Raw genomic sequence first — 288,358 nt, 5'->3', positions numbered from 1 at the left:
TAAAAATTTCACGGGGAATCAAATGAGACCACAATTATAATGATCGGGATAAGAGTTTGGACGTTACAGCCAAAATAAGCACATATTTGGGTAACAAAAAATAAATTTTGATTTGAAAAAATAGTTTTCACATGCATTCTAGAGTTGAAAGTATTGGAAACAAGTGAAAAAGTGTCAGTCAGCTTTGCCGACAGATATATACCCTCAGCCAATGTGAAGTGAAACTTTCACCTGCGGACAGATCGAATGTATTTAAGGTCTCTTCTGAATTTTGAGGCCCTTTTTGGACATTTAAACTTGCTGACAAAAATGTGGATTAGGAATTAATTGCACTAAGATACAAATGTTGAACTTTTGTGGAGGACCGATATGGGCCATTTTAGAAGTTAAACTAAATTTTGACAAAATATTAGGAGATCCAAAGTTTGGACCAAATTGGTTGCTCCATTCAAGTGATATCGTCCTAGCATTTTAGTGAAATTTTTTAAATATTGGGTAGAAGTGCCGGAAGTTGTGGACCGGTATTGCCCCATGAAACTAAGTTTGCATATAACATGACGAAGACCAAATGTTGGAACAAATCGGTTGAACAGTTCGAAAGTTATCGTTCTCTCCGACCGCCACGTATGGTGACATAGGGGGTTTTTACACCTTTCGGGCTGTTTTCCCAAGAAATATGGACTCTCCCCTAAAAAAAAAAAACGTTTACCGTCTAATGAAGGTAGCGAATGCAAATCGCTTCAGCACAAATCAAAGTGATTCGGGAGCAGGTCTTAATGTTAACTAATCCGAAATTTAGTGTGAGAGGTACCACAAAGAGGAGACAAATATAGTCCATATTCGAACCTGACCTATATCTGGTAGATATATTAGGATGTGCAAAGTATGGATTACATCGGTCACACACTTCAAAATTTATCGTGCGCACAATTTTTCCGAACATTTTTCAACTTTTGTGGGGGAGGTACCTGAAAGAGTGGACCGATATGGCTTATCTTCGAACTTATACTATGTTTGGACAAAATATTACGAAGGCCAAATTTTGGACCGAATCTGCAGATCCGTTCGAGAGTTATCTTGCGCTCCAACTCCACTTTTCAAGCTATTTTCTCAGGAAGTATGGACTTGCCCCTGATGAAGCTTGTACCGTCGTATGGCGGGCAGTGAATACAAGTTGCTACAACAAAAATCAAAGCGATTCGAGATCTGGTCCTAAACTGAACTTTTCCGAAATTTTGTGGGGAGGTACCCGAAGGAGTGGACCGATTTAGTTTATATTGAAACGTCATCTAAGTCTAATAGAAATTCACGATGTGCAAAGTATGGACCCAATCGGTTACACCCTTAAAGAGTTGTCGTGCGCACAAGTTTTCCGAACATTTTCGAACTTTTGTGGGGGAGGTACCGGAAAGAGTGAATCGATATAACCCATCTTCGAACTTAAACTAAGTTTGGACCGCATCGGTTGATCCGTTTGAGAGTTATCGTGAGCTCCAGACAGACAGATGGACGGACATTGCTCAATCGACTCCAAATTGTCTGAAACACATTTCGTCCAAACATACTTGGGGTCTAAAACCATTATTTCGATGAGGCACATTTTGTCCGTATGAAAGTGTATATACCCTCGATAGCATAAATGCTGAGGGTATAAATACAATGTTACAACCGATTATATGGTCAAATGTGACTAATACATTCAAAATATTTTAAAGTGACGCGTGGGCGTTATATGGGGGCTATACCAAAACGTGGACCTATATAAACAAACTTTGGTAGAAATATTTTTTAGCCTTTGGGTGGTAAAATGGGACAAATATTTTAAAAATTTCTTAAAAAGACGACGCGTCATGCGTCACTTCGCTTTCAATACCAAAAGTCCTACGTACATATAATAGATTTTCCCAAAATTTCATCCACCCAATTCAATCCGTTCGAACGCTAGAGTGATTTCCACAGACGGACGGACATGGCTATATCGATGTAGAAAACGCTGATCAAGGATATATATAGTTTGTGGGGTCTACAGTGATTATTTCGAGGAGTTGCAAGCGGAATAACAAACTTAATATATCCCCATCTTACGGTGGAGGGTATAATAATCTGATAAAGCGAAGGAAATAAGACCAAATCATTTGGAAACGTGCTAAAAACCCACTTTTATGGATTGGTATGGTCTTCATTTTTGTTATCCAGAATTAGAGCTACAAGTTTGCCAAAGATCCAAAAATGAAGATCCAATCGGTTCCCGAGATATGAAACCAACATCTTATAAACATAAACTACGATTAGCCGGCTGTAGGCGAAGCCAAAAAGTGACCGGGCACTCATAGCATCAGGTAAGCAATTGCCTGATGCAGATAATTAAATTCATTTAAGGATTTATAGCAGTATTATTGCAATTTCCGTTCATAGCAGTTCGGCACTACTATTATTTTGGACGCAACTGTATATTCACCTGCATGATGGAATCTCTGAAATAAAACGCTTGCATTTAAATTAAAAATGGTTAAACGGCATGCGTTTTATCTGAGAGATTCTACTATGAAGACGAATATACTACTTGATGCTAAGAGAACAATTATTTTCTAGCTGTTAATGTTTTTATTATTAAAACACTGTGGCTTAATATTTATACCCTATACCACAATGTGGAAAAGGGTATTATAAATTTTTTTTTTGGTAAAAATTCATGTAACACAGCGAAATATTCGTCGGAGACCCTCAATGTGGTATACCAATCTTCATATCTCGACGAGATAAAGCGATTTTGAGATGTGTGTCCGTCCGTCTGTCCATTATAAATTGTAAACACGCTCCAGGCCGCAATTATGGACCGATCGTCACGAAATTTTGTATGGAGGTCAGGTTCAGATCAGAATAGATCCCTAGGTCTCAATAATAGTCCGATCAACGCGTAATTTTAAATAAGGTAAGAGTATATCACAAAGGATAAGCTTGCAATTTGAGATGGCGATCGGATAATATTTAGAGGGTTAAATGGACCAAAACTTTTGTGTAAAAATTGTGAAAATTTTTAATATACAGCTTATATCTTAATTCCTGGAAGTGACATTCCGTACAAGTGAACGCTTGACCCTTCAATTGATGCCAATTATGTTGGTTTGCATGATCAGATAACAGAGTTACAGCCTAATATATTCCGTTATTTATACATCAATAGTCACGAAATATCGCACCGGGTAAGAGTAAAGGTCGAAAAAGATGCCTACAATTTTGAATGATGATCTGATATTCTTTAGCGGGTGAAATGGACCATTACTTTTGTATGAAAAATATAAAAATTTTATTTTTGGTCGATATTTTAATTCCTTGAGGACATATATATTTCGCAAAGTAGTCTACATATGGGAAAAAACTACAGACCTTTCCTCTGATGTTAATTGCAATAAAGTGTTTGGTAGATAACGGGCCTACTGCCTAATATATATTGGGTTCTGTGTAGAGAACCACATTTTTATCCCATGCTACATATTGTCTCTCCAAAAGTTTATGTAACACCACGAAATATTCGTCCTAGACCCCTTATTTGGTATGGCAAAATGCATATCTCGACGATATAAAACGATTTAGCGATTTGTGTCCGTCCATTAAAAATTGTAAACAAGCTTAAGGCCGCAATTATGGACCGATTGTAACCAATTTTTTAAGGAGGTTGGGTTCGGGCCAGAATAGAAATGATTAGTTTTTGGTGATGATCGTGAAATGTTCAGGGAATGAAATGGACCAAAAAGAAAATTTTAACCAATTTTGTAGCGGCTATGTAGGTCGAAATAATAACCCGCAACATTTTAAACAAAGTTTGAGTTTATGATGAAGAAGAAGCGTACAAACCAACGTGAAGATCAGATAATACTTAGCGGGTTAAATGGACTGAAACTTTTGTGTGAAATTGTTAAAAATTTCAATAACGCAGCGGTTAAACAACGGAAGTAGTAGTACTACATAAGTGGGTTCATTACATTTTAGTTTGTGTGAACTAAATTTTCCTTTCCTGCTACAAAAATGTCTTTGTCATGCTAGATAACTTTTTGGTTTTGGTCATAAGTATTATACATTACATCTCTGATATTTGATAATTAAATTTTCATAATCATTGAAAAGAAGTTCAGTGGAGAGTGATTGTCCAGGGATAGTGGTAGAGGGTATCCCATGGTCGGCTCCGTCCGACTATAGACTTTTCTTACTTGTTTTTAATTACTTTTTATTTACAATAATAGGTTTGGGGGAAATTAGCTGATAATTTTTGTTGTTTTTTATATCTCTGAAATTTGACCATGGGCTTCTTCAAATTTAATTGAGTTGCCTCCAACCAAAACTGGAATAGTGCTCTTTACAAACACCATGCAACACTGAAAATGCAAACAACTTCTAGTATGCATTTTTTGAAAGTACATTTGAGACTACAAAAACCCTAGTAGCGTTTTATCCTGTCAGATCCAGTTCGGATTTTATGGTCTCATCTAAACCAGGCTAAATCTACATTTTTTTGCATTTATCAGGCCTTTATCTCAGAAACGAATAGGAATTTGGCCTTGCTGTCTTTAACAATATTGTTGCCTTAAACTAGTAGAACTTATCTTTTGAAAAAAAAAAAAAAACACACACACACACATTAGAAAAACTACATGAAGGGCATCAAAGTCTATAAAATATAGAAAATGTTACATAATTGCTGAAATTCTGGTCAGTATCGGCTAGACTATTGGGTGTTGAACCAAGTAACCTTTTGCAAAAATCTTCCAAATAAAGATCCCAACAATTCTTTAAAACATTCTGAAACTCTAAAATGCTTACTTCATGTTGTTTCAGCGGTATTATGCATCATATCTTTTACAACACGTATTTCAAACACAGTTCACACCAACAGTTTATTCTCCCATTTCGGATTTCACCACATTATTGCCATATTTATTAAATCGTCGTTGAAAAATGTACTGAAAACAACTTGATAGATGCTTTTTAAAACAATGATATGTTCTGAAGAGTTGTGTATTACATTCCAGGGAATATTTTTCCAAAAGAAAATTTTCAGAAAAAATTAACGGTTTTGGAGATACGGTGCGAAATGTATAATAATTGTGGTATCTTTGCATATATTTTGAAATTTGAGGCAATAAATGTAGTTTTTCGAGGTCATTATTTCTCCAAATATTTTATTCTTGTCCTTATCTACAAAGGTCAGAAGATGATTCAGAGGTCAGAAGAAGATTCGCATTGGTTTCAGAGATATAGCCCCGAATTTCTTTAAAAACTCAATATTTAACCATGTTTAGATGGGGCCATAAAATGCGAGCTGCATCTGACACAACAAAACCCAACTAGGGTTTCCTGTCGATTGGGTCTGTACTTTCAAAAAATCCTCAGTTCGAATTGTTTGCACAAGATCACCTTACAAATGTTGAACAGTGAAATAAAAATTTACACAACTGAAATTATAACAATTTTTTGGCCACATACATCATACAAAAATAAATATGAGAGAGGTGTTTGTTTTAAAATACCTTTAATAGAAACGAAGATAAATTTTTTGTCAACAAAAAAATTCGTGAAGAACCAATAAAAGTGGGACCTCTGTAGTATGTTTACAAGGTTGAAATGGGCAGACAGGTGGAGTAAGCCTCTCGAGTCATTATTACCATTATTTCGATGTGTTTCAAACATTTAAGCCAATACCAAAGTATAATAACTTAGAGTTGTATAAATCTAGTTCATTTGAATAACCTAGTTCTTTTTCTAATTTAATGGACTCTGGCCGTTTGTATCAACCTGGCTACGGGCCAACCCCCTGTCTACTTCGGTGCTCTATAAAAACCTCTCTTGTTGGGTAAAAATAAATAATATAATCTCCACACTTTGTTATTCGCTCCAGTTGTGACACAAGGAAGTTGGGATGGATGAGTACGTGTACGCCTGATGAGTTATACGCCACAAAGTTTAAATATAATGCACATAAATTACAAAAGCAATCACCCGTTTACGGATATTTCGTTTCAATCTCAAACGAAAATCTTTAATATGTATTTATGAGAAAACAAAGTAGAGTGAAGTGAGCCAGCCACACACTCCTGCGCTATTGTATAATAACTGGCTGCTGATGATGTATGCCATTGAATTGCAAATAGAGATATTTTGCGGAGCAAAACTCGTGATGGCACATGAACATGATTTCAATAAATCGATGTTTAAAATGTTAATTTCCGCCCCAAGTTAATACATTACAAATGAAAGGGGGACTCGAACATGAACATTCTGTAAGTCAAATTCCCCAAATCTACTAAAGATGGATGTCGTAGAAGTAAAAGTCAAAGTAGGATGATGTGGGCGGAAAATACATAAAGCATTAAATATATATTAATGTTTGTGAAATCACAGATATTATTTGTAGCTATGTATATTATTACATCACAAACACTCACGCACAAATTTCAACACCTACATTCACAAAGTCAAGTGCGTGACTAAAGTGGGAGTTGAACAAATATCAATGTGATTATTTTATGTATTGTGTTGCCACAAATAGGTGGAACAGTCCAGAGTATCAACAACTACACCCACAATAACATTAGCCAAGGATAATAACAACAATATGTGAGTGCGTGTGTGGGTGGGGGAGATAAATTACCTCTACCCAAAATATTTTCAGTTTTTACAACATCGTAAACAAGTCATTCATAACAATGTACATCTATACGTAAATTTCCTCAATGTGTCCGATGCTACACAACATGTGTCGTCCTGATATACGAAATAATACTAAGAATGTGTGGGTAATTCATGGTTATCTGAAAATGTCCATTACAACCGTAATGTATGTGTATGTATGTATAGGAGAGAGGTACTTTTGTATGTTTCATTTACAGTTAAGCTTTGTAGACAAGAATTAACCATAGTCACCCAAAAGCAAAGTGTTATTCGGTTAAGTAATCTGAATTTGGTTATACAAGGTAACACCAGAAATCATGGATACCAAGTAACAGTGTTGAGTGGTTTTAAAATTTGGAAAGTTGCAGGATTACACTTTCAGATTATATCTATACTCGCATTACCACGAATGTATGCACATTGAATAACACAATTCCATGCATTGACGATGTACAAAAGTGATATGATGAATAGGGAAAGAACAATGAAAAATGACCGACGTACAGTGGTTCAGAATTGTATTTTCTGCTCAAAATTCTGTAACTTTTGTACGGATAAAGATGTTACAATTATTCTATTGTTCGTTGTTCGACAAAATAAATTCCATCAAAATCGGCGCAATGATTTATTAGGTATTTAGAATGAAAGTCAAACATTGGATTTTTTTAAATTTTGTTTTTTATGTACACTTCTTAATCTTTATACTTATGAGGAGCTATTGTTTGAATGGTAGACATTCGGTGGTAATTAAACAATTTGTTAATAGTATATTTTTATACCCTCCACCATAGTATGGAGGGTATATTAAGTTTGTTTTTCCGTTTGTAACGCATTGAAATACTCATTTGCGACCCTATAAAGTATACATATATATTCTTGATCAGGGTAAAATTCTGAGTCGATCTGTGCACGTCCGTCCGTCCGTCCGTCTGTGGTAATCACTCTAGCATCCACAAAAATGGAGATAGATCGCTGAAATTTTGGGAAAATGCGTCTTTTGTTTGCAGGCAGGTCAAGTTCGATGATGGGCTATATCGGTCCACGTTTTGGTATAGCCCCCATATAACGGTACCCCCCCAATTTACGGTATTTTGCCGTTTTTAGCTACATTTTAAGACCGATTTTGCTATAATTTGACATTTAGGGTTCTTAAGTGTCAATAAACTTATATAACAAAAGTTGTGGACATAGGTCCACGTTTTGGTATAGCCCCCATATAACGGTACCCCCCGATTTACGGTATTTTGACGTTTTTAGCTACATTTTTAGACCGATGTAGCTATAATTTGACATTTAGGGTTCTTAAGTGTCAGTAAACTTATATAACAAAAGTTGTGGACATAGGTCCACGTTTTGGTATAGCCCCCATATAACGGTACCCCCCGATTTACGGTATTTTGCCGTTTTTAGCTACATTTTCAGACCGATTTTGCTATAATTTGACATTTAGGGTTCTTAAGTGTCAATAAACTTATATAACAAAAGGTGTGGACATAGGTCCACGTTTTGGTATAGCCCCCATATAACGGTACCCCCCGATCTACGGTATTTTGACATTTTTAGCTACATTTTCAGACCGATTTTGCTATAATTTGACATTAAGGGCTCTAAGGCGTCACTAAACTTATATAACAAAAGTTGTGGACATAGGTCCACGTTTTTGTATAGCCCCCATATAACGGTACCCCCCGATTTACGGTTGTACATGAATGTCCAAAAATTTTATTATAAAGGTGTGCTATTTTGTTGCCCATTAAGTGTGCTATTTATTTGGTACACTACTGTAGCATAGCGGTATGCTTTTAGTACATACACACATACCAACAAGCAAGCGAGAACATAATTTGTATATTTTGTCATTTCTGTTTCTGCATTTCCAAAACCATTGGAATGCAAAACAGGTTTTATGTGACGATGCAAAACAGAAGAAAGTCAATCGAAGTTTGAGCATCAAAACGATCAACACGCACCACCCCCGTCGTGACGAAGTGAGAAGTACAAAAGTGTTAACTTACAAAATATTATAATTAAAACATTAAAGTGAATTTGCATAAAAATCAAATCCTAATAATCGAATGTGTATAAACAATATTGTAATTATAATTTTATACCTGAAACAAAAACATATAATACTTACCGTGTTAAAAACATACATATACCTGAATAGTACAAAAAACCATAAAATACTTACCTTGTGAATTTCCTTATACTTACCTTTGTACATAAACCTGCTACTTACCTTTGATACATACCTAAATACTTACCTTTTTTGAAACATACGAAAAACCTGTGAAAAGAAAAATATTTATACTTACCTTGAAAACCAAATCCTAAATACTTATCTGTGAACACCTAAATGCAAAAGAAACCCATTGTAAATACTTACCTTGAAAATCTATCAAAATTATCAATAAAGTTGAATTAAAAGTTGAACAAAAAAAACATAAAATCTTTTCTATGGAAAAAAGTGAAAAAAGGTAAAGTGCTAAACATTTGGTCCATATCGAGCCAGATAGTGAAGTTAAGAAATCTTAACAATTACAACAAAAATAAAATTTGGAAAAAAAAAGAAGTTTGTGAACAGTGAAAGAAAAAATCCTACAACAACAAAAACACACAGTGGAACAGTGAAATTACAAAGTAATTACAACAAAACAGAGAATAATTTTTGGAAAAAAAGAATAAATAATTTGAAAAAAAACCACTAACATTTTACAAATACAGTGAAAATTGCAACACAGTGGAACATATCAGTGGAAGACATACGGTGGAACCTAAAACAAAAGAACAAACAAAAAAGTTTAAAAATAGATTTTTTCAAATTAAACATTAAATTTTCAACAATATACACACAAACTACCAAGTGATTAAACAAAAAAATATTTTACAAGAAAAAAAAAATTAAAATTAAATTTGTTTTAAAAAATACTAAACAAAAAAGTTTACATACAAAAACACAAATATCAAAAAAACCAATTACACTGAAATCAAAGTGAACTATTTCCAACAAAAAGAAAACTAAAGTTTGTAAAAAATAACAAAGACAATTTCTACACCACAAACCAATATCTACACAAACAAAACAATAAAATCTAAACGTGAATTCCGTGACGCGTAACAAAACAACAACAAACAATCAGTTGGAGAGTTGGCGCAGAGGAAAAGGCGGACGGACGGACAAGAGGTTAAACCCCCACCCATACTTACCTAGACCCTATAACCAAGCATAGCAAAGTGAGTACAAATAAGTTTTTTGATTTGGAGCGTGGCTTCAAAAAAGGAACACAGGGTACGGCGAATTTTGACTCCCGACACTGTCCCTTTATACGATAACTCGCTATTACATCACAACTTGACACCTTTGGATGCAAAGACCCAAGTTTTTTACATAACCCTAGAAAAGAGGACTGAAGTTGACCCAGCAAACGTGGGAACACACACATACGTCCACACATACACACACAAACACATACAACTTAGTGAAATTTGGGATTTTGTAACAAAAATTTTTCAATTTATCCACATAAATTTCTAAAAAAGGTAAATTTTTGTGTAAATTTGGTTAGATCATTTTGTGGAAATCTAACAATTTACAAATACATGCACAGTTCAAGCATAACATAGTGGAATTTTTGGAAAATTCTCTCAATTTTGGAAATTTTCTCATGCATTTTTAAATACAAGAAGAAAAAGAGAAATTTTGTGGAAAAATTGGAAAGTTTAGTGAGAGACTTGTGGAAAGTCGACCTTTTCGCTCATACATATTTGTCCGTCCGTGAAATAATTTGGAAATCTTGCTCACTGACCCGCCATAATTTTTTGGAAAGTCAACATACATTTGGAAACTATATCATTTTTGGAAGCTGATATTTGTTTTCACGCTTCTTGACACAACACAACAAACATTTTATTGGAAAATAACCTAAAATTTACAAACTCATCGTGGAAAAAGCACATATTTATCAAATAATTTATACATAAGCGCCATATTGATTTCCCAATACATCAATTTTGGGAAATTGGGAAAAAAAAAAAACATTTTGCGCCTTTTACGTACATAAGCATAAGCGTTTGGTGGACAAGCGCCCAAAAATTTGAGGTTAACTAACCTAAACATTCGACACTTTAAACTTTTTCTTATCTTATGAAAATTTATATAACTTTTGATACTCATACATTTTTACAGCATCTTTGAAATTTTTTGGATGAAAATTTTTGATTTAGACACAAAATATTTTCGTCTTTTTTGCAAATAAGCAATATTTTGTTGAAAAAATTTTTGATTTTAAATTAATTAATTTTTAATTTTAAACCATTTTGAAACAACAATACGACATTCTAAAGCATTTTTCGCTAACAATTTGGATTTTTTGGACCCAAAATAATTCACCTTTGAAATTGTTTGCTGGGATTTTGCTCTGGCTTGACTCGTTTCTTTACTAAGACATTTTTGTTTCCACCCAAAACCAATTATTATTGGAAAAAACAAAAAATTTTCGTCTGTGTTTAAAGCGAAATCATTCTCTCAACAATTTATTTACAAAAAAATAGTTGTGGATTTAGACAATTATTCAAAAAACAACTGCGTACAAAAAATCATTTCACTTTTTCTGATAAAATTTGCTGTTTAACTAGGGTTTTATTACAACCTTGTTATTTCTGCAATTTGCTGTTCTTTGGGACTTTGTTAATTTTCTGGATAACCCAACACACATTTTTCTTCGACTTATTTTTGGAAATTTTTTTCGGATTTTGATTGAAATTTTTCGACCTTTCAAAACTTTTTCTTGCGTTCTTTGAATGAAAATATTTGGCATCAAATAATTTTAATTCTCTGTACTCACATTGGAGAAAACATTTATCGTACTCCACAAAACATTTACTCTACTCTACAAAATATCCAGTTGTCGTGAATTTATTTGGGAATTAACATCAAAATTTTGCTAAGACAAAATTTTCTGATTCTGTTTTTTACCCAATAACAAAAAGGTTTGACCCTTTGATTGGACTACTTTGTCATTTCTTGCGACTCAGCAAATTTGTTCTAAAGTCAGATCTAATTTACAAAGAAAGATGGCCAAACTTAATCGTGAAAAATTTGTTAACTGTCTTAATGATTTAAAAGATTATGCAGCGATTTTAAGTATAGCAAACACAGAAGATGATATTCATAGATTAGAGGCATCAAGAGTTCAGCTAGATTCGGTTTATGACAAAGTAAAAAGAGCGTATGAAGAATGCAGGGATCATGTCCCAGGGGAAGGTGAAAAAGAAATTGATAAAAATAAGCTAAGAACTCATTATCTAGAAGCCATTGACATTTACAAAAATGCTGTAGGAGCGATTAATGGGCAAATTCAGTTAGTTAAGCAGAAAGAAGCAGAAGAAAAAGTTAAAAGAGAATCTCAAATGACGCAAAAACTCAATACTGAAGTAGAATTTACACCTGTTTCAAGACTTCCACCATGTGACACAGACACATTCAGTGGAGGTTACAGCGAGTGGCCTACGTTCCGAGACCTCTTTACAGCGATATATATTAAAAATTCAAAACTAAGTAAAGTTGAAAAACTCTTCCATTTGACCCAGAAAACAACAGGAGAAGCTAGAGAGATAGTCAGTCATGTCCCACTTACAAACGATGGCTTTGAGTTAGCGTGGAAGAATCTCACTGAGCGATATGAAAACAGAAGGATGCAGGTCAACGAGCAAATCAAAATTCTTTTCAATTTACCCCATATAGCGTTTGATTCAAGTAACACAATTCAAAAACTTCAACGTACCATTAATAGTTGTATTCAGACTCTTGAGACTCTAGAAGTTGATGTAAAGGGTTGGGATCCTATCCTTATTTATCTTTGCTCCTCAAAACTACCTCGATCTTTTCTAGAGGAATTTGAAAACTCTTTGCACGACAGCAAAACTTTGCCCACCTGGGAGCAGGTAAACAAATATTTGACCCATAAATTCAAGACATTAGAATCTGTAGGAAATATTAAGCCTACAAGTACAAAATACAATCAACAAAACACTGATTTTAGTAAAAAATCAAAATTTGCAAACAGTTTCCATACCAATACTTGGCCAAATTCACAAAATAAGGGGGGTTCGGTGAATAAACAAACTTCGAATCAACAACAAAAGACTCAAAATACGCAAAATTGTCCACTTTGCAAAGCAAATCATTTTATTAGAGATTGTTCTCAGTTCCTAGGAAAGTCAGTAAATGATAGAATTCGTTTAGTCAAGATCTCACACCTTTGTTACAATTGTCTTTCGTCTAATCACGGCGTCAAAGAATGTAAAAGTCGGTTTGGTTGTCGTACTTGCAATATGAGACACCATTCCATGTTACATAAGGGAACAGACACCCAACAACAAACCCAGAATTACAACTTAGCAAGAGATGAAGTGCGCCCTAGTACTAGTGCTTCAGCTCTCACAACCACAATACAGTCCACAGAACCACAAAACGTTACAACCTTGACTCTACAAGAGCATAGAGTTTTCGAACATAACCCTAGTGCAACTTTGCTTTTCACTGCTATAGTACAGGTCGAAAATAGAGGACAATCATATGATGCCAGAGCAATTATTGACCCTGGATCACAATCTACTTTTATCTCTGAAAAACTTCGAAACAAATTAAAATTGCCTACCAAGAAAAACCTTGTTCATGTTACAGGACTTAGCCAAATCGTCTCAGAAACTTCTACAAAATCTTGTCTTTTCACTTTGCGTTCTCGTTTAGACCCTAGCTTTGAATTAGATGTAAGGTCACCAGTTTTGAAGACCCTTCCGTCTAATTTGCCTTCACAAAATATTGAAAAGAGTAAACTTACAGATATTATTGGTCTTAACTTAGCAGACCCGAAATTCCACATAAGTCAACCTGTCGATCTTCTCATAGGAATGGATATAGGACCCTTAATCTTCGAAATAGGGACTCCTTAGCGCAAAAAACAGTATTCGGTTGGATAGTAGGCGGTCCAATACCCGAAACCACTAGAAATCCACATAACATTTCTTTGTTTAACACCACTTCAATCGAAAAGATTATTACACGTTTTTGGGAGGTGGAAGAGCCCCCAAAAAGAGTTTTGAGGTCAGAAGAAGACTCATTCTGCGAACAAAACTACCTAGAAACAACAAAACGAAATAAAGATGGGAGATATATTGTTACCCTACCTTTTAAAAATTGTGAGGAGCTCGGAAATTCTCGTAATATAGCCCTCGCACAGTTCTATAGAATGGAGAAAAAACTTTCAAAGACTCCAGAAATCAAAGACTCATATGACAAAGCGATATTAGAATACTTAGAGCTGGGACATATGAGAAAACTTTCACGTGAGGAAATAGATCAGACCCCAAATTACTATCTGCCGCACCATGCGGTGATTAAACCAGATCGATTGACTACTAAACTTAGGGTAGTATTCAATGCGTCAAGCCCCACGTCAAATAGAAGAAGCCTCAACGATAATCTTTTCGCTGGACCCATACTTCAGCAAGATCTTGTTTTGCAAATATTAAAATGGAGGTTCTTCAAATATGTTTACAATGCCGATGTTACACAAATGTATCGTCAGATTCTATTGGATAGAAATCACACTCGTTATCAACGAGTTCTTTTTAGGAAATCTCTTTCTGACCCAGTCGAAGATTATGAGCTTTTGACGGTCACTTTCGGAGTGAACTGTGCTCCATTTTTAGCACTCCGTACTCTCATGAAATTAGCAGAAGACATAAAAGATATATACCCTAGAGCTGCTTCAGTTATTTTACAAAACTTATATGTTGATGACGTCCTAGCGGGAGGTCATTCCATACAAGAAGCGTTAGACTCTCGCAAAGAATTAATTTCTGCCTTTGATTCTGCAGGTTTTCAACTTAGAAAATGGACTTCAAATGAGCCCAAAATAATTAAAGACTTGCCAAGTGATCACCTTTTGCCTCTCAATTGGCTAGATCTGTCTGAAAATGATTCTACCAAGACCCTAGGTATCAGATGGAATATTTCGGGGGATAGTTTTTCAATCCCATCGCCTTCTATAGAAACAAGATTAACTATACAAAACGGGAAGTTCTATCTACGATTGCCAAATTGTTTGACCCATGTGGTTGGTTAGCTCCAGTAATAGTAGTAGCCAAATTAATCATGCAACAAATTTGGTTAGATAAAATAGACTGGGATGACACTCTCAAACCCATGACACTATTAAATTGGCAAAACTTTGTTAAAAATACTTTCTCAATTGACACTATCACTATTCCAAGATGGATTAAGTACACACCAACTAATCAAATTGAGATTCATGGATTCTGCGACGCGTCAGAGAGCGCGTATGGCGCGGCCCTCTACATTCGGGTAGGAAATACCAATAAAAGTGTTGACACATTTCTCCTAGCAGCAAAAACCAGGGTCGCACCGATTAAAAAGATTTCCTTGCCACGACTTGAGCTTTGCGGAGCTGTACTTCTCTCTAAATTGGCCTCTACAATAATATCAAATCTTCAGATGTCGAATATTGAATCTTATTATTGGACAGACTCCACAATCGTTTTAGCTTGGCTTAAAAAACCACCGTGCCATTGGAGTACCTTTGTAGGTAACAGAATTTCAGAAATTATTGAAAATGTTGGTAATGATCGATGGCGTCATGTTGACTCTGAGGCGAATCCCGCTGATGTAGCAAGTCGCGGATGTTCACCGATCGATTTGAAAACCCATAATCTATGGTGGCATGGACCCCAGTGGTTAAAATACCAAAAATCTAGTTGGCCCTCAAATAATATTCCATTAGATACGAACTTAGAAGAGAAATCAGCTAAGGTTCTCACCCTTACAACCATTACTGATGATGCCAGACAAGAACTTTTAAAGAAAGACCCTTTGGTAAATTTCTCAAAGTTAAACAGAGCATATCGAGCATATGCATGTGCTATGCGATACTACAAAAAACACTTACGAGCTTGTCCCGATTACTCCCTTGAAGAGATTCAACAGGCTAAACGTCTAGTTATCATGGTAACCCAAAAATATTATTTTGAAAACGAGTACAAGTTATTGCAAAGAAAATCTAAACTTCCATCTAGTAGCGGTCTTGTTTCTTTAAATCCGTATCTTGACTCAAATGGCCTTATTAGAGCAAATGGTCGCCTTGTTCAATCACCTGCCTTAACAGAAAATGAAAGGCATCCCATCTTGTTACCATATATGTCCAAGTTATCGCAACTCCTAGTAGAATTTACACACCAAATAACTATGCATGGTGGAAATCAGCTCATGACTAGAGTCCTACGTTCAGAGTTCTGGATATTCAAACTGAAAGTTCTAGTAAAAAAGACCATTCATAACTGCAAAATTTGCACATTGTATAAGAAACACAGTCAAAATCAAATCATGGCTTCTCTTCCGCCGGAGAGGACTTCTCTAACACGACCCTTTTACAATACTGGGGTTGACTTTGCCGGCCCTTTCAATATCAAAAACTTTACTGGTAGAGCGTGTTTAATAACGAAGGGTTACGTATGCGTTTTTATTTGTTTCGCCACCAAGGCAATCCACCTAGAAGTAACTAGCGATCTTTCGACGCAATCATTCTTAGCTGCCTTCACTCGATTTATAGGTCGGAGAGGTTGTCCGGCGTGTGTATACTCCGATAACGGCACCAATTTTGTCGGTGCCTCTGAATTGCTCAAAAAGGATAGAGCAGAATTTATGAAAAATCTCAGGTCACAAGCCATTACCCAAAATTCTCATCAAAACTTAGAGTGGAAATTTATACCTCCGGGCGCTCCCCACATGGGTGGATTGTGGGAGGCCGGCGTTAAATCATTTAAGACTCATCTACGTAAAAGCTTTCCAAATCTTAATTTTACTTTCGAAGAATTCACTACAATATTAATTCGTATTGAGGCTTGTCTGAATTCAAGACCCTTGAGTCCAGCCAGTGACGACCCTAACGACATAGCTCCCTTAACACCAGCTCATTTTCTCATTGGGGCACCGATGTTAGAGCCAGCAGAACCGGATATTTCCGATTCCGACCTTTCATATGTTAATCGCTGGAAGCGACTTAAAATAATTTCACAACATTTTTGCCATAGATGGAAACATGAATACTTAACTGAACTTCATAGAAGACATAAATGGAAATACCAGAAAGACAATTTAAAAGAAGGCGATCTTGTGGTCGTGAAAGATGATCGCTTGTCGCCAACTGAATGGAAGTTGGGGCGAATTGTTAAGACATATAAGGGGGTGGACGATAACATTAGAGTGGTAGACATCAAAACTTCGCTTGGCATCTCTAGTCGACCCATAACCAGAGTTGTCAAGCTATTTACCGACTGACTAGTCGGACCCTCTTTTCTTAAAAAACTTGGTACTCCTCTCTCTCTTTTAATTACAGATATGGCTGCCTACCTCCCACACAATAATTGGGATGAAGAAGAGGAGGAAAGACCCTCAAACAGGCGACAACAACAAAATCGCCCACCACAACCAGAGCAACCTCAACAACAGCCAATCCAACAACAACATCAACCACGTCAACAACAGCAGCGTCAGCATCAACAACATCAGCGTCAGCATCAACAACAGCAGCTTCAGCATCAACAACAGCCACAACCAGAACAGCCACCAAGACGACAACAATCAAGAAGCCGATCGGGTCAGCGAGAGGAAAGAAGAGATCGGCCGAGTTTCTGGCAATATGCCTGCGGGCTCTGCCAGGATGATCACGCAATCGTGACATGCCCAGGTTTAGAGAGCAGTCTGCTTTTCAGAGGTACGAAACCGTTGAACGGAGAGGGTACTGTCGGAACTGTTTGGCCCGTAGTCATCTGGCACCGGACTGCACCAGTTTGACGAGCTGCAGAAGGTGCGACCACCGACACCACACCTTATTACATGGGGCCCCACAGTTAGATAACACCTTACAACCAGCTCCCATTGTGGTGCCTTCATTCTCTTGGGATTTGGTGTTCGTCCCCACAGCCCTTGTGCGTGTCTCAGCCGACAGTGTAGATACTTGGAAGACTGTACGAGCACTCATTTGTCAGTCGGCCACGATGTCCAGAATGGCCTATTCAACGTTCCAAAGGCTTGGTCTCAGATCGATAATATATCAGAGTCGCCGATTTGCTACATTCAAGATTATGGCCAGGAACATAAACGGCACGTGGGCTTTAAAAGTAAACGCCCTTATTACCGATGAATTGCCACGCAGACCCTATTCCGACCCTTTGTTAGAAGACCCTACAGGCTACTTTGCGCCGCAAGCTCTCGCTGACCCCGATCCTTGCAGCAACATTCCCATTGATTTAGAGTTGGGAGCCGATACATTTTCTGCGATTCACCAGGAGGGCTGTACACCGGCTGGCATTGGAGATGTGAAGGCGTTCAACACAAAATTAGGCTATGTATTTTCAGGCCCAATTAAAAATATGCCTACTAATTAAACTCTTTTATTCACAGATATCACGGCGGGGGAGGCATGTACATGAATGTCCAAAAATTTTATTATAAAGGTGTGCTATTTTGTTGCCCATTAAGTGTGCTATTTATTTGGTACACTACTGTAGCATAGCGGTATGCTTTTAGTACATACACACATACCAACAAGCAAGCGAGAACATAATTTGTATATTTTGTCATTTCTGTTTCTGCATTTCCAAAACCATTGGAATGCAAAACAGGTTTTATGTGACGATGCAAAACAGAAGAAAGTCAATCGAAGTTTGAGCATCAAAACGATCAACACGCACCACCCCCGTCGTGACGAAGTGAGAAGTACAAAAGTGTTAACTTACAAAATATTATAATTAAAACATTAAAGTGAATTTGCATAAAAATCAAATCCTAATAATCGAATGTGTATAAACAATATTGTAATTATAATTTTATACCTGAAACAAAAACATATAATACTTACCGTGTTAAAAACATACATATACCTGAATAGTACAAAAAACCATAAAATACTTACCTTGTGAATTTCCTTATACTTACCTTTGTACATAAACCTGCTACTTACCTTTGATACATACCTAAATACTTACCTTTTTTGAAACATACGAAAAACCTGTGAAAAGAAAAATATTTATACTTACCTTGAAAACCAAATCCTAAATACTTATCTGTGAACACCTAAATGCAAAAGAAACCCATTGTAAATACTTACCTTGAAAATCTATCAAAATTATCAATAAAGTTGAATTAAAAGTTGAACAAAAAAAACATAAAATCTTTTCTATGGAAAAAAGTGAAAAAAGGTAAAGTGCTAAACAACGGTATTTTGACGTTTTTAGCTACATTTTCAGACCGATTTATCTATAATGTAACATTTAGGGTTCCTAAGTGTCAATAAACTTATACAACAAAAGTTGTGGACATAGGTCCACGTTTTGGTGTAGCCCCTATATAACGGTACCCCCGATTTACGGTATTTTGACGTTTTTAGCTACATTTTCAGACCGATTTAGCTATAATTTGACATTTAGGGTTCTTAAGTGTCAGTAAACTTATATAACAAAACTAGTGGACGTAGATCAATGTTTTGGAATAGCCCCCATATATTATTTTTACGATTAAAGTCGCATTTCTAGACCAAATTAGCTATAATTTGGTATTTAGGGTTCTTAGTGACCAAAAAACTTATATTCGAAAAAATTATGAACATAGGTACATGTTTTGGTATAGCCCCATATAACGGTACCTCCTGATTTTCTGTATTTTGAGATTTTTACCTACAAGTTTTAACCGAATTATCTGTAATTTGAACATTTGACATTTCAAATTATTAGTGGTCACCACACCTATCCACCTAAAATTGTCAAGAAAAGTTCGATGTATTGTTAAAGCCCCCATATAAAAGTACCTCCCGATTTTCAGTAATTTGATTATTTTAGCTACAATATTAAACCGAACTAGCAGTAATTTGACATTTGAAGTTCTTAGTGGTCACAACACCTCTCCATTAAAAATTGTCAAAATAGGTCCATGTTCGGATATAGCTCCCATATAACGGTACCTCCCAATTTTCAGTAATTGGCAATTTTAGCTAAAATTTTTAACCGAACTAACTGTAATTTGACATTTGATGGTTGTAGTGGTCACCACACATCTGCATCAACAATTTTCAACATAGCCCCAATATAATGATACTTCCCGATTTTCGTTACTTTGAGGATTTTACTTAAAATGTTTAGCCACGTAGGTCCATGTTTTGGTATAGCCCCAAAACAAACCTCCCGATTTTCCGTACCTTAGCTTTTTTTTGGACGAACTTTCTGTAATTTGAAATTTAAATGCCAACAAAAATTCTGCAACAAAAATTGTTCATTTAAGTTCATATTTTCGTATAGCCCACATACCTCCGAACTAGCTGTTAATGACATTTGAAGTTCCCACGTTATTTACCGATTTTCGGTATTTTGAGGATTCTAGCTACAATTTTTAACCGAATTAGGATTTACTTGACATTAAAGGCTCCCATCAAAAACTGTCAACATAGTTCCATGTTTTATTATAACCCCTATATAAGGGTACCTCCCAATTTCTCGCCCACCAAAAATTTTCAACATACATAGTTAGATATAGACACCATAAAAAAGGTCCTCCCGAGTGAAGCATTCTATGTAAATTATCTGACATTTTAACGTACCCACTTAAAGTTGGGGACAGGAATGAAAACTAATTATTCCATTTTAGATCAGAATATTTTATGGTGGAGGGTATGAAAAGTTCGGCCCGGCCGAACTTAACGCTTTTTTACTTGTTCGTTTTTATTAAATTTGTTTTTCCGTTTGTAATTCACTGAAATAAACATTTGCAACTCTACAATGTATATATGGGGATTTCTGAGTGAAATCTGACCTTTTTGCAAAAATGGTTTTTGATTTCCGTTATTTTTGCTGTGTTGATGCTGTATCCAGTATATTTTCAGACTTACGTTCTTATTTTTTGGTGCAATAATAAATGTGACACACTGGTATAAAGGAAACATTTCCCGATTTTCGGTATTATGAGGATTTTTTAACAAAACTAGGATATTTAAGATTCACTGCAGCCACAAAACTTCTCCACTAAAAATTGTCAGCATAGGCACATGGTTTGGTGTAGGGCCCATATGACGGTTTTTTGGTATTTGAGGATTTTACCTACATATTTTGGCCAAACTACCTGTTATTTGACATTTGAAGTTCTTAGTGGGCACAACCTAAAAATTTCAATATTGGCCCATGCTTTGATATAGTGCCCCTATAACAGTAGGTTTTTGCTTCATTTTTACGGAACTATCTGTAATTTGACATTCGAAGTTCCCAGTGGTCACAAAACTTCTCCAAGCAAAAATTGTCAACATAACTCCACGTTTTGGTATTGGCCCCATACAACCGTACCTCCCGATTTAGGTGTTTTGAGAATTTTTGATAGATTTTTTACGGAACTACCTGTAATTTCACATACGAAGTTCCCAGTGGTCACAAAATGTTTCTCACAAAAATTGTCAACACAACTCCACGTTTTAATACAGGTTCCATTTAACGGTACACCCCGATTTTAGGTATTTTGAAGATATTACGTACATTTTATGACCGACGTACCTGTAATTTGAGATTCTAGGTTCACTGCGGTCACAAAAAATTCTCAAAAAAAAAATTGTCAACATGTATTGGTATAGCCCCCTTAAAACAGTACCACCGAAGTTAGATTTTTTCGTTTTACCTACATTTTCGCGCAAGATTGGAGGTCCTTTAGCGTTTATGGTTACACCCAGAAAAATACATGTCAGAAACATGTTGGATTCTAACAAATATACGTTTGGGACTGGTTTCAAAAAATATACGTTTGGATCCAAACATATTATGTTTGGGTCCTAACAAATATATGTTTACAAAATTTTGTAACATATCTCAATTTTATTTGTTTGGGTACCAACATATTTTTTATGTGCGAGCCTGTTTTTATGGGCGGAGAGAACATTTTTGTCAAAGAGCGTAACAATATGGCTCTCTTGGCTATGTTATAATAAAGAGCTGTGTGTATGGTGCAATTGAAGACACAGAAGTTTAAAAACTTGTTTTGCTTTGGTGGGTGGAGAGAGGATTTTTTGTCAAAGAGCGTAACAACATTACGATAAAAATTATATCGTAATCTGTTCACATTTGGATTTAGCTCCCATATATATTTTAGCTTTTCACAGTGATGTAGGGTATCATATAGTCGGCCTTGCCCGACTTCGATCCTTTCCTTACAGTTTTTTTAATTATTCTATTATTCTATTCTATTATTCTATACATTTCAATTAAAAAAGCAACCACCATTTACAAATGTGTGTGCATGTGTATTTTTTTGTGGCTTTTGGGTTTGTATTTATATTTCATCCAAACAAATATTTGTTTGCACCAAAATATATATTTGTGTGCACCCAAAAATATATTTTTTGTTTGCTGGACCCAAATATATGTTATTTTAGGGACTGTTGCAAACATAAATATGTTTGCAGAAAAATATATTTGGTACATATGTTAGAGAGGTTTTTTTCCTCCGTGTACCAATGATTAAAAACATTCCCATCCAAAATTTGCAGAAATTAGGTATTTTAGGTTTAGTGGTGGTAAAAACTTCTCCACCTGAAATTATGGAAAATTATACTTTCGTAGCAGAAAGATTAATTCATTATTCCTTTAAAGTTCGGAATTTTTCTGGTGAAGGGTATAAACATTTGCCACGGCCGAACTTAATGATTTTTTCGTTTCGTGCTGTTAGAGATTACGGAGTATTGCCTGTATACCATATTATTCTCATATTTTTATTTGTCAATTTTTATGACCTAAGCATTCATGGTCATTTCGCTACTCCAATAATTCTATCAGCCTTCTGTTTGATTGCATATTTTCAAAGCTTTTACTGTCTACTTGAGATGGAAGAGAAAATAAAACAAATAACTGTGACAAGTTGTCCAGATCGAAGAGTTCACACCGATTCAATGAACGAATTCGAACGGCGTAGAGACCACATAGTATAGCACCATTTTTATTGAAGTTGTACATAGATTAAATATTCAACAAATTCACAAACATACGAGTAGGGTATTAATTACTGTGAAAAAGGTTTATGTTTTCTTCTAGGAGGCCTAAATTCACGACTTATTTTTGAGGGCATACATACCACGATGAGATGACACGCTTCACAATGGCTCGGCCCTCAAGCAATATAATAATATTTTAAAGGATACCAGATATAAGTAAGTAAGTATATAGTTATACTTACAATTTATGTTAAAACGTATTTACCTGAAAATAAATAAAAATAATTCGTGTTGATTAATATCTGTATAAGGCTTCATATATAAAGGCTATATTAAAAGGTAAGAATAAAACTAAATTTCGTAAAAGTCATCATCGGCCAAATTTGCAGATTGGAGCCATATCAAAATCCGATCCGATTTTCAAAAATTTTTGTAAAAATATTTTTTTTTAGCCACAATAATGAATTGGTAAAGTTTGTCCATCGATCGGACCACAATTGTGGCAATTAGAGATCGACACAATTGTGGAACTTTTTTGGGGGACGTACCATAAGGAGAAGATCGATATCCGCCATTTTAGAAGTTAAACTAAATTTGGACTAAATCCAAAGTATGGAACATTTTGTTTGCCCCGTTCAAGAGATATCGTGCATATTTAAGTGACATCTTTCAAATATTGGAGAAAAGTACAGGAAGTTGTTGTCAATCTTCGAACTGAAACTAAGTTTGGACACCTTTTGAGCTGTTCTCTCAAGAAGTATGGACTTGCCCCTGAAAAAGCATTTACCGTCGTACCGTCATTTACCGTTTTATCCTCTTATAAAGAAAAAATATTTTAAAATTTCTTATTTTTTGTATTGAGAAAATGTAAGCATATATCAGTAACACCATTTGATATCCATCCGTAGATGCACCAAAATTTCCAAAATGTGTTTTTATTTTCGCGGAAAATCAAAAAAATTAAAAAAATCTGGCAATAAATTCAAATTATACTAACGCAGAGTCCGTATAAACCTCTAAAAACTAAATTAAAAATACGTACGGAAACTAGACAACGCGAAAAAAATATGAAACCAATATTATACACATTGGCTTTATAAATTGCATATTATAACAACAACAAAAGAGAAACAACTCATTGTTGGAAAATATTGTTACAAATATATTTTTTGGTTTGTTTCGAAAAATTAGAAAAAATATTTAAGAGTTATCCAACTATTTCGCTAAAATCTAATACATAAATTAAAGTATTCTGCTAAAACTTTATCAAAATATATGGTTTACCATCGTGAAAGCTTAACTGCTTATTGTGATTACTTATAAGGATAGGAAATTAAGAGTAATATTGAAATTACTATCATTTAAAAGATATGGAAATTAAAAAGCCTATAACTCGCGAATTAGTTAAAGTCGGTTGATGCGCATCCGTTTTTGGATACAGCGAATCAATCTCTTTCAATATTTATGCATATTTCGATGTTTCACTCAGCGGCCATTGTGTGCCGCCAGTTGCATCATGCACTGCTAAAAACCTTAAAGTTGGTAAAAGTCGCGCAATGTGCATACGATTTTGATGCGCATCCGGTTTCATCAGCGCCCATCAAAAATACGTCAATATACACCTATTTCAAATAGATTCTTCAAAAACCGCGGATGTGCCTCCACATTCAATTTTTGGCGAAATACCCATATTACTCGCGTATCTCTGTTTTTTTATGACACGTGTTTTCGCAAATATTATAATTGCGAGTAAAGGATTCCATTTATGTAAAAAATTTTAAAGAAAATCGCGGTTTAGTACGCGGATTTGTCAAAATATATTTTTGCTGATTTTCCGATTTTCAAGGTATCTATATCCGCGGTTTTAGTAGATGAATTCGATCGCGGAAGGCTTCACGGGTTTCAAAGGAAATTGAATGACACTTGTAAATTTTACACGCAAGAAATATGTTTTGTAAGAAAATTCACGCATGAAATTTTGGCATTTCGACTCCAATTACTAGGATGCTGTAAGGAGCACACTCATGAGATATGCACCAAACGACGTAAAATCACGAGTTCTATAATCGTGTTATAAGCTTGGAATATTACCTTCTTGCGCGTCCGGATTATTAAAAAAATTAAAAAAACACCGAAATTCCGGCTTCAAAATGTCAGCATCAATTTTAGGTGGATGCAGTGGATATATCGAAAAATCATACACTGCTATCTTATTGCCCATTGAGTATTCTGTGATTCATTCTTTGGGAATAGGTCTATAAAATGTAAGGTTAAGCCAGAAATCGCATGGGAACATAAAAAAACTTGTTGGCTTCAACCCATTTTTACCCATTTTTCTACATTGATGCCAACACAGCTTCCACGAAAATTAATTTTAATGGTCGACATTATGGTATCCCTCCTAAAACACTTCATTTTAAAGAATTGTAGTCATACTTTATAGAATATGTTTACAGTTCGCGAATTCTGAAAGGGTGAAACTCGGATTCATCGATTGCAAAACATTTTTGTTATTTACCATATACCCTCGTTAGCATTAATGCTGGGGGTATAATTAAAGAGATAAATGTACAATTTTCAGAATGAAACTTAAAATATAATTTTTTTCTAACTTCCTTAAAAATAAATTCTTTGTAAATGATTTTTCCGCTATTTTTAATATCAGTACTAAAATTTTATGTTGAGTTTTACTAATGTTGGGAAAGTCTCCAGTTAACGATAACGAAAAAGCCAGCTGCCCCCAACTCGCCCCCCTCCTCCTGGTAAGCAATTCCCCTTATACCACACCTATAAAATCGTCAAAATTCCGAATACTTGGACCCATATTCAACATTTTTTGCAAGGAGGTATTTAATGTACTGAGAACTCAAAACCCTTTAAATCTGAGAAAAAAAATACAGCCAAATCGATTGGAAAATTTAGCAAAAATAGTTCAAAATCCCGAAAACCATGAGTTAAGTTTATATGGGGGCTACACCTAAACGTAGACCTATATTAAACATTTTTTGCGAGGATGTATTTTGTTCACTCAGAACTCAAAAAGCAAAATTTCAACAAAATCGGTTGAAAAATTTATCTAAATTCATCAAAATACCGAAAATCGGGCAGTACCTTTATATGGGGGCTATACCTAAATGTGGACCTGCAACTACTAATTTTTTTTCTATATTTTGACCTTGTTATAAACCTATGTTTAAAATTTAGAGGCGTTAGCTCGAATAGAACTATTTTAGGCACTACTTTCCATACATATAAAAGGTTTTTGGATCAAATGGAAACAAATTGGGGATAGGAAATCAAAAAAAAAAGAAATTTTGTTTCTTTGGGTCAACCTAATGTACATGCATGCATATGTGAAAGAAATAACTATGCAACTTTTATTTAAGAATATCGACCCACATCAATGTGATAAAGCAAACTATTTGAAGACAAGTTCCTTAATGCCAACTATTTTATCTTTTTGATGAGATGTATAAGAATTTGCTACTTCAATAAGACGACATCATCAACTCTCTATCCATCCATCTAAACATCAATATATGTACATACATATTTTCGTTTATACTTATGCACACATAGGTAGACACATAGTAACTTTGTTAACATCATGCACATATTGACCAATGATGGCCTTTGTCCCTTATGGGGCGAAGCAAACAACCTACATAACAAGCAACCGTAAACGTAGCAACAAATAAGAGGAAGTGACATTATACACGAAAGAAAAAGGATACAATCACGACGAAGTGGAAGGCTGAAGACCTTTTAACCAAAGAACCACCCCTTTCCTTATCCATAACATAAAATCATCCGTTGTCAATGTTTCTGTGTTAAATGTTAAGTGGCGTAGGAGTAATGTTTAAGGCTATTGGTTTCAAAGTGACCCACAAGTAATGTCATGGACATTTTATCGTTAGATACAAATCTTCAGTGTGTAAGTGTGGTTGTGATTTGTTGATATGGCCAGGCTAGCCAGACAATCAGAAAATTGCTACTAAGCAATGAACTGTGTAAAAGAAGAAAACATTCCTTTTGATTATCTCCATCCTACGACATTTGAAGCGTCCGGAAATGGTCTATTGAGTATGTGTTGTACGTTGATATGACCCAACCCAGCAAAATGTTCGATGCCAAAGATGCTATTCAAGAATGGGTGCAAGTGAAATGGAATGTCATTTTTTCAGCATCTTCACTCATTCTTTTTACAAGAGCGTGACCCCCAAAAGATGCAATTCATTTTCAGATCCTAAGCATGTCATCTTTACTAACTCGATGGAATGGCATCTTCAACAATTCTTTGGAATGGCATCTATACCAATCCTTTGGCATGCCATCTTAACCAATTCCCAAGAATAGCATTTTCACTAATCTTTGGCATGTCATTTTCACCAACCCTTTGGCATGTAATTTTCACGTCTTGTTCGGAAAATGGAAAATGCTGTATTGAAAAATGATTTTAATTTTTTTTTTATTTTATTAATTCAAAGGAATTAATGAAATAACTATAATTTATTTATCATCATAAAGTTTACATCTATAATTGCAGTTTGTTCTCGTTGTTGTAACAGTAGTTAATATGTTTGTATTCTCATTTTTCTGCTTAATCTGACTCTTGGTCTATCAGTCGTAAGAATGTGGCTATTTCGCTATTTATATGGTTTGGTAGGGCAATTGAAAAGGAGCAGTGTGTCGTGGGGGCCTGTGCTGTATGCTGGGCAGATGTTTTCCACGGTGTCATCAGTACTTGCCCTATAGGAATTTTGTAGGAAATCTGCAGCGTTTGGAATTCAGAAGAGGTTTTCTTCACTCTACGGGTCTTGGACTTCTTGATCCTAATTTTTACGTACTACTGTCATCCACACTTAAAATTTATTACACTGTGCAACATTTTTAAGGTGATCTTGTGCAAACAATTCGAACTGAGGATTTTTTGAAAGTACAGACCCAAACGACATGAAACCCTAGTTGGGTTTTGTTGTGTCAGATCCAGCTCGGATTTTATGGCCCCATCTAAACCTGGTTAAATATTGAGGTTTGAAATAAATTCAGGACTATATCTCTGAAACCAATGCGAATCTTCTTCTGACAAATTTGTAGATAAGGACAAGAATAAAATATTTGGAGAAATAATGAACTCGAAAACTACATTTATTTCCTCAAAATTCAAAATAAATGCAAAAATTCCACAATTTTTATACATTTCACGCCGTATCTCCAAAACCGTTAATTTTTTCTGAATATTTTCGTTTGTAAAAAAAAATCCCTGGAATGTAATACACAACTCTTCAGAACATGTCACTGTTGTAAAATGCCCCTATGCCTCTAATTTCAGTAAATTTGTCAACGACCATTTAAAAACAATGTCAATAATGTAGTGAAATCCGAAATGCTTGAATAAACTGTTGGTGTGAACTGTATTTGAAATACGTGTCGTAAAAGATATGATGCAAAATACCACTGAAATAACATGAAGTAGGCATTTTAGAGTTTCAGAATGTTCTAAAGAATTGTTGAGAACATTATTTGGAAGATTTTTGCAAAAGGTTACTTGGTTCAACTCCCAATAGATTAGCCGATACTGACCAGAATTCCAGAAATAATGTACAATTTTCTATATTTAATAGATTTTGATGCCCTAGATGAAGTTTTTCTTATGTGGTCTGTTCAAAAGATAAGTTCTAATGGTTCAGGGCTACAATATTGCCTAAGACAGCAAGGCGAAATTCCTAATCGTTTCTGAGATAAAAGCCCGATAAATGCCAAAAAGTGTAGTTTTAGCCCGGTTTAGATGAGGCCATAAAATACGAACTGGATCTGACAGGACAAAACCCTACTAGGGTTTTTGTAGTCTTAATATGTACTATCAAAAAATGCATACTAGAAGTTGTTTGCATTTTCAGTGTTGCATAGTGTTATCCAACGTTTCAAACTTGGACGGTGCGTAGTCTGCTCGATGACATCAAACAACGAGGGTGCTTGACAATATCAAAGGGCTTTGCTAAATCAAGTGTCACTATCACTGTTCTATCGCACAGTTTGCTCTGAGTGAGTCTTCGGCTAATATGGAGATGGCCTTCAGCGCAGTTGTTGTGCTGCTTATGGATCCTATGCTATTGATCGGCAACTGGAAAGTTATTTCTGATGGTGGAAGAACTAAAGCCACAAGTGTCCTTGCTACGGGCGACAAAATCGGCCTGTAAGATTCACCTTTGCTGGTATCCTTTTCGGGCTTCAGTAGCTGGCCTATTTTCCAGACTTCGGGAACGATGTGTTTGGCAAGCGACAGGTTGTAAATTTAAGGGAGAAACTTGACTTTTGGCTGTCCCAGCTGTGGCAGTCTAAATTTAATTTGTAATTTTATAACAAAATTTTTGGAAATGTATACACTTTTGTTTTGATGTCGCTACATGTAGGGATGTACAAATCGACTTGTTTTTTTCACGACTTCCTTTGCATGGGTTTAAATGCTAATGAAAAGATCGGATCTTTCACGACTTCATTTGAACCAATGCAAAAGATCCAGTGAAATCATGGCATCTCATGGAACCACTTCCATAAAATTTTGCTGGGAAGTAGCCGAAGTTAGAATTGTTTTGTTCCTATATAATTTTATATTGGTTACTTAAGTTGTCGCAAAGAAAAAGTATGTGGAATTGAAAGAATTTTACAATTGGAAACGCGTTTGCTGTGCTTTGGAAGGTGTGGGCGTTAATGTTAATTTATTTATTTATGTAAACTTTAGAGATATGTGTTCATGTTAGAATGTATTGTTTAACATGCTTTGTAGAATGAGGTCATTGTTTAGCACCTCTCTCTCAAGTTTGTCTATAGGATAATTTATATTTCACACTGATTTAATGATACCGCCATTCGTTTTATGAGTTTCCTTTTTACCATTCTGAGGGTATACAAATCATGCATGTGGTCATCTTCAACTGTTATTAAAATTAATTTCACTAAAAGGATCAGGAACTTCGTGTCGAAATCGAAAACAAGTAATTAAGTGTCAGTTATTACGATCGAAACATGAATTCTATATTTCTTCTCCTCTACTTTGCTTGTTTTTGTTTTTGAAATTTCAACATGATGACATTTGGGAAATCTAAAAGGCGATACCCCGAAATGAAGTCAAACACTTTGCCATATATCCATATCTGAATGTTTGTTTGTATGTAATGTCGCATATATTAAAAACATACATGCCACCATCCATGGCACCAGCCACAAACAAACATAACAAAACAGAAGGAAGAAAGTGCAGCTTTGGCACCGACTATGGCACATCAAATGTAACAGTTGACGTTTTGTGAGCATTGAACACTTAACCGAACATAAAACTGGCAACTATCAACTGAGCTTTCTTGGTTTTATGCACAAAGGGAATATAAAAGAAGTGCAAGGGATGGCAGTCTAGGTTTACTTGGCATGTTTTGTCAGTTTTTTTGTCTTTGTTATATGAAAAGGCAAGTATCCATGTAATAGCTACACATAAGAAGTTCGATTACAAATTTAAGACTTTAATTTGTAATAAACTTAAATATTATGAACATTCTAAATTGTAACAAGAATTTTCCACACATTTTAATGCCCTCCCTCGTTATATTTATTGAATGAAAAATGTCATTCGATCGAATCTAGCGACATCTACGACAGACGACTGTTAAGTTTAAAGCAAAGTCAGCAGCCAAAAGGCATTTGCATTGACACAGTGACATATGCAGCTGAGCACAACGGGTTTTTATCCATTCATTCTCAGTTCCTTTCTTTCCGCGCCTTTTTCTAGCCTTCACTAGCTAATATTTCCAGCAATCGACATTTGTTGCTGTAGCTTATACTTCTCTTCTAGTATTTTTTTTCTATACTACAACTTTTACATTTTTACAGACGTGTCGCAACAAATGCTACCTCAGAGACTGCAACCAAGTTCACTGTGAATTTTAACATGTAACTAGTCTTCATTTAATAGATTTGTATATCTCCATACAGCTTGCACCATATGCTGCGCACACTAAGACATATATGTGAGAAATGGAACACAATGGGGAATTTTTGTGATGCAAAGAAGTGATGAGAGGCACAGCATACAACACACTAAAGTTGTTAAGTTCCATGGAAGATAAGACTTCTATAGAATAGAATACTTCTGCTGGAGGCTTCGAGAGAAGAAAAAGTATAGGGAGCAGGAGGAGGTCTCCATACGAGGCTTCTAAAGAAAAAACGCCCTTCGTAAGAGGAGACTTCTGTAGAATAGCTGATATATGTAGGAGACTTCTACAGGTTAGATGGACTTCCATAGAATCAAAAGGGGGGCTTCTATAGAATAGAAGAGAACACCTCCATAGGATTCTTCTATAAAATAGAAGACCTTTCTAGGAGTCTTCCCTAAGTGGTTTCTATAGAATAGAAGCCTTCTATTCTATAGAAGCCTCCTACGGGGGTCTTCTATTCTATAGAAGCCTCCTATGGAGGTCTTCTATTCTATAGAAGACCTTCGTAAGAGGAGACTTCTATAGAATAGCTGATATATGTAGGAGACTTCTACAGATTAGATGGACTTCCATAGAATAAAATACCTCAAAAGGGGGGCTTCTATAGAATATGTAGAAGAGAACACCTCCATAGGATTCTTCTATAAAATAGAAGACCTTTCTAGGAGGCTTCCCTAAGAGGGTTCTATAGAATAGAAGACCTCCGTAGGAGGCTTCTATAGAACAGAAGAGCTCCGTAGAGGGCTTCTATAGAATAGAAGACCTCCGTAGGAGGCTTCTATAGAATAGAAGACTTCCGTAGGAGGCTTCTATAGAATAGAAGACCTCCGTCGAAGGCTTCTATAGAATAGAAGACCTCCTTAGGTGGCTTCTATAGAATAGAAGACCTCCGTAGGTGGCTTTTATAGAATAGAATACCTCCGTAGGAGACTTCTATAGAATAGAAGACCTCCGTAGGAGGCTTCTATAGAATAGAAGACCTCCGTAGGAGGCTTCTATAGAATAGAAGACCTCCGTAGGAGGCTTCTATAGAATAGAAGACCTCCGTAGGAGGCTTCTATAGAATAGAAGACCTCCGTAGGAGGCTTCTATAGAATAGAAGACCTCCGTAGGAGGCTTCTATAGAATAGAAGACCTCCGTAGGTGGCTTCTATAGAATAGAAGACCTCCGTAGGTGGCTTCTATAGAATAGAAGACCTCCGTAGGTGGCTTCTATAGAATAGAAGACCTCCGTAAGAGACTTCTATAGAATAGAAGACCTCCGTAGGAGGCTTCTATAGAATAGAAGACCTCCGAAGGAGACTTCTATAGAATAGAAGCTCTCCGTAGGAGACTTCTATAGAATAGAAGCTCTCCGTAGGAGACTTCTATAGAATAGAAGCTCTCCGTAGGAGACTTCTATAGAATAGAAGCTCTCCGTAGGAGACTTCTATAGAATAGAAGCTCTCCGTAGGAGACTTCTATAGAATAGAAGCTCTCCGTAGGAGAATTCTATAGAATAGAAACTCTCCGTAGGAGACTTCTATAGAATAGAAGCTCTCCGTAGGAGACTTCTATAGAATAGAAGCTCTCCGTAGGAGACTTCTATAGAATAGAAGCTCTATAGAAGACAAGACCTCCGAAGGAGACTTCTATAGAATAGAAGCTCTCCATGGGAGACTTCTATAGAATAGAAGCTCTCCATGGGAGACTTCTATAGAATAGAAGCTTTCCGTGGGAAACTTCTATAGAATAGAAGCTCTACGTAGGAGATTTCTATAGAATAGAAACTCTCCGTAAGAGACTTCTATAGAATAGAAGCTCTCCGTAGGAGACTTCTATAGAATAGAAGCTCTCCGTAGGTGACTTCTATAGAATAGAAGCTCCCCGTAGGGGACTTATATAGAATAGAATACCTCCGTAGGAGGCTTCTATAGAATAGAAGCTCTCCGTAAGTGACTTCTATAGAATAGAAGCTCCCCGTAGGGGACTTATATAGAATAGAATACCTCCGTAGGAGGCTTCTATAGAATAGAAGCTCTCCGTAGGAGACTTCTATAGAATAAAAGCTCTCCGTGGGAGACTTCTATAGAATAGAAGCTCTCCGTGGGAGACTTCTATAGAATAGAAGCTCTCCGTGGGAGACTTCTATAGAATAGAAGCTCTCCGTGGGAGACTTCTATAGAATAGAAGCTCTCCGTGGGAGACTTCTATAGAATAGAAGCTCTCCGTGGGAGACTTCTATAGAATAGAAGCTCTCCGTAGGAGACTTCTATAGAATAGAAGCTCTCCGTAGGAGACTTCTATAGAATAGAAAACCTCCGTAGGAGGCCTCAATAGAAAAGAAGACCTCCGTAGGAGGATTCTATATAATAGAAACTCTCCGTAGGAGGCTTCTGTAGAATAGAGGAGCTCCGTAGGAGGCTTCTATAGAATGGAAGACCTCCTTAGGAGGCTTCTATAGAATAGGAGGCTTTTTTTGGCCAGTGGCTGAGGGTATATCTCCGTCAGCACAGCTGACTGATACTTTGTTACTTGTTTCAACTCAAATCTTAACTTTTTCGCATTATTTCCGTTGAAATTTACCCTACCGTGCAACTTATATATTGCACGGATGTCTACTGTCACAGCTGTTGAAGAACATCCGACAATAATTCACTATTCTATAATTGCATTTGGTGAAATAACGCCTTTGACATTAAAGTACGGCATGTTTTTGAAATATTTAATTTTAAAGATCAAAGGAAAAATCAATATAAAATTATCAGAATGGAATCGCGCGTGTGTGTGTGCATTAGGGCTATGACTTTTTGACATTTTTCCTCAAAAATGATTTCCTGTAGCAGGGATGAATGAACTTTTGCCTATTAATCACTATGCTATCGTTTATTCCATTGAAATATAAAAAAAGTTCACGCACAAATCGATTTTAAAAAAATAATTTTTTGAAAAAAAGTTATTTTTTGTTGCACGAATGAATAAATATAAGCCTACTAATAACTATAATAACGTTTATTTCATTCAAATATTAAAAAAGTCGCAAAAAAAGTCACTTTGAAAAAATTTTAAATTTTTTGTTTTTTGTTAAAAATTATATTTTTAATAAAAGCGTTTACGACATATTTACAATTCTCAGAATTGAAGAAAAATAGTGCGAAATAAATTTTATGTCATTTTAATATCTCATGTGGCTCTAAAGTTTATTTTCAATTATATATCTGTTTTCAGTGACTTCAAAAAATTGTCCATAATTTTGATAAATTCAAATTTTAAAATCATTTTGTGCGTGATGTTTTTTCACCGAATCACCTTATAATTAAGATTTTATTTAATCTTATGGCAAAACTCATCACGCTATGATAGAGGGATATGAGGTTGTAAAAAATTCATAACCCTAGTGTGCATGCATGTGTGCAAATGGCATCCACCCACCAAAAATATTTTCTACCCACTGATAATTTCACATATTGTATACGGGTCAGTCACTCCTTTGCTTTTTGATAGGTGTCAACATAAAATGGCATAATAAATATCAACTTGTCGTTGAACCCTGTGTTACATGTCGAGGTGGGTTAAGTAATTTACATATGCAAACAATCATGCACAGCCACACGAGGTCTGTTGAGGGTATTTTAAAAATGTATGTGAAAGAAGGAGTAGAAATATAAAATGTAAAAAATACAGTTAGTCAACTATATTATTGCAAACGATGAATTTTTAAAAATTTATATGTTTAATTAGGAATAACTACAAGAAATTATTTTAATAATGTTGGGCTTTTTGTAAATATCGGTTGATTTACCTGTTAATGGCAACATCTAACCAATAAATCCAGAAATCGGTTGGAAATAACAAAAATAACGGGCAAAAAGGATAGGTACCTGCTTTTTGTGGTGTCAACTAAATAATTGCAAAATTAATTATGTGCAATAAAATCCTGGGGTTTCCCCATCGAGTTTTTGCATTTAAGGATTTTTAAGTCTTTTATGGTATGTGGACATGTTAGATCCATAATTTTTGATCATAAATTAATTTTTGTGTGTGTAACATAGGCGGTATATTCAGAAAAAAGGTAAGTCAGGTAAACGGTTTCGGAAAATATGCTACATTTGGTCTATTCCAATTATAATAATGTTAAATCTGAAAGAGAAATCCCTGAAATCACCTCTCGTAAGCTGAGAAGTGTATAAAACATCATATACTGCACCGAGAAAGAAGCCAGGCTCAAACTGAGGGCGTTACATGGCAGGTCCAAAATAGTAACCACACGAATTAACTGTAGAATGAATAAAGAAATTAACGAAATAGCCCAAAGCAGCACCAGAAAATAGCTTTTTTCTAATTAAAAATGATTTTGGAGTAAGTGTGTCACATGGAAAAGTCAGAAAAGTTCTACATAATAACAAGCACTCATCACGAGTGACTAGGTAAAAACCATTGCCCTCCCATCATAATATATAGAAACTATTCAGGCTTGTTATAGACAACTTTTCACGCCATCTTTAGTATTGGGATGGTGTTATATTTTCTGATAAGACTAAAATTATGTTGTACTATCACAATGGACCTCAAAAAGTATCGGGAAAACCCTTGAAAGCCATGGACAACAAAAATTTAATACATACCGTAAAGTTCGGAAAACTGTCAGTTATGGTATGGGGTTGTATACCAAGCAGTGACGTTGGTAAAATCCTGATTTTGGAAGAAACAATGACATAGGAGGTTTATTTAGATGTTTTAAGAAAATATTTAACGAAAAGCGTCAAGAAATTTGGACCTGTTGGCCCTGAAAATTCAAACAAATTGCAATATAAGTACTACCAAGACAACGACCCTAAGCATAAATCTAATTTATGTAAGACTTGGTTGTTATACAACTGTACCAAAGTCATTTACATCCCGTTCCAGTGTCTAGGTATTAACCCCATCGAAAATTCATAGGTACACCTGAAGGAAAAAGTCGGGAATAGGTGGCCCACTAACCTGGGGGACTAAATAAAATGCAATAAGGAAGAATGGCTAAAAAATACCATTGGAATATGACATTCCGAAACTTATTTATTAAATTCAGATACGTTTACAAACTGTTTTTGATGCCATACGAAATATTAGAACCGACTTTTCGAAAAATACCGTGAAAGACTGAAAAGTTGTGAATTTTGCAATTCTTTAGATGACAGTACAAATAATGAGTTGTACTAATTTTTGTTAATTTTAAGAAAATGTTTAGCGAAATTTAGCTGCTTTTCATTTTATTATATTAATAAACATGTGTAAGAATTGTATTGTTAACAAAAATATTAATAATGATATTTACTTATACCAATAAAATGATGTTTTGTTTCAAATTTTGTAATAATTTTGGTTTTGCAATAATTAAGTTGACTAACTGTATGTTTAAAGAGGAATTTGGGTTTGAATATTATTTAGGAAAAAACTATTCTTTAGAATACAACCACTTCCAGAGTTTTTAGTTTAAGTTAAGGTATACAATGCCTGCGACCATCAAACGCCCTACTGGTTTCATATTTAAAGAGTTAATTTGGGAATCGGGCTACACTCATTGATATGAGAGAATACTCAATTGTTCCTAGGATATTCATGTGAAATAAGTTTCTTTATTTTTTTGTTTTCGTTTATATTACTGCTACTTCCTCAAAGAACATTGTTCATGTCGTCAAAAGACACATTGAATTTCAATTTTAGAAAATTCAAATTAACCTTTGTAATATCAATTAAATTTATGAGCTGCCATAAAAGAGCTACCATCTACTCTTCTAAAAGTTATGTCAAAATTTCCATTGAAAATAAACAGCTATAAAATTTCTGTCATAAAAAGCGACTTTATCATTAAGTTTCCTTCCGGCCTGATTGAATGGATGGATGAAAAGAAAGATAGGAAGCTAGCATAGTTACGAGATTGGGTGGCTGGTATTCAATCAGCGATGCCGCCATTAACAGAAAATCTTTTGCTTGTTTTGAAAACTCAAGAAGCAGCAAGATGCTATTTCGTTCCACTGCAAGCAGTAGATAATTTGCAAAGAATAACAACAACAGCTTAGCGAAGTGTTAAAAGAAATTTCTCAAAAATTCTTTGATATTGAAACCAGAAATGGTATATTAACGTTTGTGATGATATCACACACCCACTACTCAATATTTCACTTAAGGACATTTTTATTATCTTAAGAAATTTTCGAACTTTGCCAGCTAATAGAATAAACCCTTTTGGAGGGCTGTCATCTGCCAGTTGGTCTATTGTCAACAACAGTTACAAAGACGGCAAAATTTGAAATACTTTCAAGTAAAGTTTAGTGACTCTTCTGTCCGTGGAAATGCGTGGGAGCAACGAAATTCGTGGCATGGACAAAGGTCGTTAAAACACCTAATGAATCTTGCTTTGAATGCCTTAAGCGCGCTGTACAGCCAGTTGTGAAAGAAACCCAAGGAGAATGAGTTTTTTTTGTTATGAATGAATGAATAGTTAAATTTTTGCTCAATAGAAAATTGTCAGCGAAGGCATTTGGAAATATTTTCTTTTACTATGGTTGTTGGCTATTGATGCCGGTCTTTAGTTTCTTACAACAATACAACAATTTCTATCTGCACAAAAAAAAAGAAAGAGAAAGAAATCCTTTGAATTTGTTTCGAGGTCATGCTCGTGTTATTGCATTCACAATTGTAGACGTTTTGAAAAAATAGACGACATGAAAATGCTAACAATAGACTAACAATGTCATCATGAAAAAAGCAATGCAAAAACAGTCGTTCACACAAGCAGACAACAATTCGCATACACCAACCAACCGAATAACCATATGAATAACACTTTTTTAAAGTTCACAAAATCTGCTGTGTATAGCTTAGTCTAAGCTCAGGCCTTGACTCATCTCGTTAAATGTGATAAGCAATCAGTGTTCATCATCATCTTCTTCTTGTGTGAACAACATGATTTGGTTCGTGAGAAATAGGTGCTATTTTCAAAATTGCTTCAGCGTGAATGTTGATTTTAAGCTTGTCTGTACGCTAAAATTTACATAGGATGTTCATTTCAAGGGCAAATAAAAACCAAATCAACATAACTAGCGTGGGAATGTAAAGGGATATAGTACCTACACAGTAAAAATTATAATAGTCATGTAAAATAATTGTACCCTTTGCATGAGGGTTACATTAAAAAAAGTTAGATATGTTTCGGGATTCGCAGGTTAGAATGATTTATTCCCCCCATACCACAGTGGCCGAAATTTAATCTACATTTTCAGACCAAATAAGCTGATCATACATCTTCTTTTGGGTATTTTAAGTATCTAAGTAAATTTTTCGAGTCATTTAAGGCAAGGCTCGCCGCTAGTCCTAGCCAAAATTTGGTTATTCGGAATCTAGGAAATGAAATCTGATACAGCATAATTTGTTGCATAACTGAATAACTGAATAAATATTTACAACAACAAAAAAGTAAAAACAAAGCTTTAGTCAACGGAATGTCTGTAATAGATAGGATGGAAAACATTTCGTAGTTTTATAGTTTGATTTTTTGGCACCGCTAGATAGATCTGTGATTTAGACCAGTGTTCATTATAAAACAATGTAAACCAAAACAAGTAAGCAAAGGCTATAGTCGGACGGAGCCGACCATGGGGTACCCTATACCACTATCCCTGGACAATCGCTCTCCACGGAACTTCTTTTCAATGATTGTGAAAATTTAATTATCAAATATCAGAGATGTAATGTAAAATACTTATGACCAAAACCAAAAACTTATCTAGCATGACAAAGACATTTTTGTATCAGGAAAGGAAAATTTAGTTCACACAAACTAAAATGTAATGAAATCCACTTATGCAGTACTACTACTTCCGTTGTTTAACCGCTACGTTATGAAATTTTTACCAATTTCACACAAAAGTTTCAGTCCACTTAACCCGCTAAGTATTATCTGATATTCACGTTGGTTTGTACGCTTCTTCTTCATCATACACTCAAACTTTGTTTAAAATTTTGCGGGTTATTATTTTGACCTACAGAGCCGCTACAAAATTGGTTAACATTTTGTTTTTGGTCCATTTCATTCCCTGAACATTTCACGAACATCAGCAAAAACTAATCATTTCTATTCTGGCCCGAACCCAACCTCCTTAAAAAATTCGTTACAATCGGTCCATAATTGCGGCCTTAAGCTTGTTTACAATTTTTAATGGACGGACACACATCGCTAAATCGCTTTATCTCGTCGAGAATTTTGGCATACCAAATAAGGGGTCTAGGACGAATATTTCGTGGTGTTACATAAACTGTTGGAGAGACAATATGTAGCATGGGATAAAAATGTGGTTCCCTACACAGAACCCAATATATATTAGGCAGTAGACCCGTTATATAGCAAACACTTTATTGCAATTTACATCACTATTATTACTACACTACAAACAAATAACGGAATATATTAGGCTGTAACTCTGTTATCTGATCATGCACACCAACATATTTAGCATCAATTGAAAGGTCAAGCGTTCCACTTTCAAGTATATCTCACTTGTCCGGAATGTCACTTCCAGGAATTATGATATAAGCTGTATATTAAACATTTTCACAATTTTCACACAAAAGTTTTGGTCCATTTAACCCTCTAAATATTATCTGATCGCCATCTCAAATTGCAAGCTTCTCCTTTGTGATATACTCTTACCTTATTTAAAATTACGCGTTGATCGGACTATTATTGAGACCTACAGAGCCGCTAGAAAATTGGATAAATATTATGTTTTTGGTCCATTTCACCCGTTTAATATTTTACGATCATCACCAATAAGAATAGGGATCTATTCTGATCTGAACCCGACCTCCATACAAAATTTTGTGACGATCGGTCCATAATTGCGGCCTGGAGCGTGTTTACAATTTATAATGGACAGGCGTACGGTCGGACGGACGGTCGGACGGACGGACGGACACACATCCCAAATCGCTTTATCTCGTCGAGATATGAAGATTGGTATACCACATTGGGGGTCTCCGACGAATATTTCGCGGTGTTACATGCATTTTTACCAAAACAAACTTATAATACCCTTTTCCACATTGTGGTATAGGGTATAATAATGGGTTATTTCTTTAAATGCTACAAGGCAAAACTACATTTAGCTACACTTTTGAATCGAAGTATGTGTCATTTGACATTTGAAATTCCCAGTGGTCACAAAACTTCTTCACTAAACATTATCAACACAGGTCAGTGTTTTGCAATAGCCTCCACATACCGGTACCTCCCGACTTTTATTTAGCCCAACAGTTATTTCAAACTCCAGTGGTCGCAAAACTTCTACACCAATTTCCATGTATCTGCCAATGTTAGAGCTGGTAGTAGACCATTCATTCACTATATTTTATATATGCGAAATGTTTATATTTTGCAAAATGTCTCTATTTAGAACAAATACAAAAGGCGTTAAGTTCGGGCAGGCCGAACTATTTATACCCGTCGCTACGAACTGTATTGAAATAAAAATGAACAATTACGATTCTTTCGTTTATGAAAGTACTAAGCTCTTCCTCTTATGCCTTGCAAGAGCAGAATATCTTAACTGGTATTATTCGCTTATAAAAACATCATATGAGTCGCCATCGTGGTTCTTTCCAAACATGAAGGAATATTTACAATTTTCCGAATTGAGCTTTTGTATCCTCTGGCAACATACCACATTAAATTAAAGCAATCTCGGTTTGAAAATTTGACAAAATACCGTCAAAGTACAGTAGAATCGCGATAATTCATAACAAACTGCCGGTCCCTGGAATTTTTTTTTCTAAATCGAAAATCTCGTATAAAATGGCCGGTGCCTTGGATTACGAATTATCGAGATTCTACTGTACATAAAATTGGGCAATACAGGCTAGACCTAAACCAATATATATATGGATAGCATTTTCCTGTGAATAGAATCTTCAAAAAATCTTAAATGGGTCTACCTTGTATGGGGGCTATACCAAAACTTGGACCTATACTGTTTTACTTTTTGTAAGGGATGTTTTGTACCTATATAAATTATTTGTAAATATGTACCAAATTCCAGTTATTCCCGTTGAATAATGTGGCCAAAACTTTCAAAATAACGAAGATTAGGGGTTAAGTTCCATGGAAGCCATATACCGACATATTTTTGGTGGAAATAACGAAGACTAAATCCCACATTTCTGCGATTTCTGTGGGATATTGTGGCCACAACCTTCAAAATACCGAAAATCGGAACGTACCGTGCTACGGGGGCTATATGAATGCGTGGACCTGTACCGACAAATTTAAGGTAAAAAGTTTTATAACCCCAACGAAGGTAAGGTACCAAATTTCAGCCATTTCGGTGGAATATTGAAGCCACGACCTTCAAAGTTTTATGCCTTAATGATATAACGAAAATCTGGAGGTACTGTTATATGGGGTCTATATTAAAAGATGGACCGATATAGCCCATTTTAAACACCAATCATCCTAAGAAGAATAGAAACTTCTAGCTCTATCTTAAAAATTGCGAGCTGTATCTTGATTTCAACAGACGGACTACCAGACGGACATGGTTATATCGACTTCGAATTTCATGCTGATCAAGAATGTATACTTTATAGGGTCTCCGACGAATATTTCGATGTGTTACAAACCGAATGACAAATTTTATTATAACCTACATATTATGGTGTAGGGTATAAAAAGATATTGGTGTTATGTGCTGCAATAATTTGCACAATTTGAGAAAAAAATTGGTTAATTTTTTTTTTTGAAATTTTTTTTGATGCCATCCAGGCAGACAGACCGAGAGACGGACATGTCTAAATCGAGTCCAAATTATCTAAAGAGCACGTCGTCCAAAAACAGGAGGCACAAATAAGGCCGAGGGCTTGACTATATGGGCGTTATATCCAAATCTAAACCAAATTCGATATAATTTGACCCATTTATCTAGATCAAATTCCGTCACACATTTTGAGCTTCATCAAAATTGGACAGATATAGCTCTTTTGGTGCCTCAAATGCTTCAAATCGGTCAAAATGTATACAGTAGCTGTATTCAAATCTGAACCGATTTCGATATGATTTGTCCAATTTACATATAAACCAAATTTCGTCACACATTCTAAATTTCATTAAAATTGGACAAATATAGCGTGTTTGGTCCATCAAATACCTTAAATCGGCTCTATCCAGACATTTATGACGCGGTTGTTGTATCAAATACATGAAATCGGCCAATAATATATATGGGATCTATATCCAAATCAGTACCGATTTTCACCAAAAGCAATAGTGTTCTTCCTATCTTCCTAAAAAATAATCTTCACAATTTTTAGCCAAAACGGATAAGAAATGCGACCTGTACGTTGCGAACAAAAATACATGGACAGACTGACGGATATGCATAAAGCGACTCAAAAAGTGAATCAATGTATGTTTATTAGATTGACCCAAAAAAAAAAAAATTTGGTACTAATACCCATCGGATCGGACCATAATTGTGGTATATAGAGAATCTTGGTGATAATGCACCTTTGGCCTCATACAAATTAATATGGAAACAAATATCGCTAGGTTAACCGATCTCAATAAATATTTATATATAAGATTTTTGGATCAAATGGAAAAAATTGTGCGGGTAGGAGTTCCACGATAACTATTGGAAAAAGATTTTAAACTAAAATTATGAGGTGGAAATTTGGAACCACCACGGGTCCTCCCTACGGAGGTTTACTTGGGCACTAGCTATTTTTATTGGTGGTCGTAGGGTTTGTCAGCTTTGGGGTAATTATATGAGGAAGCGTGGACTTGTCAATGTAGTTATAGGTCCCGCGTTTTTTGTTGACATACCCAACGGAGTAGACCGATATGACCCATCTTCAAAGTTTGCAACACATAGGGTCGATTGAGAGGTGAGCACCATCCAGCCAGAGAGATAAACCAAAGGATGGACAGACCCAGATCGACTTAAAAATGTCAAAACGAATTTAACTGACTGATCCAATCAATAAAAATCCATAATCCTTCATAGATTACAAAAAAATTAATATGTTGTTGTAATCATAGTGACAGGGACTACCCGCTTATAAAATTGCTACACCATACTGATATATTAAAACACGAAATGTTGAATTTGAAGTCCATCTGGGAACTTGATCTATATTTGAGAGTCACTCATTTTGATTGCCATCTCTCCCACCAGTCAAGTGCGTCTGCTAGTCTCTGTAGGATTTTTTGAGCTTTTTTAACGTGACAATATTATCACGTACATACATAGTACAACAACACAGTACCGGCTACCACCCAATACACTGCAGACATACTGAACAGCCATTCAATAGGCAGCAGCCACTACATTACATCTGTCTGCCTGTTGGGTATTAACATGTAACGCAACGGAGAATTAAATTCCAGTGTAATTTCGCCGTAACCATTTTGACGCGCACTGCGAATAATTCTCATTCACTCTGAACTTCAGCCCACTAAAGTATTCTAGAGTTGCTTGAGAAGGCGAGCTTACTACTGCAGGGAGTTTGCAACACGGGCTGGAACAAAAGGTTGCTCTAAGTCCGCCAACTTACGCCTCGGTGCCTAGTGTTGGGAATACTTTTTGAAAGATACCCATTAAGTTGTGGTGGCTGATACATACACAGGGCCTTCGGGTAAGCTGTTCCACTGGGCCTTCGGGTCAGCAGTTCCACAGGACCTTCGGGTCAGCTGTTCCACTGGGCCTTTGGGTCAGCAGTTCCACAGGGCCTTCGGGTCAGCAGTTCCACAGGACCTTCGGGTCAGCTGTTCCACTCGGCCTTCGGGTCAGCAGTTCCACAGGACCTTCGGGTCAGCTGTTCCTCTGGGCCTTCGGGTCAGCAGTTCCACTGGACCTTCGTGTCAGCTGTTCCACTGGTCCTTCGGGTCAGCAGTTCCACAGGACCTTCGGGTCAGCTGTTTCGTACTCAGTAGCGCATGGTAGATACTAGATCGTAGCCTAGACTAACTCCCGAACATCAACAGCCGAGCGCCGTAGCCGATATTCATCGTATTCCCGAACATCAACAGCCGAACGCCGAGCCCATCGTGTTCCCGAACATCAACAGCCGAACGCCGAACCGATCGTGTTCCCGAACATCAACAGCCGAACCGATCGTGTACCCGAACATCAACAGCCGAACCCACTGCGTTCCCGATCATCTGTAGCCGAACACCGAATTCATCGTCTTCCCGATCATCTGTAGCCGAACGCCGAATACATCGTCATCCCGATCATCTACAGCCGAACACCGAATACATCGTCTTCCCTATCATCTGTTCCCGAACACCGAATTCATCGTTTTCCCGATCATCTACAGCCGAACACCGAATACATCGTCATCTTGATCATCTGTAGCCGAACACCGAATTCATCGTATTCCCGATCATCTGTAGCCGAACACCGAATTCATCGTCTTCCCGATCATCTACAGCCGAACACCGAATACATCACAAACAACGCCGTTTCCCTCGTAGAAGAAGCCGGTAACTCAACACGAGCTCCTCCCAGCGAGTCTGCATAATCCAACGCCAACTATTAATCTAAATATATACACATTGAATTCATTCTTATCGTATTTGAACACAAGTAGATTGTAAATTAGTATTTATTCAATAAATCCCGATTTAGCCCCAGGAAAGGGAGAGGGTTTAGTGGGTCCTTATGGAGACCCTGGACGTGACTGAGCTTACCCCAGCCGACGACAAAACCACGTTACACTTTCGGGCAATTCTATCAGGCAGTATGGACTTGTAGACGAAAAACCTTACATCGTTGAAATCAGGATCACAAGGACTATATATAATTATTCTACAAACATCCCAAATGGGACAAGGGGAGACTTCTCTCATATCAATCAGTGCACCCCGATTCATATTAGCTCAATGATATGGGGCCTACAGTTTCTTGCCGAGGACGAACGGCGCACAGTGTTGCCGCAGTAGCCAAAAATCGAAAAATGTGATGTTAATTTTTATGTATGTTATAGTAAACACATCAGATACGTCGAATCTGAAAGAATTTTTTCGATATGTGCATCCATAATGAAGTAATAGCTCTTTAAATATGAAAATTATAATCATATGAAAATTAGACGACCTTTAAAATAACTATTTCCGAAAATGTTGTTGAGAATTGTTTGGCTGTAGGCTTTTCATAAATAAAAATCCAATTTTCTGATTTTGAAGCTTTATTTTCCAATATTTCGATTGGACTCTCCAATCATCTTCAGGGAATTGAAAGATAGTTGTGGTAACTTCTACCAAGAGCTTTCTTCAACTTTCTTTTGTTAATAATATAAAAAGCTTTGGATTTGACTGGTGGCCTATAAGTAAAAAATTTTAGTAGAAAAAGTTGACATCAACTGGAAATGGGCAAAGTACTGTTATCAAGAATTAAACATTTAAATTTGATAAAAAAAAATATAAATTCTTAATATTTCGTAGAGTAGATCTTTTGATTGCCACCTTGGCTCTTGTTTTCCGTTAATTGGACATCTCTTCCGAAGCGAAATGTGTAAAACCTTTCTGTCCATCCCTGCAACATTCTGAGATATACATATCAATATTTTATTGAATGGTATATTTGATATTAATGTAAAACTATACCTTTTCTTTTATTTAATGATTGTGTTGCAGATCCATTTTAACATAGAAGAAATTGACATAGGTTGACGAATTTGGATACAAGTACTTTTGAGGGCATAGAAATGAAAAATTCAAATTTTGGTCCATATTTTAATATTGCCCCATAATTTCGCGCAATTACGAATAATTATTGCGTTTCTAGTGCATCAAGTACATGAAATCGGGCGATCTGAACCGATATGGACCAATGTAAAATTGTCATTCCTATGACATCATAAGTACTTGTGCAAAAATTCATCACTCTGGGTCAACTCCTTCTATTTTTCCATTTTTTTATGGAGCGGCAACACTGTGCGGCGTGTCACCACTTGCAGAGAAGTTTTACATGATTGAAATACTCAGGAAATGTCGCCAACATTACCGAGGGATATTTTGCCATCGTTGAAAATTTGATGTTGACTGGCCGGGGAATCGGACCCACGACCTTCAGCGTGCAAGGCAGGTGTGCACTGCCCCATGGTGGCTCCCAATCACAAGGACTACTTTTCGATTTTTTTTCAAAACACTTCTAGAAAAACTTCCCATTCTTCCAAGATGGTTTACTTTTGTACTTGAACCTAGTTTCGAAGAAATATTGCGATATACATAGTTCGAAACATATCGGTTAATCCTTATCTTGCCATACAGATAGACATGACAAAATCCAAATTGTTTGAAAAGGAATTGGTCTGAACGTTATTATTATTTCAGTGCGTCTCATTCCTGTTCGTAAAAGAATATATATGTATGTCTGCCATTCTTCATTCGATTACTATCTCTGGCCATTTTCCTCCGTGAAGCAAACCTTCACAACAATTTACCATTTCTACGAATTAACTTACGAAGTTTGTTTTTTGTTCACTTTACAATGCATTTTGATGGTATTCATTTCAAAGTTATGAATATTTCCTTCAAATCTGTCATCTCCGAGCTTACCTAACTATGAATTTCATTACAGCAAAAAATCCTTGTATGTTAGCAAAAGATTGAAATATTTCATAATATTTCTATGTTCATATAAAACATATTTCAGTTGGATGAAGCACTATGGCTGGAAGGGGGCGAAGGACACATCAGTGCATGGCATATCACTAAACTCAAAATATTTTCTTTCACTGAATGACACTCTCAACGGGAAAATATTTACTTAGTATGATGTTGAGCAAATATATTTACTTTTACAAATAAGATGACAGCCAGCAGATAAAAATTCATATTGTGAATGTAAATAAATCTGAATATAACAGCAGCACCAACAACAACAACGACCCAACGACCAACACAAGCCAAAGAACATTTCATGAAACAGAGAAAAACGGAGCATCCAATGGAATGAGAAAAAGAATTCATCTGTCACAGATATTTCAAGGGAAATGATTAAAAAATATGAAACAAGGACAGTAGTTACCGTAGCTATGAGATTGATTTATGTAAATATGTTTGTGAAATTGAAATATATATGAAAATAGACGAAATGCATTTGCAAGATATTTTATGTAAAAAGAAAATAATTAGTTCTTAGTAATATACGAGGGCTGAACGATAATTATCTGGCGTAACAATGAAAACTCGAATATATACCATCACAAATAGTTTTATTGTTTTCTTAAGTAGTCTACAACATGATTTATACGCTTTTTCATGCGCTCAAACCAATTGTTGAAACTCTTTTTCAACTTCGATTTAGGTACCTCCAAAACATGGGTTTTCAACGCTTTTACAGCATTTTCTAGCTGCGAAAATCGTTGACCACGCCTTTTATCTTGATATGCTGGAATCAAAAAAGTCGTTGGCTCCCCAATCAGGGCTTTACGGCGTGTACCACTCAGAATTACCCGTCCTACACACGGTCAGTTTTACCGAAGAAACAGTCGACCATTTGCATCTTACTAAGTGCTTCTTACGTGGACAATTTTTGTTGGATTTGGTTCGCTTGCGAAGACCTAAACGGTTGATTCCTCTCCTGCTTCGGGCCCCTAAAAATAGATCCAAGATTCGTCTGTTACGATCTTATAAACGTCATTTGAAGTAGAACGATCGTTTTTTATACCCTCAGCATTTATGCTAACGGAGGTATATACACTTTCATACGGGCAAAATGTGCCTCATCGAAATAATGGGTTTAGACCCAAAGTATGTTTGGACGAAATCCCTTTCAGACAATTTGGGGTTGATGTCCGTCCGTCTATCTGTCTACCTGGCTGGCTGGAGCGCACGATAACTATCGAATGGATCAACCGATTCGGTCCAAAATTTGGCTTTCGTAATATTTTTTCCAAACTTAGTTTAAGTTCGAAGATGAGTAATATCGATCCATTCCTTCCGGTACCTCCCCCACAAAAGTTCGGAAATGTTCGAAAAATTTGTGTTCCATACATTGCACAGCATAAAATTTCTACCAGATTAAGATGATGTTCCAATATGGACTCAATAGGTCCACTCCTTCGGGTACCTCCCACACAAAATTGCGGAAAAGTTCACCTGCTCTCGAATCGCTTTGATTTTGGTTGCAATAGCTTGTATTCACTGCCCCTTCGTACGACGGTATCAGTTTCATCAGGGGCAAGTCCATACTTCCTGAGAAAATAGTCTGAAAGTGCAAAAAAACCCTATGGTACAGTGTGTAGTGGTTGGAGCGCAAGATAAATCTCGAACGGATCTGCCGTGTCGGTCCAAAATTTGGCCTTCGTTATATTTTGTTCAAATATAGTTTAAGTTCGAAGATAAGCCACATCGCTCCACTCCTTCAGGTACCTCCCCCACAAATGTTCAAAAATGTTCGGAAAAATTGTGCGCACTATAACTTTTGAAGGTAGTGGCCGATTTGGTATATACTTTATATATCCAAATATATCTACCAGATATATATCAGGTTTGAATGTGAGCTATATTTGTCCACTCTTTCTGGTACTTCCCACACAAAATTTCGGATTAAAAGTTTTTTTTAGGGGCAAGTCCATACTTCAACCAATTTGGTTCAAACTTTGGATCTCCTAACATTTTTTCCAAATTTAGTTAAACTTCTAAAATAGCCCATATCGGTCTTCTCCTTAAGATACCTCTCCCACAAAAGTTCAACATTTGTGTCCACACGCAGAAAAATTTATGTTAGAAATATGTTTGGATCCAAACAAATATATGTTTGGGACCGGTTGCAAACAAATATATGTTTGGATCCAAACATAATATGTTTGGGTCCAAACAAATATATGTTTGCAACATTTTGTAACATATCTCAATTTGATGTGTTTGGGTAAAACATATTTTTTATGTTAGAACATTTTTTCATGGGTGGAGAGAGGATGTTTGTCAACGAGAGTAATAACAGTGCTCTCGCGGCTGTGGGTATTGTATAATAGAAGACGTAGAAGCGAAGAAGGGGGCTTTGGTGGCATGTATGCGTCAAACTCGTGTGTTTCTTGTTTTGTTGTTGTTAACCAACTTAGCTGCCGAAGAAGAAAAGAAGAAATGGTATGAATTATATTTTTTTCTTTCTTCAGTGTTTTAGTTGCCTTTGTAGAGTCAAGACGGTAAAGTGAGTGAATAAATCAGTGTTTTGTGTTTTCTTAAAGAAATTGTGCTTTTTAGTAAATTAAATGCCCAATACATTTTATAATTGAAAATTTTATAATTGAATCAATAAGGTGAATGGACATATTTTATTGGACAAGGAAGAAATCGCATTTAATATAGGTAATTACATACATACATACTTATGTATATTTGAAATATGGCATATCCATATTTATTTATTACATTACATAATCATTTGATTCCAGATGCCGATTCCCGCTGATGATTTCAACTATGAGGACAATTTGTTTTATTTCACAACTAAGGAGAAGCGTTCAACTGCGTTTCTATATATTTTTCCTTTTTAAACGTGTGACTATTTACAAATTATTTCAATCAGTTTTTCTTTTATTAAAGTGTGTTATGTATTTCTTTGGAATTTTGTATGTACCTATGTGTTTGTTGTTCTTTTGCTTTTCAATAAAAAGCCACAACATTTGTGTGTATACTATAGAGATAGCCAGTGAGTTCTTACTGAGAGCAAGTGAGCACACATTTTAAAGTCTTTTACATTGAATTTTACGCTCCCTTGCTCTCAGTAAGCGCCCACTGGTGCATGTGTTTGTTTTTCTTTTTTTGTGCCTTTTGGGTTTGTATTTTTTGCACCCAAACATATAAAATGTTTGCAGCCAAACATAAAATTGTTTCCACCCAAACATATCTTTGTTTGCACACCAACTTATATATCTTTGCACCCAAGCATAAATATCTTTGCACCCAATCATATATATGTTTGCACCCAAACATATATTTGTTTGCAGACCCAAATATATATTATGTTTGGGACTGTTTGCAAACATATATATGATTGCTGCAAAATATGTTTGGGACATATGCTAGAGAGGCCGTTTTTTTTTGCGTGCAAGTGCAGTTTTCGTGCAACCATCGTACATATATTTTGTATGTATGATTGAAGATTTATGTTGTTTGATTGTAGTTACCTTTAATATGATAATTGATTTACATGTGTCAAATTCTAATTATAAATCCTTTAAAATATATTATGAAGAAACAAGTAAGCAAAGGCTATAGTCGGACGGGGTCGACCATGTGATACCCTACACCACAACCTGTAGGAATTACCTATGTGCAACCGCCTTGCACGCTCAATGTCCAGGTTCCCGTAGTAATGTTGGTGATATTTCCTGAGTATTTTAGACATGAAAAACGTCTCTACAAGTGGCAACTTAGGACACGCCGTTCGGACTCGGCGATAAAAACTAGGTCACATATATATAACATCATATGAATCCATTGATATAAGAGAAGCCCCCTTTTCTTTACTGGGATGTTTGTGGAAAAATATATAAATTATTCATTTCTAAATAATATTCGAAAATTGGAAAATTCACATTGATTAGCCCCTCCCTCTTTGGAATACACCTAAAATAAATACATATATACCACGCAATTTGGTATATTTGTTAATTGGGAAAATTGCGAGTTTATTGAAGATCTATCGTCCAAAATTGTGCACTTGTACCACACATATGCCTAGAAAATAGTTCATTGTGGGCATATATTGTGATATCTAAAATATATTTTATACCGGTAGAAATAACTAACAATGAATAGGAATTCAAAAATTTTGCATGCATACAAATTTATAAATCCCAAAATTATTCATATTCAATTACACAGCAAATAAGATAGTATAAGTCAGCTGCGCTAACGGTGATATACCCTCAGCCGTATAAAAATATATTTATTTTGTAACACGAATTTGCTTCAAAATACGTGGAATCTGTAGGTATCGTAATATGGGGCTATACCAAATCAATTTTAGTAAGATAAATTCTGAGTTTTGGAAATGTTTGAGAATTATTTTTTCAGATTTGTAATTTTAGTTAGAGCTCAGGAGGTATGACTTACCCAGGGAAAGGGACCAGAATAGGGACCGTAAAAAGAACCTTCTCCAAAAAAAAAAAAAAAAAAAAAAAAAAAAATAACTGCACTTTTCCCAAATTTTGTGTGGGAGGTACTCGAATGACGGACCGATATAGTCCATATTCCTACCGGACACATGACTGGATGAAATAATACGATGTGTAAAGTTTCGACCAGTATTAAGAAGTATTAAATTTGGTTCTAATCGGTAGATCCGTACGAGAGTTATCGTGCGCACCAGCCAGCTAGACATTAAAAGAGCCAGATGAACGGACAGCGCTAAATAGACTCCAAATTGTCTGAAACGAATTTCGTCCAAATATACTTGGGGTCTAAAACCAATATTTCGATGAGACACATCTTTGGTCGTATTTTGTTTGTATCCCCTTTACACTAAATCCTGAGGTATAAAATAGGTGGCGAGGCGACCCCATGCTGCAATATTTGCATTAAAATCCAATTTGACAACTGAACTGAAAATGTCTCTGTCATGATAGAGACAATTTGTAGCATGCTAGGAAATTGTGGTTCTCAAAACAGATTATATAACAGGCAGTAGGTGCGTTATCTAGCAGACAAATTATTGCAGTTTGCATCAGGGGAAAGATCAGTAGTTATTTTTCCATATGTAGGCTACTTTGCCAGTATATGCCATCCAGAAATGAAAATATGGACCAACAAAAAAATTTGTATATTTTTCATCCAAAGGTAATGGTCTATGTCAACCGCCAAATAATATCAGATCATCATGCAAAATTATAGGCATTTTCTTCAACCTAAACTCTTACCTCGTGCAAAATTTCGTGACAAGTGAGCTATAATTGCGACCTCTAGCGAGTTTATGATTACACTACAAACAAAAAACTGGATATATTAGGCTGTAACTCTGTTATCTGATCACGTACATCAACATAATTAACATCAATTGAATGGTCAAGAGATCGTCTTCCAAATATTACTCACTAGTGGGGAATGTGTCTTTCAGGAACAAAGATATAAGCTGTTTATTAAAAATTTTCACAATTTTCACACAAAAGTTGTGGTCCATTTAACCCTCTAAATATTATCTGATTACCATCTCAACTTGCAAGCTTGTTTTTTGTCATATACTCTTACCTTATTTACAATTTCGAGGCGATCGGACTATTATTGCGACTTACAGAGTAGCTACAAAATCATATAAAAATTATGTTTTTGGTCCATTTAACCCGCTAAATATTTCACGATCATCACCAATTAAAATAGCGATCTATTCTGATGTGAAACCGACCTCCATACCAAATTTCGTGACGATCGGTCCATAATTGCGGCCTGGAGTTTGATTACAATTTATAATAAACAGACGGACACACGGACGGACGGACGGACACACATCGCAAAATCGCTTTATCTCGCCGAGATATGAAGATTGGTATACCACATTGGGGGTCTCCGACAAATATTTCGCGGTGTTACATGAATTTTTCCCAAAACAAACTTATAATACCCTTTCCACATAGTGGTGTAGGGTATAAAAATACGAATTTCCCAATAACAGAAAGTTGAGCTGTAAAAAACATTTTTTTTTTTTTTTGAAAACATATGTAGTGTACACTGTGCTCCAAGTTTTTCATAAATGCATGTAAACAAAGAACTGAATATTGTTTAAAGGTAAAATATTGTAACACAGATTTCAAATATGATAAAACACTTTTCACATCCCAAGTACAGATATAATCGCAATGCATACAACTCAAGTTCTTTCTGATTTTTTTTCTCGTGTTGATTTTGTATTCATCTTCTTTTTGTATCAAACAAACAGAAACTGAAAGAAATGACTGTGTGAAAAAGATAAATATTATTATTTCTTGTTTTTTTGCAAAACAGCAGCAAAGGACCACTCCGCTACAACGCTATAAATACAAAATGATATCTTGATTAAAAGGTGATTTGCAAATGGAGCATTAAAGCACAGATTTAGCTGGATTTTCTTTTTCTCATTTCCTATATATATTCTTACAATTTCCATTTATCTGCCAAAGCTAGAGCTGGCAGCAGTGCATTTATTCACGATGTTTTATCTGTGTGAAATGTTTATATTTTGCAAAATGTCTTTATTTATAAAAGAGATTGGGATTATGAAAAGAACACTTTTGTGTTGTGTGCTGCAATTATTTGCACAAAAGTATTACCACCACCACCTGCCAGATATTTGTATCAAAAGAAATCGCAAAGGATTCCGGCATTTTTATGCTTTAGCAAATAAACGAAGAAAGATTGTGCGAAAAAGATACATTTTATAGAATTTAAATTGCGTTTTTTTTTTTCTTCAAGGCTCAGGTGACATCATGGAGGTATTTGCGAGAACTAGAACAAACTGTTTTGGCTTTTGGTGTTATTTGTGAAGGACTATTTAATACTTACAAAAGGCTATTTTATTGCAGTATAAATGATTGCGAGTGCTTTGAAGGCCCATTGGACAGCCAAATATTTGGTGGAACTCAGAATAGACTTTCGGAAGACTATTGGTATTTCCCTTCTAATAGACTGAATTAAAATAAATAGTTAGATGAATCGCACCAACTTATTCTAACAACATGACATAGACGCAGTTTTGCTATACCGTCATCCTTCAGACTAACAAGAGTTAGACACTTTGATAAAACGAACAAGTAAGAACGGCGCACAGTGGTTCAGGAAACAATTTTCCTGCCCAAACCGCCAATTTTTGTCATCACAGATTGTCATTTTTGCCAATTTCTGGAGAAAGAAACAGCTATTTTCCGGAAACTATAACATATATTATGTGCATTGTTTTTTTTTTTATTCGGTAGGTAGGATTCGTGTTTCAGAAACGTTTCAACAAATTACCATAGCTTTTATACGTAGCGAACTATTTTTTCCCTCAGGTACTAACATTTAGTGAAATTACAAATTTAGTGGAGTAGAACTTTTAGGGAACGTCATGGAACAAGGTTTGGTATTTACAGACAGATGCCCGAGATTGTCCTCTTTTAGTCTATATGTACCTTTGGACCCGTTCCGTCCGTTTAACACTTTTTATACCCTACACCACTATGTGGAAAGGGTATTATAAGTTTGTTTTGGGAAAAATTCATGTAACACCACGAAATATTCATCGTAGACCCCCAATGTGGTATACCAATCTTCATATCTCGACGAAATAAAGCGGTATTGAGATGTGTGCCCGTCCGTCCGTCTGTCCATTATAATTTTGAAATCAAACTCCAGGTCTCAATTATGGACCGATCGTCATGATATTTTTTATGGAGGTCGGGTTCAGACCATAATTGATCCCTATTTTCATTGGTGATGTTCGTGAAATATTTAGCGGGTGAAATGGACAAAAAACAAATTTTTTAACCGATTTTGTAGCTGCTCTGTATGTCGCAATAATAGTCCGATTGGGTAAATAGGGTAAGAGTATATGACAAAGAAGAAGCTTGCATTTTGAGATGATGACCAGATAATATTTAGATGGTTAAATGGACCACAACTTTTGTGTGAAAACTGTGAAAATTTTAATATAGCTTATATCCTTATTCCCTTATACACTTTCCGCCTCTGTAAATAATATTTGGAAGGTCAACTCTTGACCTTTCCATTGATGCCAATTATGTTCCCAGCAAAAAGTTTGCCTCCAAAGAGGCAAACAAATTATGAAAATTCTCCATTGAATTCAATCGCAAACATGCGTGTTTCCCCCGCTCTCCATTTAATCCAAGCTGAACTGTTTTTGCTTCATCTGCTAAATGGGTTGTCTTCTCATCACCAGTTACGATTTCGAAATGTACTCCAACAGCACTCCATTCGGAAATTTTCTTTTCGTGAGTTACCGGAAAAATGTTCACAAATTAAATATTATTTAGTTTGTATTAACAAATGTTTGGAAATGTTAACAGGCTTATCTCTTTTTGGAAAATGTATGCCGCTGCCTGTAGAGATGTACAAACTGATTTATGTACATGTAGGGATGTCTAACATGTAGCGAACGGAGTGCCTTTTTCACGACTCCGTTTGTACTGCATCCGGATGCTGTTAAATTGTGGGGAATTGGAGTGCCTTTTTCACGACTCCGCTGAAATGCATCCGGATGTTGTTAAAATGTGACAAGTGGATGTGATTCTTTGGATTGCATCCAAAAGCGGTTAAAATGTGAGGACTGGAGGAGTGCCTTTATCACGACTCCGGTTGAACTGCATCAAAACATGCCGTGACAGAACTAGTCCACATTGCACTACTTCCAATTTATTTTGCTGGGTTGATTTACGTGGTCAGATAACAGAGCCACAGCCTAATATATCTAGTTATTTGTTTGTAGTGTTGTCATTATTCTTTGCGTATAAATGAATATGATTAATTTTGGGATTTATTAATTAGTTTGCATGTAAATTATTTGGATCTCTATTCATTATTAGTTATTTTTTACCTTTAGGAGGGTTATCGTTTTTTTTTTGTTTGGGATGACGACTTCTACTTTGTTTTTCAAAATAGTCAGGCTTAATCCCATAGTCGTTGTTTTAATATTTTATTAAAACAACTTTAGTTTATTAGTGGGAAAAAATTTGGCGATGTTTACCAAGGGGTAAGGCAGGGAATACTACATATAGTTTCAGATCTCGCCACAGATCTTCATCAGTTCTCTTGTTTCTTGTTTTTCAACAAGAAACTTTTTATACCCAAGTGTCAATTGCTAGTTCAAATAGATACGTGCGCAAAGAAACACTCTGATCGAGAATTTCTTTGGCACTACCTAAATAAATAAATTAAAATTGTTTTAATAAAATATTAAAACAACGACTATGGGATTAAGCCTGACTATTTTGAAAAACGAAGTTATTTTTTACCGATATAAAACATATGACCCTTTCTTTCAGAAAGGGTCTATAGGAGTGCCCTTTCTTTCAGAAAGCGTCTATAGAAACACCCTTTCTTTCAGAAAGGATCTATAGAAGCACCCTTTCTTTCAGAAAGGATCTATAGAAGCACCCTTTCTTTCAGAAAGGATCTATAGAAGCACCCTTTCTTTCAGAAAGGATCTATAGAAGCACCCTTTCTTTCAGAAAGGATCTATAGAAGCACCCTTTCATCGGAAAGGGTCTATAGGAGCACCCTTTCTTTCAGAAAGGGCTTATAGAAACAACCTTTCTTTCATAAAGGGCCTATATAAACAACCTTTCTTTCATAAAGGGTCTACAGAAGCACCTTTTCTTTCAGAAAGGGCATATAGAAGCACTCTTTCCTTCAGAAAGGGCATATAGAAGCACTCATTCCTTCAGAAAGGGTTTACAGGAGCACCCTTTCTTTCAGAAAGGTTTTATAGGATCACCCTTTCTTTAAGAAATGGTTTATAGGAGCACCCTTTCTTTCAGGAAGGGTTTATAGGAGCACCCTTTCTTTCAGAAAGCGTTTATAGGAGCACCATTTCTTTCAGAAAGGATCTATAGAAGCAACCTTTCTTTCAGAAAGGATCTATAGAAGCACTCTTTCTTTCAGAAAGGGTCTATAGAAGCACCCTTTCTTTCAGAAAGCGTCTATAGAAACAGCCTTTCTTTCAGAAAGGATCTATAGAAGCACTCTTTCCTTCAGAAAGGGTCTATAAAAGCACTCTTTCCTTCAGAAAGGGTCTTTAGAAGCACACTTTCTTTCAGAAAGGGTCTATGGAAGCACCCTTTCTTTCAGAAATGGTTTATAGGAGCACCCTTTCTTTCAGAATAGATCTATAGAAGCACCCTTTTTTCAGAATAGATCTATAGAAGCACCCTTTTTTCAGAAAGGATCTATAAAAGCACATTTTCTTTCAGATAGGGTCTATTGAAGGAATCTTTCATTCAGAAAGGGTCTATAAAAGCACCCTTTCTTTCATAAAGGGCCTATATAAACACCCTTTCTTTCAGAAAGGGTCTATAGAAGCACCTTTACTTTCAGAAAGGGCATATAGAAGCACCCCTTCTTTCAGAAAGGATCTATAGAAGCACCCTTTCTTTCAGAAAGGATCTATAGAAGCACCCTTTCATCAGAAAGGGTCTATAGGAGTACCCTTTCTTTCAGAAAGGGCTTATAGAAACAACCTTTCTTTCAGAAAGGGCTTATAGAAACAACCTTTCTTTCATAAAGGGCCTATATAAACAACCTTTCTTTCATAAAGGGTCTATAGAAGCACCTTTTCTTTCAGAAAGGGCATATAGAAGCACTGTTTCCTTCAGAAAGGGCATATAGAAGCACTCATTCCTTCAGAAAGGGTTTACAGGAGCACCCTTTCTTCCAGGAAGGGTTTATAGGAGCACCCTTTCATTCAGAAAGGGTTTATAGGAGCACCCTTTCTTTCAGAAAGGGTTTATAGGAGCACCCTTTCTTTCAGAAAGGATCTATAGAAGCACCCTTTCTTTCAGAAAGGATCTATAGAAGCACCCTTTCTTTTAGAAAGGGTTTATAGGATCACCCTTTCTTTTAGAAAGGGTCTATAGAAGCACTCTTTCCTTCAGGAAGGGTCTTTAGAAGCACCCTTTCTGTCAGAAAGGGTCTATGGAAGCACCCTTTCTTTCAGAAAGGGTCTATGGAAGCACCCTTTCTTTCAGAAATGGTTTATAGGAGCACCCTTTCTTTCAGGAAGGGTTTATAGGAGCACCCTTTCTTTCAGAAAGCGTTTATAGGAGCACCATTTCTTTCAGAAAGGATCTATAGAAGCAACCTTTCTTTCAGAAAGGATCTATAGAAGCACTCTTTCTTTAAGAAAGGGTCTATAGAAGCACCCTTTCTTTCAGAAAGCGTCTATAGAAACAGCCTTTCTTTCAGAAAGGGTCTATAAAAGCACTCTTTCCTTCAGAAAGGGTCTTTAGAAGCACACTTTCTTTCAGAAAGGGTCTATGGAAGCACCCTTTCTTTCAGAAATGGTTTATAGGAGCACCCTTTCTTTCAGAATAGATCTATAGAAGCACCCTTTTTTCAGAATAGATCTATAGAAGCACCCTTTTTTCAGAAAGGATCTATAAAAGCACATTTTCTTTCAGATAGGGTCTATTGAAGGAATCTTTCATTCAGAAAGGGTCTATAAAAGCACCCTTTCTTTCATAAAGGGCCTATATAAACACCCTTTCTTTCAGAAAGGGTCTATAGAAGCACCTTTACTTTCAGAAAGGGCATATAGAAGCACCCCTTCTTTCAGAAAGGATCTATAGAAGCACCCTTTCTTTCAGAAAGGATCTATAGAAGCACCCTTTCTTTCAGAAAGGGTCTATAGGAGTACCCTTTCTTTCAGAAAGGGCTTATAGAAACAACCTTTCTTTCAGAAAGGGCTTATAGAAACAACCTTTCTTTCATAAAGGGCCTATATAAACAACCTTTCTTTCATAAAGGGTCTATAGAAGCACCTTTTCTTTCAGAAAGGGCATATAGAAGCACTGTTTCCTTCAGAAAGGGCATATAGAAGCACTCATTCCTTCAGAAAGGGTTTACAGGAGCACCCTTTCTTTCAGGAAGGGTTTATAGGAGCACCCTTTCATTCAGAAAGGGTTTATAGGAGCACCCTTTCTTTCAGAAAGGGTTTATAGGAGCACCCTTTCTTTCAGAAAGGATCTATAGAAGCACCCTTTCTTTCAGAAAGGATCTATAGAAGCACCCTTTCTTTCAGAAAGGCTTTATAGGATCACCCTTTCTTTTAGAAAGGGTCTATAGAAGCACTCTTTCCTTCAGGAAGGGTCTTTAGAAGCACCCTTTCTGTCAGAAAGGGTCTATGGAAGCACCCTTTCTTTCAGAAAGGGTCTATAGAAGCACCCTTTCTTTCAGAAATGGTTTATAGGAGCACCCTTTCTTTCAGAATAGTTCTATAGAAGCACCCCTTTTTCAGATTAGATCTATAGAAGCACCCTTTTTTCAGAAGGATCTATAAAAGCACCTTTTCTTTCAGAAGGGGTCTATTGAAGCAATCTTTCTTTCATAAAGGGCCTATATAAACAGCCTTCCTTTCATAAAGGGCCTATATAAACAGCCTTTCTTTCAAAAAGGGCATATAGAAGCACTCTTTCCTTTCAGAAAGGGCATATAGAAGCACTCTTTCCTTCAGAAAGGGTTTATAGGAGCACCCTTTCTTCCAGAAAAGATCTATAGAAGCACCCTTTCTTTCAGAAAGGATCTATAGAAGCATCCTTTCTTTCAGAAAGTTCCTATAGGAGCACCCTTTCTTTCAGAAAGGGTTTATAGGAGCACCCTTTCTTTCAGAAAAGATCTATAGAAGCACCCTTTCTTTCAGAAAAGATCTATAGAAGCACCCTTTCTTTCAGAAAGGATCTATAGAAGCATCCTTTCTTTCAGAAAGGGTTTACAGGAGCACCCTTTCTTTCAGAAAGGGTTTATAGGAGCACCCTTTCTTTCAGAAAGGGTTTATAGGAGCACCCTTTCTTTCAGAAAAGATCTATAGAAGCACCCTTTCTTTCAGAAAGGATCCATAGAAGCACCCTTTCTTTCAGAAAGGTCCTATAGGAGCACCCTTTCTTTCAGAAAGGGTTTATAGGAGCACCCTTTCTTTCAGAAAAGATCTATAGAAGCACCCTTTCTTTCAGAAAGGATCTATAGAAGCACCCTTTCTTTCAGAAAGGTCCTATAGGAGCACCCTTTCTTTCAGAAAGGGTCTACAGAAGTACAATTTCTTTCAGAAAGGGTCTACAGAAGTACAATTTCTTTCAGAAAGGGTCTACAGAAGTACAATTTCATTCAGAAAGGGTCTACAGAAGTACAATTTCTTTCAGAAAGGGTCTACAGAAGCACCTTTTCCTTCAGAAAGGGTCTTTATGGAAGCACCCTTTCTTTCAGAAAGGGTCTATGGAAGCACCCTTTCTTTTAGAAAGGGTTTATAGGAGCACCCTTTCTTTCAGAAAGGGTTTATAGGAGCACCCTTTCTTTCAGAAAAGATCTATAGAAGCACTTTTTCTTTCAGAAAGGGTCTATGGAAGCACCCTTTCTTTTAGAAAGGGTTTAAAGGAGCACCCTTTCTTTCAGAAAGGGTTTATAGGAGCACCCTTTCTTTCAGAAAAGATCTATAGAAGCACTTTTTCTTTCAGAAAGGGTCTATAAAAGCACCTTTTCTTTCAGAAAGGGTCTTTAAAAGCACATTTTCTTTCAGAAAGGGTCTATAGAAGAACCCTTTATTTCAGAAAGGGTCTGTAGAAGCACCCCTTCTTTCAGAACGGGCATTCCTTCAGAAAGGGTTTATAGGAGCACCCTTTTTTCAGAAAGGGTTTATAGGAGCACCCTTTTTTCAGAAAGGGTTTATAGGAGCACCCTTTTTTCAGAAAGGGTTTATAGGAGCACCCTTTATTTCAGAAAGGATTTATAGAAGCGCCCTTTTTCAGAAAGGATCTATAGTAGCACCCTTTTTTTGTATGTTTGCAAAAGTCTTCTTCACCCACCCCCCGCTGCCTGAGTCGTAATGCCAAATACCACGAAAATAAAATAATTCCATTTCTTTGGGCAACAATGATGATGACGATAACAGATGATGTCGTCAACCAGGTTAAAAATGTTTTTACACCTTATAAACAATACTGACTGAATAAAGGACCAAAAAATAAATAAAAAATTCATAACTGCTTGACAATCTATAGAATTGCTTTTGTCTAGCTGCTGCTGTTAAACAGCAAATATCTTGGGGCTATTGTAAAGATATGAAGGAACCAATTGTATAAAAAGAAAATATTTGCCAAAAAGACAATAAAGTTTAAACGAAAAGGGGGAGGGGTGTAGTATATACAACTTATATAGCTCAGTATCTGGTGGTTTTATTGTTTTTCGTACGGTGGCGAAACATGATAAACAACAACTTTCTCAAGGGGTTTCGTGCATTATTTTTGTGTCAAACTTCTGCTACTGACAACAAACGAAACAAAATGCGACGCAAGCAAATGAAATGAATTTTCATTCATATTTTCATCTTCAATCCCCAGATAACTCCCAAAAAGTAAAACACATGAAAGCAGATTGAATGACAACACCAACAAAAAAGCAACAAATGCATCCTTTGGTGATGTGAGCTGCAGCTAGAATATCGCCATAGCCGTCATCATTTGAAATGGAAAATGGAATATGATGTACATTAGTTTCCCAAGTACGTTCATTCGAGTGGTTTGTGTATCCTAGGTACGTATGTACATGCGTTTCGTTTGCGGTTTGACATCATCGATGTCAAAATGTAACAAATAGTAAAAACAAACTTTATTATATCAGAAAATATGTTTACGGTGCATCAATGGGGGGGAGCTATATGCTCGTTTTCTGTTGCCACCACATATAGCAACAGGGGACATCATGCCAACTTGTCCCCTTTTCAGCCAGACAAATGTTTTGTATGACAATATCAGTTACAACTATGCATGTATGTATTCTCACACAAACTTCAATGTATCTAACCACGCGGCAAGTTAGCAATCACCCATCCAACACCCATTCTCATTTCTCACCACAATACCTAAATCCAACAAACAAAAAACTTCAACTTTGTTGACAGGAAAATGTTTTGTAAATTTGTTACGTTGTTGTTTAACAAATGCAATGAACATATACAATTCTGACTGAAATTGGAAGGTAGTTTTAAAATTTTGTGTATTTGAGCTGCAACAAAAATAACTACAAAAGTTTCGGATTAATAAAATTGTTCACTCAAGAGCTCATATGGAAAAGTTTTTTAGTAACAGAGATTTCTGGGAGTTCTTTAAGCGGCTGAAAAACTTTACTTGACTGAGATTTGATCAGCGATTCTTCATCTCAACTAGGATGGATTGTAGAGGTAAGTCATTTCTAATGGCATAAAACGTACCTTACTTAAAATCGTTCCCACGCATCCTGGAGGGATTTGTTCGGACATCATATCAAAAAGTGCACCCCGTTTCACATTTATCACAATGATATGGAACTTGAATATTATAGAAGAGTCCAAAAGGCATGTCTTAGGACAGAAGTTTCCGCGACTAAAATACTCCGAATATTTTTATAAGGAGGAATATTTTTAACACCGAACCTAGGTATTTCGTGTCGTAGCACCATTGCACAACGGTGGCACCCGAAACATATAAACAATATTTTTATGATATTTCAGAATCTGTGTAATTGTTTTTGATATAATTAAGATATGTATGTTAATATACATATGTTCCCACAACATTCCCACATCCCGAAGGGACAAAGGAGACTTCTCTCATATTAATGAGTGCACGCCGATTCATATTGGATCAATATTATGAGACTTACCGAACGTCACGCGACACCACTTTTTAGAGAATTTCTTCGTAGCTGAAACACTTAGGAAATGTAAGTCAGTATTACACCTCCCCTCAGTGTCACCGCCGAAAATGTTGATGCTCTGGTCAAAGATTGAACCGCAGTCCTTCTGAATACAAGGTGGACTTGCTGGCCGCTGCAACACGGTGATCCCATTTATTAAAACGAAATACTTCCATGTCCATTAAGATAAATTCGTATTTAACCAGTAGACAGCGGAATCCTATGCAAATGCATATATGGTAAATATGGTCGTAGAGAAAATCTGATTAGATAGAAACTCGTTTTATCACAAATTAAAACTAATTAGGTCCAGAAATGTTTGCATATTTTGACATATTTGATTAAAATGAGCATATAAATCCTATTCAAAGATTTTTGGCCTGAATAGCCCACCGAAATGGCTGAAATTTGCTATTAAGTCTTAGTTGGGAGTATGAACTTTACACCTGAAATTTGTCCGCATTGGTCCCCGTCTTCATAAAGCTCCCATAGAAAAGTACCTCCCGATTTTCGGTATTTTGAAGGTTCTAGCCTCATTATCCCCCCGAACTGACTGAAATTTGGTATTTAGTCTTCGTTGGGGGTATAAAATTTTCGACCTGCAATTTTTCGGTAAATGTCCACGTCTTCATAAAGCTTCCATAAATGTTCGGTATTTTGAAGGTTTTAGCTTCATTATCCCTCCGAACTGACTGAAATTTGGTATTATGTCTTCCTTTGGGTTATAAAACTTTCCACCTTTGGGTTATAAAGCTTTAGGCCTTCATGTAGCCCCCATAGAACGATACCTTCCCGATTTTCGGTATTTTAAAGGTTAAGGCCTCAATATGCCACCGAAATGGTCGAAATTTGGTATTTGGTCTTCGTTGGGGGTATAAAACTTTCGACACGAAATTTATCGGTATAAGTCTAGGCCTTAATGTAGCCCCCATAGAACAATACCTCCCGATTTTCGGCATTTTGAAGGTTATGGCAGTGGTTATACAATTTATATATTTTATTGACTTATCTGAAGAGAATTTTAAACAGAAAAATTCTGCACACAAACATTTTTGCCCTATTATTGAAATATTTGTGGCATAAGAAAAATTAATCAGAAGCCAGTTCCAAAATTTGACATGAATCGGACCAAAAATAGGGGTTGCATAAAATTCCGCTGTCTATTAATCAGCGAAGATACAAACCACTCTAGCGGAAACACAAAGCGCTCTGTTAACGCCTTTGCTAACAGCGCGTTAGCAGAGCACTGTTAAAGTTAAAAGAGCTATTCAAAAATGGGGTTCTTTGTAAATAAATATCTTTTTAAGTCCTTCAAGGAAAATCCTGCCACGGCAACATTATCTGTGGGGGGGTCATTCCCAAAAACAGTAAATATCGTGACATCGGCAATATTTTTTTTTAAAACTTCATTAGCTCAGGGGATAGATCTCTCAATAAAATTTCCAATGGTACCCATATTGTCCCGGCAGAATTTTTCCTTAAAGGATCTGTGATCGAAATAAATATTCTTATTGCTGGATCATTTCCAAAAACGCTAAATATCGGGACATCGGGCAATATTTTTTATAAATTTTATCAACTCAAGGGATAGATGTCTCGATTAGCTTTCCAATGATTCCCATGTTGTCCTGTATAGGAATTCTGTAACTTTTTTTAAGGATTTTATTAGCTCAGGCGATAACTGTCTCGATGGTACCATATTGTCCTGATACCCATGTTGTCCAATGGAACACATGTTGTCCTGGCAGAATTTTCTTAAAGTGCCTAAAAAGGATATTTTAGTCAAAGAAACCCATTATTAAATAGCTCTCTTAACTTTAACAGTGCTCTGCGCTTTGTGTCTCCGCAAGAGTGGCTTGTGTCTACGCTAACTAAATACGAATTTATCTTAATGGACATAATTCTTCCCGCATCTCAGCACACGCTCCATTTAAATTTTTGAAGGAAAAATTACCTTTTCTCGTAAATTGTTTGTCCCAAATAAGAAATGTACAATTTTGATTGATCCTCGTACATAGCTCGCTATGCATAGTTATATACACAATACATATTTATATTTAGGTATGTTTTGTTATTTTATAAATGCCATACTTATACACAAAGTATGCAAAGTTCAATGTAACAACAATAGCAGCAAGCATAAAACATTTTTGCCAACAAACAACTCAAGCACAACACTAAGTGATACAAACAGCCAGCAGAAGGGGTTATGGAGTTGAAATATAAAACTCGATAAGAACAAGGAAAATAATACATACAAACGTATTTAGCAAATACCAACAAAAAGTTTTCTCTTTTTGGTTCTAAGTCATAAATAAAATTTACTTTGAAATCTCTTTAAAGAATTCAGTCAGCCACTGAAAACAAAGTAGAGTTATAATACTTTTATTCGCTCATAATAAATGTATACATATTTAGTACACACACAAAATACATACATATATTAATATTTAAAGTTATGTATGCTTTTAGGGTGAATTTATTAAAAGTAATTATGGCATACTTTTAGAATAATTCCAGAAGTGCCAGTTTAATTAATACCAAATTTCCTAATTCCCCCTCTACATTTATCACTTATTTCCGAGATTTTTTCTCATCTCCATTCTACACACCAACAGTGATCCTAATATTAAAATTCAGAATTTTAGTTATATATTTTAAATATTACCAAAAGGTTCAAAATTTAGTTGCACTTAACACCTCTCGAACACATAAGTACGAATTTCCAAAACTACTTCCATATCCCAAACCCACAATCTAATCTCAATTCCAAATTTGTGGATTCCAACTCTATCCGTCCACCAAAATCCTCACTGTACCAAATTTAGTGCCACTCAGCTACAATTCGAATAAAAACAAAATTCTTCAACATCATCATATTTGCGATCATGCTCCCACTGCAGACAAGGACGAACAGACCAAAGATATATTTTACGAGCCCTTAGAAGAAACTTATGACCGTTGCCCTGTCCATGACATTAAAATTATTCTAGGCGATTTTAATGCCAAAATTGGAAAGTAGAGTATCTTTGGCCGAAAACTGTAGGGAAATTCAGTCTCCACAGTGAAACATCTGACAATGGTATGAGGCTGATAGACTTTGCAGCTACAAAAAACATGGCAGCACCAGATTTCAACATCTCGACATCCATAAGGGCACCTGGCTGTCTCCAGATCAGAAAACAAGAAATCAAATTGATCACGTTGTGATAGATGGAAGACATTCATCGAGCGTGTTGGATGTGCGTTCGTTCCGAGGAGCAAAGATAGACTCGGACCACTACCTTGTTGCAGCAAAGGTACGCACCCGGTTAAACGTAGCAAACAAAGTACAAACAAACACAACACGAAAGTTAGGCAATCACAACAGTTAGCCACAGCATATTCCACTGAACTAGCCCAATTGCTTAATAAAAGCACTCCCGATAACATATCAACGCAATGGCAAAGTATTGCTCACTCCATGCAAACAGCCGCAAAATCCATACCTCCACCAAGGAATCCATGGTATGATCAGGAGTGTCGTGCTGCTACCGAAGAGAGAAATGCGACATATAGGGCTACCTTACAATCCGTAGCAACGCGTAGCGCACGAGAGATATCGGGAGAAAAGGAGAGAGGAGAAACGTTTTTTCCGCAGAAAAAAGAGAGAGATGTAAAAGCGGGAGTGTGAAAAAATCGAGATGTATTGGAACCAGAATGAAGTCCGAAAATTCTACCAAAGCGTCAAGCATCAAACTGATGGCTTTGGCACATCCTCCTGCAGAGACCAGCAAGGTAATTTGGTAACTGAAGAACATTTTTCAAAACTGTTGGTATCCAATAACAGCGAAGACGACGAAGATACCACAGACCCAATCCCAGAAGATGGTATTGAATGTATGCCGCCCAGCCAAGATGAGGTAAAGACAGCAATAAATCGGCTGAAGAATAATAAGGCAGCAGGAGCCGATGGCTTACCATCCGAGATATTCAAAACCGCAGGCGACACGCTGATAAGGTGTATTCATCAGCTAGTTAGTACCATCTGGCAGGAAGAACGAGTACTCGACGATTGGAACCTGAGTATTCTGTGCCCCGTCCACAAGAAGGGAGATAAGACTGTATGCTCTAACTATAGGGGCATAAGTCTACTCCCTATTGCTTACAAGATCGTGTCAGGGATATTGTGCGAACGACTAAATCCTATGGTCAACGAGATAATTGGACCATACCAATGCGGCTTTAGACCTGGCAAGTCCACCATTGACCAGATATTTACCCTGCGACAAAGAAGACCCAAGAGATGGAGATCGACACCACCCACGTTTGTCGATTATAAAGCAGCCTTCGACAGCCCGCTGCGTTCAAAGATATTCCAAGCCATGTCTGAAATTGGTATCCACGCAAAGCTCATCCGGCTTTCTAAAATGACTTTAACTGACACGAGGTCCTCAGTAAAAATAGGAAAGAACCTCTGCGAAGAGTTTTGTACCAAAAGAGGTTTCAGACAAGGAGACAGCCTTTCGTGGGATCTCTTCAACATCCTGCTGGAAAAGGTTATACGAGAGGCAAACGTCAAAAGACGTGGCACAATCTACACCAATAGCCACATGTTACTTGCTTTAGCTGATGATATAGACATCATGGGACGATCAATAAAAGAAGTAATGGCCTGGGTACATAAGCTGCTTCGCCTGGTTGCCTTGCTTTCCTGCTTCATTTCTGACATAATATAAATAAAAGAATAAAGAAGGCCGAATAAATTTCGAACTGGGTTGTCCTTTTCTTTTTTATTCTTTTATCAGAAGTAAGCAAGGTAAGCAGGCAAGACAGCTTATGTACTCAGTATGCTAAAGTGGGTGTGGCGTTAAACGGTGAGAAGACCAAGTTAATGGTGTCGACGCGCAATGCGTCCATTGAGCTCGGACCAACTGTGGAAGTTGGTTCCTATAATTTTGAGGTAGTAAAAGACTTGGTCTACCTCGGCCCCTCCGTAACACAACAAACGACATCAGTTGTGAAATAAAAAGAAGAATTGTATTGGCCAACAGATGCTACTTTGGTTTAAGTAAGCTGTTTAAAAACAAAGCCACATCTCGTCAAACGAAAATAACGCTCTACAAAACACTGATACTACCCGTGTTAATGTATGGCTCCGAAGCCTGGGTACTTGCGCAAGCAGACTCTCCAACTAACCTTCATTTCAAATTTCAGGAATGCGGCTCTATCCGTCCGTAAATACGAATTTGCAAAACTTCCTTAATCCCATACTTCAACAGCAATCTTAATTCCAGATTTCGGGATTCCAACTCTATCCGTTCACCCAAATCCAAATTGCACCACATTTAGTACCATTTAGTACTTTTTGTACCCATAAGTAAGAGTTTTTATTTCCATTCTACACACCAACAGTAACCTTAATTGCAAATTTCAGGAATCCAGCTCTGTCGGTTCCACCGAAATGATTTTCGATCCCATAGGATATAAGCTTATGCTACACATTTTTTTTTAATTTTTAAATAAAATTTTAAAATGTTTCAAGAAATATGTAAATTATTTGGAGGAGGTATTACAGAGAATTATTTAAATACATTGGTATACTTATTGTCCAACGTATTTGAAAGTATAAAGACTAATGAACATGTTAGACTTTTTGAGCAATTTTCCGCATAGTTGTTGTTAATTTTTAAGGTGTTATTTAAGCGTTTATTCGTAATTTTAGGCTGACTGCAAGTGTTATTGAGTTCAGAACAAGATGTTTATTTGTATTTGTTGAACGTTTGTTGCATATTACGTCCAATACTTTGGCTTATAAACAACATCTAGAAAAAACATTTTTGATAAGAGCAATTCAACAATAAAAGGTAAAATCGTTGCTTAATTTTGTGGTTTTAAATTTTTGTATATAGTTTCTAACACGTTTTTGTAATGAACTATTTTGAACATCATAACAATTACAAATTCTTTATTATGTTTGAAATTTGCAAAAAAAAAAAAAAACTATATCAACCATTTTATACCCTCCACCATAGTATAGAGGGTATATTAAGTTTGTTTTTCCGTTTGTAACGCATTGAAATACTCATTTGCGACCCTATAAAGGATTTATATTTTTGATCAGGGTAAAATTCTAAGTCGATCTGAGCACGTCCGTCCGTCCGTCCGTCCGTCTGTGGTAATCACTCTAGCATCCACAAAAATAGAGATAGGACGCTGAAATTTTGGGAAAATGCGTCTTTTGTTTGCAGGCAGGTCAAGTTCGATGATGGGCTATATCGGACCACGTTTAGACCGATTTAGCTATAATTTGAAATTTAGGGTTCTTAAGTATCAATAATCTTATATAACAAAAGTTGTGGACATAGGTCCACGTTTTGGTATAGCCCCCATATAACGGTACCCCCCGATATACGGTATTTTGACGTTTTTAGCTACATTATCAGACCGATGTAGCTGTAATTTGACATTTAGGGTTCTTAAGAGTTAATAAAATTATAAATTAGAAGTTGTGGACATAGCTCCACGTTTTGGTATAGGCCCCATATAACGGTACCCCCGATTTGCGGTATTTTGACGTTTTTAGCTACATTTTCAGACCGATGTAGCTATAATTTGACATTTGGGGTTCTTAAAAGTCAATAAACTTATATAACAAAAGTTGTGGACATAGGTCCACGTATTGGTATAGCCCCCATATAACGGTACCCCCCGATATACGGTATTTTGACGTTTTTAGCTACATTATCAGACCGATGTAGCTATAATTTGACATTTAGGGTTCTTAAGTGTTAATAAACTTATAAATTAGAAGTTGTGGACATAGGTCCACGTTTTGGTATAGCCCCCATATAACGGTACCCCCGATTTGCGGTATTTTGACGTTTTTAGCTACATTTTCAGACCGATGTAGCTATAATTTGACATTTGGGGTTCTTAAAAGTCAATAAACTTATATAACAAAAGTTGTGGACATAGGTCCACGTATTGGTATAGCCCCCATATAACGGTACCCCCCGATTTACGTAATTTTGACGGGTTTAGCTACATTTTCAGACCGATTTAGCTATAATTTGACATTTGAAGTTCTTAAATGTCAATAAACTATGTGACAAAACTTGTGGACATAGGTCCACGTTTTGGTATAGCCCCCATATAACGGTACCCCCCGATTTACGATATTTTGACGTTTTTAGCTACATTTTCAGACCGATATAGCTATAATTTGACATTTAGGGTTTTTAAGTGTAACTAAACTTATATAACAAAAGTTGTGGACCTAGGTCCAAGTTTTGGTATAGCCCCCATATAACGGTACCCCCGATTTACGGCATTTTGACGTTTTTATCTACATTTTCTGACCGATTTAGCTATCAATTGACATAAAGGGTTCTTAAATGTCAATAAACTTATATAACTAGTGGACATAGGTCCATGTTTTGGAATAGCCCCCATATAACGTTACCGCCCGATTTCAGGTATTTTGAGAATTTTACCAACAAGTTTTAACCGAATTATCTGTAATTTGATCATTTGACATTTGAAATTCTTAGTGGTCACCACACCTCTCCACCAAAAATTGTCAAGATAGCCCCCATATAACGGTACCTCCCGATTTTCAGTAATTTGATGATTTTAGCTACAATATTAAACCGAACAAGCAGTAATTTGACATTTGTAGTTCTTAGTGGTCACAACACCTCTCCATCAAAAATTGTCAACATAGGTCCATGTTCGGATATAGCTCCCATGTAACGGTACCTCCCAATTTTCAGTAATTTGGCAATTTTAGCTATAACTTTTAACCGAACTAACAGAAATTTGACATTTGAAGGTTGTAGTGATCACCACACATCTGCATCAACAATTTTCAACATAGCCCCAATATAACGATACTTCCCTATTTTCGGTACTTTGAGGATTTTACTTAAAATGTTTAACCGAACGTAGGTCCATGTTTTTGTATAGCCCCAAAACAAACGTCCCGATTTTCCGTACCTTAGCTTTATTTTTTGGACGAACTTTCTGTAAATTGAAATTTAAAAGTCAACAAAAATTCTGCAACAAAAATTGTTCCATTAAGTTCATATTTTCGTATAGCCCAGATACCTCCGAACTTGCTGTTAATGACATTTGAAGTTCCCACGTTATGTACCGATTTTCGATATTTTGAGGATTTAAGCTAAATTTTTTAACCGAATTAGGAGTTATTTGACATTAAAGGCTCCCATCAAAAACTGTCAACATAGGCCCATGTTTTATAATAACCCCTATATAACAGTACCTCCCAATTTCTAGCCCACCAAAAATTTTCAACAGTTAGATATAGGCACCATAAAAAAGGGCCTCCAGAATGAAGCATTTTATGTACATTATCTGACATTTTAACGTACTCACTTAAAGTTGGGGACAGGAATGAATATTTTATGGTGGAGGGTATGAAAAGTTCGGCCCGGCCGAACTTAATGCTTTTTTACTTGTTTTTATATAATTCTGTTCCACCGCAGTGTCGCCCGTTGAGATTATTTGAAACTGGTCTCTTGCTACAAATTAGTAAATGCCTATTGTACAAAAAAAGGATTTTTCTGTCGAGTTTTCTCACGGGATATTCATAATTGGGCTGTTTATGTTTGGTTCGACCTTTCGAATGATAATAAAATCAAGATTATTGAGGTTAAAGTTTATATTTTATTTATTGCATATTATTTTCAATATTTCCAAGTTACATTGAATTGAATTGTATTTTGGGACGTACTTTCAATGGATACACATTTCTAGAAATGTTCCTTTTCCTTCTTCGGCAAAGGACTTTGTGACGACAAACGAAATCAAACAAGTGAGCAAAGGCTATAGTCGGGACGGGGCCGACCATGTGATATCCCACACCACTACCCCTGTGCATAAGCTTTTCACTGGTAAACATTTCTTTTAGGGAATATAATCCGACTACCACCAAACATAATATGCCTCTTTCTCTCTGGGACCCCCATAAGCAAGCAAAATTTCGTGACTATCCGATCAAAATTACGACCTGTAGCGTGATTAAAAGGTTTAGATGGACAGACAGACAGTCGGCTTTGCGGACAGGAATATACCCTGAGCCTGTGTGAACTGAAACTTTCGTCTATGGAGAAATTGAATAGCAGCTTCATAACCAAAATCCTTTAACCCGAAGCTATGTATTAGGAGATTTTCAAAATTGTGTAGCCATTTGCGGACGCATGAACTTGCCAACAAAATATAGATTTTATCATTGATCACAAGTGTTGCGAAGAAAGTACCTGAAGAAATAGACCGGACCAACATATTTTATTTTGGAAGTAGATATTATTTTCGGGGTCATTCCTTTTCGAGCTAAAACTAAGTTTGGACAAAATATTACTAAATCCAAAGTTCGGTCCAAATCTGTTGCTCCATTCAAGAAAAATCGCACATACCGCTTTAGCTAAAATTCTTGAAATTTGAGGGGAAATACAAGAAGGAATAGACCGAAAATCACCATCTTCGAACTTTATATATGGCTCGCAGAAATATGGCGATAAACAAAGTTTGGACCAACGTAGTATCCGGTTCGAAAGTTGTTGTGCGCACATGGTAGGTGCCGTAGGTGTTGTTTACAGCTGAGGGCCATTTTCTCTGGAAGTATGTACTTGCCCCTGAAAAAACTTGTACTGTAGTAATAGCGGACCAAAGAACGCTTGTTGCAAAAAAACCAAGCGTTTATTTATTTCATATTTTTACTTATAACTAAATTATTAGCATAAAGGAAGTGAAACCATATTTACTAATTATCCAGAGAGGTCTTAAACTGCTCTTCTCTGAAAATTTTAGAAATACTCTGTGGAAGGATATCGAAAGAGTGGATCGATATTGTCCATATTCGAAGTTGATCGAAATTTGGACAAAATATCAGGAATGGCAAATTTTGGACAGATTCGGTTGATCTGTTCGAGAATTATCGTGTTCTCCAGGCAGCCATCCGATGTGGACTCCAAATTTTCTGAAACACATTTCTTCCAAACACTCTTTGCCCTTAAAACCATTATTTCGATGAGGCACATTTTGACTAAATGCTAAGAGTATTAAAATGTAGATTGGGGAAAATTGTGTTTATGGATTTGTATACATGTATAGACCTTGGATTGGCGCCAGAATTTCATTTTAAAAGAATTCAAGACTGGTTGCCAGAGTTTTCCTAGTTCCTGATCAACTTATGAGAAGATCCACGATAGGAAACAAGCATTTCTATAAGAGAAGCCCGACGATTGTCCCGCGATTGGGTGCTAGAATTTCATCATGGATAGACTCACTATTGCTATTACGATTGGACACCAAAATATACTTAGGGAAATAACTACAATTGGTGTCTTTATGACAATAGCAACGATTGAATGTCCGAAATTGGCCATATTCTGACACGGCAGCGTGATAAAAGACAAAAAAGAAGACACGTGCCTCGGCGTTTTTTCCTTTATTTATATAACTGCTAAATTTACCTGTAAATATAAAAAATACTACTGGATAACGTCATAATATCCGAACGTTCCCTCTGCATAAACCAATTCTCTACTATTCTCATTTTCCTTCCATAAATTACTCAATAAAATTGGAGTGGAAAATTAAAGCCGTCATTTTAAACATTTGCGAAGTAGGAAACAAAGGAAAGGTCCTCAATATTCCATGTAAACAAAAAAGTTAAAACTTATATTTCTAAGGGTTTCCGATTGTATACTCCTTATTTTGGTCTTACCGAAGTGATATCACTGAATTACATAATATTCACTGTAGTTATGAGTTATTTGATAAATGATACACCCAAAAATATATGCGATGATTAATATATCCATTGTTTTGAACATATATTAACTCTGATATATTGTCATTGGCCAAGAAGTCTTACGTCATTTTATTTAAAATATAGCAATGAACATTATTTCATCTGTAACATAAGTCTAAAATAAGGTTTACGTCTTAGCTAAATAAGAAATTTTCGCTATAATGAACTTTCAAAATTTAGGTCAGGTGTTGATGCGAGCATATATATTTAATAGAAGAAAACAATTGTTTAAGGCATGATGCAAATACAAGGTGACCTTGTAAGCCCATTTAATGTCTTCTCTTGCTGTCAAAATATATTTTTGTTTAAAAAAAAAATATTTCAGTTCAGCCAAAATTATACTTATACAACTTCTTTATTTGAATTTGGCCAATAATAGTTCGTTGCAAACAAAAACTTTCTAGGTAACCTTACTACATTAACCTTGATTTAAGGTATAGCCTTAAAAATGTTTCATTTTTATGTACATACGTATTTAATTTGTATGCAAATTTGTGGGCCACAGTGTGTGTATAACTTGTTTTTCGGGAAATAGCAGGGACATGTAGAAACTAACAGATTTTCCATGGCTACCTTTTGACTTTTATTATGCGATACACGTTCAAGCTTCCTTTTTTCGTTTCGCTCTCTGTGCAAATGTTTTTTACGTTGTATTTGTTTTTGATTTAGCTTGATTGAGTATAAACAAAAACAAAAAATACTACCAAAATAGAGGCATAAATCAATGATTGGGATTTTCTTTAGTTTGAGAATTTTTCTCATACTGTATCTGCGAATTCATATACATACATAACAAAAGTCATTTCGTAGAATGGTCATAAAATGTGGGGAAAAATAACAAAATATAATTTGATTGCCGTAATAAAATTTTCGGCTTAAAAAGGCGAGCAGGGGAGATTGTATGTGTTTATTTTTATGGATTGTTTTATTGAAAGTACATACCTATACTAATACGTAGAGTTTATGTGTGGCTGAAGGATGCAGTAGGACGATATAAAGACTGTATGCTCCGACTTCCACTTGGCGAGGGCAATTTGTTACAACGTAATGCCGTTTGCACAAATATTATTACTGACTGTGCGTTTTGGGTGTGATATTTGAGGAGGTACCTTAAATATGGTAATTTTCATAATCAACACATGCCAATGATGAAAAAAAAAAACAAAATGTAAATTAACCAATAAAAGAAATATTGAAACAATTACCAACACTCCTACCCATAAAAGGTGGGGGGATTAACATTTGTGTAGCAATTTGTTTGATGTGAAAGAATAAAATTAGGAAGTGAAATTTTATTTGTTATACATCTGTGAAAACAATCATAGGAGGCTAGAATAAGGTGATTTTATTATAAGTATGTTAATATAAAAGTTAAGCATACAAATTTGAAAAAAAAAAAAACATGAGGGAAAGAGAATATATCATAGCTTCAGGTAGTCCTGTGGAGAATAATGGAATTTTTGTTAAAAAAAGTGAAGCCATTGTCTACACTGATAGATAAATGAGTTCGATAGTAACGAAGTAGGTTTCAGATTTGAGCGTTTCTTTGTCAAAGTTTTGATCTGTTTTTTTTTTTTATTTGATAATTACTTTCTTAGTTATCTCAAGTATGTCCTTTCAAAAATGAAATAAAAATCTTAGTATGGTACACATCCCATGTGCTTCAAACCTAAATAAAACACACTTCATGTGTTCCACCTTTTTTCAAACTAAAAATGCAAAACTTGTTTGCATCCTTAAATCAAGAAAAATATCCTTACCATCTCTAACACTATTGTTCATCGGTTTCTTATCATATCACACAGAGTACTTGAATATATTTCCCAGAATATTACCATATCATTTTAATTATGAACATAAACCACTACATCAAATTCACCAAGGCATTATTAATCTCTAAGGATAAGAAGAGAACAATCAAGGCAAAAATTGAAAATGAAAAAAAAAAACACCAACAACAGCAACTTGCCAAACAAAGCAATGGGTATGTCAAACAAGTATAGATAGTAAACTTAATAACTTTTTCTTTGCAATCTAAAAAACAAAAGAAAAGGATCAAAATTTTTGTATGAATTCTCTGGAGAATACAAGTATACAAGCAAGAACAACAAAACTCTCAACATATTCAAATCGTCATGTTTAAATTGACAAGAAAGCTACCACACAAACAAGCAAACCGAACAATGGAAAACATGAACGAGTGTCATAAGGACATCTATGGTCGCACAAATGACAAGTGGTAGAAGATATAAACAGAACCCTTGTAAAGGACTTTAAGAGAAATTTTCTGTTGGAGGTATGTGATTTTGTTTGGATTAAAATTTGGTTTAGCTTTTGTATTTTCAAGTTTTTTTTTAATTGTGCCCTACACCATAACCTGGTAGTTTTTTATATCCTCAGCCTAATGGCAACGTTTTTAAATTTATTTATTTTCCAATGTATGCTCACGATGAACATGGAAAAAACTGTTTGGACCGAGCACACGACCTCTTCTTAATACACTAATGTTTACAAACCCAAAAAATAATCTTTTGAGTTGAGCTGTTATGGCCTAAGACGTACATTGAAAAATTAGGAGTCTACCGAAGTCCCACACATCCAACTATTATGCTACATTTCACGGGTGGACAAGTCCGATCATCAGGCATATTAGGATGTTATTTATGTGGCAGACGAAGTGTAAGCTTGGTAGATAGTATTTGTACAAAATTCACTAGATAAATTCATATGCGAATTTTTGTTTGTTAGTTGAATATCCAAACTTTTCCTGTAGTTCTACTTGGTAATGCAAAAAATTTAAAAAAAAAATTATTTTAGTAACCAACGATAACGAAAATAAACTAGAAAATCGTAAAAATGCGAGCTAATAGAAAAAAAAAACGTTAAGAAATTTGAAAAAAAAACTAGCCAATTTTGGTTGTAAATACAACAAAATTTGGATGACCCAGTCAAATTTGTTAATTTTCTTGACCTGTTAAAAACTAATTCGAACTTAATTGTTCCCGTGATTCTTTATTCTTTCGCATTTCATATTTAAGTAAAACGGAGAAAGAAATGTAAAGAAACTAACAATACAAAAATAATATGAAATAACAAAATTTATAAATAAAATATTTGTTTGTCCGTCTCTGTGATATTCAGCCATCAAGAACTTACCCAAGGCAATAAAAGGACATTTTCCAAGAAATAAACAGGCAACAACAGGAAGGACATTGTTTACATACCTAAAATAAAAGATGGAAAATATAAGGGGACAATGAATAAAATAATAATTCTAAATAAATTTTATAGTGTATATTTATAGAATATTTTAAATCTAAAATAAATTTTGGTATAATCGAGTTTGTGATTTTTGAATTTTGATCCTTAAACAACAGACAGAAAGTTGTTTAAGGATCCCTTAAAGACCTCTCGGTGAAATAAAAGTTTCTTCGGCCATATTTTATGCCTTTGGGAATTTTGAGTAAAATTTTATTTTGTAAGCAAAACAAAAGTTTTAATGAAAAACTAAACGGTGTGAATGCTGCCACCATACTAACTATTATGAATTTTTCACAAAAGCAATTATTTCATTTTAGTTTTACATTTCCGCTTAACTTGCGAAAATTAGATTAGTGAAATGAGTTGTGTTGTGCTTATGATAGAAAGTTTGGATTTTTTGGATTTGTTATAGAAAAACTTTTAATGGATTCTTGTTTTAATTAATTCAGTGCAAATTGCAGGAATATGAAATTATTCATTGCCAAACAGATAATGGAAAAATGTAAATGAGATGAATTTTTGTTATTGGTTCGCCAGTGGATGGTGAAAATATACCATTATTCTAAGCAATAATTTAAACACAATGAATTATGTATATCGGCCTTTTTGTAGAAAATTTACTTCTGTTGAAACTGAGGTATGGGGTATTGTATCTCGCGAATTGTTGTAATATAGCATAACTTTTGCACGCATTTAGGTAAAATAAACTGTTTTAGCACGATTCACCGATGGATTTCTTAAAATTATAATTTGAGCGGAATCTGTGGTCATATTAATGTAAAAAAATAGAAAAAAATCGTTGAAGGAAACGAGTTTTTTTAAGTCCGTTTTCAATTAGTGGCTGTACAATACAATGTAGAGTATAATGTTCAAAGAAGAAGTTAAAGAATACACTTCAGAGATGAAGTTTCTAATGTATGATTTTTTAATATAACCACCGCATAAATCTCAAACGGATGCTGACATTTTGAGGACTGAAAAATTGGGTTTTTTGAATTTTTGCTCTAATCGGAACGCGCAACTGTACTCGTTTAAAAACTGATTATGAGATTGTAGTACTCGCGATTACGCATTTTTTGATGTATAACTAGGGCGTGTAGCCTTCAAAGGTTCACATCAATCTCAGCTTAAAGTCGAAATTTTTGTGCGTATTTTTTTTAAAAAAAAAACAGTTTTTTGGATTCAAAACTTACAAATGCCTTTCGAAATCAGTGGAAACCCGCGTGAATTTAGTTTTTTTACGTTCTGAATCTAACAAGCCTTTGCGCGTCTAAATCCATCCACTAGATCGGCGGATATGATACCCCTCAAATTTCGAAAATATGCAAAAAATATTTTTGAAAATATCGCGTATTTAGACGCGTTTTAGATGTGTGATTCCTACTTAGATAAATAGAGCGAAACGCATATTTAAAATGTGCGAAAACAGATATTGAAAAACGTTCGCGAATCCGGAGATATAATAGATTTTTTCTAAAAACTGAGTGCGATGCTACATACACGGTTCTTGATGGATCACATTGAAATGACATAGGATGATGTATTTTTTAATGGTGATCATTGAAATCGGATGCGCATAAAATGCAAATGTACTTCGTGGAAATTATGGGCATTTTACTGTTTTTTGCACCCTAACATGCAACTGATGCTACATCGTGGTCGTCAAATGGAATTTCACAAAGTGTATATCAAATAAGAGGGATTGATTCGCTGTTTTGGAAAATCGGATGCGCATCATGTCATTTTCACTATTACGCGGTTTATATGCGTTTCAAATGTTGTAATATTCAATATAACATTATTTTAATGTTATGCCACAATTGGAATTCCTTGTGATTTAATATAATGTTCTAAAAATATTCGCCAATAGGAAAACTATAAGTGAAAAAGTTGTTGCAACGGAATATCTTCATTATTGCGTGAAATTTGGACGAAAATGACGAAGAACTCAATCATTTTTTCTTCAACATTTCCTATAAAACCATAAAAAAATAAAATTAGAATAACATAATTTTTATTTTTTTCGTCACATTTTCATTGCATTTTTGCAAATAACACGAATACTATAGCTCCAAACTTCACGACTTAGGTTTCATTTTATTCCTCACAATGTCTGGATGCTGCTATAATTTTTTTATATATTTTTTTGTAAGTATAAGCGCTATTGTTTCAAAAATATGTTTGTAAATACGTGAAATTATTTAATAAATTTAATTTTTCGCGAATCCATTGAAACTTTTTGAATTTTTTTTTGCATATTCTCAAAGGGTGCGAATTCAGTTAACGACAATTGGATATAACAGCTTACTATATTAAGCCGCGATTTTTTTAGAATTTTTTCTAATTAGCATAATTAAAACGGTCATATCTTTTGCGCGCAACAATCAAAGTTGGTAACGAAAACAGATTTGGAATGACGATTTTTTTCTCAATCTATGTACCAAAAATCATAGATGTAGTATCAAAATTTTTTTTTGATTTTTTTGAAATGGAAAAGACGATTTTAGACATTTTTGCTGATATGTGTATTCAGAATGGATTTATAGGCCGTTTACATATAACCGGGTTAACCCAGTGGGTCTGGGTTTCAAATGCCATTTCCATTGTGTATACTTCAAATAAATCCTAATAAAGAAGGTTAACCCTGCAAAAAACTATAATATAAACGCCGTATTAGTCTTTTTAAAGAGCCCAGAATTATTTAATGCTTATGAAAGCTTTTAAAAGTGTGATATATGAATGGTCTAAAAATTGATTTATTAAAGATCTGCGGCATATGGGTGGTTGCAAAAATCTTTAAAAAATCCTCATCTATTGTGGTCTATGGCTGGACCCAAAAAGTCTTTAGAAAATCCACGTTCATTGTGGTCTATGACTGGTCCTAAAAATCTTTAAAAAATCCACGTTTATTATGATCTTTGACTGAACCTAAAAATTTTTGAAAATTTACGTTTAGTGTGGTCTATGTCTGGCCCTAAAAATCTTTAAAAAGTCCGCGTATATTGTGGTCTATAGCTGGCCTTAAAAATCTTTAAAAAAATCCATGTTTATTGTGGTCTATGGCTGGACCTAAAAAATCTTTGAAAGTCCTCGTTTGGTGTGGTCTATGGCTGGCAATAATAATCTTTGAAAAACCCACGTTTATTGTGGACTATGGTTGGTCCCAAAGTTTTTTGAAATATTAGCGTTTATTGTGGTCTATAGCTGGACCTAAAAATCTTTGAAAAATACACGTTTATTGCGGTCTATGGCTGGCCCCAAAAATCTTAAAAAATCGACGTTTATTGTGGTCTATGGATGGTTGTACAAAATCTTTAAAAAGTCCATGTCTTTTGTGAATTCGGGCTGGGCCTAAAAAGCTTAAAAAGATCCACGTTTATTGCGGCCTATGGCTGGCCCTAAAAATCTTAAAAAATCGACATTTATTGTGGTCTATGGATGGAGCTAAAAATCTTTGAAAATCCACGTTTATTGTGGTCTATGGCTGGCCCTAATAATCTTTGAAAATCCACGTTTATTGTGGTCTATGGCTGGCCCTAATAATCTTTGAAAAACCCACGTTTATTGCAGTCTACGGCTGGACCTAATAATCTTTGAAAACCCCATGCTTATTGTGGACTATGGTTCGTCTCAAAAATTTTTGAAAGATTCAAGTTTATTGTGGACTATGGTTGGCCCTAAAAATCTTTACAAAATCCACGTTTATTGTAGTCTTTGGCTGGCTAAAAATCTTTAAAAAATCCACGTTTATTGTGGTCTAGAGCTGACCCTAAAAATGTTTAAAAAATCCACGTTTACTGTGGTCTAAGTCTGGCCCTAAAAATGTTAAAAATCCACGTTTATTGTGGTCTATAGCTGGGCCGGACAATCTTTGAAAAATCCACGTTTACTGTGGTCTAAGGCTGGCCCTAAAAATGTTTAAAAATCCACGTTTATTGTGGTCTATAGCTGGCCCGGACAATCTTTGAAAAATCCACGTTTATTGTGTTCTATGGCTGATCATAAAAACCTTGGAAAAATCCACGTTTGTTGTGTTCTATGGTTGATCATAAAAATCTTTGAAAGATCCACGTTTATTGTGTTCTATGGCTGATCATAAAAATCTTTGAAAAATCCACTTTTATTTTGGGGTATGGCTGGCCCCAAAAATTTAAAAAAAATAACAAAATTTATTGTGGAATATGGCGAGTCCTAAAAATCTTTGAAAGATCCACGTTTATTGTGTTCTATGGCTGATCATAAAAATCTTTGAAAAATCCACTTTTATTTTGGGGTATGGCTGGCCCCAAAAATTTAAAAAAAAATAACAAAATTTATTGTGGAATATGGCGAGTCCTAAAAATCTTTTAAAAAATCCACGTTTATTGTGGTCTATTGCTGGCACTAAAAATCTTTAAAAAGCCACGTTTATTGTGGTCTATGGCTGGCCCTAAAAATTTAAAAAAAATTAGCGTTTATTGTGGTCTATGGCTGGCCCTAAAAATCTTAAAAAAATCAGCGTTTATTGTAGCCCTAAAATATTTAAAAAATCCAGGTTTATTGCGGTCTATGGCTGACCGTAGAAATCTTTGAAAAATCCACGTTTATTGTGGTCTAATGCTGACCGTAAAAATCTTTGAAAAATCCACGTTTATTGTGGTCTAATGCTGACCGTAAAAATCTTTGAAAAATCCACGTTTATTGTGGTCTAATGCTGGCCATAAAAATGAAAAATCCACGTTTATTGTGGTCTAATGCTGGCCATAAAAATGTTTAAAAAATCTACGTTTACTGTGGTCTAAGGTTGTCCCAAAAATGTTAAAAAATCCACGTTTATTGTGGTCTATAACTGGCCCGGACAATCTTTGAAAAACCCACGTTTATTGTATTCTATAGCTGATCATGAAAATCTTTAAAAAAAATCCACGTTTATTGTGGTCTATGGCTGGTCCTAAAAATCTTTAAAAAATCCACATTTATTGTGGTCTATGGTTGGCCCTAAAAATCTTTGAAAAATCCACATTTATTGTGGCCTAAGGCTGGCCCTAAAAATCTTTAAAAAAAATTCACGTTTTTTGTGGACTTAGGTTGGTCCCAAAAATTTGGACATAAAAATTTTTAAAAAATAAATGTTTATTGTGATCTATGGATAGTTGTAAAAAATCTTTAAAAAGACCATGCTTATTGTGATCTAGGGCTGGCCATAAAAATCTTTAAAAATCCACGTTTATTGCGGTCTATGGCTGGCCCTAAAAATCTTTACAAAATCCACATTTATTGTGGTCTTTGGCTGACCCTAAAAATCTTTAAAAATCCACGTTTATTGCGGTCTTTGGCTGACCCTAAAAATCTTTAAAAAGCCACGTTTATTGCGGTCTATGGCTGGCCCTAAAAATCTTTAAAAAATCCACATTTATTGTGTTCTTTGGCTGACCCAAAAAATCTTTAAAAAATCCACGTTTGTTGTGTTCTATGGATGGTTGTAAAAATCTTTAAAAAAATCCACGTTTGTTGTGTTCTATGGATGGTTGTAAAAATCTTTAAAAAAATCCACGTTTGTTGTGTTCTATGGATGGTTGTAAAAATCTTTAAAAAAATCCACGTTTGTTGTGTTCTATGGATGGTTGTAAAAATCTTTAAAAAATCCACGTTTGTTGTGTTCTATGGATGGTTGTAAAAATCTTTAAAAAATCCACGTTTGTTGTGTTCTATGGATGGTTGTAAAAATCTTTAAAAAATCCACGTTTGTTGTGTTCTATGGATGGTTGTAAAAATCTATAAAAAATCCACGTTTGTTGTGTTCTATGGATGGTTGTAAAATTTTTTTAAAAAATCCACGTTTGTTGTGTTCTATGGATGGTTGTTAAAATCTTTAAAAAAATCCACGTTTGTTGTGTTCTATGGATGGTTGTAAAAATCTTTAAAAAAATCCACGTTTGTTGTGTTCTATGGATGGTTGTAAAAATCTTTAAAAAATCCACGTTTGTTGTGTTCTATGGATGGTGGTAAAAATCTTTAAAAAATCCACGTTTGTTGTGTTCTATGGATGGTTGTAAAAATCTTTAAAAAATCCACGTTTGTTGTGTTCTATGGATGGTTGTAAAAATCTTTAAAAAATCCACGTTTGTTGTGTTCTATGGATGGTTGTAAAAATCTATAAAAAATCCACGTTTGTTGTGTTCTATGGATGGTTGTAAAATTTTTTTAAAAAATCCACGTTTGTTGTGTTCTATGGATGGTTGTAAAAATCTTTAAAAAATCCACGTTTGTTGTGTTCTATGGATGGTTGTAAAAATTTTTAAAAAATCCACGTTTATTGTGGTCTATCGTTGGCCCTAAAAATCTTTAAAAAATCCACGTTAATTGTGTTCTATCGTTGGCCCTAAAAATCTTTAAAAAATGCAGATGGTAAGTGTGAATTAATTTTCAAGTAAATAAAAAGCATCTTCCTTCACCCATAACACCACATACGTTTTTACAGAGACTCTGGCAGATAAATGGTGGAATTTTGTAACATGTAACCCTTTAACCAAACCTTATTTGCCACCTGATATGAGATTATTTTTTACAAAATTGAAAGTCTTCGAAATGCAAAATGTTGAATCGAATATTGATTGGCCATTGGCTGTGGATGAACTCAGCATATTGGCACAAAGTATTTTTCGCCGAAATCTAACACGTTTACATTTACACCAACAATTAAATCCAGAATTTGGTTTAGAATATAATCTTAATATTAATGATTGTCTCAGCGTTATACGTCGTATTTAATATTTTCTTGATAATGATGTTGAAGTTGCCAAGTGTCTTACGGCCAATTTGGAAGATATTAAAGAATTGAAATTCAGCATACAGGAGGAAATTTTGGATTTCTTTGATCGTTATACATATCGCGTTTTGTGTTCCGAAGAGGCGTATATGATGTGAGTTTTGAATTTATTTTACGTAAGTAATTTTAAATCATTTTCGTAGGCCTGTTGATCCCATAACCGTGGAATATTGTTAATGTTCCTGTTAGATTTTCACATTTAGAGTGAGTAAAACAGCATTTAGAACAGTAGCGTCAACCATGGTACTCAACAGATTGTGAAAAATGTCAAACACCCCTTCACTCTTTTTGTTCTCTTTCTCACCCAGTGAACCTCGTTTAGTGGCTAATTTTCATGAACTCCAACTTCAGCTGCATATACCCTCAACCATGTTATATGAAAATCTGACAATACGGGGAATTCGTATGAATTTCGATCATCTTAGTGAAAAGGCCAAAAGTTATACGCAACTTATTACAGTACCGGTGGATAACTTAAATGCTGGCATTCAAGATTTACATGAATGTTTGATCAATGAATGGCTGATGCAGTTGGATTTACAAGCTCGTATACGACAAGATTTAATACAAAAGCGGATCGATTATGAAGAACAATTACGTCTGTATGAAGAAGAACAAGCCCGCAAGGGAAAGAAACAACAAGCAGCTGAAGGTGATGGGAAAAAGCAAAAGAAGTTTCCAAATCCGGCAAAGAACCGCACATTATTGAAACGGATGTATTTCCTGATATTTATGACGATTTTTTTTTGGAGGTAGAACAAAAACAATATGAATCTTTTATAAATAGCATTTATAATCCGGAAACATTGGATTTGGATAGTGATGAGGTGGGGGTGAGAATTGGGAATTTTTTAATTTTTGTTTAATTACAAATATTATTTTGGCAGATAAATTTGAAAAAGTTCTTCATATTGGGCGGTGTTTATCAATTGTATTATGTCTCCAAACCTAATCGTGTGGACTTGAATTTCCACCGTTTCAATATGACCTGGCATTATAACGATGGCAAATTGCAGGTTAACAAATATCTGTTTATATCTCATACCTCCAGATTTTTATCAAGGCGCACAACACGCCTTATGAGCCATTTGAGTTTGAGTCGCATGTCTAGATTGGGTAAAACATTGGACCAGTCTAAAACATCCACTGATCCTGAATGCTCTTGGTTTGTTTTGACCTTCAAATTGCCGGAATATCTGTGTCACTGGAGTGAACCCATTGCCTGTTATTATGAGACAACAGAAAAATGTTGGAAGAGAAGGAAGATATTACAACCCCATTACCAAGTTCTATGAAAAAAGGAAAAGGCCTTAAACGGATGCCCTCTAAAGTTTCTTTATCAGCTTTGCCAACACAACATGTGACCGGACACTTTCCATTGAGTCGTTCATATGCCAGCGAGGCAGATACTTCCATGTTTAAACTTCGCCGTCTCAGTGCTTCGTTTCTCCCAAGGGAACTTTTTCCAATCTTCTTTGTCTTTACGTATTAGCCAGGCAGATATTTCGCGCAAGGCCCGCAGTTCAGATGGTACTTTGAATGTTGATGATTTCTATTTACCACAGCGTTTGAACAACGCCCAAGTTCGGCATTTGGAGAGGCATTGTATGCCGCGAATTATTTCTTCTTTGAAATTTCCCAAAGAAATCCGAGAAGAAAAACTGAAAGAATTTCGTAAAAAGCCAAAAACTAAAGGTGGCACATTACTGAGAAGACAGCAGGATAATCTGGAAGAAAGTGCTCTTTCAAAACCCCTAAAAAGGGTGTTCTCCTACAATAATATGCAAACGAATCCCGAGCGATTATATCCCATTTATGGCCAAGAGGAATTGATACGTGTTGTGAGGCAATTGCCAGACAGTAATGAGGAGGACAATGAAGACAATGCCATTAAGAAAGACGAAAACAAGGAACCTAAAACCTTTCTTGAATTACTTCGTTTACTAAATGCCATTAAAATGAAATTCAAAGCACGACCTCGGCTAATTTTAGATTTGAAGACCATAAAATCAAAAACAAAATGGAAAATAAACGTCTACGATCTTTTTTCAAAAAATATGATCGCCCCGCATTGCAGGCCTCGATTAGCACGGAAAAAAGTATTGGAAAACTTGCAAAACGACCCATTCCTAAAGCAAAGCTAGAGGCGTTGAAACCACCTGCATTAGAAGAGAGTAAAAGAGATTTGCGGCATGAAACAAGCAAAGTTCATATTATTGAACCTTCGCAAGCAACGGATCAGCAGGAATTATCAGTTTTCGATATAAGTTCCGAGTCTCAGCTGAAAGTGGAAAAGATTGCAAAGAATGAACCGAAGAAAATTCGCTATACCCATTGGACCACAAAATATATTTTGCATTCGGAATATGATAAGGAGAAGCACACCATGACAATACAAACCGATCGTTTGGGTAAGAGAAAAGATGTTTGAATATGCCAATTCTTCTTTAATTGAAATGTATTGAAGATCCTTCAAGGGTCATATACAAAATACCATACCACTCCAAAATAATCTGTACAGAGAAGACCCTTCAAAGGTCTTCTACGAGGGTCACTGGAAGCCTTCTGGCCTAGGCAACTCGCAGTGTCGCCAGGTGCCATTTGACATTTTTTTGAGCTTTTAGCCTAACCGTACTCAGGTCAGATTGACATATGACCATATGTTGGGTTGTTTACAGTGACTTCAAAAAAAAAAAAAACACTTTTTAAAAAATAGCATTTACTTGTGATCATTTTCGCCCGATAATTTTTTATAAATTTCGACGTGGATAATCACGGCAAGAGTGCATCGATCAATCTAAATGTTAGTATGTTGGTAAAGGACCATCCTATAGGACTATGAAAAACTGGTCCGACGGGCCACGAAGGTCGGAGTTCGTGAGGGTTGTCCAAAAAGGCGATTGTGTCAGAAAAACATTAAGCCTGAACGGATAATCCAAGGTCGTCATGTTAAACACCGTGAAATAGAGGCATCCTTGGGCATTTATTCCACCAACATACATTCGATATTGCATGAACACTTGGCGGAAAAATGGGGGTTTTCTCGTTGGATCCCGTGTTGATCCGTGCAAAAAATTTCGAAAAAAATACGATCGCGGTGCTTCGAAAGACGTTTATAAGATGGATCCAGTTGACGAATCATGGAACTATGCGTACGAACACGAAAAATAGCAACAATCGCCAGAAGATGCTGGAAAGCGTTCAAAACCCATCTTTTGGAGGTGTCACAATCAAGCCAATGTAAACAACCCAACACATGGTCGTATGTCAAACTGCCCTGAGTACGCTTAGGCTAGAAACTGTCACACTTTCCAAAAAAAAAAGTCAAATGACACCTGGTGAGGCTGCGCGTTGCCTAGGCCTGAAGGTTTTCGATTGACCCTCGTATCTATAGAAGATCCTTTAAAGGGGTCATGTCCAGAGCAGACCCTATAAAGGTTATCCTCAAATATCATATATATATATATCGATAGGAGATCCCTCATAGTTCTTCTATCTGCAGAAAAGTCTTTGAAGTTCATCTCCCAATAGAAGACATCTCAAATGTTATATATCTATGGAAGGACATTCAAATGTCGCCATCTATAGAAGAATCTTCAAAGGATTTTCATCTATAGGATTCTCCTCCAAATTCATCTATCTGTAGAAGAGTCTGTATATAAAAGACACTTTGAAGGTGCTCTGTCGTAAGACACAATTTAAATGGTCGTCTTTCTAAAAAATCCTTAAAGTGCTTTACTGCCTTAAAGGAGCCCTTCTGTTTATAGCGGGCACTTCTGCCTAAAGAGAACCCTTTCAAAGCCTTTTATATATTCGCCTACATATAGAAGCCACTTCAAATGTCTTATACAAACCGATCGCTTTAAAAAAAAGAGATACATTTGTATATCCTAGCTTTTATGCCCTCAGACTTTAGGTCTGAATCCTCCGTATTCTGTTGGTCCCTAACGGGACGGTGGAAAATGAAGGATCGCACCAGAAGTGTAGGTTGGGACTAGCATTCCGGTTGCACAAGTCAGTTCAATACAGATCTATCTAAACATAAACCAGATTTGGAAGGTTATAACCGAGTGGTCTTTGGGGATTTTAATGCTCATAATGACCAGAGGGGCATAGCACTGCCTGAGCAAATTGATAGCTCTTCGTTTAGCACGATCAATGAGGACGCATAATTAGCGTAGAGTGCCACAGTTCGCAAGACATAATCATAGTGTCGCTTGGTCTGACATACATATGAAGTCAACTACCTGTCAATCACCATTAGCAGACCGCCCGACTTCAACACTTTTTAATGCCTCACTTTTATCACGGAAACCTAATAGAGTCACCATTCTAATGTGCTGTTAACAGAAATTATGTTCCCCTCACAATATTTACTGGTCGATTAACCGAAGTGAAACCAAATTTCACAGTAAAGGCTGCGGGACTAGCAAATGGGCGTGGTGAGCTTCATCGAGCGAACCTTAGTAACCCCAGAGTTAGTTTATAGTTTGGTCGGTGAGCACAAGTGGCCTTTGAAGAGCTGGAAACAAAAGTTGAAATTTGTGAATTGTCGGCCACCGCTAAGTCACTCTCGTATCCTGCAAAAAAGGTAGATCGTAATTTCAAGTCAACTACCTGCCAACAAGTCGTTTCTCCCAATGATCGTCACCATTAACAGACCTCCCGACTTCAACACTTCTGAACCTATCATTTTTACCACGGAAACATAATTGACCTGATTTCATAATCACTGCTTTAGAGAATTGCCTATCCTTCTTATGTAGGGGTAGCAGAAAGTATGTTGGCCGAATAACCGAAGTGAGACCAAATTTCTCAGTAGAGACAGCGGGGCTAGCAGATGGGCGTGGTGAGCTTCGTCGAGCGAACCTTAGTGACCCCAGAGTTAGTTAATATGTTGGTCGTTGAGCACAAGTGGCCATACCTTTGAGAGCTGGAACATTAGAGGTGAAATTTGTGAATTATCGGCCACCCCGTTTAGTCACAATCGTACCCTGGAAAGAAGGGAGATAGGATCTTAGTCACGTTTGGTGACGTTACGCTGACTGATCCGGAGAAAAGCGCAAATTATTTATTTGACAATTTGTCAAGCAACCTAGGAGTGACAGGGGGAAATGAAGAGTACTGCATCGCATTGGATCTGTTCACGCCGAGGAGAAACCATCACAGTGTTCAAAGGATGATGTTGCAAATTCCATTAGGAACGCTAAATCGTTAAAAGCATGAGGCTCGGTCGGTATCTTCATGATAATGATGAAACAGCTGGATGAGATGATAATCCCACGAAATTTCTCAATCTTCCGCTAGCACCCCACATAGCGCTCGATGTATGGAAATTGGGCCGGGTGGCCCCGATACTGAAGCCAGACAAGGATGCCAGTAAAGATGAATGGTACATATCGATTTCGCTTTTGTCGCTCGAATTAAAGACTTTTAAGGGTTTACCCAGCATCTATCTATACTGGAAGCAGTACAGAACAACAACAACAATACTGCACGTCATCTCCACACATATCAGTCGAGGATTCGACCAGAACAAGCCGTGTGATAGGACAGTGTTGCTAGCGTTCGTCTTATCAAAAGCCTTTGATATTGCCAATTAATTAATTGTATGTGTGGTCGCTGGTTGTACGTGGAATTCAGGAACACAAAGTCAAAGCCCGGTAGAGTGAAATAGGGGTTGCCCAAGGTGGAATGATATCTCCAGAACTGTTTAACCTTTATGTTTCCTGCTATATTTCACCACGTATAGACGGCACTGAGATTGTTACATATGCGGATGATTGTAGAAAATTGACGTGGTGTACCTTCCCTCACGTCATTTGTGAGAGGCTAAACTGTTATTTGATGTATCTTACCACCTTTTTCCGCGTGAGGATTATGTAAATATCCGCCACAGCCACTCTGCCGAAATGTCCTAGTCGATGGTAATAGAATTCCGACCAGTAGACATGACATTGAAACGCATATTTACTAGAACCAGCAAACTATCGATAGTAGGATTATAATTTTTTTTAGCTGTCGAAAACACACAGTTTTTTTGACGAATTATTTGAAAAATAATTAGTTTAGAATCCGATATAAACAAGACTCTACGACAGCGATCAAAACGATAGTCAGACTATAGATAGTTTGCCAGCTGTAATATTTACATCGTCCGCGCCTGCCACAGCTATCTGCGAAAAACTGAGATGTAGGTCTTCAAGTCCCACTTAGGATGCAGGCAAATAAACTTTTGCAAAACATTTCTAAACTGAAAAACGTCATCTTTTGGCACTTAAAATAAAGGACGAAAAGGACATTCAAGGAAGCGAGTTAGAAAGTCCAAATGCTCTACGAAAATAACCCTCATTCGATTTGACTGCAGACATGTCACCTCATAAATAAGCTAAAACAACAGTTAACAAAGATATAACGCTAATTTCAGATGCCTTAGAGGGTATTCAGCAGAAACTTAATCACGCCATAACTCGGAAGTCCGACTTACGGCGGATCTGTGCTTCGGGATTTTTAATACACTCACCAAGAACTTTCATACCCAAAAGGATTATCTCTGCGCCAGATGTTCACCTCCATTTTGTGTCACATTCGTTCAGTACAGCAACCCAATGGCATGCTCTCGTTGCTGTACATAATCAGGGGTTACAGTGGGATACATTCTAATCACCATAAGGTGGATAGGATCCAAGCATGTCAGGAGGGATATTCAATTCCTACCTCAGCATCTTATCAAACAGGTTTGAATATCTTAGCATTCAAACAGATGCAGAAGCAGATGCCATAAACAGCTGTCGAAGAAGAAAAGTGTCAACTACCACGACAAACCACAGTAGTTTTGTCTCAACTATGCTCGGGATAGTGCAGCCGCCTAAATTTCTATAGGGCAAGGATTGATGACACCGTGCAAAAATATGCACCCAGCATGCGGCACATATCCGCACGACGAACTGCAGCTTTTCAACTGACCTGCCAAGCCTACCCAACTAACTTCAGTAGATTTTGTGTCACAGCAGTATTTTTCCTAAAATAGGCAAGTTTAAGAATATACTGTTGCTACAAAAAATTCTTATTCTGAAGTATGTCAGTGGAATAGTTAGATTCACTCTTTATGATACCTAATCCACAATCGCCTACAATTTTACGCTGAAAGCTTTTTCGTCACCTAGGATAATGCAATATATTTTTAAAATTTGGAATATTTTGGTATATATGTACTTAGGTCCCCACTTCTGTTTTTGTTTTTTGTACAATCGTATGTTGAGATTATTTAGCCTTCGGCAAACCGACATGATTTTGTTTACTTGTTTAACTATCCTTAAATTGAGGCCACAGTGTTTATATGTATGTCACAAAGCTTTTTGATAAATGTATCTTTATCTTCTTCAAGCTACTTTAACATTCTACACCTGCACATACTCAACATCTAAATTTCAGTTTATATCGGTTTCGCCTTCCGACGTTATGAACATTTTCCATTCAAATATTGGAGTTTGGAGCCTAGTGAAGAAGAGTAAGCAAATCATTTTATGTGAAATAAATTCCAAACATAAACACATATCTTTTACAACCGTCTTCCCAAATAGCCCTGAAAACGAAGTAATTTTCACATTGGAAACGCAATATGTGCGCTGTCTATTGCACTGCACTCCAAATGGTATACGAAGTCATGTTACCGAACCAACCAAGAAATTCGTACGAAATCCAAAAATGTATTTAATTATTGAGAAACCAATGAAAGATTACAAGGCGTTCAAAAAAATGTTCAAGGAGAATTATTTAAATATTTTTGCTGAACATTATGCCTGCTATTATATTGAAAATGGTAGGTAAATTTTTACAATTAATTTAAGGAAAAACAAGTAAAAAAGTATCAGTCAGCTTTGCTGACAGAGATATACCCTCAGCCTGTGTATATTCAATCAATTTTTCCCAAAAAACGTATGTATTTAGGGGGTTTTAAAAATTTTGGATGTATGAACCGACAAAAATGTTGATTGGGATTAAAGATCAAAAGTTTTGCGGAGGAGATACTTAAAGGAATGGACCGACATTTACCATTATGGAAGTGGATCTCCAGCTACTACATATGGTGCCAAAGGGGGTTTTTACACCCTTCGGGCTGTTTGCGCAAGAAGAATGGACTTGCCCCTGAAAAAAAAAATTACCATCGTAATTGAGGCAGCGAATGCAAGTGGCTTCAACAAAAATAAAAGTGATTCGAGAGCAGGACTTAAAGTGAACTTATCCGAAATTTTATTTGGGAGGTACCGGATGGAGTAGACAAATATAGTCCATATTTGAACCTGATCTATATCTGGTAGATATATTAGGATGTGTACTGTACAATGGACCAATTCGGCTACTCACTTCAAGAGTTACCGTACGAAAATTTTTTCCGAACATTTTTGAACTTTTGTGGGGGAGGTACCTGAAGATGTGGACCGATATTGCTTATCTTCGAACTTAAGCTATGATTGGACAAAATATTACTAAGGCCAAATTTTGGACCGAATCGGCAGATCCGTTCGAGAGTTATCTTGCGCTCCAACCACCTCACACGGTGTCATAGGGGGTTTTTTCAACTTTGGGGCTATTTTCACAGGAAGTGTGGACTTGCCCCTGATAAAACTTGTACCGTCGTATGAGGGGCAGTGAATACAAGCTGCTAAAACAAAAATCAAAACGATTTGAAAGATGGTCCTAAACTTAACTTATCCCAAATTTTGTGTGGGAGGTACCCAAAGGAGTGGACAGATTAAGTCCATATTGGAAACTCATCTAAGTCCGGCAGACTTTTCATGATTTGCAAAGTAAGGACCAAATCGGTTACTCCCTTCAAGAGTTATCGTACGTACAAATTTTCCGAACATTTTCGAACTTTTGTGGGGGAGGTACCGGAAGGAGTGGACCGATATAACCCATCTTCGAACTTAAACTAAGTTTGGACAAAATATTACGAAAGCCAAATTATGGATCGAATCGGTTCACCCGTTCGAGAGTTATCGTGCGCACCAGCCAGACAGACGGACAGACAGACAGACAGACAGACAGACAGACGGACGGACATTGCTCAATCGACTCCAAATTGTCTAAAACACATTTCGTCCAAACATACTTGGGGTCTAAAAACATTATTTCGATGAGGCACATTTTTTGTATAAAAAAAAATTAAATATAAATAGTTATGTGTCTCGGGGTGTGTGTGTGTGTCTGTGTAAGATTGCGTCTATGAAACAAAACTCACACTGAATATCATAGTGCATGATGTTGTTACAAACCTACAAACAAACCAACCAACATAATGAACGTTGAAATAAACGTCTGTCTGTATGTCGCGTATGGCAGACAGACACACACACACTCACACACCGAAAACAAAGCATTGAAGTGTTGCTAGCATCAATGCTGAGGGTATAAAAATGTAAAGAACTTGAAAACATGCTAAGTCGATTTAGCATATTATTGTTTGGAGGCGTCGATATGACGAAGACCAAATTCTGGACCAAATCGGTTGAACAGTTCGAGAGTTATCGTGCTCTCCGACCGCCACATATGGGGTTTTTTTACACCTTTCGGGCTGTTTTCCCAAGAAATATGGACTTGGCCCTGAAAAAAACTTTTACCGTCGTAATGGAGGTAGCGAATGCAAATCGCTTCAACAAAAATCAAAGTGATTCGAGAGCAGGTCTTAAAGTGAACTTATCCGAAATTTTGTGTGAGAGGTACCGGAAGGAGTAGAAAAATAAAGTCCATATTCGAACCTGATCTACATCTGGTAGATATATTAGGACGTGCAAAGTATAGATTACATCGGTCACTCCCTTCAAGAGTTATCATGCGCAAAATTTTTCCGAATATTTTTTTGTTTTGTGGCGGAGGTACCTGAAGGAGTGGACCGATATAGTCCATCTTCGAATTTAAACTATGTTTTGATAAAATATTACGAAGGCCAAATTTTGGACCGAATCGACAGATTCGTTCGAGAGTTATCTTGCGCTCCAACCACTACACAAGGTGTCATAGGGGCTTTTTGCACCCTATTCCGGCCATTTTCTCAGGAAGTATGGACTTGCCCCTGATGAAATTTGTACCGTCGTATTAGGGAAAGTGAATACAAGTTGTTGAAACAAAAATCAAAGCGATTCGAGAGCAGGTCCTAAACTGAACTTATCCGAAATTTTGTGTGGGAGGTACCCGAAGGAGTGAACCGATTGAGTACATATAGGAACCTCATCTAAGTCTGGTAGAAATTTCACGATGACCAAAGTATGGACCAAATCGTTTACTGCCTTTAAGAGTTATCATGCCCACAAATTTTCCGAACATTTTGGAACTTTTGTGGGGGAGGTACCGGAAGGAGTGGACCGATATAGCTCATCTTCGAACTTAAACTAAGTTTGGACAAAATATTACGATAGCCAAAATTTGAACCTAATCGGTTCATCCGTTCGAGAGTTATCGTGCGCACCAGCCAGACAGACGGACAGACAGACAGACAGACAGACGGATGGACATTGTTAAATCAACTCCAAATTGTCTGAAACACATTTCGTCCAAACATACTTGGGGTCTAAAACCATTTTTTCGATGAGGTGTTCTGTACACACAAAACCTTTAAAGGGTCTTTTATTTATTCAAGACCAATCAAAGGCATTCTATCTATATAAAACCCTTCAGAGGTCTTCTACCTATAGAAGACGCTTCAAATGTGTTCTATTTATACAAGACCCATCAAAGGTCTTCATAGTTCTTCTATCTATAGAAAGCACTTTAAACGGGTTCTTTCTATAGAAAACCCCACCCAGATATTCTATCTATTGAAGACCACGACGAGATCTTTTGATAATTATAGCCCCCACCAAAAAAATACACACAAGACTCTCCTAAGGTCTTCTCCAAGTTCTCCAATCTATAGAAGACTCTTCAAAGGTTTTAATCTATAGAATACCCTTCAAACGTTCCTATCTATAAAAGACCGCTCAAAGGTCTTCTATCCATAGAAGACATATTCTATCCATAGACTAGCCTTCAAAGGTCTTCTATCTATACAAAACCCTTCAAAGGACTGTGTTCAAAATAATAGGAGTGCCCAAGGCGAATTTAAAAAGGCGATCCAAAAGGCGAATTCAGGCCGTAGTCTTCATTTGCTGTCAAAATTTTTTGGACGAAATACCGCCAAAATATAGAAGAAAACGGTAAAATATTCTTCACCAAGCTTAAATAAAGATGTTGTAAACACAAATTCTTGATAGAAGTGAAATAATTGTTATTAATTTTTGATTAAAAATATGTTTTGACAGCAAATGAAGACATCAGTTGGTATTATTGTATGTAGAAGGTCTTGCACCATGGGAGTGCCCATACACACCGATGGAATGATTAAATAAACCTGGTTACACTTCTCAATTTTGGCCTATTTTGTATTTGTTTAACATTGTTAATATCCCAACTTTAAATTCATTAACAGAAATGTGGCAATTTGTTTTAAATTTATTTACTCTCTACACCAACATTATAAAACGACAATAAAAATATTTTTATATAAGTTTAGGACCAAAATTGTGAATATTTTAGCTGTTAGTAGTGAATTCAATAGATTTGAAGGCTGTTTGAAAACAAAAATCCTTTGGATGTGGCTACAAACAGGAGATTATCCTTGCAGCAATTTTTCCCATAATTTGAGGGTAATTCAATTGATTTTATAAACAAAACTTTTATTGATTGGAGTTATTTAACATTCGGGCTGATGATTGGTACACCATAAGGTATTGTATTTTGATCCTTGTAAGGATCGATCATATAAACGTGTCTATAAGTCATTTATTCCTCGACCAAATTATGTTTTGGGGCCCTCAGCATCTTAACTACACGCAGAACAATTATTTTGTTTATATTTGAAAAATTGGATGATTGGCAGATATGAGCCATTTTTCTACACGCTTTGTTAAAAAGCAAACTTTAAAGACAAACTTTTGAAGTTGCCCTACGAAAATGTTTATTAGGTTTTGCATCGTATAAAACACAATTTTGTAATGGAACTAATCTAAATCAAGTAATAAAATAAATATAATAATAATAACAATAATAATAATAATAAAAACAAGTAAAAAAGTGTCAGTCGGCTTAGCCGACAGATATATACCCTCAGCCAATGTGAAGCGAAACTTTTACCTCCGGACAGATCGAATGTATTTAAGGCCTCTTCAGAATTTTGTGGCCCTTTTGGACATTTGAATTTGCCGACACAAATGTGGATTAGGAATTAACTGCACTAAGTTACAAATGTTGAACTTTTGTAGGGCAGGTACCCTTAGGGAGGACCGATATGGACCATTTTAGAAGTTAAACTAAATTTTGATAAAATATTAGGAGATCCAAAGTTTGGACCAAATTGGTTGCCCCATTCAAGTGATATCGTCCTAGCATTTTAGTGACATTTTTAAAATATTGGGGAGAAGTACCGAAAGTTGTGGACCGGTATTGCCCATGAAACTAAGTTTGGATATAATATGACGATACCAAACGTTGGACCAAATCGGTTGAACAGTTCGAGAGTTATCGTGTTCTCCTCCACATATGGTGACATAGGGGTTTTTTACACCTTTCGAACTGTTTTCCCAAGAAATATGGACTTGCCCCTGAAAAAAGTGACTCGAGATCAGGTCTTAAAGTGAACTTATCCGAAATTTTGTGTAAGAGGTACGAGAAGGAGTAGACAAATATAGTCCATATTCGAAACTGATCTATATCTGGTAGATATATTAGGATGTGCAAAGTATGGATTACATCGGTCCCTCCCTTCAAGAGTTATCGCGCGCAAATTTTTTCCGAACATTTTTGAAGTTTTGTGGGGGAGGTACCTGAAGGAGTGGACCGATATAGTCCATCTTCGAACCTAAACTATGTTTTGATCTTGAGCTCCAACCACTACACAAGGTGTCATAGGGGCTTTTTGCTCCTTTCCGGTCATTTTCTCAGGTAGTATGGACTTGCCGGGTGAAACTTGTACCGTAGAATGGGGGGAATTGAATACAAGTTGTTGCAACAAAAATCAAAGCGATTCGAGAACAGGTCCTAAACTGAACTGTTCCGCAATTTTGTGTGGGAGATACCCGAAGGAGTGGGCCGATTGAGTCCATATTGAAACCTCATCTAAGTGTGGTAGAAATTTCACGATGTGCCAAGTATGGACCAAATCGGTTACTCCCTTCAAGGGTTATCGTGCCCACAAATTTTCCGAACATTTTGGAACATTTGTGGGGGGTACCGGAAGGAGTGGACCGATATAGCTCATCTTCGAACTTAAACAAAATATTACGAAAGCCAAAATTTGAACCGAATCGGTTCATCCGTTCGAGATTTATCATGCGCACCAGCCAGACAGACAGACGGACGGACATTGCTAAATCAACTCCAAATTGTCTGAAACACATTTCGTCCAAACATACTTGGGGTCTAAAACCATTATTTCGATGAGGCACATTTTACCCATATGAAAGTGTATATGGGAAATGTTGCCAATTATTTCATATTCCATTTCAAAATTGATTTTTTTCTTTTCGCGCTACATTAACGATTTTTGGTACATAGGTTAAGAAAAAATTCCCCAGTACAAATCCGCTCGCGAGCAAATTTTTTTAAAAAAAAAATTATTATAAAAACGCTAATTATTTTATTGAGCACAATTGTCACGGAAAAGTTATCACGAAGTGACGTCATTAAGTAGATTGCATAATATTTGTAAAATGTTACTCAGCATTCGCGGAATTTACAAAAAATTGACAAAATTTTAAATGTAATCCGAATTTTTTGAAAATATAGGTCCATTTACCCGTCAAAAATTCCAAAAAAGTAACATTTTTAAATTAAGGGTAATCAAATGAGACCAAACTTATAATCATCGGGATAGTAGTTAGGATATTATAGCCAAAATAAGCACATATTTGTGTTACAAAAAACAAATTTTGGTTTGGAATGATAGTTTTCACCAGATCTCAGAATACTCGCTCGAATTTGCTCGAATTCCACTCGCGAGTGAAACTCTTCTCGAATTTGAGCAAGTTGAGGGAGGAAACTTGCCCCCTCCCCAGCGCCAAACAAAAACTTTTCCCACCCTCAAATAAACTTGCCCCAAACTAACAAAAAATATTGCACCCAAAAAAATTACCACTTCCCCCCCAAATTTTCACTCGCGAGTAAATCGGAGCTCTGGTTTTCACATGCATTCTAGAGTTGAAAATATTGGAAAAATTCTATAGGAGTACTTCTTTTATTTTTCTTGAAACTCCCATGAAAATGGGCGAATTTTGCTTTATCTACATTCACATAGAAGGTTTCCCATTGAGGATAGTTATCGGGTTGTTGAAATAAATCATTAGACTTCTTAAACGGAAATAGAGTTCAAATAAACCGTTTTAACTTATATGCATTATTAAAATATGTGTAAATCGCGTTATTATCAAAATCGTTTTGTCCGCATGTGTTTTTCATGTACAGCGAGACCATATCTTTTAATTTGTATATATTTTTCGAAATATAATTTGGACGCTAAGATGTAGCATCGGCTGCATCTTAGCATTAAAAAATCTATAAAACATCGCAAATTTGCGCAAAGTTCATACAATTTCGTTCCGCATCCGGTTTTAGTGTCACCATGAAAATCTGCATCGATATATACCTATTTCAAGGCAATCAGTCAGGAACCGTCGATGTAGCATCACACACTATTTTTGGGATAAAATGAATGTAGTTCACTTATCAGTGAAGTTTTTAAATCACAAATCGAGAGAAAACAAAAAAAGTCACGTTGGCTTCAACCCATTTTTACCCATTTTTATACCCTCCACCATAGTATGGAGGGTATATTAAGTTTGTCATTCCGTTTGTAACACATCGAACTAATCATTTGCGACCCTATAAAGTATATATATTCTTGATCAGGATAAAATTCTAAGACGATCTATCCATGTCCGTCTGTCTGTCCGTCTGTCCGTCTGTTGTAATCACTCTAGCGTCCGCAATAATTGAGATAGAGTGCTGAAATTTTGCACCCGAGGGTCTTTTTTCCATAGGCAGGTTAAGTTCGAAGATGAGCTACATCGGTCCACTATTTAGTATAGCCCCCATATAACGGTACCTCCGGATTTGAGGTTTTTTGACGTTCTTCGCCACATTTGCAGACCGAATTAGCTATAATTTAGCACTTGGGGTTCCTAGTGATCAACAAACTTATATCCCAAAGGATATGGACATAGGTCCATGTTTTGGTATAGTCCCCATATAACGGTACCTCCCGATTTTCGGTATTTTGAGAATTTTAGCCACAATTTTTAACCGCACTATCTGCAATTTGACATTGGAGGTTCTCAGTGGTCATGAAAGATCTCCACGAAACATCGTCAATATAGGTCCATGTTTTGGTATAGCCCCCATATATCGGTACCTCCCGATTTTCGGTATTTTGAGCATTTTAGCTACAATTTTTAACCGAACTAGCTGTAATTTGTCATTTGAGGTTCTCAGTGGTCACGAAATATCTCCACCAAACATCGGCAACATAGGTCCATGTTTTGGCATAGCCCCCATATAACGGTACCTCCCGATTTTCGGTATTTTGAGAATTTTAGCCACAATTTGTAACCGAACTATCTGCAATTTGACATTTGAGGTTCTCAGTGGTCATGAAACATCTCCACCAAACATCGTCAACATAGGTCAATGTTTTGGTATGGCCCCGTTATAACCATACCTACCGATTTTCGGTATTTTGAGCATTTTAGTTTCAATTTTTAACCGAACTATCTGTAATTTGACATTTGTGGTTCTCAGTGGTCATGAAATATCTCCACGAAACATCGTCAACATAGGTCCATGTTTTGGTATAGCCCCCATATATCGGTACCTCCCGATTTTCGGTATTTTGAGAATTTTAGCTACAATTTTTAACCGAAATAGCTGTAATTTGACATTTGAAGTTCTCAGTGATCATAAAACATCTCCAACGAAACATCGTCAACATAGGTCCATGTTTTGGTATAGCCCCCATATAACGGTATCTCCCTATTTTCGGTATTTTGAGAATTTTAGCTGCAATTTTTAACCGAACTAGCTGTAATGATCGGTATTTTGAGAATTTTAGCTACAATTTTGTCTATTCAAAAATATTCGTCAATATAGGTCCATGTTTTGGTATATCCCCCATATAACTGTACCTCCCGATTTTCGGGATTTTCGTCACGAAAATTCTTCACTAAAATTCGTGGTTGTATATTGTACAATTTAAATGCTTTTGGATAAAATGAAATATTTTTAGACTTGACAAAAAATAGTGGCCTTCAAAGTTGATTTGCGTGGAAGCTGTGGCAATATTTATGTTAAACAAGTAAAAAGTCGTTAAGTTCGGCTGGGCCGAACTTTTTATACCCTCCACCATAAAATAGTATTAATTAAAATGGAATAATTAGGGTCCTTTCACAATTTTAGGTGGAACAACTTTTCGACCATGGATAAATTCCTAGTGTCTCCCACAATTGCTTAAACTACATTGTGAACACAAATATTGGGGCAGGGATAATTCCTTTTGGAAATGAAAGCCCTTGGTGTGTGTACATTAATAACCCCGAAGGACAGATGCGCCGTGAGTCGAACTACCGCGTTATGGCGTGATGAAGTTTTTGCAAGAGACCGTGTAAGCCATCATGAATTAGCATTATATCTTTGTTTTTTGTTTTTGTAGAGCACTTAAGCAACAGTGAACAAAGATATAACGCTAATTCCTGATGGCCCACAGGATCTCTATCAAAAATTTTATCACGCCGTAACGCGGAAGTTCGACTCACGGCGGATCTGTCCTTCGGGGTACATAATATACTCACCAAGGCCTTTCTTCCCCAAGAGGAATTTTCCGTGCCCCAGACTTACACCACCATTTTGTTGCACAGTGTTATCTAAACTAATCTAACAAAATGTGTTCAGCTGGGTGAAAGGTACCACCAACGGGGCTATATCAAAGAGTCAACCTATCTTTAAATTTTTTTGGCGGAAAAGTTTTATAGCTGCAGGGAACTTCAAGAGTCAAATTGAGGGTAGTTTCATCAAAACAATGTAGACCCTCAAAAATATGTATATGTTTTGTATATGTTATCTACCTATAGAAGACACTTGCAAGACCTTCTATCTCTGGACAGCCCTTCAAGAGACTTCTGTCCATAGAATATCTTTCAAAGGTCTTAAATATACAAAATACATTTTTAAGACATATCATCTACAGTAAAATGTTTAATGCTCGTATTCGATTTTATTTCAAATCATTTCAGTTTACTCTTCACATCTCTGCACACTTTCCGCTTTAATAGAAAAATTTCAAAAAACATTCGAAATACTTCTCAGAACTCTCTAAATTGTTGAATGCTACATTTAAAATTAAATACCACACTTAAAGTGCTAAAGAAACCCCTAAGGAAATTAGTGGTTGAAAAAGGTCACATTATCTACCATTCTTAATCTTAAAAAAAAAAAAAACAAACCTAAAAAACAATTTAGTTGTGCGCGCCATTTAGTTGTGGTCTTGTCGTTAATTATTAAGAAGAACCTAAAGATTCTTATCAGCCTAGAAAAAAATAAAACATATTGTTGAAAGAAGCCAACGTTACACACATAAGCTGTTCTGAGCAGTTGTTAAGTGAGTACAAACACAATGTCATTGGGCGTGCGGAAAGAATTTCAAAATATGATTATTTTCTTTTTGTTTTTTTCCAAAACATAATATATGTACGCATGACCCTTAAAATCATCAAGAAGGCATTAGTATGAGATTTGATAAAAAACACAAGTGAAATTATGACTGGTTAGTTGGTTATGTGAGAGGAGGATTTATTTTTGCTCTACGAATTGTTAAACAAAATTATGGATGAATGTTAATGTTCTTCGATATTTTTGATAAGTTATAACAAAATGTAGATCTGGAAATTTCCAATCTCCAATATCAAGTGGAACATTTAGTGAAATGTTGTTGCGTGTGATGCATCATATTTTGTTGGAAGATGATAACCTTATATTTGTCCATGTTGTTAATGTAGTGCATTTGTCTGGGAAATGCAGGAGCATTTGCCTTCAATATTTATCAAACTACTTGGAAATGGTTTATTAATATAAATAGCATTTCCATTTGTTTTACGTTTTATGTTAATAAACAACATTTTGAAGATAAGAAAGTTTAAAGTTAAATACTTTAATATGTAATGGACATTTGGGATTTTCCAAATCTGAAGTGTCCATCGTGCGAGTGTTGTGTGCAGTGATGTTTATATGATGCATCCTGTGTATTTTGATAGGTGATATACAAACATATTTAATGCAAATGATGGTTGGAGACATATGTCAAGGAGATGATAATTTATTTATTCTTTGTTTTTTTCAAAGCTTATCTTCGGTCTCAAACGAAAAACCAATATTACGGTAAATCTTAAGAAAGATATGGAGTTGGATCGGTCACAATCTAGGCAAGCCTCAACATAGCATTCCAAGAATAGTGCTAGAATGGAACCCACAGTGCAGCGAAGCCCAGGACGCCCAAGCATAAATTGCGTATAACAAGGATGAAGGAACTACATGAACAAAATAACTCATTTCATGACGTAAAATCATTGTGCCACAACAAACCATTGTACAAAACTCTTGTAGAAGCCCTATGTACCCAAGTGGAATACTAAAGGGGAGTACACACTATCAATCAAAAATGACAGCCAACGTAATTTTAGGACAATTTTCCGACAAATAACAACTTTTATTTAGCGAAAAACCTTTTAAATACAACACATACGGTATTATTTAGATATTACAAAAGAAATTTTTCAGTTAGGCTTTGATATTAACGAAATAGACCTCGATGACTGTCAGTTTTGCTTGTCAATGTGTACTATACTTAAAGGAAAAAATCGTTGGTCACAGGTCATTGAGACAAAGAAAGAATTAAGCGGTGTGGATTGATAGCAAAAATTCTGTCTTTTTCGGGAATGTCCATCGCTAATCTTTTTGGTTTTTCTTCTTAAATATTGGAAATTTTTTGTCGAACTACCTTTTTAAATTTTCCATTAATTTTCAAGTTTATTCATCCTTTTTATGCTAAAGAAAAACAAAAAACGCCGTTCTAAAAAGCTGTGGGCGTCTTTCATGTAATTAAAACCATTGTTGCATTCCATTTTCTTTTGTGAAACAAAATAAATAGTACCTTTGTTTTGGCGGGAGTTGTTTAAAGTTGTACTTGGTGGAGATAAGACCGATACACAAAAAAAAAAAAACGAATGCCTGTAAAAATAAATGATTTGATTGTCTAAGTCTGGAGTTTCCCCCATTGGCTTAACTTCATCACTTTCCTCTTTGCAGAGAAAAATGTTTACAAAACGCACTGACAGCTTGCAAAATTAACTGATCGCTACCAATATCATGATTTCATCCCGGCGAAGGGAATTATCAATTGGCTTTTCAGTTTTTGAAATGATGAATTTTTAGTGAAAACCTGAACTCTTTAAGCATCGAGTATTCTCATGTTAATGAGAATGATGCTCACTTTTCGGCTTTCCCAAAAAACACCAGAACAAAATATTTGCAAGCTGACAGCACGATTCAACTAAGAAATCATCGATTTCTGTTAAGTTGAAATAACATCAACACAGTTACCTGTGAGTATGTCGTTGGAATTTTATTTACAAAATTCCGTTTTGCGCGAGCCTTCGCTGTTTTGTGTTTGTTTTGTTTTAGTTGAAGATTCAATCATATGATTGTCTAAGTCTGGAGTTTCCCCCATTGGCTTAACTTCATCACTTTCCTCTTTGCAGAGAAAAATGTTTACAAAACGCACTGACAGCTTGCAAAATTAACTGATCGCTACCAATATCATGATTTCATCCCGGCGAAGGGAATTATCAATTGGCTTTTCAGTTTTTGAAATGATGAATTTTTAGTGAAAACCTGAACTCTTTAAGCATCGAGTATTCTCATGTTAATGAGAATGATGCTCACTTTTCGGCTTTCCCAAAAAACACCAGAACAAAATATTTGCAAGCTGTCAGTGCGTTTTGTAAACATTTTTCTCTGCAAAGAGGAAAGTGATGAAGTTAAGCCAATGGGGGAAACTCCAGACTTAGACAATCATATGATTGAATCTTCAACTAAAACAAAACAAACAATAAATGATTTGTTAAAATTTTCGATTGCTTGTGTGGAGCCGGGATGAAATCATGATATTGGTAGCGATCAGTAAAATTTTGCAACACTGTCAGTTCGTTTTGAAAAACATTACTCTCTGTAATAGAGGGTAATAAATGAAGTTGAGCCAATGGGGGAAGGCTCAACTTCATTTATTACCCTCTATTACAGAGAGTAATGTTTTTCAAAACGAACTGACAGTGTTGCAAAATTTTACTGATCGCTACCAATATCATGATTTCATCCCGGTGAAGGGAATTATCAATTGGCTTCTCAGTTTTTGAAATGATGCCTTTTTAGCGAAAAACCGAACTCTAGTTGTTTGTTTGTAGTTTGTTAAAATTTCATTTAATACTTTTGACAACCTGTGGAAAAAGCTGTTGGCTCTCCATAAGACGATATATCGGTTTGGGTTTCTAAAAGAAATCCCTTTGGCTTTTATGAGAAGACCTTTTATGAGAACGAAGTTATTTTCATAGTGGACATGGAAATAACTTCGGTGTCCTACGAGAATACTTTTGTGTCTTCAATGAAAAAAAAAAATGTATCTTTTTAGCCATCCTCTGGAAGAAGACCAGTGGTCTTCTATGAAAATAATTGTGGTCTTTTATCAGACCAACTTTGTGCCTCTTATGAAAAACTTTATGGCTCTATTAGGGCTATGACTCTTTGGCATTTTTTCTCAAAAATGACTTCCTGTAGTGAGAATGAATGAACTTTTGCCTATTAATGTCTAAAATAACATTCATTCAATTTTATTCAAAAAAAGGTTCCGCACAAACCACTTCAACTTTTTTGTGAAAAAATACTATGAAATGGAAAAAAATCTCAAAAAATTATTTCTTGTTGCATGTATGACCTTTTTCCTGCTAATAACTAAAGTAAGTTTTATTCCATTTAAATGTTAAAAAACGTCCCGCAGACCACTTTTAATTTTTAATATATATGAAATAATAAATAAATACATACATATATATAAACAAGTAAAAAAGTATCAGTCGGCTTTGCCGTCAGAGATATACCCTCAGCCTGTGTGGATAGAAATACTTTTTTTCCAAAAAAAAAAACTTATGTACATATTCAGGTGGGATTTCAAAATTTTGGGCGTATGAACCAACAAAAGTATAGATGGGATTAAAGCTCAAAAATTTGCGGGGATAACGATAGATAGGGCTTTTTTATCACACTAACATACGAAAAACATAAAATCGCTGTAAACAGGGCCACTAGGAAAACCTTCGGTAAAAATGTCCAAAGGATCCTCGAACAGACCCTTAACCACACCAAAATGTTGAACATTTGTGTAGGTGGTACCACAAGGATTGGACAGATAGGGCGCAAATTTAAACATAAACTAAGTTTCCACAATATTTAGAGATCCAAAGTTTGGACCAAATCGGTTGCTATGTCTATGAGAAATCGCGCGCACCATTTTAGCGAATATTTTTGAACTTTTGTGGGGGAGGTATCGGAAGGAATGGACCTATAAGCACCACCATCGATTTTCAGCTAATATTCGAAGAAATATTATAATATCCAAAGTGTGGACGAACGCAGTATTCGGTTCGAGCACAACAGCCACTACATATCGACACCTCCAAATAATAGTATGCTAAGTCTAAAATGTGAGTTTTGCAGGAGAAGCTCTCAAAGTTTGGAAATTTGTTTGAACTTCAGTACTATGCTAAGTCAATATTTGTTTATAACTTCTGTTCGGATTGACCGATCATTACCAAAATTAGACAGAATTTAAGTTACAGGACGTTTGACACCTCCAAATAATAGTTTGCTAATTCTGAAAAGCGAGTTTTGCAGGACAAGCTCTAAAAGTTTGGAAATTTCTTTGACCTTCAGTACTATGCTAGGGAAATATTTGTTTATAACTTCTGTTCGGATTGTCCGATCATTACCAAAATTTGACAGAATTTAAGTTAAAGGACGTTAAATATAAAAATGCAAAGAACTTGAAAACATGCTAAGTCTACTTAGCATACTATTGTTTGGAGGCGTCGATATGGTGCCGTAGGAGTTTTTTTTACAACTTTCGGGCTGTTTTCTCAAGGAGTATGTACTTACCCCTGAAAAAGCTTTTACTCTCGTAATTGGGGCAGCGAATGAAAGTTGCTTCAACAAAAACAAAGTGATTCGAGAGCAGGTCTTAAAGTGAATTTATCCAAAATTTTGGATGGGAGGTACCCGAAGGAGTGGACAAATATAGTCCATATTCGAACCTGATCTATATCTGGTCGATATATTAGGATGTGTAAAGTAGGGACCAAATCTGTCACTCCCATTAAGAGTTATCGTGCGCACAATATTTCCCGAACATTTTTGAGATTTTGTGGGGCAAGTACTTGAAGGAGTTTGCACAAAATATTACGAAGGCCACCTTTTGGACCGAATCGGCAGATCCGTTCGAGAGTTATCTTGCGCTTCAACCACTACACACGGTGTCATAGGGTTTTTTTGTATGGACTTGTCCCTGATGAAACTTATAGCGTCGTATGGGGGGCAGAGAATACAAAAATCAAAGCGATTGGAGAGCAGATCCTAAACTGAACTTTTCCGAAATTTTGTGTGGGTGGTACCCGAAGGAGTGAACCGATTGAATCCATATTGGAACCTCATCTGGTCTGGTAGAAATTTCACGATGTGCAAAGTATGGACCAAATCGATTACCGATTACCGAACTTTTGTGGGGGAGGTACCGGAAGGAGTGGACCGATATAACCCATCTTCGAACTTAAACTTAGTTTGGACAAAATATTACGAAAACCAAATTTTGGACCGAATCAGTTATCGAGAGTTATCGTGGCTAAATCAACTCCAAATTGTCTGAAACACATTTCGTCCAAACATACTTGAGGTCTAAAACTATTATTTCAAGGAGGCACAATTTTCCCGTATGAAAGTTTATATACCCTCGTTAGCATGAATGCTGAGGGTATACAAATATATATAAAATGATATATATGTAATAATACAATAATAAAATTAGTGAGAAACAAACCGTAATGTCATTTTGGGTATTTTGTGTGCCCCTATACCTTGTTTTCAGTTAAGTATTTCACAAAATTGCCCCTATACATTGTTTTCAGTTAAGTATTTGCTTACAATGACTTCACAAAATTATCAAAAGTTATAAAAATACGAGGTTGTAAAATAGTCATAACCCTAGGCTCCATGTCTCCTTTAAGGAAACCGTGGTGATTTGTATGAGACGGTTCCTGAACTTTTACAAATAGGCCTTTCTACCTTATATGAAAAAAAAATTTGTGCTTTCCTTTAAAATAACTATCATCTACTTTAAGGATACCGAAATGTCTTCTTTGAGAAATCCTCTGGCCTTCTTTGAATGAACCATGAGGCGATTTTTAGCCTCCTATAAAAAATACTATGACCTTTTACGAGAAGACTTCTGGTCTTCTGTGAGAATAATGAATGGAGCTATATTTTTCTGTGATTTCTTCTACGACTATACCTCTAGCCTTCAATGAGTAAACGTTGGTCTGCTATAAGTAGACATCTGAGTTTCTATGAGAAGACCTCAGGTATTTTGCACGTAGCCATCTGGTCTTTAACACGTAGACCTCTAATCTTCTACACGTAGACCTATGACCTTCTATGAGTACACCTATTTTCTTCTAGGATAAGGAAGACTCCCGGTCCCAGCATCTACGATAAGGAAGACCTCTGGTCTTCTACAATAAGGAAGGAATCTGGTATTATATGAGAAGATCTCAGGTCTGGTATAAGACGATTTTGATATTCTATAAGTAGACTTCTGCTCTTCTGTGAGAATATCTCTGGTTTTCTATGAAAAGACTTCTGGACTTCTGTCCGAAGAACTCTGCTCTTCTATTAGAAGACCTGTAACCTTCCAAAAGTATTCCTCTCGCCTTCTATGTATAGAACTCTAAATCTTCTAAGAAAAGATCCTTTGTATTTTATGAGAAGACGTCTGGTCTTCTATGAGAAAACCTGTGGTAATCTATGATAAAACCTCAAGTCTTCTTATGGACAACCTCTGGACTTCTATGAGAAAACCTCTGGTACTATATAAGAAAACATCTGGCCTTATATGAGGAAACCTTTACTTTTTCATGAGAAGTCCATCGGTCTTCCATGAGAAAACCGTGGGTATTTTATAAGAAGACAACGATAAAACATCTGGTCTTCTTTTAAAATACGTATGGTCTGCTATGAGAAGACCTTTGGTCTTCTACGTGAAGGCCTCTGGTCTTCTACGCGAAGACATCTGGTCTTCTTTGAGAAGAACTCTAGTCGTTTAGTCTTCTATGAGAGGATCTCTTCTGGCTTTATATGAGTAGACCATTGGTTTTCTATGAGAAAATTTCAGGTCTTCTATGAGAACACATCTGGTCCTCTTTGAGAAGACCATTGGTCTTCTATGTGAAGACGTCTAGTTTCCGATAAGAATACATTTGGGCTTCTATAAGAAAACCTGTGGTCTTCCATGAGCAACCTTTGGTCTTCTCTGAGAAAAGCCCTGGTTCTACACGAGTAGGCATCTGGTCTTCTATGAGAGGTATCTGATCATCTATGGGTAGACCTTTTGTCTTCTATGATAAAACAGTTTGTCTTCCATGAGAAGACCTCTAGTGATTTATTAGAAGACTACTGGACTTCTATGAGAAGACCTCTGGTGTACTATTTGAAGACCTCTGGTCTTCCATAAAAAGACCTCTGTTCTTCAATCCGAAGACCTATGTTCTTCTATCGGAAGACCTCTGTTATTCAACGAGAAGATCTCTGTTCTTATTTAGAAGTCCTCTGGTTTTCTATAAGAAGACCTCCGGCGTCCTATGAGAAGGCCTTGTTTTTTATGAGAAGTCATCTGGTCTAATATCTGCTCTTCTATGAGAAGACCTAAGGTTTTCTATGAAAACACCTCTTCTATGAGTAGACCTACTTCTATATGATGACCTCTGGTATTCTATGAGGAGACCTCTGGTATTCTATGAGAAGACCTTTGGTCTTCTATAAGAAGACCTCTGGAATTCTAAGAGAAGATTTCGGGTCTTCTAAGGGATGGCCTCTTCACTTCTTTGCGAAGACCTCATTTCTCCTCCTCCTCATTTAGTCCTCTATGAGACCTTTTGTCTTCTATTAGAAGACTTCTGGTGCTCTATTAGAACACCTATGGCCTTCTAGAGGGAAACCGCTCGTGTTCTCTGTCATATATGAAAATACCTTTGCGTCTTTTATGAGAAGACCATTGAGCTTTTGATGTGAATACTTTAGTCTTCTATGAAAATGTGCTATATGAGAAGGACTTTGGTCTTCTATCCACCATTAAAGTTCAGAAAAGTGTTGAACTTTTGAGGAGGAGGTAGCTGAAGGAATGGACCGGCTTTGTCCATGTTAATCTGGATCAATTCGTCAATTTTAGTTGGTCGCCGTAGGTTTTCTTAGAGCTGATGAGTCGTGATGTCAGGAAGCCCTTGTTTGAACAGCCCTTAAACAGTACTTCCGGATGTACTGGAAGACTTAGCCCATTTATTATGTTACCTTAGGTTTGATTGAAATATTACCAGGAGATCGGACTAAAGTTCAACTGTATGCCTAGGGGAATCGACTCGATTAAACGATTCTTCTTTCCAAACATCTAAAAGGAAAATTGTAGAACGAAGTGCATGCAACTTGGTGAACAAACAAAACGTGTCAAGTCCGATCAACAATACAATTTGTTGTGATTAAAGCTGAAGGCCCAAAAACATCGCCCCGAAAGAACTGAAACAAACCTGCTGGTTGCGTTTTTTTTTTTTTTTTTTTTTTGTAATTTGCCGATAGTTTCGATGATATCATCGGAGCAGTTGCCTAAACAGACTGTTATGATGACGAAATTTTTGAGGCCCGAAGTAATAGTGAAAATGAAAATTTTGTCTGAGGAAAACTCCCTTCTCTGTCTCACTCAACTTGAGACAGACTATTTTGAATATTATAATTTTTTAAACGTTAAGGACGATTGGTACTTGTTATAGAGGTATATAACTTTTTTGAGGGTCGAAAATCTAAAAAAAAATATTTATTACGGACCATCTCTGAAGTGCATATACCGTCGTTGGCTTATAAGTTGAGAAAAAATGTTTTCATCAAGAAGAAGCTATTTGCATTACTATTTTATATCAACGCTTAAAGATATCCAACTAGACATGGATATGTCAATTTCTCACAATCCACTCCTTCGAACAATTTTATTATTTTCCTTGAGTGTAAAATTTAGAACAAGATTACATTATTCAACGAAAAAAGTTATAATGTTTCTTAAAAAAAGAAACGTGAGAGTGTGCGTGTATACTATATTTTGGCATGTATACCCACCTGGGTGAACTTCATGGGAAGTTTAATGACAGACCCAATGTTAACTTTGTTTCGTTAGTGTTTTTTTTCTCTCTCAACTTGTTTTAACATGCTTTTCATGTTTTTGGGGTATATATGAGGCGCTCAGCGCCAAAACGGCCTAACCCACAAAGAAATGATTCTGAGAAAAACGAAATTGAAAGAAAACAAGTTTTTAAAATATTTGTATATTTTTTTTATAAATCATAAATACATATTAGTTGTAATATTTGTTTTAGGTTAATCATTAGGTATTAGTTTACATAGATAAAGACTGTTTTAAACAGTTAATAAAAAAATTAAAGTGGCTTAGGCCGTTTTGGCATCCATTTAAAAAATATATATTGATAGGAACTGAGGGTTAGGCCATTTTGTCTCCATTTATTAAAACAACAAAAGTTCTTCAGATGAATAATAAAAATAACTGTTAATTGATACATATTAATAATAATTATTGGTCTTCTTCCTGGATATCTTCATCTTCGGCTCTCGAATTTGTTTTTAAATTATTATAGAATGCATGATTTATAGGAGGTATGAACTCTTTGAGTTCCTGTAAATCCTTAAACTTTGCAGCTTCAATGAATCTTCCTCCCGGATAAAGCGGTTCCAATTCAAAATGTACGTACTTGCCTGAGTTCCTTTTTGAAATATCAACTTCTTTAAATAAAGCATTTATGTAATTTGAATATTTGTATTGAATCATAAATGGCTTCGCATTTTGGAATCGAAGACACTGAATCTAAAACCATTCAACTTTTGAAGTTTTGTCTTAGGAGATTTTTCTGTTTGATACTAGTTTCTCAATTGGGGATATGCTTTTATTTCATCTGTCGCCATCATTACCAAGTGGAATGGTTCCCTTTTTTGCCGTGAGGACTACACGATCCCAATCATCAGGCGTAAAAATGTCCTTATAATATTTTTTCCCTTTTTTTTTGAAAGGGCGAATATAATTTTTAGTGATTTTTTAGTAATTTTCTCGTTTTTCCTTTTCAATGACACCAAAATCTTGATCGCATGGTAGGAATGACTGGCCAGACACTACAAATTTGTGGTCTATATGTTCCACTGAGAAGTCGAATTATTGACCATGTATGTGCAAATAGTGTTCATTCTTATGATACGGTTTTGGCCACCACATTGATCCCTATTCATTATTAACTTCTTACATTCTACATTGACGCCAGGGCGTCAAATTCTTCTCGAAAATGTATTTTTATATTATTTTTCAAATATACTCCTGACTAAAACGTAACATGCGTTTTTGGTCTAACCCACACGTATTTTTTATTTCCAGTATTCGATTTTGCCTATGTGGCTTAGGCCATTTTGGCGTCCACATTTTTTCAAACTTTCAGTAAAGGGAAAACAGTTTTCGGCATGTAGAATAACATAGGGTTAACATATGCAATAGGGAATTTTTTAGTATATATTTCAATAGGTTCCTGTTCGATCAGCATAGTCAGTTTGATTTTTTTGAAAATGTGGGTTAGGCCGTTTTGGCGCTGAGCGCCTCATATTTTCATGTTACCTTTCGTCGTCATTGTTGTTGTCATCGCCTTCGCTTTTTGCCGCCGCTTGTCTGGAAAATAAATAGTCGTCGACGTCTACTTCAAAATGTTTTAAACCATTCTTGGGTTCTTGGCATTGTGCGTACCTTTCTTTCCATGGCCATGACTAGATTTTTAGATGGTTGGTTTTTAATATGACTATATTTTTGGGTTGTTTGTTTGGGATTTGGTTTGAGTTCTAGGTGGGGGAACAGAAGAATATGTTGTTGCTTAATGTTTTACTGACCACCTTTGTTTTTTTTTGTATTAATTGTTGCTTTTGTGGGGGCGTTAAAGGAAGATGATGCGGCTATTTCTGTTAGGCCAATGTAAACGTTCATTTAATGAGGTCGACCAACCATTACTGTGCTGTTGGGACGTTCGTATTTTTTTCATTTTATGGTAATTGGTCTCTGTTGAGTTGGTTATCTTTACCAAAAAAATATGTGTTTGCAAAGAAAACCAAAGATAAACTCAAGAAGAAAAAAGGTGGAAAAACTGCGGTCTAATTTTTCCCATAATGAATTTGTGGTTTAATTTATTGCACTGCAGCAGCTATTAACGGTGGTAAAAGATGTAAATATGCCGCATAGGATTTGCTAAGAAGTACAAGGAAAGGGGAATGAAACTCAAATGAAATATGTATGCTACAGTTTAGGGGAACAATGTGGAACAGGTATAAAGTACACAATAGATAAATGAGAGCAGGAAGGAAATAAGATTTAATTTCTTTTTGGAGATTTGAAGAGTTTTTTAAATTTTTGTGGAGGAGAATTGCTGTCTTACATTTTATAGATTCGTATACTGAATCCCATCGATTTAAAATATTCTTAACGTTTGTCACTTCATCAACCGACTTGACATTTTTATAGAACACATAAATACATGCTTTGAAAAGGCTGCACAAAACAGTCATACACTTCATACAGTAGGCAGTAAGGGAACTAACTGATAAGTAACTGATAAAAGTTGAAGGAGAATCTGCTAAAGTGGGTCTGGCAGTAAACGGCGACAAGACCAAGTTGATGGTGTCGATGCGCGATGCGTCCATAGGAACTTGGACCAACTGTGGAAATTGGTTCCTGTAATTTTGAGGTAGTTAAAGACTTGGTCTACCTCGGCATAAACATAACAAACAATATCGGTTGTGAAATACGAATATGAATTGTATTAAACTGCTTTCTTAAGCCAACATAGCATCTGGCTTAAGCAAGCAGTTTAAAAACAAAGCCACATCTCGTCAAACAAAAGTAACACTTTACAAAACTTAGATACTACCCGAGCCAATGTATGGAAGTATGGATACATGCGCAAGCAGATAAGGCATTAAAATTGACGGAGTTATAGCAAAATCGGGGAAAGATATATATGGCGACTATATCCAAATCTGAACCGATTTCTTTGGAAATCGGTAGAGCTACTCAGGGGCCTAAGAAAATATTACATATTAAATTTGAAGGCTATTCGATCAAAATTGACCGAGTTATAGCAAAATCGGGGAAAGATATATATAGGGGCTATATCCAAATCTGAACCGATTTTTGTGAAAATCGGTAGAGCTACTCCGAGGCCTAAGAAAATATTACATGTTAAATTTGAAGGCTATTCATCAAAAATTGAGCGAATTATAGCAAAATCGGGGAAAGATATATATAGGGGCTATATCCAAATCTGAACCGATTTTTGTGAAAATCGGTAGAGCTACTCCCGGGCCTAAGAAAATATTACATGTTAAATTTCAAGGCTATTCATCAAAAATTGAGCGAATTATAGCAAAATCGGGGAAAGATATAGATAGGGGCTATATCCAAATCTGAACCGATTTTTGCTAAAAACGGTGAAACTACTCAGGAGCCTAGGAAAATAACACGTATTAAATTTGAAGGCTATTCGATCAAAATTGAACGAGTTGTAGCAAAATTGGGAAAAGATATATATGGGGGCTATATAAAATCTGAACCGATATATCTCAGAAGGTTGCAAGGATGGGCAGAATGTTTTTACACACATTTTGATTTGAAAGATATGTCCAATTAACGGAAAACAGGAGCCAAGGTGGCAATAGGTGGCAATCAAAAGATCTGCCCTACTAAATATTAAGAATTTTGATTTTTTTTATCAAATTTAAATTTTGATTTCTTGATAACGGTACATTGTCCATGTGCAGTTAATGTCAACTTTTTGTATTAAAACGTTATATTTATAGCCCACTCATCAAATCCCCATCCAAAACTTTTAGTATTATCAAAAAATTTTTCAGAAAATGTTATTTTAAATGTCGCCTTATTTTCATATGATTATCGCCTTAGATTACCTGGGAAATATTTTTCATATTTAAAGAGCTATAACTTCATTATGGATGCACATATCGACAAAATTCTTTCAGATACCTTGTATCGGATGTGTTTACTGTAAGAAAAAAAAACATAAACATATGTAAAAGTTAACATCACATTTTTTTATTTTTGTCCACGCGGCAACACTGTGCGTCGTATGAACATCGAACTGTATCAACTATACAACGACATCTGTATAGTTAAATGTAGCGAAATACAACGATTGCGTTGGCTAGGCCATGTCATAGGAAGGAGTGATTATGAACCCGCTAAAATAACGTTTAAATACGGGCCGCTTGGCGGCACACACAGAACTGGAAGGCCAAGGCTTCGATGGAGCGAACAAGTGAAATACGACATCAGAATACTCCATATCCCAGATTGGGAAAATAGAGCAACAAACAAAGAGTAATGGAGATATTTTTTTAGTTCGGCTTATGGAACAAATGTAGTAGGCAGTTAAATACACACAAAAAAAAATCAAAAATCCAATTTATTTTTGATTGATTTTTGTAATACTCCATCTAAATTATTTTGATTAAGTGATTATCATATTAACTAAGAAGTTTGTTGAATTTTATGTTTTTTCAATCGATAAAATATTTTTCATATTAACAAACTGGTTTATCGATTTGTTTAATTTTTTTTGATCAAAAAAATTATCAAAATATGGTAATGAAGCATTTAATCAAACTTTTCGGGGTCGCTTTTTTTGGTGTGTATGAGATATACAGCTCTGTAGTTTCCTTCGTAAATTATTTTCAATAAAAATAATGTTTGTAATAACCTGAGTAATTTGTCTGTTTAGTACTAACATTAGCCGTTGATAAACAATAACAAAAAATACACACTTTCAAAATAGTCAAAATGTCATTAGCAATACTAATTATTTGATTATCGATATTGTTTTAGAAAAGCGGTATATTTGGTCTTCGTCGCAAAACATTAGAGGCAATTTAGATTTTTTGTTTGACTATTTCCATAGCAAGAAAAACAAACAAAATATATGGAGAATAAAATGGAAATGCATTATTAGTTTTTGTTGACAGTACAAAAATAAATACGTATAAATACTTGCTTGTGTCTTCTAGTATATATTTACTTATGTAAATACATACATATTGTATAAAAAACGGCCTTTTGCTATAATAAGGAAATACGTCACATATGACTCTAAAGGCATTGCTTATAAAGGCAAATAATAAAAAATATTATTATGGCCCACAAATAAATACAAATGCTGAAGATGGTGACACACATAAAATGTGGAATTGACACAATCACAAAAAGTCATTAAATATGAAATGACAAGACGAAAACAATAGGCATAGGAATAATGATATAACATCATTAAACTGAATATAGATTCGAGAAACAACCCTTCTGGGATGTTCGTATGAAAAATATACATAAGTTGGAAGGAAACTATAACATGCTTACTTCTTAAAAAAGAAAGGATGATTTAACGATCGTCCTTTGATAGAAATGCTTGTAGTTTAAAACCTAAAGGGTTTTGTTAAGAACACGCCCAAAGTGACAAAAATCTAAGTTAACCATTTGGTACGAACTCTGAGGACCCATGAGTTAGGGAACTTACTAATGAATTTAAACACATGCGGAAAATGCAACATTGGTACGGCAATCAGTCTTGAATCCGGGAAAGACGTACGATAGAACGGCAGTTTTCATGTTTTTTAACCGGCAGTATATAGAATGACAAGATAATGAGGTGTGTGCTACGCAGTTTTAGAACCCTCTCAACAAATGCCGTCATAAACTTGAAATCATCCATAGAGAGTGACACATACGGAATCTCAATGGTAATGATTCAGTAACTGGATGAACACAGAGTTGAATATTTAAGGAGTGTCCCCAATATATCGTTTGCCACCCATATTATACCCATATATAAGTTGGCAGGATGCGTATAGGCCGAAGAGTCTTCGTATAGAAGACCAAACACTCTTCATATAGAAGATCAAACGGCCTTCATATAGAAGACCACACGGTCTTTATAAAGAAGACCAAACAATCTTCGTATAGAATGCCAAATGGTCTTCGCATAGAAGGCTACACAGTTTTCGTATAGAAGCACAAATGGAATTCGTATAGAGTTAACAAAGTATACAATACGAAATGGTCTCGAAGAGAAGACCAAATTGTCTTCGTACAGAAGACAAAATAGTCTTCCTATAGAAGACCAAACGATCTTCAAATGGCCATCGTATAGATGAAAAAAGAGGTCTTCGTATACAATACCAAATGGTATTCGTATAGAAAATCAAATTGTCTTCGTATATAAGACAAAATTATCTTCGTATAGAAGACCACTTTGTCTTCGTATAGAAGACAAATAGTCTTCGTATAGAAGACCAAATAGTCTTCGTATATAAGACAAAATGGTCTTCGTATAGAAGACCAAATGGTCTTTGTAAAAAGACCAAATAGTCTTCGTATAGAAGACAATACGCTCTTCGTATAGAAGACCAAATGGTTTTTGTATAAAAGACCAAATGGTCTTCGTATAGAAGACCAAATGGTCTTTGTAAAAAGACCAAATAGTCTTCGTATAGAAAACCAAATGGTCTTCGTATAGAAAACCAAATGGTCTTCGTATAGAAGACCAAATGGTCTTCGTATAGAAGACCAAATGGTCTTCGTATAGAAGACCAAATGGTCTTCGTATAGAAAACCAAATGGTCTTCGTATGGAAGACCAAATGGTCTTCGGATGGAAGACCAAATGTTCTTTGTAAAGAAGACCAAACGGTCTTCGTAAAGAAGACCAAATGGTCTTCGTATGGAAGACCAACTGGTCTTTATAAAGAACACCAAATGGTCTTTGTAAAGAACACCAAATGGTCGTCATATAGAGGTATAAAATCTCAGAACAAGTAAGAACGGCGTTAAGGAGCCGAACTTTTTATATCGTCCACTGTATTGGAGTGAATAAGAAAAATTAATTTCCTTTCGTTTATGAAAGTACTAGGATCTTCCTCTTATCAAAACTGATAATACTCCCTTCATATTGAGACCGCAACCTTGAAATTACCGAAAATCGGTACCTAACGTTCTATGGGGGCTATATGAAGGCGTGGACCTGTACCGTCAAATTTCTGGTTAAATGTTTAATACCCTCAACGAAGGCAAAATACCAACTTGCAGCCATTTTAATAGGATGTTGAGACCATAACCTTCAAAATACCGAAAATCGGGACATACCGTTCTATGGGGGCTATCTGAAGGCCTGGACCTGCACCAACAAATTTCCGTTGGAAAGTTTTATATCACCAGCGAAGACTAAGTACCAAATTTTATCCATTTCGGCGCGATTCTGAGACCACAACCTTCAGGATACCGAAAATCGGGAGGTATTGTTCTATGGGGACTATATAAAGGCGTGGGCCTATGCCGACAAATTGCAGATGGAAAGTTTTATATCCCTAGAGAAGACTTTCTGCCTACTTTTGTAACTTATTTTTGTTCGTTCGTCTATACTTATAATAAGGCTTAATTTTTCGTATATGATTAAAAATTAGCTCTCTACATTTGCGCTAAGGCGAGTAAATCGATTTACAAAATTTGGCAGTTCGGGTGAGAAGAATAATTGTTTTACAAAAACGGGGGTAAATACCATTTTTCGTGTATTTTGGTGGCACATTGAGGCTATAACTTTCAAAATGCCGACAATCGGGAGGTACCTGTTCTATGGGGGATATACGAAAACATGGACCTATATCAATATTTTGGGTGGAATATTATGCACCCCCAAAGAAAACTAAATACCAAATTTCAGGTATTTCGGCGTATTAATATAGTGGGATATGGTGGCCACAACCTTCAATATACCGAAAATCGGGATGTACCGTTCTATGGGAGCTATATAAAGACGTGGACCTATACCGACAAATTTCAATTGAAAGGTTTTGTACCAACAACGAAGACTACGTACCAACTTTCAGCCATTTCGGCGTTAGAATGAGGCTAAAATTTTCAAATTACCGAAAATCTGCAGGTACCGATATAGCCAATGTTCAATACCAAACATCCTAGGGGTAATACAAACTTCTATACCAAGTTACAAATCTATCTGTCTTAAAAACTGCTAGCTGTATCTTGATTTCAACAGACGGACAAGGGGACTTCTCACATTTCAATGAGTGCACCCCGATTCGTATTAGCTCAATGATATGGGAACGGCGTGTCCTAAGACACCACTTGTAGAGAAGTTTTAAATGGCTGCAATACTCAGGAAATGTCGCCAACATTACTGAGGGGTAATTTTACCATCGTTAAAAAGTTTCGATGATAAAAAAAAAATTTTATATTTTTTAATACATTTAAACATTTCGATATTCATGGATATTAAAACCTACTGAATTTTAAAGCTCAACCTCTTTAAGCCCAATCACCACAATATTTATATAACATAAATAATTGTTTTTCATATTTTTGTATTGTGGGTTGCATTGAGTGCTCATAAACCTCAAACTCTAAAAATCCCACACACGCGCGCAATCACCTCAGCAACCAGACGCACATGCAGACAAAATACCTTCTCTCCGTAGCTGGAATGTATGCGGCAACCGGTACAATGGGGCATGACCATAAATTAACCCATAAATAATATTAATAAAAAAAACCTCAACTTTTGTGTGGTTGCATATTTAATAAATCAATCACTTGTGCCACACTGAGGGCACATGTGCACGCACAATGCCAGCCACTATGTATCATTATGTATGTATATAGACAATACCACAACAATATATATAATAGATTATTATTAGATAGCATAATAATATGCATATCAATAAATAATTATCGAAAAAAAATAATACAAAAAAACAGACAAACTCTCACATGGAAGCTTTTTCTATTATAGCCTCCATTGTGCGATAGAAATCTGCATAAGCCGGTATGGGAATGTGATTTTCATTTGGGTGTTAGGATTTTGCTGTTGATAATTCTCTCCATTATACAATCGAGAAAGAAGTAACATTGATGCAGCAAACAAAAAATCCAATACCACAAGATTGCTGTAACAGTTTGCCATGGTTAATACTGCACTTGGTTTTTACAGTAATGTGCAGCAACGTGCCACATTTTTTTGAAGCCGTTACTAGTCGTTGTATATGGCTGACGCTGCCATGTTGTGGTGACTCACTGACTAAAAGCATGCTTGGATGCCAGGCATTCAGACTGTTTGGTAAGTAGGTTGGGGATATAGCCTTGCATTTCGGTTCGGTTTTGCCTTGCCATACAAAATACACAAAATAACAGTGTTGCTGTCGTTTTTTTGTCCACTCCATGCAGATGGAGTAAAACTACAGCGAAATTTACACATTTAGCACGTTCGAAATGCATGTCCCACCATCAAACCAATCCAATCTAACAGAGACACATGATCGAGTGAATGCGGGACCTCCAACCAAACAGATTGCTTTGGAAGAAATGGATGATTAGAGAAAAAAGCATTGATAACTGCATCAGTGATGATACCACATACATAGGTGGGCGGTACACTAACAGTAGCTGTGGTGCTGTGCTAGATGGATTGATGGATTTCGACCGCGACATTTGCCACGCGCACATTTCACATGGTTTCCAATTGTTTGCTTCTTCTGTAATTCTAACTGGGAATTGGGATGAGAAATAACATTCTTTGCTTTCTCCATGACTAATATGACATATTGTGCAGTGGAAATTGAGCACTGCTATTGTGGAAGAATGAACATTTCCAACAGATTTTCCTAGTTACAAATTAGTTTTGTAATTACATTCTTCGACGGGAATCATAGTATAGCAATGACATTAAAACACATAACAGTTTCGTTTGTGTACACTATATGAGAACGATCTAGTTCTCTATGGGACAATCTTCTGGTCCCAAGAGGACATTGTGGAAAAAGCTTTTATTCTATATGTATACTTTCGGGTAGTTTGTGAGCTAAAGTTAGGGCGTTCTATAGAAAAACTTTGTAATTTGTTATGAGAAGACCTCAAGTACCACAGAAGTCTTTGTGGCCTTCTATAAGAAGTCTTTGTTGTCTTCTAGAAGATAAGGTTCCATAACAAGATTTTATGGTCTTCCATAAAAAGACTTTACAGTTTTTATAAGACATTGAGATCATCTATAAGGATACCTTGGGATCTCCCTTAGAGAAGACCTCCTCTATAAGAAGACCTTGGGTATTCTAAATAACAGACTGTTCTTCAAAAGAAAATTCTGTGATCTGCTGTTGAAAGGTCCTGAGGTCTTCTATAAGAAGACTTCGTGGTCTTCTATAAGAAAACCTTGCGGTATTCTGTAAAAAGACCTTGTATAAGAAGAGCTTATGGTCTTCTATAAGAAGAGCTTATGGTCTTCTATAAAAATACCTCGTGATATGCTAAAGGAAAACTTTGTGGTCTTCTATAAGAAGAATTTGTGGTCTTCTATAAGAAGACTTTGTGGTCTTCTATAAGAAGACCTTGTGGTCTTCTGTAAGAAGAACTTGTGGTCTTCTGTAAGAAGAACTTGTGGTCTTATATAAGAAGACCTTGTGGTCTTCTAAAAGAAGACTTTGTTGTCTTTTATTAGAAGACCTTGTGGTTTTCTATAAAAAGATCTTGTTGTCTTCTTTAAGAAGAACTTGTGGTCTTCTTAAAGAAGACCTTGTGGTCTTCTATAAAAAGACTATGTGGTCTTCTATAAAAAGACTATGTGGTCTTCTATAAGAAGACCTTGTTGTCTTCCTTAAGAAGACTTTGTGGTCTTCTTCAAGAAGACCTTGTGGTCTTCTTTAAGAAGACCTTGTGGTCTTCTTTAAGAAGACCTTGTGGTCTTCTATAAAAAGACCTTGTAGTCTTCTATGAGAAAACTTTGTTGTCTTCGATAAGAAGACTTTGTTGTCTTCTTTAAGAAGACCTTGTGGTTTTCTGTAAGAAGACCTTGTATAAGAAAACCTTGTGGTCTTCTATAAGAATGCATTGTTGTCTTCTATAAGAAGACCTTGTGGTCTTTCACAAGAAGACGTTATGGTCATATATAAGAAGACATTGTAGTCTATATAAAAAGACGTTGTGGTCTTCTATAAGAAGAACTTGTGGTCTTCTATAAGAAGAACTTGTGGTCTCTATAAGAAGCCCTTGTGGTCTCTATAAGAAGCCCTTGTGGTCTCTATAAGAAGCCCTTGTGGTGTTTTATAAGAAGACCTTGTGGTGTTTTATAAGAAGACCTTGTGGTCTTCTATAAGAAGACCTTGTGGTCTTCTATACGAAGACCTTGTGGTCTTCTATAAGAAGACCTTGTGGTCTTCTATAAGAAGAACTTGCTGCCTTCTATAAGAAGACTTTGTGGTCTTCTATAAGAAGACCTTGTGGTCTTCTATAAGAAGACCTTGTGGTCTTCTATACGAAGACCTTGTGGTCTTCTATAAGAAGACCTTGTGGTCTTCTATAAAAACACTATGTGGTCTTCTATAAAAACACTATGTGGTCTTCTATAAGAAGACCTTGTGGTCTTCTATAAGGAGACCTTGTGGTCTTCTATAAGGAGACCTTGTGGTCTTCTATAGGAAGGCCTTGTGGTCTTCTATAAGAAGACCTTGTGGTCTTCTATAAGAAGACCTTGTGGTCTTCTTTATGAAGACATTGTGGTCTTCTATAAAAAGACCTTGTAGTCTTCTATGAGAAAACTTTGTTGTCTTCTTTGAGAAGACCTTGTGATCTTCTGTAAGAAGACCTTGTGGTCTTGTATAAGAAAACCTTGTGGTCTTCTATAAGAATGCATTGTTGTCTTCTATAAGAAGACCTTGTGGTCTTTCACAAGAAGACGTTATGGTCATATATAAGAAGATATTGTAGTCTATATAAAAAGACGTTGTGGTCTTCTATAAGAAGAACTTGTGGTCTCTATAAGAAGCCCTTGTGGTGTTTTATAAGAAGACCTTGTGGTCTTCTATAAGAAGAACTTGTAGTCTTCTAAAAGAAGACTTTGTGGTCTGCAATAAGAAGACCTTGTGGTCTTCTATAAGAAGACCTTGTGGCCTTCTATAAGAAGACCTTGTGGTCTCTATAAGAAGACCTCGTGGTCTTCTATAAGAAGACCTTGTGGTCTTCTATAAGAAGACCTTGTGGTCTTCTGTAAGGAGATCTTGTGGTCTTCTATAAGAAGACCTTGTGGTCTTCTATAAGAAGACCTTGTGGTCTTCTATAAGAAGACCTTGTGGTCTTCTATAAGAAGACCTTGTGGTCTTCTATAAAAACACTATGTGGTCTTCTATAAGAAGACCTTGTGGTCTTCTGTAAGGAGACCTTGTGGTCTTCTATAAGAAGAAATTGTGGTCTTCTATAAGAAGACCTTGTGGTCTTCTATAAGAAGACCTTTTAGAAGACCATAAGAAGAACTTGTAGTCTTCTAAAATAAGAACTTGTGGTCTTCTATAAGAAGACCTTGTGGTCTTCTATAAGAAGACTTTGTGGTCTTCTAAATGAAGACCTTGTGGTCTTCTATAAGAAGGCCTTGTGGTCTTCTATAAGAAGACCTTGTGGTCTTCTATAAGAAGACCTTGTGGTCTTCTATAAGAAGACCTTGTGGTCTTCTATAAGAAGACTTTGTGGTCTTCTATAAGAAGACTTTGTGGTCTTCTATAAGAAGACTTTGTGGTCTTCTAAAGGAAGACCTTGTGGTCTTCTATAAGAAGACCTTGTAGAAGACCATAAGCAGAACTTGTAGTCTTCTAAAAGAAGAACTTGTGGTCTTCTATAAGAAGACTTTGTGGTCTTCTATAAGAAGACCTTGTGGTCTTCTATAAGGAGACTTTGTGGTCTTCTAAAGGAAGACCTTGTGGTCTTCTATAAGAATACCTTGTGGTCTTCTATAAGAAGACCTTGTGGTCTTCTATAAGAAGACTTTGTGGTCTTCTATAAGAAGACTTTGTGGTCTTCTAAAGGAAGACCTTGTGGTCTTCTATAAGAAGACCTTGTGGTCTTCTATAAGAAGACCTTGTAGAAGACCATAAGAAGAACTTGTAGTCTTCTAAAATAAGAACTTGTGGTCTTCTATAAGAAGACTTTGTGGTCTTCTATAAGAAGACCTTGTGGTCTTCTATAAGAAGACTTTGTGGTCTTCTAAATGAAGACCTTGTGGTCTTCTATAAGAAGACCTTGTGGTCTTCTATAAGAAGACCTTGTGGTCTTCTATAAGAAGACCTTGTGGTCTTCTATAAGAAGACTTTGCGGTCTTCTAAAGGAAGACCTTGTGGTCTTCTATAAGAAGACCTTGTAGAAGACCATAAGCAGAACTTGCAGTCTTCTAAAAGAAGAACTTGTGGTCTTCTATAAGAAGACTTTGTGGTCTTCTATAAGAAGACCTTGTGGTCTTCTATAAGAAGACTTTGTGGTCTTCTAAATGAAGACCTTGTGGTCTTCTATAAGAAGACCTTGTGGTCTTCTATAAGAAGACCTTGTGGTCTTCTATAAGAAGACCTTGTGGTCTTCTATAAGAAGACTTTGCGGTCTTCTAAAGGAAGACCTTGTGGTCTTCTATAAGAAGACCTTGTAGAAGACCATAAGCAGAACTTGCAGTCTTCTAAAAGAAGAACTTGTGGTCTTCTATAAGAAGACTTTGTGGTCTTCTATAAGAAGACCTTGTGGTCTTCTATAAGAAGACTTTGTGGTCTTCTAAAGGAAGACCTTGTGGTCTTCTATAAGAATACCTTGTGGTCTTCTATAAGAAGACCTTGTGGTCTTCTATAAGAAGACTTTGTGGTCTTCTAAAGGAAGACCTTGTGGTCTTCTATAAGAAGATCTTGTGGTCTTCTATAAGAAGACCTTGTGGTCTTCTATAAGAAGACCTTGTAGAAGACCATAAGAAGAACTTGTAGTCTTCTAAAAGAAGAACTTGTGGTCTTCTATAAGAAGACTTTGTGGTCTTCTATAAGAAGACCTTGTGGTCTTCTATAAGAAGACTTTGTGGTCTTCTAAAGGAAGACCTTGTGGTCTTCTATAAGAAGACCTTGTGGTCTTCTATAAGAAGACCTTGTGGTCTTCTATAAGAAGACTTTGTGGTCTTCTAAAGGAAGACCTTTTGGTCTTCTATAAGAAGACCTTTTGGTCTTCTATAAGAAGACCTTGTGGTCTTCTATAAGAAGAGCTTGTGGTCTTCTATTAGAAGACCTTTTCGTCTTCTATAAGAAGACGTCGTGGTCTTCTATAAGAAGACCTTGTGGTCTTCTATAAGAAGACCTTGTGGTCTTTTATATGAAGACCTTGTGGTCTTCTATAAGAAGACTTTGTGGTCTTCTATAAGAAGACTTTGTGGTCTTCTATAAGAAGACCTTGTGGTCTTCTATAAGAAGACTTTGTGGTCTTCTAAATGAAGACCTTGTGGTCTTCTATAAGATGCAATGAACGGAAACAAACAAAACGATTCCCGTACCAATCACACAAAGCCACAAACTTTTCAGCTTCTCTGAATGGTTTCATTCTCACAACCAAAACAAAAACACAAACTTTTCAATGTAAAAAGATAGAAACCGTACGATTGCTGAATTGTTACTTCAGCTATGCTTTGCCGAGTTGTTTCATTCACAACCGAAACAAAAAGTATTTTTGGGAAACGTTCCCGTGCGTATTGTCAATGACACACTCAGACACACGCACATGTGATTGCTTGACAACCCTATAAGTTAGCATCAGCATACCACAGTGAATTTTATCAACCACCAAACGTTTTTGATTTATTCACATGTGTTTAGTACTATTCCGTTTTCTATCTGCTCTTGTGGAGTTGAGTACTTTTCGCTTTTCGTTTTGTTTGCACTCACGAATGTAATCAAAACAAAACTAAACAGCGAGCTCGGCCAACGTGGGTTATGTTTCGTTTTGTATTGATCCTATGGAAAATACGAAACGAAACGATTGGAAATTATATTTAAAGTATTTTTACGTACGCTGATAAGAAGACTTTGTGGTCTTCTAAAGGAAGACCTTGTGGTCTTCTAAAGGAAGACCTTGTGGTCTTCTATAAGAAGACCTTGTGGTCCTCTATAAGAAGACCTTGTGGTCCTCTATAAAAACACTATGTGGTCTTCTATAAGAATACCTTGTGGTCTTCTATAAGAAGGCCTTGTGGTCTTCTATAAGAAGGCCTTGTGGTCTTCTATAAGAAGACCTTGTGGTCTTCTATAACAAGACCTTGTGGTCTTCTATAAGAAGACCTTGTGGTCTTCTATAAGAAGACCTTGTGGTCTTCTGTAAGAAAAACTTGTGGTCTTCTGTAAGAAGAACTTGTGGTCTTCTATAAGAAGACCTTGTGGTCTTCTAAAAGAAGATCTAGTTGTCTTCCATTAGAAGACCTTGCTGTCTTCTATTAGAAGACCTTGTGGTCTTCTATTAGAGGACCTTGTGGTCTTCTATATGGAGACCTTGCGGTCTTCTATAAGGAGACCTTGTGGTCTTCTATAAGAAGACATTGTGGTCTTTTCTAAGAAGACCTTGTGGTCTTCTATAAGAAGACCTTTTGGTCTTCTATAAGAAGACCTTTTGGTCTTCTATAAGAAGACCTTGTGGCCCTCTATAAGAAGACCTTGTGGTCTTCTAAAAGAAGATCTTGTTGTCTTCCATTAGAAGACCTTGCTGTCTTCTATAAGGAGACCTTGTGGTCTTCTATAAGAAGACATTGTGGTCTTCTATAAGGAGACCTTGTGGTCTTCTATAAGAAGACCTTGTGGTCTTCTATAAGAAGACCTTGTTGTCTTCTATAAGAAGACCTTGTGGTCTTCTATAAGAAGACTTTGTGGTCTTCTAAAGGAAGACCTTGTGGTCTTCTATAAGAAGACCTTGTGGTCTTCTATAAGAAGACCTTGTGGTCTTCTATAAGAAGACCTTGTGGTCTTCTATAAGAAGAGCTTGTGGTCTTCTATTAGAAGACCTTTTCGTCTTCTATAAGAAGACCTTGTGGTCTTCTATAAGAAGAGCTTGTGGTCTTCTATAAGAAGAGCTTGTGGTCTTCTATTAGAAGACCTTGTCGTCTTCTATAAGAAGACTTTGTGGTCTTCTATAAGAAGACCTTGTGGTCTTCTATAAGAAGACCTTGTGGTCTTCTATAAGAAGAGCTTGTGGTCTTCTATTAGAAGACCTTGTCGTCTTCTATAAGAAGACCTTGTGGTCTTCTATTAGAAGACCTTGTGGTCTTCTATATGGAGACCTTGCGGTCTTCTATAAGGAGACCTTGTGGTCTTCTATAAGAAGACATTGTGGTCTTCTATAAGAAGACATTGTGGTCTTCTATAAGAAGACCTTGTGGTCTTCTATAAGAAGACCTTGTGGTCTTCTATAAGAAGACCTTGTGGTCTTCTATAAGAAGACCTTGTGGCCTTCTATAAGAAGACCTTGTGGTCTTCTATAAGAAGACATTGTGGTCTTCTAAAAGAAGATCTTGTTGTCTTCCATTAGAAGACCTTGCTGTCTTCTATAAGGAGACCTTGTGGTCTTCTATAAGAAGACCTTGTGGTCTTCTATAAGGAGACCTTGTGGTCTTCTATAAGAAGACCTTGTGGTCTTCTATAAGAAGACCTTGTTGTCTTCTATAAGAAGACCTTGTGGTCTTCTATAAGAAGACTTTGTGGTCTTCTAAAGGAAGACCTTGTGGTCTTCTATAAGAAGACCTTGTGGTCTTCTATAAGAAGACCTTGTGGTCTTCTATAAGAAGACCTTGTGGTCTTCTATAAGAAGACCTTGTGGTCTTCTATTAGAAGACCTTGTCGTCTTCTATAAGAAGACCTTGTGGTCTTCTATAGGAAGAGCTTGTGGTCTTCTATAAGAAGAGCTCGTGGTCTTCTATTAGAAGACCTTGTCGTCTTCTATAAGAAGACTTTGTGGTCTTCTATAAAAAGACCTTGCGGTCTTCTATAAGAAGACCTTGTGGTCTTCTATAAGAAGACCTTGTGGTCTTCTATAAGAAGACCTTGTGGTCTTCTATAAGAAGACCTTGTGGTCCTCTATAAAAACACTATGTGGTCTTCTATAAGAAGACCTTGTGGTCTTCTATAAGGAAACCTTGTGGTCTTCTATAAGGAAACCTTGTGGTCTTCTATAAGAAGACCTTGTGGTCTTCTATAAGAAGACCTTGTGGTCTTCTATAAAAACACTATGTGGTCTTCTATAAGAAGACCTTGTGGTCCTCTATAAGGAGACCTTGTGGTCTTCTATAAGAAGACCTTGTGGTCTTCTATAAGAAGACCTTGTGGTCTTCTATAAGAAGACCTTGTGGTCTTCTATAAGAAGACCTTGTGGTCTTCTATAAGAAGACCTTGTGGTCTTCTATAAGAAGAACTTGTGGTCTTCTATAAGAAGTCCTTGTGGTCTTCTATAAGAAGACTTTGTGGTCTTCTAAAGGAAGACCTTGTGGTCTTCTATAAGAAGACCTTGTGGTCTTCTATAAGAAGACCTTGTGGTCTTCTATAAGAAGACCTTGTGGTCTTCTATAAGAAGACCTTGTGGTCTTCTATAAGAAGACCTTGTGGTCTTCTATAAGAAGACCTTGTGGTCTTCTATAAGAAGACCTTGTGGTCTTCTATAAGAAGACCTTGTGGTCTTCTATAAGAAGACCTTGTGGTCTTCTATAAGAAGACCTTGTGGTCTTCTATAAGAAGACCTTGTGGTCTTCTATAAGAAGACCTTGTGGTCTTCTATAAGAAGACCTTGTGGTCTTCTATAAAAACACTATGTTGTCTTCTATAAGAAGACCTTGTGGTCTTCTATAAGGAGACCTTGTGGTCTTCTATAGGAAGACTTTGTGGTCTTCTATAAGAAGACCTTGTGATCTTCTATAAGAAGAGCTTGTGATCTTCTATAAGAAGAGCTTGTGATCTTCTATAAGAAGTCCTTGTGGTATTCTATAAGAAGACCTTGTGGTCTTCTATAAGAAGAACTTGTGGTCTTCTATAAGAAGACCTTGTGGTCTTCTATTAGAAGACCTTGTGGTCTTCTATTAGAAGACCTTGTGGTCTTCTATTAGAAGACCTTGTGGTCTTCTATTAGAAGACCTTGTCGTCTTCTATTAGAAGACCTTGTGGTCTTCCATACGAAGACCTTGTGGTCTTCTATACGAAGACCTTGTGGTCTTCTATACGAAAACCTTGTGGTCTTCTATACGAAGACCTTATAGTCTCTATACGAAGACCTTGTGGCCTTCTATACGGAGACCTTGTAGTCTTCTATACGAAGACCTTATAGTCTCTATACGAAGACCTTGTGGCCTTCTATACGGAGACCTTGTAGTCTTCTATACGAAGACCTTGTGGCCTTCTATACGAAGACCTCGTGGTCTTCTATACCGACACCTTGTGGTCTTCTATACGAACACCTTGTGGTCTTCTATACGAACACCTTGTGGTCTTCTATACCGACACCTTGTGGTCTTCTATACGAACACCTTGTGGTCTTCTATACGAACACCTTGTGGTCTTCTATACGAAGACCTTTTTGTCTTCTATAAGAAGACCTTGTTGTCTTCTGTAAGAAGGCCTTGTTGTCTTCAATAAGAATACTTTGTGGTTTTCTATTAAAAGGCCTTGTTGTCTTCAATGAGAAGACTTTGTGGTCTTCTATACGAAGACCTTGTGGTCTTCTATACGAAGACCTTGTGGTCTTCTATACGAAGACCTTGTGGTCTTCTATACGAAGACCTTGTGGTCTTCTATACGAAGACCTTGTGGTCTTCTATACGAAGACCTTGTGGTCTTCTTTACGAAGACCTTGTGGTCTTCTATAAGAAGACCTTGTGGTCTTCTATACGAAGACCTTGTGGTCTTCTATACGAAGACCTTGTGGTCTTCTATACGAAGACCTTGTGGTCTTCTATAAGAAGACCTTGTGGTCTTCTATACGAAGACCTTGTGGTCTTCTATACGAAGACCTTGTGGTCTTCTATACGAAGACCTTGTGGTCTTCTATACGAAGACCTTGTGGTCTTCTATACGAAGACCTTGTGGTCTTCTATACGAAGACCTTGTGGTCTTCTATACGAAGACCTTGTGGTCTTCTATACGAAGACCTTGTGGTCTTCTATACGAAGACCTTGTGGTCTTCTATACGAAGACCTTGTGGTCTTCTATAAGAAGACTTTGTGGTTTTCTATTAAAAGGCCTTGTTGTCTTCAATGAGAAGACTTTGTGGTCTTCTATACGAAGACCTTGTGGTCTTCTATACGAAGACCTTGCGGTCTTCTATACGAAGACCTTGTGGTCTTCTATACGAAGACCTTGTGGTCTTCTATACGAAGACCTTGTGGTCTTCTATACGAAGACCTTGTGGTCTTCTATACGAAGACCTTGTGGTCTTCTATACGAAGACCTTGTGGTCTTCTTTACGAAGACCTTGTGGTCTTCTATAAGAAGACCTTGTGGTCTTCTTTACGAAGACCTTGTGGTCTTCTATAAGAAGACCTTGTGGTCTTCTATAAGAAGACCTTGTGGTCTTCTATAAGAAGACCTTGTGGTCCTCTATAAAAACACTATGTGGTCTTCTATAAGAAGACCTTGTGGTCTTCTATAAGGAAACCTTGTGGTCTTCTATAAGGAAACCTTGTGGTCTTCTATAAGAAGACCTTGTGGTCTTCTATAAAAACACTATGTGGTCTTCTATAAGAAGACCTTGTGGTCCTCTATAAGGAGACCTTGTGGTCTTCTATAAGAAGACCTTGTGGTCTTCTATAAGAAGACCTTGTGGTCTTCTATAAGAAGACCTTGTGGTCTTCTATAAGAAGACCTTGTGGTCTTCTATAAGAAGACCTTGTGGTCTTCTATAAGAAGACCTTGTGGTCTTCTATAAGAAGTCCTTGTGGTCTTCTATAAGAAGACTTTGTGGTCTTCTAAAGGAAGACCTTGTGGTCTTCTATAAGAAGACCTTGTGGTCTTCTATAAGAAGACCTTGTGGTCTTCCATAAGAAGACCTTGTGGTCTTCTATAAGAAGACCTTGTGGTCTTCTATAAGAAGACCTTGTGGTCTTCTATAAGAAGACCTTGTGGTCTTCTATAAGAAGACCTTGTGGTCTTCTATAAGAAGACCTTGTGGTCTTCCATAAGAAGACCTTGTGGTCTTCTATAAAAACACTATGTTGTCTTCTATAAGAAGACCTTGTGGTCTTCTATAAGGAGACCTTGTGGTCTTCTATAAGAAGACCTTGTGATCTTCTATAAGAAGAGCTTGTGATCTTCTATAAGAAGAGCTTGTGGTCTTCTATAAGAAGTCCTTGTGGTATTCTATAAGAAGACCTTGTGGTCTTCTATAAGAAGAACTTGTGGTCTTCTATAAGAAGACCTTGTGGTCTTCTATTAGAAGACCTTGTGTTCTTCTATTAGAAGACCTTGTGGTCTTCTATTAGAAGACCTTGTGGTCTTCTATTAGAAGACCTTGTGGTCTTCCATACGAAGAACTTGTGGTCTTCTATACGAAGACCTTGTGGTCTTCTATACGAAAACCTTGTGGTCTTCTATACGAAGACCTTATAGTCTCTATACGAAGACCTTGTGGCCTTCTATACGGAGACCTTGTAGTCTTCTATACGAAGACCTTGTGGCCTTCTATACGGAGACCTTGTGGCCTTCTATACGGAGACCTTGTTGTCTTCTATACGAAGACCTTGTGGTCTTCTATACGAAGACCTCGTGGTCTTCTATACCGACACCTTGTGGTCTTCTATACGAACACCTTGTGGTCTTCTATACGAACACCTTGTGGTCTTCTATACGAAGACCTTTTTGTCTTCTATAAGAAGACCTTGTTGTCTTCTGTAAGAAGGCCTTGTTGTCTTCAATAAGAATACTTTGTGGTTTTCTATTAAAAGGCCTTGTTGTCTTCAATGAGAAGACTTTGTGGTCTTCTATACGAAGACCTTGTGGTCTTCTATACGAAGACCTTGTGGTCTTCTATACCAAGACCTTGTGGTCTTCTATACGAAGACCTTGTGGTCTTCTATACGAAGACCTTGTGGTCTTCTATAAGAAGACCTTGTGGTCTTCTATACGAAGACCTTGTGGTCTTCTATACGAAGACTTTGTGGTCTTCTATAAGAAGACCTTGTGGTCTTCTATACGAAGACCTTGTGGTCTTCACTACGAAGACCTTGTGGTCTTCTATACGAAGACCTTGTGGTCTTCTATACCAAGACCTTGTGGTCTTCTTTACGAAGACCTTGTGGTCTTCTTTACGAAGACCTTGTGGTCTTCTATGCAAAGACCTTGTGGTCTTCTATACGAAGACCTTGTGGTCTTCTATACGAAGACCTTGTGGTCTTCTATAAAAACACTATGTTGTCTTCTATAAGAAGACCTTGTGGTCTTCTATAAGGAGACCTTGTGGTCTTCTATAAGAAGACCTTGTGGTCTTCTATAAGAAGACCTTGTGGTCTTCTATAAGAAGAGCTTGTGATCTTCTATAAGAAGAGCTTGTGGTCTCCTATAAGAAGTCCTTGTGGTATTCTATAAGAAGACCTTGTGGTCTTCTATAAGAAGAACTTGTGGTCTTCTATAAGAAGACCTTGTGTCTTCTATAAGAAGACCTTGTGTCTTCTATTAGAAGACCTTGTGGTCTTCTATTAGAAGACCTTGTGGTCTTCTATTAGAAGACCTTGTGGTCTTCTATACGAAAACCTTGTGGTCTTCTATACGAAGACCTTATAGTCTCTATACGAAGACCTTGTGGCCTTCTATACGGAGACCTTGTAGTCTTCTATACGAAGACCTTGTGGCCTTCTATACGGAGACCTTGTGGCCTTCTATACGGAGACCTTGTTGTCTTCTATACGAAGACCTTGTGGTCTTCTATACGAAGACCTCGTGGTCTTCTATACCGACACCTTGTGGTCTTCTATACGAACACCTTGTGGTCTTCTATACGAAGACCTTTTTGTCTTCTATAAGAAGACCTTGTTGTCTTCTGTAAGAAGGCCTTGTTGTCTTCAATAAGAATACTTTGTGGTTTTCTATTAAAAGGCCTTGTTGTCTTCAATGAGAAGACTTTGTGGTCTTCTATACGAAGACCTTGTGGTCTTCTATACGAAGACCTTGTGGTCTTCTATACGAAGACCTCGTGGTCTTCTATACGAAGACCTTGTGGTCTTCTATACGAAGACCTTGTGGTCTTCTTTACGAAGACCTTGTGGTCTTCTATACGAAGACCTTGTGATCTTCTATAAGAAGACCTTGTGGTATTCTATACGAAGACCTTGTGGTCTTCTATACGAAGACCTTGTGGTCTTCTATCCGAAGAACTTGTGGTCTTCTATACGGAGACCTTTTGTTCTTCTATACGAAAACCTTGTGGTCTTTTATACGAAGACCTTGTGGCCTTCTATACGAAGACCTTGCGGTCTTCTATACGAAGGCCTCGTTGTCTTCTATACGAAGAACTTGTGGTCTTCTATACGGAGACCTTTTGTTCTTCTATACGAAAACCTTGTGGTCTTCTATATGAAGACCTTGCGGTCTGCTATAAGAAGATCTTGTGGTCCTCTATATTCTATAAGAAGGCCTTGTGGTCTTCTATAAGAATGCCTTCTTGTCTTCTATAAGAAGACCTTGTTGTCTTCTATACTAAGACCTTGTGGTCTTCTATACGAAGACCTTGTGGTCTTCTATACGAAGACCTTGTGGTCTTATATACGAAGACCTTGTGATCTTCTATAAGAAGACCTTGTGGTATTCTATACGAAGACCTTGTGGTCTTCTATACGAAGACCTTGTGGTCTTCTATACGAAGACCTTGTGGTCTTCTATACGAAGACCTTGTGGTCTTCTATACGAAGACCTTGTGGTCTTCTATACGAAGACCTTGTGGTCTTCTATACGAAGACCTTGTGGTCTTCTATACGAAGACCTTGTGGTCTTCTATACGAAGACCTTGTGGTCTTCTATACGAAGACCTTGTGGTCTTCTATACGAAGACCTTGTGGTCTTCTGTAAGAAGACCTTGTGATCTTCTATAAGAGGACCTTGTGGTCTTCTATAAGAAGACCTTGTGGTCTTCTATACGACGACCCTGTGGTCTTCTATACGACGACCTTGTGGTCTTCTATACGAAGACCTAGTCGTCTTCTATACGAAGACCTTGTGGTCTTCTATAAGAAAGCCTAGTGGTCTTCTATACGAAGACCTTGTGGTCTTCTATTAGAAGAAAATGATTAATGATTTGTTATTGGCTACATAACTAACCGCACCAAACCTTCCAACCATCCAGACAGCCAACAGCCAGCAATCACAGAACAATAAAACCTACCGGAAAAAAGTGTTATGATAATTTATAGTCGAAGATAAATTATCCAATCTTTGGTGGTAGTTGGCAAGGGCATAGATGGGCGGTGAGGGACAAACACAAATTGTAGAGTAGCGGTTAAAAGACACAACGAATAAACACACACACAACTGACGAACGAACATATGAAGCAACGACGACCGTGGTATGTAATTTTCTCAAATGATTTTCCACAAGAATTAAAATAATTTCCAAAACCGTCGGAATGCGTAGCAGAAAAAAATATGGTAGATAATAAATTAACTTTTCGTTTCCAATTTACAGGTTAACGGCCGATTAAGCGTGAAGGTGTAAGGTAGCTATAACGGTTGTTGAACAGGTTATGGCTATTTAACACAAAATAATGGTTAGTAATGGGAAAAAATAATGGAAAGTGAAATGATATATCGATAATCTTTGATGCAGAAAAACGGAGAGAGAGAGGTCATTGTAGGATCTCCCATAGAAAAATATATAATATTCTTTTTTTTCTGCAATCAAATATAATTTTCTTTCATAACAAGTAATATTTTCTGTGGATCCCTTTAATGTGTAGGGTATAATTAACTATCAAGTATATGTGTAAATGTGTGTGAACAAAGTTTAATATATTTCTCGGAAAAGTTTATGGCATTTGTAGGCAAAACTTTGTTATCCCTAAGAACAAAAACAAAGTTTTGTTTTTTGCCTATCAGCAAAAAACACATGTTAGTTGTACAAAAACTACAAATTGTGTATACTTTATATATAAAACTTTAATCTGCAGCTTAGTGCTTCTAATTTAAGTTTTCCATAATAAATTTACTAGAATTTTTATAGGGGTCAGTTAGATGTTAGTTTATATTGCCATACAATTAAACATACATCGGACAAAGAGTATATCTACCTTTATGTGAGTTTAATCTATTTACCTTTTAATGAAAGCTTTCTAAACCAAGTTGGGGGAGAAGACCAAATATCTATTGTTTACTGGATTTCATGTTTTCCCTCTGTCCTTCATTTTGTCAGCTCGTGTGTGCTGCTACATCGTTCTATTGAGTTATCAAATGACCATGTTTTCTATTGTTTGCAATGTCCTTTTGTTCGTGTGTTCTGGTGTGCTCTGTGTTGTGTGTGTGCAAAAGATATAAACAGATAGTATGAAATTGTATATACTTCTCAATAACACAATAAACAAAAGCTTAATCTAAACACAATGACCTACAAATCTGATACTGCCCGTTTTGCAATTTTGGGGGAGGGCAAGGATTTAAAGATTTCTAAATCCCTTTAAAAGTTTTGTAGAAATACATGTTATGTATGTGTAGTTTTCAGAAATATTTTGTTTCCTTGGCAGATTTAAAATCCATTAGGACTTTTTTCCCTTCTCATTTTGAAAATTCTAGGAAACATCATTTTGCCAATTCATTAGTTTTTTTATATAACAACAAAAATGTTTTTTTCCTTTTAACCTTTTTCAAAATCCCTGCAGGCAAAAAGGTTAACCTTTTACATAGTTAAACAAGGATTTTTACCTTTATATCTCCTAAGCTGCCGAAAAAGGTGAAACAGAACATGAAAATACTTTGGGATAGTTTTCCTGTAGAGAATCTTTGGATCACCTTATTTTCAACGTAAATTCGTTTTATGAGGTTTCTTTGTTTTCATTTGCCCAAAGCTTATTTTTTGTCTTAATAAATTCTCATTTTATATTTTTTTTCCAGATTTAAAGAAATCCGATACTTAATCTCTTAGGATAGCTGGCCTTTTTTAATTTTGCAGAAACTTATTTTCTCTTCTTTTTATCCATTAAATCTTTGTTTCGCTTTTGGATATTATTTCATACAAATTATGGGGATTAGGAGGTTCGATGCAATGAAATTGCTTTTGCACAAATTGAATCCTAAATACCTCGTAGTATCCTGTCTTTATTAATTATACCCACACAAACACACATGAATATAGTATTTATCCTGCGAAAAAAAACTAAATCGTAAAATATATTTTAGAGGAAGGAAAATCTTATATTTGGAGTGACAAGTGTTTCATGGGAAATGATGATACCAATTGTCAGTCTTAATTGGCGAGGTTTAGGACAAATCTTGCTCATTGTATCATCGCAAGTGTATGCTAACTTCGACATAGTTTCTGTTTACGCGGAAAAAGATGCACTTCTTTTGATTGTTGTTACTACACTGATTTATTCAATACAAAAAGATTCTTAATAACTAAATATGAAAATTTTACTTAACCCCCCTAAACTAGAGTGCTGAAGCGAGAGGGAGACCAAATGTGTATGTACCATCTCTGCCATAAAACTTATGGGGAGGTAATACACACTCCTTATCTTGTGGCAAGCAAACAAACGATACATGCTTATCAGCCTGCACTTTAAATTACTTGCTGTAATCTAACACAACCCTACAACATGTAGCAATGGAAAAACTCTTATCTATTTTTATTTAAATCGACCTCCTACAAGACGAATGTTTGCTCCCCACATGCTTCTTATGTTTATGTGGACTGTACATGTATTAATAATATAATTTGGTCTTATCAATAAACTTCTACTCTACGACATAAAAATAATATTCTAAAAACTGTTCACTTATCCGTGAACATCTTCCCCGGGGGCTATATTAAAACCCCCGCTATTCTTCATATTTCTCATACTCTACTGTCGGCCTATTCCAGTGGCTTAGGTACATCAAATTTGATCTTAACTAAAGCATTCTTCACCTTATACTTTACTCTACAATACCATACTAATATTACTAAAACTAATATTGCTATTAAGACCAATGAAGCCGTTCCGCTTTTTTGATGGAAATTCAGTCCTCTCAAGTTCAAATTTTCCTCCTTCAATTCAGCAATCGCCTTTCCTAGCATCTCCATCGTCTCTGGGTGGTTAATCGTCATGGCATTCAGTGGACTCAGATTAAAGGCAGTTATCTCTGACACATTGGTGGCTAACATCATCTTATTGTCCACAATTCGCTCCGATTTCAGCTGTACTGGTGCAGAAATCAAAACACCTTTTATTCGAAGAGTACATCCAGGCTGCAATTCCACAATCCCTTGATGAGGCAACTTCATTATCATCTGACCTCCAGTGTTACACTGAAGATGTGCTGATGAAATATCGAAGGAACTAAACAGCCAACAATTCGGTGTATGTAATTTGCTCCAAAGAAATTCAACTTGAGTTGTGGTAAATTGACATTTGTGACGGTTGAGCGGTTTGATTGAAGATACTTCACAAGAATTATCGTTTGCATCTACCCACGGCCATCCACCTTGACAAACATACTCGCTCTCGGTTAACATTTGACACTGATTTAACTCTGCTTGTGACATCATGTGGTAAGCATCGGCATTGAAATTGTATATCAGGAACTGATTTCTCGTTGTGGCTATCATCTTCGCTCCCTCAAATTCAAATGGAATCGGTATAACGCGATATAGCTGGGAAACCTGATCACTTCAAGGTTGTAGCTCGTGCAGTCAACAGTTTATAAATTGTTCGCAATTGATCAAACTTCTTCCCCGGCAGCTTCAAATGGTCTGGTATATGTTGCCTGATGTGATTTACAGCATCTTGAAACTGTGCTGGAGTGAGTAGGGCCGGATTCAACTTCCCATGGTTTATATCAATCAACAATCCAATTATCTCTGATTGTATTTTTTCATTCTCTTCGACCATCAACTGAAGGTCTTTCGTAACCATGAAGAATTTAATGGATTCCTTGTAGACAAAATACGACTCCTTCACAGCTTCCGTGATATTGTTTATCCGTTCAGCCATCCTCTTAAAGTTGACATTCACCTCTTCAGTGGTTCTCTTTAACACATTTGTGGTTGACTCGACCACTGACGTCTGCTTCTGTATCAGGCACTTCATGGTTATAGGTCCAGCATAATCCACACCAGTGTGTAAGAATGGGTGACTTATCAGCACCCTGGGTTCTGGAAGATTTCCCATCAACTGCTTCGATGCTTCTTGCTTGTAACGAATGCATTTAGTACAATGGCGGATCTTCCTTTTTATAATGCGTCGTACTCCAATTATCCAATATTTCCGCTTAATCGCGATCTCCGTTAACCTGTTACCTCCATGAAGGGTGGATATGTGATAACCGGCAACTATCATCTCCGCCAGATGAGATCTTTGTAGAATTATTGGATGTCGCTGGTTAAACTGCATACTAGCATTCTGCAGCCGACCTCCAACTCTTAAAATTCCGTCTTTATCTAGAAACGGGTGAAGACTTGCAATGCCGCTGTTTCTGCTCACCAACGCCTTGTCTTTCAGTGCTCTTCGCTCCTTGGGAAACATCAACTCTTGGTGACGTCGAATTATTACATTTTCCGCCTTTTCCAAATCGGCTACTGTGAGCGTTAGCGCATCTGGCTTTTTGCCTTTAAAAATGTCCACAAATCGAAGTATATACGCAACAATTCTCCGCAGCTTAGAAAAACTTGAATATTTCTTCGTTATGGCATCCAAAAAATGAAATTGATTAGTATCCGATGTGTTTTCCAATATTTGTTGCTTTTGCTGTGGTATTGACGGTCATTCGTCCGATGTCTTCTGAAGCCACTTAGGACCGCTCCACCAAATACTGTCCTCTCCTAAAGACAATACTCCTCTAGAGCCCAGATCAGCTGGATTTTCTTTAGTGGGGACGTAACCCCATCGTGTGTTGGACAGCTCACTAATTTGATCCACTTTGTTTCGAATGAATCTGTTAGAATTCTTGCTGTTATTTATCCAGCTCAAAGCTATCGTCGAATCGCTCCATGCAAACATTTGAAAGTTATATCTCATGTCATATATAACACGTTTTAGCAGCTTTGACAGTAAATGCGCAGCACACAGCTCCAACTTCGGCAACGTTTTTCTGTTTTTTAATGGATTTACCTTCGTCTTTGATGTCAGTAAATGCACGTTACCATTGCACTTCACATATACAACTGCAGCATATGCTTTTTCTGAAGCGTCCGAAAATCCATGCAGTTGAACTGTCTCACTTGTTGCTGTCGCCACCCACCTTGGTATCCGTAGAGTATTTAGTGCGTTTACTGAATTCACGAACTGCTTCCACTCTGCTATTATTTCTTCTGGAATTATTTCATCCCAACCTGATTGTAATATCCATAATTTTTGCATCAACAGCTTCGCCACCACTGTCACTGGAGTGAGCCATCCTAATGGGTCAAAAATTCTCGCAATTAACGACAATATTTTCCTTTTAGTGAATTTTGACATTTCTTCGAATTTGATTTGAAATTTAAATTCATCTTTGACCGGATCCCATAAAACGCCTAAAGTTTTTATAGATTCGTCATCTTCAATCTTCAGCACATCATTGTTTCCTCTATCTGCTACGGACCTCAGGATTTCTTCCTCATTTGAGAGCCATTTTCTGAGGTTGAACTTATGTTTGTTTAATTGGCTGGAAACTTTAGTTACAATTCTTTTGCATTCGTCGATTGAATCCGCACCAGTCATCAAGTCATCCATATAAAAATCTTCTCTGATTATTCTCTTCATTAAGGGTTCTACTTCTGGATCATCTCCTATCTTAAACAGTGTCCTTACTGCTAAGAATGGTGCTGCTGTTGTTCCATAAGTGACCGTGGTTAATTTATATTGCTGAACTGGTTCATGGTCATTCTCTCTCCATAGGATATATTGATACTCCTGATCAGCTGGATGTACTTTAATTTGACGATACATTTTTTCTACGTCCGCCGTCACCACATAGCGCCACATACGCCATTGTAGCATTATGTCAAATATGTCTCTCTGCAGTTTAGGCCCCGTATACATTATTTCATTTAGGCTTCTTCCATTTGTGATTTTGCTGATGCATCGAAAACCACTCGTACCATCGTAGTCAAGCTTCCTTCTCGTATGACTGAATGGTGGGGCAAGTAAAACTTCCCTTCAGCTGCTGCTGGCACCTTTTCCATATGTCCTAACTCCTCGTATTCTTTCATAAAATTTCTGTAGCTGTCTCGTAGATCAGGACAGCGACGTAGTTTCTTTTCCATGGAAATGAGCCTTGCTAATGCCAGGCCTTTTGAATCACCGAGTGTTTTATCTGTTTTCAGCGGCAATGCCACCACAATTCTGCCGTCATCTTCTACCACAGTCGATTCATCATACAATTGCATGCACCAGTCATCTTCGACCGACATGTCTGCTGCTGCATGATATTTTCGGGATTTATTTTTTAATTTTACTTTTCCCGACAAAATCCAGCCAAGTTTGGTTTTTTGTGCAAAGGGTCCTTTATCTTTTCTTTGGCCATCTTCCATGATTTCAGCATAAAGATCACCGCCGATGATTAAATCCACTCTGTCCGACTTATTGAACAAAGGATCAGCTAACGAATAGTTTTTCCATTCTTCCATATTGATATCGAATGACTCTTCCGGCTGGGCACTCATGACTGTTGGTAGCACTAAAGCTTCTGTGCGGAAGAAATCGTTGCTCAAAAATCGAGGTTTGATCTCTATTTCCAACTTATGTTTGGAGACTCCAACGGGTGTATTGCCAAGTCCATGAATTACTGTATGGTTTTTAACTCGCGGAAGTCCTAGAATCTGAGCGGCTTCCTCCGATATAGACGTAAGTTGAGACCCTTTGTCTATAATTGCTCTCATCGTTACATATTATCCGGATACTGTGCGCACTTTGACTTGTGCTGTAGCTAGTAACACAGTCGAAGGTCTTTCTTGCGTCACCATCGTTGATTTTAAACCGCTTGAGTTCTTATTCGTATTCGTCGTCTTACTTCCTTTTTGCTCGTTCACGTGCAGTAGCGAATGATGCCTTCCCTTGCAGGTTTGACATACTCGGTTGCTGAAACATTTTTTGTCTGTATTATGACTTAGACAGAAGCAGCATAATCGATTTTCTTTAGCCTAGCTTTTTCTTTCCTCCGGCGTCATAGATAAAAACTTTCTGCATTCAATCATCTTATGTCCTACTCCATTGCAGACGAGGCACGACTCTTGTGCTTGGCTGAACCTTTTTTCTAATTTTCCTGCTTTATTCGCCTTGAAAGATTCACCTGCTGCTTCCAACGCCAAATATTGGTTTTCCTAAAACTGAATTACGTCATTTAATTTCTGGATTTCCCTTGGCTTTCTTACTTGTTGCTCGTATAGCCTCAATCCATTTTTGTCAAACTTCCTCAAAATTATTCTTGCGACAAAAACTTCGGTGTTTTCCAAAGGTATATTTATTGACTTGAGTCCTTGAATACTATTTTTTGTTGTATCCAGGATCTGTTTCACGCTGGTCGTGGACTCGCTATCCATTGTTGGCTGATCCAAAATGGCATCAACCATTTGATTGAACAGCACCCTCCGATTCTCGTATCTTTCTCTCAATAAATTCAACGCCTCTTCATACGAATTATCCTGCGTCCTGAGGTGCTGTATTATGCGGCTCGCCTCTCCTTTCACCGCCGCCTTTAGCCTATGCATTTTTTCCACGTTGGTGTAGTACGGTGCATCGTGCACTAGGCTCTTGAATAGGTCGTGAAACGATTCCCATTCACTTATATCTCCACTGAATTTCGGAACTTCAACTTCCTTCTTATTTATAATGCTGTACGGCTGCTCCACCCTCTCTGCTACTTTCGGCTGAGCTTCTCTGATTGCTGCTGCCCTTCTGGACTTCTTCTTTAACAGCTCTCTCCACTGTCCTTGAACTTCTCGATCGGTTTGTACCTCCCTTTCAGCGGTTGATACAAGCTTTCCAATAGAATCTACTGCTCTTTCTAGCTCACTTTCCGTCATAAGGCTATCCATTAAATCTATGTACTCTTCCATTTCTTGTAAAAGATTTCTAGCCTCTACCTCGTTCTTGGTCGGTGCCGAGTTTTCACACGATTCGTCCTCCAGGGTATATGGCCCCACAGCCGCATCCCTTCTTTCTGACGCCATTTTGCCCAGATTTGAGCCCCCCTCGCTGCTTTTGCTCGCCGTCACCACCGTATCCATTGCCGCAATCTTCTTTAGACACGGCATTATAGGGACCCGACATTGATCGCTCCTTGCACTCAATGCATCTCTTTCTTCCGTTTTTTGAACTAGATTTGGAGCCTCCGTATTTCTATCTTCATCGTCTAAAGCCACCAGTTTTGTTTCTTCTCCAGGTTCTGTTGCTTCTTGCAATCGCATTCTTTGTGATTCCATCTCAGACTTTTTAATGGCTTGAATTAATGTCTGGATTTGCCTCATCACTTCCTCACCCTGCTTGAATATCTCCTCGTTGCAGGAGACACCGGCTGAGCAAGCCGCTGATATCGCTTTTTGTCTAGGTTGTACGAACAACTCCCATTTGCTTTTGGCTTTTGTTTCGATTGCGGCCACTCTAGTTGTGCGTTCTTTGTCTTCCAGTTCCTGCTTACATTCCAGCAGCTACAGCAGCTGTCCTTTAAATCTTCCTCAAATTTGTTCACTTTCACTTTAAACATTTTTTTTATTAACAATTTCACTGGTTCTTTTACTTATTTTCTTTTAACGGATCGATGGACCAAATGTTTACACGGAAAAAGATGCACTTCTTTTGATTGTTGTTACTACACGGATTTATTCAATACAAAAAGATTCTTAATAACTAAATATGAAAATTTTACTTAACCCCCCTAAACTAGAGTGCTGAAGCGAGAGGGAGACCAAATGTGTATGTACCATCTCTGCCATAAAACTTATGGGGAGGTAATACACATTTCTTATCTTGTGGCAAGCAAACAAACGATACATGCTTATCAGCAATGGAAAAACTCTTATCTATTTTTATTTAAATCGACCTCCTACAAGACGAATGTTTGCTCCCCACATGCTTCTTATGTTTATGTGGACTGTACATGTATTAATAATATAATTTGGTCTTATCAATAAACTTCTACTCTACGACATAAAAATAATATTCTAAAAACTGTTCACTAATCCGTGAACAGTTTCAAATTGGATTTTAACTCCCATTCAAGGTAGTGGGAAACCGTGGCGCCGGGTCAGGGAAATAGATAAAGATTTTTTGAAACAATTAAGAACGGAGTTAAGTTCGGCCGGGCCAAACGGGCCGCCTGCACAGTCCATATATTAACTTTGCATAATTTCCTTGCCTCAATCTTCTGCTGCGTTGGATGGGGAGATTTCTGAGTACGACATTCACCCTATATCCACAAATATCTCAAAAGGAGCCATGAAGACTTCTCTCATATCATTAAGTGCACCCCGATTCATTTAATCTCAATGATATGGGAACTACTGTTTATCGCCGAGTTCGAACAGCGTATCTTAAGACACCACTTCGAGAGAAGTTTTACATGGATGAAATACTCAGGAAATGTTGCAACATTACACTGAGCGGTATTTTGCCACCGTTGGAAATTTGACCTTTGAATAACACTGTGCAACATTTTTGAGCGAATCGCGTGCAAACAACTTCTGTGCAGAATTTAATGAAAGTAGTGGACCAATAGGCAAAAACCATATTTGAGTTTTGTTTTCTTAGATCGGGTTCGGTTTTTATGGCCTCATCTAAAAATGGTTAAGGATCGAATTTGTAAAACAAATCGGGGCTTTATCTTTGAAACCAATACGAATCTTGTTTTGACATCTGCAGCGAACTTGTAGATAAGAGCAAGAAGAAAATATTTGGAGGAATAGTGAACTCGAAAAACGGCATTTATCGCCTCAAATTTTATAGTATATCTAAAAATGCTAGAATTTGTGTATATTTCGCAGCGTATCTCCCAAAATGTTAAATTCTTCTTAATGTTACCTTTTGGAAAAATATTCTCTGGAATGTAATACACAACTCTTCAGAACATTATATTGTTGTAAAATGCCTATATCGCCTTGTTTATATCAAATTTTTCAACAACAATTTGGTAAATATTTCAATAATTCATTGAAATTCCCAACATGAGAATAAACAGCCTGCGTGAACATTGTTTGAAATAAGTTTTGTAAAAGGTATGTTATGAAATATCCCTTAAACAACGTAAAATAACAATTTTAGAGTTTCAGAATGTTCTGAAGAATAGATGGTCACATTACTTGGAAAAGTTTTAGAATGGTTACTTGTTTCAACTTCCAACAGTTTAGTTGTTACTGACCAGAATTTCAGAAATTATGTAAACTTTTCTATATTTGAACGAGTTTGATGCGCTAGATGCAGCTTTTCCTAGTTCATCTGCTTGACACATAACTTCAAATACTTTAGGGCTACAATATTGCTGAAGACTGCAAAGCAAAATTCTTATTAGTTTCGGAGATAAAGGTCCGATCACTGGAAAAAAAGCTCATTTTAGGTCGGTTAAGATGAGGCCATAAAATCTAAACCCGATCTAAGAACACAAAACCCAATTAAGGTTTTTGTAGTCTCAATATGTACTTTCAGGAGATTGTCCAGGAATACAACATTTTGCTGTGCTGATGCACCGGTAAAATCTCCGCTTCCTCATGATGAGGAAGATGATCCACTGTTGTCTTAAATAATACTGCGTTAATCTAAAATTTTGGGGTAGTTGGTGGTTGGGCTCTATACACTATCCACCAATATGTTCAAGGAGGGCCTCATGTCAACCGGCCAGGTGGTTTACAGTGTGATTGTAGATTTACACAAGTGTAGGATCCGACGCATACATTACGACATCTACATATGTCGTCCTTAGGGTATATTGAAGGTAAGTTGTATACAGTTTCAAGAAGGTTGGTGACAAACACTTTCGCAGGTGTCATGCACTTTAGGGAATTCCCCGTTTCACTCTGTGAGTCTTCGACTTTTTATTTCTGAACATAAGACTGACTGCAGGGAAATCTTCTCCATGTACTCGAACAGCTTGGCATGGTTGACAGTTTTGATAGCCTTCGTAAGGTCAAGAGGCACAGTTCAGTTACACGGCCCTTTCTGGTTCAGTCATCGACTAATATGTGTGGATGAATCCGTGCTCATGTTGGGCAAGCGGAAACTGGCTCTCATTATGAGGAGGAATAATGTCTCTAAGAAATTCTCTACTATCGACAGGTGGGAAATCGCCGTGTACGTTTTACGGCAACTTCATACCAACTTTCAAGACTGATGACATTATATGCCCAATTTCCGATTCAGTTGTTCAAGCGTTACAATTGAGATTTCGTGTGGACTAAACGCTTTGGATGATTTCGGTTGTTGAATGACATCTACAACATGGCTCATGAACTCGCCGGCTGAGAAGGCATTATACAGCGTAACACACTCCTCTGCTCTGTCATTCTTGGTGTGTTCTATAAACTAACGATTAACATGTGCACCTATTCGGATCTGTGACAGCCGTTCTACCATTCTTCTAGGTTTTAACCGTTACCCACAATTTAAAAAACTTTGTAAGAATATTTCATTGCTTTAGGTGGTCTTGCCACATTTTCCTACTAGCCTCAATAATAAGATCCCTAGCTCATGGATCTTCTAGCTTCGTACCACGATCCTTTACTAGTCCCGTCGCTTCTGCTGGGAAATTTGGTCTAATTTCGGGTATTCAACCACCAAGTATATAGCCGGGAGATCTAAAACTTTGCCCCTCCGAAAAGAATGACGACCAGAGGTTATGAAGTTGGTTGGCTTGTTATAGGAGAAGATGATCTGAGAAGGGATTCTGGCCAAGCGACACTGAATGTCCATGCTGATGGGCCAATATTTCCGATATTTTCGACAGCTTGTACATGTTGTCTTCGTATGCCACTGCTATCTGCAACAAGATAAGAAGTAGGCAAAAGGTCCTCTAGTACCCAGCTGATAGCACTTGGGGAGCTGACAAAGAAACCATGTTAACAATGTAGCACGCGATAAGTCGGTCTGTGGAAAGCTATGCGATGCCAGTGTAATTTTCCAACGTAAGCGATTCGCAATGGAAAATTTGCAAGAGAAGGGCAACAGAGTGTCTCCTTATGTCTTCAGTTGACCATTAACATGAGGAGACTAAATGTAATGTTAAGAGCGAGTGAAGACGGACGTGTTTGTTAACAAGCTCCTATAAAACATCATATTGTGAAGGATTTAAGCATATTCGTGCCAAAATAAGTGAATAAATGGAATTTACAACAAAAATACTGTGTTTATAGTTATTGGGCATTTGTTTAAAGTGCTAATACCCACTAATTTTAACAAAATAAATTTATTTAAATATATGCAAACAGAGAAAAGTGCATGTGCAACAAAAACAAAGAAACAAAGATCATAATATTATAACCTGAGAGTGAGAGTGCGGAGTAATATCGAAGTACCCAAATGTCAAATAAATAAAAATAAAAAAAGAGATTTATTTTCGAAAATGTTTTAAAAATGTTAAAAAAAGCTTTTTATATACATAACTGAGCTCCCCAAAATATGCTTTAAAAAGTGAAGATATTAATAGCGGCTGTGGAAATATATGTACATTGAGCCTAAAAGTATGCTAACAGTTAAGTAAAAATCGCAATCATAGTATCAGAAGTGTACCACCCTGCAGGAAATTGTACTAGGTGTCAATAAACGTTTTTTTTCTCTTTGAATTAAAATATATTGATACATATTGACATATATAAAAAAATGCCGTCAACTGCGGGACGCCGAAGCTTGAGATCTAAAAAGATCATATGTGCTCAATGCAAATTAGATATTAAAGAGGATAAAGACGATTTTATCGAATGTGATAAATGTTCAAAACTTTTTCATTTAAAATGCACAAAATTGAACAAACAACAGTTTGAACAGCTATTAAAAAATCGAGACGAAGAATATGCATGTCACGATTGCGGTGGAAATATAGAAACTAATATTAACAAACAACTACAGCGAATGGAGGATAAACTAGATAAAATTGATCATCTCGCGATATCTGTAGATTTTATGTCATCAAAATTCGATGAACTTATGAGAAGTGTACAAAATAATGCGAAAAGAATTGATCAAGTGGAAAAAGAAAATTCAAACCTCAAGCATGAAATAATAACATTAAAGGAGACAGTGAAAATGTTAAATGACCAACGGGTCAAGAATGATTGTGTCATCAATGGAATAGTTGTCGAGAACAATAAAAGTGCTATAGAAACGGTAATGGAACTCTCAGAAACAGTTGGAATACAAATAAACCAAGATAACATAGAAGATGCATATTTTCTAAAGAAGAAAAATGTAAATAATAACAGACAATCTTTGATCGTAAAATTTAATTCAAAACTTACTAAAAATAAATTAATGGAAGCTAAGAAAAAGCTCAAAGAAAATGAAAACACTAAATCTATATATGTCAATGACTTTTTGAGTAAAGAGTCTTTAGAACTATTTAACTACTCCTGTTTATGTCAAATGTGAATCCCTACTCTTCCCCACTTTCTTTCCTTCAACGTATCTTTGAAATTCCCAGTTAACTTAAATGTAACAACGGCAAGAAGATTTGTACTAAAGTAATCAGTACTATTAACTGATTACTGATGGTCATGTGGAGAAGGCAACTTCCTTTATAAACTTTCTTATTACTTTTGGACAGCCAACGAGCTTACACCTATTTCATCGTAAGTTAAGAAAACCCTATTTGTACGAGTGAAATCAAATATACATTGGATTCTATACAAAACCAAGACATTTGGTATAATTTCTTTGGGATTCTACGATTTGCATCAACTTGTTAAGCTACAAAATCAAAGATACAAACACACATTCTTTGGTTCTGTTTCGGCTCTCTGCTTAATTTGTCCTCTTTTCCACCAAATACTTTCTGCATTCCTGTTGTACGCCTATTCAGCAGTTTGAGGTGTACATTTTGGTCCATAACGAGCCGGATAAGAGACAAGACAGAGAGATTACTGCTACGCAGACAGACTGCGGAAAACAGGTTTGATTGATTGGTTGTTGATGCACTCACTTTAGTTAATTAAGTGCGGTCATATTATATCGATTACCATCAACACGGTTGTGCGACGTAAAGCCAAGAAACAAAAGCGTGATTCCTACAAAAATAACTCCATATTTGGATTAAAACCCCTATAGTTGCCGGAAAACTAGGACAAAACCCCTATAGTTGCCGGAAAACTAGGACAAAACCCCTATAGTTGCCGGAAAACTAGGATAAAACCCCCTAAAGTTGCCGGAAAACTGGGACATCGACCGTGTTACTATCCTTTGGAAATTGCAAACTGAATCCTCAACCAAGTGCCGTCGGTGAAGTAAGGGAAAAATTCCAAAGTAAGTTGTGAATTTTCAATTAAGTACAGTGTGAAGTCCTTGCAAAATCCTTTTTAACTAGTGCAACTTACTTCCTTTGATAATCAACGCATTTGGGGAAAAATTCCAGCTGTGTCTAAATTCCAAATAAATATTTCCAAATATTATACAGTGTATTTCTTTATCCTTCGACTGTCAACATTAAGTATTCTGCAACATTATATCTAGTCTGATGGTGTCAACTAATTAGTGGTTTTTCAAAAGAATGCGTTGTTCAAGAAGTGCCTACCAACTTTCGCTGAGCAGTGTAAATTCAAGCTCATAAAAACGTGGTTTTATTTGTTAATTTGCAAAATCCAAGAAAGCAAGCGTTATCTGTTAACAGACATAAATATCTGTCAATCCTATTAACATACACATAGATTATCCCTACTCAGTTTACACAGAGATCGTTTCCAAATAGAGGCATTTATCAGTGCGCATGTCCAGTGAGTGTTTAACAACAAAACACTCTTGATTCAATGGTTACTCTTAGTTACAATAAAAGTGTGAACTCCTATTTGTTGTGAGAACTAGCATTGTTTTCATCTCAATTGTGATGCTGTTGTTTTGAGTGCCTTCGATCTAATTCACTCTTGAGTGATTATTTCACATTCCTTTTTCGTTCTCTACGTTTCCAAACTAGTCTCTTTTGTGGACGAGTGGCTACGGTGAGAGTTGGTACGGTGCTGTTATTGTTCTCTATTGATTCTGCCGGTTAAAATTGCTCTTGAGTGATTATTTTTTCATTCTCTCGTTTCTTCATTCTCTCCGTTGTCATTCTATGATACCGATTTTTGTGTGGGTGAGTGGTTAAGGCACCCATTGCTAAAACCAGGGACCAGTACGTGCTCTTACTATCGGTACTCTTAACACCCAACACTCTTGCTATTTTTGGCTGTCCTGAGATCGGAGTAATTCATCATTCCAATCGTTCCTATTTCTAACATTACAGTTCATGTTATTACATATCATATGCTGGTGAGCGAGCTAGAATGTGTCTATAAGCGTGTTAAATGACCAGATATTTTGAAAAGATACATTCGCACAGTGGGTCGAATGTAATAATTTTTTCCTATCAAGTTGATAAAGTAACTTGTTCGCTTTGAGCTCTAATCAACATATCGAAGTTTATTTTATTATTTGCACTATAGTAGTGCTCCAAAGTATTACAACAGTGCGCACAATTTGTCCATTGGGCATAGTTTCTTTATAGTTGGCATTGCTCGGAAATTTCTTTGTCACAAACCACAGGGAACATTATATATCTATATCCAGTGGATTTAAAGTGGTTACAGAAACAAGTTCACGTACATTTTCACGTAGTATCCCCCAGGAACTTACGAACACACAAACCATTTTTTTTTGTTTGTGTTATAGAACTTTTCCAATACTATTCTATTCAACTAATTTTGCAAATTTAAGTCTCTGATAGAGAATACAATGTCGTTGGATCAGTTTATCCGATTTGCTGATGGTTTGGTGGAGTTTGAAGCTTCACTAAATAGCAACCAATTGCCTGTAACCACCCGTTGTGTACTCGAAGTACACAAAGAGGAGATCAGGTCAACTTGGCAAAGCCTTAAACAGGTTTATGATCAATGTCTGGCCGATCTTTCCAACAAAGAAGATGAGGATGAAGACGAATCGAGGGACGAAAACGAAGCTTCAGTAATAGACACGGTTAAACAAAAGTATATTTTGTCCTACTCCACATACTGCCGCATCATCTCCAAGCTAAATGAGGCAATCGAGAATTTAACGTCTGCAGGACCTAGTCCAAGTTCAAGCTCCCAACTAAACTCCAATTCCAATTTCCGTCTGCCTCCAATCGAACTCAACACCTTCCATGGTGATTATAAATCGTGGCCCTCGTTCCGCGACATGTTTACGGCGGTTTGCGTCCGTAACTCCAAGTTAACTCCAGTTGAGAAACTCTTCTATTTGTCCCAGAAGACAAAGGGTGAGGCACATGACATAGTGTCTAAGAGTCCCCTGACTAATGATGGTTTTAGTAGTGCGTGGAGCAACTTATGTTCTCGTTATGAGAATAAGCGAGTCCTAGTCAATGGACAGTTAAGGGCACTATTCAACCTCACCCCTATAAGATCTGAAAACGCGACTTCCCTAAAAGACCTCCAAAGGGATATTAACTCCTGTATCGTAGCCTTAAAGGGTCATCAGATCGATGTTGAGAGCTGGAATCCAATCTTTGTTTATTTGTGTTCAGATTGTCTCCCTGACTCCACTCTCACCCTCTGGGAACAGACACTGAGCGATAAAGCCGTCATTCCGAAGTGGACAGACCTAGACGAATTCCTAACCAGTAGATACAGAACTTTGGAGTCCGTCTCCGAGATGAAAATCGCCCACGAAATTAAGCCTATATCCACAAAATCGAAATCTCCAACGACGTTTAAAAATGATAATGGGAAAATTAAGGCATTTCAAGTAAATGTATCTAAAACAAAATGTAAATTGTGCCCAAAAGAATTTCATATAATAAGAAAATGCCCCCGATTCTTGAGTATGGAGTACAATCAGAGATTAGCGGAAATAAAAAATAGCAATCTGTGCCTTAATTGTTTCTCTGGTGCCCATTTGCTTAAGAACTGCAAGAGCAGACACTCATGTTTTAAATGTAACAAAAGGCACAATACTTTACTACACAGGGATACCATTAGTAACCAGGCTGCCGTTACTCCGGGGAATCCCAATTCAGTATCATCCACAATACCATCTGTCCCACAAACTGCTCCTTTACAGTCCACTACAACGCCTAATGGAATGGTCCAAAGTTGTTTCGCATCAAACACGAATGGCGTCCTTTTAGGAACAGCGTTGGTGAAAATTATTTACTGCGATGTAGCCTATACGGCTAGGGCATTAATAGATTCGGGGTCCGAGCGGACCTTTATTTCCGAAAAGTTGTTCAATTTCCTGAAACTTCCGTTCAGACGTACCACCGCAAGAATATCTGGTTTAAACAATACAGTCTCTGCAGATGTTCGAAAAGAGAGTCAGTTCATAATAGGTTCACACTCTAATGAAAATTTCGAAATGAAAATATCCGCGTTGGTGGTGCCGCACCTGTCAAATAACCTGCCTTCAGCCACCATAAATCTAGAAATAATTTACGACATACCAAAACTTGAATTAGCTGATTCAAAGTTTTATGAGAGTTCTAAGATTGACATGCTTATCGGTGCCGACATTCTACCTTCTATTATGTTAACGGGTTGCATGCATGGTATATGCGGATCTCTAATGGGCCAAGAAACAGTTTTCGGCTGGGTACTGTCGGGTCCAGTTCCAAACCGAAACCTCAGTTCCTTTACGACATGTGTCTCATACTTTTGCGAAATCTCTCTCGATAAGGAGATTTCACGTTTTTGGGAGGTGGAGAACGTTCCACAGAAACGTATCATGTCCACTTCAGAAATCTTTTGCGAAGAATTGTACAAAAAGTCGACGTACCGAGACAATGAAGGTAGGTACGTCGTGTCGCTTCCATTTAAAGATGAGCAATCCACAACTTCCGGTTTGGGATTTTCTAAAAACAGCGCCATGGCGCAATTCCTTCGTAACGAGGGTCGTCTTCTTCGTAGTCCGCAACTCAAACAAGAATATGATAAGAATATAGAAGAATACCTCGTCATGAAACATATGACTCCTATCAAAGCCAATGAATCCTTCCAAAGTACATCGTGTTATTATCTACCACATCACGCGGTGGTGAAACCGGACAGCACGACTACCAAAGTCCGTGTTGTATTCAATGCTTCGTGTCCCTCCTCAAATGGCAAAAGTCTTAACGACATATTGCATACTGGCCCGGTGTTACAGAATGATCTGACAATTTTAATTCTTAACTGGCGTTTCTACCGGTACGTTTTTAATGGAGACATTAAACAAATGTATCGACAAATTCGCGTGAATCCTAATCATACTTCCTTTCAAAGAATATTATTTCGTAAGAATCCAAAAGATCCAATAGAGGAGTTCGAGCTTCAAACAGTGACATTCGGTGTCAATTGTGCTCCTTATCTAGCCATAAGGACAATGATCCAATTAGCTGACGACATCCAACATGCATTTCCATTAGCTTCTAAAATTTTAAAGTCCTCTATGTACGTTGACGACGCACTTGTAGGCCAACATGATATCCCATCTGCACTTCAGGCGAGGGATGAGTTAATTCAGGTACTTCGTTCAGCAGGATTTTCTATGAGGAAATGGACATCAAATTCCAAGGAAATTCTCGAAGATTTACCTGCTGATGATTTGCTTCATTCTGAATTTCTTGACTTCAATGATTCTAGTTTAGCAAAAACACTGGGGATCCGTTGGAATGCTCTCTCAGATGAGTTCTTCTTTTCCACATCAATATTCCCAGAAGATTGTCCGAATACTAAGAGAGTTGTACTTTCCCAAATTGCTAAGTTATTTGATCCGGCCGGTTGGTTGGCCCCTATTATCATCATAGCAAAAATAATAATGCAAAGAATTTGGATGGACAGAACCGAATGGGATCAAGTGATATCCACAGAATCTTTGCGTTTATGGAAAACATTCAAAAGTCAGTATCCATTTATAGACCGAATCCGAATCCCTAGGTGGCTCTACTTTACTCCTGACGCCGAAATCCAGTTCCACGGATTTTCTGATGCATCGGAAAAGGCGTATGCTGCTGCTTTATACATCCGAGTTGTATATCCATCCGAAATTCATACTAGCCTGATATCTTCCAAAACAAAAGTTTCACCATTGAAAACCATTTCAATACCCAGGTTAGAACTCTGCGGCGCGGTTCTCCTAGCAGATATGATAGATAATTTACTTCCTCAATTTGACGTTCCAAATTACTCTGTCTTCTGTTGGACAGATTCAAAAATCGTCCTATCCTGGTTGTCCAAACCACCGTGTCGTTGGAACACTTTTGTCGCGAACAGGGTCTCAAAAATAATCCAAGTCGTTGACCCCGCTCAATGGTTTCATGTTGAGTCGATGCTGAACCCAGCAGACTTAGCAAGTAGAGGAGTCTATCCCAAAGATTTAGTCGATAACTCATTGTGGTGGAAAGGACCAAGCTGGCTATCCGAACCAATGTCATGCTGGCCCCAATCCAATCAATACGTTGCATACGAGACAGAATTGGAAAAGAAAACAGTAAAAGTGCATTTCTCCTATTTTCAACAGTTCGAAGACATATTAGAGAGGTTCTCCTGCTATTCTAGAGCTATGCGAGTTATGGCGTATGCATACAGATTTATTCAGGCACTTCATCCAAAATATAAACCTTATTACCGAAGAAATGACACTCGCACTGTATCATCTCTTGAAGTATCCTTCGTTCGGAAACGATTAGTGTGTATTATCCAAAAAGCCGTGTACCCGAATGAGTATGCAGCACTTTCCCTTGGAAACACCATCCCTTCAAAAAGTTCGCTTTTGAATTTGAACCCATTCCTTGATGCAGATGGTCTCATGCGCGTGTGCGGTCGTTTAGAAGCTGCTCCAAATCTGACATACAATGAAAAGCATCCGATAATAGTCCCATACAGATGTGCATATTCCAATCTTTTCGTCAAATTTGTCCATACAATAACTCTGCACGGCGGGAACCAACTGGTACTCCGACTTGTACGTAGTCAGTACTGGATTCCAAAAGTCCAAAACTTAATAAAATCCCAAATCCATAAGTGCAAACCTTGCATCCTTTATAAACGTAAGTGCCAAAAGCAGTTAATGGCAGCACTGCCTCCAGAAAGGTGCACTTATTCTAGACCATTCACTCATACCGGACTCGATTTTGCAGGTCCGTTCGATGTGAAGAGCTACACAGGGAGATGCAGACGAATGACCAAAGGATACGTTTGTGTCTTCGTCTGCTTTTCCACAAAAGCAATTCACCTCGAGGCAACATGCGATCTATCAACGCCGGCGTTCCTCGCATCGTTTAGCCGTTTCGTATCCAGACGTGGATGTCCGCTCCACTTATACTCCGATAATGGAACGACTTTCGTGGGTGCCTCCCGTACATTAGCAAAAGAGTTCATTCAGACCTCCCATAATGCTCTTATTTCCAATTACTCCCACCAAAATATTACATGGCATTTTATACCACCAGGCGCTCCTCATATGGGTGGTTTATGGGAGGCAGGTGTCAAAAGCTTTAAGCAGCACTTCAAGAAGACGGCACAGTCCTTCAAATACACCTTCGAAGAACTCCAGACCCTTCTGGCCAAGATCGAAGCCTGCCTCAATTCCCGGCCCTTATCAGCAATGTCAACGAATCCATCTGATCTATCTGCCTTAACTCCGGGACACTTCCTGATTGGAGGCCCCATACTAGCACCATTAGACCCTGAAGTAACTGAAGAGCCCGTCTCGATTCGAAATCGTTGGCAGAAGCTTAAGGCAATCCACCAACATTTCTGTGCTAGATGGAAGAATGAATATATAAAGGAACTACAAAAGCGGCATAAGTGGAAGTATCCCGAGAGAGATGTCACCGATAAGATGTTGGTAGCAATCCGAGACGAAAATCTTCCACCCAATAGCTGGCGACTGGGAAGGGTTACCAAAGTATTCCCTGGAAAGGACGAACGAGTTCGAGTCGCTGAGGTTCTCACACAACGAGGGGTGGTAACAAGGCCTATCACTAAGTTGGTCATTATATGCGAGGACAATTCCTAATTATTGCTTTTCCTTTCAGATTTCCTTTCCAAAATTCCCTTTTTCTTCAAATTCCTTTTTTATTTCCTCCATCTAATCCTGTCATTTTTTTACAGAATCATGAAATCTAACAAGGGGTCCAATTCAGTTCCAGTTAGACAAAAGTTTGCTTGCAGAGTTTGCCGCCAGATGCACGCTCTAAAATCTTGCCGTCGTTTTCACAATCTAAACACTCTCGATCGAATGCATGTTGTAAGAAAATACGGTTATTGTGAAAACTGCCTAGCCCATACCCATTCGCAAGGAACATGCTTTACTAAAACGGGGTGCAGATACTGTGGAAAAGCGCACCATTCACTTTTACACACCCATTCAAGGCTCGAGCAAACGACCACGGCTCAACCCAAGATGACCTTGTCTCAAAAAAGGAGGTCGAGATCTTTATCTCCCTCAACTTCAAATCGAGATTCGCGGCTACTTCCTTCCACCTCAACTCCTACATCCCTCTCAGCCATATTGAATCGAAATATTGCCACACTGCTTCCTACAGTATTGGCAAGAGTCGAAAGTAAGGATAAAATTTATTTCGCAAGATGTCTATTGGATTCAGCAGCCAGAATGAGTTATGTCTCTCAAAAATATGTGGATAAATTGGGTGCAACTTGCCTGGAACTGGAAAATGAGACAATATGCCCCTTAAAGTTATGGTCAACAGCAGATCCGAAGAGAAGTGTTGACGTCACGCTAAGAGTAAACAACCGAATCAGCACCGTAACCCCCAAGCGGTCACTCCCAGACTCCATTAAGAAAAGTTTTGTTAACTTCATTCTGGCCGACAAGTCGTTTAATGTATCTGCGTCAATCGACATCGTACTGGGGATAGATGTATACTCAAGAATCATGCTCGATGGCATATACAATAAACCGGGTTTTCCAACTGCCCAAAACACCATATTCGGTATCGTGTTATACGGTGCATTCCATAATTAATATAGCTATTTAATGTACAATTGAATTTTTCGAATATGCTAATACCTTTAAGAACGCTGAAATACTTAAGACATTGTATGTATACGTTACTACATAAGTTATGAATTCAAAACTATGAAAATATGATAATTTTTTCCTCTTCTAGAATTAACGTCATAATAATCGATTTTTTAAGATGCCTTCTCCACATGAACTTACACTTTTCCAATCATTACAAACTAAAAATATAACTTTTACGGCTAATACCGTAAAAGGAGGGGGGGAGAAATGTTTATGTCAAATGTGAATCCCTACTCTTCCCCACTTTCTTTCCTTCAACGTATCTTTGAAATTCCCAGTTAACTTAAATGTAACAACGGCAAGAAGATTTGTACTAAAGTAATCAGTACTATTAACTGATTACTGATGGTCATGTGGAGAAGGCAACTTCCTTTATAAACTTTCTTATTACTTTTGGACAGCCAACGAGCTTACACCTATTTCATCGTAAGTTAAGAAAACCCTATTTGTACGAGTGAAATCAAATATACATTGGATTCTATACAAAACCAAGACATTTGGTATAATTTCTTTGGGATTCTACGATTTGCATCAACTTGTTAAGCTACAAAATCAAAGATACAAACACACATTCTTTGGTTCTGTTTCGGCTCTCTGCTTAATTTGTCCTCTTTTCCACCAAATACTTTCTGCATTCCTGTTGTACGCCTATTCAGCAGTTTGAGTTGAGTTTAAAAACTGTTGGGTATAAGTACATTTACACCCACGGAAACAAAATTTTAATAAAGAAAAGTGCTATTAACAAGCCGAAAATAATTCGTAACAAGTAAGAAAAGCGTTAAGTTCGGTCGGGCCGAACTTTTTATACCCTCCACCACAAATTTCAGCCATTTCGGTGGATTAATGTGGCCACAACCTTCAAAATACCGAAATTCGGAAGGTACCGTTCTATGGGGGCTATATGATGGCGTGGACCTATACCTACAAATTTCTGGGGGAAAGTTTTATACGCCTAAAGAAGATTAAATACCAAATTTCAAAGAAGACACGATTGATTATGAGAATGGTGAATTTTTATCCCCAGAGAATCATCATCACTAAGTAGTACATATATATACTTTTATTAAACACATAAATTAAACAATTTCATGAATAATAAAAACAAATATTTTAAAAACATAGAGTTATTCAATGAACATTACAGAAGTCATGAGTATATTTTTAACATAATGTCTGTGAACATTAGAAGCATTTCTTCATTCAGCAAATTTAATAAGTTTAAATCTGTTATTGCTCGTTTCCCTGTTCTACCAAATGTTATTGCAGTCCAAGAAACTTGGTTTCAATCGGATATAACACAATTATACGGAATCCCGGGGTATAATGCTATACATTGTTGCCGTAAAGATGGATATGGGGGTACATCACTATATGTACGTGATAACCTTACCTATACAGTAGAACACTGTGATAGTACAAATTATATAGATGTCATACGAATTTCTGTTGATGGATTTTTAATAAAGGGTATACCCTTGAAATTGACAACATTTTACCGCTCTCCCAAATGTGACGTAGATGCCTTTCTTTCCTCTTTGGAAAACAAATTATGTCAACCCTCTCGTACAGCTTCAATAGTCGTTGGAGACTCAAATATTGATCAATTTGACCGCTGGAATTCTTCTAACCTGTTTTCAATACTCTCTAGTGCCGATTATGAATCAGCCCACTCCTTGGTCACTCGTCCGAGCAGCAAGAAATCCATAGATCATGTATATAGTAACATGGCAAGTAAATTAAAAATAGATTCAATTGAGTGTGAAATTACAGACCACAATGTTATATGGTGTCAAATGGAAAGTGTGATAAAGAATAAACAGTATGAGAGAAGGGAAATACGGAAACTTAATTATAATAACATATCTATATTAATTGAAGATCGTCTTGCTAATTACATTCATTCGGACAACCCGTCAGCTGATATGAAGAATATTACTTCTATTATCAAAGAAATTGTAGATGATAACACAACACATATAGAAGAAAAACTATTATCAAAATCACAATTAGCGCCCTGGGAAAATAATGAACTGCGTTCTCTAAGAAATTATAAGGAAAAACTATTGGCAAAACGAAGGAAACATGGGAAAGATGCAAATACTGAGTACAACTTGAAGAACATAAGTAGAATTATAAAAATTGCCAGCAAAATAAGCATGAATTCTTATGTAAGCTCCAATCTTGAAAGCCTTAATCAGAATCCTCGCAAATGTTGGACATTTTTGAATGAATGCCTGGGGAGAAAGCATTCTCGACCTATACAACTAAAAAATGAATCAAATGAGATAGTAATGGAAGATGTCTTAAAATGCAATATGTTTAACGACTACTTTTTAAGTATTCCCAGAATTTTAAAAGACAATATATCATCTTATTGTACTGATAATTACAACAACTTAAACAGTTTACAACAATGTACTTCTACATTTTCGTTGAATTTTATAAACAGAGTGGATATAGTAGATTTAATAGCTAATATAGATATCAGTAAAAGTCCTGGCAGTGATGGCATTTCAGGCAAGGTTTTGAAGTCATCTAAAGAGTCCATAATTGATCATCTGGTATTGATATTTAATAAAATGATTACGACGTCCATATACCCTGAGGTTTTAAAAACTGCCAAAATAGTCCCCATACCAAAATCGCCAAATGCAACAAAAACTTGTGACTTCAGGCCAATCGCGTTGCTTCCATTCGTTGATAAGATATATGAAAAACTTTTATACAACCAACTGTCAACTTTTATTGACCATACAGAGCAATTATATCCGATGCAGTTTGGTTTTAAGAAAGGTAGTGGTACACAAGAAGCAGTTGTGAATGTTATTAATATTATTTGTAATGGTTTAGATACAAATTTTGGTGGAGTGGGTGGAGCTTTTTATGATTTTTCCAAAGCATTCGACTTAGTCGATCATCATATACTACTGTCAAAGTTACCGCATTATGGTATTCGAGGAAAGGAATTGCAACTCTTCAAAAGCTATATTTTAAATCGGAAACAATTCGTCGAAATCAGTGGTGTTAAAGGAAATATTGGAATTGTTGAGCATGGGGTACCACAGGGTAGTGTGCTGGGTCCTCTCCTTTTTACTTTATATCTTAATGATATATCAAATATAAAACTGATCGGAAAATTAGTAATGTATGCCGACGACATTGTTCTTCTATATCCATATAATCATAATGTGATACTAAAAGGTCAAATGGAACATGATGCTAAATTATTAATGGAATACTGTAGATTGAACAAGCTGGTAATCAATTCTGACAAAACAAAGATAATTCGATATCGACCTCGATGTTTGCAAGATGATCCTGGATTTAGTATAACGATCGCTGAGACGGATATTCAAGAATGTCAATCGTTAAAATATTTAGGCATACACTTGCAGCATAACTTGGCATGGAATATACATATAGATGAGTTGAGGAGGAAAATTGCTCCTGCCATTGGTATGTTGTATAAATTTAAAAATATATTCAATATGGAAACAAAACTGTTATTATATAATTCCCTAATTCAAAGCCATTTTACTTATTTGGCGATGGTATATGCTCACAGAAACACCAATTATTTAAAATCACTCCAAAAAATGCAGAATAAAGCGCTGAAAGTAGTATTTAATTTGCCAAGATTGTATCCTACTTTTGAACTATACAACAACGTAGCTAAAAATATTTTACCGCTGAGTGGAATATACAAGTATCAACTGCTTACTTACATATTTAAAGCCATCCACAATATTGGACCTCGTACAATAAATTTTGAAGTTAATCAAAACGTAGTCAATACGAGACAAAATTCAAATCTGAGAGTACAAAGATGCCGTTTGGAAATAACAAAACAGAGGATTGAGCATAACGGATGTATAGAATTTAATCGTATTCCAAACGAGATAAAGAATCTGCCCATAATATCATCCTTTAAACGAAAAATTAAATCACTTTTATTAAGTGATATAGGAGTGCTTCTGATGTAATTCATTTAATATACTTGTAGAATAAAGTACGTCCTTTTGAAATATATCATACATATATTTTTAGTAATTCGTCCCTACAAAGCCTTCAAGGCGCTGGGACAATATAATAATTTTGTAATATTGTAAAATTGAATAAAGAAAATATTAATAAAAAAAAAAAAAAAAAAATATTTCCTATTCGTCGGCACAGCAGGATGTTGTCATTGCAATATACGCTTGAATGCTATAGACAAAATCATGTCCAGGCATGTCAGGAAAGATATTTATGATCTAGAGAGGGAGGTCCAAAGATAACCTGTAGATCAACAGCCTTTTAAGGCAGCTTTGAGGGATATTCATACTGATGCAATCGCCGAGGCTATAAGAACCTATCGTATGAATACCATCCTTTAGATATCACCTACCATCCTTGCCAGCGGAAGAACAACAGCTCCCTAGACTAGCGAGAGTTGTTTTGGCGCAACTAAAATCTTGTTGGCATAGCCGCATCAGTGCTTACTGGGCCAGGATTGATGGCACAACGCTGAACATCTGCCCAACATACAGCACCAGTCCACATGATACGGTGCACGTTTCCAACTGCTTAGCCAAACCAACTCTCCTAACTCAACTCTCATTATAGACCAATCCAGTTCTGGTGACGTTATTTCTGAATTTGGAGTTGAAAGCAGAGAAGCATGTCACAATTGTGATATCTGGCGAGCTGTCGTGATTTCCTCTTCTATTCGTAGGAGCGTTCAGCATGTAAAATGTGGAGCTATCAATTTGGCCAGAATTTATTGCCTCGGAAGCAGTGCCAAAGTACACGATGGGAATTGAAGTGCCCCTCAAAAATGACATGCATATAACGCAAGGCACAGCTAATCATCGGCAGTAAGTACACACACTTTACTGCTACCCCATATCTTCCATGTACAAGTCACCACATTCCAGCACAGGGGAGATAGGTACTGTACTGACAGGCAAGTTCTTCTCTTGCGCTTCCTGTGTGATCCTTCGCCACGAGATTTGTTAAGTGTTACACTAGATCTTGAGTTCGGTTCGATATAACCTACCAAAAATACTCATTACAAACCCCCCCACTAACCCATTATTTTCACAAGTAATAAGTGCTGAATTGCCACTAAAATAAGTACTTACTAAGTGTCGTCACTACTCATGTATATAGATAAATTCGTAACCACTTATTTAACTACTTATTTTAATGTCCAAAAATAAACACTTATTTCTCACAAGATGCCCTTGTTAAAATATTGGAGTAGTTAGGGGTTTTATAATGAGTATTTTAACTACTTAAAATTGGGGAATATTTTTTTAGTCAGTTTTGAGTTTGCATTGAAAAAATGTTATTTATCGAAGTCCACACACATCCAACCAATATGCTAATATCGTTTCGCTGGTGCTTAATTCTGCTCATCAGGCATATAAGGTGTGGTGCTAGCCAAAGGCTGAGTTTGAAAAAGTGTATTTATACTAAACTTATTGCAAATTTGTAGTTGTGAAGTATTTTTGAAGCCTTTTTACCATCAAGTCACCCTAGTGTCTTCCTAGAATAACTCTTCAATACACACACGTACACAACCGAGGATGTTTTTATACCCTCAGCCTTTAGGCTAAAGAGGGTATTTACACTTTGATACGACCAAAAATGTGTCTCATCGAAATAATGGTTTTAGACCCCAAGTATGTTTGTACGATATCCGTTTCAGACAATTTTGAGTAGATCTAGCAATGACCGTCCGTCTCCCTGTCTGTCCGTCTGGCAGGCTGGTACGCACGATAACTCTCGAACGTATCAATCGATTCGGTCCAGATTTGATTTAAGTTCGAAGATGGGCCATATAGGTCCACTCCTTCAGGTACCTCCTCCACAAATGTTCAAAAATTGTCGCAAAACTTGTGCGCACGATAACTCTCGAAGGGAGTAACAGAATTGAACCAAACTTTGCATATTGTAATACTACCTCTAGGCATACATCAAGTTCGAATATGGATTATATCGGTCCACTCCTTCAAGTACCTCCCACCGTTACGTCATTGTAATTTTTTCGAGGGCATGTCCATAGTTCCCGAGATAATGGCGCATAACCTCAAAAAAAAAAAAAAAGCTGCACTATGTCGCGAGTTCAAATAAACGGTGGCCAAATATAAAAGGAGTTGGCGTTGGCAGATGAATTTTGGTATAAATACTTATAGTTCACTGACAATGTCGAGAGCACAAAATTGGGAAGGTCGGTCCACGTTTTGGGATAGTCCCCATGCAACGGTACTTCTTAATGTTTCGGTATTTTGAATATTTTAGCTAAACTTATTAACCAAATTGGTTGAATTTTGAGATGCGGTGTTTTCACTTCACAAAAAACTTTTCCGATAAAAATTATGGACATAGGTCCACGTTTTGATATAGACCCCATATAACGGTACCTCCCGATTTTCGGAATTTTGAAAGTTTTACATATGTTTCCCGCCCAAATACGCCGAAATTTTGAATTGAGGGTTCCCAATGGACCAAAACACTTTTCTGATAAAAATTATGTACATAGGTCCTCGTTTTGATATAGCTCCAATAGAACGGTATAGGGCGATTTTCGGTATTTTCAAGGTTTTACCCACATTAAACAACCAATGTAGCTGATATTTGGTATTTGGTATTCGCCAGGTCTTGCGAAATATTTTTACAGAGAACTGTTGGGATTGGTTCACGTTCTGATATAACCCCCGTGGAACGGTACCGCTCAATTCCTTCAGGTACCTCCCCAACAAAAGTTCAAAAATGTTCGGAAAAATTGTGTGCACTATAACTCTTGAAGGGAGTGACCGATTTGGTCCAAACCTTACACTTCGTAATATATCTACCAGATATAGATCATGTCCGAATATGGACTGTATTTGTCCACTCCTTCGGATACCTCCCATACAAAATTTCGGATAAATTCACTTTAATACCTGCTCTCGAATCACTTTGATTTTTGTTGAAGCAACTTGTATTCGCTGTCTCCAGGGGGAAGTCCATAGTACTCGAGAAAACAGACCGAACAGTGTAAAAAACCCCTATGGCACCATATGTAGTGTCTGGAGCGCAAGGCAACTCTCGAAGCATTGAGCTTTTATCCTACTCCATATTTTTGTAGGGAAGTTCATACGCCCAAAATTTTTAAACCCCCTAAATGCATACGTTTTTTCCGAGAAAAAAGTATTTTATTTCACACAGGCTGAGGGTATATCTCTGTGGAAAAGCCGACTGATACTTTTTTACTTGTTCCTTATGATTTGTAATGCCTTCCAGTTCGGAAGTTTTGATAGATTGGCAATGGCTTAAAAAAGACGTCGGAAACATTGTCTGTTTGTTGGAGAGGACCCAGGTTCCTTTGAATAAAAAAATAATAGGAGTGATGAGGATCCTAAACTATAGCCTTTTTTGCCTTCTATGAAAGCAAATTTAGTTTAACTAGCTCCCACTTTATACACACAAAATGAGATTAAGCTGAATTACCTTATAACTAATTTGTATTATACTATTTGGAAAATTATATGAAAAAATAATATATCCAACAAAATATGCTGCTGCTTTCCTTAACTGACTCCCCTTGTCTAGAAATGCTAAATGAAGATTTCATGTTGTTTCATTCATTAATGTTATACTATTGATTTGGGTCAAAGGTCATTTTTATAATGTTTCCATTTTAATGACAGACATATGGACATTGACAGCAACGGCCATATAATGGAAATACATCTCCTACCTTCTTGGGTGGGTGTAGATAAAGACATGTCATTTAAGGTAGTTTTTTGTGGTGTTATTTTATTTTTACCTGACAAGTTATTACCGATCATCAATGCATGTGTGTGCCATGGTCATTAGGTTATTTGCTTGTCAATCGATTTGGTTTTTTTTTCTTTTTTTATAATTAGGACTTTGTCTAATGAAACATTATGTCCAAAAATTTCTGGTGATAATTGTACGTTTACCAAGAAGGATATTCTGTGACAGGTAATTAAGTAAGCTAAGGGAGGGCTGAAGATACTTAATATATCGATTGAGTTGTTATATGAACTTGGAGTTAATTGATTGAATCGTATAATACGTGGTAATTATTTTCATTTGTGGCTCAATGAAGAAACACGTTAATAGCAAATGCCAAATCACCCTGACTTATGGTCTTATTTTTTTGTAGTTTAAATAATGTCAAATTGCTATTTTTTACAGTAAGTAAGTATTCGACTTCTCAGAGCCGATATTTCGGTTTTTTTTTATTTTATGTGAAATATATTCATTTGTTTCTAAATTTCATTTACTGTTGTTAGGGTAAATATGTCCTATATATTTCCTATTTTTCATATGGACATTTACGTATATGTCCATTTAAAAGTGAGGTTTTCCTATTGAAAATATGTGCATTATTCAAGGCTTCCATATATTAGGGTTACCCTTGTAAATCTATGAATATTATAGAAGACGAATAAAATATTCCCCAAACCATACGACACATTGATTACACTGGTGAACACGACTTTTTTTCAACAGAAGTTGTTGTTGTTTCTAAATGAAATCGGCGAGCTATTTTCAAATCTGGTCACGGTTTTTCTCCATCAGCTCTTGTTCATGAGATATAGCTCAAAATCGGTTTTTACGAGTTTCACCCAGAATTTCGTTATTTTCGGATACAAACAAATATTTTTTGCGGGTTTTTCGACACTAATATATTAAGAAGATGTTATACGCTCGATACAAAACGTTTTTTGAAATAATTGTGGCGAATATATATCAAAAAATATAGAAAACATACGATGCATCTTGTAAAAATTGCATATTTTGAGTACTTTAAGCTATAATTACGTCATCGGGCGAAGTCATAGGAGCTTCATATGGCATTCCGGATATGCTCAGGGTGTCTACTATATAGTCCTGTACCTACATGAAAATGTAGGTGTCATATGGGCTCTCACATGCACAATTTGGTGTGGTCCAAGAAACTACAATGATGGGACTAACTCCTACTTTGGTGGCATTTACGGACTAAACCATAGAAATTGACATAAATGACTATAATTGGGTTCGTTATGGTCATTCACGATACAGCTATTTATGTCAAATGCTAGTGTTAATTCCGTAAATGCCACCAAAGTAAGAGTTAGTCCCATCATTGTAGTTTCTTGGACCACACCAAATTGTGCATGTGAGAGCCCATATGACACCTACATTTTCACTTGACCATAACCGTAGACCTCTAATGTATTTTCACTTACAATATAAGCAACCAATGGCTTATCCAAACTACGGAATTTAAGTTGAAAGTACTAAAAATACGCAATTTGGGCAGGTCCAATGTGTGTTTTTTATATTCCAAATATATATGCATCACAAATATTTCAAAAGCATTATGAATGGAACGCACAACATCTTCTGTATGAATTCACAACGAAAAACCATCAATATGATATTTACAGTATCTAATCACAACGACAAACTGTATGAAAATTGGGAAATATGGCCTAGGGATAGGTAATGGAACGCAATAATCGATTTTTCGACTTTTCGATTTTGGTCTAAAACTAAAAATGCGATTTTTCGGTCTTGCGATTATTTCAGTTGTCTTAAAACTCGACTTTCGACTTTTTCATGACCGCAGAAAATCGATTATAATCGACTATTCGTCGATTTTCGAGTTTTCTTTTGAAACTGTAAAACCGCCAAAAGTGTAAAACCGCCAAGTCCACAATCTATGGGCAAACTCGAAAATCGATCACAAGATAATCGATTATGCGATTTTCCCTCCAGACAAAAGTCGACTACGATTTTTAGATTTTTGACTGCAAAAAGTCGATTAATCGATTAACCGAAAGTCGACTTACCTATCCCTAATATGGCCCTAAAACCTATATATTAAAAAAAAACAAGTGCTGCTAAGAATGTTATATGCTATGGTTACTGATTTCTTTTGCTAGGTTGCTAGACTAATCATGAAATTTCATTTGGAACATTTCTTTCTTTAACATTATTCCCAAAAAGTAAAGGCTTTTGCTAGGTTTTGATCCAGTATGGAATTATGTAAAATTAACAGTCCAAAATTAAAACATATAATTTCATCCAAATATATATAAATTTGTAATCTAATTTTTTAAGGAAATAGTATAGCTAGATATATGGATTATTCTGAAACTCATAGTGAAATTTTGTGTAGAATTTTTCATCTTTTGACAATTTTCACCTATAGCCAAGTTTCGTATTATTTTCATGTATAAACTAGAAAAAAGAAGGAACTATTTTTTATCAAAAAGATTGGGAAATATTTTCATATTTTTCAGCAAAATTGATACTGATATTTTTATGATATATAATGTAATTAGGCATTTCATTTCTTTGGTGACCCATAGTAAAATTTGACGGAGAATATTTTTGTCTTTGACGTCATCCCTCTAAAATTATGTTTTATTGGACAATTTTGAATAAACTCAGATGAAGTCCGACTTTAACCCTAAAACGTGTTTTTCGTTTTTAGAGATTCCTGGCGATTAGACAAGAGTTACAGATTTGTTGTATTCTGAGACCTTTAGTAAAATTTGATGGTGAATAATTTTGTAGAATATTTGGATTTGATACAATCACATTTTTAAGGAGTTTTTGAACGATTTTTGGAAAAAGGACAAAAAAGACCCCTTTGATGAACCGCATGAGGGTTAATATTTTTAACAGAAATATTGCCCACCTACTCCTCCTTAAAGTTGCCAAAGACAATATATACATGAAATGCAAGGATTCAAAGATATCTTAACTCGAATATTTCGAAAAAAATTAAAAATGGGCGGAACTTGCCCCGCCTATTTTGGTTACTTTCCGACGTAAACTTTTAAAACGCCGATACACGTGTCTCATATTTTCAGCTCTACTTTCATAATCTACTCGATTTTCCTCGTCATTTTTTTTTTTTTGTTGTCGCACAGTGTTATGTTCCATTTTTCCTTAATTGTGTTGATTGCCAAATTCACGGGTACACTTCTACAGCGTCTTTAATATTATATTTGGAGTCTTTTGTAAGGATTTTCAGTATTGTGGCCATGTATTTTGATAATTCATATGTAGGTGAATTCATAAAGGAGCATATAGGTCTTACGGGGATTCCTTCTTTATGGATTTTCGGAAGTCCATAGATTTTTGGTGGCACTGACGTCTTTTTTATTAGTTTATTTTTCTCCATATCTCCATCTTAAGTTCGAATAGTTGCATTACCAGTTTATTGCATTTGTCTTGCAATCTTGTTGTTGGATCCTTTTTGATACGTTTATAAGTACACATATCCGAAAGTATTACATTCATTTTGGATTCGTAGTCACTTTTTAGCATTGCCACTGTCTTACCACCAGTGTTGCCGTTTTGGGCATAAAAAATAATTTTTAATTTTGGGCCGATAGGCGGCCCAAATCCATTTTGGGCCGTTTTCATGCTAATAATTTTAAACAATATTTTATAAAATATCAAATATTAGTCTTTGGGCTATTATTACATGCTTACTTTTACTATTAACAAGTAAAAAAGTATCAGTTGGCTTTGCCGACAGAGATATACCCTCAGCCTATGTATTATAAAACAATTTTTTTCCCAAAATACGTATGTATTTAGGAGATTTAAAAAATTTTCGGCTTTTGAACCGACAAAAATGTTGATTAGGATTAAAGATCAAAAGTTTTGCGGAGGAGATACTAAAAGGAATGGATCGACATTGACCGTTATGGAAGTGGATCTCCAGCCACAACATATGGTGCCATAGGGTGTTTTTACACTCTTCAGGCTGTTTGCTCAAGAAGTATGGACTTGCCCCTAAAAAAACTTTTACCATCGTAATTGAGGCGGCGAATGCAAGTTGCTTCAACAAATATCAAAGTGATTCGATATAAGGTCTTAAAGGGAACTTATCCGAAATTTTGTGTGGGAGGTACCGGATCGCGTGGACAAATATAGTCCATATTTGAACCTGATCTATATCTGGTAGATATATTAGGATGTGTAAAGTATAGACCAATTCTGCCACTCCCTTCAAGAGTTACCTTACAACCAATTTTTCCGAACATTTTTGAACTTTAGTGGGAAGGTACCTAAAGGAGTGGACCGATATGGCTTATCGGAAGGAGTGGACCGATGTAGCTCATCTTCGAACTTAAACTAAGTTTGGGCAAAATATTGCGAAAGCCGAAATTTGAACAGAATCGGTTCATCCGTTCGAGAGTTATCATGCACTCCAGCCGGCAGGACAGACAGACAGGCGGACGGGGATGGTTAGATCGAATCCAAATTGTCTGAAACACATTCCGTCCAAACATACTTGGGGTCTAAAACCATTATTTCGATTAGGCACATTTTCATCGTATCAAAGTGTATATACCCTTTTTAGCCTAAAGGCTGAGAGTATAAAAATATAATTTTCACATTAAAACTTAATGCCAAGAAGGTCCTCCTAGTACTTTAATGGTCACTTTTAACTTTTAGTTACCCGGGTTTTAAACTATATTTTTCATGATACTTAAGTATTTGGTAAAGATTCATGCATTGTGTTCATAAATAAAAAAGTTCATAATAATTTGGTGGCAAAGAAATCATGCATAGCTAGAAGTTTTTTCTATTTTTAGCATACATCCGAGTGTCAACTAAAGTTGTCTTTTTTTATAAAAAAATAAAAAAGAGCATCAATATATTGACATTGACTACAAAAATAAATCGTACCAGCTCGAAACTTCATAAATATTTGTTGGCACAAAAGCAGACAATTACATTTACGCACTCTTACTTAACAGAAAATGAAAAGTTTGAAATAAAATTTGCTGTTTTGGTGTTTTATATTAAATTACTAGATCAAAATAATAAGAGAATAGACTATAAAAGTGACCCAAATGCCTCCCTTTATTACAACTCTTCTTTTGTTATAGTTTGGATTTTGCGTACAGATTTATAGCGTTTCGGCTAACTTAAAGTTGAAAGTAATGATTAAAATTGAAGGAGGACCTTCTTTGTATTAACGTTTAGTGTGCAAATTACACTTTTAATGCATCCAAATTGTTTTTTTCTGCGTTTTCAAATTCATCCAATAGTAAAAGAAAGGATGTAATAATGGTCCTTAAACTACTAAATACAATAACTCCATATAAGGTAACCTCAAACGAAGCTTTGCCTATTATGAACCAGGTATTACATTTTTCCCAGACTTGTAGAATTTGACCCGGATTTAATAGTACCAGATTGGAATTTGCCAAGACTCGGTGAAACTGTACTTTCTTTCATACCTTTGGAATTTTTGTTGTTGAAAAATAGTGCATATTCTTGAGGTAAATGGCTATCTGCGAAACCATCTTCTTGTAAAAGCGTTTTGCGGTGCCAACGATAGCTCGAAAACGGAGGGGCGATCATAGTATATTTATGTAAGCGTTTTAGGAACCTAATAAAAAAGAATTAAAACAAGTAAAAAAGCGTTAAGTTCGGCCGGGCCGAACTTTTCATACCCTCCACCATAAAATATTCTGAACTAAAATGGAATAATTAGTTTTCATTCCTGTCCCCAACTTTAAGTGGGTACGTTAAAATGTCAGATAATGTACAGAAAATGTTTCATTCGGTAGGCACTTTTTTATGGTGCCTATATCTAACTATGTATGTTGAAAATTTTTGGTGGACTAGAAATTGGGAGGTACCGTTATATAGGGGTTATAATAAAACACGGACCTATGTTGACCGTTTTTATGGAAGCCTTTAATGTCAAATAACTCCTAATTCGGTTAAAAATTGTAGCTAGAATCCTCAAAATACCGAAAATCGGTACATTACGTGGGAACTTCAAATGTCATTAACAGCTAGTTCGGAGTTTGTGGGCTATACGAAAATATGAACTTAAATGAAAAATTTTTGTTGGCTTTTAAATTTCAAATTACAGAAAGTTCGTCCAAAAAATAAAGCTAAGGTACGGAAAATCGGGAGGTTTGTTTTGGGGCTATACCAAAACATGGACCTACATTTTAAGTTAAATCCTCAAAGTACCGAAAATCGGGGCTATGTTGAAAATTGTTGATGCAGATGTGTGGTGAAAACTACAACCTTCAAACATCAAATTACAGTTAGTTCGGTTAAAAATTGTAGCTAAAATTGCCAAATTACGGAAAATTGGGAGGTACCGTTAAATGGAGCTATATCCGAACATGGACCTATGTTGACAATTTTTTATGGAGAGGTGTTGTGACCCCTAAGAACTTCAAATGTCAAATTACTGCTAGTTCGGTTTAATATTGTAGTTAAAATCATCAAATTACTGAAAATCGGGAGGTACTTTTATATGAGAGCTTTATCAATACATCGACCTTTCTTGACAATTTTTGGTGGAGAGGTGTGGTGACCACTAAGAATTTCAAATGTCAAATGTTAAAATTACAGATAATTCAGTTAAAACTTGTAGGTAAAATTCTCAAAATACCGAAAATCCGTTATATGGGGATACCGAAATCCATTATACCGAGGTACCGTTATATGGGGCTATACCAAAACATTGACCTACGTTCATAATTATTTCGAATATAAGTTTTTTGGTCACTAAGAACCCTAAATATCAAATTATAGCTAATTCGGTCTAGAAATGGGAATTTAAACGTCAAAATACCTGAAATCGGGCGGTAACGTTATATGGGCGCTATTCCAAAACATGGACCTATGTCCACTAGTTATATAATATCTTTATAGCTAAATCGGTCTGTAAATGTAACTAAAAACGTCAAAATGTCATAAATCGGGGGTACCGTTATATGGGTGCTATTCCAAAACGTGGACCTATGTCCACAACTTTTGTTATATAAGTTTATTGACATTTAAGAACCCTAAATGTCAAATTATAGCTACATCGGTCTGAAAATGTAGCTAAAAACGTCAAAATACCGTAAATCGGGGGTACCGTTATATGGGGGCTATACCAAAACGTGGACCTATGCCCACAACTTTTGTTATAAAAGTTTATTGACACTTAAGAACCCTAAATGTCAAATTATAGCTACATCGGTCTGAAAATTTAGCTAAAAACGTCAAAATACCGTAAATCGGGGGGTACCGTTATATGGGGGCTATACCAAAACGTGGACCGATATAGCCCATCATCGAACTTGACCTGCCTGCAAACAAAAGACGCCTTTTCCCAAAATTTCAGCGTCTTATCTCAATTTTTGTGGATGCTAGAGTGATTACCACAGACGGACGGACGGACGGACGGACGTGCACAGATCGACTCAGAATTTTATCCTGATCAAGAATATATATACTTTATAGGGTCGCAAATGAGTATTTCAATGCGTTACAAACGGAAAAACAAACTTAATATACCCTCCATACTGTGGTGGAGGGTATAAAAATTTTGAGCTGTCAAAGTCAAAATTTTGATTTTAACGAACAAAATTGACTGTTTTTGTCAAAAAATTGGGCAAAATAATTTTTTTAATCTGTCTCGCTTAGAGGCGAGCGTTTTATGTATTTAATAAGCTCACAAGAATAATATAATAAGGTCTTATGAAGATCGGTCAATTCGTTTTAGAACTATCGTTGGCACCGACTTCAAAAACGCCGTTTCGAGAAACACGCACTTTAAGTTTATACGCTACATTCAAATCACAATAAATTGTTGCCTTCCAATCATTATATCTCAGACAATTTTTTTCGACATACTACCTTTACGTAAAAATAGAAAATATTTTCTTTCGATTTTTCTAAAAGTATTAAAACGTATCTATGAGAAATATACATTTTTTTTAATTTTAAATGATGGGCCGTTTTAGGTCATTTTGGGCCGTTTTTAGGATAATTTTGGGCCGAAAAAAAAATTTTCGAACGGCAACACTGCTTACCACCCTTGTCCGAATTGAGTATTAGGATATGATTGTTTTCCCTTAAAAACCTGGTCGTTTGTGTCACTGTATCTAATGTGTGACGATCTCTCTTACACAATTTTGTTTTCCTCATCTGGTCATTTATGAGTGTCACAAGGTTTATTCTCGCATTTTCTTGCCGTTCTCGATTTTCCAGAGACTGAATACACTCTTCTCCTTCTGAAATAATGTTGAATAAAGGGAACGTTGTGTTTGTTGTAGGGAGAGCAAATTTTGGACCGAGAGAGAAGCCATTCTACGTTTGTTGTTATCTCAGTTTTTGTTGTGTTAACAAACCACTCTTTGTTCTGCTTTAAGTTGAGCTCAGATCGTTGTTGTCGTTTTAATGTGTTTAATTTGGCAATGTGTGTTTGTTTTTGTTTTTGGTCTCAGTTTGCAGAATACTATTCTCACTCTCAATGAGTAAGTTAAAATCGTCTCTTTCTAAACTTTTTTGGCGAGCACATCCGCCATTTTTCGTACATGGGTTACGAAAAAAATCGTGGTTTAAAATCTTTTCGCGTTCACAAAATTGGATGCTGCACTCGAAAGTTATATGCGGTTTTACTCTCTTGTAAAGAAAATATATTTAAAAATTCCTATTGTGATTGTAATAAGAACATGTATATAAATTCAAATTCATTTTTATTTTCGCGGAAAATCAAAAAATATTGAAGAAATCTTGGAATAAATTTTATTTATTCTAAATCAGAGTCCAAAAAATCTCTAAAAACAATAATTTAAAAATACGTACAGAATCTAGACAACGCGTAGAGAAATGTGAGACCATTGAATTATAAAGATCGCGTTTATACAGGAACTCCATGTCTATCAATATGCATGGATTTTTCCATGTTTTATTCAGCGGCCAAAGTGTGCCATCAGTTGCATTTTACTATTCAAAAAACCTTCAAGTGGGCAAAAATTACGCGATGTGCATATGATTATAAGGTGCATCCGATTTCAATGGCAGCCTATTAAAAATAAGTCAATATAAATTATTTTAGACAGATTCGTCAAGAACTGCGGATGTGCCACCACATCCTATTTTGGGATAAATAGGGATATTACTCCCGAATCTTTGTAATTTGTGACACACCTTTTTGGCAAATATTATAATCGCGTATAAAGAATTACATTTATGCAAAAATAATCAAAGAAAATCGCGGTTCAATTCGCGGAATTGTCAAAATATATTTTTGCAGATTTCCCTACTTTCAAGGTATCTATGTCCGGCGTTTTAGTGGATGGATTCGACTCATTAGATCCGGCACGTAAAAAAAAAAACTAAAATCACGCGGGGTTCAGGGGTACCTGTACGACAGTTGTAAATTTTAAAGCCAAAAATAGTTTTTTTTCAGAAAATTTACTCACCAAATTTTCGCCTTTGGACTCCTATTACTAGGAAGCTGTACGGGGCACACTCATGAGATACACATCGAACGACGTGGAATCGCGAGTTCTACAATCCTATAAACTAGTTTGGATTATAGTCTAGTTGCACCCTCTAATTATAAGAAAAATTCGAAAAACACTGAAATCAAAACTTCAAAATGTCAGCATCGATTTTAGGGCGATGCAGTGTGTATATATCCAAAAGTCATACACTAGAACCATGTTGCCCAAGGGGTATTGTTTAGTTCTTTCTTGGAACACAGTTTCGAATTTTGCGTGGTTTGGCCAGAAATCAAAAAAGAACACAAAACAAGTAAGAAAAGCGTTAAGTTCGGTCGGGCCGAACTTTGTATACCCTCCACCACAAAGTTCAGCCATTTCGGTGGATTAATGTGGCCACAACCTTCAAAATACCGAAATTCGGAAGGGGGCTATATGATGGCGTGGACCTATACCTACAAATTTCTGGGGGAAAGTTTTATACTCCTAAAGAAGACTAAATACCAAATTTCAGCCATCTCGGTGTGATAATGAGGCTAAAACGTTTAAAATATCGAAAATCGGGAGATATTGTATTATGGGGGCTATATCAACACGTGGACCTATATAAACATTTTATGGTAGAAATGTTTCTTAGCCTCTGGAAACACAAAATACAAAGTTACAACCGATTCTTTGGTCAAATGGGTCTAATACATTCAAAATATATTAAAATGACGCGTACTTTATAAGGGGCCTTATGTGGGGGCTATACCAAAACGTGGACCTATATAACCCAACTTTGGTAGGAATGTTTTCTGGCCTCTGAAGACACAAAATACCAAATTACAACCAATTCTGTGGTCAAGTGGGTCTAATACATTCTAAATATATTAAAATGACGCGTACTTTATATGGGGCCTTATATGGGGGCTATACCAAAACGTGGACCTATATAACCCAACTTTGGTAGGAATATTTTTTGGCCTCTGGAGACACAAAGTACCAAATTACAACCAATTCGGTGGTAAAATGGGCCAAATATCTTAAAAATTCCTTAAAACGACGACGCGTCACGCGTCATTTTGTATGGGGGCTATACGAAAGCGTGGACCTACATAGCCCGCTTTCAATACCAAAAGTCCTACGTAAATATAACATATTTTCCCAAAATTTCATCAACCTACGTCAATCCGTTCGGACGCTAGAGTGATTTCCACAGACGGACAGACGGACAGACAGACAGACGGACAGACGGACAGACGGACGGACATGGCTATATCGATGTAGAATTCCACGCTGATCAAGAATATATATACTTTGTGGGGTCTACAATGATTATTTCGAGTAGTTACAAACGTAGTGACAAACTTAATATACCCCCATCCTATGGTGGAGGGTATAAAAAACATGTTTACTTCAACACATTTTTCCCATTTTTATACCCTCCACCATAGGATATGGGTATATTAAGTTTGTCACTACGTTTGTAACTACTCGAAATAATCATTGTAGACCCCACAAAGTATATATATTCTTGATCAGCGTGGAATTCTACATCGATATAGCCATGTCGGTCCGTCTGTCCGTCTGTCTGTCTGTCCGTCTGTGGAAATCACTCTAGCGTCCGAACGGATTGACGTAGGTTGATGACATTTTGGGAAAATATGTTATATTTACGTAGGACTTTTGGTATTGAAAGTGGGCTATGTAGGTCCACGCTTTCGTATAGCCCCCATACAAAATGACGCGTGACGCGTCGTCATTTTAAGGAATTTTTATGATATTTGGCCCATTTTACCACCGAATTGATTGTAATTTGGTACTTTGTGTCTCCAGAGGCCAAAAAATATTCCTACCAAAGTTGGGTTATATAGGTCCACGTTTTGGTATAGCCCCCATATAAAGTACGCGTCATTTTAATATATTTTGAATGTATTAGACCCATTTGACCACAGAATTGGTTGTAATTTGGTATTTTGTGTCTTCAGAGGTCACAAAACATTCCTACCAAAGTTGGGTTATATAGGTCCACGCTTTCGTATAGCCCCCATATAAGGCCCTTTATAAAGTACGCGTCATTTTAATACATTTTGAATGTATTTGACCCATTTGACCAAAGAATCGGTTGTAACTTTGTATTTTGTGTTTCCAGAGGCTAAGAAACATTTCTACCATAAAATGTTTATATAGGTCCACGTGTTGATATAGCCCCCATAATACAATATCTCCCGATTTTCGATATTTTGAACGTTTTAGCCTCATTATCACACCGATATGGCTGAAATTTGGTATTTAGTCTTCTTAAAACTTTCCCCCAGAAATTTGTAGGTATAGGTCCACGCCATCATATAGCCCCCATAGAACGGTACCTTCCGAATTTCGTTATTTTGAAGGTTGTGGCCACATTAATCCACCGAAATGGCTGAAATTTGTGGTGGAGGGTATACAAAGTTCGGCCCGACCGAACTTAACGCTTTTCTTACTTGTTTTATATTACCACCAACGCAGCTTCTACGAAAATTGTTTGTTATGGTCCATATTATGAGATCGTGGCTAAAACACTTCAATTAATATACATATATTCATATTTTATAAAATATATTAACAGTTCGCTACTTATTAAATGGTGAACCTCAACTTCAACGATTGAAAAACTTTTTTGAATATTACCATATGTATGTATGCACAAAGACATAATACTCCTTACCACAGTGTGTTGGTGGTTAAAAACCATGGCTTCGAGGTTTCTCAATCTCAATGGAAAAAGTGAAAAATTGGTTTGTGCGCATGAAAAAGTATATAAATCATGCTGGAGACTAATTAATAAAACAATAAAACTATTTTTGATGTTAAATATTCGCGTTATCATTCTTGGGCCAGAAATTTATCGAGCAGCCCTCGTACAATAGCCATTTTGGCGCTGCTGCTTGCTTGCATCTCTGGCCCACTGACAACTCAACGGAAATGCGATTGTATTTCCGTTTCCGTTGCACTTGTGTGAATGCCAGCTATAAATTATGTTGGGCATAAAAATGTCCAGCAGTTGTTTTATTCGACAAAATAGCGCAATATTTAACATGATTTGTCTTTATGTTGTTTTCGTTTTTGTTTCTGTTACTGAAGCAATGACAACATAGTTTTTCAAGTTATAAATTGTCAATGACAATATTTTGCAGGCAATAAAATACCCTATTTAGAACATATTCGAAAAGGCTCTGAATGTTTTTATACCCTCAACATTTATGCTAACGAGTATATACACTTTCATACGGGCAACACGTGCCTCATCGAAATAATGGTGTTAGACCCCAAGTATGTTTGGACGATATCCGTTTTAGACAATTTGGAGTTGATTTAGTCATGTCCGTCCGTCTGTCTGGCTGGAGCGCACGATAACTCTCGAACGGATCAACCGATTCGGTCCAAAATTTGGCTTTCGTAACACTATGCAACACTCAAAATGCAAACAACTTCTAGTATGCATTTTTTTAAAGTACATATTTAGACTACAAAACCCCTAGTAGGGTTTTATCCTGTCAGATCCAGTTCGGATTTGATGGCCTCATCTAAACCGGGCTAAATCTACACTTAATTGCATTTATCAGGTCTTTATCTCAGAAACGAATAGAAATTTGTCCTTGCTGTCTTTAGCAATATTGTAGCCCTATACTAGTAGAACTTATCTTTTCAGAAAACCACATAAGTAAAACTCCATCTAGGGCATCAAAATCTATAAAATATACAAAATTTTACATAATTTCTGAAATTCTGGTCAGTATCGGCTAAACTATTGGGAGTTGAACCAAGCAACCTTTTGCAAAAATCTTCCAAATAAAGTTCTCAATAATTCTTTATAACATTTTGAAACTCTAAAATGCTTACTTCATGTTGTTTTAGTGGTATTTGGCATCATATCATTTACAGCACGTATTTCAACCACAGTTCACACCAACAGTTTATTCTCGCATTTCGGATTTGACTACATTATTGACATTTTTATTAAATCGTCGTTGAAAAAACAACGGCATAGAGGCATTTTACAACAATGACATGTTCTGAAGAGTTGTGTATTACATTCCGGGGAATATTTTTCCAAAAGAAAATATTCAGAAAATATTAACGGTTTTGGAGATACGGAGCGAAATTTATAAATATTGTGGCAGTTTTGCATATATTTTAAATTTGAGGCAATAAATGTATTTTTTGGAGTTCATTATTTCTCCAAATATGTTATTCTTTTCCTTATCTACAAATTTGCTTCAGAGCTCTGAAGAAGATTCGCATTGATTTCAGAGATATACCCCCGAATTTCTTAAAAACTCAATATTTAACCATGTTTAGATGGGGCCATAAAATCCGAGCTGGATCTGACACAACAAAAAATCTTCAGTTCGAATTGTTTGCACAAGATCACCTTAAAAATGTTGCACAGTGTAATATTTTGTCCAAACTTAGTTTAAGTTCGAAGATGTAACCCGGTCCACTCCTTCCGGTACCTCCCCCACAAAAGTTCGAAAATGTTCGGAATATTTGTGCGCACGATAACTCTTGAAGGGAGTAACCGATTTCGTCCATACTTTGCACATCGTTAACCTTTTACCGGACTTAGATTGGGTTCTAATATGGACTCAATCGGTCCACTACTTCGTAATAGTTTGTCCAAACTTAATTTAAGTTCGAAAATAAGCCATATGGCTCCACCTCTTCAGGTACCTCCCCCACAAAATTTCAAAAATGTTCGGAAAATATGTGCGCACGATACTCTTGAAGGGCGTAACTGATTTGGTCCATACTTTGCACATCGTTAAATTTTTACCGGTACTAATATGGACTCAATCGGTCCACTCCTTCGGGTACCTCCCACACAAAATTTCGGATAAGTTCACTTTGATTTTTGTTGAATCAACTGCCTGCCTCAATTACGACGGTAAAAGTTTTTTTCAGGGGCAAGCCCATACTTCTTGAGAAGTATGACACCGTGTGTAGAGGTTGGTTAGAAAAATTTTTTAAAAATATCGAAAATTGGGGGACCTTCCCAATGTTTTGCCCCCGTCATTGTCAGTCAACAATAAGTACTTGTACCAAAATTCATCCACCTACGTGAACTCCATCTATTTTTGGCCACCTATATAACCCACCTATACATTAAAATCGAATGTTCTAGAACATATCATTGTGTGAAAAGGAAAATGTTAACAAAATTTTCCAAATATATCGACACGTAAATAAATTAAACTAATCAGATACACTAACACACTCCTCCCTCCACTCATCCAACTATAACACAATGATTGTACCTTCGAAAACACATACCAGATATATTTACCACCCATACATTAGCATAGTCTCCTGAAGGACAGCATGAATATACGTAGGTATGTATGCATGTATGTGGTCCTAAGATGACACAGCATTACAATCATTTTTCAGTTGCCAAGCAATCCTTTGTCCTGATTCCTCTTTGTCATCCTTCGGTGTGTCGTGATGTTTATGCCACTTGACTTCAATACTTTACAAAGCCTACGACGAACACCCTAGTTAGACTACTGGGCAGCTCTCTCGCCCATTTGTCACTTAGTTATTGATGCTTTTGGACAAAAAACACCAAACACATTCTTGGTGTTTGTTGTAGGGTGTTTGCTTTGTGTTCTCTGGGGCAAATAAGCGGTCACTTTTTCGTTAGTTTTGCACGGCCCGTCGTTCCGCCAGTTGCTGATGTGCTTTGACTATAGCCTTTTAGGCCATTTACCATGATTTGTAACGTATTAGGGAAGGACGCACACTAGGGCGGGGCGATTTGTATGGGAGGAAAAAAAACCTAATGGGCCCTTCGCGTTTCTGATTCCTGGGATTGAACTGAGCAAAAAAGTCTACTAGACCATAGGTCTACCGCGAAAATCGAGCCTCCCGAGTTTGACTTTAAGTTTTTTATAAACGTTTTTTTGACATTTTAGCATATAACGGCCAAGCCATTGAGATTTTCGATCAAATACACAGACAAAAATTGTAGCCGAGACAGTGATTATGAACTCTCTAATACATCGCAAAAGCATTGGAACGCTCCTTCAGGCAGTTTTGGCCTTGAGAAGGTGCAAACTTTTCGGAAAATGTCGATAAATGGCACTGTGCTACAAAAGTTGACCAGAAAAATATTCAAGCGTTCTGATGCAAAATTCTATCGTGTTGGGATCCATGGACAATGGAAATGCCTTTAGTTCCTTTGGGTCACTTCGTTTTATTTTTTTATAACGGTAAAATTAGTGAAAATCTGGGTTTCTTACATTTTCAAATTTAAACTGGCATATCTTGTTTTTTTTTCACAACGGATTTCTATTGATCCTTCTTCCTTTTAAAGGGGTGAATAATATCTTTCGAACAAGTTATTATTTTTTTAATCGGTTCACAAATGGCTAAGTTATAGTGGTTTCTGTCTGAAAACCCCACAATAAAAAACTATAACTGAAGGAGCGTTCCAAAGCTTTTGCGATTTATTAGAGACTTCTTAATCACTGTCTTGGCTACAATTTTTGTCTGTGTATTGGATCGAAAATCTCAATGGTTTGGCCGTTATATGCTAAAATGTCCAAAAAACGTGTATAAAAAACTTTAAGTCAAAATCGGGAGGCTCGATTTTCGCGGTAGACCTATGTCTAGTTGACTTTTTTGCTCAGTTCAATCCCAGGAATCAGAAACGCGAAAGGCTCATTAAGGTTTTCAAATCGCCCCGGCCTAACGCACACTGATGATACCGAGTACCGAGAGGTATGTTTTTGTGTGATTGTGTGCGTGTGTCTCTGTGTGTTTAAGGCTATTGGAATTATAGCTCTGCTTGAAAGTCATTCATCTGTTAAGCAATAAAAATCATTTATGTGGGCCAATCTATAATCTTGCGATGAAGAGTATGTTACACATTTTCCACCATTTGTATATTGGGGTGGAATTGAAATAAAATATTCCGCTGACAAATCCAATCGATACAGCTTTCACGAAAAAAACCAATAATTCTTCATATATTAATCACAAAAAAACTTCGGTTCATCGAACTTTGGTCAAATTGCAAGTATGGAGAATATACTTGTAGTAACAACCTGGACACAAACTGCACTTCTAGTGGGAGGTGTATGGAGGACTGAATCTAAATATTGGGACATATCGGGGTCCATATATCGTAGAAGTACTACTGGTTGTCCCTAGAAGCAAATTATACTGTTGTACTCCCGATCATAAGGACTACTACTATTAAATTTTCAAAAATATCAGATATGTGGTATTAAAGTCCATCTAGAGTAAAACTTTTGTGGAGTAGATAACTGAAGGAATGCATGACTATTTTGGTTAATCTATGTCGAGATTAACCAAAATAGTAATGCAATCTTCGGAAGTGATCTAAAATTTGGAGTCACTCCTTTCGAGCGTATCGTGCCTAAAAGTCAATTTTAGAGATTTCGGACCATTATGTTTGGAATTATGGACTTGCCAGGAAAAGAAATTATTTGCTTAGAAATACATTGTTGCGTATATGTTGTGTCAACACGTATACGCATAGATAAACATTGCAAATAAAACTAGTCCGGTTTCTGATTTATAATGCAATATTCCACCCTAATAAAGAATTATAATCTTTAATCGTTATCTTCCTTTCATATACTGTTATTACATGACAATTTGTGTATATGAATATCCTTCTGTGTGTATGTATGTTAGTGTACTCCAACATCGAGAGGTTTTCGCCCAAAACACTTATGGCAATTACGTACATTTTTAAGGACTATTAAGTTCATTTTTCTACTTGATTGCACTGCTGGACCCTGCACAAAGAATTCTCATGGCCAGGCCATATATTTCTGAGTAAACTACATTTCAGTTTGGAGAGTGTCTAGTTAAGTGTTCAAAGAATTTATGGCATTCTTTTTTCGTTGGAAAAAAGTAATCGGTGAACTTGAAAAGAAGTATCAATTTTGGGCTAAAGCCGTTATAGACAGTTAAATCGATAGATGGCTATTGTATGACGGGTGTGTGTGCAAATGCAAAAGTTAGGGGAAAAAGTTTAGAATTTTGATTATTTTTATTCATCTAAAAAATGGTTTTAGACCCCATGAATGTTTGGACGAAATCCATTTCAGACAATTTGGAGTTGATTTAGCTATGTCCGTCTGTCTGGCTGGAGCGCATGATATCTCCTGAACGGATCAATCGATTCAGTTCAAAATTTGACTTTCGCAATATTTTATCCAAACTTAGTTTAAGTTCGAAGATAGATAATATCGGTCCACTACTACTACCCACTAAAGTTCGAAAATTTTCGGTAAATTTGTGTGCACGATAACTCTTGAATGGTGTAGCCAATTTGATCCACACTTTGTACATCGTGAAATTTTTACCAGGCATATATGAGGTTCCAATATGGACTCTATCGGTCCACTCCTTCGGCTACCTTCCCCACAAAATTTCGGAAAAGTTCAGTTTAGGAACTGTTCTCGGATCATTTTGGTTTTTGTTGTAGCAACTTGTATTCACTGCCCCTCATACGACGGTACAAGATTCACCAGGGGCAAGTCCATACACCCTGAGAAAATAGCCCAAAAGTTGAAAAAAAAAACCCTAATACACCGTGTGAAGTGGTTGGAGCGCAAGATAGCTCTCGAACGGATTTGCCGATTCCGTCCAAAATTTGGCCTTTGTAATATTTTGTCCAAACTTACGACTGTAAATGTTTTTTCATGGGCAAGTTCATTCTTCTTGAGAAAATAGACCGAAAGATGTGAAAATCCCATATAACACCATGTGCAGTGGTTAGACCTAGACCGCACGATAATTCTCGAACGCATCTGCCGATTCGGTTCAAAATTTGACCTGAGTAATAAGTTCCAAGATGAGCCATGTCGGTCCACGCAGTCAGGTACCTCCCCCACAAAAGTTCAAAAAATTGTGCGCACGATAACTCTTGAAGGGAGAAACGTCTTTTGGCCCATCGTGAATTTTCTATGCCTGGTAGAAATGATGAGGTTCCAATATGGACTCTATCGGTCCACTGCTTCGGTACCTCCCACACAAAATTTCGGATCGCTTTGACCTTTGTTGGAACAACTTGTATTCGGCGGTACAAGTTTTTCCAGGGGCAAGTCCATACTTCCTCAGAAAATTGCCCGAAAGCTGTAAAAACTCCTATGGCACCATGTGTAGTAGTTGGAGCACACGATAACTCTCGAACGGATCAGCCGATTCGGTCAAAATTTTGGATTTTCCATATTTTGCATCAAAATATGAGTGTTTTTTACAATTTAAAAAAGGTCAGACCCAAATAAACAAACCACAAAAAGACAAAAAATAAAAAAAAGTTGGAAAAAATTTGTTTAACTAACTTTTTCAATATTTTTTTTTTGTTTTTTATTTTGTCCAACGTAATTTAAGTTTAAAGAAGGGCACTATCGGTGGCACCTTCCGGTACCTCCCTCAAAAGTTAAAAAAAATGTGACTAAAATATTACGCGCTATATCTGTTGAACGGAGCAACCGTCCAAACTTTAGATCCTCTAATATTTTGTCCAAATGTTGTTTTACTTCAAAAATGGTCCATATCGGCATTCTCCATAATGTACCTCCCCACAAAATTTCAACATTTTTGTTTAAGTGCAGCTTAGGATCTGTTCGAAGATCCTTTGGAAAATTATACCGATGCAACTCCTTGTTGTCCTGTTCCTTCTGACCTAGTGGTGACTGGTGGGCACATTATCTATCGAAAGGAATGACTGCCAAAATGAGATCCACTTTCAAAATGGACTATGTCGGGTCACTTCTTCAAGTACATCCTCCAAAACTCTTTTGAGCTTCAAACCTAATATATTTTTCTTGGTTAATGCTTCCAAAATGGGTCACCAACTCTGCTTAGCCAGTATTAGATTCGAAATTGCCAATATATGAAAGCTTTAATTCACACAGGCTGATTGTATAACTCGGAGGGCAAAGCCGACTGATACTTTTTTACTTGTTAATATATGAGCTTTTATAAGAGTTTTATGAAAAATCCAAGGAGTATTTTTTTCAATTTTGGGAAAAAATTTAAATTTAAAAAAAAAATATTGAAAAAATTAGTTAAACAAATTTTTTTCCAACTTTTTTTTATTTTTTGTCTTTTTATGGTTTGTTTATTTGGGTCTGACCTTTTTTAAATTGAAAGAACATATGCAAAATTAAAAAAACACTCATATTTTGATGCAAAATATGGAAAATCTCAAATTTTTGAAGTTGACCTTGAATTTCTCCGCAACCGCTAGACGGAATTAAGTAGCTTTTGATGTATCGGAAAGCTGAAAATGTTATCTGTCGCACAAAAAAGAATTATGAAAATATCTGTATCCGTTAAAACGTTACAGAGTTTTGATCAGGAAAAAAACGATTCTGAACCACTGTGCGGCGTGTTAGCGTTCAAAGCCAAACTCATAACTTCCGAAAGCTGCGCTAAAAACGTTTGTCGAGTAAAGTCATACAGATTGAATGAGAAAAAAAGCTTATCACTGCAAAAAAAACAATTTGCATTTGAGAAATGAAAAGTTCGATGGCAGAGAAGCCACTCCACAGCCGATATGCCTGATGTGCTGCGAAACATGTCACATAATGGTGGTTGTGTGGGTTCGAGTATTCGGTTATGCTCGAAACGAGAAATTGATTAAAAAATAAACACTTAAAGATTTCAAAGTTGGGATTTATCTTGGTCCCTCTTTCATCTCAAGTGGACACTGACCTAACCGTGGTGTCACCTGGGGTAGCTGCCATTAACACCCGTTAAAGGTAGTGAGCTAAAATGTGCCGCGCGTTCACTCATTAGAACGTTAAAAACTTGGGTTTGGGCGCAAGGTTAGTAATCCTCCCCTAGAAAAAGCAGCCTACTATGAAAAAACGAATGAAAAGAAAAACAAACCCCTCTAAAGTTGACGAACCCCGCAAACGTTTTAAGGACCATGATCTGCGAATCTGCACGTGGAGTGTTCGCACACTTTATAGAGAAGGTGCAGTTTACGCATTGGCAGATGTACTTGAAAAGTACAAGGCCCATATTACTGCCATACAGGAAATAAGATGGATTGGGAAAGGCGTCACAACAACACCTAAAGGTGACGCACTGTATTATAGCTGCCATGACACAAAGCATGAGTTTGGTTGCGGATTTGTAGTTGGTTGGAGATTAAAACATCTGGTCTCCAGCTTCACCCTAGTGAATGAAAGACTCGCTGCAATTCGATTAAAGACAAGGACGAACAAACAAAGATATATTTTACGAGCTCTTAGAAGAAACTTATGACCGTTGCCCTGCCCATGACATTCAAATTATTCTAGGCGACTTTAATGCCAAAATTGGAAAGGAGAATATGTTTGGCCCATTCAGTCTCCACAGTGAAACATCTGACAATGGTATGAGGCTGATAGACTTTGCAGCTGCAAAAAACATGGTAGTTAGCAGTACCAGATCTCGATATTCATAATGGCATCTGGCTGTCTTCAGATCAAAGAACAAATAATCAAATTGATCATGTTGTGATAGATGGAAGACATTCAGCGAGCGTGTTGGATGTACGATCGTTCCGAGGAGCAAACATAGATTCGGACCACTACATTGTTGCAGCAAAGGTACGTACCCGTCTAAACGTTGAAAATAATGCACGAACAGATACAACAGTTGGACATCGGTAAGCTGCAAACACAACAGATAGCCACAGCATATTCCACTCAACTAGCCCAATTGCTTAATGAAAGCACACCTCGTCCCGATAACATATGCAAGCACAATGGCAAAATATTGTCCACTCCATGCAAATAGCCGCAAAATCCATACTTGGATACCAGAGACCTCCACCAAGAAATCCATGGTTTGACCAGGAGTGTCGTACTGCTACCGAAGAGAAAAATGCGGCATATAGGGCTACTCTACAATCAGTAGCAACGCGTAGCGCACGAGAGAGGTATCGGGAGAAAAGAAAAGAGGAGAAACGTATTTTCCACAGGAAAAAGACAGAAATGGAAAGGCGGGAGTGTGAAAAATCGAGAATGAAGTCCGAAAGTTCTACCAAAGAGTAAAACATCAAACTGATGGCTTTGGTACAGGCGCATCCTCATGTAGAGACCTGCAAGGTAATGTGGTAACTGATTCCACAGACACAATCCCAGAAGATAATATTGAATGTATACCGCCAAGCCAAGATGAGGTAAAGACATCAATAAATCGGCTGAAGAATAATAAGGCAGCAGGAGTCGATGGCTTACCAGCCGAGCTGTTCAAAACCGGAGGCAACACGATGATAAGGTGTATTCTTCAGCTAGTTAGCACCATCTGGCAGGAAGAACGAGTACCCGACGATTGGAACCTGAGTATTCTGTGCCCCGTCCACAAGAAGGGAGATAAAACTGTATACTCTAACTATAGGGGCATAAGTCTACTCCCTATTGCCTACAAGGTCGTGTCAGGGATACCAATGCGGCTGTAGACCTGGCAAGTCCCTGCGGCAAATCCTGGAATAGACCGAGGAGCTGCAGATCGACAGCTAACAGCTTTTTGTAGACAGCCCGCTGCGTTCAAAGGTATTCCAAGCCATGTCTGAAGTTAGTATCCCCGCAAAGCTCATCCGGCTTTGTAAAATGACTTTGACTGACACGAGGTCCTCAGTCAGAAACTCTCCGAAGAGTTTTGTACCAAAAGAGGTTTCAGACAAGGAGACAGCCTTTCGTGTGATCTCTTCAACATCCTGCTTGAAAAAGGTTATACGATAGGCAAACGTCAAAAGAAATGGCACAATCTACACCAATAGCCACATGTTACTTGCGTATGCTGATGATATAGACATCATGGGACGATCAGTAAAATAAGTAACTGATACCTTTATGAAGGTCGAAGGATAATCTGCTAAAGTGGGTCTGGCGGTAAACGGTGAGAAGACCAAGTTAATGGTGTCGACGCGCAATGCGTCCATTGAGCTCGGACCAATTGTGGAAGTTGGTTCCTATAATTTTGAGGTAGTAAAAGACTTTGTGTACCTCGGCACCTCCGAAAACACAAAAAAGTGACATCAGTTGTGAAATAAAAACAAGTAAGAAAAGCGTTAAGTTCGGCCGGGCCGAACTTTTTATACCCTCCACCACAAATTTCTGCCATTTCGGTGGATTAATGTGGCCACAACCTTCAAAATACCGGAATTCGGAAGGTACCGTTCTATGGGGGCTATATGATGGCGTGGACCTATACCTACAAATTTCTGTGGGAAAGTTTTATACGCCTAAAGAAGACTAAGTACCAAATTTCAGCCATCTCGGTGTGATAATGAGCCTAAAACGTTCAAAATATCGAAAATCGGGAGATATCGTATTATGGGGGCAATATCAACACGTGAACCTACATAAACATTTTATGGTAGAAATGTTTCTTAGCCTCTGGAAACACAAAATACAAAGTTACAACCGATTCTTTGGTCAAATGGGCCTAATACATTCAAAATATATTAAAATGACGCGTACTTTATAAGGGGCCTTATGTGGGGGCTATACCAAAACGTGGACCTATATAACCCAACTTTGGTAGGAATGTTTTCTGGCCTTTGAAGACGCAAAATGCCAAATTACAACCAATTCTGTGGTCAAATGGGTCTAATACATTCAAAATATATTAAAATGACGCGTACTTTATATGGGGCCTTATATGGGGGCTATACCAAAACGCGGACCTATATAACCCAACTTTGGTAGGAATATTTTTTGGCCTCTGGAGACACAAAGTACCAAATTACAACCAATTCGGTGGTAAAATGGGCCAAATATCTTAAAAATTCCTTAAAACGACGACGCGTCACGCGTCATTTTGTATGGGGGCTATACGAAAGCGTGGACCTACATAGCCCGCTTTCAATACCAAAAGTCCTACGTAAATATAACATATTTTCCCAAAATTTCATCAACCTACGTCAATCCGTTCGGACACTAGAGTGATTTCCACAGACGGACAGACGGACGGACATGGCTATATCGATGTAGAATTGCACGCTGATCAAGAATATATATACTTTGTGGGGTCTACAATTATTATTTGGAGTAGTTACAAACGTAGTGACAAACGTAATATACCCCCATCCTATGGTGGAGGGTATAAAAAGAAGAATTGTATTGGCCAACAGATGCTACTTTGGTTTAAGTAAGCAGTTTAAAAACAAAGCCACATCTCGTCAAACAAAAACAAGTGAGCAAAGGCTATAGTCGGGACGGGGCCGACCATGTGATACCCTACACCACTACCCCTGTGCATAAACTTTTCACTGGTAAACATTTCTTTTAGGGAACATAATCCGACTACCACCAAAAATAATATGCCTCTTTGTCTCTGGGACCCCCATAAGCAACCAAAATTTCGTGACCATCCGATCCAAATTACGATCTGTAGCTTGATTAAAAAAATGGAAGAATTGGATGCACTACCGACTATTGTGGTATCTCCCTTGTTTGACCACCTTCGCCAACCTGCTTTACACCAATGTAAAGGTAATATTTTCTTCTTCCATTGACAGTCTTTGCCGTTGGAATACCCCTACTAGAAGCCGATATATTCACAAAGAATTAAACTTTGAATTTGTCTCCAAATGAGTTTTTCCCCATTCCGACCCCTAAATATTATCCGACTATCACCAAAATCAATAGGATTCTTCCTCTGTGGGGCCCCCATCTACCCTTAAAAATTTCGTCACTATCCGATCAAAATTCCAACTTGTAGCGTGATTACAAAAAATGGAAATATTGGGTATATTACTGAATTTTGCAATATCTCGGTTTGCTCACTTACGCCAACATACTTTGCTTCAATATAAACGAGATCTTTTCTTCTTCCATTGACGGGTATTCCTTTTGGAATACTCCAACCAGAAGCGGAGATATTCGCATAAAAAAACGTTGACTTTTCTCCACATAAGCTTTTCGCTTAGTCCGACTCCTGAATATTATGCGACCATCACCAAACTAAATAGGCTTCTTCATCTGTGGGACCCGCATAAACTCCCAAAAAATTCGTGACGATCCGATCAAAATTGCGACCTGTAGCGTGATTACAAAAAAATCGAAAATGGGATGCATTATCTACTATTGCCATATCTCTGCTATTTGACCACCTACGACAACCTGCTTTACATCCTTGTAAATGTGATATTTTCTACTTTCCTTGCCAGGTTTTGCTTTAGATATACCTCTTAAAGAAACAGAGATAATGTCTTTGAAATAAAACGTTGACCTTTCTCCAAATTAGTGTTTGCCCATTCCTACCCCTGAATATTATCCGACCATCATCAATAGGCTTCTTTCTCTTTGGGACCCTCATTAACCCCCAAAATTTCGTGACGATCCGATCAAAATTGCGACCTGTAGCGTGATTACAAAAAAATCGAAAATGGGATGCATTATCTACTATTGCCATATCTCTGCTATTTGACCACCTACGATAACCTACTTTACATCGTTGTAAAGGTGATATTTTCTACTTTCCTTGCCAGGTTTTGCTTTTGATATACCTCTTAAAGAAACAGAGATATTGGCTTTAAAATAAAATGTTGACTTTTCTCCAAATAAGTGTTTGCCCAGTCCGACCCCTAATTATTATCCGACCATCACCAAAATCAATAGGCTTCTTCATCTATGAGACTCTCATTAACCCTCAAATTTTCGTGACGATCCGATCAAAATTGCGACCTGTAGCGTGATTTCCAAAAAAATAGAAAAATGGGATGTATTACCGACTATTGCGATATCTCCGTTATTTGGTTACCTACGCCGACCTAGTTTGCATCATTGTTAAGAGGGGATCTTCTACTTTCAGAGTCAGACTTTGCTTTTGGAAAGTTTTCAACCAAAGCTGTGATGTTCGTCAATATAATTAAAATCGCAAAAGTGAAAATTGGGGTTTTATTTGCTTCTATTGTGATATCTTCGTTGTTTGATCACCTACGAGCACCTGCTTTACATCATTAGAAAGGTGATATTTTCTACTTTCATTGTCAGGTTTTGCTTTTGGTATACCCCATATAGAAGCTGAGATATTCGGTTTGGAAAAAAACGTTGTCATTTTATCCACCTAAGTTTTTTGCCCTTTCCGACCCCTAAATATTATCCGACCATCACCAAAATCAATAGGCTTCTTCCCCTCCGGGACCCCTATCAACATGCAAAATTTCGTGACGATCCGATCAAAATTGCGACCTGTAGCGTGATTACAAGGTTTAGATGGACAGACGGACAGACGGACGGACGGACGGACTGACGGACGGACACACATAGCCAGATCGACTCAGCTCGTCGAGACATTCATTTTGGTATATATAAGTATGGGTCTGCGACCATTATTTCGATGCGTTACAAACTTTTTGGCCAAAACCAACTTATAATACCCTCCCCACATAGTGGTGTAGGGTATAATAACGCTCTACAAAACACTGATACTACCAGTGCTAATGTATGGATCCGAAGCCTGGGTACTTGCGCAAGCAGGCAGTGCTTAGTGTGTTTGAGAAAAAAATTCTTCTGCGTTGACGGTGAATATCGACGTCGCATGAACCACGAGCTGTATCTGCTATACAACGACACCAATATAGTTAAACGTATCGAGATGCAGCGATTGCGTTAGCTAGGCCAATGAAGATGAAGAGATGAAAAGGCGCTGTATTCCAGAAGGCGAAGCAGTAAACATAGAGAATTGGAGATCTTTTCTTAGTTCGGCTTATATAACAAATGTTCTGTAAAGAGCCAGCTAAGTACATAAGTAAGTAAAGATTTTAAAGGAATTTTAGGCGGTTCTCTTTGGTTTCAATTTTTAGCTTAGGCTATCCCTTGTAACTTTTGCTTTTTGCAACCATTTCACATTTTCCCCAAGAGGGTCATCTTAAAGAGAAAGATTACCAGCACTTGCTATCGTTTCTCATGTTACACCGGTGTCTAGACATTGCAATCAACTTTAATTATTGCCTTTCTATGAGACTAACATCCAACAACAACTACAACATCTAGCAAACATCATCAAATACTCATTTACAATTCCTTTTCAATTTTCTTGTCTGTTTTTCTTTCTGTTTTCCCAACCAGGTGCATGTCTGCAGGTCAATAATCAATCAACCAGTCTGGGTATAAGCAATGACCATTTGCGTATTAACCAAACGGGTACCCCCTATCTACTCTATGAGAATGGTGCCATATGCCAAACGAAGTCAGGCAATACCAAATGGTCGACAAAAATAGAATTTGTCTGTGCCAATCGGACCGAAGGAAGCAATAGCAAGAATAAAGCATTTGGCCCTAAACTAATTGAAAATTCCAATTGTCTACTGCTAATCCCTTATCAAACTGAATTGGCTTGTCGTGAACAGATAATTTGTAAAACTAAAGTCTATGTCGAACACTCGGAAGATGGCACCGGTATGGATTTTATAGATTTAACACCATTGATTTCAACCACGGATAATTATGAAGCTGACATTGATTCGGCTTTAATAACACAAAAACAGCTGCTGACAAAATCGATTTTATTGTTTCAAGAGATTTTGGGCTTGTTTCACTATGTCGAAAGAAAATGATTGCGAACGAAAAACACCTAAACTTTAGGTTTCTTGGCAATATTGACTTTGTGTTTGCTTTAAAACAACTACAAAATTTAAAATCATACACAAGTTTTTTGGTTTTTCTTTCGTTTTCATTTTGGTTCGACATAGTGAAACAGGCTGTTTGTCTATGACAAGAATTTTAGATCCCTAAGCAATAAAACAATACTCATTCAACTTTATCCGATTAATTATTTTATTCATCCATTAGTATCCTTTGCTTTAGTCTACCATATTCCTTTTATATGGGCTTTACATTCACTTTAACATTCATAATTTTATTCTCTTTTATCTCTTTTCAAAATGTCGAATATGACTCATATCTTCGTTCTTTAAACGTGTACGGAAATACACAAATCCTGGACCCACAACACATACCCAACGACCAACCACCATACTTTTGTATCACATCGACGACAGATCTTTCTAAATGTATGCCGACCATTAGTACCCAAATATGCTTTGGGCTGTCCAGGAGGTTCAGCTGATTGTATGGCATAAATTGATAAAGACACTGGTAAACCGGAAGAAGAACAGGTATGTAGACATTTTTTTGTAGGTGGTGTTTTTCAAATCCATTCATTTATTCTACACAAAAACCATGGTCATCATCATTGGGCACATAAAAACGCATTTAGTCATTTACTTACATACATACATATGTACATACGTTGGCTTTCAGAAATGCCAATTTACATACATACGTAGTCAAAAGGTGCTACAGAAAAACAAGCAGCGACGTACCTCAATCCTAAAGACTATACGACCAACATAATACCTTAAGCTGTTTATCAACACACGTATGTCCACATACATATGTACATTCGTGTGGTACATACATATTTGCTACAATGTTTTCACTTCTGTTTGCTTAAAGATTTGATTGAGGTTTTCGTTTACTTTTTATTTTGAGGGGGCAACACTTTTTGGGCAGAATGTCAAAAATATCTCTATTTAGTTTTTCTTTTTTTAGGAGATTCCATTTTAATGGCGGTAGCAGCGCTGCTTTTTGTAAATGGTTACCAGGAACCACAAAGAACTTAACATGCTGTCTTCCTAGACTATACAATAGGCCAACGGGAACAGCGGACAACAGAGTACAAATGAAGTTAGCCTTATAATTAATAAAATCCTCTGCGGCCACGTCCAACTCAGTCCCTTCACACAAATGCGACCAAGTGCAAAGATATGAGCGGGTTACCTCCAATAAGTCTCAGCCCGGCAGGTTTTCTTATATAATACCACAAGGTCTTTTTTAGAAGTCGAGAAGTTCTGGCTATACAAAACTAGAAGGTTTTTAATAGGAGCCCAGAAGGACTTCTTATAGCAGCCCACGAAACCCAGAAGGTCTTCTTATAGAAGCCTCGAAGTTCTTCTTATAGAAACCCAGAAGGACTTCTTATAGAAGCTCAGGGCCCAGAGGTCTTCTTATAGAAGAGCAGAAGGCCTTTATTTTTAAGCCTAGAAAGTCATCTTTTAGAAGCACAAGGTGTTCTTATAGAATAACAAAGGGTCTTCTTATAGAAACCTAGAGGAATTCTTATAGAAGGCAAGATGATTTTCCTATAGAAGTCCAGAAGGTCATCGTATAGAAGCCCCGACTTTTTTTTCTTTTAGAAGCCTAGAAAGTCTTTTTAGAGAGGCCCAGATGGTCCTCTTATTGAAAACCAGAAGGTCTTCTTATAGAACTTCAGAATATCTTCTTATAGAAGTCCTTCTTTTCCATAAGGTCTTCCTATAGAAGTCTACTTTTAGAAGAAGCCTATAAGGTCTTCTTATAGAAGTCTTGACGGTCTACTTATAGAAGATCAAAAAGTCCTCTTATAAGAGCCCAGATGGTTTTCCTATAGAAGCCCAGAAGACCTCCTTATAAAACACTAGAACGTTTTTTGTAGCCGCCCAGAAGGACTTCTTATAGAAGTCCAGAAAGATTTCTTATAGAAGCCAAGCATGCCTTCTTATAGAAGGTCAGAAGTTTTTATAGAAGCCCAGTAGGTCTTCTTATAGAAGTAAAAAAGGTTTTCTTGTATAAGTCTAGTAAGTCTACTTATAGAAGCCCATAAGGTCTTCTTATAGAAGCCCAGAAAGTCTTCTTGTAGTCTAGAAAGTAATCTTAAAAGAGCCCAGATAGTTTTCCTATAGAAGCCGAGTAGACCTGTTTATAAAAAGCTAGAACATTTTTTGTAGCCGTCAAGAAGAACTTTTTAGAGAATCCCATAAGGTCCTTTTATAGAAGCCCAGTAGGTTTTCTTATATAAGCCCAGAAGATCTTCTTTTTGAAGCACAGAAGGTCTTCTTACAGAAGACAAGAGTATCTTCTTATATAAGCCAAGTAGGTCTTCTTAGAGAATCCCAGAAAATCTTCTTATGGAAACCCAGAAGGACTTCATATAGAAGCCCAGAAAGATTTCTTATAGAAACCAAGCAGACCCTCTTATAGAAGGTCAGAAGTTCTTATGGTAGCCCAGAAGGTATTCTTATAGAAGCCCAGTCGGTCTTCTTATAGAAGTAGAGAAGGTCTTCTTAAAGAAGTCCAGAAGGTCTTCTCGTGGAAGCTCATAGTGTATTCTTGTAGAAGACCAGAAGTTATTGTTATAGAATCCCAGAAGATCTTCCTATGGAAGCTCAGAAGGATTTTTTAAAGAAGATCAATCCTAAAGAAAATACTGCCAACATAATACCTTAAGCCGTTTATCAACACACGTATGGCCACATACATACATTCGTGTGGTACATACATATTTGCTACAATGTTTTCACTTCTGTTTGCTTTAAAGATTTGATTGAGGTTTTCGTTTACTTTTCATTTTGAGGGGGCAACACTTTTTGGGCAGAATGTCAGAAATATCTCTATTTAGTTTTTCTTTTTTTAGGAGATTCCATTTTTATGGCGGTATCAGCGCTGCTTTTTGTAAATGGTTACCAGGAACCACAAAGAACTTAACATGCTGTCTTCCTAGACTATACAATAGGCCAACGGGAACAGCGGACAACAGAGTACAAATGATGTTAGCCTTATAATTAATAAAATCCTCTGCGGCCATGTCCAACTCAGTCCCTTCACACAAATGCGACCAAGTGCAAAGATATGAGCGGGTTACCTCCAATAAGTCTCAGCCCGGCAGGTTTTCTTATATAATACCACAACGTATTTTTTAGAAGTCTAGAAGTTCTGGCTATACAAAACTAGAAGGTTTTTAATAGGAGCCCAGAAGGACTTCTTATAGCAGCCCACGCCCTATAGGTCTTCTTATAGAAACCCAGAAGGTCTTCTTATAGAAGCCTCGAAGTTCTTCTTATAGAAACCCAGAAGGACTTCTTATAGAAGCTCAGGGCCCAGAGGTCTTCTTATAGAAGCCCAGATAGTCTTCTTGTAGAAGAGCAGAAGGCCTTTATTTTTAAGCCTAGAAGGTCATCTTGTAGAAGCACAAGGTGTTCTTATAGAATAACAAAGGGTCTTCTTATAGAAACCTAGAGGAATTCTTATAGAAGCCCAGATGATTTTCCTATAGAAGCCCAGAAGGTCATCGTATAGAAGCCCCGACTTTTTTTTCTTTTAGAAGCCTAGAAAGTCTTTTTAGAGAGGCCCAGAAGGTCCTCTTATTGAAAACCAGAAGGTCTTCTTATAGAACTTCAGAATATCTTCTTATAGAAGTCCTTCTGGTCCATAAGGTCCTCCTATAGAAGTCTACTTTTAGAAGAATCCCATAAGGTCCTTTTATAGAAGCCCAGTAGGTTTTCTTATATAAGCCCAGAAGATCTTCTTTTTGAAGCACAGAAAGTCTTTTTACAGAAAACAAGAGGATCTTCTTATATAAGCCAAGTAGGTCTTCTTAGAGAATCCCAGAAAATCTTCTTATGGAAACCCAGAAGGACTTCATATAGAAGCCCAGAAAGATTTCTTATAGAAACCAAGCAGACCCTCTTATAGAAGGTCAGAAGTTCTTATGGAAGCCCAGAAGGTATTCTTATAGAAGCTCAGTCGGTCTTCTTATAGAAGTAGAGAAGGTCTTCTTAAAGAAGTCCAGAAGGTCTTCTCGTGGAAGTTCATAGTGTATTCTTGTAGAAGACCAGAAGTTATTGTTATTGAATCCCAGAAGATCTTCCTATGGAAGCTCAGAAGGATTTCTTAAAGAAGAGCAGAAGGTCTTCTCATACAAGTCCTGAATGTCGTCTTATAGAAGCTCAGAAGGTTTTTCTCATGGAAGCCCAGACGGACTTTTTATAGAAACACAGAAGGACTACAGCGTATCATGAAAACCGTTATTGCATGCAGGACAGATTGACTCTCTTCTGCCATGGAAGGTGGATTATGTCCAAGGGCGGAATCTCTCTCCTCGTCCTCCTCCGCAACTGCATCGGTATGAATACCACTCAAACCTGCATGATATGCTTGTTAATCTAGAGGTTCTCTGTTATATCTTTGGATCTATGTCTCCAGATCGTGGTGATCTTTCCTCACATACCTCGGGATACCCATTCACAAGATGGTGATCTGGATGGTTTTGTCTACAGCACCGAATACTGCAGCGACAACATTCTTTAAGAAGAATTCGCATAGATATTGCACGGCATCCCTTGCATATCACCGACACCGACAATGTTCCAGAGATTCTTTCTATACCGGACCAGATGAATCCCGAGCGGGTATTCAGGGACATACCGATCCTAAAAGAAGTGTACAGGCGATCACAAATATGTAGATGCTAAGGGGGCCTTCCTGGCTGACATACAACCAGTTGTCCTCGTTAGTGATTAAATACCAAACTTATTGTTTAAAGTTAGCATTCTAGAAATTGTACGACAATGTTAGATATTGGAACAACTATTGCCTTTAGGAGAGATTGTATCTCAAAAATGATATCATTATGCAATTAATAAGCTGAACCAGAAACTTCAACAACAAGGCTTTTTGATTGAAAATGCATTAAGCTGTCATAATTTTTGATAGTTTGTCAAATCGCTTCAGTTTATGTATTGCAACATTAATAATACGTTTCCCATTAATACGCCGTGTTGTATTTCATGTTTGATGCATACTTTCAGGAGTTGCCAACATAAATTATATATCCATTCACTGTATATCACAAAAGTTTTCCCTTAAATAACAACTTTACTCTCATCTATCACAACAAATATTTCGGTGTAGCAAAATTTATTTTTCTTGCCAAATAGTTTCAATTTGTTAGTGTGGAGTTAAATTAATACAGAACAAGTAAAAAAGCATTAAGTTCGGCCGGGCCGAACTTTTCATACCCTCCACCATAAAATATTCATTCCTGTCCCCAACTTTAAGTGAGTACGTTAAAATGTCAGATAATGTACATAAAATGCTTCATTCGGGAGGCCCTTTTTTATGGTGCCTATATCTAACTGTTGACAATTTTTGGAGGGCTAGAAATTGGGAGGTACTGTTATATAGGGGTTATAATAAAACATGGGTCTATGTTGAGAGTTTTTGATGGGAGCCTTTAATGTCAAATAACTCCTAATTCGGTTAAAAAATTTAGCTAGAATCCTCAAAATATCGAAAATCGGTACATAACGTGGGAACTTCAAATGTCATTAACAGCTAGTTCGGAGGTATCTGGGCTATACGAAAATATGAACTTAAATGAACAATTTTTGTTGCCGAATTTTTGTTGACTTTTAAATTTCAAATTACAGAAAGTTCGTCCAAAACTAAAGCTAAGGTACGGAAAATTGGGAGGTTTGTTTTGGGGCTATACAAAAACATGGACCTACGTTCGGTTAAACATTTTAAGTAAAATCCTCAAAGTACCGAAAATCGGGAAGTATCGTTATATTGGGGCTATGTTGAAAATTGTTGATGCAGATGCGTGGTGACCACTACAACCTTCAAATGTCAAATTACATTTAGTTCTGTTAAAAATTGTAGCTAAAATGGCCAAATTACTGAAAATTGGGAGGTACCGTTACATGGGAGCTATATCCGAACATGGACCTATGTTGACAATTTTTGATGGAGAGGTGTTGTGACCACTAAGAACTTCAAATGTCAAATTACTGCTAGTTCGGTTTAATAAATCAAATTAAAATCATCAAATTACTGAAAATCGGGAGGTACCGTTATATGGGGGCTTTCTTGACAATTTTTGGTGGAGAGGTGTGGTGACCACTAAGAATTTCAAATGTTAAATGTTCAAATTACAGATAATTCGGTTAAAACTTGTTGGTAAAATTCTCAAAATACCTGAAATCGGGCGGTAACGTTATATGGGGGCTATTCCAAAACAAGGACCTATGTCCACTAGTTATATAAGTTTATTGACATTTAAGAACCCTAAATGTCAATTGATAGCTAAATCGGTCTGAAAATGTAGATAAAAACGTCAAAATGTCGTAAGTCGGGGGTACCGTTATATGGGGGCTATACCAACACGTGGACCTAGGTCCACAACTTTTGTTATATAAATTTAGTTACACTTAAGAACCCTAAATGTCAAATTATAGCTATATCGGTCTGAAAATGTAGCTAAAAACGTCAAAATACCGTAAATCGGGGTACCGTTATATGGGGGCTATACCAAAACGTGGACCTATGTCCACAAGTTTTGTTACATAAGTTTATTGACACTTAAGAACAATAAATGTCAAATTATAGCTAAATCGGTCTGAAAATGTAGCTAAAAACGTCAAAATACTGCAAATCGGGGGGTACCGTTATATGGGGGCTATACGAAAACGTGGACCTATGTCCACAACTTTTATTATATAAGTTTATTAACACTTATGAACCCTAAATGCCAAATTATAGCTACATCGGTCTGATAATGTAGCTAAAAACGTCAAAATACCGTATATCGGGGGGTACCGTTATATGGGGGCTATACCAAACCGTGGACTTATGTCTACAACTTTTGTCATATATGTTTATTGATACTTAAGAACCCTAAATGTCAAATTATAGCCAAATCGGTCTGAAAATGTAGCTAAAAACGTCAAAATACCGTAAATCGGGGGGTACCGTTATATGTATGTTTATTGACAATTAAGAACCCTAAATGTCAAATTATAGCCAAATCGGTCTGAAAATGTAGCTAAAACCGTCAAAATACCGTAAATCGGGGGTACCGTTATGTGGGGTTATACCAAAACGTGGACCTATGTCCACAACTTTTGTTATATAAGTTTATTGACACTTAAGAACCCTAAATGTCAAATTATAGCTACATCGGTCTGAAAATGTAGCTAAAAACGTCAAAATACCGCAAATCGGGGGGTACCGTTATATGGGGGCTATACCAAAACGTGGACCTATGTCCACAACTTCTAATATATAAGTTTATTAACACTTAAGAACCCTAAATGTCAAATTATAGCTACATCGGTCTGATAATGTAGCTAAAAACGTCAAAATACCGTATATCTGAGGGTACCGTTATATGGGGGCTATACCAAAACGTAGACCTATGTCCACAAGTTTTGTTATATATGTTTATTGATACTTAAGAACCCTAAATGTCAAATTATAGCCAAATCGGTCTGAAAATGTAGCTAAAAACGTCAAAATACCGTAAATCGGGGGGTACCGTTATATGGGGGCTATACCAAAACGTGGACGTTGACCTGCCTGCAAACAAAAGACGCTCTTTCCCAAAATTTCAGCGTCCTATCTCCATTTTTGTGGATGCTAGAGTGATTACCACAGACGGACGGACGGACGGACGTGCTCAGATCGACTTAGAATTTTACCATGATCAAGAATATATGTACTTTATAGGGTCGCAAATGAGTATTTCAATGCGTTACAAACGGAAAAACAAACTTAATATACCCTCCATACTATGGTGGAGGGTATAAAAACACAAGCAATTCTTATTTATTGTTCGTTTGTTATACGATATAAGTTAAGAAATTTGTCAACATTATTTATATATAAAAATTAATGGTATTTTAGTTTTCTTAGGCAGACATTATTGATGTCACGGGAATATTAGTTAACGACAGCAGTAATACGACCAGTATTGGCAGCAAGGTTCGGTTTTTATGTGTATGACCTATTATGAAATATCGGTTTTGTGGAAGGCAGACGTACTTCTATTTCTATGCCATATGGATTACATGACATAAAATTAATGGGTGGCAAACGATAAAGCCCTTAGAATGTCACGATAAGGTCAAGGTCATAGGCGGTATATAAGCATTTACGCCTCTATACATTTTTCCAATAATATTAATATTAAATTATAAATTTAAGGCACCTAGAATAGACGAGCATTTGATACTATGATATCCATTAGTTTTGTTCGTTTGACACATTGATTTTTTTTATTGAAATCCGTTCAATAACCCACATAAATTTATTCACAGAAATGAAAATAGGGAGAAGCTCATTTCAATTGAGAGATTTTTTTACGGCAATGACGACCACAAACATTGCCGTATAAGATCTTATCTCCATTGAAATGTCGGATACTAGTACTAGCCAGCATTGGCTATTGTCAGCCAGAGCCAAAAACGGAAGCACATGGTTACCGACATCGAGGAAAACCAAGAACAATTTCAAACGTAACCGAAAATACTGAATGGCCAAAACCAAAATCAAGGTATGCTCGCTTGATTCATTTGCTGGGTAACAAGTGAGCAAAGGCTATAGTCGGGACGGGCCCGACCATGTGATACCCTACACCACTATCCCTGTACATAAGGTTTTCACTGGTAAACATTTCTTTTAGGGAATATAATCCGACTACCACCAAAAATAATATGCCTCTTTCTCTCTGGGACCCCCAATAAGCAACCAAACTTTCGTGACCATCCGATCAAAATTACGGCCTGTAGCTTGATTGCAAAAAATGGAAGAATTGGATGCATTACCGACTATTGTGGTATCTCGCTTGTTTGACCACCTTCGCCAACCTGCTTTACGCCAATGTAAAGGTAATATTTTCTTCTTCCATTGACAGGTTTTGCCGTTGGAATACCCCTACTAAAAGCCAATATATTCACAAAGAATAAAACTTTGAATTTGTCTCCAAATGAGTTTTTGCCCATTCCGACCCCTAAATATTATCCGACCATCATTAAAATCAGTAGGCTTCTTCCTCTGTGGGACCCCCATTAACCCCTAAAATTTCGTGACGATCCGATCAAAATTGCAACCTGTGGCGTGATTACAAAATAATAGGAAAATGGGATGCATTATCGACTATTGCCATATCTCTGCTATTTGACCACCTACGACAACCTAATTTACATCGCTGAAAAGGTGATATTTTCTACTTTCCTTGCAGGTTTTGCTTTTGATATACCTCTTAAAGAAACAGAGATATTGGCTTTGAAATAAAACGTTGACCTTTCTCCAAATAAGTGTTTGGCCATTCCGACCCCTGAATATTATCCGACCATCATCAAAATCAATAGGCTTCTTTCCCTTTGGGACACCCATTAACCCCCAAAATTTCGTGACGATCCGATCAAAATTGCGACATGTAGCGTGATTACAAAAAAATCGGAAAATGGGATGCATTATCGACTATTGCCATATCTCTGCTATTTGACCACCCACGACAACCTACTTTATATCGTTGTAAATGTGATATCTTCTACTTTCCTGGCCAGGTTTTGCTTTTGATATACCTCTTAAAGAAACAGAGATATTGGCTTTGAAATAAAATGTTGACTTTTCTCCAAATAAGTGTTTGCCTATTCCGACCCCTAAATATTATCCGACCATCACCAAAATCAATAGGCTTCTTCATCTGTGAGACCCCCATTAACCCTCAAATTTTCGTGACGATCCGATCAAAATTGCGACCTGTAGCGTGATTTCCAAAAAAATAGAAAAATGGGATGTATTACCGACTATTGCGATATCTCCGTTATTTGGTTACCTACGCCGACCTAGTTTGCATCATTGTAAAGACGGGATCTTCTACTTTCATAGTCAGGCTTTGCTTTTGGAAAATTTTCAACCAAAGCTGTGATATTCGTCAATATAATTAAAATCGCAAAAATTTAAATTGGGGTTTTATTTGCTACTATTGTCTATCTTCGTTGTTTGATCACCTATGAGTACCTGCTTTACATCAGTCGAAAGGTGATATTTTCTGCTTTCATTGTCAGGTTTTGCTTTTGGTATACCCCATATGGAAGCTGAGATATTCGCTTTGGAAAAAAACGTTGTCTTTTTATCCATCTAAGTTTTGCCCTTTCCGACCCCTAAATATTATCCGACCATCACCAAAATCAATAGGCTTCTTCGACCATTATTTCGATGCGTTACAAACTTTTTGGCCAAAACCAACTTATAATACCCTCCCCACATAGTGGTGTAGGGTATAATGATGTTGACCCGCCGCAAATGAAGTAAGCCAAGACTTCAGTATGTATTGTATGCTGCCAAAAATGTTTAAGGGATTATTAAGGTGTCACACAGTTTTGGGCAGACATTGATGAGCACAAAAAGGTGATTTTCGAAAAAAATTTTAGAGCACACATACCCCACAAAAAATGTGGATTTTTTAAAAATTTTTAGCAGCAGCCATTCCCTACAATAAACCTGGATTTTTTTAAAGATTTTTGGAAGCATCCATAGATTACAAAAAAGTAGATTTTTTTAAAGATTTTGGAAGCACCCATAGACCACAATAAGCTTGGATTTTTTAAAGATTTTTTGTATCACTCATAGACCACAATACACGAGGATTTTTTAAAGATTTTTGGGGGCACACAAACCCCACAATAAACGTGGATTTTTTAAAGATTTTTTGGGAGCAGCCATAACCCACAATAAACGTGGATTTTTAAAGATTGTTGGGAGCACCCATAGACTATAATAAACGTGGATTTTTTTAAAGATTTTTTGGGAGCACCCATAGACCACAATAAACGTGAATTTTTTTAAAGATTTTTAGCAGCAGCCATACTCACAATAAATGTGGATTTTTTTTTAAAGAATTTTGCGAGCACTCATGGGCCGGGCCACAATTGACGAGGATTTTTAAAGATTTTTCGCAGCAATAAACGTGGATTTTTTTAAGATTTTTGGGAGCACCCATAGACCACAATAAACGTGGATTTTTTTTTAAAGATTTTTTGGAGCACCCATAGACCACAATAGACGTGGACTTTTTTAAAGATTTTTGGGAGCATCCATAGACCACAATAAACGTGGATGTTTTTAAAGATATTTTGGAGCACCCATAGACCACAATAAACGTGGATTTTTTTTAAAGATTTTTTTGGAGCACCCATAGACCACAATAAACGTAGATTTTTTAAAGATTTATGGTAGCGTCCTTAGACCACAATAAACGTGGATGTTTTTAAAGATATTTTGGAGCACCCATACACCACAATAAACGTGGATTTTTTAAAGATTTTCGGGAGCACTCATAGACCACAATAAACGTGGATTTTTTAAAAGATTTTCGGGAGCACCCATAACCCACAAAAAACGTGGATTTTTTAAAGATTTTTCGGAGCACCCATAACCCACAAAAAACGTGGATTTTTTAAAGATTTTTGGGAGCACCCATAACCCACAAAAACGTGGATTTTTTTAAAGATTTTTGGGAGCACCCATAACCCACAAAAAACGTGGATTTTTTAAAGATTTTTGGGAGCACCCATAACACACAAAAATCGTGGATTTTTTAAAGATTTTTGGGAGCACCCACAACCCACAAAAAACGTGGATTTTTTAAAGATTTTCGGGAGCACCCATAGACCACAATAAACGTGAATTTTTTAAGGATTTTCGGGAGCACACATAGACCACAATAAACGTGGATTTTTTAAAGATTTTTGGGAGCACCCATAACCCACAAAAACGTGGATTTTTTAAAGATTTTTGGGAGCACCCATAACCCACAAAAAACTTGGATTTTTTAAAGATTTTTGGGAGCACCCACAACCCACAAAAAACGTGGATTTTTTTAAAGATTTTTGGGAGCACCCATAACCCACAAAAAACGTGGATTTTTTTAAAGATTTTTGGGAGCACCCATAACCCACAAAAAACGTGGATTTTTTTAAAGATTTTTGGGAGCACCCATAACCCACAAAAAACGTGGATTTTTTTAAAGATTTTTGGGAGCACCCATAACCCACAAAAAACGTGGATTTTTTAAAGATTTTTGGGAGAACCCATAACCCACAAAAAAGTGGATTTTTTAAAGATTTTTGGGAGAACCCATAACCCACAAAAAACGTGGATTTTTTAAAGATTTTTGGGAGAACCCATAACCCACAAAAAAAGTGGATTTTTTAAAGATTTTTGGGAGCACCCACAACCCACAAAAAACGTGGATTTTTTAAAGATTTTTGGGAGCACCCATAACCCACAAAAAACGTGGATTTTTTTAAAGATTTTTGGGAGCACCCATAACCCACAAAAAACGTGGATTTTTTTAAAGATTTTTGGGAGCACCCATAACCCACAAAAAACGTGGATTTTTTTAAAGATTTTTGGGAGCACCCATAACCCACAAAAAACGTGGATTTTTAAAAGATTTTTGGGAGCACCCATAACCCACAAAAAAGTGGATTTTATAAAGATTTTTGGGAGCACCCATAACCCACAAAAACGTGGATTTTTTTAAAGATTTTTGGGAGCACCCATAACCCACAAAAAACGTGGATTTTTTAAAGATTTTTGGGAGCACCCACAACCCACAAAAAACGTGGATTTTTTAAAGATTTTTGGGAGCACCCACAACCCACAAAAACGTGGATTTTTTTTAAAGATTTTTGGGAGCACCCTTAACCCACAAAAAACGTGGATTTTTTTAAAGATTTTTGGGAGCACCCATAACCCACAAAAAACGTGGATTTTTTAAAGATTTTTGGGAGCACCCACAACCCACAAAAAACGTGGATTTTTTAAAGATTTTTGGGAGCACCCACAACCCACAAAAACGTGGATTTTTTTTAAAGATTTTTGGGAGCACCCTAACCCACAAAAAACGTGGATTTTTTAAAGATTTTTGGGAGCACCCACAACCCACAAAAAACGTGGATTTTTTTAAAGATTTTTGGGAGCACCCATAACCCACAAAAAACGTGGATTTTTTTAAAGATTTTTGGGAGCACCCATAACCCACAAAAAACGTGGATTTTTTAAAGATTTTTGGGAGAACCCATAACCCACAAAAAAGTGGATTTTTTAAAGATTTTTGGGAGAACCCATAACCCACAAAAAACGTGGATTTTTTAAAGATTTTTGGGAGAACCCATAACCCACAAAAAACGTGGATTTTTTAAAGATTTTTGGGAGCACCCACAACCCACAAAAAACGTGGATTTTTTAAAGATTTTTGGGAGCACCCATAACCCACAAAAAACGTGGTTTTTTTTAAAGATTTTTGGGAGCACCCATAACCCACAAAAAACGTGGATTTTTTTTAAAGATTTTTGGGAGCACCCATAACCCACAAAAAACGTGGATTTTTTTAAAGATTTTTGGGAGCACCCATAACCCACAAAAAACGTGGATTTTTTAAAGATTTTTGGGAGAACCCATAACCCACAAAAAACGTGGATTTTTTAAAGATTTTTGGGAGAACCCATAACCCACAAAAAAGTGGATTTTTTAAAGATTTTTGGGAGCACCCATAACCCACAAAAAACGTGGATTTTTTTAAAGATTTTTGGGAGCACCCATAACCCACAAAAAACGTGGATTTTTTAAAGATTTTTGGGAGCACCCACAACCCACAAAAAACGTGGATTTTTTAAAGATTTTTGGGAGCACCCACAACCCACAAAAACGTGGATTTTTTTTAAAGATTTTTGGGAGCACCCTAACCCACAAAAAACGTGGATTTTTTAAAGATTTTTGGGAGCACCCACAACCCACAAAAAACGTGGATTTTTTTAAAGATTTTTGGGAGCACCCATAACCCACAAAAAACGTGGATTTTTTTAAAGATTTTTGGGAGCACCCATAACCCACAAAAAACGTGGATTTTTTAAAGATTTTTGGGAGAACCCATAACCCACAAAAAAGTGGATTTTTTAAAGATTTTTGGGAGAACCCATAACCCACAAAAAACGTGGATTTTTTAAAGATTTTTGGGAGAACCCATAACCCACAAAAAACGTGGATTTTTTAAAGATTTTTGGGAGCACCCACAACCCACAAAAAACGTGGATTTTTTAAAGATTTTTGGGAGCACCCATAACCCACAAAAAACGTGGATTTTTTAAAGATTTTTGGGAGCACCCATAACCCACAAAAAACGTGGATTTTTTTTAAAGATTTTTGGGAGCACCCATAACCCACAAAAAACGTGGATTTTTTTAAAGATTTTTGGGAGCACCCATAACCCACAAAAAACGTGGATTTTTTAAAGATTTTTGGGAGAACCCATAACCCACAAAAAAGTGGATTTTTTAAAGATTTTTGGGAGAACCCATAACCCACAAAAAACGTGGATTTTTTAAAGATTTTTGGGAGAACCCATAACCCACAAAAACGTGGATTTTTTAAAGATTTTTGGGAGCACCCACAACCCACAAAAAACGTGGATTTTTTAAAGATTTTTGGGAGCACCCATAACCCACAAAAAACGTGGATTTTTTTAAAGATTTTTGGGAGCACCCATAACCCACAAAAAACGTGGATTTTTTTAAAGATTTTTGGGAGCACCCATAACCCACAAAAAACGTGGATTTTTTTAAAGATTTTTGGGAGCACCCATAACCCACAAAAAACGTGGATTTTTTAAAGATTTTTGGGAGAACCCATAACCCACAAAAAAGTGGATTTTTTAAAGATTTTTGGGAGAACCCATAACCCACAAAAAACGTGGATTTTTTAAAGATTTTTGGGAGAACCCATAACCCACAAAAAACGTGGATTTTTTAAAGATTTTTGGGAGCACCCACAACCCACAAAAAACGTGGATTTTTTAAAGATTTTTGGGAGCACCCATAACCCACAAAAAACGTGGATTTTTTTAAAGATTTTTGGGAGCACCCATAACCCACAAAAAACGTGGATTTTTTTAAAGATTTTTGGGAGCACCCATAACCCACAAAAAACGTGGATTTTTAAAAGATTTTTGGGAGCACCCATATCCCACAAAAAAGTGGATTTTATAAAGATTTTTGGGAGCACCCATAACCCACAAAAAACGTGGATTTTTTTAAAGATTTTTGGGAGCACCCATAACCCACAAAAAACGTGGATTTTTTAAAGATTTTTGGGAGCACCCACAACCCACAAAAAACGTGGATTTTTTAAAGAATTTTGGGAGCACCCACAACCCACAAAAACGTGGATTTTTTTTAAAGATTTTTGGGAGCACCCATAAACCACAAAAAACGTGGATTTTTTTAAAGATTTTTGGGAGCACCCATAACCCACAAAAAACGTGGATTTTTTAAAGATTTTTGGGAGCACCCACAACCCACAAAAAACGTGGATTTTTTAAAGATTTTTGGGAGCACCCACAACCCACAAAAACGTGGATTTTTTTTAAAGATTTTTGGGAGCACCCATAACCCACAAAAAACGTGGATTTTTAAAGATTTGTGGGAGCACATGGTTTGTATATCCACTGACCCTAATTGGTTATCGACAGTACCTCTTCTGCAATGTTGAGTCTATTAACAAACTCTTAAAACGAAGGATGTTATTTTACAAGTATTTCAGGCATTCGATGGAAACAATTTTCGTTATCCATTAATTCTCTCTATAGTTAACGGATATCTTGTTGCCACTTGGCGAATGGTAACGGTTTTTATTCCTGTGAAAGGATGAATTTGCAATTCAATTTTTGGCTGTTTTCCTCCTTTGTTGCTACATTTCCTGTTTCCCGTTACTCATCCGTTTCATTTCGAACAAAAAGGATGGTAACAACAATGCTGTGTCTTGTTAAACTATAGTTAGAGTCCTTTGGATGGATGCTTTGTTTAATCTGAACTTCCGAAAAATCATCAATTAAGAGTTTCAAATACATGGACAACTAACAGCACTGCATTCATATAATTTTACATAAGAGTTTTATTTGTTGCTGCAACTATCTTTCCTTTTGCTCCAAAAAACCACAAACGGATATCATGTTAATCCTGAACAAATAGTTCTTGTCTCTAACACTTGAGATATTTAATGTCCCTCTAATGGGATTGCAAATAATTTTACTCTGGCCACAGTCATAATCCTCTAGCAAGCCTTAAATGTGATTAAATCGTAAAAATAAATTGAAAGAAGAATAAAAAGCTTTCACCGAGTTGGGCAAAGAACAAGGGAGACCGGATCGAAACTTTCAAATTTTAAATCAGCCTCAAATTTGGTTGTGCAATGTTTTTTGTTGTTAGTCCAACAATGAATGTGACATTGGGTTGGGTTGGTCAAGGATATTGGTTTGGGTTGCCAAAACCAACATTTCTAAGGCATCACATAACCACATCCCTGTGAAAGAGGGGTATAGAGTTTGTCACGTAAAGCAGCTACGAAAAAAGCTAACTGACCTTAATGCTCTATAATGGAAAACTTTAAATCCACATGATAATGATAATAATTTGTTATCGGGATTTTCCAACATAGCAGTATAACCAAACAAGTTTGTCAAAGTATGATACAAACAAAAAAAATAAACAATGCTAAACTTTTATTATAGTATTATAGCCTATATATAATACTTGCTGCAACGGTTTTTTTTTCGAACTTTTTTTAGAGATTAATTTAATAGCATTTTTGATATTTTGAAGCGTTTTGTGACCTTATGTAGCTGCAACTTTTTTAAAGAAGACTACTATTTTTTATAGCAAATATAATATTTTTGACTCTTTTTCTTTAATGTGCTCTAATTAGTCGTGGAGTACTTAAAGATATTTAGGACCATTCATAAGCCACAATAAACGTTGATTTTTTAAAGATTTTTAGGACCATCCATTGACCACAACAAATGTGGATTTTTTAATGATTTCAGGAGCATCCATTGACCACAATAAACGTGGATTTTTAATGATTTTTAGGACCATCCATTGAGAACAAAAAACATGAATTTTTTAATGACAACTAACAGCACTGCATTCATATAATTTTACATAAGAGTTTTATTTGTTGCTGCAACTATCTTTCCTTTTGCTCCAAAAAACCACAAACGGATATCATGTTAATCCTGAACAAATAGTTCTTGTCTCTAACACTTGAGATATTTAATGTCCCTCTAATGGGATTGCAAATAATTTTACTCTGGCCACAGTCATAATCCTCTAGCAAGCCTTAAATGTGATTAAATCGTAAAAATAAATTGAAAGAAGAATAAAAAGCTTTCACCGAGTTGGGCAAAGAACAAGGGAGACCGGATCGAAACTTTCAAATTTTAAATCAGCCTCAAATTTGGTTGTGCAATGTTTTTTGTTGTTAGTCCAACAATGAATGTGACATTGGGTTGGGTTGGTCAAGGATATTGGTTTGGGTTGCCAAAACCAACATTTCTAAGGCATCACATAACCACATCCCTGTGAAAGAGGGGTATAGAGTTTGTCACGTAAAGCAGCTACGAAAAAAGCTAACTGACCTTAATGCTCTATAATGGAAAACTTTAAATCCACATGATAATGATAATAATTTGTTATCGGGATTTTCCAACATAGCAGTATAACCAAACAAGTTTGTCAAAGTATGATACAAACAAAAAAAATAAACAATGCTAAACTTTTATTATAGTATTATAGCCTATATATAATACTTGCTGCAACGGTTTTTTTTTCGAACTTTTTTTAGAGATTAATTTAATAGCATTTTTGATATTTTGAAGCGTTTTGTGACCTTATGTAGCTGCAACTTTTTTAAAGAAGACTACTATTTTTTATAGCAAATATAATATTTTTGACTCTTTTTCTTTAATGTGCTCTAATTAGTCGTGGAGTACTTAAAGATATTTAGGACCATTCATAAGCCACAATAAACGTTGATTTTTTAAAGATTTTTAGGACCATCCATTGACCACAACAAATGTGGATTTTTTAATGATTTCAGGAGCATCCATTGACCACAATAAACGTGGATTTTTAATGATTTTTAGGACCATCCATTGAGAACAAAAAACATGAATTTTTTAATGATTTTTAGGAACATCCATTGACCAAAATTAACGTTGATTTTTTTAAAGATTTTTAGGACCATCCATTGACCGCAATAAACGTGGGCTTTTTAATGATTCTTGGGACCATCCATTGACCTAAATAAACGTGGATTTTTTAATGATCCTTAGGACCATACACAATAAACGTGGATTTTTTAATGATTCTTAGGACCGCAATAAACGTGGATTTTTTAATGATTCTTAGGACCGCAATAAACGTGGATTTTTAATGATCCTAAGGACCATACATTGGCCACAATAAACGTGATTTTTGACTTATTTTTAGGACCATCCATTGACCACAATAAACGTTAATTTTTTTATGATTTTTATAACCATCCATTCACCACAATAAACGCGGATTTCTTAATGATTTTTAGGACCATCCATTGACCACAATAAACGTGAATTTTTTTATTTATTTTTAGGATCATCCATTAACCACAATAAACGTGGATTTCTAATGTTGTTTTGGACCACCCATTGACCACAATAAACGTGGATTTTTTACTGACTTTTAGGACCATCCATTGACCACCATAAACGTGAACTTTTTTACTTATTTTTAGGACCATCCATTGACCACAATAAACTTGGATTTTTAATTATTTTTAGCACCATCAATTGACCACAATGAACATGGATTTTTTAGTGATTTTTAAGACCATCCATTGACCACAATAAACGTAGATTTTTTTATGATTTTTAGGGCCATCCATTGACAAGAATAAACGTCGATTATTTAAAGATTTTTAGGATCGTCCATTGGCCACAATAAACTAGATTTTTTAATGATTTTTAGGAGCATATCTTGACAACAATAAACGTGGATTTTTTGAAGATTTTTAGGACCATGCATTGACCACAACAAACTTGCATTTTTTAATGATTTTTAGGTCCATCCATTGGCCATAATAAGCGTGGATTTTATAAAGATTTTTAGGACCATCCATTGGCCGAAATAAACGTGGATTTTTTAATGATTTTTAGGACCATCCACTGACCATAATAAACATGTATTTTTTAATAATTTTTAGGACCAAAAAAAATTTGTAGGGCCATACATCGTAGACGTGGATTTTTAAAGATCTGTAGGACCATACATCATATACCAAAATATTGGTATTGATCACTTTCATTGATCGAATCTTTCTTAACAATTTTTTTTAAGAAATATGTTTGTATTTGTAGTCAAAATGGTCCATATGTCCATTACGAAATATTAAAAATACTAGTAACGTGTCGCAATCATTCATACATACTTACATATTGACGCAACATCTCCAAAGGAACGAGGGAGACGTCGCAATCATATAAATAAATTCCGCTAAATTCGGCACCGTCCGACTACGAGTATAGCCTTATTTTACTTGTTATTTTTTTTGTAAAGTTAGAGGCGACAGAATAAACATTTGTAGTAAAAATAAAGTAATTTCATTACAAACAAAGCAAAAAGGTGTAATTTTCGTTGTAATCATAAAATAAAATCATTTGCAAGATACAATCGATATGTAAAATTTATTCGGCCTTTATTTCTATTTCATTCGAGCCCAGTAGATGTTTTGAAAAAAGTTTTTTCGTATTTTATTTTCTGACTTTGCTTTAACAATGAACCTCTTCTTGCTACATATTTTGATTGCATTTGACCCCATTCATGCAACCACTTAAAAACTCCAATAATTTTTGATTACGAATCCCATACATTCAATAAAAATTTCATGACTTTATTGCCATCCCAAAGTCAAACCAAAAGAATCTATGATTTTTGCATCTATTTTTCACACCCTGTTGTATTACTGGTCACAGAAAAAAAATCTTATTGTGTCCCATTATTACTAAAAAAAAACAACAATAAAATATTCGTTGCCGCATTTACACTTTTTTTGCTGAGCTTAGCAGGGTTGTGATCTTTTAAAATTGTATTCGCAATGATTGCAATTTGATGGCATCCCAAAGAAGAAAAGTCAAATTCGTATCGTTTTGGGAATTTATTTATTTCTTCTTCTTCATCGGTTGTTCACCTATTCAATACAAAACTACATTTCTTTGTTTGGCTGCACCATTCCACAAATTCAAATCTGACTTCCGTTTTATCTCTGCCTTTCAACATTGGAATTTCCATAGAATAAATATTTCGCCAAACATCAGTGATAACGACGATGGCACGTTCACTCTCCAAACTCCTAGAATGAGAGTGAAAAGAAAAAAAGAATATGGAAATATATTAACATTCAAATGTTTCCCATAAGAGATAACTACGAAAAAGTTACTTATTTGTATTTTTGTATTTTGCAGTGAAACTTTCCTTATCATCCGCATCAATGCATAACGGAAGTGTTGACTAACTAGGACACTTCAAAAGTTATGTTCGGTGTGGTTTATTAGTCTAAGCCGAAGGTAATATTTTTGGAATCAAAATTAGCTCATACATGACAAGTGGATTTGTCGAAAGCAAAATACCCTCGCTATTTTTGTTGAGTAGGATTGGCAGTTTTATTGCCCGGTGTCATCAATCCTTGCCCTTGTCATCAGTGACCCAAGAGAAACGACAAGGTGATGTCATTTGTCAGACCAGGTGACACCATGGTTATATCTGGCGAACTGTGACATTCTCCGCTAAGTTTCGTAGAGGTGTTTTCATTGACCGTGCAAAATATAGAGCTATCAATCTGCTCAGCCAGCGCTATACCCATCTGGTAATTGCCGAGGACCAAATACCAAAACTCATGAGCATTAAAGTCCCCCATGACCAGACGGTTTTGAACTTCAACAAGTAAGAACGGCGTTAAGTTCGGCCAGGCCGAACTTGTTATTCCCTCCACCACGAGTTATATGGAAGTAAAATGGAACAATTAGTTTCCTTTAGTTTACGAAGAAGACTAAATATCAAATTTTAGCAATTTCGGTAAAACAATGTGGCTAACTTCCAAAATACCGAAATTCGAGAGGTACAGTTCTATGGGAGCTATATCAAAACACCGATCTATACATACACATTTCTAGCGGAAATTTGTTAGATTCAAAGAAGACTAAATACCTAGTTTCCTATCTTTCGGTAAGATAATGTGGCTAAAACCTTCAAAACCTATATGTACTGAGAATTCTCTTCTGGAATATTTTATAACCCCATGGAAAACTAAATAACAAATTTCAGTCATTCGGTGCGATATTGATATGACAACATTCATAATTACGAAAATCGGGAGGTACCGTTCTATAGGGCCTATATCGAAGCGTGGTCCTATACCGACGAATTTCATCCATTTCGATGGATTATTGTGGCCACAACCTACAAAATACCGAAAATCGGGAGGTACCGTTCTATGGGGGCCATATGAAGCCGTGGAGCTATACCGAAGAATTTCATATGGAAAGATGTATACATCAAATAAGGACTAAATACCAAATTTCAGCCATTGAATTATTGTGGCCACAACCTTCAAAATACCGAAAATCCGTAGGTAACGTTCCGTGGTGGCTGATTGAAGGCGTGTACCTATATCGACAAATTTCTGGGGCAAAGTTTAATATCCCCAATGAAGACTCAGTACCAAATTTCAGCCATTTCAAAGTGATAATGAGGCCAAAACTTAAAAAATACAGAAAATCTGGTGGTACCGTGTATGTTAAGAAACTATACCATGGCAGTTGCACTCCTGACTGCTACCCCCATACATTCCATGTACGGGTTATTAGAGTCAGGCTCAATCGAAATATCTCTACATTGAACAGACTGACGCAATAGGAATCCTAATTCCCTTACCTCCACTTCTGGTGCGGTACTTCCTCAGTACGTTGCAGTTGTTGTTGAGCCTGATTTCCTGAACCGCTGAAGATATTCTTCCGACTCATCAAATCCACTATTTTCTCGATGTGACCTCTGTGTCCATTGCAATTAAATTGCTTATGCAATTAAAGGCTGATGTTAAGTGCTGCGTCTGCGACTGTTGTTGGGAGTACTGCAGGCCTCTCGTATTCTGATGACGACTACTCACTGGAAACTGTGCTCACACAGCATGCAGCAACATAGTCCCTATCACAGTCCCTCACATCGACGAGTCCATAGCAACCCCTGAGATGGCAGCCGCTGGCAAGAGCACGTGTGTTATGGGGTTCCGGGACAATACGGTTTAAAAGAACCCGCTGCTGTGGGATTGCGTGCTCATCAAAGAAGCCTTCCGGCTCCATCTAAACTGGGTAGTACGTAAAAAAACCTTCGAATGGAGAAACCAATTTGGCCCAAACGTTGTACATCGTATTATTTCGAATGTCCAAATATTGACTACATCGGACCACTTTCGGGTACCTCCCTCACAAAGTTTTGAAAGAGTGCAAAGTCCATACTTCCTGCGAAATTGGCCCAAGAAATCAGAAATATTGTGTTTACTTTTTTTCTTACTGAGGCTATATTTCTGTCGGTGTCTTACTTGTTAGACACGATATTTGCACATACAGTTGCATCGTGGTATAAAACGAACGATTTAATCGTAAAGAACTTAAATATGTTTGCGACTAATACAGATGGTTTCGAATCAGATGTCTATCTTACCAACATCCTCCAAAAACCATAATTCCTAAGCAAACAGATTAGAAAAATAAATTCTTCAATGTTTGTTTTGTAGTAGTGTATTTGTGCAAACTTCACAAATACAATGCTCACAATTTTCAACGTAAACCCCTTAAAAACTAGAGTTGGGCAATCTCGTTCAATTTCACGATCCGGATCACTGTCAATATACGAAAATCGGTCCATCCGTTTTCGAGCTATCGTTGGCACCGCAAACGCTTTTACAAAAAAGGGTTTGGCAGGTAGCAATTTATCACAAAACTATGCAACATTTTTCAACAACAAAAATTCCAGAAGTAGTTTAAGATGTGTTTATTCAGGAGCAAAAAACATCTAACTAAAAATATTTGTAATTTCTTTGAAAAAAATTCATTAAAAATGGGTTTTTTGGTCTGCACAACTAGGGGTAACCCCTCAAATAACAAACAAGTGAGCCAATGCTATAGTCGTGTTGGGACAGACTATGTGTTACCCTACACCACTACCCCTGTGCATAAGCTTTTGACTGGTAAAATTCAAAATATTAAAATTGGGATAGCTATGCTCTGAATGTCTTCATTAATACAGGTCAATTTTGTTGAAACTCATTTAAGTGCATCGTCAGTACAACTCAAATAAAACAAGTAAACAAGTAAAAAGTCATTAAGTTCGGCCGGGCCGAACTTTTTATACCCTCCACCATAAAATAGTCTTAATTAAAATGGAATAATTAGGGTCCTTTTCCAATTTTAGGTGGAACAACTTTTCGACAATGGATAGACTCCTACTGTCTCCCACTATTGCTTAAATTACACTGTGAACACAAATGTTGGGGCAGAGATAATTCCTTTTGGAGATGAAAGCCCTTGGTGTGTGTAAATTAAAACCCCGAAGGACAGATGCGCCGTGAGTCGAACTTCCGCGTTATGGCGTGATGAAGTTTTTTCAAGAGACCCCTGTAAGCCATCATGAATTAGCATTATATCTTTGTTTGTTGTTTTTGTAGAGCACTTAAGCAACAGTGAACAAAGATATAACGCTAATTCCTGATGGCCCACAGGGTCTCTAACAAAAATTTGTCCTTCGGGGTTCATAATATACTCACCAAGGCCTTTCTTCCCCAAGAGTAATTTTCCGTGCCCCAGACTTTCACCTCCATTTTGTTGCACAGAGTTATCTAATCTAATCTAAAAAAATGTTTTCAGCTAGGTAAAAGGTACCACCTACGGGGCTATATCAAAGAATCAACCTATCTTTAAATTTTTTGGAGGAAAAGTTTTATAGCTGCAGGGAACTTCAAGAGTCAAATTGAGGGTAGTTTCATCAAAACAATGTAGACCCTCAAAAATGGACCCTTGTTGACGAATTTTAGTGAAGAAATTTCGTGACTACTGAAAATTCCCGAAAATCGGGAGGTACAGTTATATAGGGGGATATACCAAAACATGGACCTATATTGACGATTATTTTTGAATAGACAAAATAGTAGCTAAAATTCTCAAAATACCGATCATTACAGCTAGTTCGGTTAAAAATTGTAGCTAAAATTCTCAAAATACCGAAAATCGGGAGATACCGTTATATGGGGGCTATACCAAAACATGGACCTATGTTGACGATGTTTCGTTGGAGATGTTTTATGACCACTGAGAACTTCAAATGTCAAATTACGGCTATTTCGGTTAAAAACTGTACCTCCCATACCGAAAATTGGGAGGTACCGTTATATGGGGGCTATACCAAAACATGGACCTATGTTGACGATGTTTGGTGGGGATGTTTCGTGACCACTGAGAACCTCAAATGGCAAATTACAGCCAGTTTAGTTAAAAATTGCAGCTAAAATTCTCAAAATACCGAAAATCGGGAGATACCGTTATATGGGGGCTATACCAAAACATGGACCTATGTTGACGATGTTTCGTTGGAGATGTTTTATGACCACTGAGAACTTCAAATGTCAAATTACGGCTATTTCGGTTAATAACTGTAGCTAAAATTCTCAAAATACCGAAAATTGGGAGGTACCGTTATATGGGGGCTATACCAAAACATGGACCTATGTTGACGATGTTTGGTGGGGATGTTTCATGACCACTGAGAACTTCAAATGGCAAATTACAGCTAGTTCGGTTAAAAATTGTAGCTAAAATTCTCAAAATACCGAAAATCGGGAGGTACCGTTATATGGGGGCTATACCAAACCATGGACCTATGTTGACGATGTTTCGTGGAGATGTTTCATGACCACTGAGAACCTCAAATGTCAAATTGCAGATAGTTCGGTTAAAAATTGTGGCTAAAATTCTCAAAATACAGAAAATCGGGAGGAACCGTTATATGGGGACTATACCAAAACATGGACCTGTGCCAATATCCATTGGGATATAAGTTTGTTGATCACTAGGAACCCTAATTGCCAAATTATAGCTAATTCGGTCTGCAAATGTGGCGAAGAACGTCAAAATACCTCAAATCCGGAGGTACCGTTATATGGGGGCTATACCAAAAAGTGGACCGATATAGCCCATCTTCGAACTTGACCTGCCTATGGAAAAAAGACCCTCGGGTGCAAAATTTCAGCACTCTATCTCAATTATTGCGGACGCTAGAGTGATTACAACAGACGGACAGACGGACATGGCTAGATCGTCTTAGAATTTTATCCTGATCAAGAATATATATACTTTATAGGGTCGCAAATGATTAGTTCGATGTGTTACAAACAGAATGACAAACTTAATATACCCTCCATACTATGGTGGAGGGTATAAAAATGGAAACGTGGGATGTACGCCAACCATCAATATGCTTCTTTCTCTGTGAGACCCCATCAACCCCCAACATTTCGTGAGGAGCCGATCAAAATTCCGACCAGTAGTGTGATTGCACGAAAAATGGAAAAAGGGATTAATTACCGACTATTGCGATATCTCTGTTGTTTGACCACCTATGACAACCTACTTCACATCGTTGTAAAGGTGATATTTTCCTCATTCCTTGCCAGGTTTAGAGAAAGCAAAACCTCTCTTACAGATGAGAGATAATCGCTTTCAAATAAAACGTTGACTTTTTCTCCAAATACGTTTTTTGCCCATTACGACCCCTGAATATTATCCGACCATCAAACCAAATCAATAGGCTTCTTCCTCGTGACGAATGTATGTATGGCCGACTATTGCGATATCTCCTTTATTTGACCACCTACGTTGCATCATTGTAAAGATGGAATTTTCAACTTTCATAGTCAGACTTTGTTTTTGGAAGGTCACCCAAATCAATAGGCTTCTTCCTCGTGACGAATGTATGTATGGCCGACTATTGAGATATCTCCTTTATTTGACCACCTACGTTGCATCATTGTAAAGATGGAATTTTCAACTTTCATAGTCAGACTTTGTTTTTGGAAGGTCACCCAAATCAATAGGCTTCTTCCTCGTGACGAATGTATGTATGGCCGACTATTGCGATATCTCCTTTATTTGACCACCTACGTTGCATCATTGTAAAGATGGAATTTTCAACTTTCATAGTCAGACTTTGTTTTTGGAAGGTCACCCAAATCAATAGGCTTCTTCCTCGTGACGAATGTATGTATGGCCGACTATTGCGATATCTCCTTTATTTGACCACCTACGTTGCATCATTGTAAAGATGGAATTTTCAACTTTCATAGTCAGACTTTGTTTTTGGAAGGTCCACAACTAAAGCTGTAATAATCGTCATTATTATTAAAATCGCAAAAATGAAAAGTTGGGTTCTATTAGCGGCTATTCTTCGTTGTTTGACCACCTACTACTTTCATTACCAGGTTTTGCTTTTGATATACCCCATATAGAAACGGAGATATTCGCTTTGAAATAAAATGTTGATTTTTCTCCAAATATCCATCACCAATATCAATAGGCTTCTTCCCCTCCGCGACCTTCATCAACATCCAAAATTTGGTGACGATCGGAATAAAATTCCGACCTGTAGCGTAATTACAAGGTTTAGATGGATAGACGGACAGACACACATAGCCAGATCGACTCAGTTCGTTGAGACATTCATTTTGGTACATGTACATATATGTATGTACTATGAACATTATTTCGATGCGTTACAAACTTTTTGGCCAAAAGCAATTTATAACACCCTCCCCACATAGTGGTGTAGGGTATACAAATTAAGTTACAGTGTTTTAGTTATAAATGCACTTAAACCTATTGTATTTTAATTAAAAATTGTTACAATATTAAACGGCAGTACCAGTGTGAAACATTTATTATTTTATTAAGGGCCTGTTTCACTATGTCGAAAGAAAGTGATTGCGAACGAAAATACCTCAACATTGGTTTTCATGGCATGCTTTAAAAAAATTTAAAAATCATACACGAGTTTAGGTGTTTTTTTTTCGTTTTCATTTTCGTTCGACATAGTGAAACAGTGGCTAAAACAATAAAATATTAGTTTTGTTTTTATACCCTCAGCCTTTAGGCTATGAAGGGTATATACACTTTCATACGGGCAAAATGTGCCTCATCGAAATAATGGTTTTAGACCCCAAGTATGTTTGGACGAAATGTGTTTCAGACAATTTGGAGTCGATTGAGCAATGTCCGTCCGTCTGTCTGTCTGGCTGGAGCGCACGATAACTCTCGAACGGATGAACGGATTCGGTTCAAATTTTGGCTTTCGTAATATTTTGCCCAAACTTAGTTTAAGTTCGAAGATGAGCTATATCGGTCCACTCCTTCCGGTACCTCCCCCACAAAAGTTCGAAAATGTTCGGGAAATTTGTGCGCACGATAACTCTTGAAGGGAGTAACCGATATGGTCCATACTTTGCCCATCGTGGAGCGTGTACCAGACTTAGATCAGGTTTTAATATGGACTCAATTGGTCCACTCCGTCGGGTACCTCCCACACAAAAATTTGGAAAAGTTCGGTGTAGGACCATCTCTCGAATCGCTTTGATTTTTGCTTTAGCAACTTGTATTCACTGCCCTCCATACGACGGTATAAGTTTCATCAGGGGCAAGTCCATACTTCCTGAGAAAATAGCCTGAAAGTTGCAAAAAACCCCTATGACACCGTGTGAGGAGGTTGGAGGGCAAAATAACTCTCGAACAGGTCTGCCGATTCGGTCAGTAATATTTTGTCCAAACATAGTTTAAGTTCGAAGATAAGCCATATCGGTCCACTCCTTCAAGTACCTCCCCCACAAAAGTTCAAAAATGTTCGGTAAAATTGTGCGTACGATAACTCTTGAAGAGAGTGGCCGAATTGGACCATACTTTACACATCTTAATATATCTACCAGATATAGATCAGGTTCAAATATGGACTATATTTGTCCACTCCATCCGGTACCTCCCACACAAAATATCGGATACATGTTCACTTTAAGACCTGCTTTCGAATCACTTTGATTTTTGTTAAAGCAACTTGCATTCGCTGCCTCAATTGCGATGGCAAGTCCATACTTCTTGAGCAAACATCCCTGAAGTTGTAAAAAACCCCTATGGTACCATATGTAGTGGCTGGAGATCCATTCTTTTTAGTATCTCCTCCGCAAAATTTTTGATCTCTAATCCTAATCAACATTTTTGTCAGTTCAAACGCCGTTTTTAGCTACATTTTCAGACCGATTTAGCTATAATTTGACATTTAGGGTTCTTAAGTGTAAATAAACTTATATAACAAAAGTTGTGGACATAGGTCCACGTTTTGGTATAGCCCCCATATAAGGGTACCCCCCGATTTACGGTATTTTGACGTATTTAGCTACATTTTCAGACCGATTTAGCTATAATTTGACATTTAGGGTTCTTAAGTGTCAATAAACTTATATATCAAGAGTTGTGGACATAGGTTCACGTTTTCGTATAGCCCCCATATAACGATACCCCCCGATTTACGGTATTTTGCCGTTTTTAGCTGCATTTTCATACCGATTTAGCTATAATTTGACATTTAGGGTTCTTAAGTGTCAATAAACTTATATAACAAAAGCTGTGGACACAGGTCCACGTATTGGTATAGCCCCCATATAACGGTACCCCCCGATTTACGGTATTTTGACGTATTTAGCTACATTTTCAGACCGATGTAGCTATAATTTAACATTTAGGGTTCTTAAGTGTCAATAAACTTATATATCAAAAGTTGTGGACATAGGTCCACGTTTTGGTATAGCCCCCATATAACGGTACCCCCCGATTTACGGTATTTTGACGTATTTAGCTACATTTTCAGACCGATTTAGCTATAATTTGACATTTAGGGTTCTTAAGTGTCAATAAACTTATATAACAAAAGCTGTGGACACAGGTCCACGTATTGGTATAGCCCCCATATAACGGTACCCCCCGATTTACGGTATTTTGACGTTTTTAGCTACATTTTCAGACCGATGTAGCTATAATTTAACATTTAGGGTTATTAAGTGTCAATAAACTGATATAACAAAAGCTGTGGACACAGGTCCACGTATTGGTATAGCCCCCATATAACGGTACCCCCCGATTTACGGTATTTTGCCGTTTTTAGCTACATTTTCAGACCGATTTAGCTATAATTTGATATTTAGAGTTCTTAGTGTCCAAAAAACTTATATTCGAAAAAATTATGAACATAGGTACATATTTTAGTATAGCCCCATATAACGGTACCTCCTGATTTTCGGTATTTTGAGATTTTTACCTACAAGTTTTAACCGAATTAGCTGTAATTTGAACATTTGACATTTGAAGTTCTTAGTAGTCACCACATCTCTCCACATTTAGAGTTCTTAAGTGTCAATTAACTTATATAACAAAAGTTGTGGACATAGGTCCACTTTTTGGTATAGCCCCCATATAACGGTACCCCACGATTTACGGTATTTTGCCGTTTTTAGCTACATTTTCAGACCGGTTTAGCTATAATTTGACATTTAGGGTTCTTAAGTGTTGGGGACAGGAAAGGAAACTAATTATTCCATTTTAGTTCAGAATATTTTATGGTGGAGGGTATGAAAAGTTCGGCCCGGCCGAACTTAACGCTTTTTTACTTGTTTATTTTTTTGGTAAAATAACCAACACTGTGGGCCTTAACCGACTTTAAACGAAAAGTTACACCGGGGAAGTATTTGCGGATTCTGAAACTACAATGTTCGTAGATGAGAAAAAAAAACTAAAAAATCCCCGAAGGGCTCTGTAAAGAAATCGCGGCCAAAGTTCACATTTTTTAGGACTTGCCGTTTTCTAGCAAAATCGTAAAAACCTAAAACCCCCTAAAAATATCAAGTTTGACCGCGATTTATTTAAAAATCCTCCCATTGAACATTGCTGTTTTAGAATCCGCAAATACTTCCCAGGTGTAAGCCGTTTTCATTTAAAGTTAGTCAAGGAGCACCGCGATGACATTGTTTTATAAGGAGGCGATACAGTCAGTGCAATGTCCCAATTTGAACTTCTATATCTCAAAAACGGTAAAACCTACGAAAATATCATAATGGCCAATCTTGTAGAGACTTTTCACTGCTACCACATTTTCTTCAGTCCCATTTTAATAGGACTTGCGGTTTCCAAGCAATCTCGTAAAAACCTAAAAAACCCCTAAAAATGGGATCTTTGACCGCGATTTATTTAAAAAGTCCTCCAGCGATTTTTTAGTTTTTTTCTGAGTTTTCTCCTTTATGAACATTGTAGTTTCAGAATTCGCAAAAACTTCCCAGGTATAAAGCGCACCGTGCAAATGCTTCACACTTAGAAAACTTAGAAAACCCATATTTACTGTGTGTCATATATTTATGTGCCTTTCCATATGTGTGCTGGCACGAGATGGCATGCTTTTTTGCTCAATAAGAAAATAGGCAACACTTATTCTACTTCAACTATTGTTCAGCTGACTTCTTTATGTTTAGTTTTGAGATTCTACGTTGCTGGGTGACCGTGTTTCCGCTCAATATATTAATATTTGAAGTCACTTCAATATTGCAACACCAAACTAGTTTCTAGTTTACGATTTTCTTAAGACGATGATGATGATGACGACGACTGGAAATCTGTTACACACATATGCAAAGAAGAAATATGTTACAAATGTGCGAAGACAATATGTAAATATGTTTCTGTGTGCATATCTGTGTTTGAGGCTACTACTGCTGCTTCCCTTTTCATGTTTTAAAAAAAGTATCTGTTTGTGAAAGCGTTTGTCTAAATCAGAGTAAGGCAATGGGTCTTTCGTGAGCTTAAATTTACTCTCGCTCAAAACTTGTGTAGACTCTAACTGGTGGTGGGCGAGAGTAAATTTACGCCCACGTGAGTCACATTGCTTTACTCTAAACTAAATGTTTGTTAACTTAACTCCGGATTTCCGTTAAAACTTGGCTTCATTTATATCAGCAATCATGCAACCTGCAGCAAACTTTCAGCACCTCCCTCCCATTCATAATATAATTTGTAAAAAAGTTTGTTGCTAGGTTTGTTTTCTTATTCGTCTTTCTCGTCGACTTCTAACGTAGTTTGCTGTCCTCGCCAAAACATTAGAGAGCAAAAGAAAAATACTTTTTTTTAACTTTTGCATTATCATTTGCTTCTGACATGGCTGATGACTTGCTTGCTTGGTTGGGTTGTTGTTGATTTTTGTGTGGTATCTGAAGTTTGCCTCTTTTTAAGTGCAATATCCGTTGCTTATACATTGATTTAATGACATTTATAATATCTTTATTAGAAAAAGAGTTCCAAAGTTTTTTATTCGAAAACGAAGTTAAAAGTGATTAGTAAAGTATTTTGTATAAATATAAAAAACAAGTAAGAAAGCATCAGTCAGCTGTGCCGACCAGGGTTTCGCAGTCGGGGTCTACGAGTCGGAGTTGAGCAATTTTGCTGGAGTCAGAGTCGGAGCCTGAGTCGAAAAAAATAATAATTCGACTCCGACTCCGGGCAATTTTTTTCTACACCTTTTTCAGATGTAATTCGAAACATTTTAGTTGTAATTCGTAACATTTCATTTGTAATTCGAGAGTTCTATTTGTAATTCGTAACTTTCCATTTGTAATTCGAATTTTTCTATTTGAAATTCGAATCATTTCATTTGTAATTCGAATTATTCCATTTGAAATTCGAATTATTCCATTTGTAATTCGAATTATTCCATTTGCAATTCGAATTATTTCATTTGTAATTCGAATTATTCCATTTGTAATTCGAATTAATTAATTTGAAATTACAAAGGAAATCAAATTTTGTGTATCGTAATATTTTCCCAAACTTAGTTTGGGTGCCTACCCCACAAAAGTGTAAAATTTTTGTGTAAAATGGTGTGAACGATAACTATCGAAGGGAACAATCGATTTGGTCCAAACATTGCACATCGTATTATTCCTTCCAGATATAGATCGGGTTCGAATATGGACCGTTTTGTATTTTTTCAGTAGGTTATCCTTGCGGCTCCCTTTACGAAGATACAATTTTTTTCTTGCCCAAGTCCATATTTCCTGAGATATTGGCCGAAAAGCTCCAAGAAACCCTGACGGTACCAACCAAAATGGCAAATCCGCAAGATAATTATCGCAGGTAGTTTCTGATTGGTGCAGACTTTGCACATCGTATTATTTCATCCAGCAATCTGGTTGGAATATGGACTCCCCACAAAAAATTCGAATAAAAGTTATGTTTAAGAGCTCCTCACGCATCGTTTTGATTCTTTTTCAGTATGTTGATTTAGTGGCCTCATTTACAATGGTACATGTTTTCCGGTGTAAGTTAATACTACCTGAGATAATGGCCCAAGCTCTAAAACCCTACCACATACTAAAATGGCTATTGTGCAAGATAACTTTAAAACCTTTCCACAAATTTGTTTCAAACTTAGTTTAAGGTAATTTAATATTTCGAGTTCTTTATGCTGAAGTTTGGTTACTAAAAATGTTTGCTATAAGTCAATAATTTGGTATAGCCCCACATTACGGTACATACAGATTTTAAAGCAAACTCGTGATACAAAATCAATATATTTTATATACTGTTTTTTTTTGGTCAGTGGCTGCGGGTATATCTCCGTCAGCACAGCTGACTGATACTTTCTTACTTGTTTTTAATAACAAATTCATTCTATTTTCTTCTTTACAGAGTCTCGGTTTTCCATTGACCTCATTGGTTGCAATTAATCGGACATCGGCGGAATTACGTTATCTATTGGGTTCAGATAAAAACACTCTAATGTCTTCAAAAATTGAATGCACATGTGAAATGCGAGCTGGTCGGGTGAGTAGTTTTTGAATGTAAAAAACGCATAACAGGAGTATTTTAACCATGTAAAACTTCTCAACAACTTACACGCAGCTCAAAATCGGCGATAAACAGTATGTCCATATCTCTGAGCTAATATGAATCGGAATGCATAAGTCTTCTATGTTCCTTCTGGGTTGTTTGTGAAACAATTGTTTTAAAAAACTGCTTAGTTATTCCAAAGTAGCATCAGTCTAACAAAAAATATCTCGACTCCGAAACCCTGTAATTCGAGAATATAGCCTTATCTTCTTGTTTGTAAAGGAGGCGTAGCACGCTCAAATTCCAATCATCTAGTTGACGCATACACCTTATCAGCACGTCGTCTTTGGTCTTGAAAAACTCAACTGGTGACCATTGATTCCTAGTGGCCGTATACATTTAATACCATCTTCTGGGATTGGTGCAGCGGCTTTATCGAACAGAAGTTTGTTTACGCTCGTTTTCTCACTATACCTCTCTCGTAAGGTATTGGCCTCTCCGAGCAAATTTCAGCAGAATCCATACATGTGTACCAGAGACCTCCGCCAAAGATTGTATTGTACCACCACAAGAGCTGTACACTTATCGAAAAGAAGAATGAGGAACATAGGGTTAGAATAATGAAGTATAATATTATAAGAGTAAAATATAATGAGAAAAGGGGAGAAGAAAAGTGTATAAACTAATACCCCGGTTACACTTAACCGGATTAAGCCAGTGACTTTGGGTTTCAAAATTCAATTCCATAGCGCAAACGTCAAATAAACCCTCATAAAGTGGGTTAACCCGTGCTATAAGTCTGGAAAAAAATCAAAGTGTATAGAAATCAGAATGGAGTCTTAAAATGTCTCTAAAAGAGTGAAACATCATCATCTGATATCTCAGAAGCAGTTACAGGGAATTCCCATAATCGGCTAAACGAGAGAGTATTTTTCCAAGAGGTTGGTATCCAATAGTAGCAATGAGGCATATGTTGTTGTACCAATTCCCGTATGAGGTCATGTAGCAGTAAGCTGATAAAACTTAGAAAATGATCTAGGCTTGGATCATGTCAGTTACTCCTCTCGAGCGTTAACTTTGCTCAACAGCCATTTTTGATGGTGGTCGTAGGATATTGTTCGATATTTTGAAGGTTTTACCTACATTATCTAACCCAAATTGCTGAATTTCGGTACTAGTGTCGTCTGGGCTAAAAAAACTTTTCCCCCAGTATAGACCCGATTTTAGGAATTTTGAGAATTTTAGCTACATTTTTGATAGAATTACCTGTTATTATACCCTCCACCATAGTATGTAGGATATACTTCAATTTGCCATTCCGTTTGTAACACATCGAAATATTTATCGGAGACCCTATAAAGTATATATATTCGTGATCAGGGTAAAATTCTAAGTCGATATAACCATGTCCGTCTGTCCGTCCGTCTGTTGAAATCAAGATACAGCTCGAAATTTTTAGGATAGAGCTTATAACGAGTGGTTTCTCTAGGGCTGAGGTAAGCTCAGTCGCTGCCAGGGTCGACCTAAGGACCCACAAACCTCAAGTAAAACACAAGTGTTGGTAATATATGTGAGGAAAATGGATGTGGTATGAATGGGTAAATTGTTGGGTTCGTCTGTGTTGCGGTAGTTGTAGGTTCTGCAGTCGTCTGTTATGGCTCGGCTCCACACTACTCTCGGCCCGGGGCAACCGGGTGGCAGTTGTAGGCTGTGGTGTTCGGGTTGCTGTCGGCTCGTTGGCAATCGTCGTGTGTGTGACTAGGCTTGGTAGTGTTGGGATTGTCGTCGGCTTGTTGGCAATGTTCGGGTATGTGGCTCGGCTCAGCGTTATTCAGGTTGCTGTCGGCAGTCGTCGGGTGTGTGACTCGGCTCAGCGATATTCGGGTTGCTGTCGGCTCGTTGGCAATCCTCTCGTATGTGGCTCGGCTCTGTCGTATTCGGGTTACTGTCGACAGTCGTCGGGTGTGTGACTCGGCTCGGGTTGCTGTGGGGGAAGAGATAGGTTAATGGGAGCTGGCTAAGAGCATGGTGCTGGCTATGAGCTTGAGCTGATTGTGAGCTGGGAGCTTGCTAAGAGCTGAGAGCTTACTATGAGCTGGGAGCTTGCTAAGAGCTGTGAGCTTGCTAAGAGCTGGGAGCGTGCTAACCGCTGAGAGCTTGCTAAGAGCCGGGAGCGTGATAAGCGCTGAGAGCTTGCTAAGAACTGGGAGCGTGCTAAGCGCTGAGAGCTTGCTCGGGTTGCTGTGGGGGAAGAGATCGGTTAATGGGAGCTGGCTAAGAGCATGGTGCTGGCTATGAGCTTGAGCTGATTGTGAGCTGGGAGCTTGCTAAGAGCTGAGAGCTTGCTATGAGCTGGGAACTTGCTAAGAGCTGAGAGCTTGCTATGAGCTGGGAGCTTGCTAAGAGCTGTGAGCTTGCTAAGAGCTGGGAGCGTGCTAAGCGCTGAGAGCTTGCTAAGAACTGGGAGCGTGCTAAGCGCTGAGAGCTTGCTAAGAGCTGGGAGCGTGCTAAGCGCTGAGAGCTTGCTATGAGCTGGGAGCTTGCTATGAGCTGGATCGAATCGTGGCTAACTAGTATGGTATACGAGCCACACCTCTATTCGTACTTTGTTCGGATGGTGATCGACCATTTCGGTGAATAAAACCAGATTACATATTCGGGTAGTTATACGGAGTAAATGAGAATTATTGTGTAGCAGTGATTGTAGTTAATTACATTGAAGTTAAATTTGTCCACTGTGCTAACTGTGTAGTTATAGTTGATGGAAATTAACGCGTGTAGGAGTATATAAAACGGTCACTTTACATGCTGTGTAATTTGTTATAGAAGTTTATATTACTCCTAGAATGTTTGGTATTGCAAATGGGCTATATCGGTCCACGTTTTGATATAGCCCCCTTATACCCGATTTTCTGTATTTTGAAGGTTTTAGCTTCATTACCACTCCGAAATTGCTGGAATTTGGTACTTGGTCTTCGTTGGGTGTATACAACTTTCCCCCAGAAATTTTTCGGTATAGGTCCTTAATATAGCCCCAATAGAACGGTACCTCCCGATTTTCGTTATTTTGAAGGTTTAGCCTCATTATCACACCGAAATTGCTGGAATTTGGTACTTAGTCTTCGTTGGGTGTATACAACTTTCCCCCAGAAATTTGTCGGTATAGGTCCACGCCTTAATATAGCCCCAATAGAACGGTACCTCCCGATTTTCGGTATTTTGATGATTGTGGCTCCAATATTCCTCCGAAATTGCTGAAATTTGGTATTTAGTCTTCGTTAAGGGTACAGGTCTACGCCTTAATGTAGCCCCCCCCCAGAAATTTGTCGTTATACGTCCACACCTTCATATAGCCCCCATAGAACGATACCTCGCGATTTTCGGTGTTTCGAAGGTTGTGGCCACAATAATCCACCGAAACGTTTTAAATTTGGTACTTAGTCTTCGTTGGGTGTATAAAACTTTCCCCCAGAAATTTTGTCGTTATAGCCCCAATACAACGGTACATCCCGATTTTCGGTATTTTAATGATTGTTGCTTCAATATTCCTCCGAAATTGCTGAAATTTGGTATTTAGTCTTCATTGGGGGTATAAAACTATGCCCCAGAAATTTGTCGGTACAGGAAACTAATTGGTCCATTTTACTTCAATACAACTCGTGGTGGAGGGTGTAACATGTTCGGCCCGGCCGTTCTTACTTGTTTTACTTTTAGGTTGCCATTGTCTATCTTCTATCAGTCTATAAAATATTTAGGTCCATAAAAAAATTGCGTTTAAAGGCCTATTCTTGGATCACTGAAACTTATGGGACGAATGGCTTACTTACAAGCCCCATATGTTTCGATAACACATACTGTCATAAAGCAATACTTTATTACGGATATAAGCGTAATTTTCACTGCACTAACTGCTAGGGAATGTCGTACAACTGGTTAGTGGAGTCCAAGACTTGTGGCGGAATGATAATGCAATTTGTGGTGGTGATGGTCTGGGTGATGTTTGTTGTGGTGTTGCTGAAAGTGGTTGATGATCAAATAATGAAAACTGCAGTCCATTGGACACAGTAGTCACTATTAATATTCGATTCATTTCGATGACGGTGGTGTCGGATAGGGCTATTATTGTTGTGGTGACCAGTCGTCCCCTGCAATTGTTTATCGTGTCCATTTGTTTCCTAACATACCTCGTTTGCTTGGACAGAACATGTATGCATTAGTACATATTTCGTTGCGCATTGTTTGGTTCCATGTGCTTGCCTTCAATTGAATCACCCATAATTCCGTTTAGGCACTGCGGTCAGTACCATCAACAACCACCAACAAACAATCAGTTGTCATGGACATGTGGTGACACTCTGTGAAAAACAACACATCTTCTCCTGTTGAGCTTTTGTGTGAGTGTGTTGGTTGCTTCACCATTATCAAGCCAATCTACCCTCCTTGTTGTGAGCCACACAAAAGTCATTCTCTTGTTGGAGGAAATATTGTACTTGTTGAAAGAGCGGGAAGTGGAGCTTGTGGGTAGCGAATATTGTCGCGGCACGTAACAATGCCACCGAAAAGTAAACATGTCACTGTTGTTGACACTTTCTCGACAATTTGTGTTTCAACTGCATTGTCATAATGTCTGCGCTTCTCGAAATTCCACCTCACTCACCTTCCGGATGGTGTGCCACCAGACCAGAACTTAAGGTCAACCCATTTGATAACCACGTTTTCTACAATTTCTGAAGAGAGTCAAATTCGAGTAAATGCTGGCTAGTTTTTGTTTTTTTTTTTTGGTCTCCTTTAAAGGATTGGTTTTTTTAAGTCATTTTTGTTGGCCTCCTCTAAGGGCTTAGATTTTTTAAATCATTTTTGTTGGCCTCCTCTAAGGGAGTGGATTTTTTTAAATCATTTTTGTTGGCCGCTTCTAAGGGAGTGGATTTTTTTTAAATAATTTTTGTTGGCCTCCTCTAAGGGCGTGGATTTTTTAAATCATTTTTGTTGGCCTCCTCTAAGGGCGTGGATTTTTTAAATCATTTTTGTTGGCCTCCTTTAAGGGCGTGGATTTTTTGAATCATTTTTGTTGGCCTCCTTTAAGGGCGTGGATTTTTTGAATCATTTTTCTTGGCCTCCTCTAAGGGAGTGGATTTTTTAAATCATTTTTGTTGGCCTCCTCTAAGGGAGTGGATTTTTTAAAATCATTTTTTGTTCTCCTATGAGTGCGTGGATTTTTTAAATAATTTTTTGGCCTCTTCAAAGGGCGTGGATTTTTTAAATCATTTTTTTTTGCCTCTTCTAAGGCGTAGATTTTTTTAAATCATTTTTTTGCATCTTCTAAGGCGTAGATTTTTTTAAATAATTTTTTGTTATCCTCTAAGGGCGTGGATTTTTTAAATCATTTTTGTTGGCCTTTTTAAATCATTTTGTGGGCCTCCACTAGAACGTGGATTTTTTAAATCATTTTTGTTGGCTTCATCTAAGGGCGTGGATTTTTTAAATTATTTTTGTTGGCCTCCTCTAAGGGTGTGGATTTTTTAAATCATTTTTGTTAGCATCCTCTAAAGTCGTGGGTATTTTTCAAATAATTTTTGTTGGCCTCATCTAAGGGCTTGGATTTTTTAAACCATTTTTGATGGCTTCATCTAAGGGTGTCGATTTTTTAAATCATTTTTGTTGGCCTCCTCTAAGGACGTGGACTTTTTTTTGATTTTTTGATCCAATGTTGCGTATGAGTCATTAACAGAAACTAACCATATTTCGTATACGGCACAAGGCACTGTGATCATGGAAAAATTAATTTTTTTTAAACCTAATAAAAACAGTTTCAAACTTTGATATATGTTATGTTATCTTTTTATACTACCTTGTATTCCGTCATTCGCATGTATGTATGTAGATGTTACGTTGATGGTTTTTCAACAAATTATACCAGGAGTGAACAAAAATTTAATCCTTTAAAAAATCCCATTGCTCTTGATGATGATTTTAATTTCTTCACTTCCATTCATTACAGTTTCCTCTTTGAATATATGTCGTTGTTTATTTTGCAGGGTGTGCCGAAATTGCGTAAATTCGCTGACTGTCATTACCAGTTCACATGGGCAACCAATGTTATTTGTCCGCCACATATGTGCAACTTCAATGAAGAGACCTGTGAAGTAACGAATGATGAGTTAAATGTTGGATACAGTTTAAAAAAGGCCTTTTTTGCCACAGACGGCAAGCTGAAGGTAAGTTGTGTTAATTTGCTATCCAGTCACAGCAGCCGTCCACCATCCATACATCCCGCACTTTGTGTGTTTTTATGTGTATTCACCAGAAGTCTTATGGAAATAGCATTTCGAATGTCATGGACCGCATTTGTGCCCTGCTGAAACGGTGAGGAAAGAATTTGAACAATGTTTACTTTGAAAATTAGTTTAACACAACAACAACAACATCGTCGACAACGATGATGCCGGCAAAGAAAAAATAAGACGTTAAAAAGTGCCATAGTTTTTTGGTCTTCATTGGTTTGTTGATTGGATTTATGGGCATGAAAAAAGTGTGTGGGATGTTATGGAGAGATGGTTAAATGGTTATACATACAGACACAATACCGTTTTCAGATGCTGTTCTTATTTCTTGTGAATGCCCCTACTCTTCTTTGTATTTTCAGGTTGTGCGGGATAAAGATGTGTTTACTTTAGACTTTTGCAATTCACATCACAAGGCTGTCACGGATTACAGTCAAGGTTTGGTAAATCTTTTCTTTACCAGCAAAGCTTCCTGTGATTCAGAAGGTAAGTGTCTTAGTGTTTCTTTATTTATTGGCGGGATATTTTGTTGCCGTCGCTTTATGTTATGCAAATGAATATTTTATGTTTATCCAAGCAGAGGCTTTGTATTGTGGCCAATGATTCGGGATACCGAAACAAGAAACCAAACTACTTATACACATCGTTTTGGTTTAAAATGTTACCACATATTTCACTTCAATTTAAGAAGTTTTTCCGTTTTTTCACAACTTAATTTCCTCTTCCGTTTTTCGCTACACATTTCCGCTTTACTAACTTGGATAGTATGATAAAGTTGGATAGTATGATAAAGGAGTTATTTTCTTACCTTCACTCTTTGGTTTTACCAAGGTTTATACACTTTGATACGAAACGAAAAATGTACATCATCGGGCCGAACAAGAAAGTATGTTTGGACGTAGTCCGTTTCAGACAATTTGGAGGGTCTCAATCGACTCAACGGATTTCTTCCAAATTTTGCACATCGTAATAGTTTGCACAAATATAGGCTACCTGCCCCAGAAAAACATTTCAAAATTGTTAGCTAAAATAGTGCACACGATAAATCTCGATTTACCAAATGGGTCCAAACTTTGCACATCGTAATATTTTTTCCAGATGTAGATTGGATTCGACTGTGGTCTATATCGTATAACGAGTGGTATTGCCTATGGCTGAGTTAATCTCAGACAGGATCGACATAAGGACCCACAAACCTTGAATTTGGTAATTGCTGTATGCCCGATGACCATCGGGATGGTGTATTCAGGTCGATTGTATTGTCCTCTGGATGGTCATCAGCATAGCATTTTACACCAAGACCTCGCTTTGCGTCTTAGATACGTTCCGAAAAACACTGATCAAAGTGAAACGACACAAAGCGAATTAAGATTTTCTATGGAAAGCCATGTAAAGTTAGGAGATACGTAAAAAACAAGTAAAAAAGTATCAGTCGGCTTTGCCGACAGAGCAGAGATATACCCTCAGACTGTGTATATTGAAACAATTCTTTCCAAAAAAAAAAAAAAAACAAAAAACCTATGTATTTAGGGGGTTTTATAAATTTTGGGCGTATGAACCGACAAAAATGCTGATTACGATTAAAGATCAAACGTTTTGCGGAGGAAATACTTAAAGGAATGGATCAGCATTGACCATTATGGAAGTGGATCCCCAGCCACTACATATGATGCCATAGGGGTTTTTTTACACCCTTCGGGCTGCTGGAATGGCCGCTGAAAAAACGTTTACCATCGTAATTGAGGCAGCGAATGCAAGTTGCTTCAACAAAAATCAAAGTAAGTCGATAGCACGTCTTAAAGTGAACTTATCCGAAATTTTGTGTGGGAGGTACCGGATGGAGTGTACAAACATAGACCATATTTGAACCTGTTCTATATCTGGTAGATATATTAGGATGTGTAAAGTATGGACGAATTCGGCCACTCCCTTCAAGAGTTACCGTACGAACAATATTTCCGAACATTTTTTAACTTTTGTGGTGGAGGTACCTGAAGGAGTGGACTGATATAACCCATCTTCGAACTTCAGTCTATTTTCTCAGGAAGTGTGTACTTGGAACTGGTACCGTCGTATGGGGAGCAGTGAAAACAAGTTGCTAAAACAAAAATCAAAGCGATTGGGGAGCAGGTCCTAAACTGACCTTATCCGAAATTTTGTGTGGGAGGTAACCGAAGGAGTGGACCGACGGAGTCCATATTGGAACCTCATCTAAGTCTGGTAGACATTCCACGATTTGCAATATATGGACCAAATCGGTTACTCCATTCAAGAGTTATCGTGCGCACAAATTTTCGGAACATTTGCGAACATTTGTGGGGGAGGTACCGGAAGGGATAGGCCGATATAACCCACCTTCGAACTTAAACTAAGTTTGGACAAAAAATTACGAAAGCCAAATTTTGGACCGAATCGGTTGATCTGTTCGAGAGTTATCGTGCGCGGATAAATTCACTTTAAGACCTGTTCTCGAATCACTTTAGTTTTTGTTGAATTAACTTGCATTCGCTGCCTCAAATACGACAGTTAAAGTTTTTTCAGGGGCAATTACATTCTTCTTGATAAAACAGCCCGAAAGTTGTAAAAAAAACCCCTATCACTGCGTTCGTCCACACTTTGGATATTGTAATATTTCTTCGAATATTAGATGAAATTCAAAGGTGTCGCTTATAGGTCCACTCCTTCCCGTACCTCCCCACAAAAGTTCGAAAATATTCGCTAAAATGGTACGCGCGATTTCTCATAGACGTAGCAACCGATTTGGTCCAAACTTTGGATCTCTAAATATTGTCGAAACTTAGTTTATGTTAAAATGTGGGCCCTACCTGTCCAATCCTTGTGGCACCACCCACACAAATGTTCAACATTTTGTGTGGTTATGTGTTCGATGATTCTTTGGACATTTTTACCGAATGATTTCCTAGTGGCCCTGTTTACATCGATTTTATGTTTTTTGTAGGCTAGTGTCGTTATCCCCGCAAATTTTTGAGCTTTAAACCTATCCATACTTTACGCCCAAAATTTTGAAAACCCCCTAAATACATAAGTTTTTTTTTTGGGAAAAAGTATTTCAATCCACACAGGCTGAGGGTATATCTCTGTCGGCAAAGCCGACCGACTGATACTTTTTTACTTGTTCTTATGCCCATAATTTTAGGTAGAAAAATTACTTTAACAAATAGCAACTCTAAATGCTAGGTTACAGCTATTTTGGTCGAATTCGGCCAGAAAATCTATCTAAAACAAAATAACTGAAATCTGGCGGTACCATTATAGGAGGCATATATCAAAACGTTTACCTAAGTGCTTAATTTTTTGTGGAGAAGTTTCTACATCACGGGGAACACTAAATACCAAATTATAGCTAATTCGGTTTGAAAATGTAGCTAAAAAGGTCAAAATACCTGAGATCGTACTATTAGATGAGGGCTAGGCTGAAACGTGGACCGACCGTGGACCAAATACACATGTGTACAAAAGCCCTCTATCTCAAATCATTCGGAAGATATCGTGATTATACCAAAGGGACGGAGGGAAGGACGGACATGGCTAATTCAGTTTATAGGGTCGCAACTGAATATTTCAATGCGTTTAAAACGAAAAAACAAACATAATAAACCGTCCATACACTCAAACAACAATGAAAACAACGCAAAGGGAAACGACACAAAGCGAGGCCTTCGTGTATTACATTTTGAGTATTTTGAAGATTTTAGCTACAATTATTAACCGAACTAGTTGCAATTTGATATTTGAGGTTCTCTACGGCCACGAAACTTCTCCACCAAAAATCGTCAACATAGGTCCACGTTTTGGTATTGCCCCCATACAACGGTACCTCCCGATTTTCGGTATTTTGAGGATTTTGGCTACAATTATTAACCGAACTAGGTGTAATTTGACATTTGAGGTACTCTGTGGTCAGAAAACTTCTTCACTAATAATCGTCAACATAGGTCCATGTTTTGGTATTGCCCTGATATGGTCCCAACTTTAAATGAATGGAGCTTACACCTGGGAAGTTTTTGCGGATTCTGAAACTAAAATGTTCATAGATGAGAAAAATAAAAAAAAAAAACCTCCACTAAATATCACAATTTTTCTGTAAAATGGTGTGAACGTTAACTCTAGAATGGAGCAATCGATTTGGTCAAAACTATGCACATTGTATTACTCCTTCCAGATATAGTTCGGGATCGAATATCGGTCCATTCCTTCGGGTACATCCCACACAAAATTCGTATAAATTGAAGTTTAAGAGCTTCTCTCAGATCGTTTAGAAATTTTTTGTTAGTAGGTTGTCCTTGCGGCTCCTTTTGCAACGGTACAATTTTTTTCATGCGCAAGTCCATTCTTCCTGAGATATTGCCCTAAAAGCTCCAAGAAACCGTGACGGCACCAACCAAAATGGCAAATCCGCGCGATAATTATGCAATGAATTTCTGATTGGTACAGACTTAGAACATTGTATTATTTCATCTAGTCATGTAGCAGGTTGGAATATGGGCTATATCGGTCCACTCCTTCGGGTGCCTCCCGGACAAAATTCGGAAAAAGAGAAGTTTAAGAGCTCCTCTTGCATCGTTCTGATTCTTTTTTAAGTAGGTTGTTCTAGCGGCCTCATTTCCAACGGTACAATTTTTTGCGGATTAAGTCCAAAAAGCTCCAAAACCCTACCGGCACATACTAAAATGGATATTGTGCAAGATAACTCTCAAACTTTTTCAAAAATTTCTTCCAAACTTACAAACTGTTTCACTATGTCGGACGAAAATAAAAATGAAAGAAAAACTACTAAACTCGTGTATGATTTTCAAATTTTGTAGTTGTTTCGAAGCAAAAACAACGTCAATATTAGCATGAAAAGCAAAGTTTAGGTGTTTTTCGTTCGCCTTCATTTTCTTTCGGCATAGTGATACAGGCCCTTACTTTAACGTAATTTAATATTTCGAGTCCTTCATCAATATATTTTATATATAGAACACGGTGGCATTTGATGATCTGAAAAAGCCCTATTTTACCCAATAGCCTTCTAACATGCAAGACCCAGTGGATCAAGTGGTCTTCTATACAAGAACCACAACCTATAAAAGCACCAATAAACCAATGAAGACCCAAAAATCTTCTATAAGCTACAAAAAACTTAATGATCTTCTATAAACCGTATATGACACATTGGTATTCTAAATGTCGCCGAAAGGAAAATGATCTTTTATAAGCAGCAATCTTCTATGTGACATAGAAGACAAAATGGTCTTCTATAAGCCTAGAACACAAAAAAAGGTGTAAGTTGTTATCAACCCAATTTTTAATTGTCCTTAAGCATTTTGCAGCACAATATATTCCAAAGGTGATCGAAGGGAAACTTATTGTCCACTGCAAATGACAATCAGGATCGTTCCCTAGTATCATCCGTTGATTTTTCTTCTTCTAAATAGACTTTTTCAAACAAGCTTTCTTATATTTTTCTGATTTTGTAACTTTTATTTTAATTTTTTTTTAATTTTTATCTTCATCGAAGTTATCGGATTTATTTTACTTCGAAAATACTTGTGCTTCTTGCCACTAAGTTGCCCTGTGATTCCACAGTTGTTTTTTCTCCTTAACCCACAACCTCCTCCGATAATACAAAAAGTTTTCCCATGTCTTCTTGTGTGGTCTATGAATATTTAATATGGCTTCGTTGGATGTGGCTTTTTCCTTTTGAATATTCCTAGGCGCGTACAGTGCTGGTCAAAAGATGTATGTGGACAGCTTGTTATTTTCTGCATGCTTCTACAAGGACATTTTGGTCACGTTTTTTTTTTAACGGGAAATACCACATCCCCATACCCAAATAAAAAATATTGGTAGTTTCTTTGTAAAAAAAAAAAAATCATGAAAAATTATTTTTTTTTTGCTGTTGAAATGCACTGTATTTTAAAAATGTTGAACATTGCCTATGAAGACAATAAATAGCATTGACTTGGCAACGATATTTACATCCCAGTCTTGTGTAAACGTCTGTCTGAGATCTAATAGATGCAAAGAATAAAAACGGGACGCATCTTTTTCCATTTCTTTTAAAAACCTCTCAGGTTTGTTGAAGCCAAGTAAAAAAGTAAAAAAAAAAAAACAGACAATCCAATGAACCATTATGCATGGTGGGGGATGTAGATCAACGCAGGTTTTCGGATAAAGATCTGGCAAATTCTGTTGCACCGACTTTTTCCATTTTCTCCATTGTTCTCTTTTTTGTGCATCAGAACGAAATACGAAAGCTTTTGTCCTTCCACAAAAAAAAAAATCGTGTATATGGGAGGATACTTAACTCTTGGCTTCGATATGAAAAATGCAATGGTTCAGAGGAATAATAAGATAAGTTGCGAATGCAACAACTGAAATGCCGAGACCTTTAACCGATGGTATCTTACTGATGCTTCCAAATGCATTGGCGCATCCAAGCTGATGCCCGCGTTTGGGGGCCGACAAATACAGCACCAGATAGTCATTATAATGTCGTTAAGTTCTTAACATATGATTTACTCAATTTCTCTTGCTCCCGTCCTCCTTCTTTTCTTTTGGTTAACTTTGATTTCCTTTTCCTTTGAAACAGTAGGTGACTTATTAGTGCTGGTGATTTTGCCGTTGTCGTTTTTGTTTTTCAGAACTGATTGATTAAACATAAAAGGAAATGCTGATAAAAGGGAACGCCACCAAAGTAAAAGAAAAACACCATTATTTTTCTTCTCAGACGTGTTTCTCATGACGATTTTTGCAACAATTCCTCCTTAACACAGCATAAAGTTGCGATTAAAAAGCGATTCAATTGAAAGTTATTCCATGCTTCTCGCCGACTGTTGGACACGGCTGTAGTGTTTTAAGAATTTTAAAATTACGATTAAATACAAGTACTACAACGATAACTAAGCGTTTCATTAAGGGCAACTTTCTAAGAATTACAATGAGGTGAAGGATTGTATGTAAAAAGAAAAATGATGCCAAGGATATCATTTTAGTTGGAAGTCATCAATTAACGTCGGGTTTCGTTCTTTTTTTGAAATATGTAAGAGGGATAGTTGTTAGGTTAAACTAAGGTCATTAGTTTAACCCACGATAAATCAGTCATGGGGAATACCACCAATAGTACAACAATAAATTGAAAACCTCGTTTATTAGTACTACTTTTGCGGAGGGGGTTTTTGATTTTGGAAGTCATTCCATTCGACCCACCACCAGCCATTTTTGTCGATTATATCAGTTATCATGGACTCGCAGCACAACAAGTAGTACTTTTGGTACAAATTTCAAAACGATCTTCGAACAGAATTTAAACTGCACTTAAGCGAAAAACTTTTGGAAGAAGAGATTGTCCGAATAAACCAACAGTCCTTAAATTGCACTTAAGCAAAAAATGTTGTTGTTGTTATTATTGTTTTGTTAAAAAGCCTTGTCCGAATAAATCTTCTGGTACATTTTGAAGAAATTTTACAATGTGGTCAATCAGATTTACAATCAGATACTCAATTCGTAAGTAATCGTGCTCAGTTGTTGTTGTCATTATATTTTATTCAGTTATCTGGTTATGGTTCCTCTGCATCCAAATTCAAAAATTCTGCAACTTGTAAATGAAAAGCGTGTCGGGCGGTCCCAACCCACATGCCGGGCACGTGTTGGGTATCGTGCCATCTAGAGTTGGGAAATCTAGTTCCCGGAGCGGATCGATCCTTCTAGTTCCTTCTTCCAAAAGGAACTAATTCCTTAATGTAGTTCCATAGTTTGTTTTTCTTTTCTTTCGTTTTTTCATAGTAGGCTGTTTTTTTCTAGGGGAGGGTTACTAACCCGACGCCCAAACCCAAGTTTTTAACGTTCTTATGGGTGAACGCGCGGCACATGTTAGCTCACTACATTTAACGGGTGTTAAAGGCAGTTCCCCAGGTGACACCACGGGGAGGTCAGTGTCCACTTGAGATGAAAGAGGGACCAAGATAAATCCTGGGCTTTGCCATGTTAAAACCGTTCAGGACCGTTCCTTGGTATCTTCCATCCCCTACGTCACCCTGGCAAATCCACCATTGACCAGATATTTACCTTGAGACAAATCCTGGAAAAGACCCAAGAAATGCAGATCGACACCTTCCATCTTTTCGTCGATTATAAAGCAGCATTCGACAGCCCTATACGTTCAAAGGTGTTCCAAGCCATGTCTGATTTTGGTATTCCTGCAAAGCTCATTCGACTTTGTAGAATGACATTAACTGAGACGAGATCCTCAGTTAAAATTGAAAAGAACCTCTCCGAAGAGTTTACTGCCAAAAGAGGTTTCAGACAAGGAGACGGCCTGTCGTGTGATCTATTCAACATCCTGCTGGAAAAGGTCATACGAGACGCGAAGGTCAAAAGAAATGGAACGATATACACGAACAGCCACATGTTACTGGCTTATGCCGACGACATTGACATCATGGGTCGATCGGTAAAGGAAGTAACTGACACCTTTGCAAAAGTCGAAAGAGAATCTACTAAAGTTGGTCTGGCAGTAAACGGCGTAAAAACCAAGTTGATGGTATCGACGCGTAATATGTCCATAAACACCGCACCATCTGTGAATGTTGGTACCTATAATTTTGAGGTAGTAAAGGACTTCGTCTACCTCGGCACCGCCATAAACACAACAAATAACATCAGTTGTGAAATACGAAGAAGAATAGTGTTGGCTAACAGATGCTACTTTGGGCTGAGTAAGCAGTTTAGGAATAAAGCCACCTCTCGTCAAACAAAAATAACACTGTACAAAACACTGATACTACCCGTGCTAATGTATGGTTCCGAAGCATGGGTACTTGCTCAAGCAGATAAGGCAGTGCTTTGTGTGTTTGAGAGAAAAATTCTTCGAAAGATCTACGGGCCAATCTGTGTTGACGGCGAATATCGGCGTCGTATGAACATCGAGCTGTATCAACTATACAATGACATCAATATAGTTGAACGAATCGAGATACAACGATTGCGATGGCTAGGCCATGTTATAAGAATGAGTGATGATGAACCCGCTAAAAAGGCGTATAAATACGGGCCGCATGGAGGTTCTCGCAGATCTGGAAGGCCAAAGCGAACAAGTGAAACGAGATATCACAAAGCTACGTATCCCAGATTGGGAAAATACAGCAGCAAACAGAGAGGATTGGAGATTTTTTCTTAGTTCGGCTTATGGAACAAATGTTCTGTAAAAGGCCAGCTAAGTAAGTAAGTAAGTAAGTTCCATAGTTCCGAGACCGATATAGTTCAACGAATCTTCCTCTTTCGTCGCTCTTTTTGTTTCCTTTGTTCCAAATAGTTTCGAGACCGAAATGTTTTCATGGTTAAGTGGATGAATGACATAAAAATAAATAAATTGCAGCGAAATAACAGCAACGACGAAAGATCGAGGTAGGCTTTAAATTGAAGGAATGAAAGGAACTATATAAACACAAGAAATGGATATAGTTCCAATAGTTCCTTGTCCGCAATAGTTCCTTGGAACAAGTTCGTTCCGGAACTACACAACTCTAGTGCCATCAATTCTGGCCCGATGCGAATTGAGGCGGCTCCATCGTCCAGATCTAAATAATCCTTAAACCACTTGTGTTTTTCTTGGCAGCTGGCGTTCTTCTGCTGCGATGGATGTGAGGTGGTCACCGAGTTCGGCAATAACACTGTACCTTTGTCCTGCCTGCGCAACTGCATCAATATTAATTCTGTTTAAGCCTGCCTGATAGTCTCGTTGGTCTAGAGGTTCTCGTTTATACTTGTACCTCTCTCGCCAGATAATAAACATCTCTCCTGACGTGCTCACTGAACCTCTCGTAAAAGCAATACATCTTGTTGTGTCGATGTACCCGTAAAATCTTCGTTTTCTCATGAAGATGGTCCACTGTTGTCATGAGGAGGCACCCTGTTGCAGTCTATAGGGCGGCACTCTGGCAGGTTTGAATATTCTTTCACTGCGTAGCGCTAACAATTGCCTAACAAACAGGCGCCGCAGAGCTTATCGCAGATCGACATATTGCTTGATAAGATGTCAACAAGGTTTCTTTGTCTTGACTTGAGTAATTTGTTCCTACTTCTTCTTTATGGGTCTATTTCGTATTGCGACAAGAGTCTAGTCGCGTTGTCAGTCGACTTTGCGACAAAATTAAAAATTCGTATTACGTAAATCGATCGAAAATAATCGCCGGTAACGAGTTATCGTATTGTATTGTTTCCACCATTCATCGAAATAATTGTTTATTTGTTTAGGTTTAAATCCTCACGGTGCTCTTCATAGATGAGGAAAATAAAAAAACAAAAAAAAAACTCGCCGGAGCGCTCTTTAAATAAATCGCTATTCAAGTTAACATGTTTAGGAGTTTTGCTTGGTTTACATTCGGCGTCGTTTCGTGATTTCGAAGGCGTTTCGTGATTTCGCGCGGAATCAAGCAAAATTTATCATGATTTCGCATACAAAAATGAAATCATCTCATTTCGTGATTTCAGCAAAATCAACATCGAAATCACAGTACTCATGATATACAACCCTGTTTTTGCCTAAAATAGTACCAAAAGTTGCAACACTTTTCACGAATCACAATAAACAAGGTAGATGGTAAATTGCTGCAACAAAAATTTTGATTATCAAAACGTGTAAACAATGTGAAAAAATATGAAGTTACTTTGTTACAATGATATTTTCCATTGTGTTCTCGTACTTTTTTAATGGCAATTTTAAAAAAGAGCGAATTGTCAAAAAAAATTTCCCCATACAAATTTCTTAAAAAATACGGGAACGGAAAAATGACGGAAATTGCAGAAACTCCAGCAGAAATGTCAAAATCAACGTATCAGCTATCGTATTTAGATGTCAATGAACATGCTGCTAGTTTCTACTAGCCAAAATTGTATGACAGAAAACATGAGAAGAGGGTGTTTGTTATTCACGCAATTTTTGTTTAAAGAGAACTGCAAGTCTTGATAAATTTCGGAGTACGGGAACGCATTTGTAGCACTAAACGGGAAAACTACGGCAAGTAGTAATACTTTGCACGTTCTGAACACAACCAAAATGTATTATTATGATTTCTCATCGATAAAATCATTTTTTTATTTTTTAATTAATACGATATATAGATAATTTTAAGATAATTTTCGAAATAAAGCAGTAAAGTTTTATATTGTCGTTTTTTTATGACTAATTCAATTTACAACAGCTTGTTTTGAAAATTCATGTTCGATCAGCTGCGCATATGCATCTACCTTGATAATTGTGATATGTTTGAAATCAACAAAAAATAAGTATAAACACCGGGGTGTATTTTAGGATTTCGTGAAATCCAGTTGATTTTGGAGCGTAAATGTAAACTTGGCATTTGTTAGGTTTTCACGATTTTGCTTGGAAACTGCAAGTCCTATCGAAATGGAACTAAAGAAAATGTTGCAGCTATGAAAATTCTCTACATGATTGAGCTTTATGATAATTTCGTAGGTTTTACCTTTCTTGAGCTATAGAAGTTCAAATTGGGACAATGCATTGACTGTATCACCTCCTTATAAAACAATGTCATGCACCTTAACTAACTTTAGGTGAAACCACTTACACCTGGGAAGTTTTGCGGATTTTGAAACGCAATGTTCACAGGTGAGAAAAATCCAAAACCAAGAAAAAATCGCTGGAGGGATAAAAATTTACATTTTTATGTTTATTTTAGGTTTTCGATTTTGCTTGGAAACCGCAAAGCCCTATCGAAAGGGAGCTAAAGCAAATGGTGTAGCTGTGAAAATTCTGTACAAGATTGGCTGATTGATATTTTCGTAGGTTTTACAAGTTTTGAGATATAGAGGTGCAGATCAAACTTTCAGCTTTTTTTCTTAGGTCTTCAGGATTAAGCTTGGAAACCGCAAGTCCTATTGAAACGGGACTAAAGAATATGTTGTAACTGTGAAAATTCTCTACAAGCCGTGGTTGACGGTATCGAAGGTCCTCAATAGGTCAAGAGCCACCATGACTGTTCAGTCGCACGGCCTGTTCTGGTTCAGTCCTCAACTGATATGTGTGGATATGGCGGGTAATGATGTTGTAGTACTATGCATTTTCCGAAATCCATGTTGATGTTGGGTAACTAGAAACCAGCTTCTTATCATGGGGAGGAGTATTGCATCTAGGATCTTTACTACTGGTGGCATGAGTGAACTCCATTGCCAGCCTTCAGTAGCGGGACCACCCTGCTAACTTTCCAGGCTTTTTGTACAATATGGGTGGCTAACGATAGGTTGAGGACACTTGTTAAATACTCAACTCCGGGTTCATCCAGTTGCTTAAGCATTACCATCGATATTCGGTGTGGGCCCAACGCTTTACATGATTTCGCTTTTCGGATGGCATCTGCAACATAGTCCATCGTAAAATGTGGTGGTACCTTCTCGCCTGGGAAGGCTCTTGTTATACGGCGTAGCACACTCCTCTTCGCCCTATTACTCTCGGGGTACTCTGTGAACTGCAGGTTAAAATAACGCGCGCACCGCTTTGGGTCAGTTACTGTCACACCGTTGAAAGTAACAGCCGTTCTGTCATCCTTCTTTCCCAGATTCGAGAGTGATTTAATCGTTGCCCACAATTTACTTAATCCTGTACTAATGTTGCATTGCTTCAGGTGGTCTATTTACTTTTTCCGCCTGTCGATTTTAAGAGTAAGCACTCCACAGTGTGTAGTGTGTTCGGCTGATCAAATCTGATCAAATCCAGCAGAGAGCAAAATAAAATATTAATATAATAATATGAAGTGTGTTGAAATTGGAAACAAATAGAACATATGTTTTTAGCATATTTTTAAACTTCTAGTGGCCATAGAATACCTATTTATTCAGTGCGACATGCCCTTGTTGAAATAATGGGTTAATAGGGTGTTTCGTAAGTTGTATCAAAAAGTACTCTTAAAACCAATTATTTGGTAATAATTTTTTTTTGATGGGTACAGATTTCCAAGAAAGTGTATGTCGTAAAAATCCTTCGGTTACCTCCATTCTCCCTGCAGTTAAAAATTATTTATTAAGTGCAGCGACGATCTTTGTACAATTTTATGAAATTATGTCCTTGTGATCCTTATATATGTATTTTGTTGTGGACAAGTCCATGCTTGCGTCGCTAAAGTGTAATTTTGTGGACCCTTCGTGGATCTTGGTGACATTTGTTTGTGAAATGTGTTATCTTTAATTTATACTGCCTCTGCTAATTTCAATATAGTTTTTTATATTTAATACTAGCAGATCCCGGTCCGCGTTACTGGCCCGTCGTAATGAGTTTTAATGACAATTTTTTATGGATTTTATGCTTGACAATTCAAAAATAAGTATTTTTTACATCACTGCTTCGATCCATTGTCAAACCAAGGAGGATTTTAAATTTATCACCAAATTTTGTCTGTAACTTTTCCTTTCTCTTACGGACTTTGTTGGATTTTTTCGGCCATTGATGCTGTTTAGGATTTATTATCGTTCATGTCCCCTGTCTCTATCCTAAAGCGATCTAATTATAAATTAAAAAAATGGTTATGTCGAATTCTCCCTCTTATTGAGACATATGTTTTAGTTTTTGATGGCTGATGGACCGTTGAACCTCATAGTCCGGTTAAAATAGACATGCGTATAAAGGTTAAATAGCAAAAATTCCCACAAAGCTGAATTTTGGTGGAGAGCTAGGGTTAGTCATTAGAAGCAACGACCTAAAAGTCCCCATCGATCCCATGTGTGCAAAACAAGTTATTCGGGGTCTAAGGTCATTTTTTGAGGCATTCTTAATTTTTTTGTGGAGAGTTTTCGTTGGGGTCGTTCCCGTTGGGCTTTCGATTATACATGTGGGTCAAATGGGCTATTTCGCATAAAATGACTCTAACATTGAATAACTCTACTAAACACGCTCCGATTTTGTTAGATTTTTTTAGAAGATAGCTATAATTTCGCTCTTCAAGAAAATATATATTTTTTGGGGGACAGACCCGATTTCCTCTATAAGTGCATAAAAATCATGTGTGTTTTAGAACAGCTATATCTCAAGAATGGTTCCTCCTAGGAAAAAAATTATAAAAGTCAAACTTGTAGATAATTTTCCTGTCTACAATATTTACTTTAGTCACTTTTTGATTAGATCAACCGTTTTCAAAAAATAAATCCGAAAACCTAAAAAAACCCTTAAAATTTGACCTTTGACCCCGAATATTTTTTTTCGATCGATGGGGACTTTTAGGACGTTGCTTCTAATGGCAAACCCTAGCTCTCCACCAAAATTCAGCTCTGTGGGAATTTTTGCTATTTCAATGTCTATTTTGACCGGACTATCACCAGTTTAGGAAAGTTGTAAATATATCGTTCTTTTTGATCGGGGGCGCAACCACCGTTGTCTCGAAAATTAATTTAAAGGCTATGAGTGCATCGCCTTTATTTAGCAAATATAGGGTTTATACAACAATAAGCCCCCGAAATTCGTCTACATATATATAGCATTTTGGACCACGGGACATTCCTGAACATTTTCTCGAAAATTGTTTGAAATAAGGTTCAGTGGTTTTTGGAAAAATAATGTAGTGAAAAGGGCGTGGGCGTGGTTATCAGTTTTCATGATATAAGATATTTAAAAAAGTGGGTGTGCATCCGTATTTTGGCTACAAATATGTACCTAGGGTATACACAACACAATTGCCTCCCAATATTTATACTGAAACCCATATAATCATAAGTTTGATTTAGACATACATATAACGTTTCAAAGAAAGGCATGGGCAAGGTACCGCACCTCCTCCGAAATTCATAAAATATACATAACAACGGCAAACATAGAGCTTTTGCTGCAAATTTTATGGAAATCGGTTCATTATTATTAGAGATATAACATTAATAAAAACAGGCGAGGTCGGGTCTTTAGGCCCCAAATAAGTACTACATTGTAGATTAATCCGTAAATTTTTAAGCGGATACCTGCGTAATTTTTGCAAATATACGGTTTTTTAAAAATGTCGGATAAGGAGGTACACCGCCCCTCTGGAATTCAATAAAATATGTAGCCCGTTTTCGGGTGCCATCCCTGTACATTCCCTGATAATTTCAGGAAAATCGGTTCGGTAGTTTTTGCAGAAAAACTTTAAATTGAAATTTTAAATTGAAATGACAATTGCAAAAGTGGGTGAAAATGTTGTTTTCATAAAAATCTAAGTTGGGTTATGACGGCATTTGATTTTTATTCATAAAAGATATTTTTAATATGGCAAAGGGAAGTACCCCGCCCCTTCCAAATTTTCACCGTATGCCATCCCCGTACATTCCCTGAAAATTTCAGGAAAATCGGCTCAGTAGCTTTGTAGATGTAACATATTTTAAAAAGTGGGCGTGATCAAGTCTCTGGGTCCTAAAAAGTAGGTATGGTCGGACACACAATCACAATTGTCTCGCAAATTAATTCCCTCCAAACCAGGTACATTCATAATTATTGTAAATATAGTACCCCGCCCCTTCCGAAACTAAATTTGTAGCCTATTTTCACCGGGGCCATCCCTGTACATTCTCTGACAATTTCAGGAAAATCGCTTCAAAAGTTTTTGTAGAAAATATTAAAATTAACAAGTAAGAACGGCGTTGTTATACCCTCCACCACGAGTTGTATTGAAGTAGAATGGAACAATTCATTTCCTTTCGTTTATGAAAAAGGCAAATACCAATATTTTTGTAAAATGATGTGGCTAAAACCTAAAAAATACCAAAAATTAAGAGGTATGCTTCTATGGGGGATATAGGAAGACGTGGACCTATACTAATAAATCTTTTCTGGAACATTTTATATCTTTATGGAAGACTAAATAACAAATTTCAGCCATTTCGGTGGAATCAAAATACCGAAAATCGGGAGATACCGTTCTATGGGGGCCATATGAAGGCGTGGACCTAAACCGACAAATTTCAGGTGGAAAGTTCTATGCACCCAACGATAACTAAATACCAAATTTCAGCCATTTTGATGGGATAATGAAGCTAAAACCTTCAAAATACCGAATATCGGGAGGTACCGTTCTATGGGGGCTATATGAAGACGTGAACCTATACCAACAAATTTCAGGTGGAAAGTTCTATATACCCAACGATAACTAAATACCAAATTTCAGCCATTTTGATGGGATAATGAAGCTAAAACCTTCAAAATACCGAATATCGGGAGGTACCGTTCAATGGAGACTATATTAAGGCGTGGACCTATACCAACAAATTTCAGGTGGAAAGTTTTATACACCCAACGATAACTAAATACCAAATTTCAGCCATTTTGGTTGGATAATGAAGCTAAAACCTTTAAAATACCGAAAATCGGGAGGTACCGTTCTATGGGGGCTATATCAAAACGTGAACCGATATATCCCATTTTCAATACCAACCACCATGCAAGTAATAAAAGCTTCTGTACCAAATATTGACTCTCTATTTTTAAAATTGCGAGCTGTATCTTGATTTCAACAGACAGACGGACGGACGGACGGACGTGGTTTTTGCATTGTTCATACCAGCATTTGAATAACGTCGTTCGTTCTCATAATTACGTACACGAATTAACCCGTTCATACGACATGTTTCATCATTCATAGCAACATGATTCATATTTTCATAGTTTTTGTTTACTGATTTTAAAGAAAGTTTCAGCCAAAAGACGAGTAAAGTTAATTGATATGAACTGGAACAAGTAAAAAAGTATCAGTCGGCTTTGCCGACAGAGATATACCCTCAGCCTGTGTATATTGAAACAATTTTTTCTCAAAATACGTATGTATTTAGGGAGTTTTAATAATTTGGGCGTTTGAAGCGACAAAAATGTTGATTACGATTAAAGATCAAAAGTTTTGCGAAGGAGATACTAAAAGGAATGGATCGACATTGACCGTTATGGAAGTGGATCTCCAGCCACAAGATGTGGTGCCATAAAGGGTTTTTACACTCTTCGGGCTGTTTGCTCAAGAAGTATGGACTTGCCCCTAAAAAAACTTTTACCATCGTAATTGAGGCAGCGAATGCAAGTTGCTTCAACAAAAATCAAAGTGATTCGATATCAGGTCTTAAAGTGAACTTATCCGAAATATTGTGTGAGAGGTACCGGATGGAGTGGACAAATATAGTCCATATTTGAACGTGATCTATATCTGGTAGATATATTAGGATGTGTAAAGTATAGACCAATTCGTCCACTCCCTTCAAGATTTACCGTTCGAAAAATTTTCCGAACATATTTGAACTTTTGTAGGAGAGCTACCTGAAGGAGGGGACCGATATGGCTTATCTTCAAACTTAAAGTATGTTTGTGACAAAATATTAGTAAGGCAAAAGTTTGGACCGAATCGGCAGATCCGTTCGAGAGTTATCTTGCGCTCCAACCACCTCACACGGTGTCATAGGTTTTTTTTTTGCAACTTTCAGGCAATTTTCTCAGGAAGTATGGATTTGCCCCTGATGAAACTTGTACCGTCGTATGGAGGGCAGTGAATACAAGTAGCTAAAACAACAATCAAAGCGATTCGAGAGATGGCCCTAAACTGAACTTTTCCGAAATTTTGTGTGGGAGGTACCCGAAAGAGTGGACCGATTGTGTCGATATTGAAACCTGATTTAAGTCTGGTACACATTTCACGATGGGCAAAGTATGGACCAAATCGGTTACTCCCTTCAAGAGTTATCGTGAGCACACATTTTCCGAACATTTTCGAACTCCAAATTGTCTGAAACACATTTCGTCCAAACATACTTTGGGTCTAAAACCATTACTTCGATGAGGCACATTTTGCCCGTATGAAAGTGTATATACCCTCGTTAGCATAAATGCTGAGGGAATAAAAATATTTGTCCTTCTTTCAGATATCTATTTAATATTAAATTATGTTAGTTTCATTCATGTTTTCTATTTTTCCTCGCAATTTTGGTGTTTTCAGTATATTTTAAAATTTTTCTATTTTAAAAATTAACGAGAGAGAGACCTTTTTGTTTCTAAACTTGTACGCGAATTTGAAACGATGGACAAGAAATGTAAATGCAATGAAAGAGAAGACAAAATTTGCTATGATTTGAATGTATACTAGTCGTTAAACCGTTTACTTTTCATTCATATTTTGCAGTTTTGCTAAAAAGGTTTGGGTTTTTCATAAATTTTTAAATTTTGTATTTTTCCTGTCATAATTAATTTATTTCGATAAATTCTCTCATTTGTTAGAGATGGGACATATTTTATCGTCGTTCTGAGGGTAATTTAAATTGAACAATGTACACAAATCGTTGTTTGTTCTCAATATTTTGTATGGGAAATGAAGTCATTTCATCGTAATTTGGGGTCGAACAACGAATAGAGAGCGAAACACCGTCAGTCTGAACAAGGCATTAATCGACATAGAATTTTATGCTGATCAATAATATATATACTTTATAGGGTCTCAGGATTAGAATGACAAATTCAATTATACCCTCCATATGGTTTAGGTTCACGACTCCTGTTACTGTTGTTTTGTACAGCCATTTAGTTTTCAGCCGATAGATATTACTTGTTTTTTTACTTGTTTTCTTGGGCTTCCATTGCGATTTTATTTGCTTTTTTTGAGTACATGATAAGTACTTAGATGTGCATGTATGCCATGGAGAATTCGCTAAAAATATGGGTGGAAACTTCTGTCTTTCTAATTCTTCAATGATATATCGACACCTCCAAATAATAGTATGCTAAGTCTAAAAAGTGAGTTTTGCAGGAGAAGCTCTCAAAGTTTGGAATTTTTTTTGAACTTCAGTACTATGCTGAGTAAATATTTGTTTATAACTTCTGTTCGGATTGACCGATCATTACCAAAATTAGACAGAATTTAAGTTAAAGGACGTTCGACACCTCCAAATAACAGTTTGCTAATTCTGAAAAGCGAGTTTTGCAGGACAAGCTCTAAAAATTTGGAAATTTTTTGAACTTCAGTACTATGCTGAGTAAATATTTGTTTATAACTTCTGTTCGGATTGTCCGATCATTACCAAAATTTGACAGAATTTAAGTTAAAGGACGTTAAATATAAAAATGTAAAGAACTTGAAAACATGCTAAGTCGACTTAGCATACTATTGTTTGGTCGATATCATCCAAACGTTCTAACATAGTGTCTCTTATGGACGACTTATTTTTCAACCATGGTCTTTTAGGCAATATGGAGTAGACTTATGCCCTTATAGTTAGAGCATACAGTTTTATCTCCCTTCTTGTGGACGGGGCACAGGATACTCAGGTTCCAATCGTCGGGTACTCGTTCTTCCTGCCAGATGGTGCTAACTAGCTGATGAATACACCTTATCAGCGTGTCGCCTCCGGTTTTGAACAGCTCGGCTGGTAAGCCATCGGCTCCTGCTGCCTTATTATTCTTCAGCCGATTTATTGCTGTCTTTACCTCATCTTGGCTGGGCGGTATACATTCAATATCATCTTCTGTGATTGGAACTGTGGTATCTTCGTCGTCTTCGCTGCTATTGGATACCAACAGATTTGAAAAATGTTCTTTCCATATCCTGAGTACACTATCTGTATCAGTTACCAAATTACCTTACTGGTCTCTACAGGAGGATGTGCCTGTACCAAAGCCATCAGTTTGATGCTTGACTCTTTGGTAGAATTTTCGGACTTCATTCTGGCTCCTGTACATCTCGATTTTTCCACACTCCCGCTTTTCTATCTCTCTCTTTTTCCTGCGGAAAAGACGTTTCTCCTCTCTCCTTTTCTCCCTGTATCTCTCTCGTGCGCTACGCGTTGCTACGGATTGTAAAGTAGCCCTATATGCCGCATTTTTCTCTTCGGTGGCAGCACGACACTATCATCATGTGATTATGAGGCTAAAACCTTAAAAAATACCGAAAATCGGGTGGTACCGTTCTATCGGGTCTATATGAAGGCGTGGACCTATACTGACAAATTTCATATGGAAAGTTCAGTACCCCAAGTGAAGACCAAATACCAACTTTCGGCCATTTCGGTGGAATATTGAGGCCATAACCTTTAAAATACCGGAAGTAGGGAGGTACAGTGCTATGGGGGCTATATAATAAGGCGTGGACCTGTACCGACAAGTGTCTGGGGGAAAGTTTTATTCCCCGCACGAAGACTTAATACCAAATTTCAGCCATTTCTGAGGAATATTTATACTTTCACACGGGCAAAATGTGCCTCATCGAAATAATGGTTTTAGACCCCAAGTATGTTTGGACGAAATGTGTTTCAGACAATTTGGAGTCGATCTGTCGTCCGTCCGTCTGTCTGTCTGGCTGGCTGGTGCGCACGATGACTCTCGAACGGATCAACAGATTTGGTTCAAAATTTGGCTCTCGTAATATTTTGTCCAAACTTAGTTTAAGTTCGAAGATGGGTTATATCGGTCCCCTTCTTTCGGTACCTCCCCCACAAAAGTTCAGATATGTTCGGAAAATTTGTGCGCACTATAACTCTTTAAGGGAGTAACCGATTAGGTCCATACTTTGCATATCATGAAATTTCTACCAGACTTAGAAGAGGGTACCTCCCACACAAAATTGCGGAACAGTTTAGTTTAGGACCTGTTCTCGAATCTCTTTGATTTTTGTTGTAACAACTTGTATTCACTTCCCCGCTTACGACGGAACACGTTTCATTAGGTGCAAGTCCATACTTCCTGAGAAAATAGCCTGAAAGGTGCAAAAAACCCCGTATGACACCGTGTGTAGTGGTTGGAGCGCAAGACAACTCTCGTTCACTCCTTCAGGTACCTCCCCCACAAAAGTTCAAAAATGTTCGAAAAAATTGTTCGCACGATAACTCTTGAAGGGAGTTACCGATTTGGTCCATACTTTACACATCCTAATATACAGTCAACCAAAAAAGTCTACATACAACCTAAAAATATCGAGTTTTTAGGGTAAGGAAGCATTTTTTATTCCAATGTAATTCCAAGGTTCTTGCTTGTAATTTGACCCTTGGAATGCTGTGAAAACTATAAAATTTATTAAAAACTTAGGAATTCGCATATTTAGCGAAGCTCAGGAGCATATATTATCCATAAGAACAAAACTCAAAGAAATCTGCAAGGGTCCGCCTTAACGAGGTATACGCGAAGTGTGACCTTAAATAACGTGAATTAAAGCACAAATATGTTCCTATTTTGTCTAAAATATATCATAGACAACCGGAGACATTCGATAAAGCAATAAAATGTAAAATTTGTATTGCTTATTCCATAAATTTTACGGTTATCTTAATATTTCATTGGGTGTATGTACACTTTTTCCCTATTAATTTTTTAATTTTTATAGAATTTACCGTTATTCGTATTATGGAATATATTTTTTTTGTATGTAATATTGTTTATTACGGATATGAAATAGAACTATGTACTTGGATTTTCATAAAAATGCTTCCTTACCCTTAAAACTCGATATATATAGGGTGTATGTAGACTTTTTTGGTTTACTGTATCTACCAGATATAGATCAGGTTCGAATATGGACTATGTTTGTCCACTCCTTTGGGTACCTATCACACAAAATTACGGATAAGTTCACTTTAAGACCTGCTCTCGAATCACTTTGATTTGTGAAGCAACTTGCATTCGCTGCCTCAATTACGACAGTAAAAGTTTTTTTGGGGGCAAGTCCATACTTCTTGAGAAAACAGCACGAAAGGTGTAAAAAAAAGGTGTCTGGAAAGCACGATAATTCTCGAACTTACCGATTTCATCTAAAATATGGGCATCCAGATATTTTGTCATACTTTCAGTTCGAAGATAGGCAATACCGGTCCACATCTTCCGGTAGGTCCCCCGAATATTTAAAAATTTCACTTAAATGGTATGCACGATATCTCTTGAACAAATTTGGCCCAAATTTGGATCTCCTAATATTTTGTCCAAATTTAGTTTAATTTCTAAAATGGAAGTACCCTAACCTCCTCCACAAGAGTTCAACATTTTTGTCTAAGTGCAGTTTAAGGTCTGTTCGAAGATCCGTTGGAAATGTATGCCGATGTTGTTCGTTGTTGTCCTGCTTACAACGGTACTATTCCATGTGGACACCCATTCTTCCTGGCATACTGGTCCATAAGTTATACGATGACCCACTGAAATGACTAGAGGGCGCGATATCTATCGAAAAGATATGACTCTCAAAATAAAATCCATCTTCCATAATGGACTATGTCGGTCCATTCCTGTAAGTACCTCCTCCGCAACACATTTGAACTTTAATCCTAATCCATATTTTCGTTGGCAAGTTCAAATGTTCAAAAAACAAGTAAAAAAAGTATCAGTCGGCTTGGCCGACAGAGATATACCCTCAGCCTGTGCATATTAACACAATTTTTCCCAAAAAACGTATGTATTTAGAGAGCTTTAAAAATGTTGGGCATATGAAACGACAAACATGTTGATTAGGATTAAAGAGCAAAAGTTTTGCGGAGGAAATTCTTAAAGGAATGGATCAACATTGACCATTATGGAAGTGGATCTCCAGCCAATACATACGGTGCCATAGGGGGTTCTTACACCCTTCGGGCTGTTTGCTCAAGAAGTGTAGATTTGCCCCTGAAAAAAGTTTTACATTCGTAATTGAGGCAGCGAATGCAAGTTGCTTCAACAAAAATCAAAGTGATTCGATAGCAGGTAGTGAACTTATCCGAAATTTTGTTTGGGAGGTACTGGATGAAGTGGACAAATATAGTCCATATTTGAACCTTATCTATATCTGGTAGATATATTAGGATGTGTAAAGTATGGACCAATTTGGCCACTCCCTTCAAAAGTTACCGTACGAACAATTTTTCCGAACATTTTTGAAATTTTGTGGGGGAGGTACCTGAAGGAGGGGACCGATATGGCTTATCTTCAAACTTAAAGTATGTTTGTGACAAAATATTAGTAAGGCAAAAGTTTGGACCGAATCGGCAGATCCGTTCGAGAGTTATCTTGCGCTCCAACCACCTCACACGATGTCATAGGGGTTTCGTGCAACTTTCAGGCTATTTTCTCAGGAAGTATGGACTTGCCCCTGATAAAACTTGTACCGTCGTATGGGGGGCAGTGAATAAAAATTGTTAAAACAAAAATCAAAGCGATTCGAGAGCAGGTCCTAAACTGAACTTATCCGAAATTTTTTGTGAGAGGTACCCGAAGGAGTGGACCGATTGAGTCCATATTAGAACCTCATCTAAGTCTGGTAGACATTTCACGAGTTGCAAATTATGGACAAAATCGGTTACTCCCTTCACGAGTTATCGTGCGCACAAATTTTCCGAACATTTTCGAACTTTTGTGGGGAGGTACCGGAAGGAGTGGACCGATATAACCCATGTTCGAACTTAAACTAAGTTTGGGCAAAATATTACGAAAGCCAAATTTTGAACCGAATCGGTTGCTCCGTTCGAGAGTTATCGTGCGCACCAGCCAGCCAGACAGACAGACGGACAGACGGACGGACATTGCAAAATCAACTCCAAATTGTCTGAAACACATTTCGTCCAAACATACTTGGGGTCTAAAACCATTATTTCGATGAGGCACATTTTGCCCGTATGAAAGTGTATATACCCTTTCTAGCCTAAAGGCTGAGGGTATAAAAAGGCCACAAAATAATGAAAAGACCATAAATACATTCGATCTGGCCGTATATGAAAGTTTCAATTCACATAGGCTGAGAGTACTGATTCTTTTTTACTTGTTTCTTTTGTTTTCTCATATATGAACATTGTAGTTTCAGAATCCGCAAAAACTTCCCATGTGTAGGCGGGTATTTATTTAATGTTGGTTCAAGAGCAAGGGAATAACCGATTTGGTCCCAAATTAGCACATCATATTATTACATATATAGATCCAATACTTCGAGTACCTTCCACACAAAATTTTGAGAAAGTGAAGTGTAGGAGCTCCTCTCAGATCGTTTTAAATTTTGTTAGCAGAAGTTTGTGTCAGAAGTGATTTAGTACTGATTCCACGAATTTTGAAGTAAACTTGTGATACAAAATATATTTTTATACAGTATAATTATGTTGTTTGCTTCTTTGTTTTTTTTTTTTTTTTGGTCAGATGCTGAGTGTATGTCTCCGTCAGCACTGGTGACTGGTGCTTTCTTACTTGTTCTTTGGCCAATTCGGTAAAAATCACCTAAAGCTATTTTTAAATGCTTTTTTCTTCTTAATACAAATTTTAAAGTAATTTATAACGTGTCGGAATAACATAAAATAAATTCCGTGGAAAACAAATACCCAGAGAAAGTGGTGTAGGGTATCGCATAATCAGATCCATCCGACTATAGCCCTCTTTTACTTGTTTAAATTCATTCTCTTCCGAGTTGAGCTGTTAAGACGCTGTTAAGAAGTCCCACACCTTCAACCATTATGCTATTTTTCACGGGTGGTTAAGCCCGATCATCAGGCATATTTGGATGTTATTTAAGCTTGGTAGCTAAGTATAAATACACAATTCATTCGATAAATGCATAGCGAATTTACGTTAGTTAATTGAAAATTCAAACGTTCCTAATAGTCCGACTTGGTAATCCCTTATTTCAATGTCCAGATATACTTTTTTCTTACCTCATTTATATTTGCTCTTCTACATAAGACTTTAATCATCAATTTTAATCTACTACATAAAACCCGAACTGAATCTGATAGGAAACAACCTACAAGGGTTTTTGTAGTCTCAAACTATATATTTTTTTGCCTTTTTTAGTGTTGCATAGTGTTATATTTGGCCGAGAAGGCATTAAAAGATCTTTTATTATTCCGTAGACATAAACGAAAACAAAAAAGAATTAATAAAGATTTTTTCGTATTTCCTATTTTTCTTATTTAAGTGTTATTTGTTGTACATCCAGAAAACACCAGAAATTTGTGATTTTTTGGGTTTAAAATTGCCAAATCAAGGAACATCTACCACAACGACAACATTAAAACCTCCCCATACAACCTCCTCAAAACCTAATGGTCAAACCAACTGAAGATGAGAGTAAACATCCTGCTGAAAAGACTGGCTCTATTGGAGGTAAGTTTAAGCATGGATAATAGAAAAATAGCTTTGAGCTTTAATTAAAATGAACTTTGTTTTCTTTTTGCGTGTTTGTGTGTTCGTTTGCTTTTAGTCATTTTGGCGTCCATTTTGTCGGTAACATTTGTTGTGGCCTGCCTTGGAATGTTTGCCTTTTCCCCAGAACGCCGTAACATGGTTAGACGTTTCTTTAATATATCCAGTTCAGCTGTACGATATAGACGAGTAAGTATGATGGACAAATTGTTGCCTATGGTATACGAGGGCTGCTCGAAAAGTATCGGACCACTTCCTATCATCGTCTCCGTAATTAGACCACCCAATTTCGTAACCTCTGAACGCCGTACTTTCCTGAACCATTAGAAAGCTGATTGGCAAAGGTTCAGAGATTTTACCAATCACCGCTTCAGAGAGCTGCCCAATCTCTCAGATCCTCGTGTAGCTAAGAGAATTTTCCGGGGCATCACTGCACTGTCGAATACCCGAAATGAGATCAAATTATAAAAATAGAGTCACGGTGCTTTGGTAGACGTTTTTAAGATTGTCACGGATGTCGTCATCATGGATCTATGCGTATGAGCCCGAAACCAAACTGCAATTGACCGTGGGTCTTCAAAAGTGAGTCAATCCGAACGAAAGTTCTTCATGGAAGAATCACTTCGAAGCAAATGGTCATCTGTGTCTTCAACAAAGCTGGTTATGATGCGATTATTCTGCTTGAGCAACTTAGGACGGTCAATTCTGAGTGGTACACCATAATTTGTTTGCCTTAAGTCTTCGGAGGAATTCGATAAACGAAGAAGAGAAAACTAAGCAGTGTACACCGTAACAATGTGAGCTCCTCTCACACATCGCTTTAAACCAGTGCCTTTGTGACCTGACAAAAGGGGGAATTGATTGGTCATCCGCTGTACATCCCTGACTTGGGGACCCATTGACTTACTTTTATTCCCGAACATTAAGAAAAAAATTTGTCTTCAACGATTTTCGCCAGACGATGCTGCTACAGCTTGGTGGTGTCTCAATCGGAGTCGAAAAAGTGCTTCCACAATTGGTTTGAGTGCATGCAAAATACTGGAAATGCTGGAAAATACTTTAGAAAACAATAAAACTATTTTTGATGATAAATAGTCTCGCTTTCATTATTAGGACCGAAACTTTTCAAGCAGCCCTCATATTTTGCAGTTTTATAATGATTATCTCTTTGTTTTTGTTATTCTTAACCACCACCAACGTTTGATGTTCGTCCTTCATTTTCCATTGCACAGGTAAACAATAGCGAAGAAGGCAATTTGCTGTTAAATTCTAATGGAGAATTTACCGAATCTGATGATGAAGATATGCTGCTTTAAGTATAGGTAATGTGGACTATTACTCATGATGATGATGATGACGATGATGTTGATGCCTCACCATAATACATCCCACGCCTCTACAAAAAAAGAAAACAAAAAACAATTAAAAAACCTGGACTTCTATATTCTGTATAAATTATTAGATTTTATAACAACAAAAGAAAACTATATTTTTCTATACAATTTTAAAGGTATTTTTGCAAAAGTATTGAGCTTAAGAAAAGAACGTATGACCAGATCCTCTAAGAAGATTTGAAACCGAATTCGTTCAAATTACAAATCTTCTGTTTTTATTTAATTTTGTTTCGCCAATAACAAGAGTTTGGTAGTGATTCAAATAAATTTGGTTTCTAATCGTCTTAGAGAAAAAGACCATAAATCATATATATGTAAATCGATGTATAAAATATAGCTTATGAACTGAATATTAACTAAAACAAAAACAATATACTGTCGAAATTGTAATGAATGGCACTTAACTAATGAACTTCGATGCCCTTAGTTCGAAACTTGTGCCCATTCTTACTCTGTTCGACAGGATGTAAAAAAAGACAATGATAACTAAATACATATATAAATGTATACAAACACCAAAGATTTATACCGATTGTCCCGTGTAACAAAATCGCTTCTTTTTCTGTTGAGATGTTCTCCTTCTTTCCTCCTCCACCCAAAACTAAGACTAAGACAGCTATAATTATTTTATATTAATGCTGCGTAGTCGAGTTATTGGTCGAGTTCGAAGTATGTATATCAAAGTATACAACAACACAGCATTGTGACCAGCTCAGGTCCACGGAGTTGTCCGAATACGGCTGGAGTTAGAGACTCCGACCAACGTCTTAGACTTCACAGTTTTAATTATTATAATTCCCATCTACAAATATCCGGATTATTTTTCCTAACCATTTCCTATAAAAAGTCTTAGCCATACTTGGGACACCCTGTATTTTTAACTAACAACAAAAAATGACATACCAAAATGTAAAACAAAAAACACATGTACGTGTATCTGTATATTTTTACTATTTACCTTTATCTAAAACAGTTAAGTTATCAACAATTTAACTATAGTTTATTATTTTTTTCAATGAAATTTGTAATCACTGAAATTGTTTTGGAAAGAAATAATTTCGTAATTTGTAAATTATTCTTATTTTTTTGATACGTTCCACAGAGGGGAAACATAGGCCTAAAGTTGCTCAAAACTCAAAATATGAAAATCGATTTTTTATGAAAAAATGTTGATAAACGGCAACCAGACTCTTTTCTACATTTGCTATAACCATCCTCGATCTTGTAAGATTAACCAATCCAATGCAGCAGTCGATTGAACTCAGCCATACTGAAACCAAAAAGTAAATTTTCGAAATGTAAGAAATTAGGTGAACATTAAAATGACATTATTTTCGCGAAAATTTATATTTTTCAAGATTTATTGTTTTTGTACAGTCTCCGAACAAGATTAGCATTTAAATTTGTCAGATTGATTTTACATCTTTGCTCTTTAATAATGGTGATACATATCCTCTTTATGCAAATCTTTTATGATAATTTTTAAGATTACTACAATTTTAATAGTGAAAAAGTCTATTTCCCCGTCATTTCCCGACCATACTTTCTTCTAATGTTTTATGCGCTTGAGTCTAAAATATCAGATTCAATCATAAAAAATTGCGCATATTTGCGCCATTCCGAAAAAATCTAATTTTTCTCAACTAAAATATGAAATATTTTTATATGGAATTGCAAGGTTAACTCACACTAAATTTTGCTCCGCTTTATAACCGGGGCTCTTATTTATCAGACTAAACCAACACCTATCAAATATGTTTGCATTATTCAGAAACATTCACGGGTTTTCTCATGTAAATTGAGAAAAATTTAATTTAAGTAAGTTTCAAAAAATAAAATTTGGAATGAAATATATGTATTTGGGACTATATGTCCATTTGTACCGATTTGTTTGAAAATTTGCTCAATGTTTTTTTAGGCTAGTTCAGGTTGCATGTGTCAAATTTCAGTGATTTTGGTGCATTTTTATCTCATATCAGATGCGAATATATATGGAAGCTGTATCCAAATCTGGACCGATTTCCATTATTTTTAATAGAAGAAGATATGCTTTATGCAAAATTTTATATCAATCGGACTATAAATGAGCTTTCTAGGGCTTTTGATCAACTTTTAACACAAATTTCCCCTCTGTGCGTTCGTTTGTATTATTTTAATGTCTTTATTATATTTTTATATTTTATTGTTATAGATTATTTATTTGAATGGAATTCCTTACAATTATCTCAATTTAAATTTTATTATTTCCAAAGAGTCTTTATTTGTGATAGTTCAATGCATGAATGCCACCTATAAATGCAATTTTTTTAATTGAATCTGGCCCAAATGTACTTAAACAAATACTATAATTTTGGAAAAAATAAAATGAATTAAAGAAAACATAAACAAAATAATCGTTTTAATGGATTGATTGTTTTAAAATCATTCTATATTATTTATTTATTTCATAATATAAAAACATACATTACATAAATAAGAGGGCGGTACGGAAACTTCTTAGCCTATCAATGAAAGAGAATAGTTAGTTTTTCAAAAATATTTTTGTTTTTCAATATAATCTCCTAAAACTTCAATACACTTAGTCCAACGCTTGTCTAGCAATTCTATCCCTTGATTAAAATAGTTTTCCTCAAGGTCTTCACAATAGTAGTTTACAACTGTAATTGCATCTTCATTTGAGGTAAATCGCTTGCCAGCAAGGATTTTTTTAGATTTGGGAACAAGTAAAAGTCACTGGGAGCTAAATCAGGAGAATAAGGTGGGTGGTCAAGCAACTCGTACTTTAACTCGTTGATTTTAGCCATTGTTAAAACACTCTTGTGCGCTGGTGCGTTGTCTTGATGAAAAATTATTTTTTTGTGTTGTAAGCCAGGACGATTTTCTCGAATTTGTACATTTAATTGATCCAAAAGGTTGCAATAGTACTCTGAATTTATTGTTTTTCCCTTTTACAGATAGTCAATCAATAAAATACCTTTGAAGTCCAAAAAAACCCTTGCCATAACCTTACCAGCCGATTGAATTGCTTTTGCCTTCTTTGGGGCACTTCCTCCAGCTTCAGTCCATTGTTTGGATTGTTCTTTTGTCTCTGGAGTATAGTGGTGGATCCATGTCTCATCAACAGTTATGAAACGACGCTTAAAATCCATTTTATTTCCTTTAAAACGATCCAAACAAGCTTGAGAAATGTTCATTCTTATGCGTTTTTGATCGACTGTTAACAAATGCGGCACCCATCTTGCAGAAAGCTTTTTCATCTGTAGTTCTTCATGCAAAATTAAATGGACTCGATCATTTGAGATGCCCATGATATTAGCAATTTCACGCACTTTAATTCGTCGATCATTTAATACCATATCATGCACTTTGGCTACAATTTCTGTTGTTGTTGCTGTTTTTGGACGTCCACTACGTGGTTCATCTTCAATCCTTGTACGCCCACGTTTAAATTCAGCAACCCAATTTTTTACTGTTGCATATGAAGGAGCACTTTCACCTAACACATTCACCATATCATTATAAATTTCTTGTCCTCAGCCTTTAGGCTAAAGAGGGTATTTACACTTTGATACGACCAAAAATGTGCCTCATCGAAATAATGGTTTTAGACCCCAAGTATTTTTGAACGATATCCGTTTCAGACAATTTTGAGTAGATCTAGATCTGTCGGTCTGTCTGGCTGGCTGGTGCGCACGAAAACTCTCAAACGGATCAATCGATTCGGTTCAAATTTTGGGTATCGAAATATTTTGTCCAGATTCGATTTAAGTTCGAAGATGGGCCATATAGGTCCACTCCTTCAGGTACCTCCCCCACAAATGTTCAAAAATTGTCGCAAAACTTGTGCACACGATAACTCTTGTAGGGAATAACCGATTTGGTCCATACTTTGCACATCGTGTAATTTCTACCAAACTTAGATTAGGTTCCAATATGGACACAATCGGTCCACTCCTTCGGGTACCTCCCACACAAAATTTCGGAAAAGTTCAGTTTAGGACCTGGTCTCGAATCGCTTTGATATTTGTTTACGCAAGCTGTATTCGCTGTCTTCTATACGACGCTGTAAGTTTCATTAGGGGCAAGTCCATACTTCCTGAGAAAATAGCCTGAAAGTTACAAAAAACCTATGACACCGTGTGTAGTGGTTGGAGCGCAAGATAACTCTCGAACGGATCTGCCGATTCGGTCCAAAATTTGGCTTTCGTAATATTTTGTCCAAACTTAGTTCAAGTTCAAAGATGGATTATATCGGCCCACTCCCTCCGGTACCTCCCCCACAGAAGTTCGAAAATGTTCGGAAAATTTGTGCGTACGATAACTCATGAAGGGAGTAACCGATTTGAACCATACTTTGCACATTATGAAATTTCTACCAGACTTAGATGAGGTTCCAATATGGACTCAAACGGTAAACTCCTTCGAGTACCTCCCACACAAAATTTCGGAAAAGTTCAGTTTAGGACGTGCTCTCGAATCGCCTTGGTTTTTGTTGTACCATCTTGTATTCACTGTCCCCTATACGAAGGTACAAGTTTCCTCAGGGGCAAGTGCATACTTCCTGAAAAAATAGCCTGAAAGTTGAAAAACAAACCCTATGACACCATGTATACGGGTGGAAGCGCAAGATAAATCTCGAACGAAAATGCCGGTTCCGGTCAAAATTTGGCCTTCGTAATATTGTTTCCAAACTTATTTTAAGTTCGTAAATAAGCCGTATCGGTCCACTCCTTCAGCTACCTACCCCACAAAAGTTCAAAAATATTCGGAAAAATTGTGGGCACCATAACTCTTGATGGGAGTGACCGATTTCGTCCATACTTTACACATTCTCATAATATCTACCATATATAGATCAGGTTCGAATATGGACTATATTTGTCCACTCCATCCCGTACCTCCCACACAAAATTTTGGATAAGTTCACTTTAAGACCTGCTATTGAATCACTTTGATTTTTGTTGAAGCAACTTACATTTGCTGCCTCAATTACGATGGTAAAATTTGTTTCAGGGGCAAGTCCATACTTCTTGAGAAAACAGCCCGAAGGGTGTAAAAACCCCCTATGGCACCCCCGTGGTCTATATCGGTCCATTCCTTTAAGTACTTTTTCAGCAAAATTTTTGAACTTTAATCCTAATCAACATTTTTGTCGGTTCATACGAGACCAACATTTTGAAATTCCCTAAATACATAAGTTTTCTGTGAAAAAAGTGTTTCAATTTGCACAGGCTGAGGGTATATCTCTGTAGGCAAAGCCGACTGATACTTTTTTACTTGTTATGTAAATATTTAATGACAGCAAGCATTTCTAATTTTTCCATTGTAAAAAATTGCGGATGCGTCTTTTTTGAACACCTGTTTCTATATGAAGGAGTTGCCAGATCGAAACAAAATTTAACATGTGCTCATAACAGAGATGGAAGTTTCCAAAACACTTGACTTTTTTGCCCTCGTAGAGATGGGAAATGGGTAAATACCCAAATGGTAAATATCCATTAAAATGGGTAAATTGGGTACAAATGGGTAATTACCCAGGCTTTTACCCAATATGTGGGTATAAATTACAAAACCCAAAATCGTACAATTAGATGCGAAAACGCAGTGTTTTAACAAATTTTAACTGACTATGAATAATATTACCTCTTTTGTATACATGGCAAGTTAAAATATGACCGATTTTGGTCCACATTTTGGTATTGTGACAGTATAATTTTGATATTTGAGGGCCTTTAGAGCGGTTTGTTGTAGTTCTTCATGCAGAAAAACATAAATGCTGGATCGAGATCCAAACATTATAATATATCAGATGGATTAACCCAAGATTTCAATGGATAATCTTGAGATTTAAGTCCTCCTCGACAAAGCTATAATTTTTACATTCATCGTTAAATTTTTCGCACAAGCAACTCCAACGACCGATTTGACATTTGATGAGCAAATTGATAGCTCCACGTTTTGCACGGCGAATGAAGACGCTCCTACGAGGATTAGAGGAGACTGCCACAGCTCGCCAGATATCACCATTTAGTCATCAGGTCTGATAAATGACGTATCCTGGCAATCCGTAGCTCAGACCACCTCCCTATCATCGTCTCCGTAAACAGACCACCCGATTGCATAACCTCTGAACGCCGTACTTTCCTGAACCATGGGAAAGCTGATTGGCAAGGGTTCAGAGAATTTACCAGTCAGAGAATTGCCCACTCCCTCAGATCCTCGGGTAGCTGAGAAAAAAATTTCCGGGACATCATTACTGCAGCAGCCGCTCGATACCTGCTGGTCAAATACCCGAAATAAGATCAAATTTCCCAGCAGAGGCGACGGGACTAGCAAATGAGCGTGATGAGCTTCGTCGTACGAACCCTGAAGACCCAAGAGTTAGAGAACTTACTCTTGAAGTCAACAGGTTAGTAGGCGAACACAAGCGGAAAAAGTAACTAGACCACCTGAAGCAATGCAACATTGGTGCAGGATTAAGTAAATTGTGGGCAACGGTTAAATAACCCTCGAACCCGGAAAAGAAGTATGACAGAACAGCAGTTACTTTCAACGGCGTGACAGTAACAGACCCAAAGAGGTGTGCGTGTTGTTTTAACCGGCAGTTCATAGAGCACCCCGAGAGTGATAGGGCGAAGAAAAGTGTGCTACGCCGTATGCCCTTCCTGCCGCGGAGGTGCCACCACAATTTACGATGAGCAATGTTGCAGATGCCATCCGAAACGCGAAATCATCCAAAGCGTTGGGCCCACACCGAATATCGATGGTAATGCTTAAGCAACTGGATGAACCTGGAGTTGAGTATTTAAAAAGTGTCCTCAACCTATCGTTAGCCACACATATCGTACCAGAAGCCTGGAAAGTTGACAGGGTGGTTCCGTTACTGAAGCCTGGCAAGGATACCAGCAGAGGTGAATCGTACAGGCCGATTTCGCTCCTGTCGCCAGTAGCAAAGATCCTAGAGGCACTACTCCTCCCCACGATGAGAAGGTGTTTTCCAGTTGCCCAACAGCAACATGGATTTCGGAAAATGCATAGTACTACAACGGCATTAGACGCCATATCCACACATATCAGTAGAGGACTGAACCAGAAAAGGCCGTGCGAGGAGGGGGTGATATCTCCGGAACTGTTTAACCTCTACCTTTCTGAAATGCCACACCCTCCAGACGGTATAGAGATCGTGATGTATGCAGATTATTGTACGATCTTGGTGTCGGGTCCTATCATCAATGACATATCGACACCTCCAAATAATAGTATGCTAAGTCTAAAAAGTGAGTTTTGCAGGAGAAGCTCTCAAAGTTTGGAAAATTTTTTGAACTCCAGTACTATGCTAAGTCAATATTTGTTTATAACTTCTGTTCGGATTGACCGATCATTACCAAAATTAGACAGAATTTAAGTTAAAGGACGTTCGACACCTCCAAATAATAGTTTGCTAATTCTGAAAAGCGAGTTTTGCGGGACAAGTTCTAAAAGTTTGGAAATTTCTTTGACCTTCAGTACTATGCTAAGTAAATATTTGTTTATAACTTCTGTTCGGATTGTCCGATCATTGCCAAAATTTGACAGAATTTATGTTAAAGGACGTTAAATATAAAAATGTAAAGAACTTGAAAACGTGCTAAGTCGACTTAGCATACTATTGTTTGGAGGCGTCGATATGTGATAGGTTAAATGTCTACATAGCTGACCTAGTGCAGTTCTTCCATCTGAGGAATATGAAAATATCCGCCGCTAAATCCACTGTTACACTGTTCACCACATGGACCGACCACTAACTACCCCAAAATACTGGGTGTAACGTTCGATAGCATGTTTAAGTCGTCCGCGCATGCCACAGCTATTTGCGATAAGATCAGAAGTAGTAACAAGGTGCTCAAGTCGCTGGCCGGCGGCATTTGGGCAGCTGACAAAGAAACCTTGTTGACCACCTACAATGCAATAGGTCGGTCTGTGGTAATCTATGCGGCGCCAGCGTGGTCTGCAGTGGAAGAAGATTCAAAGCAGGAGACGAAGATTTTACCGGTGCGTCAACACAATAAGATGTTGTCGATGCAGTACCTGCTAGGGTGTTATCGCAGTGAGCATCCCTGCCACGATTTAATGGACAGGTTTCCTCCACCCAGGCACATCAGGAAAGATCTTCATGATCTAGAGAGAGAGACGTCCAAAGGTATAAAAGAAAACCTCTAGACCAACGAGCTTATCCGGCAGGATTGGATAGCATTCACACTGACATGGTTGCGCAGGCAGTACAGATATACAGTGTGAATGCCGTACTTGGAGACCACCCCCATCCATCGCAGCAGAAGAACGCCAGCTGCCAAGGCAAACGCGAGTGGTTTTAGCCCAGTTAAGATTCGGACGATGCAGCCACCTCAATTCGTATTGGGCCCGAATTGACGCCACGATACCCAACACATGCCCAGCATGTGGACAGGGACCACACGATACACTGCATTTGTATAGCTGCCCAGCTAACCCCACTCACCTGTCTCCTGATTCCTTATGGACGCAACCAGTCCAGGTTGCAGAATTTTTGAATCTGGATACAGAGGAACCTGATAACTGATATAATACACTAACGAACACATTTGCGTTGCTACAACAACCGATTTGACATATAAAAAAAGTTTAGTTCGCGTGGTTAAACCGTCTATCTGGTATTATTTTTGATTTTCTGTATGACAGAAAAACAAAATTTTGATTTAAAAATAAAATTTTATTTACCCAAATCAAGGCAAGGTTGAAATCTCTTAAAATTTTCGCAAAAAAACATAAATACATTTTGAAAATTCTCTAAAATAGAACAAATTTGAATCAAAATGTAAATATAAAGCATTCAGAACTGTCGCACAGTGTCACGACCGTGGCCAAAAATGGTAAAAACTAAATACTTCGTTGAACAAGTTTATTGATGGGGAGTGATAGAAAACATATTAATTAAGAAGAATCTGAATTTTGGTACTTATACGTGAAGTAGTTTTTGCTATATGAGGATTTAAATCCGACAATTTGAAGCGTTGTGGCGTTTTTTTTATTGGGATAGCGTTTGCAATTTTGTTTTTTCAAAATAGTCTGGCTTAATCCCATTGTTGTTGTTTTAATATTTTAAAGCAACTATTTTATTAGTGGAAAAGATTTGGCATTGTTCGCCAAGGGGTAAGGCAGGGAATACTATAGTTTCGATCCACGCCACTGGATCTCATCAGTACCCTTGTTTCTTGTTTGTGGATATTCTCCACCGAAGTTATTTTTCAATAACTTCTTCAACAAGAAACTTTTTATACCCAAACATCAATCGTCAGCTCGAAGTATAAAGGTAAGCAAAGAAAAAAGTTCAATGAGAAGTTTTTCCTTGGCAAGCTCATACAACTCCGACGAAAGTGTCTGCGAAAACAATTCAAACCTCTTCCATTTGTATGTGTCGTCGAATTTCGTCGAATGCACACACCAAAATTTGGTTGGTCTGCTTTACAGCAAAAACAACACACGTCGTGACAGTGTCTTCAATTTGAAGCATTGTGGCGTTTTTTTATTGGGATAGCGTTTGCAATTTTGTTTTTTCCGACAATTTTAGTTAATACGTATTTTTGTGTGTTTTTTTCTAAAATTAATAAATTATATTATGCGTTAATATTTAAAATTTAAAAGTAACGGTCGCTGCAAAAATTGTTCCTAAGTTCTCTTGGGATGTAATAAACTTGGCTACACCTTTGTTTGCATATAAATATTAATCATATGGTGTTTACATTTACCCAAACATGTATTACTAAGTTTATTAATTTTCTGAAGCAAATTTTAAATTGAGTGGAGTGGGGAAAAAATTGTATAAAAGTGTATATCGATATTTTTTGCTGTATGAGTAGTAAAAGGTGAGTACTTCAAATATATAAAGGTCCCAGCTGCAGATGTTTGCAGACGAATGTGTCACTTCTCTTTTTCAGCGACCACCTCACTGAGAGGATACCCCCTTTTTTAAAAAATCGTTTTGCGGTGTTGGCTATAGCCCCAAAACGAATGAACCGATCATCATATATTTTTGTGGGCTTATTAAGTACCTAATAGTCTTGCTTTAAAACGAGAGAATTTTTAAAAATATAAATTTTTAAAAAAATTGTTAACAGCGAAAATCAAAATTCGATTTTTTACAAAAAATTGACCGTTTTTTGACCACTAATCGGTCAAAAATTTTTTTAAAGGAAATTTCTCATATATAAAGACAAGAGTTTGATATATTCAATATGCTCACAAACAATATGAAGACTAAACACCAAATTTCAGTCATATCGGGTGGATATTGAGGCCACAACACTCAAAACACCGAAAATGAGGAGACACGGTTCTATGGGGGCTATAGAAAGACGAGGACCTATAACGACATATTTCTGGTGGAAGGTTATAAGTCCCCCAACGGAGACTTAATACCAATTTTCAGCCATTTCGGTGTGATAATCAGGCTAAAACCTCCAAAATACCGAAAATCGGGAGGTACCGTCCTATGGGGGCTATATGAAGGCGTGGACCTATGCAGACAAATTTCATGGTGAAGGTATAATGCCACCTTCGAAGACTAAATACCAAATTTCAGCAATTTCGGTGTAATAATGAGGCTAAAATCTTCAAAAAACGTGGACCTAAGCCCACAATTCTCTGTTGGAATGTTTGATACCTCTGCCGAAGACTAACCATAAAATTTGAATACTTTCGGTTGGTCATTGTGTCTTAAACATTCAAAATACCGAAAATCGGGAGGTACGGTTCTATGGGGGCTATATCAAAACGTGGACCGACCAACCCAAATTTTTGTCCTGAAGATTGTAAGTCAATAATAGGTACGTGTACCAAAATTGATGCACCTACGACAACTCCTTCTATTTTTGGCCACAGTTAGTATGAACTCGCGACATAGTGTGTCGTAGGTCAATTTTATTACACGTTTAGGATAAAAAGAAGTATTTTATGGTGGCAAATTTCGAAGTTCCAAATTTCATGACCCTATTACATTTTGAAAACCAAATTTACAAAAAAAGTAAAAATACAGCTGATTGTCACTTCTACCTTATATAAATGTGGCTTGACCCAAATAAACATCCAAAAAAAGAAATTTATCGGGTAATTACTTGGTATTTACCCATTATTAGCTTGCTACTTGAACTGGAAATATTTTTGGCCACTTAAGATGTCCGCAACCAACCAAACTGCTTCGAACCCATCGATTTGCATTCATTGCCGTGAGAATATTGGAAGAAATTGGAATTATCTTTACCAGATTTCCTCTGTTTTGGACTTATAAACCTATCAAATGTGACTTCTTTGTAATTTTGTTGCGGTCTTCAACATTTTAAATAGAATTTTTTTGTAAAATTTTGACCTTATATAGTTTCTATCGATTTCTTCTTAAGAGTATTTCTTGCAGTTCTAAGCATCGATTTTCATTAAATTCCAAGACCATAAAACCCATTTCTTGCGGCTTTTATTTTTAATTATAAATATTTTTTTGTAAAAGTTTACCATACCACTATAGTTTACCAAATGATTTGTGTAAATTCGTAGGGTAGTTCTATTCCGGGAAACCATTAAAATATGATAATATGTTGATACTGTTTCATAAAACAAGTAAAAATTACCGTTATAAGTGAAACATGTTAGATATTGAAAATATTGGCTACTATATACTCTATATGCCCACAAAAATATAATTTTCAATTCCTGTCCTATCGGTAAATATAACGGTATTTGTAGGCAAAATTGGTTGGTTCTATTCAGATGAATTTGTATCATATTTTTATCGGAACAAGTTTAAGTTTCTATAGGAGATATATTTCATAAACGATTCATTTCTCTTCTTTACACCGTGTTGTATTCCACATTTAATGCATACTTCTAGGAGTTCCAACAGAAATATTATTTCCTTCCACTGTGTCTCGTAAAAGTTTTACTCAACATACTTACTTACTTAGATGGCTTTTGTATTAAACAGAACGTCTTGTTCCATAAGCCGAACTAAGAATAGATTTCCAAACGCACCGATCTTTTACTTTACTTCTCCAATTTTAGATGCCATGTTCTGTGATATCTTCTTCAACTTGGTCCTTCCATCGGAGTTTTGGCCTTCCCTTGGGGCGTATACCGTCGAGTGGCTCGTATTCAAATGCCTTTTTGGCGGGGGCATCTTTATCCATCCTGCTGACATGGCCAAGCCAACGCAATCGTTGAAGTTTGATACGTTTTACTATATCGATGTCGTTCGGCTGGTATAGCTCGTGGTTTATACGACGTCGGTATTCACCGTCAACGCATATTGGTCCATAAATCTTTCGAAGAATTTTTCTCTCAAACGCACCAAATTCTGCCTCATCTGCTTTTGCAAGTACCCATGCTTCAGATCCATACATAAGTACGGGTAGTATCAGTGTCTGGTAGAGCGTAAGTTTTGTTTGACAAGAGGTGGTTTTACTTTTAAACTGTTTACTTAGACCAAAGAAGCATCTGTTGGCCAATATTATTCTTCTTTTGATTTCAAAACTGATGTTGTTCGTTTTAAAATTGTAGTTCTGATACCATAAACTTTGTCTTATCGCCGTTGACTGCCAGACCCACTTTGGCAGACTCTTTTTCAATTTTCGCAAAGGTGGCTGTTACGGATCGAATTGATCGACCTATTATATCAATATAGACTGCGTAGGCCAGTAACATTATATCCTTATTGTATATAGTGCTATTTTTTCTCTATCGGTATATACATTCGATTCTCGTATGACCTTTTCCAATAGAATGTTAAATACCTCACACGATAGGCTGTCACCTTGCCTGAAACCTCGTTTCGTTTCAAAAGGTTCCGAGAGGCTCTTTCCTACTTTAACAGCTGATCTTGTATTAGTCAATGTCATCCTGCATAATCGTATAAGTTTTGCAGGGATACCAATCTCAGACATGGCTTGAAACACCTTTGATCTAATTGGGCTGACGAAGGCGGCCTTATAGTAGACGAACAGGTGGTATGTGTCGATCTGTCTTTCATGGGTCTTCTCCAGTATTTGGCGCAGTGTGAAGATTTGGTCAATTGTCGATTTACCAGGTCTAAAACCGCATTGGTATGACCCGATTATGTTATTGACCATGGGTTTTAAACGTTCACACAGCACACTCGACAGCACTTTGTATGCGATTGGGAGCAGACTTATACCTCTGTAGTTTGTACACACCGTCTTGTCTCCTTTCTTGTGTACGGGACATAGGAGGCTGAGGTTCCAATCGTTGGGTATGCTCTCTTCCTGCCAAATTTCGGTAATTAACTGATGCATACTCCTTATCAACATTTCGCCACCGGTCTTGAACAGTTCGGCGGGCAGCCCATCAGCTTCTGCTGCTTTATTGTTTTTCAGCCGATTAATTGCTGTCATGACCTCGCTTTGGCTAGGTGGAAGACATTCAACATCGTCGTTTGCGATTGGTTCTGGTGTATCTTCATCGCCGCCCATATTCAATACTAAGAGCTTCATGAAATGCTCCTCAGTACGCTATCTGTATCAGTTACCAGATTCCCTTCATGATCTTTGAGGGAGAATGTGCCTGCACCATACCCTTCAATCTGGTGTTTTTCACTCTGGTAAAATTTGCGGACTTCATTCTGACTCCTGAACATCTCTAGTTTCTCACGCTCACGTTTTTCTTGCTCTTTCTTTTTTCTTCTGAAAATACGCTTCTCCTCTCTCCTCTTCTCCCGATATTTTTCTTTCGCGCTTCGAGTTGCTACTGAATGCAGGGTTGCTCTGTATGCCACGTTCTTATCTTCAGTAGCCTTACGGCACTCCTGATCCTACCATCGATTTTTAGGTGGTGGTTTTTGGTACCCAAGCACAGACTTTGCGGCAGTTTGAAGTGAGTACGCTAATCTTTGCCACCGCGCTTCCACATTATGGGGACAAGCAGTTCCGTCTTCCAGCATGTGAGTCAGTTGAGCGGAATAGGCTTGTGCTATCTGTTGTGTCTGCAGCTTCTCGACATACAGCTTCCGTCCTGTGTTAGATCGCACTTTTGCCGCAACATTAAGTCGAGTGCGTACCTTTGCTGCTACAAGGAAATGGTCCGAATTGATGTTCGCTCCTCGAATCGATCGGACATCTAACACACTGGACGAGACTTATGCCTCTGTGCCTTCCGTCTATCACAACATGGTCAATCTGGTTTCTTGTTTTCCCATCTGGGGATATCCACGTGGCCTTGTGTATGTCGAGGTGTTGGAATTTGGTACTGCTCACTACCATGTTTTTTGCCGCTGCAAAATCGATCAGCCTCATTCCGTTGTCTGATGTTACCTCATGGAGGATGAAATTTCCGATCGTGGGACCAAAGATATTTTCTCTCCCAAGTTTAGCATTAAAATCTCCTAGAACAATCTTAATGTCATGGCCAGGGCAGCGGTCATATGCTCTCTCTAGGCGCTCGTAGAATATATCCTTGGTCTGTTCATCTTTCTCTTCGGTCGGGGCATGGGCGCAGATGAGACTGATGTTAAAAAACTTTGCTTTTATTCGGATTGTGGCAATTCTCTCATCAACAGGAGTGAAGTTGGAGACGAGATTTTTAAGCCTCCTATTTACCATAAATCCCGTCTGCCCGGTTCCATCGCACTTCCTGTAAGGCGATAATATCAGCATTGTACTTGTCAAGTACATCCGCCAGTGCGCAAATTGCACCTGCTCTGTAGAGAGTCCTGACATTCCAGGTACAGATTCGCAGATCATGGTCCTTAAAACGTTTGCGGGGTTCGTCAACTTTAGAGGGGTTTGTTTTTCTTCTTTTTCTTTGTTTTTTCATAGTAGGCGGTGTTTTGACGGGGTGAGTTACTATCCCAACGCCCAACCCAAGTTTTTAACGTTCGCGCGGCACATGTTAGCTCACTACCTTCAACGGATGTTAAAGGCAGCTCCCCAGGTGACACCATGGGGAGGTCAGTGTCCACTTAAGATGAAAGAGGGACCAAGATATATCCTGGGCTTTGCCATGTTAAAACCGGTCAAGACCGTTGCTTGGTATCATTCATCCCCTACGTCACCCTTTTACTCAACATATTGGGGGCAACATGTTTTTTTCTTGATAAAAATTTCAATTTGTTTGCGTGAAATTAAAGTAACTAACACAAGAACAACAACAATTCTTACAACAAAAATACTTAAATTTATTACTCTTTGTTCGTTGTTTGAAATCATGAAGTTTGTCAACATTTTATGCAATAACATATACACAAACACATACATATATTACTAATGAATGTTTATGGGCTTTTAGTTTTCTTAGGCAGACACATTATTTATTTCATGGAAATATAGTTAACGGCAGCAGTATTACGACAAGAATTGATAGCAATATTTGGTTTTTATATGTATCAGCTTGGTGAAAGTCAGACACACTTCTATGTCTATGCCATATGGAATACATGACTTGAAATTAATGGGCGACAAAACATAAAACCCTTAAAATGTCACGATAAGGTCAAGGCCACAGGCACTTTTTTGTTTTCGTTTTCTTCCATGGTTTTCTTCAATACATCTTCACAATATCATTAATATTATATATTAAATGCATTAAATTATAAATTTAAGGCGCTTATCATGGACTCGACATGGTTATTATGGTATCGAGTAGTTTTCTACATTTGCCATATTTCCTATTTCTAATGATTTTACCACAAAAGTGCTGTACTTTCAACATCATTTTGAAAAAAAAATTCTTCATTTTTGAGTAAAATCCTTTCAATAACCCACATCAAATAATTCAAAGAAATGAAAAGAGGGAGAAATTCTTTGTGGTCATCATTACCGTAAAAAATTCTCAACATTGAAATATTTGATTGAATGCCAACAACATCTCGGATACTAGTACTAGCTAGCAATCTCTATTATAAGCCAGAGTCAAAAAGAGGAAATATGGTTACCGACATGTGCATACCAAAGCCAACATATCGAGTCAAACCAAGAACAATTCCAAACGTAACCAATGAATATTGACCGGACTTCCGCACCAATGAAACAAACAAAAACGACATGAAAAACCAAAATCAAGGTATGCTCGCTTGATTCATTTGCTGGGTAATGATGTTGTCCCGCAACAAATGAAGGAAACCAAGAATTCAGTATGTATTGTATGCTGCAAAAAATGTTTAAATTATTAAGGTGCCAAACAGCCTTGGGCAGACATTGATAGAGCAAAAAATGGATTTTTAAAAGTAATTTAAGAGCACACATAGACAGCAGTAAACGAGGTTTTTTAAAGATTTTTGTGAGTACCCTCATACCACAATAAACACGGATTGTTTAAAGATTTTTGTGAGCGCCCTCAGACCACAATAAACGTGGATTTTTTAAAGATTTTTTGAAGAACCCATAGACCACAATAAACGTGGATTTTTTTAACGCCACTATAAACATGGATTTTTTGAAGAACCACAATAAACGTGGATTTTTTTAACGCCACTATAAACATGGATTTTTTAAAGATTTTTGGGAGCACCCCTACATCACAATAAACGTCGATTTTTTAAAGATTTTTTTGGAGAACAATAAAAGTGGACCGCAGACCGCAATAAAAGTGGATTTTTAAAAAATTTTTTGAGCACCCACAGACTGCAGTGAACGTGGATTTTTTAAAGATTTTTGTGAGCACCCTCAGTCCACAGTAAACGCGGATTTTTTTAAAGATTTTTGTGAGCACCCTCAGTCCACAGTAAACGTGGATTTTTTTAAAGATTTTTGGGAGCACCATAGACCTGAACAAGCGTGTTTTCTAAGATTTTTGTGAGCCCACTCAGACCACTTTATACGTGGGCTTTAAAAGATTTTTGGAAGCACCCATAGACCACAATAAACGTGGATTTTTTTAAAGATTTTTTGGAGCACCCGTAGACCACAATAAGCGTGGATTTTTAAAGATTTTTTTGGAGCACCCGTAGACCACAATAAGCGTGGATTTTTTAAAGATTTTTTGGAGCACCCGTAGACCACAATAAGCGTGGATTTTTTAAAGATTTTTTGGAGCACCCGTAGACCACAATAAGCATGGATTTTTTAAAGATTTTTTGGAGCACCCGTAGACCACAATAAGCGTGGATTTTTTAAAGATTTTTTGGAGCACCCGTAGACCACAATAAGCGTGGATTTTTTAAAGATTTTTTGGAGCACCCGTAGACCACAATAAGCGTGAATTTTTTAAAGATTTTTTGGAGCACCCGTAGACCACAATAAGAGTGGATTTTTTAAAGATTTTTTGGAGCACCCGTAGACCACAATAAGAGTGGATTTTTTAAAGATTTTTTGGAGCACCCGTAGACCACAATAAGCGTGGATTTTTTAAAGATTTTTTGAAGCATCCGTAGACCACAATAAGCGTGGATTTTTTAAAGATTTTTTGGAGCACCCGTAGACCACAATAAGCGTGTATTTTTTAAAGATTTTTTGGAGCACCCGTAGACCACAATAAGCGTGGAATTTTTAAAGATTTTTTGGAGCACCCGTAGACCACAATAAGCGTGGATTTTTTAAAGATTTTTTGGAGCACCCGTAGACCACAATAAACGTGGATTTTTTAAAGATTTTTTGGAGCACCCATAGACCACAATAAACGTGGATTTTTTAAAGATTTTTGGGGTGCTCCTATACGCCACAATAAACGGGGAATTTTTTTAAATAAACATGGATTTTTTTTAATACTTTTTGGAGCACCCAAATACCGCAATAAGCGTGGATTTTTAAAAAAATTTTGGAGCACCAATAGACCACAGTAGGCGTAAATTTGTTAACGATTTTTTGGAGCACCCACAGACCGCAATAAACGTGGATTTTTTAAAGATTTTTTGGAGCACGTGGATTTTTTTAAAGATTTTTGTGAGCACATTCAGCTCACCATAAACGTGGATTTTTTTAACGATTTTTGGGAGCACCCATTTATCACAATTAACGTGGATTTTTTAAAGATTTTTTGGAGCACGTGGATTTTTTTAAAGATTTTTGTGAGCACATTCAGCTCACCATAAACGTGGATTTTTTTAACGATTTTTGGGAGCACCCATTTATCACAATTAACGTGGATTTTTAAAGATTTTTGGGAGCACCCATGGACCACAATAAACGTGAATTTTTAAAGATTTTTGGGAGCACCCATTGACCACAATATACGTGGATTTTTTAAAGATTTCTGATAGCATCCCTGCACCAAAATAAACGTGGATTGTTGAAATATGTTTGGGAGCACCCATAGACCACAATAAAAATGGATTGTTGACAGATGTTTGGGAGCAACCATAGACCGCAATAAACGTGTATTTTTTAAAGATTTTTGGGGTGCTTCTATATGCCACAATAAACGGGGAATTTTTTTAAATAAACATGGATTTTTTTAAATAATTTTTGGAGCACCCATATACCGCAATAAGCGTAGATTTTTAAAAAAATTTTGGAGCACCAATAGACCACAGTAGGCGTAAATTTGTTAACGATTTTTTGGAGCACCCATTTTTGAATTTCTAAAGATTTTTTGGTAAACCGAAAGACCGCAAAAAATGTGGATTTAAAAAAAAAAATTGGAACACCCACAGACCGCAATAAACGTGAATTTTGGTACATTGTTATATGTTCCTGAATAAACATGCATACCCACTGTCTTCAATTGAATATCGACAGTGCCTCTTCTACAAGTATTTCGGGCATCTGATTTAAACAATTTTCGTTATGCATGAATTTACTTTATAGTCAACGGATATGTTGTTGCCACTTCTCGAAGTGTAACGTTTCTTTGTTTTCCTGTGAAATGATGAAGTTGTAATTCAATTTTTGGCTGTTCCTCTCTGTTTGCTGAACTCCCTTTTTCTAGTTACTCATCCGTTTTCATTTTGACCAAAAAAAGTAACAACAATGCTACCGGTTGTTGAAATGATTATACGCCCAGAGTCCTTTTGGATGACTTGTTTAATCCGAACATCCTAAAAGTTTTATCAATTAAGAGTTTCACATACATCGACATCACTACATTTATATGTTAGTATGTACATTGGGTGCCACCGTGGTGCAATGGTATGCACACCCGCCTTGCACGCTGAAGGTCGTGGGTTCGATTCCCCGGCCAGTCAACATCAAACACTTTTCAACGGTGGCAAAATACCCCTCAGTAATGTTGGCGACATTTCCTGAGTATTTCAGCCTTGTACAACTTCTCTACAAGTGGTGTCTTAGACACGCCGTTCGGACTCGGCGATAAACAGTAGGTCCCATATCATTGAGCTAATATGAATCGGGGTGCACTCATTGATATGAGAGAAGTCTCCCCTGTCCCGCCTGGAATGTTTGTGGAACAAATATATATATATATATATATATATATATATATATATATATATATATATATATATATATTATGTACAAGAACTGTTTGTTGTTGCAACTTTCCTTTCCTTTTCTCAACAAAACTACAAACAAATATCATGTTAATCCTGAACAAATAGTTCTTGTCTCAAACACTTGAAATATTTAATGTCCTGGTAGTGGGATTGTAAATAATTTTTACTCTGGCCACAGAAATAATCCTCTAGCAAGCCTTAAATGTTATTAAATCGTAAACAAATCAACAAAATCAACTAAAAGTAGTATAATTAGCTTTCACCGATTTGTTTAATAAACAAGGAAGACGGTGAGAAATTTTGAAATTTGAGGGTTTGTACAATTCAATTTTTTGGTAGTCCAACAATGAATATGATGTTTAGTTTTATAACGATTTTTAGGACCATCCATGAAACGTATTTTTTTAAGATTTTTAGGACCATTCAAAGGACAATAAAGTGGATTTTTGAACGGGTTAAGGACATAGGTAACATCCCTGTAGGAAGCATGGGGACATGTGTCGACATGTCAACACTTTGTCTACTATTATGTTGACAAAGTCAACACTTTGTCAACATGTTGTCAACTATTGATACTTTTATCTTAATAAGAAGAAGCATTGATTATTTTAACAGCTGATAGCCCAACGATTGTTTGGTGTAAAATAATTTTGGCGCTTCGTGAAAAAAGTGTTTTTGTGAAAAATCAATAAAATATCGTGAATTTAACGTGTGATTCAGCCTTTAATAACAAGTATGACCAAAATAAATTATAAAAGACAAGTGAAAAAATGGACAATTATGAAAATACAAATTCGGAGGCGGCTGACTACATGTGTGGTGAAACTTCGACAATTAGACATTTTGTGGAATCTTTAGAGAAGATTGTGGAGCCTGGCGCATATAATGTCCCGTCTTGCAGGAAATGCTGAACCCAATATACATATGTATTTGAACACGACATAATAATGAGTTATAATGTCCACTGTTTATACAGCTGTAATAGGTAGGCAAATTTAAGGACATTTTGTATTTTTATACATGTTTATTCTTTTCAATTCCTAGATGTTATATCAAAGAAAAAATATTTTTTTAGCAGACAAGTCGCACCAAGTCTTTTGGCCAAGAAAATTAAAGGCAATGATATTTCTTACAACGAAAACGACATTGTTATTATTTAAATATTCAAATGTTTAGCCAGCCTCGAAAACTTTGGCTTTATTTTGAACTTACGTGGAATCTTGGACTTACCCCTTATTATACCCCGTTATACGCAATTTTTACTTTTTTAGCATTTTCAATAATATGTATTTTTCTTTAATAAAATATACTATTTAAACAAAAGTGTAAGATCATCGTCTTATTAAACGTACCATATAGCTTTTTAATCTATAAAAAGTTCATATAAGCCAAAAAACTTAGTAAGGAAAGTCTGGTACCAATGTCTCCATATGACCCTTTATGAACTATTGACTCACTACCTCCAATGTCTATACTGACTCACACACACGCTTCCTCAGGAACTACTGACATACTAGTTACAATGTCAGTACTGACTTTCGAATGACACGTTCATACAAAATGTCTATAGGAAATTACATTAGTTGTCTACAGTTTGTCAGTAGTACTGTTGACAATGTCAGTAGTAAGTCAGTATAGATTCACTATTGACATTTCCTACAGGGATATTCAACGCATTGTTTATGCAGGTCAGTCATTTTCATTACAAGAGTATATATGGGGGTGCAATAGTACATATGGGCTGAGAGAGGACTCTCTAAGGCATCATTCTGCGAAAACGAAACTTTGTTCCATGGTGTTCCCTAAAAGTTCTAGTCCAGTAAACTTTGAATTTCATTAAAATTTATTACCTGAGAAAAAAATAGAATACCTCACTTCGTGTAAACGCTACAACAGACATTGAACACAATATCTGTTATAGTTTTCGAGAAATAGTTATTTCTTTCTTCAGAAATTTTCCAAAATGATGTATTTTTCAAAATTGGGAAAAAAGGTTCGCCTTTAGGAGCACATCGTGCCCACACCTTCGAATATTTTGACCTAATTTTGTTTTCCTTAGTTTCAATATGTTTACTATCGAATTCCATATAAAAATTAACAACAAATGACTACAAAATTTGGGTTTTTGGCCAGGAAAATCGATTTCTGAACCAATGTGCGTCGGCTAAAATGTCTATGTATGGCAAGGAAAATAAACACTACAAGTGGTTACACTAAATAAACTTCTACTTGTCCAGCCAACCAGAGAAGAAAAATATATTGTTGCCAAAAATTTTTCTTAGTTGTAGTTTTCCCCCTCCACCGGAAAAAAATGGTCAATTGGTTTGTTCAACTTGAAGAGAAAGATAAATATTTGTCCACACCAAACATTGTCATCTGTTCTCATACCATTTACCAAATAACCGCTGATATATCCGTCTCGGAAAAGTCAGTTATTTTGTTTTTCACATTTGGTCATCCATCTTCGGGAAACTTGTTCCAAAGTATCTTTTGTAGGCGTTTCTTATGTCGGTATATTGTTAAGAGGATATTATCATCCCGGACAGCACACAACAGTTTGCCGTCACATTAAACAGCAACAAAAATATAAAAAAAAAAACAAACTTTATTTTGTCCATCATTGTCCCCAGCATCTTCGTTGTGTTTATTCTTGTGTTTGCAACATCAAGAAAAAATTTGTCGAAAAATATACAAAAATTGCTTGAAAACAAAGCAGACAAAACTTTAACAATAAGTCAAGAAACTCTTAACGATGCAAACCTTAATTTATGGGTAGGTAGACAGGCTAGCAGTCTTGTTTCGTGTTGGGGCCTCCATGTCGGGTCTGTAATATATGTCGACTGTTTGAAAAAAAAGTAAACCATATTATAAGTCATAGGGTGGATCGTGTGCTAATTAAGAATAAAAGTTTCATTTTTAAAAAATTAAAAAAAAAAATATTCAGATATACGGACATGTTCTGGAATTCACAGTGTATTTTATACACATTACACACACACACACTTCTTCATTTGTCACAAAGGTGTTTATGACAGTCACGTGTACACAATATTCAAATTTGTCAATTTTTATTCTATTTGTGTGATTTTAAATGAATACAACGTATTACGCTTTAGACGTACGAGAAGTGTAGACAGTGGACTTGCAGTTCTATTGCAGTCAGTACACACCTATCTCGCTTAACCACGTCTATATTTATCCTCATTTTTAGTGTATGTGGTTAGCAGCCAACAATGCAACCACCGAGAGAAATCATCAGGGAGGCGATAACTAGCTGGTCTTCGGAGATTTTAATGGCCATAATGAGGCACGGCTCTCCATTGTAGGAAATGACCTTAGAGGTATAGCGCAGGTTGAACAGATACATATATCCAAATTTTGCGCAGTGAACATATACGCTTCCATCAGTATTCGAGGAGACTGCCAGTGTTCGTCTGACATATATATACATTGTTTTACTGGACCCTATCTTATCGCTTTTCACTTTGCACTTATCAACAAGTAGTTATTTTGAAAAGTGATATTTTTTTATACCCTCAGCATTTATGCTAACGAGGGTATATCACGAATATTGTCAATTATTTAATATTCCGTTTCAGAAAAAAAGGTGATTTTTTTTGCGCTACATCAACGATTTTTGATATGTAGGTTAAGAAAAAAATTCCCAGAACGAATCTGGTCGCGAGCCAATTTCTGGTTGTTGCGGGCAAAAGTTATGGCGCTTTTATTTCGCTTTTTAAGAAAGAAAATATTATAAAAACGCTAATTATTTTAATGAGCACCATTGTCACAAAAAAGTTATCTCGAAGTGACTTCAGCGAGTAGATTGCATAATACCTGCAAAATGTTACACAGAATTCGCGGAATGTACATTAAATTGATAAATTATTGAATATAAGTCAACTTTTTTCAAAATTAAGGCCCATTTAGTGCTCATAAAATTACATAAAAATAAGTTGTGGATCAAAATTTCACGGCGAATCAAATGAGACTACAATCGTACAGATTGGTGTTATAGTTTTGATGTTACAGTCAAAATAAGCTCATATTTTGATTAAAAAAAAAAAATTGTTTGAAAAAATATATTTTCACATGCCTTATGTAGTAGAAAATATTGGAAAAATCTATAGGAATACTTGCTTCATTTTGCTTAAATCTTCCAATAAAATAGAAGGATTTTGCTTTATTGGCATTCATATTAAAGCTTTCCTATTAGGGAAGGTAATTGGGTTGATGAGGATATATCTCAAAGCTTATGAAATGGAAACAGAGGTCAAATAACCCATTTTAAGTATATGCATTTTAAAATACGTGTTAATCGCGTAAATATCAAAATCATTTTGTCCGCATATGATTTTCTTGTACAGCAAGATCATATCTTTTAATTTAAATATATTTTTCGAAATTTACATTGGAGGCTAAGATGTATCATCGGCTACATCCTAGCATTAAAAAACCTATAAAATATCGCTAATCTGCGCAAAGTGCATACAATTTTTGTCCGCATCCGATTTCAGTGTTCACCATGAAAATCTATATCGATATATATCTAATTCAAGGCGATCAATCAAGAACCGTGGATGTAGCATCACACACTATTTTTTGGGATAAAATGAATGTAGCTCTCTTATCAGTGAAGTTTTCAAATCTCTGTTTCCGCTAAAACGAAGATGCTGTACTAGTTGTTTCATTGCAGTGGAAACTAACCGCAGAAAACGCGATAAAATACGCGATATTTCCAAAAACAATTTTAGATGCTTTTTCTACTTTGGAATTTCTTGTAACTCGCGGTTTAGTAGATCGATTTTCACGGGGAATGATTTATTGGATCAGAAAAGTAAAAAACTAAAATGTGCAATCAAGTACGAAGAAATCGAATGACAATTGTTAGAATTAGGCCCGAAAAATATGATTTTTAGAAAAATGTTCACACAAAATTTCCGCATTTGGATGCAGATTTCTATGAAGCTATGCAGACTATATTCACAATATTCATATCAAATAACTCAGAATCGCAAGGACTACAATCCTATATATGGTTTTTTGAAAAACCTGTTTGCGGAATGAAATTAGAAGAAAATTTCTAAAAACACTGTAAATCTGGCTTCAAAATGTCAGCATCATTTAATGGTAGAAGCAGAGGTAATTTTGAAAAGTAATACATTAGTGAGATGATCCTTATTTAGTTTGCTTTGAGATGAAACTCGAGGGAAGTGTATTTTACTCACAAATCGAGAGATAACAAAAAAAGACATGGTGGCTTCAACCCATTTTCACCAATTTTTATACCCTACACCACTATGTGGTAAGGGGTATTATGTGTTAGTGCATTTGTATGTAACATACAAAAGGAAGCGAGATAGACCCATAGTTCCTTCTAGGGATATACATAGAATCACTTTCTGAGTCGATTTATGCATGTCCGTCCGTCCGTCCGTCCGTCCGTCCGTCCGTTCGCAACATACAGGTCGCATTTGTTGACCGATTTCGCTGAAAATTGGGGAATACCATTTTTTTAGCCGTCGGAAGATCAAGTTCGAAGATGGGATATATCGGTCCACGTTTTGGTATAGCCCCCATATAACGGTACCCCCCGATTTACGGTTTTTTGACGTTTTCAGCTACATTTTCAGACCGATTTGGCTATAATTTGACATTTAGGGTTCTTAAGTGTAAATAAACATATATAACAAAACTAGTGGACATAGGTCCACGTTTTGGTATAGCCCCCATATAACGGTACCTGCCGATTTGCGGTATTTTGACGTTTTTAGCTACATTTTCAGACCGATTTAGCTATAACTTGACATTTAGGGTTCTTAAGTATCAATAAACTTATATAACAAAAGTTGTGGACATAGGTCCACGTTTTGGTATAGCCCCCATATAACAGTACCCCCCAATTTACGGTATTTTGACTTTTTTAGCTACATTTTCAGACCGATGTAGCTATAATTTAACATTTAGGGTTCCTAAGTGTCAATAAACTTATATAACAAAAGTTGTGGACATAGGTCCCCGTTTTGGTATAGCCCCCATATAACGGTGCCCCCGATTTACGGTGTTTTGATGTTTTTAGCTACATTTTCAGACCGATATAGTTATAATTTGACACTTTGGGTTCTTAAGTGTCAATAAACTTATATAACAAAAGTTGTGGACATAGGTCCACGTTTTGGTATAGCCCCCATATAACGGTATCCTCCGATTTGCGGTATTTTGATGTTTTTAGCTACAATTTCAGACCGATGTAGCCATAATTTGACATTTAGTGTTCTTAAGTGTCAATAAACTTATATAACAAAAGTTGTGGACATAGGTCCACGTTTTGGTATAGCCCCCATATAACGGTACCCTCCGATTTGCGGTATTTTGACGTTTTTAGCAACATTTTCAGACCGATGTAGCTATAATTTGACATTTAGGGTTCTTAAATGTCAATAAACTTATATAACAAAAGTTGTGGACATAGGTCCACGTTTCGGTATAGCCCCCATATAACGGTACCCCCCGATTTACGGTATTTTGACTGTTTTAGCTACATTTTCAGACCGATTTAGCTATAAATTGACATTTAGGGTTCCTAAGTGTCAATAAACTTATATAACAAAATTTGTGGACATAGGTCCACGTTTTGGTATAGCCCACATATAACGGTACCCCCCGATTTGAGGTGTTTTGACGTTTTTAGCTACATTTTCAGACTGATGTAGCTATAATTTGACATTTAAAGTTCTTAAATGTCAATAAACTTATATGACAAAACTTGTGGACATAGGTCCACGTTTTGGTATAGCCCCCATATAACGGTTCATTTAAGTTCATATTTTCGTATAGCCCAGATACATACCTCCGAACTAGCTGTTAATGACATTTGAAGTTCCCACGTTATGTACCGATTTTCGATATTTTGAAGATTCTATCTAAATTTTTAACCGAATTAGGAGTTATTTGACATTAAAGGTTCCCATCAAAAACTGTCAACATAGGCCCATGTTTTATTATAACCCCTATATAACAGTACCTCCCAATTTCTAGCCCACCAAAAATTGTCAACATACATAGTTAGATATAGGCACCATAAAAAAGGGCCTCCCGAATGAAGCATAAATGTACATAAACATTATCTGACATTTTAACGTACCCACTTAAAGTTGGGGACAGGAATGAAAAGTAATTATTCCATTTTAGTTCAGAATATTTTATGGTGTAGGGTATGAAAAGTTCGGCCCGGCCGAACTTAATGCTTTTTTACTTGTTTAACATAAATATAGCCACAGCTTCCACGCAAATTATCTTTTAAAGCCAATATTTTGTGCCACGTCCAAAAACATTTAATTTTATCCAAAAGTATTTAATTTGTACAATATACAATCACGAGTCGCGTGTTCTAAAAGGGTAAACCTTGGCTTCAGCTATGTTAAATTTTCAAAAATATTGGTGATATACCCTCGTTAACATAAATGCTGAGGGTATAAACATTTAAACTGACACAAAGCTTTTCGCAACCTTGCTAATTAAGCCATGGGGTTTACTTCAAGCATAGACAATTTTCGTTTTTCCAGTTAGCAATTTGTACTGATTTTGCACATTCCACTTCACATTACAATGCATTGTGTGAAACGTTCATGTTGATATCTTGAAACTTCACCGAGTTACAAATTACTTAATTGAAATTTTGCAAAAATCAACAAACAACTTTTGGAGTTTATGAACCACTAAGAAGCTACAAAACATACTTTATTATGCATATTAATTAAGAACTGATATCTCGTTGGCTTCATGAAATATAGGATATGCTGTTATTTTGTTTTTTTCTGTAATACTCGTTTGAAGTTAGGAACTCAAAAAGCATAAGTCAACTTAAAATTCGTTTCTGAAAAAAAAATTTTTTTTTTGAGTTGACAATCTTTAAGTGAAAATGCTTTATAACTGCCAAAGTTATTGACCCAGCAAGTGTTAGTGGAGACACAGTTTTGGACCACTATGGCGTATGAGTCATAAACAAGAACTAACCACATTTCTTATACGACACAATGCCCCACCTCATTGATTGTGTCATCAGCCTTATTTTCAGAAAAAATTATCTTAAACCCTCTGATCCGTGCGGAGTTGTTTTTTTTTTCTCTTTTTTGTCTCCCATCGGACGCCTCCCCAGGTGGTGGATAGGGGAACGCTCAACATATGATGGGTACCGCAAAAATAAAATATGTGGGGCGAACCAAAAGAAAAAAGGAAAAAGCAGTGTCTGTTCCCATATTGGGCGACTGCAAACAGCGTCTGTACTCCAGTGGAGCGGCTGAATACCGAGAAGGAAAACTGTAAACCCTTCAGAAGGCAACGGGAAACCATTGAAGTAATATCCCATGAAAATCATGCAAATATGGACACACATGAACAACGGCCCTCAATCTCCGGTCATACGAGGGTGCTAAGAATCCCCGGAGGTAAAACAAATACACTCTGAATATTGGTACATGGAACGTGCGAAGTCTTTATGAATCTGGAAAGTTTGCTAATACCGTGAATGAAATGAATAAATTGAAAATCGACATTTTAGGAGTCTGCGAAACCTGGTGGCCTGACAGTGGAGACTTTGTCTCTGAAAATGTTAAAATGTTTTATTCAGGAAATATGAATAAAAATCACAGAAACGGTGTTGGAGTTATTGTTAAAAAACATATAGCAAAATGTGTATCAGGCTTTATTCCCAAATCTGATAGAACAATGCTTATACAATTGGAAGCAAGACCACTAAAAATTAATATTATACAAGTATATGCACCTACCGCTGATAAAAGCAAAGAAGAAGTCGAAGAGTTTTACGAAGATATTAAATACTTAATGAACATGACTAAACACCATGAAATAACGATAGTTCAAGGCGACTTTAATGCTAAAGTGGGCCAAGATATAGTGCCCGGGATTACGGGAAAACATGGCCTAGGAGAGAGGAATGAAAGAGGCAGCAGAATGATCCAATTCTGCCAGGAACATAACATAAAAATTACAAACACAATGTTCTCCCTTCCCCCTAGAAGACTGTATACCTGGAAGTCACCCCAGGATAGACCAACAAACATAGTGAGGAATCAAATCGATTATATATTAATTAACAAACGCTATTCTTCTTTTGTAACAAAAACCTCTACGTATCCAGGAGCGGACGTCCCATCCGATCATGTATTACTGATGACAAAGCTACAAACAAAGCTAAGGACAAACATGAAGAAAAAAATACGTAAGAGAATTAACGTTGAGAAACTTGATGAGCCATCAATAAAAACAGAAATAAAAGCCTTCATAGGGCAAGAATTTAGTAAAATTGAAGGAATGGACAGTGAAAGCATATGGAAGTCGGTAAAACAATCGCTAAAATCAATAACAGATAATAATTTAGGAAGCAATGCAAGAAAACGGAAGAAACGTCGAAAATATAAGAATTCCAACTACGAATTATATCATGAATTAAATAAAGAAGTACAATCTGCAATCAGAGCAGCTAAAAATGACAATCTTAACAAACAATGCCAGGAGATCGAAAGATTACAAGAACTTCATGACGATTTTAATCTCCACAAAAAAATTAAGGAAGCAGCGGGAATATATCGTAAATCACTGCCAAAAGTTCTATACAACAGCAACAATGAAGCTGTTTTTGATATTACGGAGAAAAAAGCTATATGGCAGAATTACATAACCTCTCTTTATACAGATGAAAACAGATCAAACTACGACATAATGGAACCCGAGCCACAAGTAGGAACTCCGATAACTAAACACGAAACTGAAGCTGCTATTAAATCTTTAAAAATGAAGAAAGCATGTGGTCCAGATGAAATCCCATCCGAAATTCTTAAACTGATTGAAGGCGATAATATCAACATACTTGTAAGGCTTTTTAATTGCATATATGAAACCGGTAAATATCCACAGGACTGGCTAAAATCTACGTTCATAGCTATTCCTAAAAAAGGACATCCAAAAGCATGCAACGATTATAGACTAATTAGTCTTATGAGCCATGCCCTTAAAATTTTTCTCAAGATAATTCATGGCAGGATATATAAAAAATGTGAAAATGTTATGGGATTCTCTCAATTCGGCTTTAAAGAAGGAATGGGAACACGTGAAGCGCTTTTTTCAATTGAAGTTCTTCTTCAAAAATGTAAAAATGCTCAAAAAGACGTTTATATTTGCTTTATAGACTATGAAAAAGCATTTGATACAGTCAAACACGATAAACTTGTAGAAATCCTTGCATCTATTGGTATCGAAGAAAAGGAAATTCGCTGCATAAAAAGTTTATATTGGCAACAGACCGCACAGGTTGATGTTGAAGGAGAGATGACTGAAGATATAATAATATCTAAAGGTGTTAGGCAAGGATGTATATTGTCACCTTTACTATTCAATGTATACTCCGAAAAAATATTTCAGGAATCATTTAAAGATGTTCAGAAAGGAATATTTGTAAATGGCGCTTTCATCAACAATATAAGATATGCAGACGACACAACAATCTTAGCTGACAGCATGCCAGGTCTTCAATATCTCTTAAATAGGCTGGTAGCACAAAGCGAGTTGTATGGGTTAAAAATCAATATTAAGAAAACAAAATATATGATTGTGAGCAAAGAAAACCGCTGTCCCCCTTTCACATTAACAGTAAAAGATACACCAGTAGAGAGAGTATACAGCTTTAAATATCTCGGTGCAGTGATAAATGACAAGCTGGATAACTCATCCGAAATAAGATGCCGAATTGAAATGGCGAGGGAAGCATTTATCAAGTACAAGAAAATCTTTACCAGCCATGATATAAACATAAAAACCAAGCTGCGATACATGAAAACATATGTATGGTCAGTTCTGTTATACGCTGTCGAAGTTTGGACCTTAAAGGCAACAGATATTAAAAAACTAGAAGCTTTTGAAATGTGGGCATACAGAAGAATATTGAAAATTCCATGGACGCAGTTTGTTTCAAACAGTGAGGTACTGCAAAGGCTACACCAGGAAAAGGAAATAATCCATATAATAAAAAAAACGAAAAACAGCTTATCTTGGTCATATAATGCGAAACAACAAATATAAGCTACTCCAAAATATAATCCGAACAAAAATTGAAGGAAGACCCACTAGAGGAAGAAAAGAACTGATATGGATTAATAACATACAGGAGTGGACTGGTATCCAAGATGTTGGGAATCTTCTCAGCGAAAGCCGAAACAGAGAGTCATTTGCTGAGATAATAAGAAATTTATAAACACCAAAATGAAATTTATAATGTAACAGATGTAATATGTATGTATATAATTGCATTGATCGCCAAAATTCGAAAAACGAATAGGCAAATAAAGAGGAAGAAGAAACCCTCTGAAAACAGTTTCTACTGAGAATTTGAGTGGTGTTTCAACAGATAACCCCAGTAGTGAAAAAAACTTTACCCGTTTTCAAAAGTGAAAAACAAATGCTCTCTTGCTGATGATTTCAATTTCTACACTTCCGCTCGTTCTCTCTCTCTCTCTCTTTGATTCTATCGATGTTTATTTTTCAGGATGTGCCGAGTGTGCTTAAAATCGCCGACTTTCATTACAAATGTTATTTGTCCGCCACATATGTGAAACTTCAATGAGGAGACCTGTGCAATAATGAATGATGAGCTAAATATCGGATGCAATTGGAAAAAATGCATCTTTTCCTTTAAGGTAACTTGTGTGAATTTACTCACAGGCCCCCAAACACCCATACATCCCACATTTCGTGTACTTTTTGTGGCCACGCAGTCAATCAGACTTATAGAAAATCATTTCCAATGTCATGTCCCGCATTTGTGCACAGGTGAGGAAACGGTGAGGAAAGAATTTTAACAGTGTTTACTGTGAAAATTTGTTTACCACAAGAAAAAAATTTCGTCGGCAACCACAACGATGATGATGATGAACGAACAATGAAAAAGAAGATATTACCATCTGCCATAGCTTTTCTCTCCTACATAGGCTTGGCGATTGGATTTGTGGGCATGAAAAAATTTGTTCTATGTGTGGGATGTTATGGAGAGATGGATAAATGGCTACACATGCCGGTAACAAGGATCTCAAATGCTATTCATATTTCTTGTTTTCGCTACTAATCTTCTTTGTATTTTCCGGTTGTACGGTATTTACTTTAGACTTTTCCAAGAGACATCGCAAGACGGACGCGGTGTCTAGTCAAAATTTGGCAAATATTTTCTTTACCAGCAAAAGTTAATGTGATTCGGAAGTTAAGTTGCTTTTCTTTTTGTTTCTTTTACCCCTCTTACTTCCTTTGTTGAGGGGATTTTTGTTGCTGCCTCTGTTTGTTGTGCAAATGAATATATTATATTTATCCAATCAGAGACTTTATATTGTGGCCCGAGATAAGTGTTGGAACATCGAAAAAAAAAACCAATATAGATATCGCTCATTTACTCAAAGAATGACACATCTAAAATAGCAGGAGAAAAAGGCGTTTTAAGTTGGTGATTGAATTTTAACTTCCTAACTTAAAAAGATTATTATTCACAAAGCAAAATAATTACTGGGACAGTCTTTTGCAAAGAGCTAGCCAGATATCAGTGCAAGAACAAGCGTGTTTCAAGTGTGTTGGTGTTTCATATACTTAACAAAACTGTTTTGTTGATTTATGTCAACCTTCTAGTAAATCAGCTGTAACTTCTTGAGTTTTAGAGATATCAATATCATATATTTGACATAAGATAAAGTCAACGTCGTAGAAAAAAAAAAAATAAATTGCTAACACAGAAAACGCAAATTTGAGTTATGCCACTCTTTGAGTTAATGAGCAATATCGTCGGTGTCATGCTTAAGTGTTCCATACCCCATTTGCTTGATTCGAGAAAAACTCAAGTTAATGTTTAGAGCCATACATGATAAAAATGGTGCAATAATCCAATGCTTTAAGAGCTCAGTTCTACTTAATTAAACTCATAGAATATATCAGTAGTTTATTTTAGTCAGATATCTGTGATAGTCTAGAAGTTATGACCAATTTTTATAATTGCAAAATGTTGCTGAATTGTTCCATGGAATCTTTTTTTCATGTTTTTGGCAGTTTGTGTCACATGGAACACGTTTTGTCACATTTCAACCAAAACACTTTTTATCAATCGTGTTTCAACTCCCTTATATGAAGTGCTACTGTGGAGTTGAAAAATCAGGACTTTAAATGAAACATCTTTTAAAACAATTTGTTCCATACGTCACTTTATTCGTAACTTGGCAAAAATGGGAATTTTTTTTGTTCCAAACGCCATCATTTTTGGTGCAGAACAATTCCTTTTTTGTCTCGTTTTGTTCCAAACGCCAAACGACATGGATATGGAACTAAAAAGTTCAAAGTTGTTTTGTTCCATACGCCAGGCTTTATGGATATGGAACAAAACGACAAGATTTTTGGGTCACAAAGCGGATATGGAACACATTGGCATCTGAATATCTCAGAAACTATAAGAGATAGAGAAAAACCGACGTTTGTTTGCAATCAGTCCCAAACAAATATTTGTTTGGATCCAAACATAATTTGTTTGTGTCCAAAGAAATATATGTTTGCAACATTTTGTAACATATCTCAATTTAATATGTTTGGGTACCAACATATTTTTTATGTTAGAACATATTTTTTCTGGGTGGAGAGGATTTTGGTCAAAGATAGTAACAACAGGGCTCTCGCAGCTGCGGAATGCCTTATTAACAAACCACACACACAACAACTACCGCAACAATTGTTGTTAGTTAACTGACAAACCGACAAACCAAACAACTACGGTGCGTTTGGTGTTGAAAAAACAAAGTTCGTATAGTCAAATACTTCGCAACTACAAATTTG

The 288,358-nt window shown here is 36.7% G+C and overlaps 2 protein-coding genes and 1 pseudogene across 2 annotated transcripts; 2 read left to right on the top strand and 1 right to left on the bottom strand.

The window, feature by feature from the left end:
- The first annotated feature begins 82,614 nt into the window (after positions 1-82,614).
- LOC141391121 (uncharacterized) lies at positions 82,615-134,405 on the top strand. The gene is made up of 11 exons (XM_073964041.1): positions 82,615-82,886; positions 82,965-83,039; positions 83,114-83,149; positions 83,254-83,597; positions 83,702-83,772; positions 83,833-84,193; positions 84,401-84,926; positions 84,974-85,356; positions 90,380-90,455; positions 90,529-90,767; positions 134,383-134,405. The coding sequence occupies exons 1-11, from the start codon at positions 82,669-82,671 to the stop codon at positions 134,403-134,405; spliced, it is 2,352 nt and encodes a 783-aa protein (XP_073820142.1). The 5' UTR covers positions 82,615-82,668.
- A 4,094-nt stretch (positions 134,406-138,499) lies between these two features.
- LOC141391111 (uncharacterized) lies at positions 138,500-139,330 on the bottom strand. The gene has a single exon (XM_073964033.1). The coding sequence runs from the start codon at positions 139,328-139,330 to the stop codon at positions 138,500-138,502; it is 831 nt and encodes a 276-aa protein (XP_073820134.1).
- Positions 139,331-148,349: 9,019 nt separating this feature from the next.
- Positions 148,350-255,234, top strand: LOC141391105 (uncharacterized; annotated as a pseudogene).
- The last annotated feature ends 33,124 nt before the right edge of the window (positions 255,235-288,358 follow it).

This window comes from Musca autumnalis, unplaced genomic scaffold, assembly GCF_047663935.1.
Source record: "Musca autumnalis isolate F117 unplaced genomic scaffold, ASM4766393v1 scaffold_1, whole genome shotgun sequence".
Taxonomy (NCBI): domain Eukaryota; kingdom Metazoa; phylum Arthropoda; class Insecta; order Diptera; family Muscidae; genus Musca; species Musca autumnalis.
The sequence above is the reverse complement of the archived record's forward strand: the minus strand, read 5'-3'. Positions and strand labels throughout refer to the sequence as shown.

Bases quoted from the DNA above. Each gene is read 5' to 3' on its own strand.
- LOC141391111 (XM_073964033.1), bottom strand. From the start codon at position 139,330: ATGAGAGCAATTATAGACAAAGGGTCTCAACTTACGTCTATATCGGAG.
- LOC141391121 (XM_073964041.1), top strand. From the start codon at position 82,669: ATGAGATTATTTTTTACAAAATTGAAAGTCTTCGAAATGCAAAATGTT. The intron at 83,040-83,113 runs GTGAGTTTTGAA...ATAACCGTGGAA, and splicing joins TCCGAAGAGGCGTATATGAT to TATTGTTAATGTTCCTGTTA. The intron at 83,773-83,832 runs GTGGGGGTGAGA...TTATTTTGGCAG, and splicing joins TGGATTTGGATAGTGATGAG to ATAAATTTGAAAAAGTTCTT.